The sequence below is a fragment of the Cydia strobilella genome, chromosome 18 (genome assembly GCF_947568885.1).
Source record: "Cydia strobilella chromosome 18, ilCydStro3.1, whole genome shotgun sequence".
Lineage (NCBI taxonomy): Eukaryota > Metazoa > Arthropoda > Insecta > Lepidoptera > Tortricidae > Cydia > Cydia strobilella.
Window position 1 is genome coordinate 8,452,222 of NC_086058.1, and position 267,372 is coordinate 8,719,593.

The following is a 267,372-nucleotide window of genomic DNA, read 5'->3' on the forward strand; positions in this document are numbered from 1 at the left end:
TATTAATCCATCTAAATTTGAACAGCCAACTTTGTGTGAGTGAATAATAAATATAACATCCAAATTTCCACATTTTATAATGTTCGTAGAATTTATTTGTTTATCAGTCGATTTATTGACAAAAATTGGTGTATAAATAATACTAATAAAATACATTTAAAATTTATTTTAATAACTTATCACATACCACGTTTAGTTCCTTAACATTAATATCAAAGGAAAAAGCTAACATCACTGAAAACAAGATATAAAAAGTTGAACTTACCAGAAATATGTCATAAAGTTCCATTACCTACCCATCTGAATATTTTTTGCTAATACTTGTATTTTTACATTTATAAGCAATCAATAAACAATATATTCCATAAATAAATGATTACTAACAGTACCTAACTGTTGACTCCGCAAAAAACAACACCGTCACCCAGGTTGAAAATAATAAGAAACTTACATTCTCCGCCAACATAGGTATTAGGTACTTATAGGAGAGTTTAAATTAGACAAATATATTATAGTTACACTGTTTATACATGTGATTTTGTGTGTGACGTTTAGCTAGTTCCCTTTAACGGTTTTTTCTTTGTACCACTAGGTCAATAATTAAAGACTTGATAAATCCGATATCATTCTGCCAAGAATGTAAATACATTCCATTAACAACATATTGTACACTAAATTACTCCTATTTACATAATTTGACAACAATGAGCGGCTTACAGAACAACCACAACAAAAAGGCTCTTAAACAATAACACGCTTTATTCAAACGACATACGACTATGGTCTAGTTAAAAAGGCCGAATTTACGTGGTCGCTGAGTAGGTAATAATTGATTCCAGGCAAACATTGTCCGCGATGCAAATTTTCATGTCGGCCCTGCTTTAATCTCAAAGGATTTACGGCAAGAATATTTCTACGCTACATTAAACTTAAGGATGTCACGAAGGGTTTAAGTAAAGGCAGATTAAGGCCTAGATACAATCGGCTGCAAAGATACCCGACGCCCTCTGCATACAAATTTTCAGACTGCCATAGAGGTGACACAAAAATATTTTATAATTTTTACATTTAATTTTTACACAGTAGAGGACTTCATTTTATTATGCTAATTAGTATTCCGTGATCATAAAATTGGGCGCGCAGTGATTACTGACTTCATATGGAGCACAAAATACGATGTGACAGTGCTGCCAAACGTAATTATCAAAAACGTTGTGTTATTTGAATACGGTAAATAAAAGTTGTGTTTTATGTCGTGGCCGCAACATTCGCTCTATAGAGAAAAGATCACTAACATAGGTCTATAACGCACCATTAAGAAATTGTCACTATTTTTGCACAAGTTATTGACATTATACTTTCATATATTGTAATAGGTAAGAGGTTAGGCAACGAATGCTCAAATAAGGTGTAGAGGAAAATGCTTGAATCACAATTTTTGACTACGTAACTTTGTTTGGACTAGTTAGGAGGTGAACATATCAAAAGTCCCCGGTCGTAGCCCTTGAGCCGAAGGGGGTTTGAAAGGACCATTTTTCGATTTTTCGCTTACATCTCAGAAACTATGAGTACCTAGCGACATGATCATTTATACAAAATAAAAGCTGATAATGCAGCATGTAGATGAGGATCCAGCCGCTTTTGAATTATTGCAAAAAGTCTTCTTTTCTTAGTAAAAAGACGTACAAAGTACTGCGAAGGTACTCCCTTATTCTTGTAATGTATAGGATACTTACTAATAGCCCCCGTTGAACCTATGACCCTTCACTGAGCATGGCCCGACATGCTCTTGGCCGATTTTTAAAAGTAAATAGTCACAACTGAAATAGATGTCTTGAGGCTTGGTCACTTTTTCTTTACTATATGACATCTATAACGATTTATATCACTGATCGACTTATATAAACTGAATATAAGAGAGATTTTTATTTTATTTACTGTTTGCAATCCATCTCTATAGAGTAAAGCTTTCTTGGAATTTGTTAAATAGTTACTAACAGTCGATAGTGGTGCTTCAGTTTGTTTACATTAAGTTTAAGTTAATGTACGCGCCGTATAGTTTCATTGCTTTGTTTGCTTGTTCTACATGATTAAAGCGAGGAATAATATTAATCCTTACCGCAAACGAAGCCTATATGGCAGTTATTATATTCAACTCTATTACCAGCTATTAAAGTTCAAATGTAAACAAATTTTATATAACATGCAGTAAAAGGTTAAGGGTGCAATAATTACACTGGGAAGTTAAACAAACTTAATGATATCGGGGTATTTAACATATGCATATTTAACTTAGTTAAAATTTGTATAAATATTAAGATTTTTTTATTCATCCAAGTAAGTAAAGGTAAATCCATACTAACTTATATAAAATAGGATATATTTATGAATAAGTATGTTTTTTTTATCCCTTTACCCAATGCATGCGCTGAATCTATATAGGAGGGTACCAGGCAACAGACTTACATACTATACTAATATTATAAATGTTATAGTAACTGTCTGTCGGTCTGTACGTCTACCTATTTACGCTTAAAGCACTGAACCGATTTAGATGAAATTTTGTTTGGATATACATAGTTTGAGTCTCGGGAAAGGATATAGGATAGATTTTATCCCTGAAATCACAATTTTACGCGAACGAAGTCACGGGCAAACGGTAGTTGTTTTATAATTTAATACGGCGAACGATCTACCGGGAACCGACAGTGTAATTACGCCATTATAAAAAAAAAGTAAAAGAAAAATACAATAGGAATTAAAAAATGGGTGGTTGACAGATTGATAATTATTAACTCGCAGGGCATCTAACGCGCCGATAGGAATATCTTATAATTATAAGTAGGAGAGAGATTCACGGACGAATGATAAAAAATAAGATCAAATATAATTTTTTAAGTTCAAATTGTCTTCCAGATTTTTTTATGGTAATTAAAACAACCGTGGGACCGTCCCACTAGTACAAAAAACAGTTCCGTTAATTATGCGTAGGTTTCACAGTTCAAAGTTTACAATACACTCAAGTCATCCATTGAGTCCTTGGCTCCAAATTCAAACGACAGTAGTCTGGAGTTCTGTGTGAGACGCAGCGCGCTGCGTGGGCGCGCAGCGCGCGCGCACTATCTGTCCGAAGCTCGTGCGGAACTGGCGCGACATCGAGCAGTACAGAACAAAGTTGATGGCGCCGTTCAGCAGCGCCAGCGCGTCCATCAGCTCGCCGAACAAGTCGTAGCAGCGCTTGAAGAAGCAACGCCCCAGCACACCGCTCAGCAGACCTGGGAAAAATACTTGTTTTTACTTTGATTTGTACAATATACGTTTATTGCGCCGTTTGAATTGTATAGCTACTCGTACTTGCGGTCAGGGACGACCGCACTGACTAGTTTGATATTGCGACGAGATACCTACACCACTGATGTATCGAAATATATTAGAGTTCGACGAAGCTCAGTTCACAAGCATAATTTCATAGAAATATGACGTTTAAAATAACACTAGCACAGTTTGGGCTATCAAAATCGCTGCCAACTTAGCTTGGTCCAACTCTAGTGCATTTTGTAACATGATAAACCTGCATAGTGCAGTGACCGTACGCACTGGCCGATGCTAAAAAAACATGCCACGCGCTCGGCTTTGATATGCGTGCAAAGCGGGTGGTGGAGGAAGCCGGAACGATCACAGCGCTCGCTACGACTAAAAATTAAACCATTTAGGCTGACGGCCTACCGCGAAAAACGAAAATCGACATTTCCGTGTCTGCCTCTATCACTCGAATATAATCGTATATGTGCTTTTTATTGTTATTGGGAAGTTTCCACGAGCGGACAGCTGAAAGGGTCAACGTTCGACGTGTTGCCTCCCTGTCACACTGAGCTTGGAGAACGTACGAATTTACAAGTGCTTCCGCGAAAGGGCCGACTCCGATTACTAACGCTTTGTACGAAGCTACTCAATATAAGGTCAGTGAATTTTGTTTTAATTACTACTACGACTCCCGTGTTGACTGAACCCTTCGTAGTACTTAGGTTGATTCAAAAACTTTTTTTTAAATTTTCCGGCACCCTTATTTTGTTACACTTTATTGTGTTGATAAAATACGCCAAGCTTTGACACTTTATCTCAACTACAAAGGGGTGCTCACTGCTCAACCACTTGTAGTTGAGATAAAATTACAAAGCTTGGTTTATTTTATTAACATAATACCTAAGGGCCGATACAGACGGACTGCAACCCGACTGCAGTTTGTATGTGAACTGCACGCCGACTGCACGCCAACTGCAACGTCGTATGGAAACTGCATGTCAGTTTCCATACAAGTTGCAGTCGGGTTGCAGTCCGTCTGTACCGGTTCTGAGTGTAACAAAATAAGGGGGTGCCCTGTCTTCTGGCCAGAAATTGAACGTTATTTGAAAATGTGTCTTCAAGTATTTCTTTTGTTCAGTTATTTATGTCCCTGTCACGCGAGTCAACACTTAAGCTTCGCCAAGTGTCTTGGCTTTCATTCTTGTAGCTTAAGCCGTAGAGGCGCTACGCCGTAGCATTTTACGTAGCTTTGTTGTCGTGGCAAAAATGCCGGGACAACGCGAGGAAGATGATGATTAATTAAATAACTATGCATATTTTTTCACCACAATAGCTCGTAAAGGCTCTTTATACTTCATACTGATAAGAAAGTTGCATTTTGTCCACAAGTGTGTCAAAGTAATCTGATGATTTAGAGTTGTTTCCTTACGTGATGGTATGGAATGATAAATAATTAATAACATTCATTTGAATTTTTTTTGTTAGTTCTACAGTTAGTATTTTGCTCGCGTTGGTGGGGTTAAAATTTTTGAAACACACAACGTTCAATATTTCACTTTTAGAACTTGTTAATATGTCAGATAGCTGTCATAATTTACTATTATAGTGTATGTATAATATAGTTTAAATAAATGTCAATTTAAGTTAAATTAATAGGTACATATATACTATCTTTTATGTGGATAGGTAAAGAGAAAATATACATAAAACATTTCAATTAAAACAAAGAATAAATAATAATTCATTTACAAAGATATTATTTACTATGTGGCTATGTTTATGTAAAACGTACGTCTGACTGGCTCAAAAGTAACCATATTTCAATAAGACATTGTTTAGAGCGAACAATAGACACATTAAAACCACACGGAATATATTCACAGTTAAAATATAAGCATTAAAATGTAAATCAATTCCGCTTACCCAGAATTCCCTGTGGAAACTCAGTGATCAGGAATAGCAGGAGAACAGCAAGCAGCATTTTAGTGGTCCGGTCCGTGCGCCTCTCAGCTTTTGAGCGCTTCGTTGATTTTCTTGTGAAAATGTTTCCGTTGCCATTGACGGTCGTATCGGACGGACACGCGTTGTAGCTCTTGAGGGCCTTTTTTCTGGTATTCGCGCGATACAAAGCCCGAATGAGCCAAGCGCTAATAACAGTGAGGATGAGGCAGGGTAAAAGTTTTATAAAAACTGCGTGGACCCAGAAGTTTATTTGGTAAAGACTGCCATCGAAGTCTGAATCTACGAAGTAAACTTTCATGGCGGCCCCCGAGCTCACGTCTATCGTGAAGTCCTTGTGTATTGTGAACACCTGGAATAGAAAGGTTGCAGTAAAGTTTCGTTCCGCTAGCAAAGTTTAGGGAAGCGAGTAGCCGTGTCCGATAACTACTTTCTTATTTGTTTTATTTGAGACGTTTTATCTACTTATATTGTGTAGTTTAGGTACCTACAGTCAACCAAATTGAATAAATATAGATTGTAGTAGTGATAGAAGTAGATTGTTAACCAGGGGATGAAAGGCGACTACTTCTGACAAGGTATTCTCACTCCGAGCGCTTATAGTTTGAGTTAGAAAAGGTTCTTTTTACCCGAGTTAAACACTACTTTTCATTTCAAATACGAGAAAATTAAAATACTTGTGTATTTTTCAGAACTTCTATTTGCCATTTAGTTGATTGCTATGCAGTGATATCTAAACCAACTTCATTTAAAGCGTGTCGCATGGGGCGCACATTGAACTATCATTACTACGTATAGAACCGGCACAGACACAACAACAAACTATAGAAGCGGAGCGTGAATCACGCGACCTAAACGCGAAAGCGCCATGAATTTTACGGCACTTACGACGCGCGACGCGAGACGTTTTGTTCGCGTGGTACAGGTTGCGATTGCGAGAATTTCATCGTTTGGTATGGCTCCACTATAGTAATTATAAATAACCTTTGTCTATACAAAGGCAGAAAGTACTATACAGTCCTAGTAAATATAGTTCCCTAGAGTTTCGGTTCGAAACTATTATTAATGGCGGCTTTCGTAATGAATAGTCATCACAGATCGATTAATTTAAGGTGCGAGTCGCATAACCTTGGACAAGCTTCCGGTAATTGATTCTATCACGCAATTCCTATCTTTATAAATCACGTTGAAAGATTAATGCTAACTTAGACGACGTCTAATTAGTCAACGCCTCTAAATCTATTAAGCGTGCATAAGTGTGGTTGGATTGGAGCTAAGTTGCACAACAGGGGACCAACTTAGTTAATAGCCTTTCATAAAGCTTATAGAGAAAAGCTTGTTTGCTTGCGGAAATCACGTCTCTATTAAATATTAAACTGTATTCTCTACTTCTTTACATTTACTTATACAAACGCTGCGGTTCTTAGTTTAAGTCGTAATTTGTAATTGATCATAATTCGCCCAGGCAAGATATGGTCTTTCAACCGTTTACCGCGTTGAGTATACAGATACTTATGAACTTACTAGCTGCTGCCCGCTACTTACTTAGTTCGCGTGTAAGGTTATGGAAGTTTTTGTAGTTACACAAACTTTCAATTAAACCACTACATTTTTTTAAGTAGTGTACAAACGGAAACTCAATTTTAAACATTTTCCTGAAAATTTATACATTCTCCATAAGAAATATCAACCTAATTATATTCCTGTTAACTAGGAAAGATAACTAGAAAACGTATAGTAAGTACTATCAATCATGAATTTTGAATACAATCATTGTACGTTTTTTGAATATAATCTTCAAACCGTGTTACTTAGGTATATTATACCAACCACCAATTTACCTCTTTTACTAAACTACAAAACTTAGATCTAAAAATAAATAAAATCTAATGTTCTAAACAGTCGGCCGCCAGCAAGGTCTCTGGGACCGGCAATATTCAGTTTCGTCATTAATCCAATTATTCAAAATTTTAAATCAACTACATATGTACGTATGGTACTGAGACGACGGAACCTTGGGAGACCTCGAATCCCTACTATCAGATCTCTCGACCATTAAATCAAAATTTCAAACAATTTGCTTAAATCTAAACTACAACAAATGTTTAAATATTCTGGATGTAAAACAAAAATTGAATTTTCGTATGCCGAACATTAAAATAATAGACAAAACCTCTTTGCCCTCCTCACCTTCTGATATGTAGATAATAATTTTAACATTTTCTTTTTTCTTCTTTGAAGTTGGTTTTCTTAATAAAAAGTTTTATTACGTTAATCAATTCCTAAATTAAATTTAGCTCAAAGCTAACAAGACATTAATTAGGTAAGTACTGGCACTGGCGGTGCGAAATTGGCCGGGACCGCTGGCCTTAAAATAAATAAACTTATATAAACTACCTACTAATTAAATTTAAACTTTCTAATGGTACCAAATTGGCCGTACTTCGAACGAAGGTGTTCGATTCCAAATTGGTATTAGATATTGGAGTTTATAATGGATATTTTTACCCTTCAATCCCCACCGTTACTTATTTAGGTACATATTTATTAATCTACAAATACATATAATTTGACATTATATTAAATTGTTTGACATTCTATAAAATTATATTACGAGCAACTATGTACCTTGGTATCTCTGGTATGTACAATATTTAACGACCAATCAAAGCTTAACAACGTAACGTTAAACGTGAGTCTGTAAATTGTGATATTGATTTTACTCTTTAGTGTTTCATAAAACTGTTTCCGAGCCGGATCGTCGTCCGGAGTACTTAAACTACCGATCACGGATCCGTTTAGAGGAACCGTCGTCTCCAATGATCCTACTTAATGCCAACTTCGTTTAACTTCCTTGGATAATAGAGTGGGATTTACTCAGAAAATCAAGATCAAGTGGCTTCTAGGAGTCCCTAAAATAGTAGAAATCAAGCGTAGGCTCACATGCAGATTTGAGTCCGTTTAGGCCGAGGTCAGCAACAGCTATTTCGTCCAGGAAATAAATACGGTAACACTGTGTACATAGTTTTTTGCTCCGTTACAGCAATCACAATCACACCGATTGTGATTGTAGGAACCGTACTTATTAGGCCATATAAATTAAAAAGTGTCTTCGCCATCAGACTCCTGGGTAAGTGTTATAACAATTTATTTCAAAGGTGATGCCTCCCGGGAACCATTATATTTAAACTTATTTGATCGAATGTTGAATACTAGTCATAATAGACTTCTTTGTGAGATAGTACCTAGTTGTACTAAAGCTTTACGCCGAATAGCCTAACAGCTGCATTCAATAAAATACGAAAGAGTTGTGGCTTCATAAACACCTATAAACAAGCTTAAAATCTAAAGGTAAGATGCGCAACAAAGGGTTAATTAAAACAAGTTTGTTACAAAAATGCCAAAACGAGACATATTATGAACTAGATAGAAGAAAATAATTTTCAAATATTAATTATAAACTTCAAAAATGAATACTAATTAGTACTTACGAAATATGAAGGAATACAAAGAATCGGGGGCAAGACGAAGCTAATAAGAATCGCCATGGAACAACGACGATCAGTGCAGAGCATTGGGCTGTATGAAGGGTACCTGCAACAAAAAACCATTTCAAACCAACAACACTATCGATTCCATAAAACATGTCCTTCGGAAGGTAATATAAACTAATTGCCGAGAAATAGGTACATAGTCGACCAACTATTACAAGAACTGCGTACTCATGAGTATCGTCATCCTGGTTTATATAATTGGGAAATGAAAAATATTCATAATTTTTTCACTTACTTGATAGCTATATATCGCCAGACAGCAAGGGACAGCGTAAGGAGTATGGACGCAGTGTGCAAGATCTGCGTGAAATGCATATGGAACAGCATGTACACTGCCCACGAGTACGGCCTCTCCTCTTGTGCCGGTAGGATCTGAGTAAAAAATTAATCAGTCAGCAAAGTCAACAAAATAGTCTATAGTAAGAATCAAATACAATTTAATAGCAGGAATAGGAGAAAGGCAAAATCTAAAGAATATCTTCAAATTTTAGAAAAATCTACAAAAGGATTATTTTTTCTTTTTTTTTAGGGTTCCGTACCCAAAGGGTAAAAACGGGACCCTATTACTAAGACTCCGCTATCCGTCTATCTGTCTGTCCGTCTGTCTTTCACCAGGCTTTATCTCATGATCTCATGAACCGTGATAGCTAGACAGTTTTAATTTTCACAGATGACGTAGGTATTTCTGTTGCCGCTATAACAACAAATACCTACTAAAAACACAATAAAATAAACCAAGACTAAATAACTGCAGGTAAATGACTGCAGGATCTTGGGGTGCGGAGGCTAAGGAGTTTGTGTGGCAATTGGGTCGGCGACTAAGAGAAAGGGGTGGCGATCCTCGCTCCGGATCGTATCTGGTCCAACAGATCTCCTTGGCAATTCAACGGGGCAACGCTGCCAGTGTCATGGGGACTTTTGAACCGGCTACGGTCCGAAGTGGGGACTTGGCCTAGTTTAATTTAGTGTTTAAGATTGACGAAGCCTGTAGCTGATTTATTGTTGTAAGCACTTGACGAAGCCTGCGTTGCTGATCATGAACTATGTGTTGTTTATATAAATATAAAATAAATATTTAAGTGGGACTCCACACAACAAACGTGATTTTTTTGCCGTTTTTTTGCGTAATGCTACGGAACCCTTCGTGCGCGAGTCCGACTCGCACTTGGCCGGTTTTTTTTGTTTGAATTGGAAACGGAAAATGTCCAATATGGAGGGGGGGGGGGGTTTCAGTCTAAGTGGGGGTCTCATTTGAAAGAGCTCGAGTTGTACATTCCAAACCGTTGTACATTTTTAACGAACTCGCCCCTAGCCCGTTTTTTTTTAGAAATTATCTTTGTGCTATGGACGTTACAGAGTAGTCCTATTAGATGCTAACCGACGATGCGAATCTGACAGGGCATAAGGATACTCACCAGTACTCGTAGTCCCGTACCACGACAGTGACAGTGTCGCACATGTCAGTACAAGCAAGATGCATAGAAAGTATAAGTTACGTAGACGTTAGCGTATATGTCAGTGTTGACACTGTCAGTGACTCGTGGTTAGGGTACAGGATCGTCCTTATCAAAGGTAAAGTGCACGTCCTTCAATGTAACCAACACGTTGCCTACCACCAACCATTGGGGTGGGTCCTGATTATTATTAACTTGAAGATCGATAGCTGTTGGCTACATAAATAGGGGGCACTCCTGTAGAGGGAGAAGGGCATGTACTCCGGCATGGCGATCGTCGACCACCGTCAGGCACTTGAGTCCTGACTATCATATCAGCTTGAAGTTAAACGGCTAGTAATAGTATGAACAGAGGGCACTGACCAGGTACCTGTAGACAGCGAATGGCACGTACTCCAGCATGACGAACACGTCGGCCACGGCCAGCCACTTGAGCAGCCGGTTGATGGGCGCCGCGGCCAGATCGCGCCGCGTCAGCACCGCCACGTTCAGGGCGTTCGCCAGGCTACCAAACAGGCATACCTGCGCAACATATTTTTATTACCTCTTGATAATCATTGCAATTTGCATCGAGTATGTTCGTATTATTTTTTCAGTTAGGATTTACTAACAACTTACTATCTTTTTAAGCAAACTGCAATTTTACGAATCACAAGCTCGGATAATTAGCAACCCTTTGAAAATTGCAAAGTGAGTTTTAACCCTTAAATGCATAGTGATGTATGCAGCCTACACAATAAAAAACATAATTTTATGCATAATTGCAATAAGATAAAATCGATTTGGTCCTGTATAGTTATTTTGATCGTAAATACACTTTCCGATGTTTTATTCAAATGCGCAGTTTTAGTTTCAAAAAATTACATTTGTTTTAAGACGAAATGGCGGAAAATTTGGAAAGTTGATGATTTTTAGTATGAAGTTAAAGTGGTTTTATTGAGGTTTGCAATTAGCTTACATTTAAAATCTTTATTGTAAGTACTTATATTACAAATAGTGTAAATTTCTAATAGTAGTAAGATTTTTCATATATATTACCAATAATTACAATACAAATGATGTAAGCGGCTCAGAGGTGTCGAGAGGTGTGTGCCGCTTTCTACCTAGTGGCTGTTAACAGTCACTGTGTCAACTCGCGTCGTATGCATCTTTCACTTCCACCCCTGGAGCTTAGGTATAGCTATAACGATTCCACTCTGGCCGGCCGGCCAAGCAAGCCAAAGGCAGATAATCCTGTCCCACCCACCCTGCTTCGGGTGGGTGGGACAGGATCTGTCGAACTCCCCACGAACTCCCCAGTCCCTAGGAACACTCGGGTACGTGAGGTCGCTAACTCCTCAACAGCTCGCCACAAGCTGCCCTGTGTGGACTGATTGCACTGGTAAAACCAGCGGGCTATGGGGTCGTCACATCCCTACGCCAAATCAAATCATATTTATTTATAATTATAAGTTTTCCGCGTGCATGGAAAACATTATATTTTAATGAAAGTTTTCAATTGCTTCATTATAATGTTTAATTTTTAATATTAAGGCATTTACTCAGAGCAAATATAAAATAGGATTATTTTTTTATAGATGATTAATTAACTAGCTGATTGAAAAGTAGCTAACTTACATGATATTTTTACTGAACTCTATTGAGTAACAAGGGTCTAAGCTGGTACTACAGCTACCAAAATTAATTGTCTGTTTAAAAGATAGTAATAAATAAGTTAAAACTTACCAACAGGCTAACGTATCCATGTATACTGTTGTAAGCGAGTATAATATCTCGAAACTCCCCCGAACAGTAATCCAGCTCCGAGCACTCGCTGCCAACCCTGACGGAGATGTTGTTCCTACTCCTCCAGTCTTCCAGGGCGACAAGCACATCCTTGAAACTTGACCGGTTTTTACCATTAAGAAGCGACAGCAAACTCGGTTCGTAAATGTAGTTAGAAAACTCGCTACTGTATGAAGTGTCATTGGCGTACCGAGTGTCGTCGGCTAACATTGTCACGTATTGTTCATCACTTAACGCTACATTTGAATGATGGTCGCTCTATGATACTATTTCTCAGGATTAAGTCATCTTTTCTGCAGTTCGTATTTGGATAATAATCGTATCATTTTTGTTTGTTGATCTGTAAAAAGAAAAACCTAGTGTTAGCACAGCTTATAACACAAGTGTAACAGTACTTTTATAAATATCCTAAAAATAGAACGCAGTTATTTATTGCTATGAAATTGAAATTGAAATTCTTTATTTCGAACTTGACGTCCATAGGGTTAGGTCATACAATAACTTAATCTAGAGTTAGTATTACAATTAATTAGACAAAACAAACAGAACAAAACGCTACGATCACGCTATGATAGCTGGTCAAAAACAATAAACTTGAACGATAAGTTATACTCAGGCTTCAGAGTTTTTATAGCACTGTAATACTAAAGTGAGCTATGGAATCGATATTTAACATTATAATTAAAGTTATGCTCATCCTCATTTTCATTCAGTTATTTTAACATAGATACTTTCGCCCCGCAATGATTTTGTGTTAAATGTCATCTTATTTGAAAAGCTCGGTTTATAGAAAATGTGGTAAATTATTATAAATTTAATAAGTCTATAATTATCTCTTATGAGTCATAGATTCATACCTACAATATAGTATGTTTAACTAAATAATCAAGTTGAAATATAGCAAGATATACGAAATGCTCATATAAAATTAATTACATTTTATTTATAATTATATATTATTTAGAAACAAAAGCTTATGCTGTTTATAAAGGCATTTCAGGGTAAAAATACTGAATGAGTATATGACTGACATTTACATTCCATTAGGGGTTGAATTTCAAATCTCTCTTTCTTATTGTAGCTCTACGACATTTGGTAAAAAGTAATTTAAATATCAAGATACTGTCGTTGACAAATTTTTGTATTCATGGAACAATCGCCTGTTTACGAATTATTTTATCTTGATATTTGAACTGCTATTTACCAAATGTCGTAGAGCTACAATAAGAAAGAGAGATTACACCCTGTATATATTATAGGGTACTGTACTAACCAGTTAAATAAGATTGGTATGTCTATGGAAACGATTTATAAATTTTATTTTTTAGAAAACAATCCTATTATAAATATTATCAATGGCACTCATTGAGATATGAATAATACCTATGAATATGTAGATTGTAGGTATATAAGGTATATTAGATAAAACGTGGGAAACAACAACGTTTGCGGCTCCGGTATACTTTCATTCTAATTGAGTATATTATAATATTCAAACGCCGTAACCTATAAGGAAATGTTATTACAGAAGAGGGAATTAATTATGTCGAGCTAACCAGCAGTCGGAAACGAACTTTATCATTATTTTTTTTATAACTAATGTTACTAAGTTAAAATTCTAAACCTCAGTGTAAATTCTGAACCTGAACTAATTAGATTATATAAAATTCGTGCTACTACTTATAAATATGTATTACTGATGTAGTACTTATGTAGTACGCACTGCGCAACAAGGAAGGTATGGCCAAAATTGTTAACGAGAGTCAATTTTACAATTTCATCTTGCTATCCTATTAAAGCAAATGACACCAAACTAATAATTGTTAACCCAAAAATAGTAAATGATCACCAAAATTAAAACTATTTTAATGTGAAATTATAATCATTTTTTTTACATCTGGTTATCCTATAAAAGGATCGGAAAATATAAAATACCAATTCTTTGCAAGAGGAATGATATATTATAGTGGTTACAACCGGGTAGAGAATTATATTTTGCCTTGAATACCGGGTATTCTTTATTTATCTATTATTTATTTATTAATCGCATACAGAAATACTCGACTTTGCTAGTTAAATACATGATTAGTACGGCTACCATCAGTTTGGCACTGACATAAACGCCATCGAGAACGTAATTTACTTTCTATGCATCTCGCTCGTACTCGCATGTCAGTGCTCGCATATTAGTAGTAGCCGCACAGGTGAACTAAGAACGAGTGTTTTCTTTTTGCATTTTTGGATATCGTACTTACAAATACAATGTTATGTAAATATTACTAAACATGTACATACTATAACTAATGTTAATCATATTTTACTCTGCGTCATTGAGCAATACATACGTAACAGAGGTTCTCATGTAGGCAATAAAATATAATCTACTGAGAAAAAAAAAATAGTTTTTAAGCAGAAATTTCGAGCATTTTCGAAGCAGTGGGTAATAAGTCTTCCGAAAAAGTCGTCTTAAGAAATAGATGTAGGACACCTTATAAATCTAGAGTTCTAGGCGTTTACTGAATAAACGTGACATTTCGCTGTGTAAAATGTCAACGCCATTGACATTTTACTATTAGGATAGCTAATGACGTCCACCAAACCACTCTGGTCACACCAAATGCACAAATGAACATGCAGCTCCCTGCTATACAAACAGTGTGTATGTTACAGGCATGCAATGCAAGCGCTAAGTCATCTCATTTATCCCTGCTTCACACATTGAGTGCGGGGAACCCTAAACCCTAAATTAAATTCGTAAATTAAGACCGTTTTCAATTCAATAATATAAGCTCGAAATAGAAATTAGATATTATAATAAAGTAATCATCAAAAGCTTCAAAACATCAAACGTTTTAGATTTCTAAAAGTTATGTTCAAGTAATATACAAACACACAAACATACATGACATGATAAGTTAGATAAGTGATATGTACATGATATAAAAAGAAAAATTATGCCTATTTAAGGTACGCACTTAAATAGATTCAAAATGCAACTCATTATTAAGGTAGGTACATTTTTTTTATAATTATAACAGCTCTACCTGTAAAGTGGACCATACTGTTCTGCATTTAGTTTTGATTTCATAATTGTATTTATAACACTCTGAAGTAGGTAAAGTAAAGATATCATTTTCCTATATACATAAGCGTGTGTTATTTTAAAAATACATTTGACGTTTTAGTACCTCGAAGTAGTTAAAAATACATTTGACAGCAGCTATAATTAACGACTCTAGACTGTTGTGGTAAAATCCTCAATAAATCTAGTGAATGATCTTTATAGTTTATTACTATTATATGATCTCTATAGTTTATTACTATATAGTTTATTATTTATTACACGGCCTCGAAAATACAAATTCCTATTACTGTATATTTTAAGGATTACTTGCAAAGCTTACCTAACGGGAATCCGATCAATTAGTTCCATATTGAGGCTGATTTTTATTTAATAATTTGTTACAGTTTTGACCTTGTTTTGATACGACCTTGACAATAGCTCACGCTGATTGGGGCGAGCGAATGCACTGGAAGACGCGTCATTAGATATCTCGCTCGCGCTTATTGGTGCGCGAAAGATGCACTGTGAGTCGTGTCAATACCAGACCATAACAAATAAAACCCGTACTTGTATTTTATGCCTTTTATTATGTCGAAGTCACATAACTACTATTAAGGCAAAAAGCGTGAACATAATAACTGAGGCATATGACGTTTGACAGAAACACAAGGAACCGTCAACTTCACCACTTTTGGCCACCATCAAGCGCTAGAGTTAGACCATGCTAAGTCTGCAAAGATTTTGATAGAACACGCAGTGCAAGTGTTATTTTAAATGCCAAACTTGAAATGATGACTTACCTATGAATAACACTTGCACTGCTACGTATGCTATCAAAATCGTTGCAGACTTATCTTGGTCTAACTCTACGATCGTTTTCGTATTTTTTACAAGAACTCTGCACCCAGCCAATAGCCAATAATATACTAACTAATCTGAAAAGACAAAAGTTTTATGGTATGTTGGTATGTTGCCGCCGAAGCAAATGACGCATGCAGTCATTGTAAAGAATATCTAGTCATTCTATAAATTGCCCTGTTAATTTCGGCATTGAACAAATTAATTATTTTACACCTTTTCTATATGTCACCGTAAAATCACATTTTCAGTGGAATGGAACACTAACTGTAAAACATTACAAATAAAATTCAAAAGAACGTTATTAAATATTTGTCATTCAAAATCATCACTTCTACCAAGTCAATTATACAGCCAACATGAGCAATTAACTCGAAATTTGCATCAGATTACTTTGCCTCACATGTGGATAAAATGCAACTTTCTCATCAGTTTTTGAAGTACAAAGAGAGCCTTTACGAGCTGGTTTTGTGAAATAGTTATTTGTCTTACAAGGGGGCAAAGTTGTTGTTTAACCTCTCTTGCTAATATTGATACCCGAGCAAGCGAAAGAATCTTGAGCGCTGCGAGGGTTTCAAGGCAAGAGGGTTAAACAAACGCCACCGAGTGAAACTCAAAATTTTACACCACACCAACACAAGGAAAATACTAACTGTAAAATATCAAACACACACAATCACAAAATCAAAGCAAATCAATTCAAAATGAATGTTATTCAATATTATTAAATATTATTTATATTCGATCTAAAAACATATATGTACGTTATCTAATGTTAAATTTAAACTGAAAACATGGTTTGTGACCCTATCCTACAATGATACTGAAGATATAATACATTCTTATTTTTAGGTTTGTCGTCAAGTTGTCCCGACTCGCTCGCTTCGCTCTCCTACACCTTACACACACACTCACATACACATCCTCACAAGCAGAACTTCATCACATTGTCACCCATTCTCACACATAATTTTTAAGTTATCTAGATTTAAATATTCCAATGTCCCAACTGTTTCATACTCTTTTGTTGAGCCCCAGGATACAAGCTCAGCCTATGATGGGGCTTACTGGACACCTTTTTTTGCATGCGACTCTATTTTTAATTATTTTCAATAAATTTATTTATAATTTTTTTATTTATTTATCATTCAAAATCTTAATTTAAAAGTAAATTCTACCAACCATCATAAGAAAACAAGTGAAACAACTCAAAATTGCATTTGATTACTTTGCCCCACATGTGGATAAAATGCAACTTTCTCATCAGTTTTTGAACAATCAAAACCTTTAGCAGCTGGTGTAATGATAAAATATACAACCGAAATGAGAACCTCCTACTATTGAAATATTGAAGTCGGTTAAAAATACGCTTGCCTTTGCTCCTCAATAATTCTACATATTCTCTTCGGCTACATTGACTGATATTACGGACTTCGTCCGGTGATTAATATTCATCACTTATTTAAGTTATTTTCGAGAGAAGTATTAAAAGTGACGCAACCTTGTCAGGGCAGATACGATGAAATTCTCTTCAATACGGGGCAGCTTTAATCTACTTTTTCAGCAAAATTAATGAAAAGGGAAACGAAAGTGAACAAGGAAGAATATTGAACAGCAGCGGCGGCAGAAGGACAGATTTCGATTTGACTGGAAAAAAAGCTTTTTTTTGTGCCACATTTCATACATTTAAATTCACATTTACTTTTCATTATAAATAGCTCGACCTTTTTTTGTCCGTCAATTGGAAAACGTCAACATCTTATAGGTACAATCTATGAATAAAATAATAATTAATTGTATTTTCAAAAATAAAACTTTAGGGCCTAACCTAGGCTGTAATACGAGTAGTATAAAATGGTGTAGAACGCGACTATAGTTGTCAGTTGCTCGAATCGTAGCATTTTACAAGTAAAATTGCACCTATGTGTGGTGACCTCGTGCTCTTTGTAAACGCCCCATAATGCGGAGTCTACGTAGTCTGTGGCCTGTAGATGCTAAGTTTAAACAAGCGCCAGGCGCCGGAGAGGCGCACCGCAGACATACGATGATCGTTTTCGAGCATTTACATTTACACGGCTTTATCATACGCTGTATGCTAGTAACCTTGACTTCTTGACGTTTCTTCACTTGTTGACGTTGAAGCCGTCAGATATTACCCAATATATTATATTATTTTACCTTCGTAGGTAAACACGGTTTCAAATTAGAGAATTCCAGAAAGTTCGATATTCGTCGACGGCGAAATAAATTAAATTTTCAGATATGTAAAAATGGTATTAACACAAAAGTTAGTCTACCTCAGAATAAAGATACTTAAGATAATAAGATTTTGTGTCTACGTTTGTCGCATCGTCGTACTCGTACCCCCTAAATCTCTATTTGAGCAACTTATACTAGAGCGGTACTGTCATAGTAAATTTTGTAACCCCAGTAAATTCACTGCCATCTGTCGACACACTTTAAAACTAAAAATAAATATTTATAAAAATACGATAAAATGTATTTAAATATGGATAAATGAGTTTTTTTATTTGCATTAATTATTTTTATGATTTTGACCCATATTCTTTCACTGATATGCGTTAAAATTATAAATAACAAACGAAACCGTCAACGCCCTCTATACGAGTGTAGACCAAAACTAGTGGCGCCCTCTGATCGAGAATCAAATTTTCGTGATTTTCGAGGCACGGTTTTTCCTTAGACTGTATCCATCTATTACGGAGTTATATCTATCTTTGATTTGCGCTATGGGAGAAGCATGGATGTAGGATGGTTCAAAATGGCGTAATAAGATACCTAATAAGACACCCGTTAAAGAAAGCCGTGCTGGATGTGTCTGTGCCTTCAATGTTTAACCTGTCAAAAAATGATAATATAATAGCGGTCGAATGTTGAAAATGTCATCGTATTAAAGAATTATTTCGCTTAATTTTTTTTTAAATAGTAGATTGTGTCACAAGAGTGCAAAATGACATGGGGTCCCTTTTATTTGACATAATTATTAAAAGTCATAATATGCTTACTTTACTCTTTGGTCATAATGTAATGATTGTCATATTATCATTAGTCATAATACTGAAACCGTTAACTTTTCAGGATTTTCCTCGGGTTATCCTATAGATAGGTTAAGTTAGGTTAGGTTTGTTTTATGGCATTCCTGAAAAGTTACGCGTTTCTGAGAAAAACCAAATTATGATTATGACTAATGATTATTGATTGATTGATTGTATTGAATGTCATAATGTATTGTAATGTTTGTCATATTTGACAATCATTACATTAATTATGATTTTCAATAATTATGTCAAACAATAGAGACCCAAATGACATATTTACGACGGGGGCGTACATTAGATCCTGAACGAAGCGAAGGATTCTATAATTGATTTCAAGTGTTAACGCCCAAGGTGGAAATAATTTTGCTAAAAACGGACTGCTCTTCACATCACCTATGAGGAAATTATTATGTTCCAAAATATTCATCATCTTCCTTGCGTTTTCCCGGCATTTTTGCCACGGCTCATGGGAGCCTGGGGTCCGCTTGGCAATTAATCCCAGGAAATGGCGTGGGCACTAATTTTTACTAAAGCGACTGCCATCTGACCTTCCAACCCAGAGGGTAAACTGGGCCTTATTGGGATTAGGATTGGGATGTTCCAAAATATTATTTACCCAAAAAAGTGTACTAAAACAGAAAAGTGCTACTTTGATCCCTTCTAGCGGGGAAGAAAAAGCTCTTTTTTGAATAAGTGATGTGAAAAACATTGTGTGTAACACCGGGGATAAGAATATTGCAAACACCCTCGTTTGAAAAATTTCACTTACCTATATACCTCCCCGTTGCACAATGTACTATTTCTGTTTACAAGCAGTGTTTTACTACCAAATTTTAAAAACTAAGTTAAAATAAAAAAATTCACATGTTTAATAATATTTTCAATATGAAGGAGAGAACATTAAACACCCATCTCAAGTTCTTTTTTCGACTGATAGCTGACAGTCTCCAAACTCTGGGGAGCTTTATTAAAAATCGTATAATGTAATATATACACTTTTCTCATCGGCGACGACAGGCCCTTTTTCGATTGACAACAAAAGCATTCAATGTGTTACGTCGTAATAGTTAAACCTTACGGTATAAAAACCGGCCAAGTGCTAGTCGGACTCGCGCACGAAGGGTTCCGTACCATTACGCAAAAAACGGCAAAAAAATCACGTTTGTTGTATGGGAGCCCCCCTTAAATATTCATTTTATTCTGTTTTTAGTATTTGTTGTTATAGCGGCAACAGAAATACACCATCTGTGAAAATTTCAACTTTCTAGATATCACGGTTCATGAGATACAGCCTGGTGACAGACGGACAGACGGACAGCGGAGTCTTAGTAATAGGGTCCCGTTTTTACCCTTTGGGTACGGAACCCTAAAAATGTTTCTAACTGTAGCAAGATGCGACAGTCTTTTGTTTTGCTGGGAAAATTCCGGGCTCTGGTAAGTACGTACGTATTAGAAGTTTAGAAGTATCGCAGTTGCGTCACCTGGCGTGACCCGACCCTTCAAACTACTTTCTTCCTAACTCAATAGCCTTCTTGACCTGTTCAAGATTTAGAACCTCGTTGCTAATTCCATTTGACCTAAATAATGAACATTCCAAGGCGTTCCGGGCTTCGTTACACCTGAACTAGTCTATCTACATAAACTCATTAGTCCATCGGAACAGGGAGCATCTGGTAGCACCTAACAAAAATATAAATATCCGCACACTTTGGCAGAAAATACTATGTTGTGGCGTCAAATAAATGTATTTTCTTTCTTTTGCTTCTTTCTTTCTAAATAGATAGGTACAGATGTAGGTAGTGCATTATTATTTTCCATCGTATTTTGACGGAAACATACGAACGTGTCTTGTTATTTCAGTTAGTCTCGGTGGGTACAAAACGTAAAAGGTGTAACATGACAAATACCAGATATAACTCAGTAATAGATGTTTACAGTCTAAGGAAAAAACGTGCCTCGAAAATCAAGAAAATTTGATTCTCGTTCAGAGGGCGCCACTAGTTTTGGCCCACTGTCGTATAGATGGCGTTGACTGTTTCGTTTGTTATTTAACAATTTTAACGCATATTAGTGAAAGAACATGGGTCAAAATCATAAAAATAATTAATGCATTTTAAAAAATCATTTATCTATATTTAAATACATTTTATCGTATTTTTATAAATCTTAATTTTTAGTTTTAAAGTGTGTCGACAGATGGCAGTGAATTTACTGGGGTTACAAAATTTACTATGACAGTACCGCTCTAGTATAAGTTACTCTATGCAAATACTTACAAACGTTTTCGAGAAAATACAATGAAAAACAATTATGCACTACATCTGTACATTGACTGAGTAAGATGTGTAAAATCTACGATAATTTCGTGTTCGAATTTGACGGGTAAACGAGATGGCGCTGTACATCCCATCCATACGCATACATTTTGGGGTAGGTAACTCTGATTGTAAAAAGTTGACGTTTGACAATTCAGTGACCGCAAAACATATAGCGCAGTACAGCGCCATCTGTTTTGGATGTCAAACTAAGAGGCACGCATTTTCTTAGAGTTTACTTCTCTATTGCAATCAATTCTCTTTGGTACGGAATTCTCACACAAAACCGATGCCTTGCAGCAGAAGGAAGGAAGTATGACAATGACACGTTATCTTCGTCGCTCGCTAGTCTTAAGGGGAAAGTAGAAGACCGCTCATCCATACAAATATAGTTCTCATTTTCTTCTCTGAATATTGACATAATTCTAGATATGTTTATACAATTTTATGTATAGCTATATTGTGTCCTTCGTTTGTTTTTTCGATTTCTTGCATTATTATACGAGTTAGGAGCGTTAAAATCGTAAACATTTTTGGAAGAAGGATGACTCACGCTAGACCGGGTCGGGCTCGGGCCGCGACGTATGACATGTCATTTTCTATGACAGTTGATCGGTGATCACGTGGTGCTTTCCATAGAAAACGAAGCGCTTGAAGCTCCGGCCCGTGCCCGGCCCGGGCTAGAGTGAGTCATGCTTTATTCTTATAATAATTAAAAAATCTAAAGAATCTGTGGTTTATAAGTACTCACACATCTAATCAAAGAGTAAATTAAGTATAATAGGTACATCCAGGGAGTAAATTCGGACCTATGTTTGTATGGAGAAGTGGTCACGCACGGGCCTCCAATTTCCTTTTAACACATTCGCGGATTCGCGTAGTTTTTTGTTTCCTTTGGCCTATGAACTATGACACATGACGTCACTAGGCGTCCGCGAACGTGTTTAATTAACACTGCTCGAAGCAGCCGTGCGCTTCCGAACAATTGACTGATTGATTTACCGTTGTGTAGAAAGGGTAGGTAACACAAGAATGCTTTGCAAACTTACATTTTCTCTTACAGTACTTTTACATTACCCTAACTAAAGTTTATAGATTTCGAAGTTAGTCGTACAGTTATACATATATCTACCTTATGAGTGCTAGATGACACTGCACTCTGCAATGCAGGGTTTTCTTTTTTTTAGTAGCTAATCTAGAATCAAGCTATCAAGTGAATTTTTTCTTTAACTGATAAAAAAAAAATTCACTTGCGTTTTTCTGAATAAAATAAGTATACTTAAATGTATGATTTCAATCTTTCTTTAAGTGACGCACCATCAGGCCTGGATTTAGGGATCTAGGGACCCTAGAGAATTTAGAGGGCCCCCTGTTTGACTTGCCCCATAGGAGTTGCCTGGCCCCCTAGGCCCGGGCCTTGTGAGCCTAGGAGGAAATCCGGCCCTGCGTGGGCCCTGCGCACCATAATAACCATAAAGCATCTAATAAGGTGAAACTTGACCCTGTAGGTGAACGTACAGTGTGTTCAATGTGTACCTTGAAATAGAATTAAGTAGGTAGAAATGTTGTGCTCACATAACAGAATTTTTCTCCATTATTACTAAAGATCTCTTACACAACCCCATTCCAGAATATACAGAATGTCAGAACACCTTGATGAGGATTAAACTCCAAATATTTAAAAAGTAATTGAATTGCGAAAGGTCGTGTTATACAGTATATAATAGGAAGAACTGTGAACAGTGTGAACCCTTTACTTGTCTTTGTTCTACTTAAGGATGACTCACATTTGCCAAGGATTGGGATATAAAGATATGTAGTTATATTCCTATGACATTTTTTCTATAATTTAAATAAAAGTGTAATAGGCATCACGCAATGGCGTATTGTCTCTATAAATATTATGATTTGAAATTGTTTTGTCATCGCATCAATCAATCAAATATGGTGGCGACAGTACTAATTCCTCGCTCCGTCGCTCACTGCAATGTATTCGGGGCCAATTTACCAAATATTTGTTCACGTTTTCAGGCAGAAGTTGACAAAAGGGATGCTAATTGAGTTTTTATGAATGCGCCAGTAGTTCCCCTTACTACTCTTATTAGTGAGATATAGGGTCCATTTATAACCGCTTATAACGTGTTTAAAAATATCATTGAACAATAAGTACATGTAATAATTTACAAAGGCAGACTTAACGCCAGAAGGCAGTCAACCATGGGCTATACCGAAAGATTGAGTTGGTGCACGGGTCACATAGAGTCCGCAATCTCGTCGCGCTGTGAACTTCATAGGGTAGGTTGAGGAGTACATACACTCCCTAATTTAAATCAGAGTAATTTTGTCTTAAAATAAACATAAAATCAAAATAATTAAAATGATTGTATTATTCTATTATTATTTTTATAATATATTTATATAAAAATCACTTACTAACTTAAAATCCCCGCAGGCGAACCTTGTCGACTGGGTGTTTTTTTATTACTTAGATAGTTATTTTATTACATTTTATAAAAGTAGTTATATTTAATTTTATTTAGTTTTTACTTACTGTTAGTTATTCCTTTTTTTTTGTATTTATGTTAAGCGTTTATTTTTTTGCCATTATTTTATGTGACCTTTTTTGTCAGTTTTGTGTTATTTCTAGTCAGGATCACGAGCCCTTTTTATCCTTATAGGAGAAAAAAAGTGTCCCAAAATTTCCATACATTTTTCACTTTTCTTTTTAGAATAAGAATAAGAATAAATAAGAGCTCGTGATTCGGAGTAGAAAAAATACAAAATTTATGAAAAAATACAAAATTTATGACTGGCATTTTTTTAAGAAACGCTCGTTTAGTTAAAACTCAGCATCCTTTTTAGGAAAATAATATATCTGTTTCAAACGACTCACAACTTACCTAAATCAGAAAGTTGCTTAAGGTGTCTAGGAGGTTGATTCTAATTTAACAATTTGTTATGGGGTTGATCTGGTTTTGACACGACCTTGACGCGCAATCTTCTTGGTAATCTCACGCATAACTTTCATATTTCAAGCACCAATCAGAGTGGGCGATCTTCAAGGTGGTATCAAAAAGAGATTAAAACCGTAATAAATTATTAAATCTGAATCAGGCTCTAGATACAGCGTACACAATGTCTTGTTAGTGTTGCGAACTTATACATATTTAGTCAAAGGAAACTGGACTGGTTATTTCATTTTAATTTAATTTTTATTCATAGATCAACTGAGATCATTGTTGTTAGTACACATATAGCTTAAATATATGATCACACTTAAACTATCTTGAGACATATTTCAAAATATTTATCAGTACGGTTTTTACTCACTATTATTTTTAGTCGCGTTTGCGGCGTGCACGACGTACAACCGCCGCGGACACTCATGCCTGAGGAAGGATTCCCAAAAAATCCGAAACATGTCGCCAAAAGCGACTAAAAATAATAGTGAGTAAAAACCGTACTGATAAATATCTTAAATATACGGTTAGTATTATACACTATATAACGAATGTCAATAAACTTAATAATAAATTAATTAATAAAAAATTGAAAAGAAGTGAAATTAAATCTAACAAAATACAATAAAAACAAAATTCCTTAAAATTAATATCAATGTCACTAAAATATGTTTAAAAATTAAAATTTAAAAATGTATAATAGGTATTATCATTAATTACAATTAAATTAAAATTAAAATTTGATAAAATGTCACTTCATACAATATCCGCTCTTTCATACTTCTTACCTGTAATCTGGCAACCGCTAAAAAATTTTACTAACCAGTAAAAATGTTGTTTGGTGATTCTCGAATCTAAGTTTTGAGACTAAAACTAGCTTTCATTTAACTTGTAATGTTTGTATGTATGTATGTAGAGGAGGTTAGATACAATAATGCGCAAAAAAATAAAAATGTATTGAAAAGTCTGTATTTATAAATACATTTTACTACATAACACGCTCGATATGCTTATGACAGCGCATGTCACGATGTTTGAAATGCTAACGAAACGAAAATACTCAATTTTCTCATGTCACTAACTACGCAACTCAAGGTTCATGGGGTCCCAGCGCGCACACTTTGTGTGCTGAAATCGCGAAGCGTCTGGTTGACGTAACTGGTGACCGAAGAGCTGGCGGCTTCCTCGCACAACGTATCAGCATTGCGATACAGTGAGGAAATGCCGTCAGCATCCTTGGTACAATGCCTCAAGGGCCTATTTTAGATTTAAGCTAGTTATTAATTTCGTTTACGTAGTACCACTGTATATATCTTGTATGTAAATAAATATTTAGATTTACTACGCAAATACACGAATCCAGTTTAAAAATGATACGGAATAGGTACGTCTAATGTGACATTGTATAAACATGCGCGTGAATTGACGAAAGACTTGAGTTTATTTCGAGGCGCTGAAATTTTACATTTAGCTGGTCAGACTTTTCTTTTAACTAGAACAATTTAACTCAATTCTAAACATTGATGTTTACTTACTTGACGTGTAAGCAATAAAAACTAAACTAGTGGCTTTACGAGCCGTAGACCTCGGGAACCCCATGGCGTGAAGCATTTTGAAAATTTTACAAATACTGAATTGATAAAAGAAATAATTATTATTATTATCGAATCATTAAAAGGGCGGGTGAGGCCATGAAATTAGAAAGAAACAAAAGATATACCGCGCCGCGAGAAACTCGCGCGGGTTTTTGAGGTTTTACCTTAATAACTCTGAAAGTATACTTTTGATTAAAAGTTCGCTGGTCAAATCCCTCGCCTATATCCAGCTATATCAATAGCTATTAAAATAGCTATGGCAGTATAATTGTACTGCCATGGAATGCAGGGTAACGATATACAATTAAAAAAATAATGAATGTAAATGATTATTTTTTCTATGGCGACAACTTTAGTCAGCGTTCATTCGTCAGCGAGTTTCATAATAGAATCACACGAGTGTTTTATGGCCTAATTATGTACAGTTACATACACTACTTTATCTACACTAATAAGTACTCTAAGATGGGTTCAGAAGCCGTAGGGAAATGAACTTGCTACTAGGGCTACCTGTAAAATATCTATAGACTGTATATATTAAATTAATGCAATAATTTTTTTAACAAATACAGAAACAAACTACTCATATTTTCAACTTAAATGTAAATTACAAACAACTTTTCACTATTCTACTTTCGCAACAGCAAAAAACCAACAAACAAATGACAACAGTAATGGCGGCAATTCGATCCTCCATCAAGAGCAATGTTTTTAATTATAGACAAGCGAATGAAGTCCCTATTCTCATGTCACTCGAGATCAAATGTCGTGCGGTTTATATTAAAAAAACATACTTACTGAATTGACGTTTCGTATCGATAACTGTTTTAATATCTATGGATACTAGAATAGAGACCCACTTGAGTTCCGACAGCTGTTCCAAACTCATAACCTTAAATTTATAATGTAATAACATTGAAGTACAGATTTTACCTACTACCACAAATAAGAAAGTTCTCATACTAAAATTGGTTGTAATAATGCTGGTCATTTCCTACGGTTTCTGAACGCATTTTAGAGCACTAACGATATGTGCGTACATAAAATATATTTATTTACACAATTTCGAAATAAATATTTGAAAAATGACAAAAGTTCCTCATTTCCGCTTAACTTTTCCATTTAATAAGGAATACCAAAATATTGAACTTTCTTTAAAATTTAATAAAATCAAAAAAATGCTGGAATTAAAACTAAAAATTGAAATTAAAACCCCTAATCGCTTTTTAGCGATAATACCGACTGTTGCTACACTTGTTACCTAGTTGTACCTGTGTATTTGTAGTTTTACATGTAATGTATTGTTAATGGTGCAGTAAAGAATATTTAATTAGGTAAAAATATTTATCAGTACGGTTTTTACTCACTATTATTTTTAGTCGCTTTTGGCGACATGTTTCGGATTCTTTGGGAATCCTTCCTCAGGCACGAGTGTCCGCGGCGGTTGTGCGTCGTGCACCTGCATGGAAGCCTATAATACCTAGGGTCAAGCGGCAAGTGTGTTGTGACGATCGCGGGGACATAGTGAGTGCAGTGTGCTTGACTTCGTTCGATACAGCCGCCCTACCAGACCTTCACTTGACGACTCCATCTGCGGACTGCCCCGCGCCCCCCGCCCCCGCCCCATCAGCGCGTAGGCAACGAGCGACGAGGCGGGCGGCGCGGGCAGTGCACGACGTACAACCGCCGCGAACACTCGTGCCTGAGGAATGATTCCCAAAGAATCCGAAACATGTCGCCAAAAGCGACTAAAAACAATAGTGAGTAAAAACCGTACTGATAAATATTTTGAAATATGTCGCACGATAGTTTAAGTGCAATTATTTAATTAGGTACTTAAACTCTCGTGACTCATATCATTGTAATAATTTAATGGTAAATATTTTACTCACTTTTTTTAAAATGTAATGCTCCAAAGCTCATTGTTAGTATTCTTACGTACACTTTTTATCGACGGGAAATTCAGATGCACCAGGGAGAGTGTAGTGTATTTTCCACAAACATATTAGCAAATTTTTATGCAGCATGATTTTTGTTAGGCCAGCATTGTAACTCGGAAATTCCGTTTAAACTGGGTAGTTTGTTAAACTTAATTAAAATATTCATGAACAACGCTCATGTTGCATGTTGGTCTAGTACTGATGAATTCTGCTACGGTATAGATGATAGACTAACATAACATCGGAAATCGAAATGATGCAAGTTTTGGAAAAGCCCCCCACAGTCCACTGTACCTAACAAAATTTGTCGAGCGGAGGCTGCGGAGGGTTAGGAAAATAATCAATTATTTCTAGTTGCATAAACTAAAAAAGTAGGAAATTTATGAAACCTCGTTTAGTTATATTAATTAACCTAGATGACGTAATGAACTAGTTAGGTATCAGCACTTATTTTTAACAGTAAGTTTAGATTACGTAAGTAATGTATCTATTTATTTCTATTACATACTTTTCATTATATATGACAAGAAAGTTTTTCTATTATAATGTTTGTTAGTCGTTACTGTTTTTTACTTTGTCTCTTTCTCCCTTAGTAATCATAATTATGTTTGATGAGCTTAGCATCTAGTGTTAGTAAATTAATAATTGTATTTAGTATCCAAAGAGTATGTTTTAGTGAGCTGTTAAGGAAATAAGTGAATGTCCTTAGTGTGTACATATTTGTAAACTCATCTCCTGCTCACTTATTTCTGTTTGCTTTCCAAATAAATAATAGTTAAAGAAACATTATATTTTTTTTTAGTTAATCAACCCAATCATTAATTATTTCTTTACTATTCAACTCTATATAATATGGTATCAATTTAAACGGTTTAAGAAAGAAACGCTTAGAAAAACCACATGTTTTGGACTGGTGGCAAAAGAAGTGCTCTGAATTCATGCATTAGGTCGGTATTTTGTCTAGAAGTCTTCTAGAAATCGATTTTCGTTCATGTCATTTCGGATATGAGTAAACATGGCATCAACGCATTCAGTATGATGTCCTGAACACAAATATATGAGATGACAAGCGCGAAATAGGTGGGGGTAGGAACTGTGACGTCATAAAGTCGGCAGTACAGTTTTTTTTTCTTTTCATACCATGTGGGGTACCAAATGAAAGGGCTTTGTGAGTAGATCACAAATATATAACTCCTCATCTGGGAACACTCCTAGACAACGACTCATTGCGGGTGGCAGTTGCTCTCCGCCTGGGCTGCGATGTTTGTGTGCCTCATAAATGCATCTACGGCTCCATGGTGGAGGCGAATGGCCATCACGCTTTGAGTTGTTGTCGTTGTTCGGGGAGGTTTCTGCGTCACCACGCTCTCAATGACATCGTAGGCTTAACTTTAGTGATGTTATTATTGAATTGTTTTTATTTTTATACTGACATTTATTGAATAAAACATGAATTCATTTGGTTCTTAAAAGTAGTGAAAATATTGTAGTATGTTTTATATTTGTGATCTACTCACAATGCCCTTTCATTTGGTACCCCACAAGGTATACTTAATAGAAAAAAGAAAAAAAAAGTGTATGCGTGTAATCTTTACGCGCGATTGAAGTAAAACTTCTTTGACGATTACGTTTATCGCTATGTTGGCACTTTGACGTGTGTCCTATTATGCGTGTGTCACTACTGAACGTTACTTCCGTCAGAAAAAAAATCTGAGTTACCCTCTAGTCGCGCCTAAAGAAGTTTTACTTCAAAAAACCTTTGTACTGTCGATTTTACGACGTCACAGTTCCAACCACCACCATTTTTGCGTTTGTCATCTCATATATTTGTGTTCAGGACATCATACTGAATGCATTTGATACTATATTTACCCATATCCGAGATGACATGACGTAAAGTAACCCGAAACCTGTTTCGCCGCCCTACTAAAATTCTCGTTTAATTTCAGAATGTTTTTAACACAACACTTACTAGTTCACGAAATGTTCCTTGTAAACATGCATAAACTGATAGTGTTACTTAGCGATTCCAGTCACTTGCTATATTGTACTTTTTGTGAAGAGACAAGCGGCTTTTTCAATCAAAGATTTAAAATTCAAAAACTATCGCTTTCACAAGTCTTAAAATAAATAGTTAAGGCCACTTGCACCATCCCACTAACCCGGGGTTAACCGGTTAACCACCACCACGCACGCCCCAAACGTCCTCGCAGGGAAAGACGTGGGAACGGCCACGAAAACCAGCGAATGTGTCAGTACCTATAACCGGACATAATTTCATGAAAATATAATTTGTCACTATAAGCGAAGTCATCTTAGCCGACTTTGTCACAAATAATTTTATATGAAAATCAAACTTCGCTCAGTAATTACGTCATAGTAAGCGGTTGGTCAGTATAAGCGGAGTCATAATAAACGGATTCCACTGTATTTATAAATTGCTAGTGCTAGCGTTATGTTTAATAAGGACTAATTTAAATAATAGGTATTCGTTTATGTAGGCGATTGACAAGTCATTATATTTATTAAAAGAAATAACTTAACTATGTCTAATTTAAGTTTATATTATTTGTTATTGTACAATAAAGAGTTCACTCCTACATAGACTACACTACAAAATTGTTTGCATACTAATGGAATTCAACATACCGTATTATATTGTCGTTTAATCGATTATTTACTAACTCGTACCATAGAGTAACTTATACTAGAGCGGTACTGTCATAGTAAATTTCGTAACCCCAGTAAATTCACTGCGATCAGTCGACACACTTTAAAACTAAAAATGAAGATTTATAAAAATACGATAAAATGTATTTAAATATGGATAAATGATTTTTTTTATTTGCATTAATTATTTTTATGATTTCGACCCATGTTCTTTCACTGATATGCGTTAAAATTGTTAAATAACAAACGAAACCGTCAACGCCATCTATACGACAGTAGGCCAAAGCTAGTAGCGCCCTCTGAACGAGAATCAAATTTTCTTGATTTTCGAGGCACGTTTTTTCCTTAGACTGTATCCATCTATTACGGAGTTATATCTATCTTTGCTCGTACCTACGACAAACATATCTAACACCCGCACCTTGGGTACTTGTGTCAGTTACTAAGGTAATGGTTTATGTTATAAGTACAGAGTGGAGGACTGAAGACATTTGCCGATAATGACATTAAGGTAAGTGGTCTCTGTATTGTTCGATAATTATAGTTAATTGGTGGTAAATTCAGTTTACTGTGTGTATAGTATAGACAGCAGACTCAGCTTTATAAATATTACTAAGGGTTGCGTTCACGCACAGCATCAGAATAAGTGTGCTGTAAAGCTCTTTAAGGAATACAATTACCTTTTTTTTTTGCCTGGCTCAAATAGTATAACAACTACTTTTGCGTGCGCAAAGTTAGTTTTTGTGTATTTTATATTGTTCGATTAAGGAATCTTCCTTACTCGAGTCTCATCTCAACATAGCACGAGGAGTAAACAGACAGATTAGTAAAAAAACTAATCTAACAATAATTGAAGGTGTTTGTACCTAATGTACCTATTCGTGTAATTCTGAATCATACAAATGTCGGAAAATCACCTGTGATACTATGTTTTATAAAGGAATAAATGAATGAATGAATAAATACCATAATGTTAGAGTCCATTTTCGGAACTAACTGACAATATGAAGTATTGGAAATTACTCGAATTTAGGCACCATATATAATTAATAAATATAACATTGTAGACTAATGGTTTATTAAATATTCTTCTTATGTAAATTACAGATCAATACTAAAAACTAATATATTAAAAATAAAACTAATTAATTAAAAGTTAACCTAAAAATAAAATTTATTATAGCAAACTAACAGGCACTTATGTATAGGTATACAAATTGCCGCGTAGCACGGCCAGCTATATTTGCTGGACCAGGTAAGAGCCGGAACGGGGGGCGCAGCCCCTATCCTTTAAACGCCGCCCCAAATAAGTGTTTTGGCCTCCGCACACCAAGGCCCCGCCGTTTCTATAACGACCGGAACAATGTCGTATGTTGGTAGTGTTGGTTTAAAGTTTGCATAAGTATTTGTTATTTTTATAACCTTGTATATTTAATTTTCTAATAGCTATTATATAACCACTGTGACGCTTGTTTACTACTAAAATTCCACCCCACAAGCTACTATAATTGCTACAGCGTGGCTACAACAGTATTTATTTAGAGACCATCTAAGCTAATAAGTTTGCATCGTTAGTCTTGCAGTGAACATTTAAGTAGCCGGTTGAATGTTTGCTATTTGGGTTAGTGAGACGCCCGCCTAGCCGCTAGAGGCTACTTCAGGGGCCTATTGCATAATAAAATACAAGCTAATACTATTAGTGATTTTACATACATAATAAAATTCAAATTTATTATTTTGGTCGAGCCGTGCGCGGTGCGTTGTCTTCGCTTTTAGCGCACTTAGTGACTTAGTTAGCCTATGAATTCTAACGTATTTTTTTACTTCTCTAATGTAAAACGTAATTATCGTAAAATTGAGATATTTTACACTTAAAATCGTAATCGAAAGCAGTTTGTTTTAAGAAAAATAAAAACTAACTGCGCGCCGCGCGGAAATTCGAACTGAAACGTTTTTCATGTTTACATTACTCGATAATGGTTTACAAGATAAAAAGTCTGTGTGTTTAGTACTTACGAATGTTATCCGGTAGTAAAACAACGGTTATCAAAGCAAGCTCTGTAGGTATTTATTTGAAGTTGTTCGCGAATAGGCCGCGTTCGGGCGGTCGACTCCACCGGCGATTCTGTATCTACTGAGCGATCGCCTGTAACCTGTTGCTGTTCGCCCGCCAACATCGCCCATACTTTATCTTTTATTACTCCGCCTAGCCGGTGCTTTTGCGAAGTTTACTACTAGCCTCTAAAGGCTGTTTATATGATAGATTGAACATAAACTTGCGTTTAGTGATTCAAGATACCTACAATAGCAAATTACAAACTGAGGAAGAGCTACTCTGAGCGTGGAATAAATGTAGGTAGCGACGAATTCAAACATGTTTGGGAGGTTCGTACAAATAACCGAGCAACGCTGTTCACATCCGTAACTTTTTTGTAGAAAGTTCAACTACTTAGTTAGGTTTGTTTTTTACTGAATATAATACCTACCTACTGTATTTCATTATTATTTTGCCCTCGTCAGCGAGTGGCACACATTACACGTGTCACAGTGGTATAGGTATTAATTTCGGGCAAAAAGAAAAAATCACACATTGAAGGGTTAATGGAATGGACGATATCTACAACAAAAATTAAGGAAAATTTGGCCATACAATACAATTTAGACTTATAACAACGTGCCCGTTGTTTGGTGCCCCAAATCATGGCCAAATCAGTGCCAGAGGTAGTGTGGCCAGAAGGCTAGCTAGATCGATAGACCTAAAGATCAAAGAATTATCCTGAGTAGAAATTTCCAGATAATAGAGAAAAATATCAGTAATTTTTTTTTAAATATTAGAATTACAAAGCATAATATATCATTTACGTGCGACGTGCAATGAACGAAATTCTTACATAATTATTTATTACACAGTTGAGTGCGCTGCCATGTTGTTTGACTTTAGTCTGGAAAGTTATCAGCAAATATCAGCATATTAAATACAAGCGAGTGTCAAATTACAAAAAGTTACCTACGTACAATGTTTTACAAGTAAGTAATAATATATAGAAAAAGGTACTATACATATATTATACAACAGGTAAAAAACTTATAGTTTGGCGACAAAATAATAAATTGGCGTCTATTATTAATTGTTTAGCGTATGATTTTTAATACCATTTGTTGTCATATACTTGTTTACACCTAAATAAGTAATCATGTTAAGCACATCGTTTCAGGTTTATGTCATAAACGACATAAACCTGAAACGATTTACGAAAAATATTTTTGTAGTAAGTCTTTTTGTAGAAATAAAATAAAAGATTGATACTGATTTTTTTATTTCAAAAAAAAATAAAAAATATATTAAGAAGTGTCATTGTAAGCTTAAATAATCTCGCGCATAAGATAGACTACCCCTCCCTTTTTAATTAATACAGTATAGATCGTTATATGTCATGTTATTAAAGGTTACATTTGACAAATCTGCGCGTGGTCGTGGATGACACGAACTAAGAAAAAGACGAAATCAGTCGTGTTCATAAATATGCATACATTTTTGTAAAAAAGTACCCATAGGTACATATTAAATTTGTAGGTACCTATACTTTTTTTACATAAATTTTATGAACTAGACTATACGTACGGCGCGATAAGGTACCTTTACCCGTGGGACGTCACATATCTTTACTATTTCATATCTAGTGAATCTCTAATTCATTTCCCGAATGGCGCCGCTAGTCTATCTCACGCGCTCGAAATTGTCACAGCGCACTAGTAGTAGCCTAACAAAATTATAAAAGTGATGTTTGTACGTAGGTAAAACTTTAACATGCCGTTATTATTCCACAAAAGTTATCTTAACCACTTATCAAACACCTTAAGTTTTCTATCTATAGGTTCGATGTTTATACAACCACAATAACTTTTTAAGGAGCCTTTTTATATGAAAATGACAGCTCAGGTAATGACTGTCGAAATACACATGTTAAGTGTGCATTTACCTTAATTTGTTGTCTAAATATTTTAAACGAACTTCATTTTTAAATTAATAGATGTCAAATTCTTTTCAAAATGTGCTTCACAAATAGTCTCCAATATAATAATTCAGTTTCCAAATAAATAATTTGTACGTAAAACGTCCCGTCCTGGGGGCTGGGGGCCATTTCTCGAACGGTATTATATACCAATATTATTAGTCCACGAACTGTCAGTTCGCATGGGTTAGCATGGCAACACACTAATAATATTAGTCTAATACCGTTCGAGAAATGAGCCCCTGTAGGGTGTACTATACATAGCTGTAGCTAATACACACCCGTGCCATTTTTTTCTCAAATACGCCTGAGAAGCATCGCATAAAACTTCTATAAAACATATACCCTACCCCTTACCCCTACCCTTTTACCCTAAAAGGGTTTATTTTTGTATGGATATCATGGAGAAATAAGCGCTTTTAAAAAGACACTCCTCATATTAAATATAAAAACTTATATTATGAAATAATAAATACCAACTACGGGGCTACCAACTACCAACTATAATAAATACTACGGGGATAGAACCTTCATTCAGTCAGCCGCATTCGAGGGAAGCCAGTGCTGTCAAACTGGTTTAACTTGGCAGATATAATTAATACCAATTTATTTGTTGTCACTTCTTAAAATGCAAGCGAAGCAAGCAATACATTAACCTTTAGGAAAAGAATTCTATATTTACTTAATAGTTTGCCCGAAGCCATAAGATGTGAAAATAAGAAGTCTAAATTTAAATCTATGTTAAAAATACACTACCTCAATATTTTGTAGTGATTCACTACTATAAAATTAAGTTAGTACATATGTAACTAGAGACTGATGACCCCACAGTCAAACTCTTCATTGAGTTTTGCGGGGCTATGATTATTGTAATACTCTGTTAATAATAATAACTAACATTGATGCTACATTAAGGTGTTTAAACACTTCTACGAAATTTAATTATCTATGTTATTTTTATATTAGGTACAATACAGTATAATGTTTTGATTCAATGGTTTAATTTAATAAGTCTAATTTTCATCTAAACATTATATTCTATTTAAATAAAAGGCACCTTGCTAATACTTAGTCTTACATTTTATTCGTCTTGTGTTTGCGGTTCGTTTGATTTCGTAATGTTTTCAGTTAGCGCACGAATTCGTCGGAGGCGTTCAGTGTGGTAAAATATTATACCAATTTTTATTTCATTATCAATTCACCAGCTTTAATACAGTCATACAATATGTAACTGCCGACTAGAAGCGCATAATGTGCTGAGTATTGATATTAAATTAGTATCTTATTAAACGTTTCTAAATATGCCACCCATTCCGCATGTGCGGATGCAGAAAGTAAACATCTAGAGATTTTTTATACAAACTGATTGCATTGCACGCTATGTCTTTTATAGGTATCTTGGGATATTCAGAGCAATTTCACTAGCCTTGCGACCGGGTTGGGTTACATCATCTACATCAGACATAAGTATTTGATTTTAAAATACTTTGGTTATACTTGATTTCAAAAAAGCAATTAAGTCAAACATTTGGTTCAAATTAGAGTTGTGCCTTTCTCGGTCACGTTCCTTATTTTGTATGGGGAAATTTCCCACTCGGGACCTACCATCTAGGAACTTATTAACTTACTTACTTATCTTGAAACTCTAGGTCCATGGGGTCCCAGCGCGCATAAGTTGTTTGCAGAAATCGCGAAGCATCTGGTTGACGTAACTGGTGACCGAAGAGCTGGCGACTTTCTCGCACAACGTATCAGCATTGCGATACAGCGGGGAAATGCCGCCAGCATCCTTGGTACAATGCCTCAAGGGCCTATTTTAGATTTAAGCTAGTTATTAATTTCGTTTACGTAGTACCACTGTATATATCTTGTATGTAAATAAATAAAATTGGAAATAAGCTGCTTGTAGCCAATTAATATTATTGGTAGTATGTGGCAATGGTACGATTTTTTTGTAATAATATTTTACATGAATTCAGATATATTTAAAATATATTACAAAAGCGGGGTTAATCAAAGTAATAACACATTAATTATTTAAATAAATTCAGAAATACACAATCTAGGAAAAACAATTTTTTTGAGGTAGCGGCCCAGAGTCCTATTAAAAAGACATCGAATATCGGTGTTTCTTTGGTTTCTTAACCTGCTTCTACTGATACCTTTTATGATGCCAAAAAAATCTCACACCCATAATATAATGCTATGACAATCTATATATATATATATAACTGCACGTATCCTGACTGACTTAGTGACTGACTGACTCATCAACGCAGAGGCGAAACCACAAAAGCTAGTGTAATCATACATCGAAGTCTTGGGTCGGAACCATGTGAACCTAAAAAAAGGCCTCTGGGCTTTAAATTAAACCTGGATTTACCATGGTTACCAGTACAATTTGACACTGGGTTAATGGTTTAACCGCTTAACCCCGGGTTAGTGGAAAGGTGCAAGTGGGCCTAAGTGATTGAGTACCTAACTAGTATTGAGAATGACCGATGGTGCGCTGCATTCAACGGTTCCATCTTGCTGTAGTTGGTCCACCATGTCGCGAGCCTTCCCACGCTGCGTTTTTCATGCGTGGTCCACTCAAGATCATTTTCTGCCCAAACGGCTATTGTTTTTATAAGCATTGTACCTACTCCATTACAACTTATATAGTACTTGTAGTAGGTATATCTCTTACTGTACTGACGACCGACCCTGCTGTTCTCTTATTTCATTTCTGGCATATTTGCCTCCCACAAACGTCACTCAAATATATCAAGATAATATGTAGATATTTCTTTGTATACCATTTTGGTCAAGGACGGAAAATTACGTCGTGTTATCGAGTTTTCCGTTACGTTCAGTAAATACCCATTATTTACGTGTAACAAGCAGTGCGATAAACACACAATAATGGGGGTTAGTGACCGGCTATGGTAAGAACTATTATTCAGCTGTTATTTTTAACCAGACGGCAACATAAGCGCTTTAACGTGTCTTTGCCCTCTGCTGAATGAATGTTATATAATGCGGTTTAGTGTTCTGGATGAGTTTTATTAATTTATATAAGAACGAGGGTTATATAGTAAAACTGTTGAGTAATGCCTCTCTTTAGTAAAGTGTTTATAATATTATAAATCTGGTTCAGATAGGCATTCCATATTTTGAAATTTGAGATATAGGTAGCGTAGGGTTTTCACATTTTGATGGTTTAGTCTTGTTCACTTATAATTTATTGTCATCAAGAGCATAAATAGTTTTCAATGTTGATTACCTACTATATTTTAGATGTTTTTGCAAATAGACACACATGAACTGCGAAAGAAGCCTGTTAACTTTTTAAACTTGCTTTGCCATAAGCCGATGGCGATAAAACCAAAAAATTAGAAATATTTTTATTTTAAAAGACCTAATTTATTTTCTATCAATCGGTTATAGTGTTTTTGCTTTTATGATATACAGGGTGGATTTTCTTATTGGGTCTGTGAGGGCAGCTGCCAAATCCTGTGCTGCTACGCCAACATGGTCTTAAAAGGCCTTCCCTCAATTTCAAATTCATGAAGTTTGGCATTTACATACAGGATGCGAGAAAAGGTAATTTTTGAGAAAAAAAAAAAAAAATTATGCCAATTAAGGATAACTCACGTTAGACCGGGCCGTGTCCGGGCCGGAGCTTCCGGCGCTTCGTTTTCTATTGAAAGCATCACGTGATCACCTGTCATGTCATAGAAAAGTAAGCGCCGGAAGCTCCGGCCCGGACACGGCCCGGTTTAACGTGAGTCATCCTTTAATCAGGATCAAAAGATTGTATGGGACTAAATAAAAATAAAAAGAAGCGCTGGTGGCCTAGCGGTAAGGGTGTGCGACTTTCAATACGGAGGTCGCGGGTTCAAACCCCGGCTCGTACCAATGAGTTTTTCGGAACTTATGTATGAAATATCATTTGATATTTCCCAGATGTTTTTCGGTGAAGGAAAACATCGTGAGGAAACCGGACTAATCCCGATAAGACCTAGTTTACCCTCTGGGTTGGAAGGTCAGATGGCAGTCGCTTTCGTAAAAACTAGTACCTACGCTAATTCTTGGGATTAGTTGCCAAGCGGAGCCCAGGCTCCCATGAGCCGTGACAAAAAAATGCCGGGACAACGCGAGGAAGATGATGATGCTATTTTTTTATGCCAATCGATTCCATTCCTATCCAGTATCAATAGTTTCCTAGAGTAGAGGTCAAGTTAAGGTAATGTACTAAAAAGCCACAAATTAAAGAAAACTTTTTCCATACATTATGGAGAAACCGTGAAATTGTACTCACATTTTCTATCTCGCCCATCAGTCCTACAGTAATGTCTTCATACAGTATTGTGGTCCTTAAACGTAACAGGAGAACCAAAGACGGGCTTCTGGCTGAAGGGTGTCGTGTGTCGTGTTTCGGAGGTTCCGGGGCAAACTGCCGAATCCGACACAAGAGCAAACGATTCAACGGACCTACGCCGTTCTGTCGCCAAAATAGTGTTTAGTTTTTTAGTTTATGAAATGTATATGTATGTTAGTCTATAAGGTATATGTTATATGGGCCTTGTTGCCTGAATTACATTTTAAAATAAAGAAATAAATAAACCACTTGCTCTGCATTTTAGATCTAACTCTGATACTTGTTATAAAGTAATAACTTTAGGTAGGTATTAATTAATTACAAATTGTAGGTAAGTAACTATTTTTTTTATGTTTATATTGATTGATGTATTTTTAATAAAGTTGTTAAAAAATAGGTTTGTTGACATGACTTATATACAAATATTAATTACAGTTGCATAATAATAATACTAGCTTCGCTCGTGGTTCAACTATAAAACCCTTTCGCTTGCTCGTGTTTCAATTCCACACTCGCGGTTAAAATACAACTTTGCACCCTTGTAAAACAAATAAATATTAAATAATTGAATACATAGGTACCATGCAAAGTATCAATTATGTATATGATTCAATTAGCGAACTGAGTTTTCTTTTATCTCAGACTAGCAAGATATTATTTAAGCTCTCAGATATCAACGCCGTCGGCCGTGATAAACTAGACCAATATTTCTTTTTAACAAAACTTAAACAGCTCTATAGATAGATATATCATAACACAGGAAGATAGTATAAGTTTATGTTTCTGTGTCTTTACAGGGCATCACTTAAAATAAACTAACCCAATAATATGTACCACCTTCATAACTGGTTTGTGACATGCAATAAATGATTCTATTCTATTCTAGGTAAAGTCAGCAAAGAATTTAGCTTCGCACTCTACTACACGACAGCGACTTCTGGCCCGACTACTTGTAAATATACTTACTATTTATGTGTAGATACGATAGAAGAAATTCTGGGTCTTATTTTCTGTTTTAACAGTGTCAATTGTCCTTTATGTAGTAAAATGCATATATGGCACATTTTTGAAAAAAAAAAACAATTTTTTTTACCGTTTAGTGTCAATTACAGCATATCCCGAGGCAAGGGCGAGGTTTTCTCGAGGGTCTATATACAGTATGGGGTTTTTCAAAAAAGGAGTACAGTTTTTTAAAAGGTCGGCAACGCGCATGTAAATACCTCTGGAGTTGCAGGCGTCAAATAACGGTGACTACTTACCACCAGGCGGGGCGGGCCGTATGCTTGTTTGTGTACATAGGTATAATTTTGATTAGTATTTAGGTCCAAAAAGAACATTAGATCAACAAGCATAAAAGGAACCTGACGTCATAAATAATTGGTGTGCTGAAAAGGAATTTCAAAGAAAAATAAGACCCACGTAATTCGATATTAATAAACTTCAAAACGCGACGCGCCTACTTAATATTTAATTCTAAAATCTTCGCTTAAGGTAAGTTTAGACTACGACAGAAATTGTTATAAGTCTAACCTTGTTGAGAAAATGAAATACTTTAATGTTGGCATTCTGGAAATTCTGTAAGAATGTTATTGTCGTTATTCTTTTCACAAAATACTGAAACTCAATTAATCAACATTCACGTGACGTTGTAGAAAAGCTTTCGCTGTCCTTTTTGATGTGGATAGGTAATTCTTTGTTCTCAAAGTTGTTTGAATTCGCTTACTGTTCGGGATTTAGTAGGAATATCAATCCGAAACAACTTTTTAACGTATATAAAGCCTAAGCTCGCTGTAGTTGACTTAATAATTAAGATCAGACATCGTCAAAAGACGTTTCAAAGGACGTTTCTATTAATTAGTATAGTTATTATTAACCTAACTAGAAATAACAAAAGTGACTCGTGTAACGTAAAATTTTACGTTTGATATTAATTTTCTTGTTGATATTTTCATGTTCTCCTCTCACCCTCACTGAGCGTAAGCGTGAGCGAGATGAAAGTGCGTGCCCGGGAGCGCCGATATCATGTTATTTTTATTTTGTGTTCTTTTAAATAAATAAAAAAGTGATCGATTCGTTTCCTCAAATATGATATTGCCGATTTTTAGAAGCAATTTTCATATTTTTTTAGCTTTTGGACATCATTGTTCGTGATTTTTTGGGTTCCGTACCAAAAAGGTACAAAAGGTGCGACTCTGTCCGTCTGTGTGTCTGTCTGTCTGTCCGTCACATTGCTAAATATCTCGAGAACTGCTGAAGCTATCGATTTGAAATTTGGAATAGTTATGAACAGCGCTAACCTTAACACACTTGGTGCGCGAGTTAAACGAACTCGCACTTGACCGGTTTTTTTCTATCGAGCTAAAGACAAATGCAGCGTGCATCACGACACGTCAGACAAATGTGAACGCAACCAGCGTCACGACACAACACAACACGACACGTCAGACAAATGTGAACCGGGCTGTAAGCAGACATCGTAAACTTTGTAGCAACTTTGTTGTAGCAATTGTTTAATAATATTTCTAGAGAGTTAATCAATTTAGATTTCTGTTCGTTAACTCGTTAAGTAATCGTTCCAGCTGGAATTGAGTACTTATACATATCCCATTCGCTACAATTCTACACCAAAATTGCAACACAATTTACGATGTCTGCTGTTACAGATGTGATACTTAGTTTTACTTCAGTATTAGGATTTTCTAAAAGATTGATTTGGTTAGTTGTGTTTTATTTTGTAAATTTATTTGGGTAGTGTGATTGTGTCACTTCGGTTAGTCATATAAATGAATGCCTGAGCAAATTCCAACAAGAACCCACGAATTTATTTCGTGCATTCAAAGTGGCTAGGGAATACTGAACCTTACATTGAGCATGACCCGATATGGCCTGGGTCGGATTTAATGTTAGACCCGACCGACTCACTATCTGGGTGGATGACAGAACAAGCTTAACATGTCCCGTACCCTGATTAGTTGATTACCTTATGAAAATTGCTAGTACAGATATTACAAGCGCTTCATGCTTTCCGACCGAAATCATTGGTAATTTTTTTTTTCAAGAATGAAACGGAGTAAATTTTTCGTCCGTATTAAATTTTCCCCCTCCTAGTCCTATTTAATTTTCTTTTTTATTTAAGTACATATATCCTGTTAGAGGTTGTTCGAAAATAGATTATCATTAATGTTTTAAGACACTTCATTTTCTAGAGATATAGGTTGACATACTTATTTGGAAAAATATCTCCAAGTGAAGCCAGTCTTACACGAACCGCTAAATTTAAAATTATGTATTAACTCCGACGGTAACATTTTGTCCGTTTCGTACTTTGCGAGAAATTGGCACCGCTCGATCAACATTGATTTAATTTTTGCTAGCTTCTCCCAGTTTCGTGGGAATTTCTACCGAGCGCGAAATAGTTATTTGTGCAACAAGAGAGGAAAGTTGGTTTTTCTTGCGTGTTGATTTTATACGAGAGCAAAGTTATTTTACATCTCGTGTTTTAGAGTCCCTCGCTACGCTCAAGATTTTAACTTAGAATCACTCGCTTCGCTCATGATCAATTATAGCTTTCTCGGGACTCAAAAAGACTAGATGTTATAACTTTGCTCTCGTGTGACACATATAATTTTTCACCTCAGTAGTGAGAACATATTAAACTGTATTTCGAATTTGATTTATAAATATAATATTATATTAGACCCCGAAGTATGAAGTCAAGTGGCAGTTCATGGCCTTCACTTAATTAAAACGCTACTTTGTTTCACTCCCTGGAGTGAGGAATGTCGCACTTTCTTCACTCCAGGGAGTGACGAAAGTAGGCTTGTTCGAGCTGCTGAGGTGAAAAAGTTTGTTTTTCTACATTTCACTAGGAAAATTTGATTTCGCAAAAAGAACTTTTAGACAATGCAAAGAGCTCGATTTACTACTCACGTAATTTCAAACGTTCGATACTGTGCAGTTGTCCAGATATTTCGTACCAGGTGCTGCATCTCTCCAGCTGGTTTCTTATGGCAGGAAGCCAAGAAGGGATTTTTTAGTTACTCGAGCGTAGACGGCTAAAAGTAGTTAGGTAGACTTCACGGGTACCAAGATATCACTCATATCTTAATCTGACACGCTCGAGTAACTACAAAATTCCCCTCTTTGGCTCCCCTACCATGATCTAATCAAGCAAAATAGTAATTGAGCGTGGCAATGTCGCTGGTGCATTAGAGATTTTGGGGCGGGTACCTATTAGGAATCTATTCGGGGCTTAGGCACATGACACATGTATTATTACGTTGTAAGAGAGATATTCTTTGACAATTTGCAAAGATTCAAAGATTTATTTGTTCAACATAGGTAAGTTACAAGATGTTAAATACATATTTCAGTATCACTATGTCGTGCCTATTGGCATACAAATTCAATAAAAATACACGCTAATCATAATATCACAGAAAAACAATAATAGTCAAAACAGGGTTATGTCATGCAGTATAAATCTTAATTAGGTAATTCAGTCAAAAATTCTATAATAGAGTAATATGCTTTCTCGGTAAGAAAAACTTTTAGGTTTTTTTTAAAAACATTGTTCTTGTCTTTACATGCAATTATATTCGCCGGTAACTTGTTATATATTTTGTGAGCCATTCCAAGTATGCTTTTTTGTAAAAATGCCGTTTTAAGGATGACTCACGTTAGACCGGGCCGTGACCGGGCCGGAGCTTCCGGCGCTTTGTTTTCTATGGAAAGCATCACGTGATCACCTGTCATGTCATAGAAAAGTAAGCGCCGGAAGCTCCGGCACGGTCACGGCCCGGTCACGGCCCGGTCTAACGTGAGTCATCCTTTATTTGGTACTTTTTGCATAGACTTTAGTTTGTTTTGAAGGCGAACGCTTTTAAACTTACTAAATAGGCTGTGGTTTGTATTTACAAAATTGGCCATTTCGTATATATACAAACATGGCAATGTAAGAATTTTGAGACTCTTGAAAAATGGTTTACATGGCTCACTTTCTTGGACACCGCAAATTGTTCGTATGCATTTCTTCTGAGCCTTAAATACAAATTCTTTATTGGTGGAGTTTCCCCAAAAAAGGATACCATATCTTAAATTAGATGTGACATAAGCATGATAGGCGGTTAAAAGTGTCGATTCGTTTGCGATTTTTTTGAAATTGTACAACGCGTATGAATATTTACTTAATTTATTACATATATTGTCAGTTTGTGTTTTCCATGTCAACTTATTATCTATACTTAATCCTAGAATTTTCGTTATGTCCGTTTCATTCACTTTATGTCCCTTATAAACTATGTTTAAACTAGTAGATTTGGTTCTTTGCTTAAATGTCATAATATTTGTTTTGTCCAGGTTTATTCTAAGATTATTGTTATCAAGCCATTCTATAATAGTTTCTAAGGTATTATTTATGTCAGTTTCATATGATTCTATATTTTGTCCAGAAAAAATAATGGTGCTATCATCTGCAAAGAGAACCATCGGGTGTACCGTAGCTTTAGGCATATCGTTAATGTAAATTAAAAACAATAGTGGGCCCAACACACTTCCCTGGGGTACCCCATAACAAATACTCCTAAAGTTAGATGAGTAGGTTTCCTCTTTTTTCGTACTGGGAGATATTCTTTTGATTTGTGTAATTTGTTTCCTATCTCTCAGGTAAGAACGGATTAGACTGAAAACATTACCGCGAATTCCATAAGCGTGTAGTTTGTCTAAGAGAATATTATGGTCAACAAAGTCAAACGCTTTTGACATGTCCATATATAAAGCGCATGTAGGGATTTTTTTGTCCATGTTATTAATAACTTTTTGTACTTTTTGTACTACTTGCGGATAGGTTATCACCACCTTGCGGATAGGTTATCAGTCCTAAAATGTTTCTCGTACATTTTCATATTCAAATCAAAACTCCTTAAAACAAAATCTATAGTTTTGAAACCTCTTCAAAGTAACTTATTATTATTTGGCACCCTGTTTGAGTCGTCCTATACAACATAGGGCATTGCTAAGCCTAGTGGTTAGGATTTAGTTGATTGGAACTACTCTGGGCTAAAGTAAGTATATACCTACTAATTTACCTATTGCCTGGCCAATATCGAACATAAATAGGTACGTTGAACATGCTATCAATTGAATTTGGTTGAGTTAATAAACTGGGTCAACAATCGACCCTTTCGATCCTTCGCACAATGTTTTGGTCTCAACAATTGTGCTCCATGGGAGAAGGCAAACATTCCTTTAAGTGCAAATTTGATTTTAATCAAGACGCAATGTTTTCAAAAGCCGTCTCTGGAATTTGTAATGTCCGACAATGGTGGTAATAAGTTTAGGAGAGTGCTGAGATGAATGTCATCATTTTCTGTTTAATTTCAGGAAAAATTACAAAATATGAGGTACCTAAGTTGCTAGGTACCTAAATATAAAGAAGAGTGAGATTTTATGTAGGTATGTCTAATCATATTATCCAGAGGGTCTGCCCATACACCCATTATTCCCAAAAGCTTTATAGAAGTGAGTACTAAGCCGGATATAAAGTTAAAATACTGAAGAAATATGATGACTGTAGATATTATGACAATGTCTAATGGCTTAATGACATTAAGCCCATTCTCCTTGTAATTTTATCAGTAAAATGTATTGTTATTGGAGCAATAAAGATTTATTACTCACTTAAGCCCACTTTCATCCACGTCTGACTGTACTTTGCAAGTACAATAAGTACTTAAAGATATATTATAATTGGTTAGTAGAGATAGAGACTCAACCCCTTATCCATAAAACTTAAAAAACGTTTCTTAAATTTCGTTTCGGCCCAAAGTTGTGCAAAGTCCGGCAACGCGCTTTTTACAACCCCTCTGGTGCTGTAGGTATCCATTGGCGACTATAATTGCTTACCATCAGGCGATTCGCCTGCTCGTTTGCCTCTTATATCCTATATCATTAAACAAGCTTACAGTACCTACTCGGAAGAGGTAGCTATTTCTGATTTATTATCCGTAACCTTGCACCCCTACGTCTCAAAGTCAAGGTCTTCGATCACTGTGTCATGCCCGTGTTGACATATGGTACTGAAACTAAATCCTTACACAGAAGTCCGCCGAGAAGTTCCGAGTCGCGCAGAGAGGCATGGAGAGAGCGATGCTCGGGATCGCCCTACTAGACCGGAAACGTAATAATTGGATCCGAAGCAAGACCAAAGTAAGAGACATCATGGACGTCATAGCGCAGAGAAAGTGGACATGGGCGGGGCACATTGCGAGAATGGACAAGAGTCGCTGAACAAGACAGTCCTTGAATGGAGGCCCAGAGCGGACACCCGAGGGAGCGGTAGACTACCGCAGCGCTGGGTGGACGACATCCGACGACACGGAGGCCGGGACTGGACGACACAAGATCGACGGGAGTGGAAGAAGAGGGAAGATGCCTACATCCAAGATTGGATCACCAAAAGATTATCATAATGATGATGAATGATGAAACTTGCACAGCTTGCGCTATCAAGAAGCGCTTTGGAAATGGTTTCTTGAAACTTACTACTTACCCTGTAATAGTTTATAAGTCTCCTCTCCATTCTACAACTTGGGTGGTTGGCAAAGTACTGTCCGCGCGCCAATTCTGTGCATTCGGAGGTGGGAGGGTGTGCGCCGCGACCGTACGTACAAAATGACACCACTCGGTCATGGCGCCCAACACTCCTAACATTCCTCAGCCGTGCACGGAATTCGCGCGCGGACAGTACTTAGTTGCGCACTCGTGTCTAATAAGTACCTAGCTTAGCTTTGGGACTAAATCCAATATATATAATTTATGTGATTATGTGTTTTGATTTACTTAACTATAATAACTTCTTGCCAACTGCCTGTGTTGTTTGCCTGTTTTGTTTTGTTGTATGTACGTTCTGAATTGAACACTGAAAACATGCAAACCTTTGTTACTTAAATTACATTTTGTGGCAATAATGAAAGTGATCATTACTGAACGAAATAGATTTATTTTGTTTCATAAGTCATACAATAATATCATACATTATTCACTCGTAAGACAGTCAGAAATACATGGTTAAATGTGAAAACTGCATTTTGCTCACTATTTTGCAGCTGCAAAATAGGTACCTACTTATGCTTGTTAATGTGTGCTGAGGTGAAAACAGTTTTTCAAGGACGCATTTACTGCCATGAATCCGAACAAACAGGAAAGGTTAATTAAAGTCCTTAGTGCACAGTATGTGTATTGTAATGTGTATTGACTCGATGCCATCTCACACGAATTAAGTATTTTCCTATATCGCAGTTATCAAACTGATGCCGATCTACACGCCGCTCCGGTGTGAAATCGAGACAGTGATATGCACATAATTCGCATTCAACGTCAAGATCGCCTAAGGACGTGGTTGAATGTGTGTACGGAGACGACCAGTCTATATATTTGACTAGTTTCCGCTCCTGTTACGAAGCTGATTCGTCTCAGCTTCACTGTGCTGCCCTAGAGCCCTGTTTAATTAAGGGCGGCACGATAAGCGAAGCTTAGTGCACGACCAATCCACACGAGCCTTCGGATTAAGGATCACGACAATCCCGCGACACGAAATAAATTAACGATCGAATCTCGTTCCATAGTCAACCGGGGATGATTATGTGGATGCACGGATACGGAATCAGGATTTCCCGTTTAGTGGAACGTCAAATTTATTGGTTTGTTTACAAAGCTGAAAACAAACGATCCTCTTACTGTTTGATCAGTTAGGTACCTTTCGTAGTTTCGTCCATGTACTTTTGGATTCTTAACACCTTATTTATAAAACTTTACAAGCCTCAGTTAGTTAATTTATGTATTATCCCTTACTTACAAACACAGAAGTCAAAATTACAAACGATTAATAGCTGATGGATGCTTGCTTGTAGGGCGTTTATGAATAACATTGAATGTCTTTAGTCAAAACGTTCAAACCATAAATATAACTACCTGTGTTCTATAATAGGCTTTCTGTATTAAAATTTTTATGTTAATGTCAGAGCTGTTGGATCTCCAAATAAATAAATAAATAAATATATATATATATATATATATATCAACATTCGAGTCTATATACTGGATTACACTGGGGATACAATCATAGTGAACATAAAGAATGACTCACGTTAGATCGAACTCACGTGATGCTTTCCATAGAAAACGAAGCGCCGGAAGCTCCGGCCCGGACACGGCCCGGTCTAACGTGAGTCATCATTAATGGAGGCGGTGCTGCGATTCTACTAAAGGAAGACATACCTTCCTTTAGTAGAATTTATCGCAATTCATCGAAAAAACGGACATTGCAGAATTATTATCCATAGTGTATGAGTGGTGTGAAGTGAAAATCCTATTAGAGCGACATCTAGGATGGCTCAAGGGCAACACCGGTGTGAGCGGCTGCTGACAGCCACCAACAGCCACTGAGCCAACTCGCGTCTTGTGCATAGGTATTTCGTTTTCACCCCTGGAGCTTATATCTCTATTATCTCTAACGTCTCCACTCTTGCCGGCCGGCTAATAATAATATTATTATTTATTATTATATATATCCTGCTACCCTAATATTGTGTGGAAGAGATCGCTTACAGCGATAAAACCGCCTGTTGCTACCTACCTACCTGTTTACCATTTACATTGTAAATCTGTTTTGAATTTGTTTTAGATGTGTTACAACATTGTATTTTTTTCTTACTTACTCATCAGTTTTTTTAAGGATAAAGAAAGCTTTTACGAGCGAGTAAAATTAAAAACTATTGTTCCATTTTTGCCGTTTTATTTTACTACAAAATCCTAAATCTAATATGCAGCGACATCTAGTTCAGACATATTACAACATTCAATCAACAAACGTTTATTTCTTGTAGCGGTAGTTCTAAGGAATATGAGTAGATGTCGCTAGTAGCGGCATCACTTTTTTTACCATTTTATCATATTGTTAAAAATAATTTAATTCTTTAAATAATATTCCTAAAAAACGCTCATCGATTCACATTTGTATTAACAGTAAACTTTGTTAAGAAAGGAAGCTTATCCTTGAACGCAATCGAAAGAGATAGTAAATCTAAAATCTATGTTTGTCTATGGCGCGTCAAAATGGCTGATTTCTGTGATGTACGATTGGGGTTTTTGGGGTTTTCTAGTCTTTGTTTACTATAAAACACAATAAATGTTTAAAGTTATTGACTCTTATGTGACATAATAAAATGTTTATAGATATACAAACTTTGGACTGGTGTTTGTATTCAAACAAGTGTGTGATTTGACAAAACGATTGGAACCAATCTCACCTTGTAAAGAGAAAATGGGGAACTGTTTTAGTAGTACAGGAGAGAAGGATCCTAAAACTAAAATCGACAGGGCTAATCCTCACGAGGAGGATGCTAGACCGTTCCAAACGCCCGTGCCGACTCCACCCCCGGACCCCAGATCCACTGTGAGCCAAGGTCCGGATACAAACGAGGTGGTGCCCACCCGTATTTTCGTCGCCCTTTATGATTACGACGCTAGAACTGATGAGGACTTAAGCTTTAGAAAGGGCGAGCATTTGGAGATCCTGAATGATACTCAAGGTGACTGGTGGTTAGCTAGGAGCAAGAAAACAAGACAAGAAGGATACATTCCATCGAACTATGTCGCTCGTCTACAGTCCATAGAGGCAGAACCGTGAGTAATATTTTGATATCATTACGACCTATGTACAATTATGTATTTTTTCAGCATTTATTTCATCTAGCCAGACAGCTGCATAAATTCATTTATCATTCTAATTATATGTTAAACAGCTGTTACGATATTTACCAACAGTAATTATGAGCACCCCAATTTTATGTATGAAATCAAACTTGTTTACCTTCCATGTGTGTCTATTGTATACAGTATGAAGACCCTATTGCATTAGTATGAGAAGTGAAAGCACAATGGAATGTTCACATTATTATGTGCACTCACTGTTAACAGAGTATGAACAAAACGCAGAAAGTTATTAAATTATTACACAAGAATCACACCTATTTTGTACTTAGTACATTTGTTATTAGTTAGTGCATTGATTTTCTAAACCATTTGTTATCCTAAATAAACGTTAGGAATAATTGTTGATGCTGATACAGTAGAATCAGCTTAAAGTTACATCGAAGGGAAGTGATATGAATATGTTATACTAAGCGGATGTCATATAAAGCATAGTTGATTAACTTCTTATTTTTGTTTAATTTTCCAAATTAATCTCAAATATTTTTGTGAGAAATGAGTTTTATTAACCTTGTACCAATTATCAACTTGTCACTGAGAATCAAAACTAAACCAACTTACACGCCATGCAGGCCCCTAACGTCCTCGCAGGGAAAGATGTGGGGACGGCCACGTAAACCAGCAAATGTGTTAGTATGTTGTTGTTGTCCTATGGCACCCCAGAGGTTCTTCCGTCCGGCGGTTTCCAACCGAAAGCGACGGTTGCGTTATTCGTTTCCCCTCTTCGAATAGTATGTCCTATCCATCTCCATTTCCGTATCGCGATTTCTTCGCCAATGGGTGTTTGCCGGCATATACTCCATAGGTCTTCATTTTGAATAGTTTTTGGCCAGAAAACGCGATGGATCGACCTGAGGGACTTGTTGACTTCACTCGCATGCTGACTGTCTTGCGTCTGTTGATTCGCAGGCCCATTCTATCAGCCTCTTCTTTAAGACCTTCAAGTTTAGCTTCTAGATAAGCAAGAGTAGGCGAAATCAACACGATGTCGTCCGCGTAGTCTAAGTCCTCCAACACGTACGTGTCCCAAGGTATACCTCTCGGTGTCGATACCACATTACGCATGACGTCATCCGTGTGTTAGTATAACTGGACATAATTTCATGAAAATAGGATGTCATAGTAAGCGATTTGTCACTATAAGAGAAGTCATCTTATCCGACGTTGTCACAAAGAATTTCATATGAAAGCCAAACTTTGCACAGTTATTACGTTATAGTAAGCGGTTGGTCAGTATAAGCAATCATAATCAACGGATTCCACTGCGGGAAACATGAATCTCACAGCCTGAAGTATGGACAATCGAACCTATTTTGCAATTGAGCGCAGGATAGGGTTAGGGCTGGCCTGCACCCGTTACACCAAGGATGTTCATTTCATGCATATGGTCGGATAGAAGCAATCAATACGCACCTCCGCAAGCATCCCTGATGCTCTACAGAAGAGGTGCAGCCCTAGCAGCACCCGAAACGCGTTATTGTATTGGACCCGGAGGGCTCCATCAGTTGCATGTGTATAAAGATATACAATAGGCTCTAAATAGTGTGATTTTAATGTTTTTCGTGCATCGAGAAACTCACTTTTTGTAATTACCTTAAAAGTTAAGAATGTCTTTCATATTCAATGTTTATTATAAATATTATATAGGCCAGGAAATAAATGCCCAAAAAAAGGTATAGAGGGAAATGCAAGGAACACAAGGACTAGTTAGGAGATGAATATATCAAAAGTCCCCGGCCATAACCCTGGTGCTGGGGGGGAGGGGGGTTTGAAGGTTCCATTTTTCGGTTTTTTGATTATATCTCGGAAACTATGCATCTGAGCCACTTGGCCACTTATACAAAATGAAAAGAGATTTAATTTGTTACAAGTTTTATTCAGTCAAGTTTTTCGATATCTTGTATAGTTGTTGAGATATCCGCTCTTCAAGGTTTATTTAGGGCTCTCATTTTTATCTTGATTATCTACATCGGTGAAGCTGCTAGGCCGGGTTTGGGATCGTTTTCGTATAAATCGGGGGTGTCTCAAGGTGTTGGTCGAGACTCTTCGCTATGAGACCGTTCGCTGAAACGACTATCGGGACAATGATCGTCGAATCAACATCCCACATGGCGGTTATCTCGTGAGCCAAGTCTAGGTACTTACTGGACTTGTCCTTCTCGGCTTTCACGAGATTCTCATCATGGGGGATGGTGATGTCGACGAGCACGGCTCGGCGCTGCGATCGATCTATTATTGGCTACAATAGTCCTGTCAGTGATGATAGATCGATCCCAATAGAGCGTGGCACGACCATTCTCGAGAACTGGCACAGGTAAATACTTGTAGTACGGTACTTCGCGGTCCACAAGGCCATATAGAAGAGCAAGCTGCTGGTGAATAATCCTGGCTACGAGATTATGTCTGTGCAAGTACTCGCCGTTAGCAAGATGAGAACAACCGGAAATGATATGCCTGAGTGACTCTCCGGGACGGCGGCATGCCCGACAAATGTCGACCGTATGTTATTATTATTATTATTAAATTATGTGCCTTTTTTGAGTGCCACATAGACCACATAGACTAATGTCTGTTGAATCTAGAAAATTCCATATTATTTGGGCTATAATGTGCTGGACCCTTGGAGGATATAACCAAATGTATGTTGTAATTTTCTGTTCAAAACAGTGTGCCGATTTTTGCGGGGGAAGGGCACGTCAAATGTATACGTAACGTAAAAATAGCCATGTCAGATAAACGTCAGTCCATACAATGTGTATGACCATTGGTCATAGAGTTTCGACAGAGGGGAACGCCAAAATAAAATAAAAATATGTATGTTTCTATTCAAAAATGGTTGAAGGCTACTTTTAGTAAGTACCTAGGTAGATAATCTCACAAGCACTTAAACCGTCTGTGTTAAAAGACATTTAAGAAATCTGCATGTATGTTTTAATACCTAGCAATAATAAAGTACAATACAATATTGCACATCTCACATAGTTTACAATAAACGCACAGAAACATAAACAAACATAATTGGATAGAGGCAACAACAGGCGGTCTTATCGCTTAAAAGCTATCTCTTCCAGACAACCTTTGGGTATCGGAGACAATAGAATAGAATATACGGTAGGTGGCAAAGAAACAAAAAACATAATATGAAAAGTCGACTTAAATATAGCCAAACAACACAAAACTTTAATATAGATAAACATACTTAAATACGTATAACCATAAACATACATAGACATACATGCATAAAAATTAAAATTATATATTAAACTAGCTGTTGCCCCCGACTTCGTACGCGTGGATTTGTATGTTGGTGGTTATATATTTTACATGAGCATAAGATATCAATAGGGACGGTTAATCATTTGTTAATATTTATACAACGCATGAAATTTGTCTTTCACAAAGTACGAAGTTTCAAGCCCCTAACTAAAAAAAAATGTTTTCGATATAATATCTCTCACACACACTTAGATTTTCAAGTCCACAATTTAAAAAAAATGTTCGCTCCCTATGCTAACTTTATTAATACAAACTTTTCAAACACGGTGCAATCACCCGCCATAGCCGGGGTTCTGCGGTGACGGAACACGTATTGGATTCGGATTCGACTCACTATATACGTTTCGATAAGGTAACCGTGCTGGCGAAAGAAAAGTTTGTGATTCAGCGAAAAGTACGGGAGGCTATCGAAATTGGTCGTCATCCGAATTTTAACCGTGATTGTGGTTGGTCAGTGCCTCCGAGCTGGAAAACTGTTTTAGGTACTACGTCGGTGGACAGTGTGGACGAACCATTAGCGAATGACGTAGTGAGTGTTGTGTGCAACCCATCATTTGACAATAATGCCGTAAACGAGGGTAGTTTCTCGCCCCCCCTGCCGCCACCGGCGCCCGCGCCGAGTCATCGGGCGCGGAGGGCTGCGGCCCGCAGTCTGCGCCGGTCCGTCACCGTCGACGCAAGCTCCTGATGACGCTCTTCGGTACGGAGTGAAACATATCGAGCGTTTTCGACTGACACGTGAGTGACCCGTTATTAATAGATTTAATACGGTGCAATCAGTTTACGTCTACTTTAATATAATGCCCTTTTACCAAGTTTCATGTTCCTAGCTTAAACGAAAACTTGTACTACATATAAACTTACATCCCCTTTTTAACCCCCTTAGGGGTTGAATTATTAAGTTGAAACGTTGAAATAACTGTTTTTGTAATATAATACAATGCCTTTCTAAGAAGTTTCAAAGCATTTGTAATGGATTCAAACTTTCAACCCCTTTTGAACTCTTTTAGGGCATGAATATTTAAAAACGCTTAAATTACTTTTCTTGTATTCTAATAATATGCCTTTATACAAAGACTGAAGTCCTGTACTCAAAAAAAGGTTTGATCTCCATACAAACTTTCAACCTCTTTTTTACCACCTTAGGGGATGAATTTAAAAAATGCTGAAACAAGTTTTCTGCCCTTTTAATTAAATACCTTTCTACTAAGTTTCAAGTACCTAGCTTAAAATAAAATTAGGACCCCTACAAATTTTCAACCCCTTTTTAACCACTTTATGGGATGAATTTTTAAAAAACGCTGGAATTTCTTTTCTTATATTCTAATAACATGCCTTTATACAAAGATTCAAGTCCCACACTCAATAAAATGTTTGATCTCCATACAAACTTAACCCCCTTTTCACCACCTTGGGGGATGAATTTTTAAAAACGCTGAAATAATTTTAATAACAAAACTTCTTGAGACACAGACATTAAATATATTAATAACGGGTCACTCACGTGTTTTAAGTCGAAAACGCTCGACATGTTTTACTCCGTACCGAGGAACGTCATCAGGAGCTTGCGTCGACGGTGACGGTTCCTCGGTACGGAGTGAAACATGTCGAGCGTTTTCGACTTAAAACACGTGAGTGACCCGTTATTAATATATTTAATAACGCTGAAATAAGTTTTCTTGCTTTTTAATATAATACCTTTTTGCAAAGTTTCAAGTTCCTACCTTATAATAAAATTTGAACCCCAAGACAAACTTTGAACCCCTTTGTTTTTCATCACAAATTTCCAAAAACGTCGAAATCTTTTTTTTTGTAAGCGGCTATTATGCCTTTCTAAGAAGTTTCAAAGCATTTGTAATGGTTTCAAACTTTCAACCCCTTTTTAACCCTTTTAGGGGATGAATTTTTAAAAACGCTGAAATTACTTATCTTGTATTCTAATAATATGCCGGATATAAAGTTTTAAATCCCGCATTTGATAAAATTTCTGGGGTCCATACAAACTCTCAACCCCTTTTTCACCACCTTAGGGGATGAATTTTCAAAAACGCTAAAATTAGTTTACTTGTTTTTTAATAATATATCTTTTACCCAAGGTTCGAATTCATAGCTTAAAATAAAACTTGAACCCCATACAAACTTTGGACCCTCATTTCATCCCCTTAGGGGATGAATTTTGAAAAACCCCTTCTTAGTGGATACTAACGTTATAAAAACTACCTATTGTGAAAAATTCAGTTCTCTAGGTCCAACGGTTTGGGCTGGGCGTTGATTTAAATGAGTCAGTAAGTCAGGACTTTTACGTTTATATATAGTTAAAGAAAAAACAGTGTCAATAATAAAAACTAAGGAAGGGAAAGAAAGTATTCCTTAAGGTTTGATTTGAAGGAGGTAATAGATTGAGAACGTCTTAGCTCAACAGGGAGAGAGTTCCATAGTCGAATGGCCCGAAAAGTAAATGAGCAATTATAAAATTTTGAAGAAGATGGCACCGACAGGAGTTAATTTTGAGAAGATCTAAGAGAACCTTCAATGAAGCTTAATAATTTTCTTGAACTTTACTTTTTTAACAAATGAATTTTAACTGTCAGAATAGTATGCAGTGTATGTTTTTCATATAGGTAGGTACATAGTATTTTATTTCCTACACTATCTCAAACAGACACAGTGGCATAGTTACCATCAATTATAAATTGTTATTTTATTTAACCCCTGACGCGAAACACACATACCAGTCAGGTCAACCTTATTTCATCGTTCCATTGAATATGCATGAGGTTTGCCATCGTAGGGGCATATTCAGACAGACAATAAAAAATTGTATCATATTTAGCCACATCATGCTCGTTCTATGGAGTAACAAGTGTAAGCGTGGACGCACTAATGTGAATACTAAATCCCTACTAATATTATAGCTGGGGAGGCGGCGATGCTAAATGTGTTATATAATATAAAGGTTATATAATATTTTCTTTTTTAGCGAGCAGGAAAGCGTCTACAGATTTGTGTCAGTCCCGCAACATCTCTCTGATGACAAGGGTATGTTAATCTGCCGGTTTACATGGTCAGTGGTCATACGGAAGGGTAGAAAATATGGAGAAAAAAAATTACTCGAGCGCGTCAGATATTCAAAGAGGTTGTTAAATAGACCCTAATAAAAGTGTCTATTTAAATAATCTGACGATTTCGGCGGTCCATAAGCAAATATCGTAGTCACAAAGTTGCAAAAAAAAACCGCCATCTTGAAATACGTGTGTCAGATTATTATACACAGGTTCAGATTGATGTCCCAGGTTAAACCTTAATCTGACGATAATGTGGAGCAGTATCCTTATTCTGACGATGTAAAAAATATTTTTTTAAAGATAATTTTAAAATTTTCTGTCGTAAATATATACTTTATTTCTAAACTTTTTTGTCTAAAAAACTGTGTAGAATGCCGCCAAGTAGACGAAAATTGACTAACGGGTTCAAGAGATATCACAGTTTGAAGATATCTGAATAAATGTTGTTTCACATCGAATTTTTTTAAGCTCGAGTAACTTCAAATTTATCATCTTGGGCTCACCTATTATTAACAATACTTTAAGTATATCGTTAAAAGCGTATTATTAAAATAATGGCAACGGAGCTTTTTATTTTTTTATTTCCTGGACTCCCGGCTCGGTTTCAAGGAAGCATACTTGGTGGAGGTACTCAACAGGATGCAAGGTATCCCCCCTATCTTAATGTGACGCGCTCGAGTAACTCCAAAAATCCCCTCTTGGGCTCCCCAACCATCATAAACACGAAAGTAATTCTGTCTATCTGCCCCACCTAGATGTATTCTGTGAACTGCATTAAGCTTTTCACACAAAAATAGAAAAAAAACAATGAATTTTGGGGGTTAGAATTAGAACTGAAACTCGAAATTTTTTTTTCATCAAACCCATACGTGTGGGGTATATGGATAGGTCTTCAGAAATGATATTGAGGTTTCTAATATATTTTTTTTCTAAACTGAATAGTTTGCGAGAGAGACAGTTCCAAAGTGGTAAAATGTGTCCCCCCCCTCCCCCCTGTAACTTCTAAAATAAGAGAATAATAAAACTAAAAAAAATATATGATGTACATTACCATGCAAACTTCCACCGAAAATTGGTTTAAACGAGATATCTTAAGTAGTTTTTTTTAATACGTCATAAATCGTAAACCGCAATTTACCTTTCACTCACGTTTGACATAAAAAATACATTGTTTAAATTGTGTAATGTACGGAACCCACGGTGCGCAAGTCCGACTCGCGCTTGGCCGGTTTTTTATAATTTTATAATTCTTCTGCATTCCTAGACATTGTTTTAAAATTAACTGTAACCTTTACTTAAATAATATAGGAAGTAAAAAAATATATCAGCATATCGGCTTTTCTACTTCCTCACGGAAATTCTTATAAAAACGTAACAACCTACGAAAAAAATACAATTGTGTACTATAATTATAATTTAGTATCTTGCCTATTATTTCCAATCAAAGCTTTACACCTAAACCCATGTCATCCAGTAAAAAAAACTTCCGCGAGGTAGTAAAAAAGCCGATTTTCATGATGTTTTTTTTTTACTTCCAATATTATTTAATTAAAGGTTACAGTTAATTTTGAAACAATGACAAGTAATGCAGAAGAATTATAAAAAAAGATCCAATATAGTTGATTTAATGTTATAGTTTTCTCCGAATTTTAATTTTCCCATTGACTGCTCTTATATTGCACACAACTGTATAATAGTTTTTATTATCACTAATATCGTTATTCTCCGCACAGGAAGTCGCGGGCATAAGTAGTAGAATCATATTTTGCGTTTCTGAATACGACCCGTATATTTTGTCACATAACTAATGATGCACTTCCTAACCAAAGCTTATCCAAGAGTCTGGCGCCAGTGCTATATTAATTTATGCGCTATTCAATTAGTCATAAATGTTTTGACACATAATTTAATAAACCTCAAATTTCGAAATACACACGTAGCTTTAACCTACTTACAGATGTAGTGCATAATTGTTTGCCATCGTATTTTCTCGGTTAAGCGTTCGTATTTGTCATGCTACTTCAGTCAACGTCAGTACTTTTTGTACCGAGACTGACTGAAATAGCAAGACACGTTCGTACGTTTCCGTGAAAATACGATGGAAAATAATTTTTCACCTCAGCAGCTCGAACAAGCCTACTTTCGTCATTCCCTGGAGTGAGGAAAGTGCGACTTTCCTCACTCCAGGGAGTGAAACAAAGTAACTTTTTAATTTAGTAAAGGCCATGAACTGCCACTTCATACTTTGATAACATTTTTTTTGTTTTTTTTTGTTTCTCTGAATTATTCTGTGTAATTCGAAATACATTTTAACGTTTAATATGTTCTCACTACTGAGGTGAAAAATTATGTGTGCAACACGAGAGCAGTTATTTTACATCTCGTGTTTTTGAATCCCTCGCTATGCTCAAGATTCTAACTAAGAATCACTCGCTTCGCTCGTGATTCAATTATAGAATCTTTCGCTTTCTCGGGACTCAAAATAAACACTCGCAAGAAAGACCAACTTTCCTCTCTTGTTGCACAAATAACTAATGCACTACATCTGTAGCTCTTGTTAACATTAAATTTACTCTCTGAAATCGTCAACTCCTCTCCGAATATTACATTTCAGCTACTTACTTAATTTTTGGTCTTATCTGGCAAGATCTGTTCACAAAATTTATCAGAGGCAACGATTTTTAAACGACATGAGGATGGAAAATTATCGCGATATTGACGGAAACTTATACGCGATATAAACGGAGAGGCAGATAACCAAAATTCGATTGTTGATGTTCGCGATAGGCTCTCTGATTTGCTAGTTTTGTTGTCAATTAACCAGGACGATATGACATATGACACGATATTGTACGATACATGGTCATCAATCATTGATCCAAGTCCAAAGATCCATGATTTATGGCAGATTTAGTATTAACACAGCAAACTGCGCAGTTGCTTAATCAACCAGCAGCCATCCTTTGGAAGCGGATTCATTTTCAGCATTGTGCAAAACCAACAAGAGCCTTATTTCCGCCCGCCGGTTCCCTTCATACACGCAGAGTTCAGACTAACCGCAACCTTGACTTTGTCGCTATTGAAATTGCACAGATGTAATGTGTGTGTCATTTCTACACATCATTACATTATGACAATACGCAAAGGTTTACTGCGGCTTCTCACGGTAGCAGTAAGTGGTAAAAGGTCTAATTTTTGACTGAAAGATTAATAGACAGTCACCACCAAATACCTATATGGGTTCATCCATTAATTACGTCACACGAAATAAAACTATGAAAACGGATTATATCGCGTATATTGAAATTCAATATACGCGATATAATCCGTTTTCATAGTTTTATTTCATGAGTAACTATCGCGGTAACCGAAGACAATATTACGTCACACGAATTTCGAGGTTTTTTGACCCCTCCCCCCCCTCCTTGTCACACTTGGTCACATTTGGCAAACCCCACCCCCCTGGTGTGACGTCACATTTTTTCAATGAAATCGGCAAATCGAATTAAGTATCATTAATATTTTATCAAAATATTTTTGACCAAAGAAATATTAGTCAAACATCAAACATTTATTCAGCAAATAGGCCACAGGGGCACTTTTACATGTTAATTTTTACAAACAATAAAATTAATCCAAAATTACAAAAAACAATTACTTAAATATAAATGTTAAATTACACAAGAAAAAAAAACTAATAAAAACTATACAAATAACAGAAGTACTAAAATTGTTTAGAGATGTAAAAGTCTCTAGGTGTCAGAGATAAAATGTATATAATAATAAAAAAGATCATCAAATTATCCAGTTTTTTTTTTTTTAATTTATTGAATAAGGAAACAAATTACAGTTTTTTAGATTATTACAAGACCCATCGTAGGCAAAACCTTATGGAGGTTTGTGTGCCGATGGGGAGTTCGAGAATAACATAAAGAAAAACAATATTATATCCTATATCTTATCATAAGTATGATTCTTAGTATACATAGCTTGTGTCGTTAGTTTTTAATAAGTGCATTTTAACGACTTTTTTTATATGTTTACCATTTAAATATTTAGCACAAACAACTTCTGGCAGATCATTCAATATTTTAGGTAATATATATGTGTACAGCCTAGTGCCATATATGTTGTTATATTTGGGTATACAATATTTGCTTTGGTTCTGTAGACTTCTTAGTTTTGTACATCTTTTGTGTTCTTTTAGTTTAGTAACATGGTGATATTCTTCTGTTAGTATGGCTAGTTTACACATATTTTGAACTGGGAGTAAATTACAGTATTTGAAAAGTTGGGAATAGTATGTTTCGTACTTCTTTTTGATATGCTTAGGTACAAGTGTCTTCAATAATCTTATTTGTAAGTTATATTTTTTTTCTATATATGTTTTATAGGTTTTACCATAAGTACTCAGAGCGTAACCGATCACAGAGTCAGCAAGGGCTAAGTACAACATACGTAGGGTTTTGTACGGTAACTTATATCTTAATGTTGACATTTTACTTAGGATGGCTCTCAACTTATCGCACACATAATTAATGTGCGGTCCCCAGTTGAATCCGTGGTCGATTATTAACCCAAGGTACATGTGCTCTGTGACCACTTCAATTTTTTCACAGTTACACGTTGTGATATTATGCTGGTGCAGGCAGCTATGTTGGTGTGCAAATACAGTAATATTATGAGTAGTTTTATTGTGAGCTGAACGAATATGCATTATCTTAGTCTTTTGGGCGTTAATTACTAAACCGACATCGTGCGCCCATTTGCAGAGGGTGTTGAAGTTGGATTGCATTATGCGTTCTGCGGCGGCTATGTCACGGTCGGCTGTGATAATGCATGTGTCGTCCGCGAACTGATAGACAGAGCCCTCAGTTATAATGTTGCACATATCATTAACATATAGCAGGTATTCCGTTGGGCCAATTATAGATCCCTGCGCCGTGCCTTTTTCGGTTTTTATTTCGTCACTGTATGTGTTGTTTATTTTTACTCGTGTATGTCTATTTTTATGATAGCTTTTCAGCAAGTTAACTAGAGGGCCCTGTACACCGCTCTGCTCTAATTTGTAATATAACGTTTCATAATCTAGCATGTAAAGGGTAAGTAGTTTTATAACCCAAAACAGATTAGGAAAGAAAATTAAAAACGATTATCGTTCCTAAAACTTGTTATTTAACTGTACAGTGAATAGAATAATTTAAATAAGTTAATGTGACGTCACAAAGTTTGTGACACCCCCCTCCCCCTTGTCACAACATGACACATTTTCTTGACCCCCCCTCCCCCTAAACATGTTAGTGTGATGAAACTGGATTCGGTACGCTTGACTCTAAAAGTGTGTTTACTCGTAATGTTTATGTATGGAATAAGTTGCAAGAGTGTAATATCTTGGACGACTGTACCTGGGTTTAGTATATTAAGTATGTGTTTTCCTCATTTCACATTTCATGATCGCAAGTCGCCATGTTTGTTGCCTTTGAGTTACACAATATGTACTTACAATAGCAAACGTATACGTACTAAGAAAGAAAAGAAATTTCAAACATTTTATAAGGAAAATTAATAGAATTTGGTGAATGGGCGACTGAGTAAGAGGATTATTATAGTCTGTTTTTTTTTACTATGAAATACTGCCCATAGGAAAAAAATGGAACGCTCTGACATAGAAAATGTATGGCGTAGTACTTTACAGTTAAAAATAACATAAGTATAATTATACTATACATAGTTGAGTCGTTATTAAGGCTACAGACGGCTTAGCGCAATCGACCCTAAATGTTCAAATAGTTATTAGAATTACCTACTCGTACCTAAAGTCCACACGTAATATATTGCGAGAGTCATACGACCCCATAATATATTGCAAGCCTTGAAAAAACTTTTTCATGACACTTGCTCATAAAATATTAGAGATAGTTTGAGGCCAGGGGAAGGACTTAAGTTAGTTTTTAGGGTTCCGTACCCAAAGGGTAAAAACGGGACCCTATTACTAAGACTCCGCTGTCCGTCTGTCTGTCACCAGGCTGTATCTCATGAACCGTGATAGCTAGACAGTTGAAATTTTCACAGATGATGTATTTCTGTTGCCGCTATAACAACAAATACTAAAAAGTACGGAACCCTCGGTGCGCGAGTCCGACTCGCACTTGGCCGGTTTTTAGCAATCATCATCATCATTTCACGCAGAGGAAGTCGCGGGCAGCATGCAGCTACTGTAAATATAAAAAAGTCGTGTAAAGTACATCAGAAAATTACCTAATAAAAATTGTGTAAGGTGTAAAGGAATCCAGTTATTGCCATATGGAGTACGGAATAATTGTTTTTCAGATAAAAACATCGTGACGAACACTCGTAATTGCAATAGGTAATATCAATGTTTTATTTAACGATTGGTTTATCTTCGTCTTAGAACTAAGTTTTCCATTTTTTTTATTATTGTATTTTTTCCGCTTATTATCTATTGCCCTTTCCTCGAAGTCGTATATTATTGCTTTGCCGATATTTAAAATGCCGTTGGTATAAACAACCATCGATACTTGATTCAATCGTAAATCACTCGTGTGACAATTAAACATCAAATACGATTAAATAAATCAAATACCTAGACGTCATTTGTCATTTAAGGGCCGGTACAGATGGACGAAACTGCATGTCGACGTTGCAGTTGGCGAGCACCAGTGCAGTTCCCATACAAATTTGCAGTCGGGTTGCAGTCCGTCTGTATCGGCCCTAAGCGGCGCGTCCATTCATCACCAATGTATACTTGTGCAGTCAGTAAAACCATTAGCTTAGCACCCCTGCATATTATATATACATACAGGTATATAGTTTGTATGCAGGTGTGCTAAGCTAATTGTTTTGCGAAAGGGAAATGTATGTTATAGAAATTGTATCTAATCTAAACTGGCCAATCTACGAACCAATCTGCCCAGGTGTGATGTATGAGTGAAACAACCCTCTAGTTCGCAAGCTAGTTTATTACTGGCTAAGCAATCGGCGCAAGCGCCTTATAACTACGTATAGGTATATACAAATACACATCATCCCTTCACCACTATTTTAAAACTAAATGAGTAGGTAACATAAGTATTGAAAACTAAATGTAGGTATATAACTAAATTGATACATATTTTTTTAACTAACTAAAGCTTATATAATCTACCTTTTTTCTGGGGCGCAAATTATGTCGCATTTAGAACTGTCAGTATCAAATAAGTGAGATTAGATTGAAAGTTGGCCAATCGAACTGTCATTTTAGTATAGTTATACCAAAGAGAATATATGTATAGGATAGAGGGTTACTGTCATAGTACATTTTGTAGTCACAGTAAATTTACTGCCATCTATACACGATTAAAACTAAGAATGAAAATGTATACAAATACCAAAAAAATATGCTATATATATATAAATGATTTTTTTATTTGTATTTATTATTTTTATGTGATTTTGACCCATATTCTTTCACTGATATGTGTTAAAATTGTTAAATATAGAACGGGGTCGTCAACGCCATCTATCTGAGAATCATTTTTTCTTGATTTCCGAGGCACGTTTTTTCCTTAGAATGTATTCATCTTATACGGAGTTACATAGGTCTTTGGTTATAGTTATACTAAAATGACAGAACCAAATCAAATGAGTATCCCATTAAATCCCATACTATTTCCTATGGTCATGGCCATGGGCAGTACTTTATAGTTAAACAGAAGATTATTTAATTATCAAAGTCACCTCAATTAAAATGAAAATACTAGTTAGGATTTTAATAAAGTGCATCGCGTTTCACACGCATTCCTCGCGGACTGCACAAACGGGGTCAGACACAAACACGCTTTACTGTTAATTAACATAGCATTTAAACGTCGAAACAATTGATTTAATGAAACGTTAATATTGACTTCAAAGAGCACATAATGAGATAAGCGGAACCAGCTCAATTTGCTGTAATGCCGCTAATGCCGCCCACAATCTCTCTGCTTTGCCCTACGGTTGACTGGTAGAGAATGTTTTTGGCATTAAGTCCACCTTTTGTACGATAAGTATTTCTTTTGTGCAATAAAGATTAAATAAATAAATAAATCGCGCAACACACCATCTAACATAGTATACCCCCTTATTCATAAAACTTAGCAAACCGTTATTTTTCGTATCAAACACAAGTGTCGAAACAACAGATAGACAAACGATTATCAAGTGCTTGTTAAACTTTTGTCAAGTCTCATATTTTTGTATAGGAATCAAAATTTTCCATTTCCAAAATGAGAGTTTCCTTTGTTACCCGTTAATTTTTTTTGCCATTTATTCCGATAATATTTCCATCTTTTGGAAACGTTACGCAACTTGCACATCTGTATTTATGAATAACGCCAATAGTCTGTTAACTCTGTTACTAATTCGCAAGATATAGTTAGTTTTTGTCACGTGACGTTAAACTAGTCTCTGAAGCTGAACATCCGTTTGAGAAATATTCTATTTTAATTAGGCAGGCAACTCAAAGTTGTTACAATTATTTATAGCACGAATGTTATCGATTGAGCTTTGAGGATTGAAAGCTTCTTAATTCCCCTTACGACTGCTGTCATAAAGCGGGATCAGTGGTTTGTTGAAAGCGAGGATTACAAAGCTCCACAAATGTATTTTGAATGTTTGCTCATCTTTTGCATGCATAATACATAACTAATATATTCGTGAAATAGTTTTCATGCTTCAAGTCACGCATCACAGGCCCCAGTTAATCCATACCATGAGAAGGCAAACAATCAGCTCCTTGCAAAACCGGTGGGCTTGCAGGAAAGTGGCTCCTAGGCAAACACGCAAATTGTAAGACAAACATCAACGTGCGGGTTTCCTTTGCTTTGTATCATCGATCTTGCCGCTTCGCTAATGCTTGACTTAAGGTTGCATGCGTAACGGGACGACGCAGGGATGAGGTAATTTTAATTTTTCTGCCATTTAAATTCTGAAACGCTAATTTTTAGGGTTCCGTACCTCAAAAGGAAAAAACGGAACCCTTATAGGATCACTCGTGCGTCTGTCTGTCCGTCTGTCACAGCCTATTTTCTCCGAAACTACTGGACCAATTCAGTTGAAATTTGGTATACATATGTAAGTTTGTGACCCAAAGACGGACATGTAACGTAAATAAATGAATTTTAAACACGGGGGCCACTTTTGGGGGGTAAATGAGAAAATTAAAAAATAAAGTTTATCAAAATATATCGTGTTACATATCAAATGAAAGAGCTCATTGTGAGAATCTCAAATATATATTTTTTTATAATTTTAAGATAAACAGTTTAGAAGTTATTCAAGAAAATAGGCAAAAACTGACCATCCCCCCTTTAACTCCGAAACTACTGGGTCAAAATTTTTAAAAAAAATTCACGAAATAGAAAAATAGACCTATAGATCACAGGAAAACCTATTAGAAATGTGCAATCAAGCGTAAGTCGGACTTAATTACTTAGTTTTTGATCCAACCCCGGATTACGGATTTTGTAAAGTCATTTCACATAAAAAATACATTGTTTAAATTGTGTAATGTCTTTTTTTATTTTCAAACTGGGAGTGCAGATATCCTCTCAAACGAGGAGGATAAAAATGTTACCCATGAAGATCCACTGTTACCCATGTGAGGATCACCGTACAGTTTAACGATAGTGATGTTTAGAGATGCTGCATTGTTTGAGCTTTCATTTCATCCGTTAAAATATGCTAAGTTTTATGATATATGTCCAAAATTTATCTCTATCTTTATCTTTATTTATATGTCTTGAGTCGCGGGTTCAAACCCCGAATCGTACCAATGAGTTTTTCGGAACTTATGTACGAAATAGCATTTGATATTTACCAGTCGCTTTGCTTTCGGTAAAGGAAAACATCCTGAGGAAACCGGACTAATCCCAATAAGGCCTAGTTTACCCTCTGGGTTGGAATGGAAGGTCAGATGGCAGTCGCTTTCGTAAAAACTAGTGCCTACGCCAATTCTTGGGTTTAGCTGCCAAGCGGACCCCAGGCTCCCATAAGCCGTGGCAAAAAATGCCGGGACAACGCGAGGAAGATGATGAAATTTTGCATACTGGGCACTACAACATACAATTTGGATGAAGATTTATATTAGTGTTGTGCTTCCTGTTTTACGACTTTTTTCCTAAAAGAAAATGGCGTATTTGTCTTTGATCCACTGTGCCCCAATTTTATGTAATCCACTCTTCCACGTTGATAGTAATAGTTGAAAAAAACCGGTCAAGTGCGAGTCGGACTCGCGCACTAAGGGTTCCGCACCATTACGCAAAAAACGGCAAAAAAATCACGTTTGTGGTATGGGAGCCCCCCTTAATTATTTATTTTATTTTGTTTTTAGTATGTGTTGTTATAGCGGCAACAGAAATACATCATCTGTGAAAATTTCAACTGTCTAGCTATCACGGTTCATGAGATACAGCCTGGTGACAGACGGACGGACAGACAGACAGCGAAGTCTTAGTAATAGGGTCCTGTTTTTACCCTTTTGGGCACGGAACCCTAAAAATTAAGCCATAAAACTGTTATTATTTTAATTATGTAAAAAAGTAATTTTACAGCTACTTGAAAATGATAACTAGTTAGGCACACGGAGGCGCGCAGGAGGTAGCGGCATGTTATTGCAAAAGATCCATTGTTACCAAAGAGGATATAATAAGATAGAGCGGTACTGTCATAGTAAATTTTGTAACAACTGTAAAATCACTGCCATCTATCGACATACTTGAAAACTAAAAATGAAGATTTATAAATGTATTTAAATATGGATAAATTATTTTTTTATTTGCATTAATTATTTTTATATGATTTTGACCCATGTTCTGTCACTGATATGCGTTAAAATTATAAATAACAGACGAAACCGTCAACGCCCTCTATACGAGAGTAAGCCAAAACTAGTGGTGCCATCTGATCGAGAATCAAATTTTCTTGATTTTCGAGGCACGTTTTTTCCTTAGACTGTATCCATCTATTACGGAGTTATATCTATCTTTGATTGTTACTAATGTAAACTATGTATATCAGTTATTATGCGATGACAGCTTATAAAGATTGCCTAAAAAAATGATCATAGTGAGTAATAGTTTTTCTTGAACTCTTACAAATCTTACAATAGACATTTCTATTGGTATTTCAAAGTTTATTTAATGGTTCTCATCATTATAGACTAATATATATTACTTGCATAAAATACAATACCTAATTAATACCCTGTTGTATTTTTGTATCTTTTAAAAGCATACGTTTGGTACACTTTTGTTTTGTACTTAGGTGTTTTAAGTATTAAGTCCCGTCGTTGTGAATAATGATGAATATATAATAATCATTTTTAGTGTACGTCATAAGTACGTTATGCAAAATAAAATGAGATCAGATTGCAGATCTATATGTGTTTTAAATAGTGAACTAACCACTATCGCTTTAAGACATTAAAGAAGCTGTCACCTTGCCTGTTGGGCGTAAAAACCACTCAAACAGTACGTAATCGAAGTAACATCCGGTTTACATCCGTGCGGTTTCAGAGGTCGACATTTTATTTGTGTTAACTATTAACCATGGTTTCCGATGATTTTCTCGCCCACAACCCTACTCCGTACTTGTTTAACGGATAGTCTATACTTGGCGATTTGAATAAAACCATCTGGCTAACAGAGCAAACATCTTATGGATCTTAAGTATTAGACGACACGACGAACGGTAACGTTACTCGAAGAATAACTAAGGTACTAAGTGAATTACTGCTCTATTGTTAACGTAATTAATTTCTTAGTTCTAGGTTACGCGAAATTTTCTCTGCCCAAGTGTTACTTGCGCATGAGAATTGACACTAACCGTCAATTCATACTTTCCGAATATCTCTGTTAGGAACAGGACGTATTCAATATAATTCAGATCAGTGATGGGAAATAACCAAATCAATTTTGACCTCTGTCGAACTAATTATACTTCCACATGTTAATGAGGCACTGTCTAGTGATCTACTACATGATGTAATACCCATGCATCTATCACTTTAACCATCTAACGTGACGTTTAGTTATAGGTAATTAGGTATATACGCAATTTGAGTAACAGTGACAGATGTTATGCCAAAAGGTAGAAAACTGCTTTGCGTGAACTTGATTGAGACGTGTATCTAATCTATAGACCGATTTATGTTTTCGCGGTCCCTCCCAATAATATATTGTTTAGCCGACCAGAGGCCTATATTCCATTATATTTTTAATATTTATTTTTACAAATCAAAAGCGGCGCGAAGAGATTACTTTTAGGGAATACGTATTTTTGGGTGTTTTTAATTTATTTTGACCATTAAGTTACCGGACCCATGTACTCCTTATTTATTTTAGATACAAAAACTATGAATTTTAAGAAAAAAACAACAAATTTTAGTAAATTATTTATTGAATCATCTACGTATTAATAGTAGCTTTGGATTAGAAAACAATGTTTAATAATTACTGCAACCGTTTTTATAGAGAGGATCTAATATTTAAAAAGTGGGCTTTGTTAGGCACTGGGCCTTACAGGGTGGGTCAAGTACCTTACTTATTTATTTTATTAATCCTTCTTGTGTGTCAATAAATTATGATTTTATTCTGTTTTCGTCTAAATATTCTAGAAAATCTTAAAAATTACCAATCCCACATATCGTAAATGATGTTAAGATACCTAGTCGTCGATTACACCATATGATAACTCGCCCACCCACGCATCAAACCACATAATCATTTATGTGACTTATTGGTTGTGTGGAATATATCGCCGTTTGATTAATCTTATTGTATTATCCATCCATTTAAAAAGGTAGTAAAATGTGTAAGTTTACGAGTCAGGAACCACGATATAAAATTAACTAGGTACACACAGAATTAAAAAATTTTTTTTTAATTCTGTTTTTAAATTAATGTGTATATAATATGGACTATTTGTCTGCAATAAACGATTACATTACGTTACATCCTAAACAAAATAATTAGAAACATTCAAGGTGCCTAAGAGTGTAAGTATATGTGAGGATACTGAGGATTGATTTAAAAAGATCTTTAAAACACAATGAAGGTTAATATTGGACCGTGCTATATCTTTCGTGGCACTTATTAGTTATTAAGTCCATAGGTATGGAAGTTTGTACATGCCTAGACAGGAAGGCAGCGGTTCGGAGAAGCGAGCGTCCGACGTCAATTGACATACGATGCTTCGCCAGTGCATTCTGATTGCGTGCTAAACGGAAAGAGGCAATAACATTACATCTTTGGATACCAACTGCCATCTTTGGGCATCAGTCGTGATGACGATTTATTCAAAATTAAATTTCAATTGCAATCAATTTTTACAAATCTCGCATGTAACTTTATATCGGTACTATCGGTAGTTGGGGTCGACTCTACTTTGTATCTGAATAAAAAATAAACTACGGGTCTGTGACATGCGTGAAAGAAGTTTTAATTTACCGCCATTTGTCGTTCAGTTTACCTTGTCGCAAAAATTTGTTTGTTTTGTTGTTTATAATATAAACTATCGCATATCGCACAACTTTCGTGTAAAAGTGATCAGGATATTTCGGAGACGCCACCTGATAAAGTATAGTTAATATATAATTGGTACGCACTAGAAAATGATACTTTTTTTAAGCAAATGATATAACAGTTATGAATGGTGAATTTTAAATAGTAACGTATTTAGCTTTTAAATATGTATAAATAAATTAAAAAAATTCTTTTATGTCAATAATTACGAACTTTTAGGGTTCCGTACCTCAAAAGGAAAAAACGGAACCCTTATAGGATCACTCGTGCGTCTGTCTGTCTGTCTGTCTGTCCGTCTGTCACAACCTGTTTTCTCCGGAACTAGTAGGCCAATTAAGTTGAAATTTGGTACACATATGTAAGTTTTTGACCCAAAGATAGACATGTAACGAAAACAAATTAATTTTAAACGTGGGGGCTACTTTTGGGGGGTAAATGAGAAAATTAAAAAATAAAGTTTGTCAAACTATATCGTGTTACATATCAAATGAAAGAACTCATTGTGAGAATCTCAAATATATTTTTTATGTAATTTTAGGATAAACAGTTTAGAAGTTATTCATGAAAATAGACAAAAAATTACCATTCCCCCCCTTTATCTCCGAAACTACTGGGTCTATTTTGAAATAAATACACAAAATAGATCTTTACCTATAGATCACCGGAAACCTATTAGAAATGTGCAGTCAAGCGTAAGTCGGACTTAATTGCCTAGTTTTAGATCCGACCCCTACGGGTTTTTGAAAGACATTTCGTATAAAAAATACATTGTTTAAATTGTGTAATGTACGGAACCCTTGGAACGCGAGTCCGACTCCCGGTTTTTAGCATCTTAAGCGACTTAGCTGTCTTCGTCCCGGACCAATGAGAATTTTCGAGGTATTTTTGCACGATCAATCTCTTTTTCTCAATTCCTATAGTCGAAAACTTTAAAATGCATAAAGCTAGCAAAATCATATTTTCACCGTGAATACTTTGAAGGTTGGTGATTGAACTGTAATTTTAACTATAAAACTCCCGTGAGACTCAAACATATTAAGTTGTTTTAAAACGGGTCACTCACGTATTATTAAGTTGAATAGCTCGACATGTTAATAAGGGGTCATCCATTAATTACATCATACGTTTAGAGGGGGAGGGGGTCAAGAAAATGTGACATGTTGTGACAAGAGGGAGGGGGGAGTCACAAACTTTGTGACGTCACATTAACTTATTTAAATTATTTTATTCGCTATGCAGTTAAATAACAAGTTTTTGGAACGATACTCGTTTTTAATCGTTTAATTTTCTTTCCTAATCTGTTTTGGTTTATAAAATTACTAATAATTCTTTTGTCAAAAATATTTTTATAAAATATTAATAGTACTTAATTCGATTTGCCGTGTTCATTGAAAAAATGTGACGTCACACCCGGGGGGGAGGGGTTTACCAAAACTAATTATGTGCCAATTCTATATGAACTAAGCTTTATCCGCAACAGTGCAACGATACCGCAATACCGCTCGTAACATGCGGTTCCTGAATACATTATAATATATGTGTAGATAAAGCAATAAGTATATCTCACTGTACAATTGTATATACTCCCCTTATTTATAAAGCTTAGCAACGTCTTACAAACTTTTCTTTAATTTTGTCTCTTTAAAATATATTAAATATGTTAATAACGGGTCACTCACGTATTTTAAGTCGAAAAACGCTCGAAATGTTTCACTCCGTACCGAGGAGTGTCATCAGGAGCTTGCGTTGACGGTTGACGGTGGTTTTGTCTTTTTCTAACAAACAGTAGAAATGTCAAAATGACGGATAGGAACAAACAATTATCAATGCTTTGTTACATTTGACGTTTATGATTTTTATGAATAACGCCATTAGGCAGGCCTGAGATACACTTTTAAGTTTTACTTGCCTAAGTAAAACACAAACTACTTAAAAGCTTGTGATGAGTTCCCGATATTTAGCACCATGTTTTATTTTATTTTATTTATTTAATATATAATATTAGCACTAACAGATAAACCTTACATGCTAACATTCAAATTGTTGACGGCAAAGCTTTATATCAGCTTGAATCTGTAGGATGTATTTCTAAACTTTACCACAATGTTTTGTTTTTCGTAATTATCATTTATGTATTCAATCAGTACTAAAAATATCATGTGGGTAAACACAAGGTCTGTTTACCCTCAGGTTATGCTAATAATAGCTTATCATATACGTCTAATTGGTCTAATAATTAGAATTATGCCTACTGTGCAACGGATTCGTTTACAATACATACATGGTATTAGTCAAGCCATGATTGAATGCATGTCCCCTACGGGGTTTAGAAATCGAACATTAGTGCGGAAGAGCCAAAGTGTTCAATTGACCCAACGGCGATGATGTGTGAGCCGGGGTGTGCCACTAACGGCTTCTAAAAACCTACATTTCCTAGTAAAGATGGTTGGCCGACATCACCGGCGGAGACAGGATGCGTTTGAGTTCACCGCCCTGCTCCCGTCTCTCAACGTTGTAAACCTACACTCGGCAGACATAAATTGTGGTTTTAAATAGATACCGCAGCACTTCTGCTTAGCTGCGTTTGTTTTTAAGTGGACCTATGCATACATTGTTAACCCGTCAACTCGTTATTTTCTTATAATTTACGTCTCGAATTCATTACCATCAGTGACATTTAGATATTTTAATACGATAATACTCGTATGCCTTTAACAACGCCGGACCATATGAATGGAATACATCTATAGGCAAACAAGTCGAAGAGGTCGTTGACACCAGTTGCATAAGGCTCACGTTCACGTGCTAGCTAGGACGGATGGACACTCCGTAGTATAAGTAGGGTTCTAGGCCCTTGGAGTTTGATTTAAGAGAGAGCAACGGCCCAGATCGCGTGACATGCAATTAAGGTCATTGCAGACGATGCTGTCAACTGCTACGGGTTTACGGATGCGCCGTGGGCATATCGGACTAGACGTGGTAAACTTTTTAAACCATAGATATAGTGATACATAAATAAAGGTCTATTTTTTACTGCTCGTTCAGTAAGTTGTGTCGTATGAATATATACTACTTAGTCGCGTAACCGCATCGCTATGTGTAATATAAACACTAATTCGTCGTGATATTATACATTTCTGCATTTGTATAATAAACATGCTTTTAAGTTTTGATGTTTATTACTCGATCAATCATGGATAAGTATTATGCCGGGAATCATCCCCTAAGGAACTGAAAAGGAGTTAAAACGTAAAGAAAGAATTTGAGTTAAAAGATGTAAGTTGCCAGCGGAGATTTTTCAAGTTTCGTGTAAACTACAATACTTATGAACTAGTAACTCGGAACTAAGTATCTACATACTTGTTTTCGAGTAGTGACATGGCAATAAAGACTAGTTATAACAGTTTATATATGTATATGCAACTGTGTTTGATTTTTGTATCCGAGCAATTGCGTGATTTTATTAATATTATAACTATAAAGTCAGTCTGCAGATATACCTATTATTTCTAACAATTACAACTCTTAAATATTGAAAGTAGTACTTTAAGCATTTGCATACAGTCTGCAACCCAACTGGGTAAGTTTAAATTGCTTTTTTGGTTACCAACAAAACTAAGTATTAAAGATTGCCTTATAAAATATCATGATCTACATTTTTATTGCATGTTTGTATTGAGAGCATTATTTTTGAAATTGTTCCTTCTTAACCGGCAATCGCAATTCTACGATTGTATATCTCGTGTTTCAAGTTTGTCTGAAGTTTGATACAGGTTTTCAGTACGTAATATACACTTAAAAAGAAATTCGACCCGGTTTATAACAATTTTATGTTGAAGTTAAATTTATTTTTATGGGTGAGATTTTACTGCACTGAATGGAAATAATGCTGTTGAGAGCTTTCTTCAGCGTCAGCAGAAACACTGTTCACAAATGTGAATTATCTGCGTATTTGGACCTGCTCATTTGTTCAGTTTTACTTATCATTTTTAACTGTCATTTCTTTGAAAGATTATATATCGTTAAATACTTATTAAAATATATTATCATGATATTTGAACATTTAGTATTTTAAGTTAATTTGTGTTTTTCTTTTGAGCTCTCTTTATTTAGCCGCGATTAACCAAGTTTTAAACATTTACTCGCAAATGTATTCAGGTTTCCTACATAGTGTTGTCTGTACCCGTACCATGAGTCACTGACAGTGTCAAAACTGACAAAACAATCTAACGTCTACGTAATTTACTTTATATACATCTCGCTCACACTAATATGTCAGTACGAGCGAGATGCATAGAAAGTAACTTGCTTGGCAAAAGATCGAAAATTACCTTCAAATCTAAAATTATATTCTTGCTAAAAACGCATGTCCAAGTCCTGGGTTCGAACTAAGTTACCTGTTCTGCTTTTTTATGTTTAATGCCTGCACCTACTACTGTTTCTGTTTAGCCTGATGGTTGACTGGTAGAGAATGCCTTTAGGCATTAAGTCCGCCATTTGTACTGTATTTGTTATATCACTACATAGTAGTAGTAGTAGTATAAAACAAAGTCGCTTTCCGCTGTCTGTCCGTCTGTCCCTATGTATGCTTAGATCTTTAAAACTACGAAACGGATTTTGATGCGATTTTCCTTTAATAGATAGAGTGATTCAAGAGGAAGATTTATATGTATAATTTGTGAAGGTTTTGTGCAAATTAGTTGAACTACCCGTGCGAAGCCGGGGCGGGTCGCTAGTTGTGCAATAAAGTTAGAAATAAATAAATAAATTAAGACGTTACATCTGTCAAGGTAATTACAAAAAGGCTCTTCCGTAAACGGCGTCAGTTTGTTTATGCAAAGTCACATTTTGTAGTCATCGTCGTCTCGTTATATTGGGAAGCCTTCAATTTGTTCCGTCATGCTCATGTCGTTAAAAAATTTAATTTAGTCATATGCCTCGTCCGAACTACCTCCAGACATTCTTTTACTGGAACGTTGGTGAAAATCGACTCTACGTCGAAACTCACTATTATTTCATCCGGCTCCAATGTAATATCCTTCAGAATGTCTATAAAGTGACGGGAATCCTTCACATAAGACGACGTTTTACCCACAAGCGGCTGTAACACCGATGCAACATGCTTTGCATGCCAGATCGTAAGTAGGTGAGGGGATTTGACTTACAATAGGTCGTAAGGGCACGTTAGCTTTGTGTACCTTCGGCAGTCCATACAATTTCGGCGGTTGCACTATTTTAGGTTTGTGTAAACGGTCAAAGTCGTCCTCCTGGAACAACTCCCTATAGTCCCTGATGACCGCCCTAATCCGGCGCGTAACTCTGGCAGTAGGGTCATATGAGACGGGCTTATACACATTCGTATCATTTAGTAAAAGCCGAATTTTAGCATCGTAATCTGTAGAGTCCATGACCACAGTGGCATTCCCTTTATCCGCCTTTAGAACCAGGATATTCTCATTCGCTCTCAGGTTCTTCAAGGCCGAGCGCTCCTCTGCAGTAACATTACTCTTAGGTAGTGTTGCCCTTCGTAAAATAACCGCAACATCCTGCCTTAGCACCTCCGCATCGCTAAGCGGAACCTTATTTCGCGTTATTGCCTCTTCAACACTGCAGATCACGGCCTCATATGGAATCCGCTTGGGTGTCATAGCGAAATTCAACCCTTTTTATTTAAAAAGTGTACAACAGGCAGGCTTAATGCATGCTTAATGCAGGTGGGCTTTTTCCAGTATACAGACGGTCGCTTTTTCCAAAGTAGTGGTAGATAAGTTAATTACCGTGGAGGTAGGTTTTTCATCGTGATTTCTACCCGCAGTGTCGTTTTTCCCATACCGATATATCAACTTCTCATACTTCTTATCATGTACTTTACTACGATAATAAAAAATACGGTCCGCCTGTTCGAAGGTTATCCGATCCCAAAGATCTAAATCACTACGTGATAGCACTTCACTACACTCATTATGCAACCCGTATAACTCGCACTGCACTCTTTCACGTACTCATTTCTTATTTGCTGTTTTAGCAGACAGATACTGGCAGCCCTTAGAATGTTTGCAGAAAACGATATGTCTCTACGCGGTTTTAGTCTAACACACGTAGGTAATAAGTCTGAATCGCGACACTTAATTAAAAATGTCAACGATGTTGTTACACGCACGCGTTTTTTCGGCAACCATCCTAGACGTTTGAGTTTTATTGCTATTTCCGGCCCGTACCGGTTAACAATATACTGATTTAAACTAACACGATTTTCACTCATAATTTTAAAACTAACACGGGACTTAATCGCGTACAAACTTACGTTTATTTATGGCCTGACGTTTCGAACGTGACGTTACGTTCGTGGTCACAGGCAGACTGGCGAGAAATTGTATCAACATCTTCTTGCCGAGCGGGTTCTGCGAACTACCCGCACTTAATCTTGATTATTAACTTGTACGCTAGGGTTGTCACTTTGCCTACACACAACACTCACGACATCCGATGGTATGTGGTGGGATGTTTTTTCCCCCTTACATTTGCTAATTACTGGATTCCACGAAGACGAAATCCCCTGTCCCTCATTTTGATTGAAATTTCGATGTTTTCTGATTTCAATTGCTTCACGTACCTTCCTGCTGTAGTAACGACGTTCCGTTGAGAGGACTTTGGGATTATGGAGCTCAATCCAGTGGTTTGGTCCCGACTGTAGCAAATGTTCGGCTACCGCAGACTTATTTATTTGACGTTTTTTAATTGACTTCTGTTTTTATTTGAGAATCTTTATCCTGGTACCATTTGTTTTAGTTATTACAGCCGAGGAATTTTATATGCAACTTCGTACTTTGTCTCAGTGGTAACTAAGGGGCCATTAATTACGTCACACGAATTTCTAGGTTTTTTGACTCCTTGTCACACTTGGTCACATTTTTTGCCGTCCCTGGTGTGACGTCACATTTTTTAACGATATCGGCAAATCGAATTAAGTAGGTATTACTTATTAATATTTTATCAAAATATTTTTACAAAAGAAATGTTACTAATTTTATGACCCAAAACTACCTAGTCGGCTCATAAGTTCTGTCACTGGCCTTTAAAATTTAAATTTGGAACTCCTAAAACAAAAACCGTTCTGCATTTGAATTTCGAATCTTTATTAAATATTTGAGTAGTATAATTTTGCAATTTTCTGTTTTCTTCAACATGGAGTGGACGCTTAAAGATAGCCGTACCGCAATAATTGCACTATATCGTTGTGGTCACTCGCCGACTAAAATTTTTAAGCTACTTGAAAATTTAAAATTCTCTAAGATTTGTGTATCGTACCATAGAAAGATACAGTGAGGTCTCTAGTTTAAATGACAAGAAAAGAAGCGGTCGTCCGCGTACAGCTAGGACTCCAGCGGTTGTACAAGCAATTAGGGCACGCATTGCCAGAAATCCCGCTAGGAAACAAAAAGGGTTTGAGCAAAAACACGGTGAAAAGAGTGCTTAATCAAGACCTGAGACTTCGTGCTTATAAACGAAAAACTGGCCATCTTCTCAATGGTCGGCTTAAAGCTTTAAGGCTTAAAAGATCTAAAGCTTTATTGAAGAAGTACGCTAAAAATAAGCACCGTTGTATACTGTTTTCGGACGAGAAAATTTTTGACATAGAAGAAAACTGTAATAAACAAAATGATAGAGTGTACGCTCGCAATAGTAAAGAAGCGTCTAATAGCATTCCCCGTATTCAAAGAGGTCATCACCCTTCATCTGTGATGGTTTGGCTGGGAGTTTCTTATGCGGGCGTCACTAGTATGCATTTTTGTGAGAAAGGAGTAAAAACTAGTGCCAAAGTGTACCAAGACACGGTGTTGACTAATATTGTGAAACCACTATCCCATACGATGTTTCTAAACCAGCATTGGGTTTTCCAGCAGGACTCTGCTCCAGCCCATACGGCAAAGTCTACACAAGCCTCCAATAAAATCGACTTTATACGGCATGAAGATTGGCCCTCCTCTAGCCCAGATCTTAATCCTTTAGACTATAAAATATGGCAGTATTTAGAGGAAAAGGTGTGCTCAAAACCTCATGCAAATCTAGACTCGCTGAAAAAATCTCTTGCTACGGCAGTGGCCAATATCGACATGAAAGTGGTGCGTGAATCCATTGACGACTGGCCACGAAGACTTCAAGCCTGTGTAGATAATTATGGCGGTCATTTTGAATAAATGTTATACATTTAGATTCTCTAGTTTATAAGCTTTCAAACGCTGTACAAATTATACGGAATAAACTTAAACTTTTGATTTTATTTGATACTATGTATATGACAGAACTTATGAGCCGACTAGGTAGTTGTTTAACTGTACAGCGAATAAAATAATTTAAATTAACAAGTTTGGGAACAAATCAAATTATTTTATTAAATATTTTGATGTTTTTTTTTAAGTAGTCACACTACTATATATAAATTAAAAACTGTAATACATGTCATATATTAAAGAAAAAGTGACAAAGCCCTCCAGTGGTGAAGGCCGGATCCGGCGAACGAGTTAAAGTGACATTACAAAGTTTGTGACTCCCTTGTCACAACATGTCACATTTTCTTGATCCCCTCCCTCCCCCTAAACGTGTGATGTAATTAATGGATGACCCCTAACATGAACGCCACGCTGTACTCGTATTTCTTCTTAATAAAGAATGCACCAGCCTGCCCTGTACTGTACGTGCAGTACCTACGCGTCCTTCACAAAATAATAGGTACGTCCTACGGCAACTGTGCGAGTTAACTGGTCAGACCCTTCAGAAGCATTGCTTGGACATGTGAAGTGGAAGTGACTTCCGAAATTATTTTAGATATTTTCTTATTAAATATGGATGTTTCTAACCAGAAGCATAATAATCCTGTAATACCTCTGTCTTCTTGGATCACTGTACGTGCATATTAGTTAGTTAGTCTAGTCCCTGAAAAGGTGATTGACAGCATTTACGTGAGGGATTAATTGCCCCTTGGCCAGACAGAGGAAAATTTCGCATTAGAGCGCACAGACGCGATTACCAGGCGCCAGCGCCGCTGATACATTACTCCACGTCACGGATGTGTTGCGGGAAAAGATTATGTCGACCTCATATTTGCTTATATACGTGGTAATAACTTTAATAAAAAATGCATAATTTGTTTACAACTACTAATGTTACAGTAATTAAGGAATTACTTTGATTCTTGGTATACGCTTACAGATGGAAAATATACTGTGTATTATATTTCTAGACATAGGTACCGTGGGGCTAGCAAAACGGCCGCCTTGGGCTCCTTGTTGCCAATCTCACGATTCAGCTTTACTCATTATCATCACTCGCATTGAGTTTACAAGGACGTGTATAAAGCAGCATAAAACTTTGGCATTTGAGCCATATTCTTCTAGATCTAAAAAAATTTTCAAAGTATGTTTCATTTATCAGCTACTTCTCCAATACAGAACGCTTATTTGTCATCCCCAAGTAATTTCGTTGCGTTAAATTCGTAGGCATAGGCATGAAAAATTACCTCAACTTTCTCGTACGATCCTAGTGGCGCCGGTGTCTGTAAAGCCTACGATTATTTTTAGATTAGAAATGGCTCAACCGCTTTACGTAATTGCACTAGTCGCATGCCCAGCTAGTTCCAGAGAGTATGCTTCTAAATATAGTCACAGAGGTGCTGTGCAATTATACCTTATTATCGCATGTTTCCACTGGAAGGCTGCCTACAGTTATTACTTGTAGCAGTTTCTTTAGAAAGTATCCTGATGTGACGAAACTGAAACGAGCATGCTGGGCAGATTACAGAATGGCCTGCGAAGCTGTTTCTTTCGAGTTTGATGACTGAGTAATGTGGCGTGCGTGCCGCAGGTAACTCCCGGCTTTAGCTTGACACTGTTAGCAATTAACATGTATTGCTAACTAGGCCAGAAAACTTTTTGCAATTTTAAATGCACCATGTACGCAATATCTTGCAAGGCGTGTTGAAAACTTATTCAATTTTCTAAAGCGTACCCCTTAGTTGTCGTTATTGTGGAAGAGCTATCGTTAATCTGGACTGTCCGGCGCAAGCGTGGCTTCAGGAGGTTGCGGCAATGAGAAAAGTAAATAACATCTCTTATCTTTTGCTGTCTGCTTCAGAGCGTATACCTACGCTTTAGTCGCTTTTTAATAACTTATTCTAGTCTAGATAGTCTACAATAGCAACATTAAAATTAGGAATGATGTATATTGAGTTTAAACTCGCAAATAAAACTGTGTGATTTTCAATAAGCCTGTGAGATTTACTAATTGGTGGCATTTTGTTTCATATCTGAAATTATTGATGTATGTAACACATTAGAAAATATTATAATGTGGCACAGAGGTGAGGTTGAGCGTATCTAGAAATGACGCCCGCGTCTGCATGCCACGGTCAATATTGTCCACCGCCCGACAGAGACCGTGAATATGACTTGACACACATTGTTTAAGTAACTAGTACGTAGAGACACTAAGAGATGGCACTTTCGATAATTAACACTGCGGTGTTTGCTCGTGCGGTGATCAATTCTGACTGCAATTGTTTTAGGGTTTCGCAGTAAAGGCTTTTTATATTAGCACCTAATAATTAGGTTTTGTAAAAGCAATAAATTGTATAAGCAATTTTATTTTACATTTATATGCAGGATCACTTTTTATATTTAAAAGAAAGAAATACAATAAAGATACGCCCAAATACTTACATGTTGAGATTTCCGAGTTTGTTTCATAATGGCAACATGTTTCAGGTATAAATTTATTACAGCTCAAATACAAATATGTGTCGAAGTCTAGTCAAAGGTCCCACTTTGTCGCTTAACGGATAAGGACGAGATTTGTTTGTATCTTTATACGAATAACCTGTCAAAGCGTCCTTATGACAAGCGAAAAAGTGGGACTTTTTGCTTGAAAACGACACATATATACACATGAACGATACCTAGCACATTTCCTATGATGAAGTTTTCCAAAACTAAGTTGTGTTTGTATAAAAACTCTTACTGTTGAGTATGGTTCGCACTTGTCCGTTTGTTTTTGAGAATACTTTCTCTAATTCACAATTTTTGTTTTGCATTAGTCTAACAATCTTAAATGCGCCTGTCATTCAAACTGAAACATTTTCACTGTCCTAATATGTCATGATGTTGCTAATCTTAATTACCAACTTAAATCAAATAGAATGTAACAGCGTTGAGTCACAATATCTGTAATGTGATTTTAGTTGGCAGCGCAAAAATCACGGACAAAAAAATGGCCGTCAATTAGCTTATGCAGATCCTGGTACTACCAGGTGCTAGGGTGATGTAAAACGCTTTCAGCGTATCGCCCGCGTGAATTTCCGTTGGCCCAGATATTATCCGGTGATTAGAAACGTGGACGGACAGCGAAAATAATATTTTTTGCCACTGTCGATCGATCCATTACCGAATGGATAGTCTAGCGTGCGAGATGCGACAAGTCTGCAAGTGAGAGTTTTGCAACTTGTCACCGAAACTGGTATGTATGGCCGTTCACGCGAATGTAATTATTGCCTAGAGAGTAGGTAGGTACGTGATACGTCCGGTCCCGCCTGTCAGCAAAAGTGTAAGTGAGGTCGTTCATTAAACCCTACACGACGTAAACATCAAACTTCTCGCTGATAAATATATGTAAGTCTACTTGTGTTCGTCGTCAGATAATTATGAAATCAGTTGCGAATACTTACGTCCGTGCAGTGAAATGAGATGGCTGATCGTATAAACGTGTCGTAATTTTGCGGTATGCGGTAATAGTAGATTGTTAACCAAGGGTTGAAATGGTGCCTTTCACCCGAGTTAAACACTTTTTATGTCGAATGCGAGGAAACCAAACAAGAAGAAGGCAATTTTACAAAATCAGTAATAGAGCTACGGCCATGTTTTTTACCTTAGGACTTACTTGCAGTCGGAGACTGTACATGTGTGAAGATAAATAACCCCTAGCGAAAACATTTAGATTGCAATATTTACGAAAACACACATAATTATTTTAACAAACTGCAGTAATTTTAAAATGATTTGTTCATTAAAGCAAAGATAGATATAACTCCGTAATAGATGGATACAGTCTAAGGAAAAAAACGTGCCTCGAAAATCACGAACATTTGATTCTCGATCAGATGGCGCCACTAGTTTTGGCCTACACTCGTATAGAGGGCGTTGACTGTTTCGTTTGTTATTTATAATTTTAACGCATACCAGTGAAAGAACATGGGTCAAAATCATATAAAAATAATTAATGCCAATAAAAAAACATTTATCCATATTTAAATACATTTTATCGTATTTTTATAAATATTTATTTTTAGTTTTAAAGTGTGTCGACAGATGGCAGTGAATTTACTGGGGTTACAAAATTTACTATGACAGTACCGCTCTAGTTTAAATTTACTATGATTAAAGTAAGAAAATCAGCTGGATTGCCTCTTACTTTTTAATTTTTTACTTTTTCGTTCTAAAACTCCCAATAATCAAAATGGCATTACTCATTCAGCCAACATAATAAAAGTATTTAGCAATTTAATTTATATTTTATTTTATTTACATGAATATAGTGCAAAATATAACTTTAAAACCCCATTTAATACCGTAGAATATAGAATGCTGTATAAAATTCTGCCTTTGCTCATTTACGCAAGTGTAAGTTAAAAATAGTATAGGTAGATTGTATCACAACTGTCACAAGGGAGCAAAATGACATATTTACGGCGAGGGCGTACAGTTGAATCCTAAACGAAGCGAAGGATTCTATAATAGAATCCTGAGCGTAGCGAGGGATTCTAACAGAATCCTGAGCTTAGTGAGGGATTCAAGTGTTAACGCCCAAGGTGAAAACAATTTTGCTACCATGTGATACATACTGCTTTTCACATCACCTATGAGGAAATTACATACATATACTAGGTTTCAAAACATTATTATTTTAAGCAAAGATCGATACGGACAAAGTGCCAAAAATATGTATACACGACCTTAGTCATACATAGTACTTACTTCTGGCACTTTGTCCGTATCGATATTTTCAGACGTGACTGTACTGACAAATTAAAAGTACCTACAGCTCATAATTATGTACCTAACACCTAAAATGATACAATGAAAATCAAGTACATTATTTTTGTAGATTTTTCTGGTAACAAATTAGCTCTTACCCTTTTGAACCAAATCTTCGGAAGAACACTATGAAGACTCATATCACTTATATTTATTATTATAAAGAGTATTGATTTAAACTAAGTATTTACAAATTTATACACAATACAGAACCGCATAATTATGCTTTGTGAAATATTTGTACAAAACTTTTTAAATTGCATAGACAAGTATGGCTGCGTTTAAAGAGACCTAAAATGTCAAAATAAAAATTAAATTATTAAACTAATGTTTTTTTACGTTTCTTTGTAAATATTACATTAATTTACTTAATTTAAATATGCTATTAATTAATTTAAAATACACTAATTACATTTATTGTTTACAATTACAACAAAATATTATTTAAGTAAGAAAAATTGTATGCACGTAATCGATTATAAAGAAATTGTAATCGATTATATGCATACTAATTTCATATGTTAAATCATTTTACGGTTTAGACTCACTTGTCAGAATGCCGGTGAGTGTTGTGACAGTGTAGTGGACATAGTGAGTTCGTGCTGTGTGGCGCTACAAGTGTTAGGTGACCCAAACCCAAACACACCACTGTGCCCGCCTACAACGATAGCGCAAGACCTCCCCCAACCGGTTTTCTCGGCGCGCGCGCAGCGAGCGACGCGGCGCGCGGCAGCGGCAGTACGCAACACACGGTCGTCGTGAACGCTGCTCGCACTATTAGTGCTTGAAAAAGGAGACCTAGGCTCTCCGAAACATGTCGCGCGAGTGACTAAAACAAGTGAGTCTAAACCGTAAAATGATTTAATATTAGTATGTCTCACAACAGTTTAAATTCGATTAATTTCATATGTCTTTGTCAATATTTCATACTGGCAACAAAATGTCTTTGAACAGAAAAGTGCCACTTTAATCCCTCCTAGCAGGGAAGAAAAATCCAGTTTCCGAATAGGTGATGTGAAAAAAATATTTTTGGTGTATTCCTAAAATATGCGTTTTTTATAAATATTGCAATTTAATGTTTTTCGCTACTATTATGACCAGACATGCAGTCTCAGACTGAAAGTAAGTTCTAAGGAAAAAATCATGACCATACGGCTATTACTTTAATTAAGTCCCCGAAAACGGGACCCTATTACTAAGACTCCACTGTCTGTCTGTCTATCACCAGGCTGTATCTCATGAACCGTGATAGGTAGACATTTGAAATTTTCACAGATTATATATTTCTGTTGCCGCTATAACAACAAATACTAAAATGTACGGAACCCTCGGTGGACGAGTCCGACTCGCACTTGTCCGGTTTTAATTCACTAGCCGTGCCCGCGTCTCCGCCCTAGTGGTCTTGGTTGTTTCCCCTCATCATCATCATTATTTAAGAGTAAGTCTCTTGTCGGTGGAGCAATTTCCATGTTGGTTGTTTCCCCTACCTTCCCCAATTTACAAAACTAAAGTTAACTTATTCCGACGCTTTCTAGGTACAGTCGAGTTCATAAATATGTATACATTTTTTCACCTTATTGCAATGGATTAAGGTGAAGAAATGTACACATATTTATGAACTCGACTGTACATGCCGAATTTTACGAAAATTGGTTCTATATTTTGGTCGTAAAAATTTAACGGACAGAGTTACGTTTGCATTTATTTGAGGCATTTTCTATGAAAAGGGACCTTATTGTCGATGGCGCTTATGCCATTATTAACGATGCTTCGATATAAATAAAATGCCGCGCGACGCTCTGCGGCGTAAGCGCCATCGACAATAAGGTCCCTTTTCATAGAAAATGCCTCATTTTATTAGCATGATAGACTACCCTATGATTAATAATCATCATTGATGTTCCACTACTTACATACCTAAGATCTAATTGTCCTACTACTCGCATAAAAATAATCCTCAGCTACCGTAACAGATTTGTAAGTAATGCAAATAGTATTGTCTGTTTATAAATGTATTATAACAAGATCGGAGCGCCACACAGGCTACCTCGCGCCGAGCTAGGTCGTTCGTCGACCCGCAGCGACCGCAGAAACAATTGTAGGTGCACCTCCATTATCCAAACGGCTGGCTTATTCGTGACATTCCTTAGTAATCATTTTGAAATGTGGGTTAAGGCTCTTCTTTTCATGAAATCTTCTTTGCTTTAATGGCCGGTTTGCTATTGTGATGTCATGACAATCCTTATTGAAATTGAAAGGCTGGTAGACCAAAGCGTACCTAAATTGTCGCTAATATAATAAGAACGCCTTACGAAACTGTAATGTTTCCGTTCTAACCTAGGCTGGAAATTTAGTTCTTTATCGCCGAAAATAACCCTTTTTTGGGTTCCGGACCTCAAAAGGAAAAAACGGAACTCTTAACATATGATCACTTTGTTTTCCGCCTGTCCGTTTATCCATCCGATTGTCCGTCAAGACGCTTTATCGCGGGAACGCGTGGAGGCATCAAAGATAGGGAACCCTCGATGGGCGAGTCCGACTTGCAATTGTCCAGTTTTTAATGATTCAGCGTAATAGCGGGTTGCAAAAACATATTTACTTACCAATCCGTCAAATCCTATAGGAAACTGTCATATTTATTATACAACAAAGTATTATCACGTTAACGTAGGTTATCGTTTAATCGACTTGCTCGAATTAATAAGATTAGGTATTCCATATATTCTGGCATTAAATAATATACCTACCAAGGATTAATCATAAATCAATTATTTATTCATTCGCGTAGCTCTAGAGACGTTATAAGGCCAACGAAAGCCAGCGTTACATATGCTTACGGATGAATGATTTGAAATGTCCAATCACCCTGATAAATTTCATGCATTTTTCGTTTTAAAACTTATAAGGCCGATCTCAGGACATGCTCAGGCGCCGATCAGTCGCGACACAACTTTCTACGTTTGCGTCTAGAACGGTCTTAAACCGTAATCTGCGGATTGACGCGCAGAACGTTACGACACATGCGATTTAAAATCGCACCATAAACGCCTAATGTGTGGATCGTTAAAATTGCTGACCGTGAAATCGGTAACATTAGTAATCGGTTAAGTAACCATAATGCAGTTTTATCCATCGAATTTGCTACTTACATTAATGATTTTAAAGTTAGTTATATTATAATATGATGGAATTCATAATGTGTTTGCCAGTTTTGTATAACTTTACTTTCGCAAGCTAAAAATAACTAATAAACAAATGTGGTCGTTTCTAGTAGTTCTATATCTAAGATCGCTCTCATATCGACTGAACAGGTCGCATTATAATTATTCATTATTGACAGGAACTCGTCGCTAACAGGCATCAGCAACTACCTGTTATAGGATGTGTCATGTGGCCGTGAAAACTATTAAAATCCTGTCTGTATGAGCAATTTGCCCAGGTTTCACGTTTATAGTGTACCTACTCATTTATCCAAGCCTTATCACGAAAGCCTAGCTAGACGTCAACCATGACGCAAAACCTGCTTAACATTCTAATGTGTTCACTGACATATTGAACCAACCGAAGAACCTTACTTGGCTAAAAATAGATGGAGGTAACCGTAGAGTTCTAGGAAATGGGAAGCATTTTAAAATTAACAATACCTACGCAGGAAGTTTTATGCTGCTAAAGCATTGATATACTTTCAATCAAGTATAAAATGACCATGTTTTTTGTGAAGACACCACACGTAAGATTTTGTTTTGACTCTCCGACTGTATGTATAATCCCACTTAATAAAGCAATTCCAGCATTCTTCGTGCTTCAATATTTTTTATTAATGTCAAGGTAGAATACAGATTATATTTATTACTATCAGTATCTGTATAGCAGGAAAATTTACTGGTAGGTATTTATAAATATAATAAAATTATATTATATTGATAGTTTCCTCATCCTCACAGTATTGTACGTAATTTTAAGTACCCAATAAAACTCGATTATTACTCATTCTAATTAAATGATAAACCCAAATTGTACCCAACTTGTAAAACCTGTAATGTACATGTGAAATGCAATAAATAAATACAATACAATACAAATTATTGGGAAATAGATACTTCCTGATTGCTTCTATCGCAGCGTAGCTCATCTTATTTTGCTTTTTCCGAGAAGGAGGCCGAATCTGACTTTGCTTGGTAAGGGTGAATTGATAAACAAGCTATAGATTCATCATGATTTTTGCAGCAACTATTCGTCCTATTTACCATATCGGCACTACTTAGAAAACTTTGAAAAAAACTCGTATCTTGTTCTATAATCTAAAGAAAAATATAGTATCTATGTATGTGATGCATACAGAGTTACTGCCTTTCAATTTTCATAAGCAGTGTGAGATACGAGATTTTTTCAAAGTAGTGCCGATATGTGGTTGTAACGGGACTCACCCAACTTAGTCACCGTGCATAACACTTACTAAACCTTTCCTATGAGTTAAACATGCCACTATAATCAAGCATGGCATGTTCACTGTAATTCCGCACTAAGCTTGCTATTAATACGTCGTTAAAAAATCAGCGCGCGCGGCGCCGTCCCCTGGCGCCAGGGTCGTTCCTCACATCACCCACCGAGCTTTGAACGCACGAAAACCAGTATATCTAGGACTTCGATTCATATCAACTTATCGAATGTCAGGGAGTAAGGACATCAAGTAAACGCATTCCTGCTTATGTTCCTGCTGCTGCTGATCAGGGTTGGGCACCTTGGGGCAGTTTTTTCGGGCGGCAGCTAAAGGAACAGTGAAGCAGTGCAAATTATAAATACTAATTGCTTAATAGTACAGTGAAACTTGGTTAAGTGGGACCTGGATAAGTGGGAAATCTCCATAGCTAGGACTCATGGTGCGGTCCCGACACTTTAGCACACAATTACCTTTGTTAGTGAGACAAAACAAACCTCTATAACTGGGAGTGAAACTGAGAGTGTATTTTACCTCTTTAACTGACAACTGAGACTATTATTTTAAAGAATAATGAATATTTTTGCTAAGTTGTTTTCTTTGTACTTATTTTATACCTCTGTATCTGAGATGACGTCAATTTATAACCTCTTTAACTCAGTCTATTGCAAATAAATTTCCGCAGTTGTACCTAAATTATTTGTGTTCTAATTTAGTATATCTAACAAGTCCCAGTTATCCAGGTTTCACTGTATTTATAATTTCCATTTTCGTATTCAATTATACCCCGGCAACCTACGGCAGCAGCAAGCAAAGTGTAAACGCTCACTTCTGCCGATAATTCGACGGCATGGTTTGCCTCCAGCAGCAGCAGGGCAGGAGTAAAGTTAAAGTTGACTCTGCAGACGATAGCCGATGGGAATCTCATACGGTGCCTCGTCGAGTCGTCGCTAACCGCTGCCTTTCCACGAAATACTGCCACCAATACACACTTGCAACAATTAATCTCGCACATGCACACGACACTTCTGTATCTTTACAGTCGTCTGCAAAAGAAATTTCAAAAATTCTGCTTTTATCGCGCTCAAGAATATCTTGACACCGCCTCTACATTCCAACATGATTTCAAAGTTTGTAGCGTTAGATATATCTGCAGCGTACAATGCTTTAGAATGTAAATACCTTTTTCATTTCTCATGCTCTGAAAGAGGGTCATTGTTGTTCTAAAAGGTGCGCAGAAAATGATACGTGTCTGCACTAGAGCATTTTACGTTCGAAGTACGATATTTTTAATTTTTTTACGATAAGCAATTGAAATTTGAGTTTAAATGGATTTGTTATACAATTTCCATTGTGATACTTGACTCTCCATTCCATAAATAACGATACTTTTGCCTGAATTTTTAATTGAAAGTTCCCTCAATAAATACTATAAAAATGTATTATTCGTCATGTTTTTGAAAAAACACATGCATTTTACTTTCCTCGTATTCGAAATGAAAAGTAGAGTGTTTAACTCGGGTAAAAGGCATCATTTCTGCCTCGGACTATTGGCGCTCTCACTGCGTTCGAGCGCCAAGACACCTCGGCAGAAATGAGTGCCTTTCATCCCTTGGTTAACAATCTACTATTACAATGCATGTGCTCGAAAAGTGCGTTTCCTACGGAGCAATATCATGCGGAAAGTACTACTTTTCCGCACTAGTGCTTTTTGTTTTCAATTTTTTTTTTTACAGTACATATAGTCCTACTTTCTCGCACTAGTGCGGAATAGAGCACTTTTCGTGCATATGTCGAAAGTTTAAAGGGCCATATGTACTGTAAAACGTTGTTCGATACACGTGCGAATAGGTAATTCGCAACTTGTGTCGATTTAAAACACTCCTTTTAATAATTAAACTTATTTGCCATGATATGTTTTTTATTTACTCGCACAATGCATAGTAAAACATTGTGATACACGTGCGTAAAGATGATTTCTGACTCGTATTCCTTTACACTCGCTCGCTTTGCTCGCTTGTGAATAAAATTCCACTCGTCGGAAATCATACACTTTCCGCACTTGTTGCATAAATAGCTATTATCGGTGATTTTTTGAGCGTGTGAAAATGTCTACAGTTTTATAAAACGTCATCTTTAAATGTTTTACGGTGAAGGCTACATCGTGAGTAAATCATAAATGTAGCGCGCCCTAATTATAGTTAGGGAAGTAAGTGCAGAAATGTTTGGAGCAGTATGCAATCGTGTAGGTCAGCTTAGTATGAGCCAAGGAACAATGGTGTCAAGCAACATCCCCTGACACAAAAGTGCATGCTCACTGCACTTACTTCCCTCATTAATTATAGATAAAAGTTTCCATTTTCTCACTGCTGCAGTGGGAACATGTAAGTGCAGTGCCTCTGCACGACGTTGATGCATATCCTGTATAGTTGACTTTTAGAAAATTCCTTAAGTCCACCTTTTGCTTCTTGATATGTGCAGTAAAGTTCTGTATTAATAATTAAACTTGCATACATGATACAATACATCCGTTCCCATACTCTCGTGTACAAAAATACGACTGGGCCCAGTGGAAAATATCGGCTGAGATTATTGATCAATTAAATTAATCACTGCTTTTGTTATTAATATATGATTTATTTAATCCGCCGGTATTTTGCGTAATTCGTAATTACTAGAATATTACTTAATTGTTTCTAGTGAAGAATGAATTTTGAAATATATTTAATTCAGCTCTGTATTTCGTGTCTAAGACATTTTCTAAGATATTATATCGACATTATTATGTAATATATATACTAGCGACCCGCCTCGGCTTCGCACGGGTTACAATAAAAAAATAAAAAAAATAAAATAACAAAATCGCGCAAATTCAAATTGCACAGTTAAAAATGCAAGTAAAACATTGTCATTATTAATCACCCTCGTCCAGACAAATGGGCGAAAGTTAAACATGCAGCATAACCAGTTCTGTTTAATCAAATTTGAACAATAAGAATGAAAAATCGACTGCATTTTAAAAGCTTTATCATTATTACCTACGTAGTGGAGTCGGATAACGTTTAAAAAAGTCATTAGTAACAAATTGACAGAATGACCGAATAGCATTTTATATCTTATATCATAAGACTCATTTTATATTTTTTTAATCCTTCAGTCACATATGGAATACTGTTCTCATCTGTGGGCCACCACAGTACCAGCTTCTCCCTCACCCTCCCTATCCAACGGAGAGTGACTAGAATCGGCTTGACTCCTTGGCGCTGCGTAGAGATGTAGCCTCGCTCTGCATTTTCTATGGCATGTGTAACGGGGAGTGCTCCAAGGAATTGTTCGGAATAATCCCTGCCGCTTATTTCCGCCATTGGTCTATGCGACAACATTTCCATCTTCAACACTTAGATGGTTGGCAGTCCTCAATTGTGCGTTTCTCCAGAAACTTCCTGCCTCTCACAGCTGAACTTTGGCATGAACTGTCGCCTGCGGTTTTTCCGGACCGATCAACCTTCAAACCTTGAAGAAAAGAGCGTACTCCTATTTTAAAGGCCGGCAACGCACTTATAACCCCTTTGGTGTAGCGGGTATCAGGCACCATCAGGCGATTCGTCTGCTCGTTTGCCTTCTATATTATAAAAAAGCCAAGTATATTTATTACGTTTTGTGAACGATTCATATAATTAGTGGAGAAACATATTCGTTGTTCGTAACAGACTCAAAAAATATGTATGGAGTGTCAAGCAATTATTATTACTTAGGCAGACATTTTTGCAACTGACTTTGATGCACGCACAACAGTGACATTGTAGCTGTAAAACTTGTACATAATATAAGTATATATGTTTTAAGGAATATATACAATTCTACAATTTCTGTTTTGGGTCTAGTGTGACTAGTGTCCCACCCAAACCAAAGACAACACGACTTTTTTGATGAATTTGCTCACCGTAAAATAACCCTTCTTTCTGTAATAATTTATAAGTACATATAACCTAGCATATGTATAGGTATAATTTACTACGAAATTTACATAAGTCTTCGTTTCCGATTTATTTGCTGAAGTAATTTTTCCTTTACCTACTCGTCTTTAAAAAAACCCACTGGCCGAAAGTAATTCTTCGAATTGAGGCGAGAGTTATATGCCAGTTAGCGGAGGTCATTCATTCGCGTCATCATATGCAGCATTCAACGTGAACTTGAAAGTTCCAAATCACATATTTAATCAAGAGATGATTTTCAAATCTCTGACGTGTCTAAAATGATGTTATACAACTTGACTGAATTATTTGTATTGGTAAATATCGTATTTATTAGTTATTAACATAATAACAATTTAGTAGATTTTATGTAGCGTTCAAGAAGTCCCTGTGTTGATGGCTATTTCTAGATTTAGTTATTGTACCTATGCTCTAAGGACGTCCCTATTGTCCCTAACCCAAAGCTGCTTGAAGTTCCGAGAAACATAATATTGTCCGTTTCACAAGAAAGAAAGCGGAAATTGAAGAGCACGAATACAAAGAATGCAACAAAATAATTGAAGAATGTACGTCGAGCCAAGGTTGACCGACACATAAAGAGTAATTAACGCTTGATGAGTCTGTGCTACATACGGGTGCCGCATCGCAACCCGCGCCGGCGCCGAGCCTAACTGTCCGATGGCATTTGCGCATATCGATGATTTAGACAAGCTACATGCATAGATCTAACCTTTTAGAAACTATTGTTTACAGGGAATGGATAAATAAAGAAAACGAATAGCACAATCGGATTAGGACTAACTTCGAAATCTCTAGAACAGTCTTGAAATTTGGTATGTATATAAATTAAAGGTCCCCACATTTGGGGACCTCGAGGAATCGCAGCCATCTTGGAAAATGTTTACCATCCTGGAGAATTTCGCGTTTTATTCTAAATCTACGTTCTCTATAAACATATGGTGTAAAACAACATTAAAGCTTATTAAATTCTACACAAAAAAGTCCTTGATATCTTTGCGGAAAAAATACAGCTTGTTATAGAAAATACTTGCTGAATCCAGATTTAGCGCTTATACCCTTTCAGGGGATATTCTCCTAATAGGAAACTTGGAGGAATATGAATTCCACTTTTCTCTATACATTTCTGCACGTCCTACCCCAATAACAACATTTTACTTGACTGCGACTTAACCAAATAGGAGGGTTTATGGGTTTAAGTACTGATGATACAGTACCTTAGAATACTGGACGGATTTTTTTAAATGACGTATCGGTAGATTCCTCTTTCCCTTCACAACCTTTTTACACTTCTTTTATTAAAGAAAAATCAATACAGCCGCCTTGAGAGGACGCCGAATATTAAATCATATTTTTTTCTTCTAGCGCCTAACCTATTTAACGGATTTCAGTAAAATAGACATCAGTAGATCCATAATTGCTACACGAGTTCTATGCAATACAAGTTTACTAAAATTAACGGAGAAAAAATGTTAAGGGCTAAATAATGTGATTGCAAGAACAGATTTTAGGTCTTAAATGGGGTTTGACAACAGTGACAGTAATCAAATTTGGCACCTACAATTTCTGGGATCTTTGTTTGCGTGACTTAAAATTGGGAAGTAATTAAATGATCAGCCATTTTTCAAACTGATCTGCAAAAAAATAGCCATTAAATCATTTGGGCAGCATACAAATATGTTGCCGGCAATAAATAAAAATCGAGCTGCAACTCTTGTTCAGCAAATAATTCACAAACGGTCAACATTATAACCAATATCGATCCGCTTGATAAATAGTTGAGCTGCAAAATTATTATTTGATCAGCAAGATTTAAAAATTGGTTGGCAGTTTAATTGAGACGTATGCATATTAAACAAATGGTAATCTGATATAATAAGATGGGTTGCGTTTGATTTGAAAAATCGGCAGGGTTGCAGGCGGAGCGGAATCGTGCGCGTGCATTTCATTCGATGATTATTAGCAGTCACATTGCGGTGTTCTAACGTATTTGTTTAACGTATTTATTTATCCGTTTTGGCACTTTAAGAGTATTATAGGTGTAAAATGAAAGATATTAGCTACTAGAAAAGTGGGTTAGGTTAGGTTAGAACTGCGACCTTCCCAGAAAACAACTGCTACTAGAAAAGTGGGTTAGGTTACGTTAGAACTGCGACATTCACAGAAATAAACTGCTACTAGAAAAGTGGGTTAGGTTAGGTTAGAACTGCGACCTTTACAGAAACCAACTTCTACTAGAAAAGTGGGTTAGGTTAGGTTAGAACTAATTTTTGCGTATCAGTTAAATTGTAATCCAAAATGAAATAATCCGCTTACCCACTGACTGCTTAACAAAATTTGATTAATGGTGGATCGCTTACTGCCGATCAAATAATTAATTTGCCAACCAAATCAATTTAGAGCAGCTCATTATGACATTAATAGTGGCGAACTGATTTTGAAATACTTGCTAACCTTAAGTTGCTGATCAAATACACATTTAGGCTGACCAAATATATATTTTTATTCATCAAAATATAAATATTTTGCAGATCGATTAAATAAGAAACGCTTTGTAAAGTAGCGATCCTAAATAAATTTAAATCATAAATCACATTTTAAAGGCCGTATCGTTAATTATGGGTACGACTTTTTTTTATGACTACACAATGAGTCATTGTCAATGACAGATTTCGAAAATTTGACATTGTAAAAGAAGACTCACGTACTATACCCTGAAAGTGCATGGCAAGCTTAGTGTAAGTACGTCGTGAAAAGTCGCACGCTAGTTTACGTATGCTTAACAATCGCATTGTACTAGTGTGTGTTGCAAAATAAACAAAAATACTTTAACGTGATACTAGGCCTTTTAGTGCCGGAATCTTAAAATATAATAAAAAGTTTTGCTTGAATTGTGTCTTTAGCTTTGATTTTATGAAAAGTCATTATAATTCTTGCAGACAATATCGGGACTCTTAATAAAGTAGCTCTTAAAAAATTGTAACAATCTTGGTCAAAAAATACTAATAAGTAGTATGAAAACAACAGGAACGCAAATCGGCTTTGTTTCATAGAAAATAGTTGACATTTAATTTAATTATGTTATAATCCTTGTATGTTAATCATACTTGATTATTACGTTAAGATTTCGAGCAACTCCAATTCGTACACAACACACAATTGGAGTTGCTCGAAATATCTCCAGATAGAAAATGTAAGAAATTATCTTCCTGACCAATTAAAAGATAAAAAGTATAATTAGTTTTACCTAGACGTACGTAGCAAATGTAGATTCTAAAATAAATACAATAGAAATGCTTATTGAACATGAGCGCTCAAAGTTTCCGATGCACCAAGTGCTTGACAACCTGTTGATGGACCGCCCCGGCACGAATAGGGTCAGCACAATGCAACCTAACTGTATCCGACAGGATGAACTAAGAATGCCTAGGATGAGATAAATCAGGCATTCAATCTTCTACTCGTACCAGCTGCCTGAAGCTATAGAATTACTCATCAAAAGAAACAAAAACGGATTATCACGTACATAGTTTAAATTGCACATAATGACTATAAATAAAAGACGAAGAGTATCGGACAGTTTACTAATTTTGTTGCGGAATCATTACATCATCCATCAGTATATTTTACATAGAATATAAATATAAATTCCTCCATAATGAGCAAAAATTTGCAATACAATAATCTACTGAAACCGGAATATATGCATTATAAATTAAATCATTCGGAAAGCTATTATTTTAATCGCCCGTCGATAGAGCTTTTTCTAAATATTTGCACGCGATGTCCATATCTACCGAATATAGACCAGTTACATAATTCATCTTGGGAGAAGTGCATTAGATGAGAAGTTAAGATGTTGATGTATCCGAAGAGCAGGCATAGCGTGGCTGGCGGGGTAAGCCGCGGGGGCTGCGGTGCGCGTGCGACTCTCACCGCTTATCTCTCGCGACCTCCGCCGGACGCGCACGCTCGCCGCGCGCCTTACCGCCTCGAAATCGAACCCGCGCCGCGATCGCGTTATGCCGCCCTACGAACATACTTACATGTTTGATTACTTGTATTTGTTTTGTTTTCGGAGTCTAGGACGCGGACCGGAAATGCGCTAGTTATCAAAACTTTATAAAGTGTATTTTTTCCAAGAACAGTAAATATTTATGCAAATTTATAAACCTAAATTTAAACTACTGGCACGATGGTGTCAGAAGGGCCATTGCCCGTGGTGTGGTGTGTACGGGATAATCAACTTGTGCCTCACCAAGTATCGGGTGTGAAATTACAAGGAGCCGTTACGGGCGCTCATATTGCTGCTGTTACAGACTTTTTGCGTATGGTGGCCGGGACTCCTATCATTTTACCCCATACAGCGGTACCGGAAGATGTAGATAATAATATTAACCAAGAAAAAGAAGATACTACGCGCAGAAGGAAAATGTCTATGCAAGTGGAAGTACCTTGCGTGTTTCTTTCTGAAAGTGCCTTACAAAAGGCAAAGAGTCGCAGTAATTCTTTAGAAGAAAAGGTAATACCTTCCGATAAGAAAGTCACACCTACTACAACAAAAAGATATCTGGAACTCGATATGAAGTCTTCATTTTTTAGTTCATCTTGTAATATGCTAGAATTTAAGGACATAGATAGTAATCAAGATGGTGAGAAAGAATGTTTTAAATCATCTTATCATCTGCGGGAATCTAAGAATGATAATCAACCCCAAAGAATAACGAGAATAATTGACTTAGACGACTTTAATACGACTACAATAGAAACCGAACCTGAAAAAGAAACACAAAGAATTACAAGAATTATTGAATTTAAGAATGATACATTAAGTTCTCCGGTGTGTACTGATATGGACAATGAAAGTTTACAAAGAATAACTAGAATTATCAGGTTGGATGAGGACCATTCTTTCTCCGCAATAACAAATCAGGGCGATATTGACAAAGAAGGCTCTCAGAGGGTAACTAGAATTATTGAATTAGAAAAAGATAGCACTTTTCCAAGTATGGCTAGAATTATAGAGATGGAAAATGAAATTTCTAATGAAAGAAGAATTTCCTTAACTAATGAACGTGAAACTGGCGGTGGACCTATTGAAGATTGCTGTGAAGAAGTAGTAGTGAGGTCTAGGCCGTCCTTAACTAGAGGTACTCCTAGGTTTAGTGTTGACTCTTCCTGCTCCGAAAACTCTTACGTCAACATCGAATGTGTTAAGAGTTTGCCGGATGTTAAACGAGAAGATAGTGTTAGTGCAGATCTATCGCCAGTTTGCAAACCAGTCCGGTCGAGATTCCCGAGAAAGAAAACCTCCGTATGTTCAATTGGCTCTTCAGACTGCGACGATGAGGTAGCCGTGATATTTAAATCAAAACCGAAGTCTAGTCAGTGGGTGAGTTTAGACTGGATTCCTCCGACGCCCAAAGAAGAGCCAGTGATATCGCACGACTGTGATAAAAACGACTTCATATCGAAATGGATAGCTGAACAAAATTCGCACGAACCTGGTATTATTACTGATGAAAGGAGAAAAAGTCTTCCACCAAAATCAAATGAAATCTATCTCCAAAACATGAGGAGGTTCAGTGATGGATTACAGATGTGTAAAGAAGACGCAGCCAGTGATTCACCCGCTACCGTTAAGTCTAAATGGCACGATATTGTCAAGCGCCATCTCCAGGTGCTCAAAAGTGATAAGGGGTTCAGAAGACAACGCGGCAGCTGGATGCGAACCGCGAGGCGGTTGTCGTCTACACCTGTTAATCACAAGGAATCAATTCCAGCCGACACATACATGAAGCTTAATGCTATGTCGTAAGTTTTTTTTTAACAAAGCATATTTAAATGGGATTGTTTTTAGGATAAAAGAATTTAACCCTTTGACAGCCATGCCTGTTATATATAACGTAAACAATATGGGAATAAATGAAGGTATATATTATAATGTAACCGTACGCGTCTGTGGTCGTCTTTGGCGGTCAAAAGGTTAACCATATTATCAAATTCATACAGAAATTTGGCATATACGACATGTCGATAAGTTAGGTTTGCTTATATTGTCGATTATCGAGCCCCAGGGCATTAAATAAATTAAACAACTATGGGACAAATTTTCACTAACTACTCACTAATCATCGTTCATTGCATAAAAAAGCCATGATATTGACATACGAAGTTATTTAGAGTCATCAATACATGCGAGCCTATGCAACAGGCTTATTCATCTACCTACTTAGCAACGTCAACCTGTTCAGCTTGGGGAACTGGTTACCACCTGACGATCCGTGGCAATCCACGAGTTTGTGCTAATCATTTTCCAATAACTAACGCCGACGGTCGCTGTAACTTTATAGGTTTATGCATGCACATTATTCATATTTCTTTCGATATCTTAGGTTCCGTGGGAAGCGGCCGGCCGTTTCCATCGTACCGTTACTGTTATCACAACGATCAACTCTTACGAATTGATTACGATAGATTTGAATAATTCTTTTGCGGTCATCCTAAAAGATAGCACGTGTATCGGGCACGAATGATACGTGAATCGTTTGGTTGAGTTAACTGATAAGACAACGATTGAGCCATGTTACGAGAGCAAGCCCGAGGCACGCGCTTCCGCGAGGCCGTCAGATTAGAATGCAGGGAGCTTGCGCCCAAGGCTGCAGCCCCGCGGTCGGTCGCTGCACCGCGCCGGCCGTCTTCCTCTTGTGCTGCGATCGCAGGAAGTGAGCCACGAAGGTGACGCCCAAACTGCCGGCTGATCGGAAGCGTTTGTGATTTGAATTTTTGTGGCTTCTTTTGTTCGTGATCTGTTCGACACTTCCTGCGTCGTTAGTCTGCATAATTATTACCTCGATGGATATTTCGGTATTTTTTTTATTCTATATGAGAAACAAAGGGTGCTTTTTGTGAAACATCGAAGATTCTCTTGAGGTAAGCTACGATTTTAGAAATTTGATTATAACCTTCGAATATATCTGCAACTAGGTCAACAATCAACACCGATTTGCTAACTTTAACATTTTGGACCGAAGTTCCTTAACGGACGGTTTGCGGATGGGGGCTAGGCAAAAAAAAGTGTAAGATTTTGCAGTCACAAGCCATATTAGTGCGATTGATGCAATGTCAAATATTGGCGTCACAAGCCATACTAATGTGATATATGCAAATGTCGAATATTGGCGTCACAAGCCATACTCTAGTGCGATATATGCAAGTGTCAAATTTTGCCGTCACATGCTATACTACTGCAAAATATGTAATGAGACTAATAAGAACAGAACACAACACACCACAACACAAGACAAGACAACAAAAGACAAGAGCATGAGCATGAACACGTCACCTGGTCCAGCCTTTCTTAACTTCGTTCCAACCAAGTGTTCCACGACACACCACTTTTTTTGTTTGCGTTACCGATTTCAGCACACAACAGATGTCACTTATAATCTTATTATAAGATTCTTATATAATACTATTCAATACCTACTGGTCATATATGAGTCAGCCAGAGATAGAAAATTTATACATAAGCCGTTTTAACCGGTTACAGAGTGCTAAGATATAAACGAAGGGCCGTTGAATAGAATGTTTAGATATCGTATCACGAAACCGGAAAAGTAAGAACTCTGTGATTGTATATCGTATGATGGGCGTCGTAAGTATGCCAAATTCCTGTGCTAAGTAAAACTAACTTGCTCCCAATTTGTGACGAAATTATCCAACTACGAATGGCCTAATACTGCTCGTCTCTAATTTTACGACTTTTATATTGTACTAAATTACGCAGTGTAAAACGTAATTTTGACTATAAAGCTGTTAAAAATCAAAATATTATTTGATTTTAATGTTCTTAATTAATACAGTGTTTAACTAGAGAGCGCCGGAAATAGGGCTAGTGAAGCAATTTGAGCGGATGCTCTACCGTCGGTTTCACTGATCACCCATCAGCCTTGGGGATTGCCCTACTTACAAACTATGATTTTTCGCATTCACGTTCTTAACAAGGTAAAAACGTCTTCTGTGTGACACTTACGAATCTAACGATTGTCTGCAAAACAATTGAAAAGTAAAAAGCCAATGTATACAGTAGCGGCAAAAAATCTATCATTTTCATTTTCTTGCGGGCATTCATTCGAAAATCCGTGAAATTAGACTTTATATCATGTAAACAATGATTGTATCTTAATCACGATCATATATATACATACTTACGTCCCGCTTCACGTGGCAATTAACATAGGCAGCCACGTTAGTACGATGCGGATTGGGGACTTCGCACACACCACTTAATGTATGTTATAAATATTGAATTTCTTATTTAAAAACACTCAAAAGCGAATCTTATCAATAATAAAAGCTAGCTGGATCGCTTTTTTACCCTCGTTAGCCTCTGGTTTAAAAATTAAATGGAATCATTACTTTACACTTCTTTGCTATGTTAATTATAATGTATCTAAATTTGTTTTAATTATGCACAATAAAGAATATATTATTATTATTACAACTTAATACCGAACTAGGCTACCGCGAAAACTCGGGCAAACTAATTATTTTAAAAATGTACCCTAGTTTGATCGAATTGTACGCCCCTATACTGTAAATTTCATCGAAATCGCTAGAGCCGTTTTTGAGAAATTACCAAAATAAATATGCAAATGTACCTGAAAGAATATGGAAGATTATTTTCCGCTACTGTAGCTAATGAGCCCACCAAATACATTGAGAATTTTGCGTATAAGGCCACCGTTCTGAAAACACAAGTGTTTTCCCAATGTTCATCAACACGGCTATTGTTCTTAATGCAAAAACAAGCGCGGTCACATCAATTATTTGCTTGTTTCATGGTTTCCTGCTCTTTTTACAAAACTTCTCAAAATGGCTCGCCTGATTGACACATTTTTATACTTGTCAGTAATTTTTAGACGCTTATAAAATTAATCTTTAAAGCAGAAACGTCTTCGAACGATGCTATTAAATTTGGTGAATTTCCAATATGACTTGGAACTCCGATGGCCGTTTAAGAAGTGTAACGCTCTGTCGCTAGGGTCCCCTAGACCCATATAGTGGGAAGATTTGCTATGGATGAGGTCTTGGTGGCTCAGTTGGCAGAGCGCTGGAGTATCGATCCAGAGGCCGTGAGTTCAAGTCTCACCCTTGGCAGTAATTTTTCCACTTTTAAAAAGCTTATAAAATTGTCGTGGAATATATGGAACAAAAATAACATGCTTCTGTGTTTACGTTATATTTCTGAAAAATCCTGTATCGAAATTGAGTTATTCAATTCCTACTGTGGCAAACATGACTAAAAACGCGAAACACTAAGTGACTATTGAAAGGTTTCGTGGCGTTGCTATCTAGGATAAGAATAATTTGATCAAGATCGCCGTCTGTTATCAGCCAATCGCGTGTTCTGCGTGTGCAGTAATTGGATATCAACAAATAACATTGGAACCAATCATGAATTTCTCTTGACGTAGAAATAAATCATAACAACTTCTGGTGTTACGCGAACGTTACCTTATTATTTTAATTTGTGTACAAATATTAGCGTCGAGTGTGATAAAACGGGAAGTGATGGATGTGTAAATCATGTTTTTTATTTATAAAATAACGATTAATTTAAATGTAATTACAGTTTATTTACAAAATAAACTGTAAGTTCCGTGAAGTATGCCGGGCCGCATTGGCCGCTTCGCGCCTGTTGCAGATCTTGCTCGACTCGACCTTCGAAAACGAAAAAAAAAATGGAATGAAAAGTACGTGATATCGAAGTTTGGTACCTTTAGCACCATAATGTGTCGCGCCAAAAGTAAATATTTCAATTAAATGCAGTTCTACTTATAATCATCAATATAACAACATGTATGAGTTACAATAATATATTAAACAGAACAGCACGATAATCCTTCAATACTTATTTTTCAAATAGTAGGTAGTGATTATCGTTTTAATTTTTCTAGTATTAATCCTGCACCTAACCATCTCTTTTTAGCCCAGTGGTTGACTGGTAGAGAATGCCTTATGGCATTAAGTTCGCCATTTGTACTTATAATTTTATGTGCAATACAGTTTTAATAAATAAATAAACATGGTTAAGTTTATCTTGAAAGTTAGGTGTTGGAATGTTGATAGAACATGAAAACTATCACAAGCTACCTAATAGCATCAATTACTTATACTTTACTTTCACTGGGCGAACGCGATGATTTAAGTTCCGTTTCGCGACCCCTTAGCTCCTCTGAGGCATTTTTTATTTTTATTTTTAAAACAAACACTTTCATAGGTGATTACGTTTGGTTATCGCCGCGTTACAACCGTTACGTAATTTGTAATGTAGATGATTTGCTACAGCTAGATTATATTATATTATGATTGGTCGTATCAAGAACTTTGCTAATAAAAAGCTAAAGGAAAGATACATAGGTATATATCCTCCATAAATTGTTAGCAGCGTCCGTAACAATACGGCAGTAACTCACCCATCTATGTAATAATGTTTTACATTATTATTAATTATACTTACGTATGATTGGTATAAAAATCGACAACGTTTCTATAATTCTTTGATTGAGGATTAAGGACAGGTGTCGCTAAATCTATGAAAATGCATTGTTCTTATCATCGCAAAGGCGAGGTCCTCTTGTGAAAGAACAATACAACAGGTTTATGATTTGTTTTTACTTTTTATGAGTGAAAAGAACCGCCTCATGCATTCGCGGAGCTCCGATAATAATTGCACTTGCGGATGTTTTCATACAAGTACCTTTTCGATACTATAGTAGTATCGATAACAGTGGCACGACATCAACCGTTATCAAACTCTATTTTAACAATAAACTGATGTTTTGCAATGGCTCGTGCCATGCAAGAACGTAAACATTTTGGTTCCCAATAACCCATTATACTATTCAATTCAGTCCCAGCTCCCAGGTTTACCTTTTTTTAGAGCTTTGTCAGCTTTGTAATATTATATAGTACAGTCGCCATCAGATATATGGGAGCGGCCGAGGTGCTCATAAATATCTGAACACGCCTCTATGAGGGCTATCGTTTTTTTGCTCACCAGTTGGCGCCTCTGTTAATGGTGGTCCAAAAGACTAAAGAACAGCTGTCAGTCATTGAAGTGACAAGTGACATTTGACATTTCGAACTATGGAAAAGACCACCATCTACACTAGCGCCCCTAGCGGCGAATTCATACGCGTTAGCCCTCATTGTCCTATTGTCAAGGTGTTAGAGTGCGTGTTCAGATATTTTTGAGCACCTCGGCCGCTCAGATATATCTGATGGCGAATGTACGTACAACTTTCGTGACAAACATCGGAAGTTAAGTACTTATTTAATAAGTAAATTGTAGGTGTTGTAAATCATGTGGATTTTAATCAAAAAATATTATTTATGTCCTGTTTTTATACGTTAGTATCGTCAGCGCTCGCTTGTGTATGACATGTACGAGGGGTGCCTTTTAAGTTGTGTCGTTTGTAAAATCTAGAGACAATTTAAAGCTCAAGTACTATTTATTATTTTTCTAGGAACTCGCTGTGATATTTAATACACTTTTTCATTCGGTCGATCCAGTTTTGAAACCACTCATTCCAATCCGAAGTTGGGGCTCCAATTGGCCGTTTTGTATACGTCTACCGCCTCTTCTTGGGTTCGGTACCGTTAACTACGAGGACATTGCTTGATTTTACTAGGGAAAGCAAAGAAATCATTATAGCTCAAGTCAGGGCTGTATACAGCGGGTGGCCGAGAATTTCGATATTTTGCTCTTATAAAAACGCAATTGTTTGCCAGGAGGTGTGTGAGTTTGCATTTTCATGGCGCAGTACGATACGATGTTTGTGGTTGATTTTTCGGAATTCACTTATAGCTTCTAGTAAGCAAAGTGTGATATACTAGTCAGGGTTAACTGTTTTGTGATATTCTAACCCGATAGTGGCAACGTGTCCACTTTTAGCGACAAACTAGGTGACCATTTTTTGAAGTACTTCTTGAGTGTATGACTTATTTGGTCTGTTTCGGCTCGTTTTAGAACACTCAGACGGTGGATTGCTGTTTGGAATCTGGATCTTAAGCATGAATCCGATATTCATCACCACTGACAATGTCACAAACGAGTTTTGAATCTCCTCTATGGAATTGTTGTAGAGTTTTGCGGCACCATCTAATGCAAGCCGTTTTTTGGTCGTCAATAAGCAAATGTGATATCCGGCGAGAGTTTTTTTTTTACACCTAGCTCTTCAGATAAGATTTTTTAAATGGTTGTCCCTGAAATGCCTATAGAAGCTTCTATCTCACGGTATATCACATGGCGATCTTCGACGATCAGCTGCCGTACAGCCTCAATGTTTTCTTGGTTTTTTGCGGTTTTCGGACGACCTTCACCCAGTCTGTCACTGAGACTAGAGCAATCGAGTTAAAACTCCAAATACCATCGTTACACAGTCAGAAAGCATGATGCTTTGTTAATGAAAACAGTAGTCAGTTTAAATGTAAATATATTTTTTCTTTTTTATTGTGGGACTTACCATATTATTACAGTCTATAAATTGTAAATACAGATGTCAATCACAAGCGCAGTAGTCAGCTCTTCAAAGCACAGAAGTGGCGTTAAACCTCATTTAAAGTTATAGAAAATTGTCAAACGAAAATTTTCCTATGACATTTCCATTTTCACAAATGACTTGTCAACTTTGACTCGACGCTGTACTAAAACGGTTCGGTCAATCATAATTCGTTTATTTGTTTTTGAATTCTTAATTCAAATAGTTTGATACGATGGTAGTTTTTTTTTAAAATAATTGTGAGAGATTTGCAAACGACAATAAAAGGCGGTCCTCGTATTAGTGCACTGCCTTATGGGAATATAGTTCAGATCAGGAAACCTCTACCAAATTTTAGTTTGTTGTTGGGCATGGTACTGGGTCTCCAAAACTGCCGGGAGACAGCGGCGCCGGCCATCTGCTTCAGCGGAATGACGTCATCAAAATGACTCCCGCCTCGTTGCGAATATTGCATTTTGCACCCAAACTATGCATTGCACATACACGTGTGGGGTATTAAACGAAAGCCAATAAAATATTTTAATTTCACTAATACACTATGTACCAAAATATACAATAGTTTAAGAGAAAAGTGGTTTTTCATTGTTTGTAGCTCCTAAAATATAATTTATTTTTTATAAATAATGTATTAACGAATAATAATATATTTAATAACCTTTCGTTTGATATAGCACACGTGTATGTATGACTCATTGTATAGTTATAATTTAGATTTTGCAAATTTCGGCAGCGGTCACATGTATGACGCCATTATTTGTTACTCAGGCAGTATAGTTTGTCTCCCAGCAGTTTTACGATCATTTTTATATTGCTAATAACATACTTATGTGTAGCTTATGCGGATTATCCTAAAAATGACCAATTTCGATTTTTTTAACTTTAATGCATTTGTTCTAGCAAATACCTACATTTTGATGCAGAATTGTCACATTTTTGGTTTGATTTTGATTATTTTGATATCATTGTATGGCTTGAGACATCAGATTTAATTTTGAAGTACATTGCTTTAAGGTCCCACTTTTGGTTTGGTTGATAAACCCAAATAATCGTTTTTTTTTTGTCATTTTTATTTATTTTTAAATTTCTCTTAAACTATTGTATATTTTGGTACATAGTGTATTAGTGAAATATATAATATTTTATTGGCTTTTGTTTAATACTCCACATGTGTATCTGCAGTGCAAAGTTTGGGTGCAAAATGCAATATTCGCAACGAGGCGGGAGTCATTTTGATGACGTCAAACCGCTGAAGTAGATGGTCGGCGCCGCTGTCTTCCGGCAGTTTTGGAGACCCAGTACCATGCCCAACAACATACTACAATTTGGTAGCGGTTTCCGGATCTGAACTATCTCTTCGACCGTTTCCCATAAGGCATAGTACTACATGTCTTGCTGTTGCCTGTTTTGTTGTTGTTTTAAAATATAAGTATTCTAATCGTATCAAATAAATCACATTCAACTATGGAAAATGTTATAACCGATAAAGGGCCACATTTGAACGTAGATTAATTCTAATCAGTATTATAGTTGTTGTTTCTTGACAGTTTTGCGCGTCGCATCATCTGCCCTTAACTGGACAACAGGCGGCAGTTATTTTTAACGACTCATTGTAGACTTTGCTAATTGTATAGTTTTGCACTACTGGATTGCCAAATGTTCCGTCTTAATCGTATCAGAGGTTCCTTTTGCAGTGCCCGGTAAAACGTGCGGTAAAGTTCTCTTCTTACCTACGGCATTGTCTCACAAGGAAACTTAATAATTTACCACTATACGTGAAATTTTCCTACCAGCAGCTTTAAATAGAACTTTCATATTTATTTTTTTCCTTATCTTATTAGCCAGTATTATACAGGTACTTTTCTCTGTCAAGTAAATGCTGGAAAAGCCAAATCGGAAGTAAAATGAGAAAAGTGAAAATCGTACATGGATTTTTAAAACATTAGAAACTTCCACAAAATATTTCTCAATTTACCCATTTGTTATTGTAAAATGCCTACACGGAGTAACTATTGACTCCTTCGTTGATGTATCATCGTCATCTTTGTTTGACGTGGAAGTCCTGATTCCAAATTCAGGCTATGTCGCAATTCGTATTATCGTTATCGGTTATATTCCAGTTATAGCCCCTGCAAATTTTGCGATAACCTTTGCGATTAGGTATGTTTTTGGTATTAGAAACAACCTATTTTTCGGGATTCACTTATAAAACCTTAGGTATAGGTGTGTATATGTATATATTGCTGACAAATGTTAAACTTTGGATATTTAAAAGTTTGGTACCTTAATAAACATGCAAAAACAGATTTAATTCAAATTTAGTATACCTGCAATTTTTTTTTAACCTAGACAAATACCTATGTAGAGAACTTAGTCGTCAAGAACATGTCAACGTTTATATTTCCCATTCCGATAATCATTAAGAACGTACATCCAAATCAGTCTTAATAAATAGATTATTTATGTAGGTACTGTAGTAAAATCCATCGGTGCCAAAAGGAGCAATCCTTGTTATATATACTTTACTTGTGGCGGTACCATACGCTGCTGTCGAAAATACCGTTTGTCTTATTATGTTCAATGGGGTTTTTAGCTCGGCCACGTACTTAGTCATAGTTGCAGATTTTTATTCATAATCCTTTCTCTACTCTACTAAGCCATTTTTTCAAGGTTTGCACTTAACAGACTTTTAACTTTCGGCGATGGCGCAATTATTTTTCATTTAAACGAGAAGAATGAAAGAAGATTTCATTTGCGGAATTTTTATTTTCCTTTTATACCCTTTTTTTCGCATTGCACTGCACCCACCTTTACTAATTTCTGTTTGGCCTAGTGGTTGACTGGTAGAGAATGCCTCAAGGCATTAAGTCCGCCTTTGGTACTTGTTCTTGTGCAATAAAGTTTAAAATAAATAAATTATTTTAAACCTTGATTCATTTATAACCGAAACCTGGCCTGATAATGCTTTCTAAAATGTCTTAATCTAATCGATGAAAGTCCATTGCAATATTTTTTTACAGAATAGTTATTAGGGTATTAGTATTACGAGTGACCCCGTGTATGGAGAAAAAAGTATTATTTCGGGCACAGTTATAAAAAATTACGTCATAATGCCAATAAACAGTATTTCAAATTATTTTGCAATCGGGATTCATTTTCTGCCTCCGGATTCATTTCAAAGTTTTCATATAAATATTGTTACGTTTTGTATGGTCTGCGGAGTATATCTATGTATTGTCTCTTTATTAAAACTTTAGCTAAAAAGATATACCATTATTGTGTCGAAATAGCATGGTAAAGGTTCATATTCAGGGCCAATAAATAAATAAAAAAGTACTAAAATAGAAACATTCTTTTTTTCACAATGTCCATACATTTTACGAAAGCTAACTAAAATCCGGAGGCAGTAAAATTAAACCTAAAAATGAAATAAAAATACGTGCAATAATTAATTACTAAATGGCTCATTTTTTATCTGGGCCCCCTAAAAAAATAAGATAAAATCAAAAAGTAAAAATGACCTACCCTAGTAGTTATATTATATCACCGCTATAAGTAGGTAGTGGTATTCGTTTTTATAATTCCTATTACTAGCTATTAATAACCGTTTAACGTTATAATTTTACGGCATGATTCTATACAAAGTGTACAAACACTAGCTTTTGACGCTTGATAAAAAAGCAGTTCTCCCACGTTTAAGTGCATAAGGAGATGGCGATTGCCGTAATTACTGAGCGGAGAATGGCACGCACTTGCGATTAGCTCCTGTTAATTGTAGATTGCCCTACACGTGTACGACATTGTGCTCCGTGATGATACTGATGATTGACATGTTTATATGTAGTTTAAATATATTCGTTCATTTTACAAAGTAATAACGCGATTTGTAGTGTGGAAGATACATTTCCTGTTGATTACGTTTATGTATCATTTTCAGTCAATATATTAAATATCAACACAAAGTGCCAAAAATATGTACACCCTAACTCAATGTACAGGCAAACGGACGTGAATACATATTTTTGGCACTTTGTCCGTGTCGATATTTAATAATTAGCTTGATTGAAAAAAATCAAGTTTTTGCAAAATGTCCATAGGTATAAAGCAGCAGTAATCTTGAGCAATACTATGAACCTAAACCGGTATCTAAGCACCATGTGAACTTGATCAATTACCGTTAAATATTTCGATTTGGTTTCATATGATTACTCGTATAATCTGAAGATTATTCCTTCTTACAATTTATTCAATCACACTACGTAGCAGTTTATTGCACATACGAGTATATATTTCCTTTCAGGAAACTGCACGTATTGCGCCATGCCTGCTTCTCAAACCAAATGCATACGTCTTAAATATTTTAGTTTAGAGCATGAAATATACACATATGCATGGCACACTTCGTAAAAAAACCTTCTAAATTAAGTCTGTGTTCAAAAAAAAAGATTGCTGACGCAGCCTGTTCCACGTTGCAGAGCCTGTGGGCCCTATAATTAGATTAGCCTGCAAGCCCGGAGCGACCAGGACTGGCTAAGCGAAAAAATAGTGCGTTCATCGGCATGCGGGGTTTATTGACCGCGCAACTTGTATCTATTACATATGTTTTGTAAAATGTTAGCGAAAGTCGAGAATTAATTCACCTTTGTTGGCGCCAGTTATCGTCGCGGGTCAAAGGGCTCGATGACACTGATTATCTAACTTCAGAACCAGTTGGCTAAAAATATGTTGAGCGTGGGTGTAGGATTTTATACCGCATTTAGTTCATAGGTAGTGGTAAATTATACATTTCTTTTCTACCTGCAGTTAGATGCTGTTGCACTTTTGACCCGAACACCGAAATCTACGGTTAAATGTGTTAAATCTAAGTTATTGCATGGTTTAACACCTGATTATCCTAATTATATTTTAAAATGTTTTTTTTTTAATACTGGGAATCTTAAATCCTTGTGTGTTTAGAAACTTGTGAAGTCGCACTGGTCGTATGTATATATTTCACATACAAAACTGTGGCTTTACGAAGGTTGGCACTTTTACTCGCCTTTTCTTAAAGTCTAGACAATGAAACCAGTCGTGTTTGCACAATGCTATTTGAACTTTCGAAAATCTGCAATTGAAACAGAAGAATAAATACAGCGACAAATTAACGTGTGTAGACAAGCTATGTTTAATGTTACCCATGTTTGATGTACTTATTCTATTAGTATAAAGTTTTCTATACTAAATCAAATATTTATATGTTAGTAATATTCTAATATTTGTATTTTTATTCGCTTCCTGTGTTTTGAAGACTATTCCCATTATTCATATAGATTTGTACATTTCTCTGTTTTTGCAATAAAGTTTGAATAAATAAAATTTAGCAAACCAAACACAAATGTCGAAATGACAGATATAGACAAACAATTATCAAGGGTTTATTAGACTTGACGAGCGTTTATGAATAACGCCACACAAGTCCTAATGAATACAAGGTCTATCCGATAATACTTACATTTTCTTAATATCGTCAGGTGACAACCAAAAGTCAGTTACTAAAAAATAATTAAACAAAAATTGACTCTTCTCTTCTTCAGTCGGTCCCTCAATGCTGAGGATCGTGACATCATATCCTTCTGTTGAAGATCAGGTTCCTCCATAGGCTTCTATTCTTCGCCAAGCGCATGGCCTCGTGCAGTTTAAATTGACTTTATTTTGTTACTTATATGGTTCACTATGGCTATGAACTTGTGGTGAAAATAAGTGAGTTTTGAGTGTCGTCTGACGATATGTATGTGTACCTATCATCGCATTGCGTTTCTCTCCAAAAGGAATCAGTTCCACAGAATTCAAGTTCCTAATTAATGAGTGAAATCAGAGATAAGATAAAGATTTAAGAAACTGATCAAATATGTAAAGCCTATTAGCGACAAGGGATGTGATAGCCTTTTTAGAAACTACTTGGTATTTGTATCATGTCATGATTCAGATGATTTCTCTCGCTGTAAGGAGGCCAAGGTCGCTCCATCTGTCTGGTTCGCTGTCCGCTCCGTAAATATTTGCTGCTGCTGTCTCGCGCTTACTTCGACCAAATATCCTACTTTTCTATCTTTGTTTATTTTACGAGTTTCCTGTTTCTTGACGAACACTGACTTAATGCCAACCCAGGTTCATGCAAAAAGTTTTCACTAGGGATTTCTCAGGTTTCTCTTAACCCACCCGTTTGTCACGATATATCGTCGTTACTCCCCTACTCCGCATTTTCGCTACATTCAGGAAAATCTATGTTATTGGCAACGACGTTACCCTGCGAGTACAGCTTAGCATTGAATGAGTTTAATATTAAACAGTATAACTCGGTTGAGAAATATTATATTTAAGTATTCTAGTTTTCTTTCCTTGTGTAAATTATTTCAGCCATGTCTATTCTGAAGGTATTCTCGATGGTAAAACTCTATGAATAGTAAGTTTTCGCTGAGAAATATTTAATTCCAAATAATATTTAATTTATTCTAGTTTTCTTTCCTTGTATAATTTATTTCTATAATATAACATTTAAAACTTTCGCGGTTTAAACACATATTAAATCACATTTAGAAACGGGTCTATCGCGAATTTATTTTGTTACCTTTATTTACCGCCGTTTCGACACAGGTTTCACTGGTCGTGGTCGCGGCTAACAAATAAAGGTAACAAAATAAATTCGCGATAGACCCGTTTCTAAATGTGATTTAATATGTATTTCTATAATGTTTATTCTGAATATATTTTTGACGTTAAAAGTGTTAAAACTCAATTATCCGTAAACACGGTCATACCTACCTACTTTTATGTAGCTCCACTCATATTGAAATTATCTAAACAAGTTACCTTTATACAATTCATACGTGTCCAATCCAATTCTGTATGCCTATCTTTCACACAAGGGCCTTCAATTGTGTCAGCTAGTGACCGTTCTAAGGTCCTTAGGACGCTCTTAACGCGTGACGAGGCCTCTGGGGTATTTATAGACACAGGACGATGAGCCCTTTTTACTACACAGCATTTTATAGTTATTGCTACATTGATTGTAAATTTTATTTACACCCGTTAAATACAAAGTATCACAGAGCCTTCGAACGCTTTTGCTATAACTTACCTATTAATCCATTGAGTAACGACTATATTTATTACCGTCCTAAAACTGCACCCGTGGCAGAAAGTTCCATCCTGTCTAAAATTCTCGGTACTCTGTTCCGGTTATTAGCATCAGGTTGAAATAAATGGCTTAACTCTGGGCATGCGCAGTAAGCAGTAACTCATCACTTATCAGACTAGTTTGCATGGGATTTAGGCGTGATTTTTGACGCATTGCTGCTGATTGGCCCACAACATCACTAGCCCGATAACTGCTTACAATCAGGCGGGCATGATACTAACTCATTCAGTGAACAATAAAGCTATATTCAAAATTCTAAACTTACAGAAAGAAAATCAATCAAACTTTACAGATTCGATTATTTTTTGTCATTCGTTCCAAAAATGATTTTTGCGTTGAAGAATTGAAATTCTTAAACGCATTACATCTGTTTCTTTAGTGCACGAGGCCCGTAAACGTGTCTCTTACAGGTGGGCGTAGTCTAAGCAAATCGATGCACGGCCTTAATTACAACCCTGTAATGGACTCATCCTCACTTGTGAATCGGAATAAACCAACGGACAATAGTAATCAATGCCCTCCGTAGATAGTTATCGTCACGAAGCAGGCGATCTTTATCAACATTAATTGCATGATGATCTCATCAGACTGCCTCCTGAAGAGACTGTAGATAGTCAATTTGATGGCATTATATGATCCTCCTGAAGACTGTACGATAGTCAATTTGATGGTATTATATGATAGCGATGCTAAATTAATTTGGGTATATTTCAGTCTGACGATAAAATTTATTAAGTATTTTGAGTAAGCATTTTTTTATGTTACAAATAGAAAAGGAAAAGTGTAGCCGCCGTGCAGGTCTCGACGACAAATAAAAAGACTTCGATTTGAAGTAAACTTATAATCAATACTGCTGCTACTGGTGCTGGTTACTTTACAAGGTACAGTTGACGTAAACGGTTAAAAGTGTAGAAGTGGTGGTAATAGTATGGAGGCTGATGCGAAAGTGATTTAGCTAATATTTAATGTTAAAATGGTAGTCTAAATTTAGGCGCCTCTAATTGGCCGCGATACAGGTTATGTGGAGCGCTCCTATTGGTGCATTTAAATAAGCCTCCGCATAGTAAGCGAGCCCGACGGCTGCGTTTAGCTACTGCATTACAAATAAGAGGTTGCGTTCGCAACAAAAAGCGTTTTAATTCTTTTTCTTAGAATGACGTGGATACGACACCCACGAGTTAGTCTTGATTCTAAGCCCCAATGCTCCCTGGTATAAGACGATAATAAAACTACAATAGGTGATCTTATTGCCTAAAAGCAATCTCCAGGCAAGCGTAACATCCTAACCCCCTTATACATAAATCTTAGCAAACCTCTATGTCCATTTTTAACAAACACAAATTTCAAAAACTGACAAACGATTATCAACGGTTTGTTAATTGTTAGGTTCGACAGAAGTTTTATGAATAACGCCAAGTTAATGGAAGACTTGTTGCAGTCATTTCTTGGTATCCATTTGGGTAACGCATGAACTTGGCCTTTGACGTCACGTTTAAGTAATTAGTTTCAAGAATCCTAGAGAGCTGTGATTCAGTTTTCGACTGACTGTCGAAATCCGTTTTTAAACTTAAGTGAAATCTGTTTTTAAACTTAAGTTGCTTACGAGAATATCATACTAGAAATTTAAATTACCTTGCGTTCAATCTGGTTGCCAATTTTTTTTTCCGTGTTATAGTACAAATATAATAATATTTCCCTATTATTATATAAATGTGACTCGTCGTACCTACATTTGTTTTAGTGCCCAAAACAAAACAAAAATGCGAGTCGAACTTGCGAACCGACAATAACAAGTAAAAAAGTCGAGACACTGGGACCGTGGGGTCCAAGCGCAAAAGTTCTTTTTAAAGAACTTAGCAAAAAGCTCGTCGACGCAACCGGTGACCAGAGAGCTGGCGGCTTTCTCTCGCAGCGCATAAGTATTGCCATTTAGGGAGGGAATGCTGCCAGCATCTTTGGCACAATGCCGCGGGGGCCTTATTTAGATGTTTTTTTCATTTTTATTATTTATAAGTTGTTATTCTTAGTTAGTTTTAGTTTTACAGGATTAGGTTATATGTTTGTGGATAGACGCCAATTATAAACATTTACATCATATGTTAAAGCTATCGTTGTCTTCTGTAATGTCTTGTCAATTTTATACAATAAACAAAATGAGTGGTAAACCTACTAAAAAAAAAAGTAAAAAATATAAAACCACAGCAAGCTACATTTTTTACAAGAGAAATGTAAATTAATTCTAAAAATTACAAATTATGATGCATTGTTCACTGACACTCATCATCATGCTACGAACGGCGACTACAATAAGTTAGTCCTTTCGCCTCGAGTACAGGGAACACACACTGATTGAATGCACAATAACTGTATCTACACGAGGTTGAGTCACCTCCGCGGTCTGCCCTGCTACGACCTTTATCATCTCGTTTACATTCTGTTAAAGCTGGCAGGAGAGCTAACAGTTCGAGTATTTAAACGGGATACTTTCCATGCTACTGCCACCGCTACCGCCTTGTATTGGTTTTGGTTGTATTGAGGAGGGGTGAGAATGGTGAGATGTGCAGTCAATAACTCCTGACAATAGAATTTTCCAGCCGGGACCGAAGCACTATGTTACTTATCTCAGGTCAAAACAAGCCGCTATATTTTTCTTATTAAAGGGCCCACTGACCATCACTCCGCCGGACGATATCGGCCTGTCAGTTGTTCGGAACTGTCAAATGTTTGTTCTAACTGACAGGCCGATATCGTCCGACGGACTGATAGTCAGTGGGCCCCTTTATAAAATATGTGTAAATAAAATAAGATATCCGACAACTACTGGTCTCTATTTACATATAATGAATTCATTAAAGTCTAATGGTGTTATTCATAAAAGCGTTACTGGCCTGAATTGGCTATGAATCGTTCGTCTTTATCTGACATTTTAACATACTTTAACTAAATCAGGCCCGTAAAGTTTTATGATCAAGGGGGTAAGAAGTCTAATCTCATTTTTATTCTTGCATCGAAATTTACTAGTAACTTTCTGCCTTTGTTTCAGATGGTACTTTCGTAAAATAAAAAGGATTGAAGCGGAAAAGAAGCTCCTTTTGCCAGAAAACGAGCACGGCGCTTTCCTTATTCGAGACTCGGAGAGCCGGCACAATGACTTTTCGCTATCAGGTAAATACTTTGACCGGATTGTGCTGCAATGCAAAGATAATCCTAATCTCAATGCTAATGGTGTCAATGAACTTCGAAGAGCCTATTTGGGTCAATTTGACCAAACAATAATAGTTACTTTTATTATTATTTATACTCAAGTTAAATCCTTTTGCGGTCTGTTTCATCATATTAAGTAACATACGATCATAACCCAGAAATAAGTTGGAAAAAAAATAGGTACTCATATATAGAATAAGTAGTTGTAAGTAAAATACTTTGTTTAAAGTCAAGGTATAAGGGAGATTTACTTTTAAAATACTGACGTTTATAATTTAATATTTTTGTTTATATTTAAAAATATTTAATTTGATTATATTTGAAACATGTGTTTGTTCAAGTTACAGTAATTTAATTTAATTTTATTTTATTTTATTCATAGACCAACTGAGATCATTGTTGTTAGTACACATAAAGCTTAAATATATGGTTAGTATTATACACTATATAACGAAAGTCAATAAACTTAATAATAAATTAATTAATAAAAAATTGAAAAGAAGTGAAATTAAATCAAACAAAATACAATAAAAACAAAATTCAATAAAATTAATATCAATGTCACTAAAATATGTTTAAAAATTAAAATTTAAAAATGTATAATAGGTATTATCATTAATTAGAATTAAAATAAAATTAAAATTTTAAAATTTGATAAAATGTCACTTCATACTTCTTACAAGTTTTCAGGTGTCAGTGTAGGTATTGTACATCCCGGTTCAGGTGTATACTACAACAGCGGTTGAGATATGCACAGTCTAAACGGTCAGATATCATTTTCAGAATGCTGTTGGTACTAGCGCGGATCCGGCGCACCAGGGATGTACATCGCTTGCGCATAGTCGTGTGGAAACAGTCCACCCGCGCCTCGGCAAACATCCCTGATGCACTGCAGTATCGCGGCAGCCCCATCAGCACCCTGAAAGCGTTATTGAACTGTACACGAAGAGAATTGTACCGTGCCACTGTGTAGTTCGCCCATAGGCCGCTAGTATATAGGGAAGTGCAGTAAGCCCTGAAAAGAGTGACCTTGACTTGATTAGAGCATTTAGCGAACCTACGGGCGATCATATTAGCTCTAATAGACAATGCTCTTCGCTCTCGTTCAATGTCCGTATCGTCTTTAAGGTCAGATGTCACGATATGCCCGAGATATTTAAATTGTGACACTACAGCGAGTACCTCGCCGCTTAATTTGATAGGTGGGATATCGGATGGGCATTTGTTTCTAACCTTAAAGACCATACATTCGCTCTTTCTGACATTATATTTTAAACCGTGACTACTAGCGTACCGCTCACAGACACCTATCAGCTTAGTGAGCCCACAGGGAGAGGCACTCAGCAGCACCATATCGTCGGCGTAGCTGATATTGTTTACGCATACTCCATCAATATGGCACCCGATGCGGGTGCTGCTGAGTTCCTCTATCAGTGCATTTACATACAGGTTGAAGAGCTTAGGCGAAGTCAATCCTCCCTGCCTTACTCCGCACTTCAACCTGTATGCATCCGAAAATGCTCCCGCCCATCTAACGACATTCGATTGGTTTTGATACCAGTACTTCAGAACTTTATTTAAATCTGGTGGCATGTTAATGTCATTCAGTTTTTGCCAAAGGATGTCATAATTAACCATATCGAATGCCTTCGATAGATCAAGGTAGCATGCGTATACATTTGTCTGTCGGTCTGTGTAGTATTTGACAGTATGCTTAAGACTCAGAATTGCACTTTCGGTCGACAAACCCGATCTAAAGCCAAATTGGTTGTCGTGTAACTTTAGATATTTGTCAATCTGAGAATTAAGCACACTGTCAAACACTTTGGCTACTATGGTCGCAAGCGAAATGGGCCTATAGTTGTTCTTGTCGCTAATGTCACCGGTTTTGTTCTTCACTATTGGCACCACCACAGTCCTCATCATGTCGTCTGGCAGGAAAGCGTGTCCTATACAAAATGTGTACAGCATGGCCAGTACTCTTGGTAGATGCGGTCCAGCATGCTGGAGGTGCTCAACACTGAGGCCGTCATGACCGGGAGACTTACCCCTTGTCATACATTTAATGGCTTTCTTAACTTCATTAGCCGTAAACTTGGTAATTGTCCTCCGGTCATGAGACCCAGTGTCTGCCACCCCTGGCGACTGTGTTGATGCCAATGGTGATTCAACTCGAAAAAAGCTTCTAAACATGTTGGCAATACTTTTATTATCACTGACACCCTCGACGCTCACCGGAAGGCCCGGTTTGGGATTGAGTCTGTTAGTGGACTTCCAGAAACTCTTAAAATCTCCCTTAGAGTGATGCTCACATATAATATCTAGCTTAATTTGGTCTTCATTCTTTTGACACCACTTTAAACGAGATCTAAAGATTCTTTTGCTTGCACGCATCTCCTCAAACACTCTTCCTACTCTAGGTTTGGAGTACCACAACCAAACCTGAAACTTGAAACGGGCTGTCCTATGAGCGTCGCTCACATACCTGTTCCAGCCAGCTATAGGCTTTTTCTTTTTAACAACATTCGACCTTCCACTTACAGTTGCTGATTCAGTTAAGGCGCTAATTATCTTACTGTAATATTCCACAATAACTTTTTTATGACTAGGGTCCGTACAAGTGTGATCACAACACTGACGCAACTCCTGAGGAAAATCAATCAATTTTAATCTTGTGTTACATTCGCTGTTGTAGATTGCCACTTGCTCAGGGTTTCTTTCACCCCATACTATTTTATTTGACATAGTTATCTCCTCACGACTTATTTTAGCCCTTATTACTTGCAAGTCGCATTCCACCACCAGCGGAAAATGGTCTGACCAGACAACGTCATGACGTACGTACACATTCGCAACCGAACCCATTGCCGACACGCTAGTGAGACAGTGGTCCAGCCAGCTCGTCGACCCATGTGCGTCACTTACAAATGTGTACGTACTAGATTGTAAACCCAACTTTTCAATGTCCGCACAAATCCAGCCCTGGTCATCACAAAAACAAGACAGTTCATTATAAAACAAGCCTCCAGGATGTGCATTAAAATCACCGAGTATGTACACCGACTCTGTATTGTTATTGTTTACTATAGCACTTACTGTACTCAGGCAATCCGTGAAGTAATGACGTTGACTTCTACATCTGTGAACTGACTAATGTTACTCATGCCGTGTAAAGGGCTACCAGATGTCGATGTTCTATTTCAAGGTTATTGCACAATAAAAACAACTAGAAATGGCGGACTTAATGCCTTAAGGCATTCTTTACCAGTCCACCATAGGGCGAAACACAAATTCTCGAACGAAAGTTATTGAGGTAGAGAGAGCAAGAGAACGTGTCATGCGTTTGCAGGGACAACATTAATTCCTGACCTTCCACTATCAAACATCGGTTATGTTAGAAAGTGACAATTATGTACGTAATATGTACTATTATATATTCTGCGACAGCACGTAACAGATGTATGTCTGACAACCCTACTCGTACTCCAACAAAAAGCGACGCCTGCGCGGCTCCAGCCCAGTCTATTTAAAGAGTTACCTTAAATGTTCTAACCAGGCGTCTTACGAACGTGTTCATAGGCTCTCGTAGGATCTATTCCGATGCTAAACCGGTTCAAAGTTTTTCTAAAGCTCCGGAACGGGCGTCGTGGGTACAAAGACAAAGTACTTCGTGGTATCGATTCAACCTTAGTGGTGGTAATTAGTTGCTAATTGATATCATAAGTATACCTAATAACAGAGAAGAATAGGAAAAATCGTATGTCCCAATTGCCTATAAAATTGCCTTTACTCTTTAACAAGCCGAACGTAATTTTAAGAAGTTTAAAAGGTGAAATCCCCATCTGGTTATTATAAAACCTTAAAACATAAAGAACAGAAATAGAATCGAATTATTAAAACTATCTAACGTCTGTAAGGTGTAATATACATGTCTTATTCCAATTTAATCCAACCAACTCATGGAGCTGTATTTATGCTAATACTTTTATGTTACGTTGTAATTGTAATTCGATGCAGAGTGCGCGCCGGTTCATGTGATGCAAAACGACATTGACGGACAGCCGCGCGGGACGTGCGCGGGCATTGTCTCTATGGCGCTTGGCATGTCCACCGTATGTGCTTTTGAAAAATTGGACAATTTTATACTTTAATCTCATGCAATAAAGAATATATTCGAGCTCATTTTCAAATGCGCTTACGGAACTATGTTGAGCGCGGCAGCACTGCGTTTTGTATGTACGCCGGGTGCTGAATAGTGACGTCATGTGGGGCAAATTTAATTGAATTTTTAACTGTGTACGCGAAATTACCACGAGCTTTTTTTGTTATCAGTCGTGTATCTTGGTGCCAAACGGCTAGGGAAGGAAAGCAAATGGACACTGTTTAGTCCGTGCTTTATAAAACTACGGACAGCCGCACGAAACATGCATGCGGTCGTGCGTTAATAAGTTATAATATAAGTATGCGGGGTGCGGGAGAAGTAGCGCCCAATTCGAGTACCTATCTGTTTGACTTTTATAACCCCATAAATAAGACTAACTGCGTGGACTATAATTTATGGAACTAAAAACAGTGCTCGATAATTTAGTCCACGCAGACATAAGATGTCCTCCCAAATATATCTATCTGTCAACGGCGACACCCTGCCAAACTAGTTTGATAGTTAGTTATTACGTGCATGAGCGTGACTTGATACATTCTATAGCTAGAGGGTGTTAGTGTTTGGCAGGTCGTGTGTCAAACGGCCAGGGGTGGGTAACCAGGGCCACTTGTAACACGTTTTGTTCTAATTTACGCCCACCACTTAAGGCTTCAACTGGCTTGTTTCTTTCTGATTTGTTAAGAGTAGCCAATTACAATTACTATGTAGTGGCCAGTAACTATAGCAGTCACCCTATATGCTAGGGCAAATTTGCATACAAACATATTCAGCTTCATGTTAAGTTCTTATAAATATAAAAGTTCAGATAGTCCAAAGTACTATGTTTGTATTTGAATCCAAGAACTTCTTGAGCGAGTACCAATGTTTCTTGTCCTTAAAACATCTCCTATTCACATATTTTGAACGTAAAGTACTTAGTGTAAAATTAGCATTACACATTTATTAACCGACATTGACCGTTTACCAGTTCAATATAAGACGTCTGTTCCATATTTTCTAGATAAGATATCCAGCGTTATTAAAAGCAAAACCGTGTTAATTTAATCAGACTCCTAATACATAACCTGATCAATTAATTGATTAGTAATATAATCTAAATAAAGATAATGGTATCTTGATGTTTATTCATTTATTGTTTTTCTATTAAATTATAGAATCTATAGTGTACACATCGTCGTGCAAGAAAACGCCATCAGATTGTCGTTTTAGACTGTATAAAGAATAAAATTAGTCTTTGGTATTATTATTAACATGGTAAACGTTTGAATTATTCCTCAACACTATTCATCAAATACAATGAAGCCCGGCGCATAAATTTACCAGGCTTTCTCAATAAATGAAAGTAAGTTCGTTTCTTTCACCTGAGTAAATTAAGATTTCACGTGTACTTGGAATATGCAGCGATCTGTGTCGAATATAATAATCAATACCGCTGGGAAATTTGAAGACCGTTTCATGCCCTTGCGCACCTAAGGTTGTTTACATAATTATAATACTATTGTACTGCCATTTTGCTTCATATTTTACAGAAGACGTCGCTTATTAATATATAATATTATAATACCTTGTAACAAAGAGTATTACAAAAAAAATATAACAATTACACATAAAATAAATAATAAAACTAAAACTAACTACAATTATAATAATTAAAGCTAAAAATTAAAAATATCTGTCAAAATTTTGAATTATCAATTATTTCAAATACCTTGTATGTTTTGTGGCAGATCCGCCCTAACAAATTATACGATGCATTTACTCTTTGCCATATTAGGCTGCGTTTCCACCATAGATGTGCGCATCTTCGCACCGCTCAGCTACCTCGCGCATCTGTGGTGGAAACGCAACCTTTGTCCAATATTCGTGCCCTTGTCATAGTAAACAAAAACATCAAAAGGCGCAGGTTCCGTAGTTTTTTTGCTTAAATATTTATATTTCTAATTATAATAGCACAATTGAGTGTTCTCACTCTTGCCTCAGGAGAGCTTAAGGGGTTTTTGACATTCAACAGTTTAAAAGTACTCGGTATTATCGACTGCATATCTTCCGGGAACGCGAATACATTACATATGCAAGTTCAAACCAATAACGATTAAATTACGTGCAGGCATAAAGTTACAGTTCATATTACTCACAAGATTGTGTATGTGTACTGATTTATTGTGGTGATTCCTGTAAACTTTATTATATCTGATCTATAATAATATCTATTCTATCGGATCTTTATGATATATTTATAAGTATTTTTTGTATTGCACCTGTTGGCAAACCTAAATAAATAAATAAACTATAATACTATTTTATGAAACAGTTTTATTTTATAAAACACCTCAAAAAGAGCGAGCAGTGCGGAGTACGATGTGAAAACTACCATTAGTCAACGTTTAGGCCTGTTGTATACGGTTTTATAGACACTGAATCAATTACATTTGCGTGACTGTTGACTTTACTTTAACAATAAGTCCACAATAAACAACAGAATGGTTTGCAAAATCACTGTTGAGTGAGAAAACTTATTAAAATCTATAAAAATGTTAAAGGAAGAATACTTACTCGTAAATCTGTTTTAAATGCATTGAGATGGAGCGCTGTTAAATAAATTTCATAGTCAGTTCTTGTACTTCTGGTGTCATTTAGAACACTATAGATAAACAACAAGCTGTTTCACATTAAACATCATATTTTTAGGGTTCCGTACCTCAAAAGGAAAAAACGGAACCCTTATAGGATCACTCGTGCGTCTGTCTGTCTGTCCGTCTGTCGCAGCCTATTTTCTCCGAAACTACCAATTAAGTTGAAATTTGTTATACATATGTATAAGATTGTGACCCAAAGACGGACATGTAACGTAAACAAATAAATTTTAAACATGGGGGCCACTTTTGGGGGGTTAATGAGAAAATTAAAAAATAAAGTTTTACAAACTATATCGTGTTACATATCAAATGAAAGAGCTCATTGTGAGAATCTTAAAAATATTTTTTATATAATTTTACGATAAACAGTTGAGAAGTTATTCAAGAAAATAGGAAAAAAATGACCATTCCCCCCTTTATCTCCGAAACTACTAGGTCTAAAATTTCGAAAAAAATACAAAAAATAGATCTACCTATAGATGACAGGATAACCTATTAGAAATGTGCAGTCAAGCGTGAGTCGGACTTAATTACTTAGTTTTTGATCCGACCCCTACAGGTTTTTTAAAGACATTTCACGCACGTTTCACATAAAAAATACATTGTTTAAATTGTGTAATGTACGGAACCCTTGGAACGCGAGTCCGACTCGCACTTGGCCGGTTTTTTTTTATAAACCCGCATTGGTATGACCCCGGCGGAAAAGGGGACAGGGTTGCAGATAGAAATTACTTCCCAGAAGATAGTGATTCGAAGAGAGACGCATCACGCAAAGATACTGCAGCGAGGTCTTTCAGCACCGTCGTTGTAACGAGTGGCTGTTTGGCGAAAACGGTTAACATCAATACAAAATGGAATAACTTGTGTGTCACCATTATTGTACGTGATAAATAAAGGGTCGAAATCAAAGCATTGGTTCTTACATATTCGACATTATTCTTCACATGGAGCTTCCTTAATTGTAGAGACCAAGATCAATTAAATTTGATAAAGGGTGATTGGTTACATTACATCCTCAGCTACTGCTATTTAGGTGTACAAGGACCATGATCTGAAGTAGATTGATACTTGATCAATTATGGTTGGTACTTAAACCTATTGACTTTTCTACAAACATTTCTACGATTTGCCCGAAAAAGACATCTGTGTGAGTAATAGTATTATAACTTTTTTACTGGACATATTCTGTCTAATTATACCATTGACTGACAGTGACAATGACATGCCGACGAACCAACTAAACCAGTTATACATAGGTAAACATTGTTGCTCCGATGATTCATTCCAGGCCTGCATCGCTTTTATAAACGTTTCATAATAGACGCATTCCTGAGATAGTTCAAGTATGTCGCTCGTATTAAATATTGCACAAGTAAATATTTAGTATTCCTAGTAAACCTATGATGAATGTTATGCAATGGGTGTAATAAAAACCCTGTGCTATGAAATATTTATGCAAACAATGTCATTGATTTTTATTTTTATTTTTTATTTTTGAATTTTTACGATATGTAGCACGTTTAAAAGCATATTTTTTTTAAAAAAACCTACCGACACTTAAACGCTTGTCAATCGCCGGTCGCAAATATGATTCATAGTACCGCTGTGGTCGAATCAAAACGCGGTCTGTTTCATGATTTTAGTAAGTTTCTGGGTGAAGTGAATCTTCGAGCGTATAAAACACTCGGGGTCAAACGTCATTGGCGTCCCATGATTATTCTTATTGCAACTGATACTATCCAATGGGTAGATACGGTCACAGACTTTAATTGTTGAGAGAGAAAGACTAACGGTATGAAATGTCCAATGTAAAGTAAACCCTATATAAATGGCTCGACAATTAAAATCCGTGGCTGTGCATGAAAAGTACCTACACTTTGAAGATCGTCTCTTATTACGAAACGGCCTTAACGGTAATTTCATCCTGCTATTACGATAATTAAGTATTGTCATATTGTTACAGTGAGAGACGGCGACACGGTGAAACACTACCGCATCAGGCAGCTCGACGAGGGAGGGTTCTTCATTGCGCGCCGGACCACCTTCCGCACCCTCCAGGAGCTGGTCGAGCACTATAGCAAGGATGCCGACGGGCTCTGCGTGTCGCTCAATAAGCCTTGTGTACAGGTCTGTACTACAGTGCCTTTGTGACTCATTCAGCAAACCTTGTGTACTATGATTTATTTTCCTTGATCAGAGCTTTTATTAATGTGAACTAACAAATCAAAATTTTCTTTGACTACTGCAATATTGCTCAGTAAACCTTGTGCAGGACCTTACTATGCAAAATATTTCTCATATCACTTGCGTAGTATTCGAGAGGAAAGCACTCGTGAGATTTCATAGCTAATGCAAACGAATCCTAGATGCCGATATACCTAATACAGTTTATTGGCAAATCGCTAGACAGTTTAAAGTAGAGCGTATCATAATAATGCAGCGCGTCAGGTAGTCTCAAAATGCCGTTATCTATACCAAAATATACAGTTATACCTTCTGATTCAACCTGTTAACAACCAAAATGAGTTTCTTACTTGTTTTCTCGGGCGTTATATTTTTTTCTACAAAACTGGCCGATTTTATTCCATCTTGCAATAGGTTTTGAAAGTGCTCTAATGTAGCATTTACCTCAGTAACGTCGAGGTCGTGACTTCCCGTCATTCAAATCGAAAGTCTGGATCTACGAGTACACTTCTTACAACGTGTTTACCTACTTATTGATAATTCCTTGAGTCTTACTTCTCCCTAACTTGTTGTCATATAAGTGACCATACTGCATAACTTTGACCTCTGTCAACACGCATCTGTGACACATATGGTCTCAACATCGATAAAAACATAATTCTTCGTAAGTTTTATTTTTATTTTCAAAAAATCATAAATTACGAAATTCAATATCAGGATGAGCATAAAATTTATGCTGTTCGATGGGCACCTTTGTATCTGGGAAGATATATTGCCAGGCTATCAAACATGCGCGGGATTCTTTTAATTTACCGAAGGACCCGTGTCTGATATTTAACTCGAGTGCTAAGCTTTTGTTCGACCATCCATTATTCCTGGCCTGGGTTACACATCGCATTCCTAGATGGTCATGCATGTCATAAAGCTCCAGTTACTAACATATCAACGATTAGCCAATGTCTCAAGCTCCTTGAACTTTTTCCCTACGTGATCTCTCGCGTAACGTTATGAATAACACATGCGAATTCCAATACAATGCAACATTACATTACTATTACTGCGTCACACCGATTAAACTAATCTTTATGAATTCCTTCCTAATTATCCTGTGTTGCGCAATCGAATATCCGTCAACAGATTTACACTATGTGCGTAATGATCTTAGCCACTAATGACCATCCGCTTAATTGAAGGTACTGTAGTCGGAAAGGGTTTCCTACACTTTTGCCAACGGTATCGATTATATTCAAATTCTTGTGGCTCGGTTTATTGAACTTTAATTGTTTTTAGACGGGCAATTGATTAACCATCTACTTATATTTCTAAATATACCGTTACTAAACCGAGATGATACGTGATATTCAACATTATACATAACACAACCTTGAATGGAATGTAATCAATGATTTCTTTAATACATCTGTCGATCTAAAGCCATTAGCTCCTCACCAACCGTTGGTGGCCAAAAACACAGTGGTCAGTTTCTAAATTAGGTATTTGGTCATTACTTAAATTTATAGCTCATCTCAAACACATACGAAGTTATTACGTGATGTGTCAACAGTCTGCAGCTTTAATCGACCTCTTGCTCTAATTCGGTTATTATCATTTACATCACTTGTCGCTTCTTTTAGTCATATTGCATTGCGCCTACGTCGACGTATTGCATAAATTTGCAACATGCACACTAATAGATTCTATAAATACAACAGGGGTTTTGCCAGTTACGTATGTAGGTCTGCCAAAATATGTGGTACAGTCAAGGGCATAAATATATATACATTCCCAAAGTTTCAAAAATATGTGTACACTCTTACACCTTAGACAATAAAGTCAAATATAGTCAATGTTCAAATATTTTTGAGCTATTTGTCTGGATCGATTTTTGCCTTCGACTGTACGTTCTAGTCTTCTAGTACTTCTAGTGAACATTTTTGAAAGGGCTTGGGCCTGCATTTGGAATGTAGGATAATAAAATATTTATAATCCTTCCAGAAGATAAACAAATACAAAGTAAGTATGGATGAAAAGGCAATAAAATGGAAGCCAACTTAGTCACTATATTTTCTGCTATTAAATCTTCAATACTTATTAATGATTATACTGAGTTTAATGCAATGTAGGCTGATAGCGTATAATCTCCACTGCTTAATATACTTCATTAAACATACAGGTGAAAACGACCTGCATTTAATAAGGTACGTTAAGTCAATAAACAATCGATTCCATCGACGCCAGATTGAATGATAAACTTTTTCGCAAAGCCGCAGAAAATCGCGAACGTTTAAACATTAGGCATTATCGCTCCAGTTTCTGCCGGCCGTTCGTCGCAAGGCCGAGATGGCCCCGCTTTCGTCACGCACGCTGCGTCTACGCAACCGAACGCTCGCCTTGTGGCCACCGCTCTTTTGTACAAACTATTGTTTCTGCAGTTCTTTATTTGTCAACATGAAAATACTTGGAAATATACATGAAACGTACATATTTTTAATATGTTAGTCATATGTGTTGTATAGTAGTTATTTGAAAGCGATGAATTGCAATAAAATGAATTTAGTTTGTCCCTTAGCCTGTTCTTAATAATCTTGCAACTGCTCATACTTATACGCCAAAGAAAACTTAGTTACTTCAGCCGAATTTCAGAAATTCATCTCATCATCAGCATCACTCATGCAATGTATTAGCGACAAAAATAAATTTATAATACAAAGCCATCATCATCATATTCCCTCATAATAAAAATTAATAAAAACAGAGAACTTAATTCAATTACAACTAGTAAGTAGTAGTTCGCCCCGAACTGAGAACTCGCGGTTCGCCAAAAAGTTAGATCAATTAAATGCACCTACCTAGTCGGCAAAGGATCGCAAATCGCGTGCGATTTATTGCAAGGTCTGTGGAGCCCTTAACTGATAGATTTAAGTCCCCAATGTCCCCATAGAGATTAAAATAAACTGTATCTGTGGTAATGGTAACCCATAATCTTTCTTGTCAAATGTCAAATACCTACCTATATATTGTTTATTTTATTTCGTTTTTATAAATCTTGCCAATTATTTTTATATCGTAATTTAAAAAACAATATTAGAAATGTGTAAACCGAGCACTTTCATTTGATATCAAACTCGACCATACTTTCTCGCAAATAAGATGACCAGAATAGCAAGACCCCTCACAAATAGCTTTTTGGCCTTCTACGCTCTTCTAGCTACATAACCCCTTGATACAGTGTTGGCCGAAACGTTAATTCAATTAACCAACCATTGTACTGGTTAATGGTTAATTGCAATTAACGTTCGGCCAACACTGCCTTGATCGAGCCTGCTCATAATTTAATGACTAAAATATAATGCCTTCATCTACACGTTTACCCAATTTCATATAAATTAGAACAAAATTTACTTAAGTTATTGTCCACCAAACTATCCTCTGATAAAAAAAACATCGAAATGCCGGGACGTGCCCCTAGCCGGCCGTGTGTTCCAAGTTCAATGTAAGAACTTCCCTTCGCTCGCTCGTTCGATTACAACACTTTCCTTCAACATGCATCCTTTCATACAGCTCAAGCGGAATAAGAACAATAAGAATATAATCTTGGATACAATTGCATATGTATTTATTTACGCGCTTGCTGTACAATCTGCTTTAACCGTACGATAATATTGGTCGATAAAATGTGACTTTGACCTCAGCCCTCGGCCAATACCATTGTCATTGCCATTTATTCTGCCTTTCAATTGAGTCCAAGGTTGCATTTTAAGTTTGATGTCTTTAGCTGGTTTTTTGAGAAAAAGAAATGTTTATAAAAAAAATAAGTAACCACTGACAATGATTTTTTGAAAAAAAAAATAACATAATCGCTTAATGTATAGTTCGATTCGAATGTACAACATTCGGGCACCTTATAAATTCTAACAATACCAAGACACAGTCGGATTTACTTTTATTTTGGATATGTTTGATAAGTTTAGTAACTTGCCTGATGAGTCATACATAACAGACGTAGGCTCGCTTGTATTTGTATTATTTGATGAAGTATTATTAAAACATTTCTGTCTGTTCGTCTATACCTACCACAATTTAATGATGAATAATTAATATCGAACATATTGTAGGCACAAACCGCAGCAATCCGAAAATTCCGTATTGTTGTTACAATTAAAAAATGGTTACTGCGGGGTATTCTCGATGTCATTAACCAATTAGTGAACCAGCGTTTAATCGATTGACCACCGCAAAATGTAAAAGGCTATTTTCAAACGTAAAAACCTATTTTCTTAATTCGTTCCGGACAGATTAAGCTCTTTGGATTTCTATTTCTGTCAAGAGAATCTTATTTGTGGTTAAGACAACATTTTCAGTTTTAAGCTTTAGGTACATATTATTATTTTTTATTGTTAGGAAGTTGTACACTATAGATATGTTGTAAATTGTTAAATGTCACCGTTATCTTAATTAATAGTTATCTTTTCTATTAGGTTTGGTTGTACGTTAAGCAAGAATTTTTATTTTACATTATTAACCTTATTATAATCCAATTAATTAGGTATGATTATGAACCTTGAGGGCTTAGAGTACTAGTACATCCATCATTGTTATAGATGTAGAAGATTGTTAATATAATGTATACATGAAATTTGATGCGTATATATAAACAATAAAATGATAAGATTTGTGCGTTCAATATTTATGACGACGATAAAATTAACAATAAATGTTTCATAAAACGCATTTATGTCATCATGTGACGTACATTTATCGTAACGAACACTATTGTTCATTCAATTAACTTTTCTCAACAATAGTACGTATTTTTGTCTAATGAAGAGAGGTCTCATAGTTGAATAGTTCTTATATTTAAAACCGTGTTATAATCGGAAACTTATTTTTTTTTATCTCGGCGCATAAATAATACTTTATTAATTGCTTATTAACTACTACTACTACTTCTAACTATAATTGTACTTACCGAAATATTTACGAGTAGAAATTAAAGTCAATCAATATTTATAAGGTTGATGCGTTGAGTCACTGGTGTATTGTACTAATGTACCTATTATTATTATTATTGAGCCCGTCGTTTTACCCATAAATGTGCGGAAAATGCTACATTAGGTATGTAGGTATCTCACCGTAAAATAAGAAACACTATTTATTACGACTCACTCGCACTAGTTCCTGGTAGTGCCAGCTGAACTACATTTATATTCTGTTCAATAACAATAGCGATTGTTATATATAAAAATAAAATACCACCGTATACTTAATGCTTTGTTTATATTTTATTTGTATACAGTATCATATTGACCAAAGTTTTCGTTCGTGACGAAGAAATGCAATTTCAAAGAAGTTAAAGGTTTAACACGCCAAAAATGGGGCACACATTTTTGCTTATATTTTTTTCATGGATGCTATAGTTTTTTTGTATTCTTAAATTCTAATCGCTATAACATGTGGAATCAATGATACCATAATAGTAGTTCATCCAATAATTCGTTTTCGTGATAACGAGCTTTAAACAATGACATAGCGAAATCAAGGCACGAATTGCCTTGTAAATTTAGACGAGGCTAAAGAAACGTTAAAATCTTAATATATCCAGTATGTATCAGCAATCGATGAGTTTAAGTGTTTTTTAAATGTTGTGAAGACGGTAATGAATGGGAAGAAAACCAGAGAGCAGAAAAATTCAAGATGTAAATGACAAAAAAATGGAAACTTGGAACATACAGCGTTCTTATATGAAAACCGAAACCTTTATTATGATATCATGATATGTAGCAAAAAAGATACAAATATCGCAATTTTATGCACGAAATATGAAATCAAGTTAGATTAAGAGCTTGCAAAGGGCTTGCCTGCTCTGAACAGTGGCGCCAAATAAAATTTGTATGCAAAATGAAGGGTAACAAAACGATCGATAATTTTCAACATGTTTGAGTGCGTTTTGTGTTAGACGACGGATCCTATACAAAATTAAACTCCAAGCAATACACAGAATAAATAAAATAATAAATAAATAAATATTATAGGACATTCTTACATAGATTGATTCTTCCACGGTAAGCCCAAGGAGGCTTGTGTTATGGGTGCTCAGACAACGATATATATAATATATAAATACATAGAAAACACCCATGGCTCAGGAACCAATATCTATGTTCATCGCACAAATAAATGCCCTTACCGGGATTCCAACCTTTTTAAATTTAAAATTCGATTTCAGGCTTCACATGCAGGTAACTTAACTTTGAATAAAAACTTTTACTTCTATGAATTGCTATTTAATACACTCCAGAAGATTTCAGAATAAAAATAATGCTAAGAGTCCTCATTATTTATTTGTTTAGCAAGCTACTTGTGATTGTAGCAAAGCATAGCCGTTATTTAACTCGCAATAAGGACATTGACCAAAGAAATATATACAAGAAACATTTTTGAAACCGACTTAAACCTATCACAGAAGTCACAGCTCACAGTTACTATTTTGGTGGCATGGATTGTGTTGTCACTGCGCTATAACAGTGACGAAAGGGTATTAACATGATAGAAGTGCTGACACTGCCCAAACGGTACTTTTCGTGGATGGCTCTAAATTAAGGGGGGTGCCAAAAGATTGGTCCACTGCACATCAACGAATATTTGAAAAAGAAACCTGTTGAAGTTATATTATCAACTAATCTGCAAATAACTGGCTTGGACTGCTTAAACATACTGTACTTAATCATATCGTGCAAAGGGTCTAGTGTCCTGGTTATCACAGTCTGTGGTATGTGAAATCATGAGCCTGGAATGAAATTCGGGTATATTATTATGATAACTATAATTTTTGCAACTATTTATGTCCAATATATTTTAAGTGCCCTATTTTTGGCGTGTTCAACCTTTAATCTATTTTTGATTTTGAACTTGCCTGACAATATAACGACTCATTAAACAAATAGTATAACCATCGCATGTTCCAGTCAGACATGTATTGTTATTAGTCTTTCAAGCAGTAATTCAGTAATCCGCTTAAACGTGATTAATAAATATTATTAATCAACAACACAAATCTTAATAGACTTACGTTCTACCAATATTTAGTCAACTCTGCGGTTTATGTCAGATGCAGCTCGCAATAGATGCACTAATGCACTAGCTAAGCCAGGGCAAACCACGACTCGAGAGCGGCTGTTTCCAAAATGAAAATTGAGACAAGTCAAAGCAATATGTGATTATTCATTGTTACTATGCAGGCTCGTTTCTTATACCTACGTTTGCCGACCCCTCAGTCCCCTCACTAGGTTAGACTCAACTTCGACATTTTCTCGCAGCCAGACTAGGTCCAATATGATGTATTGTATAACAATTCGTACTTTATGCAACAAACTCGGCGGCGGATTACGTCAACACTGGCCATATGTATGTAAAACATTTAGGTCTCGTTACTTAGCGTGTCTAAATGGATAAAAGAGATTTTAATGACTCAAAAACATGAATATGATTGAGATAGAGACGTCATATAGAGGGTATTGATGCAATATGTATTAAGTCCATAATAAAACTGAAATAGCTATCTGAGGTTTAGATAATTATTGTGTCTAACTGCATAAAAGGAGGAGACTTCATGTAGATGTAATTCGTATTAACACAATAGGTAACCGAATTGTAAACAGATCGATCTTGATCCCAAACATCGTCATTATCATCAGCCTGGCATCGTCCATTGCTAATCATAGGCTTTTTTCGGGCATGCCATCAGCACCCATATCGGTCCTACAGTTTTGGCCAGCACTGACACATGCCCATCCCAATACCCTCGGTCGACGAGGCTTCGGGCTTGTTGATGAGTGGCACCCCAAAAACAAACATTGAATTAAAATCTCAGTACTAACCGTATATTAAAACTAAATTGCATGCAGATTGACATGAGACATGACTAGAAGGAACTTAGGTACACGTTGATTGTGATTTAATTAGTTTCAGGTTTTGTAAGTAAAATTGTAGGTAATAATGTGAAAGATTAGACTAATAATTCTCTCGCGGAAATCGAACACTCAAACTTTGGTCTCAGCTCAAGTTAAACTTTTCACTAACTCGTACAGTAGATCCAACCGGTACGCTACCGATTGAATATTATATCAAAGACTAATAAACATTGTCTCTCAATGTATAGTTGTGCGTGACGGGCAAACAGACAGAGCGTCGCGGTCGCTGCCCACTGGTTTCACGTTACAACGTGGTGTGAATTAAAAAATGCCTACACTTCAAGTTACAGGACCACTTGTACTTAAACCATTCTTCCAAATCGCTATCGTGGCGATCCTTGACGTTGAATTATCCCTGGCCTTAATTTTCTGATTTTTACTTTAGATATTTAGGAAATAAATATGTGAACAGATATTATCAATACTGTAAACTTTAACTTTTTCTTGTTGACCGATCTATCTTGTTGACCGATCTATCAAAGCTGAACTAGCGCCAGCGAGTCTGCCATTCTCATGACGCTAACTTATTAAAGAGGATTAGCTCATGTCGCCTGTATTTGGTGTCCATCAGCTAAGCTAGAGTGAATAAGATATTATGGAAATCTTTGATCTGGTCACCACTTTCCATTTCTTGGGTCAATCGTTGAACAAGTAGTAATAAAAGAAAATTGAAAAAAAAATACTCGTTTTTCATCACAATGCAACAATAAATCAAAATTATTGCACTCGTACGTACTCGTACACACTCTATAGTGCAAGTGACATCATCAGCTGGCTTCAATATATCTCAGGTAATAATTGTTAAAAATTTTACTAAACTATTATTGTACTGCGACTAATTTGTCAGGTTGAACTCAATGCGATTGCACTTTGCACTAGCCAAACATGTAAGTAATTTAATCGCTGCTAAACCTGTTAAATTTTAAATCAATTGAAACCGCTACAACCGAATGTAACAGGCGTAATATAAAATTCCGATCGTTCAATATTCTCTACAGCTACACGTCATATCGTACGTTTTACGTTAGGCATAGATACTGTGCCATAGACGTGGGATACATAAATAAAATTTGTTAAATTTCCATTTCAACAGACATATTTTTACCGATTTGTATTAAAAGTAATTTTGATATAACGGACCCTAACTGTGCGAAAAGGAACTAAAATAATATATATAAAATGTCTTGGGTTAAATTAATTTGACGATCATGAGTAATCATAATTTTCAACCTGATAACCTGACCATCCATCATAATAAATCTCCGCCACATGTCATCTGCCAAGTAAAACCACCTCTGCCATATTATATTATATGACAATGAATACTTAAGTTAATTTATGAAAAATGCTCTATTGTTTACAGGTTGAAAAACCAGTAACGGAGGGACTTTCTCACCGAACACGCGACCAATGGGAGATCGACCGTTCATCCCTCAAGTTCGTCCGGAAGCTCGGCCACGGCCAGTTCGGCGAAGTGTGGGAGGGCCTCTGGAACAACACCACTCCTGTCGCCATCAAGACCCTCAAGTCCGGGACCATGGACCCCAAGGACTTCCTCGCGGAGGCGCAGATCATGAAGAAGCTGCGTCATAGCAAACTCATTCAGCTCTATGCCGTGTGCACGCTGGAGGAACCCATTTATATCATCACCGAGTTAATGAAGAATGGATCTCTACTCGACTACCTTCAAGGTAAGGGCCTTACGTATGAATTTTGCGTGCATTTTAAGTAACGTTAAGCACCATGCGTTTATCTGAAACAAGATAATAAGTTGCCTTTTTAAAGTTTACGAATAGCTAAATGTTCAAAAGCCTTGTGTTTAAAATTAGTATTATAATAATGGATTTCTGCAGCTGTCAAAATACTTAGTCTTGATTAGCGATACGTAGTAAATCGTTTGTTTAAACAAAATGTACGATTTAGGCACGAGTTTGATATTTTCTGTAATAACGCTGTGACAATGTTTCTCGTTCCACTTTTACGTTTCGCAGATTGCACGGCACAATTTACATAACTATTGGTATCTGTTAGCATTGCCTAAATCGACAGTGTCTGCGAGGAAACAAAAGTGTTCTAAGAACACTTTTGTGTTTTTTCGGAACACAATATTTTTTCCGAAAACAGCTGCGTTGCCAACTTAAATTTGATTATAAAGTTGATGAGCGTCAAAATGTTGCTAAAATGATTGTTTGATCTGGGCACCTAGATAAGATGGATACAGTGATAATTTTCGCATCTACTTTGATAATGATAACACTGCATATCAGCCCGCTAGCCCGCTACCGAGCAACAACACATGGCTTGCAGTAGCATTGTTATTTATGCTAAGACGAAAGTGGAGGACCCGCGGGATATCGCCTTTTTATACAACAAACGTAGTCCTTACTTTCCTCCCTGGATTTTAACATAATTGATAATATTTTTATTGTACATATATAAACCACAGCTAGGTATGCCCCTACGTTAGATTTTTCTGAATTTTTAATTATTATAAGAGTTAGGAGCATTTAAAAATTTGTATGAAATCTGTTTTTCGTACCAAAGTTTTACATACATATATAATCACGCCTATTTCCCGGAGGGTTAGGCAGAGACCACGGATTTCCACTTGCTACGATCCTGACATACCTCTTTCGCTTCCTTCACTTTCATAACATTCCTTTAACACGTTCGCCGGTTTAGGAAAAAACACGGTTGGCTGTGCAAAGAGGGATGTTGGTGCGACACTAATGTATGGTAGCGAAAGTTGGGTATGGCAGAAGAGGCATCAGACCCAAGTAAATGCAGTGGAAATGAGAGCGTTGAGAAGTGTGTGTGGTGTAAGATTACAAGATAGATTAGGAACAGTGTACTTATGTATATAATAAGGGAAAAGTGAAGACTGAACGAAGATGTAAAAACAAAAATTGAGAATGGTTTGGACACGTGGAAATAATGAGTAAAAGAAGGCTAACAAAAAGTGTATAAGGGAGAAATAGAAGCGGGAGTTGGAAGGGCTAGACCTCGGCGGACTTTCTGTGATCAGATCGGGGAAGTCCTGAAGAAAGGCCAGGTCAAGAGCATCCTAATTTTTACAATAATCAAAAAAACGAAAACGAAAAAAACGTAGGGGCATAGCTATGGTTAATATATAGCAAATTATGTAAAAATGTTGCATGAATTCTCTTACCGTTTTTATTTTTATTTTTTTTAATTTTTATACTACGTCGGTGGCAAACAAGCATACGGCCCGCCTGATGTTAAGCAGTCTCCGTAGCCTATGTACGCCTGCAACTCCAGAGGAGTTACATGCGCGTTGCCGACCCTAACACTCCATCCATTTATTTATCTGTTCGAATTTAGCGCGTATGTATTTACCCGACTGACGAAGAAGACTGGCACTCCACTTATGTAGCACGCGACTGTACGAATATTCTCATGCTGTTAAGTATAATTTTTTGTCGAATCCATACTAATATTATAAATGCGAAAGTCTGTCTGTCTGTCTGTGTGTTACCTCTTCACGCTTAAACCGCTGAACCGATTTAGTTGAAATTTGGTATACAGATAGTTTGAGTCCCGGGGAAGGACATAGGATACTTTTTATCCCAGAACTCACCCCTCAAGGGGGTGAAAAGGGGGATGGAAGTTTGTATGGGGAATCAATAACCGCTGAACCGATTTAGATGAAACTTGGTATGGGGATAGTTTGAGCTGTGGAAAGGATATAGAATAACTTTTATCCCCGAAATCATCCCTCAAGGGTGTAAAAAATGGGGTAGAAATGTATAGTGTGGACCAATTTGGGGGTGAAAGAAGGATGGTTTAAAAAGGAGATTTGTTTAAGAATTAAGGTACCCAAATTACTAATTTCACGCAGACGAAGTCGCGGGCAAAAGCTAGTATAATATATTCGTGAGAATATTCGTACAGTTGCGTGCTACATAAGTTTACCAACTACCAACCAACCAATAATAAAATATAATAGAATATTCGAATAGTTGGTAAATTCGCATGAAACAGGTAGGTAGGGTTGCAGATTTAGTCGACGACTTCGAAACTTTTAATGTTATTAGAAACGCCGCAGATAACGTATCAAACAAGTTTTCCTCGCAGATTTTGTTGTTGCAAAGTCAAATCTTATCTGCTCGTATATACGTTTTTGGGGTAAGGGGTAATCAATAGTAGTCAGTAGTCACAATAAGGTTAAACGATTTATGTTTTCTTTCAGGCAAAGGTCGCGGTTTGAAGCTGCAACAGCTAATCGACATGGCGGCGCAGATAGCGGCCGGCATGGCGTACCTCGAGTCCCAGAACTACATCCACAGAGATCTCGCCGCCAGAAACGTGCTCGTCGCAGACGCCAACATCGTCAAGATCGCCGATTTCGGGCTCGCCAGGCTAATCAAGGTAAAATAAGTTTTATAATATGATCGACACGCCGAAAATAGATAAAGACAAACAAGGGACAGAAAGAGACATGTTGGTTAAGGTAAAAGAAGACACAGAGTCAGCATGGCGTACCTCGAGTCCCAGAACTACATCCACAGAGATCATTCATTTCAGTAGAAAAATACTCGAAAAATCTGAAATTTGCATTTATACTCAAGCGTAGATTCTTCTCATTGAGTTACATTTGCATTCCATGCAATAATTTTATTCCATTTTTATATCCAGTTCAATCCACTTCATATTATCCTGAAAAAAATACTAGGTGATGAAATCCGCCAGCAAGGCCCAAAGTCGCTGCCTTTTTCCAAAGATCGCATCTTTAGACTCGTTACGTACAAACAAATAATGAACTCTGTTCAGTGACCAGTCTATCGTGACATCGTAATAGTACGTTCAGTCACCCGCAATTATCTATAACTAACGGTTCATTCTGATCTGACATTTACAAATTGACTTCATAGCAAACGAATGCATACCTAGAGCCTTGGCAAACATTGAACGGACGTAAACTTGTTACATTCAAAGAACCTGTCAAACCGACCCAATTCTGAATAAACATATTCATTTTGTAAGGAGCACAGTCCGTGAATAATGTTAGTACTTGGCACAAAACTGATTGATGTGACGTTGACATGCCGTACATGAATAGCCTAACTTTAATCGACATCACACAAGCATAGTTAAGACACGTTCAGTCAGCGGCGCGGCGTCTGCTTTAACGTAAATGATTTTATCTACATCAATATTATTAACCCTATAATATATTCAGAAACGATAAACTAACGGCCTACGAGTATATTAACAAATCTGTATCTGCGGGTGCATCGTAATATTAACTTTACGTTATCGATAACCGATACCTTAATTACATTCAAATTTGGAACATCTGAGAAACAAAGAAATTTGGTTTGGCCTCTATTCTAGTATCCGTTTTATTCAAAATGAAGTATCCGTTGCGAATAATTGTGTCAAATTTCGCATGTTACTTGATGTCGAACGATATGGAAATCGGCCCCCGACTCTAGTTTGTCTCTGAATTAAAAAAAAACAACGGATGCGATGACATGCGCGTTTGCATTACCGCCGGGCTTTCACGTTTAATTCCTCCTCCTCGCGTCGTATTCCTCAGTATTGAGGGTCGTGACCTCCCTTTTGTATCACTTTCACGTTTAATTAGTTTGTAAGTAAAATATTACTTTGTTTTGTTGAAGCTTATGATATTGATGTAGATAAAGCAGTGTATGTAACTGTACATAATTAGGCATTAAAATACTCGTGTGATCCTTTTATGAAACACATTTCATTCGTTTCATAAATCCACACTCGTATTTTAATGCCTTTTATTATGTAGCAGTTATATAAACTACTATTATGCTTCTCCCAAAGATCGGTACAATACTCGTTGCTTTGCCTCATCGTTGTTTTATCTTGTTAAAGGTCTAACCAATTTTGCGTCCCAAATATGTAATAAATATATAATTCTATTGCGAAAATGCCCTATTTGGTTCATGGGGTTTTCCCACCTTATTAATTTGTTGTAACTGTTGAAGTTTTTTTAATTACGACGGTGGCTGACAAGCCTGCGGCCCGCCTGGTGTTAAGCAGCCACCGCAGTCTATAGGCGCTTGCAACTCTAGTGGTTACACGCGTGTTGTCGACCCTACAAGCTTACAAGGATTCATTCTTGGAAGCACTGGAAAACTGTCTGTGTTTACACATTTTAATTCTCAATATTAAGTTAAAATTAAAAATAACGTTGGTAGCAGGTAGGAATTAACCCGGTTCTCGTAAAAGTGCTAGACTTGACGGACTTGCGGGCAGAAGCTCATATATCCGGGTGTGACCCTGCCTATGAAACCGATGGTTCCGGGTTCGAATCCCGGTAAGGGCTTTGTGTGTTGACACAGATATTTGTTCCTGAGTCATGGTTGTTTTCTATGTATTTATATGTTATTTATATCGTTGTGTAAGTACCCACAACACAAGCCTTCATGAGCATACCGTGGGGCTTAGTCAATTTGTGTAAAAATGGCCTATCAATATTTATTTATTTATATATCGGTATGACATGACATGTTAGTATGCAGCATAGATACATAAATCGCTCATGTTATACTCTGTAATATTTTAGAGAACATGATGACATTACACAACAGACAGTTTGACAGTTGACGATCTTTCTCTATTGTGTTTGTGTATGTAATTTCAATACAGCGCGACTAAATTATAATCTATATTTTCAGGTAAGGAAATGCAAATGTGCTCGTTAATGTCATCCGTAATTGTCTATTATTAGAACAATCATTGTCTGTAAATAGATAACAAAACAAACTAATTTAGTTCCACTCGGGACCATTATGTTAAATATATTACCCGTTAATATTAATATAATACCCGTTAAACCCGTAACCCGTTATTAATATGTCTGTGTCTCACGGAAGTTTTGTTATTAACATTATGTTAAATTATTAATATTTAGGTACATTTAACAAGAACCCATTCTGACCATTTTTGTTTTGTTTGCGTACTGTCCCTGAAAACAAAAAGAAAAAACCTTTTTCATAAACGTTTAATTTCAAAACACAATAACGCGGGGAAATCTCGCTCGTTCGAAGCAAGTCGCCTATCTGCGGTCATATTATAAACATGAAAAACGTGACATCTACCCATTCATCGTTAAAGTTAAAGTCTGCAGTGATGTGACACGTTCCAATACAAACTTCATTCATCTTTATGTCGCTAACCTATTTTTGGCCGAGATAAAGCTGTGGCTTTACGTGCTTATTGGTCGTGAATCATCGCGTGTTTCCCGCTAGTTTGTTGGAAATAGTAACTGAGGGCATAAATTAGTGTAATTAAAATGTAATGAACCTCCGAGACTGTCTCCCGAATATTCCTAGGGTATCACCCTTGTAAATTCGAGCGATAGAGAGACAGACAACAAAATTTCGATGTTCCCGGTAGGCCCTCAGTACTCGTTTCATGAAGAAAAAAAGGCGAAAAAGAAGCAGCTCAATTTCAATAAACAGTCTCGGCTCCTAAGTGCCTTAAGCAACGTCCATGTGCATTGATGCATGTTATGACTATCTATGAGCGAATTGCAAAAAAAGTGTACAGACATTTCTGATTGTGGAAACAATCAGAAATGTCTTCAACATTATAATATCAGTAAAAAAATACTGCACGCAAACATTTTAAACACTTACATATAGTGTAACTCAAATGCTAATGTATGTATGCAAGTAAAGTCATCATTGTATTATGAAGTAATATTATAGTCTCGCCTTAAATCACTACACCATATAACACAAAGTCCCCCGCTGAGTCTGTCTATCTGTATGTTCGCGATAAACTCAAAAACTACTGAACGGATTTTCATGCGGTTTTCACCTATCAATAGAGTGATTCTTGAGGAAGGTTTAAGTGTATAATTTGTAAAGGTTTTGTGTAAATAGGTTGAACTACCCGTGCGAAGCCGGGGCGGGTCGCCTGTCATAACAATTATAACAACACATTTTATAATAAACAATTCGTACAAATATCAAAGCAAAAAAACAATTTTTTTTTTAGTTTTTAGGTTTTGGTTACATTTTATTTTCATTTTGTTATTAATTAAAATAGGTTTTCGGCTTTAATAAACAACATCACTACTTAGTTCACCGAAGGAAATCGAACCTATTTATTTATATCACATCATGTTAAGTGAATGTTACCGGGTTTTACTCCTATTCTTATGAATATGAGTCTAGTGAATGATTTCCAATTTTTTGTTACGCTTGACATGGTTAAGTTTGTCATGGCAAGTTAATTTTTGATTTAAAGTCTGCATACAACAGACGCATTTAGTATTCTAGCATCTACATTTAAAAGACAGATTTAGCGTGTCGTGAACTAATATTCTTTTACAAATTTTGCTCTACGGCCGTCGATCTAAGAAGATGCAGTGAAAGGAACAAGATAATTTATGTCTGCATTACAAGAACATATATAAAACAATACACTTCTCATCTTGTCTCGTTAGACTGACAGTAGACAAGTGTTTATTAAATACTAGCGACCCGTCCCGGCTTCGCACGGGTTACTCAAAACCTTAACAACTTCTACACCTAAACCTTCCTCTAGAATCACTCTATTGATAGGTGAAAATCGCATGAAAATCCGTTCAGTAGTTTTTGAGTTTATCGCGAACACACATACACACAGACAGACGCAGCGGGGGACTTTGTTTTATAAGGTGTAGTGATTTTGAGCTTGACACGTAAGACTGCTTACAATAGGCATGAAATGTAAATTAGAAAATTAACACCAACCGTTTCGCAAGAACAACAATGGCAGTCTGTGTTATTATATTAATTTTGCACTATATTTATTTAGCAGTTGCGTGAAATATTTTTTTCACCACACCAGCTGGTAAACACTCTCTTGATTGTTCAAAAACTGATAAGAAAGTTGCATTTTATCCACATGTGAACCAAAGTAATCAAATGCAAATTTTGAGTTGTGTTCTTATATTTTATCTTTGCTTTGATTTTGTTTGATATTTTACAGTTAGTATTTTCCTTGTGTTGGTGTGGTGAAAATTTTTGTGTTTCACTCGGTGGCAAAATTTGTTTAACCCTCGTGCCTTGAAATCCTCGCAACGCTCAAGATTCCATTTTTCGATAAATTTTGGAATCTTTCGCTTGCTCGGGTATCAATATTAGCACGAGAGGTTAAACAACAACTTTGCCCCCTTGTAAAACAAATAACTATTAATTATGGTATAAAATCTTATAACGATATGCTCGTTATTTATTTTATTTATATGTATTGTGGTATATAAACCACCTGCGATGTACTACCGGTCCATATCCCGGTCAATATAAGTGAAACTAACCGTGAATCATTCAAAGCTGTTAAAAAAATCTTCACATTGTAAATGATCGCTCACTGAATACCTACATGAATGAGTGGTAATCTAAACGTTATTTTGCTATTGTTGAACAGGAGGATGAGTACGAGGCGCGTGTAGGCGCCCGGTTCCCGATCAAGTGGACCGCGCCGGAGGCGGCCAACTACAGCAAGTTCTCCATCAAGTCCGACGTGTGGTCCTTCGGCATCCTCCTAACCGAGCTCGTCACCTACGGCCGAATACCCTACCCTGGTAAGATAGCTCGAATGTTAACACATTCGCGTAGTCTTTTGTTTCCTTTGGCCTATGACACATCACGTCACTTACCGTCCGCGAACGTGTTAATTAGCTGTAGCACAGAATAAATAATAGTACTACCGTACACAAAGGAAACTTCCTACAAAACCGAAGTTTGACAGCGGATCAGGGTCGAACCATGATGTCCCTTTCTAATATATGGCACTATCCCTTTCGGCTATTTAGGGTTGTCAAAATTCAAGTCATTATCTTATCTGTGGTCGTGCACGCAAAGGGACGTCAAGTTGTGTCAACCCAAATAATTGCTCGCAGCAATGCTGAGCCGAATGGAGCCGAGTTTTCCCGAAGCGAGTAGTTTCGCACCCCTGGCTGTAGAGCACCTATGAAACATGAGTGCGTGTGATGCCCATGACATGAGAGCCTTGTTTCACGACCCTCACAATAATTGTCGGCGACATGTCGGCTAAACACCCGATAATTATCGAGTACAAAAGGTGACAAGTTCAAAGAAGTTGTTACTATTATAATACAGGAATAATCGCACTTTTTTGACAACTGTCGTACTTGACAGTGTAGTGAAAGGGCTATAGGCCCCCTTTTCTAGATTAGGTACAAGTAGAATTTGTGGACTAAGTAGGCCAGTTTTTTTATACACTGTGCGACGGTTATTATTTATTTATCTAATCTAATCCTGGACGATCCCAAACTCACAAGCGGTATTGAACCTTTAAGTCTAAATAAATCACCTAAACCATCCATAAAACATGCAATAATACGTAGTCCTTTGCAAATAATATGTGTTCTACGATTTGGGAACACATCCAATTACTTTATCAAACATCAAAGACGCCTAGTCTTTCAAAAAAGGCATATAGTCGAGATATTGGGACGAGTACCGTTGTGACGGGGTGGCCTAGAGGTCCGGGGGCGTACGCCGCGATAGCTGAAGACGCCTGGTCCGACCTCCGCCACTGGAGGGCTGCCACATATATGTCATTTATTTCAGTTTATAATACGTTGATTTGTCAACAGGCATGACAAACGCCGAAGTCCTGCACCAAGTGGAGCACGGCTACCGCATGCCGTGCCCGCAGAACTGCCCCGCGCCGCTGTACGAGATCATGCTGGAGTGCTGGCACAAAGACCCGCTTAAGCGGCCCACCTTCGAGACGCTGCAGTGGAAGCTCGAGGACTTCTTCACCATGGACAACTCCGAGTACAAGGAGGCGTCGGCCTACTGAGCCAGGCCTTCCCTGCCGCCTCACCGACACGCGCACCAGCATCATGTATGTAACACATATTATACTCCTGCTGATTGAGTGGAAGTCTGAAGAATTTGACTCGCGTTTTTTATGAGATTTAAGCGCCAAATAAAAAAAAATACGAGGCAAATCCCGAGTCGAGTCCTTTATTGAGTTTTTTTAAGCGCAACTCAAAAAAACTTGAGCCTCCGAATAAAGACAGAAATTTTATAGGATTTATTTTTATCTAAATAACAGTAAAGAAAATAGTCGTTATAGTATGAGTTGTTTACCTAGTACATAAACTTTACATAAAAACAATGCATTACAACCTTTTTTATTATAAAAAATTGCGTTTTCTGCAAAAGGATACAAGTCTCTGTCTCTACAAAAGACTCTGGTCTCTAATAAGTGGAAAATTTTTCAAGGTTCGACTGAATTATAAGAAACTGAAAATCTGAGTCTAACCTCCAAGTAAAGGAGTCAAAGGATTCGAGTCGTAACCAACAATAATGAGCACAGCCCCCCATTGACCCCATTTGATGAATTTGTCTCGGGCATATAGTTACAACACTGGTCAAACCAGACTTCTGCAGATATAAGTAGGTAATATGCCAAATGTTGCACATCATATTTAATAGATAAAAGACTATACCTAATTAATGAATGTAGTTACCGTTATTATGTTAGCGTGATGTCTCAGTATGTACAATGTAAAACATTATTATACTAGCTTTGATAACATTAATGACAATTATTTCGTTATTGTAAATGTATGTAGTAAGTATACTGCAGTAAAGTTCATATTACTAAAACTTGATAATGTTATGAATCACTACCACATGGTTACAGTATTTGCAATTATGAATGCAGAATTATGAGAATAGTAAGTAACACGTACTTTGTTGATAATAATATGTGCACGCGGCAGACAACGAGCAAATAAGTGTATTCGTAGAAACGTGGATCCTTATACGTCCTACAATATTGTATGCCTCGAGGAATGCTAAAGAATTTAACAACATATTTTATGTTGTATAACGTAATTACTAGTAATATGTGTAATTGAACTTTAATGTATTGCTAATTCTGTTGCAATATAATAGGTTTATATACTTTGAATGCATTGGCAGTTAAGATAAATATAGGAATTAAGCTTCGTTTAACGCACGCTACTATGCTATGCTCAGAATCATATTACTTTTGTTTGATTAGATACATTATTTATCAGGGTTTATGGGTATTGGTTAAATGGTTGAGACCGAACATGTACATATCACGTGTTTGACACTCATAATTTCTTACCTACCCAGCTTCACTACGGACCAGTATTTGTTTCCAAGGCTAGTAAGGGTGGTATTCCATCTGTCCAATATCTTTGTCCAATGTCATTGCGTCTCACTCTCATTAAGCAAAATGTAAGAATACACATTGGACAAAGAAATTGGACAGATGAAACCCTTATGCCAACTTGTCATACAATTAGGGGAGTAAAACAATACATTTTATAGAATTGATCGCCACGCTTTCAAGCTTCAGCTTTCACAAAGTAACACTATACATATTGCACACAGACACCGGGCCTGTACCACATGCCACCCGAGCTGCAAATGCTGCACGGTAGCACGTCGCTGCAGCACCTGCAGATGCACCAGCTGCAGGCGCACCAGGCTAGCCTCGGGCACCTGCAGGCGCAGGCCAGCGCGATGCAGCAGTTGCCCCCGGTGATGCAGGGGATGCCGCTCCCCGGCATCCCCGGGCTCGCGGGGGGCCTCCCCGGCCTCCCCGCCAAACCGCAGCCCGTGCGCCCGCGCCACCAGGGCTGCCACCACCACGGCGTCCGCCACAACACGCTCGCTACCGCCTACCATGGACCCTAGCTCGTACGCTCGTCCCGACATCGACACCACATGGAACTACGCAACCGAGGACGCCCGGACGACTTAGCTGATAGACATGTTGCGATAAAGCGATAAACTGAATACCGCTGATACGCCACCATTTTGTACTGCATTCGATTGACAAATGCTCGCTTTAACCACAAAATGGCCGCCGTGTCGGCATTATCTGGTTTATCTGTCATTATGACGCTAGAATTCTATTGTCTATTAGATTAGTCGTCTGTGCTGTGCTACAGACTTACCACTATGACTCCTACAGGACGACAATAAATAGGCCTAGTGAGATGTCATATACATAGTTCGGTAGTGAACCTTATGCCAACGGAATAGAGTTCACCGGTGAACGTATGGAGGTGATAACTGTGACGGACGGTGGCTTTGGTTGAGTTTCATCGGCGTTGGGATGTAGGGTTGACGCGGCGCGCCACACCGCCTTAGCAACCGACTCGACCGCCCCATCTACGTAAGGTTTTTGATTGTTTTGTAACTGAAAATCTAGCACACTGCCGCGGCTGAATGGGAAACGTTTGCTCAAAGTACTTCATTTAAAACTGTTAAACATTTTGAACTTATATTCTTACGCTGCAGCCGTCCTTTATTTTCTATCTACTTAAGTTAATATTCATACCGTTTATACTACTGCGGCAGTGTTCTGGAAAAAAAATTATGCAGCATAGCCGAAATGTCAAACGCTGTTTACTAAAAATAATGTTTTCAATTTGATAAACAACGGATGTGCGGTTATGTTAAAAGGTTCATTACAATAAGAAGGGGTAGACAGTACATATCTATACACCTGTCAATATAGATTTAAGTAAATATCATAACGCCGGGTCCAAATTTTATGAGGATCTGCTACAATGCTTACCTTACATCGTTTCTCGCCTTAGCGTATTTTGACAGATGTATAGACTAACAACGCAGCGACTGCGGTCGCGCAGACCCGTTCCGACAAATATACAGGTTGTTATAGCACGATTAGTCTCGAACGATCGAGATAATGGACGAAATGTTTTCAATGCACGGACGAGGTTTGAATGAGACGAGATTTTATTTTTGCAAGGTGAAGCGAGTTCGAGAATGGGTTTGCAATTAAATAAAACGCCGACGTAGAAACTTAATTACTCTTGGATCGGTAATAAGTTTAGTTAGACTTTTTACGATTTTTCCTAAATATATTTATATTTAGCTTACATAGGTTAACTTAAAACAGTTTTCAGAGTTTCGAGTACACCTCATAAGTAGTACGTTTTATATGGTTAGGCTGATAATGTTTCAAAATAATCATTTAATTTTGATTACGTTCATTCATACAATTAGGGCTTTTTAGCATTTCTTTGAAAGTTTCATACCATTTTTCGTGAGCGCCCCTACCTTGTAAGTACCTACCAATGTACCCTATTAAGGCTATTAACATCTTCACTTGCAAGTGAATAAAAAACTACTGCTTCTCGTGAGTATTCAACTCACTGTGAATTCAGTGCATTCCCGGCTTTAAGACATTTAACGGTTGTTGATTAGTTTGAATGGAGTTTAGAAAGAGGCTATTTCGTCTGTAAATAACTACAAATCGGTTTCGTCTTCGCATTATATTGGAGTGAGTGGCTAGATCGGGCGTGTGTGCGTGCGTCCGGAGCGAGTACGTGTATCAACATCGCGTGTGTGTGTGTTAGGAGGAAATTTAGGCTCGGCAGGGATATAATAAATTATCATGCGTGAAGCATGTCTTTTGTAAGGATTTATGTTTTGATGAGGCGCATTAACCAATTAGGTATTTCACCTTCGTATACCATGTTTAAAGTAGTATCGATATTGGTGATAGATGCCAAATAATCCTATTAAAGAACTGAATTTTATATACATATTAATTGTTCTGAGGGTATTTAGATATTAGGATCTAATTTATGTAATTTAAATGCGATAAGCCTGTTTAAAACACGATTGATTGAAATTGTAACGCGTCATATTATGATTTTGAAATGAAACTGTCGCAATATACAAAATGCTATATCGGTAACTGAAGTATACTTCCCTTAAAATATAATAGATTGGTTGATCATGCTCAACGATATAAGAACGTCTGATTTTTATTATAATATTGTATCATAATATGAATCCAAAACTGATATTTTATTTGTGCCAAGACTTATGTTAAGTTTAGTGTTGCCGTTGCCACGTATGTCGATCGACTATTTTTATTTGTATTCAGCTACTTACTTTATTATGAGTAAGATGATTGGCCTAAGTAAATAAGTATTTTTGAATGTGTAGGTTTTGTATCCTAACTTATATAGTTGTAACTTACAATATAGGTATGTATACTACGTATATAATATCAACGAAGATCGACAACATCAGGCAAAAATTCTCATTAGTTGGTACTGCACATTTTGTTAAATGTTACAGTTAAAGTGTGCAATATTTATGTTGAATCCAGGTGCTTAGTGTAAATGTGTGTAGCGACGCTACTCATTTGCGACGAACCGTGACATCCTCAGAACATTTAACAGACGCGTAGTTGTTTATGAAAGCTTCAATTGAAATTTAACGATAATTCCAATCCTAATATCACCTAAACAGTGCAACTTTCTGTACCTACACCATTCTTTCTTATCTCATTGTTAAAATATCCTCCAAAATTTAGTTGTAGATAAGGATATCTCATATGATTCAGTACTATTTATATGATATTAGTATGTTGGTATTAAACAGTGTACTGACCCGACCATTCCAATTGGATCGCAATAGTTAATGGTGACAAAATAGTGAGGTAATGGAGATATATCGCGGTAAAAATAATGCAACTGTCGCACAAATAACTTTTAATATTTACCTAAACAATAAGGTGCCTGCATTTTAACGTCACAAAATATTCTAATTCATAATGCACTGTGGATAAAGCACTTGTGAATAGATACGAAAATTGTTTTAAATTGATCAGTGTTCAAGGCATCTGGTTATAAAAGTAGTGCTATATCGAAATGTTTCTATTGTTTTGCCGTTTGTTAACTATAGGATTCGACACGACCCCTGATTTATTTCCATAATTTATTTTTATACTCGTAAAGTTCATTTTATAGCTGTATAAATATGCTTTAGGCTTAACGCTTTACCGCAATCAATTTGTCTGTCTTATAGGCAATATAATTTATAAATTGTATTTGTATTGTATTATTAGTTAGTCAATTTTTAAGTACTATTAATTTCTTATACAATGGCGCCATCACAATTATTACAGAGAAGATCAATAAGATTCGTAGGCTAAGCTATGTGAGGATTGCGTGTTAGACTTGTTTATTAGACTATTATATAACTGTTGCAGTGTTTAAGACGAGGTGTTTGTACGAGGCCTCGACCCGCGGCGGCCTGTACCTGTACCTGTATAGTGTATAGACGCGTTGGTGACTAAAGTGAAGTCATGAAATTCGTGCGACTGATGTTAGTTGATACTGTTTGACACGTGAACTAAGGTCTTATTACCTCCGAGTATCAATTAAATATTTTAAGTTTATCTTATGTATGGTTATGATTATTGTATTATTTCACTTATTTGTATAGATTTTTTTAACACAACAATAAATATAAATGTGGAAAATGTTTTGTTTTATTTTTTTATTGCATAACAATGGCCTTTGTCATTAGTAAGGGTACTTGACTCCCAAGGCAAGTCTCTACCAATACTAAAGTGGCCCACTGATTACCAGTCCGCCGGACGATATCGGCATGTCAGTTGTTCGGAACTGTCAAATTTTTATTCTAACTGACAGGCTGATATCGTCCGGCAGACTGATAATCAGTGGGCCCCTTAAGCTAGCTATTACACACTGTGACTGTGAGTGGCCGGCGACCGCGACTGTAACTTGACTGTAACTTTCTATAATTTATATAGGCCTTTACGCACTTATGGCATTATTCATAAACGCGTTACTGGCCAGCGGCGGTATCATGGTCGCATTTTTATCACTTGTCATGTCATGCGTCACTTTCGCACCTACTTACTTGTTAGAACGTGACAGGCATGTTGACAGATGATATAAAACCGACCATCTTAGCCCTACTGAATTAGCTATGAATCGTTTGTCTTTATTTGTCATTTTGACTCATGTATTTGTAAGAAAGGGATAAAACATAATTCAACTAAATCAGGCCCGTAAAGTTTTATGAATAAGGGGGTTAGTCTCCGTTCGCACGGGCGACTCGCTGAGTAGTGGCGACGCACAAGCGACTGCTGGTCGCCGGCGACCACAAAAAACACGGGTTCAAATGGAAGCGTTCACCCTGAGAGCAACTGTCGAGACGACAAATTTGTATCCGTCTCTCTCTTGAACATATTTGTGAAGAACAACATATTTTAGTGATGCTTGCACTCGGCTTGGTCTCCTGGCCCTAGTTGCCTATGTTTTGGTCGCCGAGAGACCAAGTCGCCGGCGACTAGTCGACAATGCGATACGGCTCTTAGTCTTGCGGTGCCATTAAGACGGAGACGTGCAGCGCGAAAAGTTGTGGGTAAGAGAGATACAATCACTGAAGTGATCAGTCGATCAACAGGCGTCTCCTCCGGCTGTTTCTGCCTCAGTGAACCTAAATCAAAATTAAATTGATAGCAAATATAAACCATACTTGAAAGCATTAGAGTAAGACCTGAGTGGACGCTTGAGTATGGCGTGCACCGGAGCGCGGCGTATAGGGGCGGCCTTAGTGCACGCTGCTCACGTCACACTGAGCTCGACGCCACGCTGCACGCCCCGCCGAACGAGCGAACACTCAGGCCTTACACTTAGTGTCTTTTGACAGCGTACGATCATAATGAAGAGTTCTCGACACAACAACGCCTCTTTAAAGGTGTTTTTTTAGGTTAACCTTTTGGATACCAATGACGGATATATCGGCACCGCAAGTCCAACGCCAAAGACGGATTAATCGGTCAAAGACCACAGAGCAACATAGACCTACGTGTAAAGTTCAATTTCAGTTTTGACACTTCGGTGACATGGCGTCCGAGTGACAGCTTTTGTGTTTGACACGGCGTCGAAATAGTTATTTGTGCAACAAGAGAGGAAAGTTGGTTTTTCTTGCGAGTGTTTATTTTGAGTCCCGAGAAAGCGAAAGATTCTATAATTAATACTCGCTTCGCTCGTGATTCTAAGGTAAAATCTTGAGCGTAGCGAGGGACTCAAAAACACGAGATGTAAAATAACTTTGCTCTCGTGTTGCACACATAATTTTTTACCTCAGTAGTGACAACATATTAAAGGTTAAAATGTATTTCGAATTACACAGAATAAACAGAAAAAAAAGTATTATAACATGTACGATACGATACTATACGGGACGGGACCGGATCGGACCGGACCGGACCGGACCGTACCGTACCATACCATAAAAAAAATGAAATAAAAGTATGAAGTTCATGACCTTCACTAAATTAAAAAGCTACATTGTTTCACTCCCTGGAGTGAGGAAAGTAGGCTTGTTCGAGCTGCTGAGGTGAAAAAGTTAAATTAAGTTCCGTCAAGTGGGGTAACTGGGGACTGAGGGGTACCTTTAGACAATTTACTATGAACTAATGCAACCAGTTGAAAAATTGACCATAAGACTGGTAAATCCTGATTCAAAGATTGTAAAACGTACACTGCTGTCAGCCACGTTCATACAATTTAAGATAAAATTCCATTGTCTAATGTTATCCCTCCAGTCCCCAGTTATCCCACTTGACGGTAGGTAAGCAGTCCTTGCCTTTCGAAAAGCAAAACTTAAAAATATTTTAAAGAAAAAACTGGCAAAACAGTCTCAATCAATTATATTTCTCAATCGATCACACACCATTCTTATTCTAGAAATCTCTTCAGTACTAAAAACATTCTCCTTTTCACTGGAAAGCAGTAACGAGTCTGCTTCTAAACGGGTTATTATCTCTCCCAATCTGCCCTCATTTGTGTATTTCGCTTTTTTGCTGACTGGTTCAGACTCGCTATCCCCTTCAAACAAGGAATCGATATCGGCCAATTCAAAGTTACTACTGTTTTTCTCTCTTGACGACCCTGAACTTAGTAACTCTACGACAGGAGATTCGATACATTTATGAACGTAAGAACTGTATACAGACGTCAAATGATTCCACTGTTCTATGTCATGAGTAGTGCCTTGAAGAAACGAGCTGTAGATTTCTTGCAAAGAATCGTCTAAACTAAACACTTGTGCAACCACGTATTCATAGTTTTTGTGATCTGTGTATTTTAGAAGATGTGTTAATAGACAATTATGTATCACATTGTCGCTTTTTTGTATAATACTTTTAAAGGCATCAGTTGTTAGGGATTCCAGGGCGTTTTTATCTTCGTTGCACGTTTGTAGCGCTAATTGACATATAAGGTCGAGTATCACTAAGTTTAGTTCAGCATTGCCCAGCTGTGCTATATTTGCCATGACGTGAAGAATCTGAAACCAATTTTGCCTTCAGCACACTTGAACCAAAAATGCTACAACAAATCTCCGATTCATTAAAATGCTGTCAAATTAAAATAATTTATGAGTCTTAAAATTACTTTTGACAATAACAACTCAAGTTAACAATAGCCCGCTCTTTTTTTTTCTCTTATCTGGCTTTTACTCCCCGCAATTTTGCACAGGGTGAATTTGCCAATGTCGGTTTTTTGACTTTCACGCGTGAGGAGAATGTTCGGTATTAGCCCACTCTTAACTAAGACCAGACCAGATTGACACTTTGGTTTAAGTATTCCACTGTTGACTGACGAATTCATTTATTAGCTCAGTGTAAACGAGAAAGTAAAAGAGTAGCAGGATTATGATGACAATATGAAAGAGCAGTAGGAAGTATATATATGTATGTGCGAGTAAATAAGGCAAATCAATTTTTTGACACGCCATGATTCGTGCGTAGTTTAGTGGTCTAATCTTACAACGGAAAATTATAAATTAAATTAATACCTTAGCAAGGGCCCCATCATCTTTCTTCAGTCGTGTCATTGCTTTCGTTAAAGCTACCAGTGCTTCCAAATGCTCCAAATACCACATATGACTTGTATCAAAATAACTCTGATTAAGTACTATTCTGTTCTTTGGGCAAGATTTCAGCCACACTTTGATTACATAGTCTTCGAAGGTTTCATCTCCATCAACGAATCTGCATGTAGCTGCAGCTTTCATCAGTTTACTCTGGAACGTGTACAAAATTATACCTTATATGTACGACACTAGGTCTAAAATACAAAGCTTAACTAACCCCTTCCTTACCTCTATAGAGTCTAGCGGATTATAGACAATGTCAATTAAAAATAAATTCTAAGATGAAAATTTCAAGGTCCGTTTTGCCTGACAAATTCTGGCCCTTCTGAATTGAGAGGTTTTAACTAGTTTACAAATATTTTCCTTAACTCTCATTAAAATAAATTCTTACCATTTGCCTTATCTTATTTTCACATTGTATATTTGACGAAAGGAAGTTCTCATATTTCGTAAGTAATTCATTAATAATATCTTCAACGGCTTTCTCCTGAACTTCAGAAGGCATGTTTTTAATTTGCAAAGGTGTCCATAGAGCTAAATTATAATTATTGTACAGTTTTATTTTGTCCCTGGTCTCCGTTAGCTCAAACAGCCTACCTATAATGTAGCTCAAATGTACTTTTTGAGGCGACTCGTAGAATAAGTGATTGTTTTCCAATGTTTTATAAGTTTTGCAAAGGAAGTCCATTTGCGTTAATAATAATTCACGATTATTTCTGAAATAAGAATAAAATATCACTTATAATATAAGCCTTTTGTACAGTTGTATTTTCTTTTATTCAATGAAGATTAAATAAATAAATTAAAAAAATGGTGTAATTTGATTACAATATCTGTCTAATACTGATGAAAAAATGTGTTAAATATTTGTTTCTTTATACGCGAATATCACTGGCGAAAACATGTAAAATAAACTGACAGCAACTGCTATTGTAAGCGTGCACGGTGCACAAGTGCACATGTTAACCGAAAAATAAATAAAATATTCATGCTTTCAAGTAAAATTTATATTCACTCATTGTAATGTAGGCTTAGCACGAGTGCTCCACGAGAGAGTTTCGCGCGCAATATACTGTTGCCGCACTCGTATTAAGCCTACTGAAAATATTAGAAGCCTAAAGTAAAAAAAAGTGTATTCACAGTTTCTCACCTCGCCAACGCAACCCACAAGTCAGAAGCAAACAAGGCGCTCCAACAATCAGTACCCAACAGAGCCTCATACATCAGCTGCTCTAGCGCCGTATATTGCTCACGACTCAATGTCGAAGCTAAGGCGATGGTGTGAATTAGTATGTACTCGTAAAGACCGTACGACCGGCTGGCGTGCTTGGTATTTGTGAATTTGAGACCTTTATTGAACCAGATATGACCTAAAAAATATATAAAAGTTTTGAATGATTCACGGTTAGTTACACTAGACTTATATTAACCGGGATATGGACCGTGATTACCTTTTGTATTGTTTTTGAGCTCCCGATATTTCGACGCAGTTACATGCATTATGTAAACGTATTACGTAAGACGATTTTTGCCAGTTTTTGAACCCGTCCCGCCCCTATGTAAGAAAATATAAGAAAATGGTACGGAACCCTTCGTGCGCGAGACCGACTCGCACTTGGCCGGTTTTTCAAAGTATAATCTTAACTTGGCCCATTTTTGCATAATATTATTGTGTTTATTTAAAAGTCGGGATTCCTTCCACTACGAATACACATATCGCTCGCTTAATGGAAATAGATATGATGGTTTTCCATAGAAAAACTAAAACAATCTCATAGGTTTTTGCAAGTAATGTGACAGTTATATCTATTTTTATGAACTTTCTCACGATAGCTTTAGCTCTGGAACAATGGCATTGAATGGCATTGTATTCATTGTTTATCTTTTAGCTAAGATCGACTCATTAGGAGTTCCCATTGATATGCCAATTTTATTTTCACCTCAGCAGCTCGAACAAGCCGGAGTGAGTAAAGTGCGACTTTCCTCACTCCAGAGAGTGAAACAATGTAGCTTTTTAATTTAGTGAAGGCCATGAACTGCCACTTCATACTTTTATTATGGTATCGTATAGTGTCGTGTCGTGTCGTGTCGTGTCGTGTCGCGTCGTATCGTATCGTATCGTATCGTATGGTATTATATTACATATTAAATTACATTTTTTTTTTTCTGTTTATTCTGTGTAATTCAAAATACATTTTAACCTTTAATATGTTCTCACTACTGAGGTGAAAAATTATGTGTGCAACACGAGAGCAAAGTTATTTTACATCTCGGGACTCACAATAAACACTCGCAAGAAAAACCAACTTTCCTCTCTTGTTGCACAAATAACTATTTATTATTAATTTAACAAACCTGATCGATTGATACCATTAATAAAACTTTGTTATCAAGCCTATTGTATAAAAATCATTAAAACAAACTTACATTTTTGTAGTATGTTAAATAAGCAACGAATGACGTCCTGTTTGAATTCGTTTGCTGCAACATTTTTATCTAAGGCTCTTGCCATTGCAGAAGTTAGCAGGATGATATAGCCAATCATTCCGTCTTTCTTTCTTAGTGTTTCTGTGTTTAAATGCAGACAGCACTGAAATGAAAAAGCAAATAAAAGTTAAGTAACACTGTTTATCCACCTGCCATGCCAACTGAGTAAGTCTTACTCAGTAAGAGGTCCCCTAGGCATGTAACATCAATTAGAGTAGAAGTAAAATTGACCATATGGCTTGATAGTTCTAGTCCCCGTCTGTAAAAAAGATAGTGAAATAATTGATGAGTATTTCCCCAATGTTACCCCTGGTCTTCAATTATCCCATTTGATGGCACATGGCACATTTCAACTGATGTTTTGCGTATGTTCAATAAAAAAAAGTCTAAAATTTGGCATTTAAAGGTCAGTATTTGCCAGAGCTCCTGGGTTTTACGATTACGAAGTCTTTGTCGAATCTGATTTTATTTTATGCTTAGCACAGTCAGTAGATACCTACTGCTGCAATGGCTATGGTAAATATGGTTCAATGTAGGGCTACTAAGATATATCAGAAAAAGAAAACGTATTTAAGAAAGTCTTATTTGGTTCATAATGGAACTCTCAAAAGTATGAATTAAATAAGGAAAATGGCTTACTTCTGAGAACACGTCGTCGCAAATCAGCTGCGTTAACAGGAGATCACACGGATTATGTATTAGAATAGTTATTTGATTTATGAATTGAGGTGATTTCCTGTTTACCAGTTCCAAGTAAGGACCATTGTGCCTGAAAATGAAAATTATATCGCGGTTATTAATGTGGATCTACACACCACTCCAGTATGTGAGTGAGATAGCGCTATTATGTATAGTGTAGCACAGCGGTCGCACACCGTATTCTTCAAGAGTGAATTACAAAAATATATTTTACATTTCATACAATAAGCTTAACAAACAAACTCACTTGTAAATAAAAACAAATAATTCCATGATGCTGGTGTAATTTCTTCCTGGAGCTGATTTGAATATGCCACAAAGTTTCAGGATGATTTTAATTGTGAAACTTGCTATTTTTAATGACCTTAGGACTATTTTATCTTCAAGATTTGGCTGTAAACATACAAATAAATTTAAATTTATTACACGCCTATATAATATACATTAACTTCAAGTTTCAAGTTCTTTATTTGCATTCATGTTGTAGGTACATATGGGTATCAAATAACAAATGAGTAGTTTCAAACATAAGCCCTGCAAGGGCATAGCAATATTACTTAACCTAACTTATACCTAATACAAATAAAAATGTTAAATTGTAATTTTATTACATCTTAAAACTTATCATTTAAATATTCATCAACAGTCTAATAGCTTTTGTTAATAAGGGTTTCTTTTAATTTTCTTACAAATAGATGTTCTTTCTTTTCTTCCTATATTGTGTGGTAGTTTATTATACATCTTTATGGACATTGTTAATGGGCCAGACGAATGGAGTTTTAATCGGGAGGGTGGTGGCATTAACTTTGATTTGTTTCTTAGTGTATAAGTTAGCTGTACATCTTTACGTTTGATATTATAATTCTGTTTTTTTTTTATACTACGTCGGTGGCAAACAAGCATACGGCCCGCCTGATGTTAAGCAGTCTCCGTAGCCTATGTACGCCTGCAACTCCAGAGGAGTTACATGCGCGTTGCCGACCCTAACACTCCTCTCCCTCGAGCTCTGGCAACCTTACTCACCGGCAGGAACACAACACTATTAGTAGGGTCTAGTGTTATTTGGCTGCGGTTTTCTGTAAGGTGGAGGTACCTCCCCAGTTGGGCTGCATGTTTGCGGTATACTTACAGTATATGCACAACCTCTAAGGATTTTTTAAATTACATCAGTCATGGATGTACAGAGGGAAAGAAGCATTTAAAGCTACTGAAACTGAATTAAGTATATGTATATTCATTTTTTTTATGTAGATGTTGACAGCTGAGAGAAAACGTGGAGAGAACAGACCTGTAAGGCAGTAGTGATGTTATTTATTGTCATGGCACAGAGAATTTTCGTACAGTCTTGAAAGATAATTTTGTCGCTCAGGAAATTTGAATATTTCTCACAGATGGCAGTGTAAGCCTTCCATTGCTCTGCCATTGTCTTTACATCAAGGGTTTGGACTATTTCCCCAATTGCCAAATTGATGTCCAATGCTGGAAAAGATACAATACATACAAAATGTATACAAATATTAAATGAGCATAAAATAAAATAATGTGTACTTATAAATTAATCTGGTTTAAGATGAAAAAACTGTTCTGCATTATTATTTTTCTAATGTTGGAAATGTGGTGCAAATTTAATTAAATACAAGTCCATGGTGCCCTTTGCCCTTTCGACCTTGCGGTGTAAAATTGGTACAATCATAATTCTGCTTCATCATTAGTCTGGATATTAGCAAACTAGGAAGTTGCACCACTAAGTATAGCCACTAGAAAGTGGCCTAAAAAGGTTTGGTGATGAAGACAATGATACCCTGTTATTTCTCTTCAGCTGAAGGGGTTTTTTGCTAGGTACAACCTGTAATGATGACCTGAAAACAGACTTAGAAGAGTTATACAAGAGCCTTTACCTTTTAAAAGTATATCCTGCTCTTCTTTTTCTGTCAGATCAAAGACAAAGTGTTTCTCCATCACCATCAAGTACGTCAGTTGCAGTTCATGGCAAGTCCGGAACAAGTCTTTCAACTGCTTCTCAACATGTTTCAAGTGTTTGCCGTAAAGTGTCTCACTGTATATTTACAAATATTATAAAATGATCATCTTGTACTTACAATACATATATAGGTATCATTTTAAAACCATATGTGGAGATGAAATAAGGATTAATTTATGTATTGGAGACAGGGTGGGAGGAGGATACCCAAACTGCCCTGGACTGGACTGGAGTCAGTTGAACAGCACTACACCGGCTACACCCCAACAGAAGGCAAGAAAGAAGAAATAATTTGACCTAGATTTCACTCACTGTGTATTAAATTGAATGAAAATTTGCAGAATGTTACACAAATGCTATTATTTTGATAATAACAACAATATATATATGATGAACATATATAATATATAATAGCTTAAAAGTTATTCCAGTAAAAAAACCGGTAATGGTTATAATACTAATAAGTTAACTTACCTATCTTTACAATGGTTAAAAACCACCATTACTATATTTCCAGTCATGACTGGTAAAGTGCTCATTGTGTGACAAGACAGGGACACAGACTCCATAATTGTCTTGATAAAGCTTGACAACGTTTGCAGCAGGCATACTGCATGTTCCATGTACTCTATCAAAGTTTTGTAGTGGACTTCAGTGTCCACCAGAAGGCCAATTATGATGTCCATACTCTGGAAGTGCATAGTATTTTGACATAATAATCAGCAATATGTGAATATCAGATTAGTACCTTTAATTTTAACCCTTAAATGCATGATTTTTTCTTTTTGCCCAAAATGAATATATTATGTATCACATAATTGTTTGCTGATTCTAGGAAAAATAGCAAAAAAATGCATTGATTTTCACTGTGAAATCAGTGTTAGAAGTTGCATCGGCAAATTCATATTTATGTAAATATATAATTATTTGCTCAAGATAGAAAGGCGGTGCCGGGGGTGCCTTAGGACAACAACAACAACAAGACATATAGACATATAAAATCTTACTGCTATCAGAAAAGTACACTATTTATGATATTCCTATAATAGTTTTTATATATAAAATAATTAATTAATTAAATAATTACAAACCCCGAAAAATCTGCCCAAAATCACATACTAAAAATCGTCAACTGCCAGGTTTCTCAACATTTTGTCTTAAAACAAATATAATTTTTATAAATTAAAATACTGCGTAAATTTAAGTAAAAATTCGAAGAATGGATTAGTTTTACTATTTAAATAATATACAGGAAGAAATAGAATTTGTCTAATTATGCATAAAATTTGATGTTTTGATGTTGTGTTCATCCTACACTATGCATTTAAGGTTTAAATCATGAAAGTATTACCTGAGAAATGCAAGTATTGCAGTCCTCCAACAGAGAACTGAAATGCGCAGACGTTTTTGGAATTCCATTCCGAAGATACTCATCAAGTAAATCCTTGGTTTTTTTCAGAAGAGTATCATACGGCACTGACTGCATCTGAGAGTTTAGTCGCGGAAATTGGAACTAATTGAGATTTTGACGATAATTCTAATTAAAAGGATACATTTTGTTGAGGACTGTTACACGAGTCCATTCTATTTGAGAGTAAATCAGAGCTCTGAGAATCATCCATAATGTATATTGTTTGCTTTCATACTACATGTGACACGATAACGGATATTTATTATATTATAAATAAAATTATAGATATTACAGTTCTGTTATCGTTGAAAGAAAATAAAATCTAACGACCCGCCAAAATTTCAGCTGTAAAATGAATGACATGACAACTTGACAAGACAAGCGACATAAATATGACATTGACATAACAAGTGAGCGTTCCAAAACGGATAAACTGTTCAATCTCCACAGACCTTGCGATAATTTCGAGTCTAGTCCGGAGACGGGCATTATTCGAATATTTTTTTATCGGAATAATCATTCGAATAAACAATAATTCACAATTTTTGTAATCACGAATATTTATTTTTTATACTACGTCGGTGGCAATCAAGCATTAGGCCCGCCTGATGGTAAGCAGTTACCGTAGCCTATGGACGCCTGCAACACCGGAGATATTACACGCGCGTTGCCGACCCTTTAAAAACCTGTACACTCCTTTTTTGAAGAACCCCATACTGTAGCCCCTTGGGAAAACCTCGGCAGGGAGCTCATTCCACAGCCGAAGCGTACGCGGGAGGAAATTCCTCTTAAACCGCACAGTACGCGACCATTTAGGTGCTAGGGTGTGAGGATGAACACCCTGCCGATGGCGAGCGGTGCGGTGATAGAAAGCGGCCGTTGGCATCATGTCAAACAATTCTTCAGAGCACAGCCCATTGTACAAGCGGTAGAACACACACAAGGAGGCGATGTCTCTCCTTAGACTTAAAGATTCAATACCGCTTGTGAGTTTGGGATCGTCGACGATTCGTACAGCGCGCCTTTGGACTGAGTCTTTGGAATGATTTGTTCGGGAATAAATTGTCCGCGAATAAATCATTTGACCGCTTTTCAAATGACGAATGATTAATTTTTTATTTCATTCAAATAAATCAACGAAAATATTTGCTTTTTGAGTTATTCCATTCAAATATCAACACGAATAATAATACGTTTAATATGACTTGTATACTTATTCTGACACATTAAAGATTCTTAAGGGTTAAAGGATAAGCCCAAGTAGTATAAACAAAGGATTAGCTTAAACAATGAATTACTCACACACAAAGTTAATAACTTTCTAGCCTGGCCTAGAAAGAGATAGCTATTAGCTATACATAAAAGAGTGAGAAAACCAAATTTTCTTATCAGTTGGTTGACTTGGTTGCTTCAGAACGAATCTCACAACGCATAATTTATATTTATCAGTAACCATTTAGTTGCAGTGCATTGCACATCACAGTTGCTAAATCTTTCTAAACCTATCGCGTCGTGGTATTTTTTTTTAAATGAGTGAGTTAAGTGATGACGAAGAACATTTGCATTCCCGAAATGACAGTAATAGCTCATCAAACATTACTTTCAATAAAACAAAGTGATAATGAATAGAATAGAATAGTTTATTTCACAAACAGATTTACAAAACATAGTTACCAGGGGCCCCCGCACTAGGTTGCACCTGTATCGCGGGGAACCAGTTACATTTGTACAACAGAATTTTGTTTCGTATAATCATAGAGTAACTTATACTAGAGCGGTACTGTAATAGTAAATTTTGTAACCCCAGTAAATTCGCTGCCATCTGTCGACACACTTTAAAACAAAAAATGAAGATTTATAAAAATACGATAGAATGTATTTAAATATAGATAAATGATTTTTTTTATTTGCATTAATTATTTTTATGATTTTGACCCATGTTCTTTCACTGATATGCATTAAAATTGTCAAATAACAAACGAAACCGTCAACGACATCTATACGACTGTAGGCCAAAACTAGTAGCGCCCTCTGAACGAGAATCAAATTTTCTTGATTTTCGAGGCACGTTTTTTCCTTAGACTGTATCCATCTATTACGGAGTTATATCTATCTTTGGTATAATATAAAACATAGGCGTACAAAACAATCATTAGCAATACTTGATGGCAAATTTTTCACTTGATTCAGACTAAAATGATGTTTTATATAAGGCGGCAACAGTCTTTCAGGAATGTTTTAGTTGTTTTTTTTTTCGAGAAAAGTTAGTAAGGTATACTACTACTACGACTAACTAATTATTCGCAAATAAATTATTTCACGAATAATTTATTAAAAGAAAAATCCCCCGACAGTTTTATTCATTATACGCGAATAATTTTATTTTTGTTATTCAAATAAATTTTGCCCATCTCTGGCATAGTCGACGCCAGTCAAGGAAGTGTCACAAAATTTAATTTAATTTTAATAGGGAATTAAGCGAAACTCTGCGTTGGGGGAGGGGGCGCCACTATCACAATCTGAGGGTCTATCGCGAAACAAGAAAATCGATTTCGTTATCTAACATCTCTGTGACTCTTACGTATTCGAGCGATAAAGAGGCAGATAGTGAAATTTCAGATTCGCGTTTCCCGGTAGATCCTTTGTAAACAAACCGCCTTGATGCATCAATGTCATATTTTATTATCTCTGAAAACTTGTCAAAAAACTGTTAAATGTACAGTATGTATAAGTTACTCTATGGTTTACTAAAAAGGCTAGTGCTGCACCCTGGTGGCAGAACATTGCAGTAATATCCCCTATTGCAATAGGTATATCAATCTAATGCAATTTGTTGCGTGATCTATGGAGCCTTTAATATGTTTCTCGAATGAAACAAATGATCTAATCTCATTCTGAACATATCCTTTATCCTTGTCCGAACCGAACCATGCTCTTGAATTTGTCATGTCAATGATCATGCATGTACAATAGAGGAATTTATCCGATCGATACATGAATACTAAAGAATGTATAAATTGCTCATATTACTGCAAAAACAAACAAAAAAGACTTTAACTCCAAAAGTTATATTTTTATCTAAATTAAAACTAGTTGGTAAAGATTAGTATATTTTGGACTAATTTAATATTGCATTAAAAAGTCTATGAAATGGGGAACCGCTAATGCACAGCCAAATAATGCTCAACCCAAGAATGTACAGCCCAATAATTGGCGTCCATGATGTACGTCTATTATTGGGTCGTGTATTATTGGGTTGAGCATTCTCGGTCCGCGCAGGCTTGGTCCGGGGCGATAATACGAAGCCACTCTTTTCACAGGGCAATAATGTACGACCCAATAATACGCGTCCACTAATTTGAGTCCTTGGCTTTCAAATATTGGGCTGCGCATTATTGGCACACGTCGAGAAAGCCCGACCCAATAATGTACGACCCAATAATAGGAAGCCAAAAACCAGAGACATTCTTTTTTTTAAGAGAGCTGTCAAAATTAGTAGAGACGTTCTGACTCGAGCTCGTGACAGCTTAAAAATAATCGGTTTTTTCTAGTGACATCTTTCAGTGACATTGACAGTATTGACACTGGTTTGGTTTACAATTTGTTATAATTTTTTAATTTTTTGCAACAAAAGTCCTAATATTTTTCCGTACTTAATGTCTTCATTATATACAAGTATGCAAGAAATCATGGCAAGAGATCCTTAATCGTTTTGGAATTAAATGAATTCTAAAAGCAGTAGAGGTAGGTACGGAAAAAATATTAATTAATGGAGAACCTTTGTCCGGTGAACAAGTAATGAATTTGCTAGGTTTTTTCACTCCGTGGTCAGCGTGGAGAAGCCAAAGTTGGAGGTAAGTGGCAGCGAGCACCGAAAACAGCGCGGCGCGGGTTCAGGTTGACAGGCTAGAGACGTGCGGCGAGCCCTTCAACAACTTAAGCCAAAAAAAATCTTCTGGTCCGGATGGACGCGCGTATTCAAGGACTGTAGAATGGTGCTGGCGGAGCCGCTATTGCACATATTGTTAAATACGGTCTGTCTCAAGCTAGAAGTATTCCCAGAAATTTGGAAAATTTCTTGAGTGATTACCAGTACCAAAAGGAAGTACGGCTAGCAATCTTCTTAGTCATGTAGCACCACTGATACTGCTTAATTTGACTTTTAAAAAGCTTTCGATCTTGTTGTAAAACCAAAGCTTGGTAACTTTGACACCCCACATTACTTTTTTTTGCAGACTACATGAGGCACAGACAGCAGTATGTAGATTATGAAGGGCACAGATTGAAACCAGCAGTGACATGGGCCATTTGTTCAATAGAATATCTTGGTTTATCGAAATTGGCTGAGACAGCAAGGTGCAGGTCTCTGGAAAATATATTAGGGTGAGTCCATTGTTTGTGTAAGAATGTCCCTGTAATGTATGGACTGGGTCACTGGTCAATGGGTCAAACACCATCAAAAACTAGATCTTAAGAGCAAAAAATTTGTGTTTGTAGGTTCAGCAAAACTACAAAAGGATACATATGTCGGTGCATCCCCTTTATACAAAGAAACATAACACTTACAAAATATGTATGCTCTAATTATACTGCATAGATATAAATAAAAATAATAAGTACTTAATAATTTTATTTAATGATAATTTATAATGGTCATGTAACAACATTGTTAATGACTTAAGGTCAATGTGGGGCAGACTGGTATATCAACATATGGCCCGCCTGATGTTAAGCAGTTGCTGTAGACTATGGATGCCTCTCTCCTTCTTCTAGAGTATGTGTACAACTGCAAGATTTAAAAGGATCAAAAGAGCTTGTAGTCATACTGAGTGTTACCCCTGATCCATTGCACCCAGCAGCACTCCAGGTGTTCCAGGTCTTGAGTTGCATCTATCATACACTACCAGCGGCACGTTAAGTGTTAGAAGAAAAGAGAAGAGACGGGAAGAGAAGAGATGAGAACCCCCTTACACTCTTACGGGATGATTTTGGAAATAAAACCTGTTCTACAACCTTCCTCGCAACTAAAAATATTATCTCCATGCGAATTTCATCGACATAATATGTACTTACATACATCCGTTTTAATAGTTTTCCATACAAATTTCCACCCCCCTTTTCACCCCCATAAGGGATGATTTCTGAGGTGAGAACTATCCTATGTCCTTCCCCGGGAATCAAAGTATCTCCATACCAAATTTGATGTAAATCGGTTCAGCAGTTTAAGCGTATGGAGGTAACAGACAAACAGACAGACTTTCGCATTTATAATATTAGTATGGATGATAGAACCCTATGAAAGAAATACAATTGTGTACTATAATTGTAATTTAGTATCTTGCCTATTATTTCCAATCATTCCAATCAAAGCTTTGACCCATGTCATCCAGAAAAAAAAATCTTTTCTATAAGACGATTTTCGTAGCAGTGTACGAGTACCTACCTAGTCCATCATTCGGACTTTGTTGTTGATTGTTGACCAAATACTTGGTTTTGGTTGTTTGTTTGAGGCTCTAAATGATAGTGCCGCCCATGACAAACCAAGTTCGGTCAAAACTCAAAAATCAACAAATCCAAATGATGGACTACTAGTACACTCTGAGACGAAAAACGTCTTATAGAAAAGTTTATATTTTTCTGGATGGATGGGTTTAGAATGTTTAGATGTAAAGTTTTGATTGGTAATAATAGGCAAGATACTAAACTACATGAAAAAAAATAGCTTTACCTCTTCCAAAAGTAAGTTGTGTCCAATAACCCTTACTTTTTAAATGTCTCGTTTTAGGTAGAGGTATACCTACAATGGTTTTTATTGAAGGTACACTGAAGCGAAGGTACAATATAACTACATACATTTTGCTTGAAATAATACGAGATTTCATAAGTCCACCCGCCAACCTGACGTCAGGTTTTGAGCCTTGTTTTGAGCTTAGGTCGTTTTAGGGATAGATATACTGATTTCTATTAAAGGTTTATTTATTTTTTTATTTTATTTATTAAAGAGGAGAGCTTGTTACGGTAAACACAAATAGACAAGAATTTTTGGAAGGTCCTCCAATCCTAAAAGCTGAAATAGAAAAGGCAATCAATACCATGAAGGACGGAAAAGCTGTTGGACCCGATGGTATATACTCGGAAATGTTAAAGTTATTGGATGAGACAAGCATGCAAATTTTAGTTAGACTTTACAATGACATTTACGACACAGGACAGCTTCCAGAAGATTGGCTCAAATCCACATTCCTCCCATTACCCAAGAAAGTGAACGCAAAAACATGCGGAGATCATAGATTAATAAGCCTTATGAGTCATGCACTAAAAGTATTTCTGAAAATCTTACACATGAGAATATACAATAAAATAGATAAAAATATATCAGAAACTCAGTTTGGATTCAGAAGCGGGTTGGGAACGCGAGAGGCTTTAGTAGCAGTGCAGGTCTTGATTCAGAACAGCTTGGAATTCAGCAAAGATGTCTACGCATGCTTTATTGACTTTGAAAAGGCATTCGACAACGTGAAACATGACAAACTAATGCAAATACTCAATAAAACGGATGTAGACGGCAAGGATCAAAGAATCATCAGGAACCTGTACTGGAATCAAACAGCCAACATAAAAGTAGGAACATCAAGCGAGCAACGTCGAACGTCGAAAACGAGCGACCTCAATATCCTAAAAGGTGTAAGACAAGGTTGTATTCTGTCACCGCTGTTGTTCAACCTTTATTCAGAATCTATATTTCAAGAAGCTTTCGAAAACGTGAAACTCAGATATGCCGATGATACCGTTATTCTTGCCCACTCAATGGACGAACTTCAGCAGCTACTAGATCGTCTCAACTCTGTAGTAGAAGAATACGGCCTCAGAATGAATATAGCGAAGACCAAATGCATGATTGTGGGTAAGAATGTAACTGAACCGACCTCATTGACTATAAACGGTAATATAATAGAAAGAGTTAAATGTTATAAATATTTGGGTAGCTCACTTAATGAGAAATGGGATCCAGAAAAAGAAATACGCATCAGAATAGAAATTGCCAGAAGTACGTTAATGAAAATGAAGAAACTTTACACAAATAAGGATATTAACTTAAAGTTACGATGGCGCATGGTCAAATGCTACGTGCTGTCGATATTTCTCTATGGTGTCGAAGGGTGGACCATTAATAAGATTATGGAGGCTAAGATCAATGCATTCGAAATGTGGTTATACCGAAGAATGTTAAAAATTTCCTGGAGAGACAAAGTTTCAAACATTGAAGTTCTGAATAGAATGAACAAAAAACTTGAACTTTTGACCACCGTAAAGACAAGGAAAACCTCATATTTTGGACATATCTATAGACACGACAAGTATAACATAATTCGTAACATCTTGGAAGGGAAAATCGACGGCAAAAGGAGCAGAGGAAGGAGAAAGCTAACCTGGATAGACAACATTAAAAGCTGGTCCAATATTAATGACACTGCCAGTTTGTCTAGACTGGCACAGGATAGAACCAAGTTCCGTAAGATGGTCGCCGACATCCGCTGAGGATATGGCACAGCAAGAAGAAGAAGATTTTATTTATTTAAATGTGATTATATTTACAGAGGTACACTGAAAGTACAATATAACTGCATACTTTTAGTGCGGTAGGTATAATGCAAGATATATATCAACCCGCCATCCTGACGCTCACCAGTAGTGTAGTGATATTAGTCAATTGCAATATTTGCAATGTAGTTATGAAAGTAAATACAAGTTCATGTTGCACTGATAAAATCACTTTAAACGACGATTCTAATGGAAATTTACCTCAAATTTCAGGAGCTGATACAGGCAGTGTTGGCCGAAACGTTAATGCAATTAACCATTAACCAGTACAAACTGAACCGTAAACTGTAACTGTCCGTTACGGTTTACGGTTCAATTTGTACTGGTTAATGGTTAATTGCAATTAACGTTCGGCCAACACTGGATACAGGCAGCCAGAATGAGTCTCTGCTGAGTCGCCGTCTGACGTCTTCGTGCCAGGTGCCAGTCGCCAGTTGCAGGGGAAGATGCGAATAGTTATACAAGCGAGCATGATGACGTCTCTCAAAAACTGATAGACACAATACTCTTACTCGCCTTGTTACCAGAGGTAGGTATTACTCAAGTTCACGGGGTAGATTACAGGTGTAGTGCATAATCCTTTACCATTTTGACGACCGGCTTGGTTGGCCTTTTTTTTTTTAACGTAGGACTACCGTCTAAAACCACCAACGAATATCGACTCCGCCTTGTAGAGGAGCGCCGCAGGATCACTATCAGCATTCGACTGCGCCCCCGGCAGCCGGCTGAGCCGGCCCATGGGGGCTTGGTTGGCCTAGTGGGTGGTGATCCTGTCTATGAAGTCGATGGTCCTGAGTTCGAATCCCGATAATGTCCCGAGTGATGGGCACAGCTATTTGTACCTGAGTCATGGATGTTTTGTATGTGGGATTAGTCAATCTGTGTAAGAATGTCCCTGTAATGTTTATTAATTTATTTATCGTATTTTCACGGAAACGTACGAACGTGTCATGCTATTTCAGTCAGTCTTGACTGAAGTAGCATGACGAATACCAACGTTTCCGTGAAAATACGATGATAAAGGATTACAAACACAAAAACAAATCTTTATTTACCGATGTACGCCGAAGTTACAAGTCACAATAGGTACAAATGTAAGCCAATATATCAAACGAAATTATTCATACAGATTATTAATTATACATATTCATTATTCATTACAATGCGATCGTAACATTATAAGTTAACACAGCGTGTATTAAGTACATTGATAACTTATGTGTACGGTAGTTCAAAAAACTTCTCGACGCTGTACAAAGCTAAATTTAGGAGCCACTTTCGCAGTCTACATTTAAAAAAATAGCTGTGGATGCTGCATCTCTGACCGCTGCGGGTAGTCTGTTATACACGGACGGGCCCATAATGTACGGAGGACGCTCTGACTTTGAAAGCTTGTGTTTAAGGCCCATTTACATGGTGCGAGTTTCTCGCCTCGACCATGCGATTATCGTAGCACGAAAAAAAATATGGCATGATGTAAACTTTACGTACGATATCGTACAAGTAGGGGCGATAATCTCCTCGCCTTTGATGATTGGATGTCTCCGTGTAAACAAAACTTAAATGCGAGAATCGTATTTCGAGTTTATATGCTTTTCAGTCGTCATCATGAGTGCATTGCAAGAGGCTGTTATTACTAATATTTACATTATACGTATACCTAGTGGTAAATGATTAGCAACTAATCACTTAAGTTGACTGGCAAAACTCGTATGAAAATCGGCTCGGACCGATTCGTGCGAGTTCGTGCGATACTCGCACGTACGTGAAAAAATGTCATACGAGAACGAGTTTAGACGAGTCGAGAAATCGTAAGCAAATATCTCTCTAGAATGCGGCTCCTCGTGTAAACTATTTCGCCTGGCGATAATCTCCGTGCGAGTATCATCGAATGACATTATCGTAGGCGAGTTTATATTTCTCGCATGAATGTAAACATTTTTATACGATACTCGCCTAGCTATTATTGCATACGATAATGTCATACGATTTCTCGACCCAAAACGTGCGAGAAACTCGCACTCGAGAATCGGCCGCACGGGCCCACACCTCGGCACCGTTTTTTTTTCAATTTATTTAGGTACACAAACAGCCACTACAAGTAATACATATTATACTAATTACTACAATGTCTACAATATGTGTGGCCCACACCGCTTACCACTAATTAACATGAATAATGTTCATTCAGAGTCAAACTAATCACCGTCAGTCTTAAGGACTACCGGTGTCAACAACAACATAGAATGGTTGATTATGCATAATATGTTGGGTAGGTACTTGGAATACAGTGTAAGAAACTAAAAGAAGTACTTAGTTTGTAGGGAGTGTTAAAACATCAATAATACGTTTTTTATATAAACACTTAAACGACAACCAAAATCATCAAGTGTATTAAAAGAAAAGGAGTAAAAACCGGCCAAGTGCGAGTCTGACCAGCGCACCGAGGGTTCCGTACATTACATCATTTAACAATGTATTTTTTATGCGAAACGTGAGTGAAAGGTAAATTGCGGTTTACGATTTATGACGTATTAAAAAAAACTACTTACCAGATCTCGTTCAAACCAATTTTCGGTGGAAGTTTGCATGTATATCATATATTTTTTTCAGTTTTATCATTCTCTTATTTTAGAAGTTACAGGGGGGGGGGGCACACATTTTACCACTTTGGAAGTGTCTCTCGCGCAAACTATTCAGTTTAGAAAAAAAATGATATTAGAAACCTCAATATCATTTTTGAAGACCTATCCATAGATCAAACACGTATGGGTTGGATGAAAAAAAATTTTGAGTTTCAGTTCCAAGTATGGGGAGCCCCCATAATTTATTGTTTTTTTTATATTTTTGTGTGAAAATCTTAATGCGGTTCACAGAATACATCTACTTACCAAGTTTCAACAGTATAGTTCTTATAGTTTCAGAGAATTAATTAAAAATATTCTGTGACATACGGACGGACAGACAGACAGACATGACAAATCTATAAGGGTTCCGTTTTTTGCCATTTGGCTACGGAACCCTAAAAACGGGACCCTATTACTAAGACTCCGCTGTCCGTCTGTCTGCCCGTCTGTCTGTCTGTCACCAGGCTGTATCTCATGAACCGTTATCGCTAGACAGTTGAAATTTTCACAGATGATGTATTTCTGTTGCCGCTATAACAACAAATACTAACGACAGAATAAAATAAATATTTAAGTGGGGCTCCCATACAACAAACGTGATTTATTGCCGTTTTTGGCATAATGGTACGGAACCCTACGTGAGCGAGTCCGACGCGCACTTGACCGGTTTTTAAATTAAAATGAATTCTTGTAAAAACTATACACGGCTATTATTTAAATAAATTAAAAGTTTTTGACCAAATCCACCAACACTGTCCGCAATCACGTCTACTGCATCTGATACCGATCCTATCATTTACAGGCAACCTCCAGCAGCAGTGGGACCAGCGCGGCCCCCTGCGCCCCCGCCCCGTCCCTCGCCCCTGCAGAGCGGACACCAGCGCCCTCTACAACTCTACCGGCGCCCGCCGTGTCTCCACCTTCTTCAAAAACGACAACCGGTGTTAGATCTCCAATTGACATGACAATACGATGGACCTAGCTAGGCTAACATTTTTATTTTACCTTTTTATCTCTGTATATTCCCAAGTCCCCAAGGGCACAGATGGGAATATCATAATATAGATTACTCCCATCCCCGTCCGCGCCCCCGCCTGATGTGTGGCGGCCGTCACGTGAAGCCTTGACAAATGTGAATACAACCGTTGCCGCCATAACAATAAATACTAAAAACAATAGATAATGGTACGGAACCCTTCGTGCGCGAGTCCGACTCTCACTCTCACTTTCACGACTTTTCTTTCTAAGATTATTTTGATTGGTTTGTCTACCAATTAATTTCTGTATAAATCAGTACCTATAACAAAATTCTTGCCCTTTTTATTTCCCAATTTATAATCTAATTATAGTCTTCATCTTCTCAAATCATTTTTTAGCCTAAGAATACATTATAAACCTAAGTAATCTGTTAAACAAAAACCATTGTCTCTATTGTGACGGGCTCTAAGCTTCCAACTTGGGCACGTGGCAAAGCAACAATGCCGTTTAAAAAGCAACTGAATCGCGATAGTACTATAGTTCAAATCTTTTTGACAGCTCATTCAAGATAACACGGTTGCGTAATGTGGATGGTTCGGTCGACCACCCCGATATAGGCGAGAATACACAGCGCTCGTAAGATTTCAACTTTAGTACTATCGCGATTCAGTTGCTTATTAAACGGCAATGTTGCTTTGCCACGTGCCAAAGTTGGAAGCTTGGAGCCCGTTACAATAGAGACAATGGCTTTTGTTTATAGATCCAATCATATCAACTGAGCTAATGCACTCACCTGTACTAACAATGGCATCGTATTATTACAATACTATTATCCGCTTTTGTTCTCGTAGCCGCCACGCCAACTAGTTACTTACAAAATAAGTTAGAAGTGCATTGCATGTATATTCAATTTTCACATCACCAATTCGAAAAAGGGTTTTTTCTTCCCTGCTAGGAGGGATCAAAGTGGCACTTTTCTTCCCTGCTAGGAGGGATCAAAGTAACACTTTTCTGTTCTAGGACACTATTTAAAAACAATTGCACATTATTTTTTTAGCTTAAATAATATTTTTAAACATCATAATTACCTCATAGGTGATGTGAAAAGCAGTATGTGTCACATGGTAGCAAAATTATTTCCATCTTGGGCGTAACACACTTGAATCCCTCACTACGCTCAGGATTCTACTTTAGAATCTTCGTTACTCTCGGGATTCTATTATAGAAACCTTCGCTTCGTTTAAGATTCAATGTACGCCCTCGCCCACGAATTAATAAACTAGTGGATGTGAAATGACTCCTATTTAGTATGAAAACCAGTGTCGCTAAACTCACACATTCATAGCCACGTTAAAATACGTCACACACTTACAAAATTGCTCTGATTCGTAGCAACTTTCCATACCAAAAAGTTATTACTGGTGGACATTTCTCGAACGAATATCAACTGTAGGCTACATGAGTGACGGTTTAAAATATAATGTCAAAGCTATATGACATACGACTCTTTCATTATCTCATTCATCTCACAAAAGCTCGCTCAACGTTCACCTAATACAACTACTCAACACCAGATGGCGTTATGTTATATAATTTTAAAATCACTTACTTATTACAGGCGAGAAAAGGGCTAAAAAACCAGTATAAGTAAGGTCTAATTACGCATGGTTTGTTACGGATCTCACGGTCACGTTACACTGGTGTTTTCGAGACCTCTACACGCCTGCGAGTAGCTAACCGTTGGAACTTCTTTCCATTCGACGATATAGGGAGGGGACAGTGTAATCGGTGTGTTTTATCGATATTTGTGTGTTCAGTTAGGTATTGATATTTCATTACCGTATGTTTTAACACATTTAGATGATACTTTATTTATGATTATAATATAGGTAGTGATAATCGTGATTGTATGAAAAATAGTACAGTACAACAAATATCTAACTAGAAATTTGTTTCTTATTAATTGACCAACTAGGTTGTTAATATGAACATTAAATATATCTTAAAGTCAAACAGATAAAATCATAGTTCTTTAAAGGTCTATTAACTCGGTATTGCTGTTATTTTGTGATCACAAATCTGCAATTACTTACATAGGTAAGTATTCGTCTTTAACAATATATTTACTTGTAGCAGCATTTAAGGCCAATCTAGACGGGACAACCTGATTAAATTGTCAAATTAATTGTATGGTGTGAAAGCATACATGAAACTGGCTCATCGATCCCACTTGATTTGATTGTAAGATTGTGACCTATCAAATCAGGAAGGGGGGCGGCAAAATTCCAATATTTGACGCTAGTTTGCGTGGTACGGAACACTTTTTATTAATTAAGTGAGCCCGAATGTCACTAATAATTACTAAATTAGTAACTAAGTTTTAGGCGTGTGGACGCTAGATGAGATGTATGGCAATTTTATCCCCAGAAATCTTTCTCTAAGAAATGCTCCTAGCAAATGGTGCTATATTTTTGCGGAAACTAATTTTCTTGCCCAGTAGCATTGATCCATTTATTTTTAATATCGGCATCTTGTGGTAACCTACAATAATTAATAATAAAGAAATAGAAAATATAAAACGTTTATTCATGGCACATTGCATGCATTGTACGCATAAGTGCATTAAGTACCTAGTCTAATTATATTAACGATGAAAATATGATGGGTGTAAAAAACAAAAACGTATGTAAAGGAATACGAAGGTTTGAAAGGTTGCCATGAAATGACCCCGACTTAACTTAGTGCTTGATGACCAGAGCTGCCATATTTACTAAGACATTGATTATCCCAAATAATAATTAGAAACGTGTCTAAAATAATAATTTATTACCGAACTACCAAACATCAAACTTGAAATATCGTAACTTTAACTTTATCGATATAAATATCGACATTGCGCAGCATCTGAGTAGCGAAGTTATTTGACATTTAGGATAGCGAATATTCCAGATAAACGTAAAGAATAGTGACAAAGGATTGTGAACTCTAAGTTCTAACTGATAAAATATAGATTTACTTAACGATTATTCGTAAATAATGCAATAGAAACAGATTTTTCGTATTTATCGGATTATATTTAAATAAATAACCACCGGTGATAGGAAATACCTCCACGTGAAAGATTTTTTAAACCGCTGTGATTTCTGCAGCTTAATACTGCACAATACGGCATTTTAAATTTAATTATCAATTTTTGTTAGACGAGCGTACGTACGACGTGAATGTCATTCGAGCATGAAGTTTACACAACAACTGAGCATAGTCTGTGCATAAAGTGAGTCGGTCGCTACTAACTGTCGGATAGACGGGAACGCCCACTTGCCATCTCCATCCTACTCCGTGCCCTCGCCGTAAATATGTCATTTTGCTCCCTTGTAACACAATCTACTATTTTAACCTTATTCCTTGTTGAATGGGGTTAAAATGGTCTAAAATAAAAACATGTTGTAACATATGGTTTTCTACAGAGTGCATTCGTTTTGGGTGTCGACGGTTGTAAAATGCAAATAAAGTTATGTTAGCCATTATTTAGTTAGTGTATTTTGTAGCCTATTTAAAAAATAGAGTCGTTAATCTATACTAACATATCAAGGCGGTTATAATCTGCTTTTACTACGAGGTAGTTATCCTAATTTGTGGTTTACCACTTAATGGCATTGTATTCTTGAGACTCTTTGAGTAAACAGGTAAGTGCATTAGCTCAATTGATATGATTCCATCTATAACAGATTATTGACTTGGGCGAAAAAAACATTTGAGAAGATGAAGATTATTTGTGATGCGTATAGTTTTATATTACTTACCTTTGCCTTCTTTAGCTAAACGGAAAAAGTGGCCGCCATTTGCCGTTTAGATGATGAAGCAAAAAACCGGCCAAGTGCGAGTCGGACTCGCACACGAAGGGTTCCGTACCATTACGCAATAAACGGCAAACGGCCCCATTATTTTTTTTTGTTATTATAGCGGCAACAGAAATACATCATCTGTGAAAATTACAACTGTCTAGCGATCACGGTTCACGAGATACAGCCTGGTGACAGACAGACAGATGGACAGTGGAGTCTTAGTGATAAGGTCCACAAATTGCCCTGTCCCGGCCTCTGCAATAATGTACTATTTCTCAAACATGCAATGAAATATTGATATTATGTTCTTCATATTAGGCTGGAAAGTATCACGTCTCGGGTGCGGCCAGACGAGAGGAATTTAATTAAATTTCGTACATAGTTGCAGACCTAGGCCGGAAAGTAGCTCTTTTTAACCGACTTCAATTTCATAGAAGGAGGAGGTTCTGTATTCGGTTGTGGCTATTTTTTTTTTTAATTTCCATTTCACATATATTTGTGACACAGCATCATGGCATTCAGCCATTAAAAAAAAAATTGAAGCAATACTTGCTTTTTGGTTCATTATGACATTCTGTCAATACGCCTATTAAAAAAATAAAATAAACGATGTTTGCTATACTTTACAGTTTTATTTATATAAAATTGACATGAACATAATAAATTAATAGACCGAACTCTCAGTGAAGTTCCGTTTGCAAAAATTGCGGACCGCAGTTTGACTTCTGATCCGTGTAGTGGGGTCCTTCGTCGCTCCTAGAAACCCGATGTTGACCGAGGTTACCCCCACTAGCTTTTTGAATTTCCCCCTTAAGATTCTCATTCTGCGCTGCTGCAGTTTCAAATCTTTGAAACTTATTCTGTTACGTGATGTGTAAGTAAAGATTTTTAATTTGTATTAACTTTAGACGATTCATCTAGTGGATAATCGCCTCATGCTTAACTCATATTACAAAACAGGAAGCAAGAAAGACGAAGAGACGTCATAATTCGTATTCGTATTTTTGTATTAACCAACCTTTTGATTAAATATTCAGTGGGGTAATTGTTGCCGGCTTTGAATAATCTATGCCCAAAAAAGTCTTCATGACATTGCCTCCATTCCATCATGCCTCCATCATTGCCTCGTAAAAATATAAAAAGAGATAGCAATAATAAACGTTGCCAGCTCGTCCTAAGGCACTTTTATACTAGAGAAGCAAACGTTATGTATTTATTATGTATGAAAAATTGTAAAAATTAAAATGCATAATTCTTCGACCTAGGTTGTAATAACATTTATTACTCGTTATGACCCCAGGAATGCGTAGTTCAATTTTTTCCCTTTCCTCATGGGCACCGTGTGTATATAGCTGGTCAAGCAAATCCTGTCAGTACAAAAAGGCGGCAAATTTAAAAAATGTAGGCGCGAAGGGATGTCGTCCCATAGAAAATTTGAATTTCGCGCCTTTTTCTACTGACAAGATTTGCTTGACCAGCTATATCTTTGATTTTATTAAGCAGTGTTCGCACGATCATACACGACGGTCGTTGTAAAGCTCCCCCAATGGAGTCGATTTCGCTGATTGGCGAACGAGATTCCACACTCGCTAGTGTTTCATATAAATTCCATAGTAGCAAAATCGTTTTGACAGTTCGGAAAAAGAAACTGATTTGACTAGTAGTCAAATACCCTCTATTTAAAAATATTTTGACACAATGAGGGCTAACGCGTATGAATTCGCCGCTAGGGGCGCTAGTGTAGATGGTGGTCTTTTCCATAGTTCGAAATGTCAAATGTCACTTCAATGACTGACAGCTGTTCTTTAGTCTTTTGGACCACCATCAACAGAGGCGCCAACTGGTGAGCAAAAAAACAATAGCACTCATTGGTATCAGCTACACCTACGTTTGATTTTTTTCGAATTTTTAATTGTTATAAGTTAGGAGCATTCACAAATTTGATAGATTTTGTTTTTCGCTTCTAATTTTCACAATATTAATCAAAAAAAGTCAAACGAAGGGACATAGCTATGGTATGGTTAATATACATCAAATCTCGATACGGTATCGAAGGCCAATTTCACAAATTAATTGAATCATTTTTAAGGAATCGTAAGCAGTGTACCTACGTTTTAAATGCAAAGTCTAAGCTGGAAACCATGGCTTATGCTGCTGTTCCCCAAGGTTCGACAATGGGAAATTACCTGTTTCTTTTGCTCGTCAATGATATCACATCAGCATGTATCGGCCCAGAGTATGTTATGTTCGCGGACGATACATGCATCATAGTTAATGCAGAAAATTTCTTAGACTTAAAATTCAAATTGGGAGAAGTTATGAAACTAATATCTCGCTGGTTCACAGTCAATGGTATGTGTCTAAAGTAAACGTAGATAAAACGAATATAATTCACTTTCAGCTGCGCAAAACTAACAACACAAAGCTCGACATAAGTTTGAACGATGTACTTGTGCCGCAAGTTGATAGCGTAAAATACTTAGGATTTGTAATTGATGAGGGGCTAACGTGGGAGTCACATATAGATGAAACTTGTAACAAGCTGTCTTCAGCGTCCTATGCCTATGCATTATCTAGGCTGGCTCCCAGTCTGTCTGTAGATAATATAAAGAAAGCATACTATGGATATTTTCATTCCATTCTAACCTACGGTATCGATTTGTGGTGTACCGCAGCTGATCGCGACAAGATCTTTAAAATCCAAAAAAGTGCCATCCGGGTACTAGAAAACCTGTTGATTACCCGGCGCAAGAATTATTTAAAAAACTCAAAATCTTAACTTTGCATAGCATTTACATCCTTGAGGCTTGCAAGTACGTCAGACTGAATCTAAGCTCATACATGAGCAGCGCGCAGCTTCTTGGCTGCGACGCGCGCCGCCACCCGCGCCTACTGCTCGCGCCGAGCGCGCGCCTGGCCAAGACGCGTAAGTCGCTCACTGTATATGGCGTTAAAATTTATAATGCTCTTCCGGCAGATATAAAAAATTCACCAAGTGATGCAATCTTTCTTAGAAAACTTAAACAATAAATCTCCTATCCTAAGCATGGCCTTTTATAGCACTGATGATTTTTTCAAATCATAAAGTAGATATCATCACTAATCCATACGAATCACAAGTAATTAATTATTAGATAGAAATATAAAATAAACACCTGCTATTTTATTCTTCTATTCGATACAGCATCCAAAAAACATTATACATTAAGCCCCCTCTAGTGCGCGAACGCCGCGTAGTCTGGAGCGGCCTCAACACTCGTCCGTCGTACAAAATATCATTAAAATCGAACATTTAGTATTCAAGAATATTTTTAGACAAGCAAAATTGAAAAAAAATTAAAAATCTTTGAACGCAGTTTTGTTTATTTTCAAAAATAAAAGAATGTTTCCTTTAAGCAAAATGAGCTAACTTAAGGTTTTGAGGTACTTTCCCTCCAGGGCCCATTCATATACACGGTGTAACACGAGGAACTGAAAGATTTTAACCACGCATTTCTGAGGCCAAAAGAAGAAAAAAATGTTTTTTTTGGTTTTATTTAAATTTTTAATATAATCCAACAACGCTTGATAAAAAGCGCTACCGCCATCGTGTGAATAAACACACACGTTTCCATTTGAGTCATTCAAAAGGGCCCTCCACACACATGCGCGAATCGCGGCGCGAAGCCGCGAACGCGAGTGTGGAGTCTAGTTCGCTAATCAGCGAAATCGACTCCACCCTCGCGTTCGCGGCCCTCGTGATTAGGTAACTACTGTACTATGTCTATAGCCCGCTTCAGACTACGCGGCGCGAAGCCGCGATCGCGAGTGTGGAGTAGATTTCGCTAACCGTTTTAATAACCGTTTTTCCTGTGCTACTTTTGAGTTATTTGGCATTATTTATGTAAATAAAGTAAAATTTACCCTAGGCCATCTGATGAATTCGGTTCACCATTATCAGGCGTAATTTCCTCCTCGCAGTCCATATCACGTTGTATTAAATCCATGGAATCATTTTGTAGGCATATCTCTGAGCTATTTACGCGATTTGTAGCTTCATTTGCGCCATTATCTCTATTGAGGGACATTGGTTTCGGATCCCGACTGTAACAGTCGGGACCGCTTCAAATTTACGAAAAACCAGAAAGTTAATAATTTACGAGTATTTTAAAACACAAATAACTGAAAGACACAAGTTAATTGAATATAAAATTAATAATTTTACAAAAGACTTTTCAAAACACGTCTTGCCGCCTTTGTTATTTATATTTAATTTCTCTAAAACAGTTTCATTGGCTGAATGAGTAATGCCGTTGACTATTGGCAGTTTTAGAACGAAAAAGTAAAATATATTATAAAATTAGAGGCAATCCCGCTGATTTCTTTTACGAGTACTTTAATTAACAAATCCTTTTAAAATTGTTGCAGTTTCCTAAAATATGTTTTTTTCATAAATATTGCATTTTTATGTTTTTCGTTATGAAAGTACAAAGTCATGCAAAGTCTCATATTGAAAGTAGGTTCTAAGGAAAAAATCATGGCCATACTTCTTATTACCTTAATAAAGTACTGATTATGCAAATTTGCCTTGTCTTATTTTATCCCTTTGTTAACAATCTTCTATACTAATAGCTCTAGTTTAGCCTATTGTGTCTGATGGAAAACTACGGAACCCTACATTGAGCATGGCCTGACATGCTCTTGGCCAAGGTCGCGGTGCGGTGTAGTAGTCTGTTGTCACACTCTTACAATGCAGTCCGCCTTGCAGGACTGCGGAGTAGGATATAGCTCACACACTTCCTACATTGCAGTCCTATCTACCAGAGGATCTACCACGAAAGACGAAAATCGAAATTTCGCTATCTGCCTCCCTATCGCTCTTGCGATAAACTAGAATATCTAGAGGTCCCTCCACACTCATGCGCGAATCGCGGCTTCGCGCCGTGATTCGCGCATGAGTGTGGAGGGGCCCTTAGTGATAAATTGCTCCAGACTACGCGAACGCGAGTGTGGAGTCGATTTCGCTGATTAGCGAACTAGACTCCACAGTCGCGATTGCGGCTTCGCGCCGCGATTCACGCACGAGTGTGGAGGGCTTCAGGTTTTAACGCGACACTTTTTAAGCTCTCATACGAATGGGGCGTTAAAAAAGCGCTTGAATCTGCCCGCACTAAATTCGATTTAAAGTTGAAAATCCAACAACGCTTGATAAAAAGCGCTACCGCCATCGTGTGAATAAACACACACGTTTCCATTTGTGTCATTCAAAAGGGCCCTCCACACTCGTGCGCGAATCGCGGCGCGAAGCCGCGAACGCGAGTGTGGAGTCTAGTTCGCTAATCAGCGAAATCGACTCCACACTCGCGTTCGCGGCTTCGCGCCGCGTAGCCTGGAGCGGGCTAAACGCTTTTTTAACGCGCGTTAAAAAAACTCTCGTTCTTATGGGGCCTAATCAAAGTACCCCATACGCACGACAGTTTAAAAGCGTTGCGTTATCGCCCTCCAGACTATGTGCGTGAATATTAGCGGCGCGACTTCGCGGAGAGAACATTCGCGACGTTTACATATGATTTCACACTCGCACAATTTCACGGCGATTTCGCAGTTTGGTTTGCGGCACAAGCCCGGTCCAGACTACGCGGCGCGAAGCCGCGAACGCGAGTGTGCAGTCGATTTCGCTGATTTGCGAACTAGACTCCACACTCGCATTCGCGGCTTCGCGCCGCGTTTCGCGCACGAGTGCGGAGGGCCCTATAGACATAGTATATACAAGCATCAGCTGATCGAACTGTTGGGCCCCATACGCATGAGAGCTTAAAAAGCGTTGCGTGTGTGACGCAACCATAAGTAAGAAGGAGAAAGAGATATCGCTTTCTCGCTCTTACTTATGGGTGCGTCCCACACGCAACGCTTTTTAAGCTCTCGTGCGAATGGGGCCTTAGTCATTTACGGCATCATACGTTTTAACCATGAATGTAGGGCCCGCTCCAGAAAGCCCTCCACACTCGTGCGAGCTTCGCGCCGCGTAGTCTGGAGGAGGCTGAAGGCGCCGCCGCGAAGCCGCGAACGCGAGTGTGGAGTCGATTTCGCAGATCTGCGACGCTCGCTCCACACTCGCGTTTGCGGCTTCACACCGCGATTCGTGCACGAGTGTGGAGTGAGATTTAACTGTATTGTTTGTCCTTGTCACATTTTTTTTAATTCCGCACTGTAAATTTAGTATGGTTTATGGTGGGCTACAAATCTTCTCGACCAATCATATTGTCGCATTGCGTATGTTCTGTCCCTCACGGGCGCACGCGTATGTAATGCTAGGTTTATGCAGGTTTATGCATAAAGCACTCTGCAATGGCTATACCAATTATGGATGGTATAGAAAGGATGCCAATCTCTTATGGCAGAATTGTTGCAAAAGTGTCCGCTTTGAGCTTTAAATAATAGTTACTAATCTCTCCGGTGGCGCTAGGTAGGCTCTGTGACCAAAGAGTATTGTAATATATAGGAGACTCTATAAGGCCCCTCCACACTCATGCGCGAATCATTCGCGCCCTTATGACATGAACATTATGAGGTATAATAATGTAGAGATGAAATGCGGAAGGGCCAGCAAATAACCCGACTAAATTACGTAGGTTTTTTTTATCTTTATTTATTTATAGAGGGTTTTAAGTTTTAAACAAATGCCACCCTCATAGTGGCTCTCTAAAAAAACTACAACAGACTAACTTTTACTAGGGTCAATAGTATCCTGGCTTGTCCAGCCTCAGAAGAGGCTGGGCTTCTTTATAATATGGTCAAAGACATCATTTAATTTAGAAATTACGTAGGTTATTTGTGATATGTTGTCAGGAATGTTAAAACGTGTTTTTAATTTTGTCGCATTGCGTATGTTCTGTCCCTCACGGTCGCACGGGTGCACATCTATATAAAATACTAGGTGTATGGTCTAGGTACTTCAGTGTATGGTGGCGCCGCCTATTTACTGTTTTTTACGGTCACTTTTTGATACATGAAGATTCATTTCCTTACCTCTACCTTCCATAATACCAATACCACAACCTCTTAAGGTCCCTCCACACTCATGCGCGAATCACGGCGCAAAGCCGCGAACGTAAAGGGCCCTCCACACTCGCGTTCGCGGCTTCGCGCCGTGATTCGCGCATGAGTGTGGAGGGACCTTAAGTGTGGCGTCACCTTAAGTGTGGCGTCGATTTCGCAGATTGTTCACGCCTTCGCTCCTAGTTCCCCGTTTTTTTTCTGTTTATTAGCCCGCGTCAAAGGAGACGCGAAGCGCGAACTGGACTAGGAAAGACTCCCATTACACACTATTTTGACTCATATGTGGCAAGACAAATAATAATTATATTATATAAAGCGGCTATATTTTACGGTTTTACAACAAAACAAAATAGAAAAATAGCTAAATCACGAATGATGCCATAGATAACTAGCAGTTAAACTCGATCAGCTGATGCTGTTCCGCCATCTTGACGCGAACCAAACTGCGAAATAGCCGTGAAGTTTGCTAGTGTGGAGTCATACGTCAACGTCGCGACATGTTCTCAGCGAAGTCGCGCCGCGATTCGCGCACATAGTCTGGAGGGACCTTTATCACCGGAATGCACCTAAAGGTCTATACAGACAGTGAGTATTATATTCTTTGATACAGACGGGGATAACTTTTCGCCAATCTGATAAAATTTGCCGATCATATCAAGCCGTGCGGACGCACCGCCATTTTAAGCTCGCTCCAGACTACGCGGCGCGAAACCGTGAACGCGAGTGTGTAGTCGATTTCGCGTCGTGATTCGTGCATGAGTGTGGAGGGCCCTTATTTGAGCGCTCTAAATAGCTAAACAACATTATATATTTTGGTATCGTTGCGTGTGTGGTCCTTTGCGATACTCGCAGATTTCTGTCGTTATCGGCCGATATATGGGCCCTCCACACTCATGCGCGAATCGCGGCGCGAAGCCGCGAACTCGAGTGTGGAGCCTAGTTCGCTGATTAGCGTAGCGTAGCGTAGACTCGTCCTTATTATCGCTCCGTCTGTGATGAACTTAACTCAAAGGGCCTCGTGAACACCGTACCCACCGAAGTTCGCGAATTGCGGGCATCTTTCTCTGTCACTCCTAATGACGCCTTCACTGGAGTAAAAGAGAAAGTTGCCTGCAATAACGAACTTCGGTTTCCGCGGTAGGCATTCAATATTCTCACCAAACATGGCTACTATAAAGGGCCCTCCACACTCGTGCGCGAATCGCGGCATGAAGCCGCGAACGCGAGTGTGGAGTCTAGTTCGCTAATCAGCGAAATCGACTCCACACTCACGTTTGCGGCTTCGCGCCGCGTAGTCTGGAGCGAGCTTTAGACATAGTATAGTAGTTATAGACATGAAACCGAGCAACTAGGGGTAAGAGAAAGACATATTCATGTATTGACAGATTAATGTATGGCAGCATAATCCTTTTTCTCTTTCACTCTTATAAAAAAAAAACGGTATTTCGCCATCGCCTCCTACCTATGCTGCCATAACCCGACCATGAAAAAAAACCCGGTCGGTGATAAGGACAAAGCATGGCACTATTTTCTCTTTCCTCTTATAGGAATCGCAATAAGACTATCTTTCTCTATCAAAGACTTGGCTACTATAGTTTGTCAAAGGACTGTCTCATTTCAAACATAGACAGAGATAATCATACTATCTTTGTCATACAAGTACTAGCACCCAAAAAAAAAGGACGAGTATAGTTTTTGTGGTTCTTATTTACTGCCAATTTGGTTTGATCAACTATCGGTGATAAGGACAAAGCATGGCACTATTTTCTCTTTCCTCTTATAGGAATCGCAATAAGACTATCTTTCTCTATCAAAGACTTGGCTACTATAGTTTGTCAAAGGACTGTCTCATTTCAAACATAGACAGAGATAATCATACTATCTTTGTCATACAAGTACTAGCACCCAAAAAAAAAGGACGAGTATAGTTTTTTTGGTTCTTATTTACTGCCAATTTGGTTTGATCAACTATATATGAGCTACCTAATAGACCTAACACACTACCGCCCCGCACCGCGACCTTGGTGCGGTAGTGTTGTATGACTTTAAAAATATACTTAACTTCAGTCCAGACGGGGACAATTTTTCGCCAAATCTGATTAAGGTTCCTGTACACCATGGCCCAGCGTAGACCAGTCTAAGGGACGCAGCTATGCGGTGGAATGAGATAGGAATATCACTTGCTCCCTCTAACGCATAAATGCGTCCCTTGAAATGGCCTACAGTGGGCCATGGTGTACAGGAGCCTTTAAATTGGGCTCGCCCATAGAAGGTAGGATCATATAGAATTGGCCGACCGCGTGCGCCCGTGAGGGATATAACATACGCAATGCGAGTAATGCGACAATATGATTGGTCGAGTAAATTTGTACCATACAAATTTACGTTGGTGAATTTAAAAAAAATGTGAGACTGAAACAAGGACAAACAATTATAACGTTTTCTCTGCTACTCCTACTGAAAAATACTCAAGACTATCCCGTTCTGACAGTTCCCCCACCACTATTGCCTAATCCAGTTTTATACTATAGTTGGTCAAACCAAATTGTCAGTACATAAGAACAAAAAAAACTATACTCATCCTTTTCTTTTAGGTGCTAGTACTAGTGTAAGACAAAGATAGTATGATTCTCTCTGTCTATGTTTGAAATGAGACAGTCCTTTGACAAACTATAGATTCATGGGCTCGCTGATTAGCGAACTAGACTCCACACTCGCGTTCGTGGCTTTGCGCCGTGATTCGCGCATGAGTGTGGGGGACCTTTAAATTTAGAGCGCTCAAATAATGTGAGACGTAGCTTTAAACTTCCCTAAAAATAATGAAAATATTTTTTTTTTATGCATAAAAAACCTATAGCCCCTCCACACTCGTACGCGACTCTCGGCGCGAAGCCGCGAACGCGAGTGTGGGGTCAAGGTTCGCTAATCAGCGAAATCGACTCTACACTCGCGTTCGCGGCTTCGCGCCGCGTAGTCTGGTACGGGTTCAATAATCATAAAGGGCCCTCCACACTCATGCGCGAATCACGGCGCGAAGCCGCAAGCACGAGTGTGGAGCCTAGTTCGCTAAACAGCGAACTAAAGGCGAACTAGGCTCCACACTCGCGTTCGCGGCTACGCGCCGCGATTCGCGCATGAGTGTGGAGGGACCTTTATAATAATTATATTTGCCATTAAAATGTCATAAGCCCGCTGCAGACTACGCGGCGCGAAGCCGCGAACGCGAGTGTGGAGTGGATTTCGCTGATTAGCCACTCGACTCCACACTCGCGTTCGCGGCTTCGCTCCGCGATTCGCGCACGAGTGTGGAGGGTCTTTATGAAATAACCAGCACAGTGCTTATTTTTTGGCGCATGGCAACATTAATGAATCGTACACAATTTTTTTTTGCGCATGGCAACATTATTGAATCGTAATCCTAAAAATCGTCGCCCCATCCCTAGAATATCACTCTATGTGTCAAATATTTATAGTCTGTGGTCTGAAGCGGAAAGTGGACGCCAATTATTGGGCTGTACATTCTTGGGTTGAGCAATCCTGGGTCGAGCATTATCGGTACGGGCCAATAATATGCGGCCAACAATCGGCGTCTATTAAATGGATTCGAATTATTGGGTCGTGTATTATTGGGTTGAGCGTTATCAGGGTGTACAAGCTCGGTCCGAGGCAATAATATGAAGCCACTGTTTGCACAGGGCAATAGTGTACAACCCCATAATACGCGTCCAAAAAAGTGGTCGCCAATTATTGGGCTGTACATTATTGGGTCGTACATTAACCGGACTCATGAAATGCCACTGTCAATAACAAAAACATGTGGTGGTCCGGCGCGGTTGATCGTGCACGTTTCTTGTTAAAACGTTTTGTGATATATCCCTGTTCATGAACTGTTCAATATGTATAAGAATATATCAGTGGCCTTAAAGGCGCTTGGGCTGGAAACCACCAATTCCGAATTAAACAAAGCTATTCACAATAATGTTATCGTAAGTATTGAAACCTAATAGTGTTAAAACTTTCGTACTATGGTAAAATTGATTGTATTTGCAATTGCAAGATCTTTTCTTTGGTAATCTGGCGGGGCTAGTTTTGTCTGAACGTTATTACGGGAAATATGTCTTGTCTTAATATCATCAGTATAATAAATCAGCTTTTAACATTTCAGCCATTATTGGATAAACCAAATGGTCTTCAGGAAGCTGTCAAAGTATTATCCGAGTATGTCCTCAGGTTTGAAGATGCACACTTATTCAGAAAATACTTGTCAAACATTCTTCTGGCATTAGTATCAACTAAGATTCCTCTAAAACCAGTGTTCGCAAGCTCAAACTATGGCACCTGCACAGATGCTGAGAAGAGCTATCATCTGGACTATTGTATTGCTTTGTCACTGCTGAGTGAACATCCTGATGTCTTACAGTAAGTTGCATTGTGTATACATTACAGCAGGGGACGGCAACAGGCGGCCCGCGAGCCTCCTTGGCTATTTTTTATATAATTTTGGCAAACTACAATACCTGATAAAGTCATAAATATTAACAAAGTGCGGCCCGCGCCAATTTTTTTTAACTACTATGTGGCTCTTGGCTGCTAAAAGGTTGCCGACCCCTGCATTACAGTATAGTAGAACCTCGATTATCTGAACTAATTGGGACCAAGACTAGTACAGATAATCAAAAGTCAGCATTCGGATAATTGAGGTTCTACTCTATATAAATGTCAATAAAGAGCATAACTACTTTTCATTGCTTATACAATCCAATTAAACATAGTTTAATTTAATATAACAGAACTATGAAAACGGATTATATCGCGTATATTGAATTTATAATACATCCCGACGTTTCGAACTCTTTACAGCGTTCGTGGTCAACGGGTGACTGAGGAAAAATTACAAAATGCAAAAATACCCACATACTAAAATAATGAACAATCATAGACTACAAACTTTAAGGCTGGTTGTACATGCAAAATCGGTTCATAAGGCTAGTTATACACTATAATTATTTTTCAAGTAAAGATATATATATATACGCGATAAAAATAAACTATGCCGGCTCCAACCCTACACCACGGACCCGAGAAGATTTAATTCCCTCCTAAATTGTAGGAGGGTATCCCAATATGGGACCGGCAACAAACTCGGCGGGACACATCTTTTCAAAACATCCGAATGTCCAGCATCATCCAACACTACGGTCTCACAGTCTATGTCTCGCTTGCTCCTTTATCAGGTGGACTACAGGATCCCAAGCTGGTGGAAGAGAAAAGCCATCTTCCCTATTAAAGTTTGGATATTTCTTAATCTCAATGGCCTCGCGCAGCATTCTGGGTATGTAACGCTTCTCCTTGGCAAGAACCAGAGGCTTATCAAACTTGATTGAGTGATTGGCTTTATCCATGACATGCTCACAGACAGCAAACCTAGGTCAAGCACCGTCGAGAATGAGGGAAGATGGCTTTTCTCTTCCACCAGCTTGGGATCCTGTAGTCCACCTGATAAAGGAGCAAGCGAGACATAGACTGTGAGACCGTAGTGTTGGATGATGCTGGACATTCGGATGTTTTGAAAAGATGTGTCCCGCCGAGTTTGTTGCCGGTCCCATATTGGGATACCCTCCTACAATTTAGGAGGGAATTAAATCTTCTCGGGTCCGTGGTGTAGGGTTGGAGCCGGCATAGTTTATTTTTATCGCGTATATATATATATCTTTACTTGAAAAATAATTATAGTGTATAACTAGCCTTATGAACCGATTTTGCATGTACAACCAGCCTTAAAGTTTGTAGTCTATGATTGTTCATTATTTTAGTATGTGGGTATTTTTGCATTTTGTAATTTTTCCTCAGTCACCCGTTGACCACGAACGCTGTAAAGAGTTCGAAACGTCGGGATGTATTATAAATTCAATATACGCGATATAATCCGTTTTCATAGTTTTATTTCATGAGTAACTATCGCGGTAACCGAAGACAATATTAATATAACAGATTATGTATCTGTCTATCTAATATAGTTCCACTCCTTGCTATTTTACACCAGGCCTTTATGCAGGTTTTCATATACATGTCTCTCCAATTTAATTTACTTTAACCTCTTGAGTCTAAATGTATATTAAAATGTACATATTCATTGCAATCTAATTTGAACCTTTTCATGAAACAAATAGAGTAGCATTTCTTTTGTTTCACTGCGTTGTAAAACAAACGAAATTCGTTTCAATTTACTTATAGAACAAGGTTCGAAATAAAAATTGAAAAACTTTATATGGTGGGTCTTACGAGGTTAAGAACAAATTAAATTATTTTCTATGAAAATATTTTAATTTGTGTTTTCTCAAGTAGACACACTATTATTTAATTTCAGTCCAATTTAATTTACTTTCCATTGTTATTACTTCTTTCCTTCTGATACATATTTACTGGATTTATAATGAATTATTTGAATTTCGATGACAGTGGCATAAAATATAATATCTGAGAGACCAAGCTTAGCTTGCAAAACATATAGAAACTCAAAAATGCGTGTTTTCCCAGAGATAAGTCCTAGCAAATTTCTTCAAAATCGTTAGAGCCGTTTCCGACATCCCCAAATCATATAAATATATATATCAGTGTAAGTAAATTGTATGTAAAGACTTGTAGTAAGTATTTTTGAAATAATTCCAACACATTGGTATTTTTATCCTCAGATATGCCCTCAAATACTTTGAAATTAATCCAGCAGCACCATTTGAACTGTTCATCCATCATGAAGACTCCTACAATGTGGCTCCAAAGAAGAGAAGGCTGCTGGACTTTAGACAAAAGATTACGGACTATCACATAGTCCAATGCTGCTACAACTTGCTGCGCAAACTGCCTAATGAGTTTGCTGCTAAATGGGATTGGACAATTTTTGTAACAAATTTCAGCTCCCATGAGGATGATGAGATAAGATGGTGAGACTTATCATAAAATCTGTTACACAGAAATAAACAATATTTAAATATAATATTGCATTTGGTTTCCATGATCAGAACTCAAAACAATTATTAAACAGATTTTTGAGGCGTTTATAATTTAGCTCAGTATAATTTTCACAGGAACATTGAAATGTTTTAACATTGCTGATTATGTGAATTGGATATTCAATATAAAATATTGTGTGTACAATTCACAATAGTGTCAGTAGTTAGAATTTTATAAATGAAATTAACACTATGTGTTGAAACCTTTTTGTGTCAAACAGAGAAAAATCTATGTAAGCAATTATATTTGATACACACAGTGTTTGGTTAAATAATTAACACTGACACACTCATCTTTATTGGGTTTGGCTAAATCTTGTGACTACTTTGAATTAAACTGTAATAGATGTCATATATTAAAGAGAAAGTGACGAAGCCCTCCAGTGGTGAAGGCCGGATTCGAACCAGTGTCTTTAGCTATCGCGGCTAACGCCATGAACCCCTAGGCCACCTCCCACAGTTTATAATTTATATATAGTAGTGTGACTAATAAAATGATTTGTTCCCAAGACTACTCTGAATGTATATTTTTCTTACAGGATGGTAAAAGAATGCATGGTCATTCTGACAAACATGACTGAACACCAATCAAAGTTGCTATCAACAAGCCTTAACACAACTGCCCAAGACACCAGACAGGCATGCATCCCACAGAACATAGATTTACCAACCATAGAGGGCATTATTAATGCTGACCTAAACAATTGCAGTGTGGTGAACATTGATGGGATCATGCTTCCATTATTTGATAAGAGTAATGTGCTGAGTAGTAACTTGGTGCCTGTCAAATCCACAGTAAATAATTTGAGAAGTTTAGCATTGGCTGTTGCGTCAGGTACTTATTTGCTTATTTCTAAAATTAACCCTTTGCAATGTACGTCAAGAACAACATGTTACGCTCATTTTGATTTTTTATTCCTAGTTTTTTTCATGGATAATAAGGATTTTATATTATTTATTTTATATTTTATTTATTAAGAAATAAACTGTCTCATATTATTACATTTGATACAATATAAAGTACTAATATTGTAGTTTTACTGTTTCCTTAATTAAATTATGTAAACCAAAACATTATTAAAGTAAAATATTAGTTATGTTGATATGCAAAATGTGTGGTCCCACAGTATTCTGCCTCAACAAAGGGAACGATTTAATAAAAACATCAATATTAATTTATATTTCGGCAGCTTAACACATTATTTAATAAATTATCAACTATTCTGATGAATTATTCTTTTTGGTATAGACTTTTTTTTCTTCACAGGCAAAGCCGTTTCTCTACTTGGCCCAGTGGGATCAGGCAAGACATGCTTAGTGGAGCATCTAGCAGCCATAACTGGTCGGAAAGGGGTTGCCTTCAAGAAAGTGCAACTAGGAGATCAGACAGACTCAAGGATGTTGCTGGGTTCACACCATTGTACTGATGTACCGGGAGAATTCGTTTGGAGACCAGGTGTTTTGACTGAGGTACATAGTTTTATTATTTGATGATTTTTGGGGAAATATATGTGTCATTGTGTAGCTATTTTGGTTTGTTACTAACATTTACGAGTCGCAATAAAATCAAGATGTGAATAATCTTGGCTTTCCTTCATAGACCTAGCATTACATAGACCAGCTATACGCGTGCGCCCGTAAGGGATAGACATAGATGACGTCATAAACGTGGGGATACCATGTTGGTAAAAATTACCCCAATATTTGATATCACGTTGGGGCGATTACCCTGGAGGCAAAGTTAGCTTGTTTGACGGTATTAAAAAATTGTTAAATAAAATGTCAATGGGCCGTTCTTTTTAGGCGTATAAAGAATGAAATACCTCCTATAATGCGCGCAGGTGGTACAAAACTAAACATGTTTAGTAAATAAAACGTAAACTAAAATGTATTATGGGTTTTAATTTAAAGAAATCACAAATCGCAATCACACCAATTAATGTACACCACATTTAATCTTCACAACATTTGTTTATTTATTTTTTGGAATTAGAAGTACGAAAAAACTTCGAGGTCAAAATTACCCATAAAATTATGATATTTTCATCTGGTATCCCTAACATGATTGTTATGCAGCTAAATTAAGAAGAAGTTTAAAAATGGCTGACCTCAGACTCCTACCTACCTACGTAATTTGGGCGGATAATTTTACAAATAATGTTTTGTTAATTTGCGTAAATAATTGTGATATTTTTATTGAAATCGTTTGATTCCACATTGCTTTGAGTGTAACGTAATTTTACGATGTTATTCTCACATATTGCGTTAAGAGGAAGGTGTAAAATACCGTACTTACGTGTGAAAGGTTATGTTCTCATATTTTTGCTCAGAGCGGTTATTACAGCCGATTACAGAACAATTCACCAGTATTTTATCAAAGTTCAAGCATTCAAAACGCTAACCATCACTATATTTCATAAGAGAAAGCACAATTTCATACAAAACAACGATAATTAAACAAGCAACGAACAAACATGACATGTCACGTACTTATTTGTTTGCCACAACCTCGGTTGTGGCAGCGGTGGAAAAGTGAAACTATGACAAGGACAAACAATAACAGCGCTTTCTCTGCTACTCCTACTGAAAGATACATAAGACTATCCCGTTCGGTCATTTTCCCCCACTCCTCATGACCGATCCAGTTATACTAGATTCATGCTTTCCTTCATATTTAGAAAGTGTACACACCTTTATCAACACATATGTACATACGCACTGCGATAATTTGACCTTTAGTCTTTTCAGTGTGTTTAAAATTTAGTATTTTCACAACATCCATTTAAAACTTCGTAATCGACCTAAAAGTAGGTACTTGATGACTACCCAGTTAGAGTATAAAATCCAAAGTCCGCAATTTCTCAAGGTTGAAAACCATTAGGTATAGCACAAACGCTATACACTTATTTTATTCCTACTTCATTATATTAGTCGAATGCAGCTCACAGTGGGTTTCTCTAATAAATAATATGTAAATTGTAGGCAGTGCAAAATGGCCACTGGTTGCTGCTGGAAGACATCGACAGCGCCGCTCTTGACGTGGCCTCGACGCTGAGCTCCCTGCTGGAAAGAAATGCACTCTGTGTCCCAGGATATAGAGACTCTTTGCCAGTCACACCAGGTTTCCAGCTCTTTGTCACACAAAGGTATGTTATTTTCTAACAAAAAATCTTAGGTTTAGATTCATGTATAGTATAAACATACATTTTAACTTTGTTTGTAGGACTGTCAACACAAATTATGGATTCCAAAAGAAAATATCTAATTCGAGTACGCTACTCCAAAAGCACTTAACTCAAATAAATGTAGAACCCCTCTCAAGATCAGAATTAGCGGAAATCGTAAATAAACTGTACCCAAGTCTGTCAACAATCTGCTCAAGAATGATAGAAGTGTTCATGATGTTCTCAGTCGGAAGCCACGACACGTCTTTACAAACAACCGAAACTGTGAATCCTGACAAAGATACAAGTATTACAGTCATGAGGGGCTCAAGACTTATTTCCACCAGGGACTTAATTAAGTGGTGTTCTAGATCCGTCGTGGGTTTCGACGTTTCAAGCCCAGAGTCGGCTCTAAAGGTACTCCAAGATGCCATAGACATTTTCACTTGCTCAATCGCGTCGCCCGAGCATAGACTAGAACTAGCCAAAAAGGTCGGCACCTGTTTAGGCATAATCGAGACTAAATCTGAATTTTATTGCAAACATCATAAACCAAATGTGTCCTTACATCATAATGCATTGGAAGCGGGACGAGCGAAAGTCGCTAGAAAGGAGAAGACTTTAGAATCAGTTGATTTTGATAATAAGCAAGTAGTCTTTTCGTTCACTCGTCAGTCAGCTTGTTTACTAGAGAGAATCGCGTGTTGCGTAACATCGAACGAGCCAGTTTTATTAGTTGGAGAGACAGGAACTGGAAAAACGTCGTCTGTCCAATATTTAGCCAGGCAGACGGGACACAAGCTCGTAGTCATCAACATGAACCAGCAGTCCGATTCTGCTGATTTACTCGGCGGCTATAAACCGGTAGACTTGAAATATGTGATACGACCAATCAGAAACGAGTTTGAAGAATTATTCCGAAGTTACTACAATGTTGAAAAGAACAAAAAGTTCCTATCCCATATAGACACGTGCTACAAGACCGAAAGCTGGACCGCGTTACTGGCGTTAATGAAACAGAGTCACAAGTCTGCTGTAAATAGACTTACGAATGAGAAGAGTGAGAAAAAGCTGAAAAAATGGCTGGCATTTGGTCATAAGCTTGTAAAATTAGACCAGCAAGTTAAAGCGGCTTCAAAACTAACATTCGCTTTTATCGAAGGTTCGCTAGTCAAAGCTATGCAAGAAGGCCATTGGGTTCTGCTAGATGAAATAAATTTGGCCTCAGCTGAGATATTAGAGTGCTTAGCCGGTCTTTTAGAGGACAAAAACGAGACCATTGACTTGATAGAAAAGGGTGATAAAGTCCCCATAAAAAGACATCCAGATTTCACGCTATTTGCATGCATGAATCCCGCAACAGACGTAGGCAAGAAAGATCTGCCCGTTGGATTAAGGAATCGATTTACAGAATTCTTTATAGATGAGTTGACTGAGAGGAATGATTTGATGCTGCTTATTGGGGATTACTTGTATCACATGAATCTTAGCGGAACAATGTTGGAAGGAATATACAACTTCTACTCTACCGTCAGAAAAGAAGCGAAGTTAAACCTTGTGGATGGTGCAGGTAAGAAAATACATAAATCGAAATATTTTCTATGTTTTTGCTGTGTTGCTAGTTGCTTGCCATAAGCAAAGATTAATCAATATGCTTGACTATATCCCTTTATTAACTACATTTATTTTTGCTATATACATATTTGGTATCTATTTACCAGGTAATGCACCTCACTACTCATTAAGAACGCTCTGCAGAGCCCTAACGGCGGCTGCTAGAGCCAAATGCGGGACGGTGACTAGATCCCTGTACGAAGCCTTTTGCCTGTCCTTCCTTACACAGTTGGACAGTTCTTCGCATCCTAAAGTGGAAGCCATGGTTGCCAAGTAAGTATATGCTTCTATCACATTAGTTACTCACTTTTAACTTGTATTTATTAATATTGTAGAGTAAACGTATTCTTATAGTGTAGTTAAAAAAAAACTTCTTTAACAGGGCAGTGATCGGAAAGAAAAATATCAGCTCAGTTCTAAATCAACTTATACCTGAACCACAAATCCCAGGAAAAAACTATTTACTTTTTGAAGGTCATTGGATTCCGCAGGGAAAACTCGAAATAGCAATTCCTGATGGCTACATCTTAACTCCCACGGTCAGAAAAAATCTCCGCGATATAGCGAGAATCGTGTCCCTAGGTAGATTACCGGTTCTACTACAGGGTGATACATCTGTAGGAAAAACTTCTCTTATCACATATATTGCTAAAGCGTCGGGCAACTTTTGCGTAAGGATAAACAACCATGAACATACGGACCTACAAGAGTACATAGGGTCTTACGCAACCGACGCCAGCGGGAAACTAGTATTCAAAGAAGGTGTACTAGTCGAAGCAATGAGGAAAGGACATTGGATTATTCTTGACGAACTCAATCTAGCTCCAAGTGACGTGCTGGAAGCTCTCAACCGTGTCCTTGATGACAACAGAGAGCTGTTTATACCAGAAACACAGCAAGTCATCAAAGCCGACCCCAACTTTATGTTGTTTGCAACGCAAAATCCACCTGGATTATACGGAGGACGAAAGATGCTCTCAAGAGCGTTTAGAAACAGATTTGTTGAGTTGCACTTTGATGAAATACCAAGGAAAGAATTGGAAACAATCTTGCATCAAAGATGCCATATTCCTCCGACATATAGTAAAAAGATGATTGCTGTAATGGCAGAACTGCAAATAAGACGCCGTGGGTCAGCAGCAGTTCAAGGCAAAGACGGCTTCATTACATTGAGAGATCTATTCAGATGGGGACAGAGATACAAGCTCGCTTCCAAGGAGATTCTAACGGAAGACAAATTTTATGATTGGGATCAACATATAGCAGACGAAGGGTACCTTGTTTTGGCTGGTAAAGTAAGACAGGCAGATGAAAGAGGAATCATTGAAGAAGTAATAGAAAAACAAATAAAGAGGAAGGTCTACCCAGATAATCTTTTTACCCTACACCAAACTACATCGCCTGTAACTAAAGGTATTTTAGAAATCATTCTAAATAATCAACTGCAAGAGTTCTCCCACGTAGTTTGGACGTATAATATGAGAAGACTAGCAGTTTTGATCTCAAAGGCTTTCACTTTCGACGAGCCTGTGTTATTGGTTGGGGAGACTGGCTGTGGTAAAACCACAATATGCCAAGTCTTAGCGACACTGAGTAAAACTCAGCTTTTGACAGTCAATTGTCACATGCATACAGAGAGTTCGGACTTTTTAGGAGGTCTACGTCCAATACGGCAATACAAGAACGACGGCAGATTGTTCGAATGGGTCGACGGTCCCTTGATAAACGCAATGGAAAATGGCCAAATGTTTCTAGCCGACGAAATTTCCTTAGCAGACGATAGCGTCCTGGAAAGAATGAACTCCCTGCTTGAACCTGAAAGACAGCTAGTCTTGGCTGAAAGAGGAATGGAGAATAACTCAGAAATAGTAGTCATCACAGCCGAAAAGAATTTCCATTTCGTCGGAACTATGAACCCTGGAGGTGATTTCGGTAAGAAGGAGCTTTCGCCTGCACTTCGCAACCGATTCACCGAAATATGGTGTGACAGCGTGTCTTCTAGAGAAGACTTACTTAGCGTTCTGGAAAAAAGCGTGAACAAAGGTATTTCCCTGGGCAATCAGGAAGACGGTAGTACAGGGATCGGTACCTCTATATTGGACTTTACAGATTGGTTGAAAAACTCAGAGGTGACCAATAAATTCCCGTTCAGTTTGCGTGACCTACTAGCTTGGGTTCAGTTTATTAATGTCACAGTTGCAAAGGGCCTACTGGATACTCCTGAAGCGTACGTTCACGGCGCATGCATGACATTCTTGGATTGTTTCGGTACTGCTCTGACCGGGCATATTGAATCAGAAACTTTATACATTCTTCGCAACACTGCTATAGATTTCTTACTGAACCAAATACAGGCAGTTGGGAATGAATATATTGAGGGTCTAAGAGAAATGCTAAGTAATAAGCTGACAAAATTCACTGCAGAATCTGATGATAAGAAATTTGGTGTACGGCCGTTTTATATCAAATTGGGAGATAATTGCAGTATAGCCGATGAGGACCAAAAATTTACATTTACAGCACCGACTACGGGATCGAATACGCTAAGATTATTGAGAGGTATGCAACTCACTAAAGCCATTCTTTTGGAAGGCAACCCGGGCGTAGGAAAAACTAGCTTAGTAACAGCTCTTGCTAAGTCTTCAGGACATAAGGTGGTTCGCATCAATCTCAGCGATCAAACTGTAAGTATCAACGTACCTTCGGGATTCTAATTTTGTTTTATAAAATTACATTCTAATATTATTTTGTTTTGCAGGATATAACAGACTTATTCGGAACCGATCTCCCGACAGAAGACGGGTCATTCAAATTCAAAGAGGGAGCGTTCCTGAGCGCTTTGCAAAACGGTGATTGGATCCTACTAGACGAATTGAATTTAGCTCCTCAACCAGTATTAGAAGGTTTAAATGCTTGTCTTGATCACCGAGGTGAGGTGTTTATTCCAGAATTAGGCAAAACATTTAAAGTGAAAGCAGAGACGAAATTATTCGCCTGCCAAAACCCTCTAAAACAAGGTGGCGCACGCCGTGGCTTGCCTGTATCCTTTCTAAACAGATTCACCCAAGTATACATCGACACATTGACCAAGGAAGATCTTATTTACATTGTTGAGTCCCAGTACCCATGCTTACCCAAAGACATCTTGCATAGGATTGTCCAATTTAATTGCAAAATCGCTCACGAGATCACTGAGCTTCAATCATGGGCACATAGAGGCGGTCCTTGGGAAATGAACTTAAGAGACATTCAGAGGTGGTGTGAAGCTCTTATTGAAGAACAAAATAACGGCAACGATCCACTACCAGGAAAATTTGTCGACATGCTCTATGTAAACCGCATGAGAACCACTGAAGACAAAGAGAAGATGATAAAAAGTTATGACGAATTCTTTTCTCCCGAGTATCCAAGAAGCGATAGAAGCCCTCAGTTTGATGCCACTGATGAGAGGATTTTAATCGGAGATGTCGCAATAGACCGTAATATTGAGAAGGGTTTTAAAAACAGGCGCTCGCTTGAAACCAATCTGCAGGTTCTTAGAAATCAGTTGCCAACACTCAAAGCTCTAGCTCAAAGTGTCAAAATGAACTGGTTGTCAATATTAGTGGGACCCACGGCTACTGGCAAGAGCAGTATCGTTCAGATACTAGCCGACTTAACGGGCAATGACCTCCAAGTTTTACCAGTGACGTCGGCCATGGATGTATCAGATTTACTCGGTGGATTTGAACAAGTGGATTACAATAGAAATCTCGAAACTTTGTATGATCAAATAGAAACTATTACTATAGAGACCGTGCGCAACATGTGGCTGACTCAGCCAAATAAGGACTGGAAGTTGAATAAACTCATGAGCCAGCTGAATCAATACAAGGCGCTACAATCCGGCGCAAACAATAGCTACGAAGCAGATACGCTGAAATTCAACGAAAAAATCCAATTCCTATTAAATTACTGTCAAAAACTTCTCGAATGCAATAAGAAACATGACGCCACCCGAAACACGATTGAAGAAACTGTAACCAAATTGAACAACTTGAAAACCAAAGTGTCCAAGCTCACATTACTAAACGCGGGCGGCAAATTTGAATGGATAGATTCGCTCCTTGTTCGGGCTTTAATTAACGGTTCCTGGCTGCTTCTAGACAATGTAAATTTGACCTCGGCGGCAGTTTTAGACCGTTTGAATGGATTGTTAGAGCCGAGTGGAGTTTTGAGCATACCTGAAAGAGGGGAAATAAGCGAAATTGTACCTCATCCCAACTTTAGGGTATTTTTCACGATGGACCCGAAATACGGAGAGATATCAAGGGCAATGAGAAATAGAGGTGTTGAAATTTTCATACTAAGATCTGAAGACTGGGATGCGAGCTTAACACAGACAGTGCCTTATATGGATTTGACTGCTCTGTTATCATCGTGTGGGCTGCCAAATCACTACCATGAAATAGTTATTAGCTGCCATGAGTTAATGACCTCATTCGTACAAGGTATGTTTAACTTTTTTCATTATATTTGAGATTTTGGTCTTTGAGTCTTCCCTAGGATGCCAACCGAACATTTCGTGATTAGCGATATAATTTTCTAATTCGCAAAAATTCTCTAGGGACAAGTAAGTAATTGAAATGTATATTTTGCAGGTTTAGAACGTCCAACAATCTCCCATTTACTCCAAGCTGCTTATCTTACGTGGCAGCAAGTAGTTAGAGGCGTTTCACACGAGATGGCACTGCTTAACAGCTTTGCCGATGTTTACATCAAACCGAGAAGCGGAGGAGATTTTACTTCCAATATCAACACGTCACTGGCTGAAATGAAAAACATTATGCTCAAAGCTTTAGGAGAAAGAATAAGTAAGGAAGAATACAATGCGTTAGAAACAAAAGACACCAGCCATACTCTAACTGTGAAAGGTTTGTGCTCAAATTCGACAAACGAAATAGCTAAACAAATTGCGTATCCTGCTATCCAGCAATCAACTCATAAAGGAGCGGATTTGGCATTACTAGCAAGCGTTTTTGCCGCATACCAAAAAGGCACCGAGGGAAGCATTCAAATATTACATGCTTTAATACAAGAAAGCTTAAAAATCAAGTACAATGGGAATGAAGACTTAACTCGCGTATTTAATGAAGTGGCCTTTGCTGCTGGAAAGGCTTTAAAGAATCATTCCGAGACATCCAGGAGGTTCTACCCAGAATCCCAACAGCTCGACGAAGACGAAATCACGGTAGCGAATATGAAGTCGGTAACCCTTTACGATGAACTTTGGAAGACTTTAAATAAAAGGAACTTGCCTGAAAACAATTTTTCGGCCATCGATTATTCGAAAGCCGTAGCATCCGGAGCATTGACTGATGATTTTGTTGAATACCCCATTCTAAAGCACTGCAAAAAATACACTGAAACAATTGAGGTTTATTTTAGAAAAATAATCAAGGAAGCACAAGATTCCTTAGATGATGCAACGGTGTGTAAAATAATTCATATTTTAAATTGGAGAAACCGATTCTTAAAAGCATGTACGCTACCAATATTTGTGATGAAGAAAAACAAAAGAACACCGTTGTTAAAAGAAGAAATAGTGCCCTTGCTTTATATGCACAGTAAATGGGTTCAGAAACATTTGATGGGACAACTTTTCGGCATGTTGCCGCCAAAGCATATTCTTCGAGAAAAGTTTGAAAGAGAAACTAAGGCGATGTTGTATAACGACCACGACAACACTGACATTGCGAAGCTGAGCAAGAAATTGCGAAAGGTCAAAGGTCAGCCTAAACTATATGAAAATGAGGATGAGTTTGATTTGGCTGTAGCTAGGACGGATATTTATAAACAAGTCACTTTAGATATGAGTCAACCTATTGAAGCACAGGCTTCGAAACTGTCTCTAGATGCGATTACTTCAACATACGTAAGTTTATCACTAGACATTCCTGATAGCACAGCTTTGACAACAATACAGGAAAATATCACTAAAATGGTAGAAGCGTCCAAAAATGCTAAAGTAGGCTTAGAAGTCCAACTACTGCCTATAAACGCATACGTCATTCAAAGAGTATTAAGCATATTAAAGATACATTTCATAGATTTGATCTACAAGCTGGCTCAAGGAGAGAACATAAAAGCAGATAAAATACAAGATTTTGTAGGCATTTTGACAAACTTGACTAATTTAGCGAAAGTTACCAAAGGATTTCCTCCAGCACTCTTAAATATTTTACATATCGTAGAAAAACTGTGCAGTGAAAATCAGGACATATTGAACCTCAGGTAAAATCTTATTGCTACTTGCATATCTCACTTTCTTTTTTGGGATTTTTTTAAATGCTGAGGTTTTGGATGCTCGCAATTCTAAGCAATCTGACTATTATGTTCTATTTGTATTCCTGTTTTTGTTTTTAGAATATCATCACTCCCTGCAAAATTCTGGGATGAATTTTACAAAGCGCTGGTCAGTTCGCCAGCTCTATACCCACTGCTGTTCCTCAAAGTGCGGAATGCGAATCCCGAAGATGATTTAGAACTGATTCCGACCAATACGAAGAGGGTGTCCACGAATATACCACTGCTGCCCTATTATGTGCAGAAGCTGACTACGGTTGAGAACTCTGGTAACTAGCAAAGACCGTGTACCAACGTCTACATACGTTATTAACTGCCAATTTGAAATTGAAATTGAAATTGACATCATTTATCATCACATAGCAGGTACAGGTGTTCTTAAATATGAGCTGTTCATGTGACGCCCTGTTAGGGCACGGCAACATAGTTCCACATAGGGAAACATACTTATTTAATCTAAAATTATACATATTATTATTTACATATGTGCCTAATAATTAATTAATTATTTAAATTAATGTAAGGGATCCAGCAATGGCCAATTAAGAGTTGCGGTTAGTATATTTATGTTTTCATAATAAGTGCTTAAAGCGATTTACACACTGTCAACGAGTGTAAGTAGTGTAACGACATAATATATCGTCCCCCGCGCCAATGTGTCCTCAGTGTGTTGTGCCGTGTGTGTTTTATTAACAACACACACGTATACTACATTGTTAAATCAGCGGCTCTGCTCGTCTGGACGTAAACAAAATGAATTTAATGTTGTAGGTTCGCGTCATTTACTAGCGTATGAAACAGTAGCGCTGCAAGATAGAGAAGAATATTCAAGACTACTAGGCACGTTGCTGAACGTGGTATGGAAAAACATTGCCACGCTGGGTACTACTACCTGCTTGAAAATGTAAGTATATTTTTTTTTTAATGTCAATGTACAAGTTTTCAATACTTCTGAGCATTGCTAATTCATTTTCCTTTTGCATTTGATTTTCCTGTTTTTTTTTAGAAAAACTGACGCTCTATTCGAAATGCGTAAATATGAGCAGCTGATGTTCTTGTTACAATCGATTATATTCTCAAAGCAATCGGATAAGTCATACGCCACGCTCCAAGATTATTTAAAAGACCACCCCGCGCTAACCGAGATGATTGGGGAAACAAACAGGTTGTTCATAACACTACAGCAAAGTGTCAACCAAAATCTAAAAACTTCTATTGAGAAAACTAAGATAAAAGTTCTAACGTCTGAGCTCTCACTATTAACAGGTCTCATAATGGTCAAAATAATGTCTGAAGTCAATCCACTAGACCAAGTAGAAAAGTACAAACTAAAAGTGAAATACATAGAAGAAGATATAGAAGTATTTGAAGCCCTGCTAAGCGCTTACTACATGCAGGGGCTAGTATCAGGAAGTGTCCCAGAAAACAAACTTATTGAAAAGGCTTCTGATGTGTTAGTCGAGAGTTATGTCAGAGACAGTGAAAAGAGGAAAGGCTTGGAGAGAGTGCACCCCTATTGCTCTATTTTACTGGAGTTAAGAGAGAACATAGGCGCTAAAATACATAAATACGCTGAGGGAAATACCTTTAGGCCCAAAGAGCCGTCGTATAACGTGTTTGCTAAGGTAAGTTTATGAAATACTCTGCTGTGTTTTCTTACATCGATCAATCGATTCCGGTTGAAATTGATCGCCCAGTCAATCAGTAATCGACCAAATAGTGATTCATGGAAATCATGGAATTCGAAGAAGATGCTAATACTAATATGTCTTTATTTATTCATAGGATTGCCGACATTTTGCAAAATCAGTGCTTGCCCCCAAATCGATAGCAGAACTGTCAACAAACTTACGAAGAACTTGTAACGAACTATTACATATACAAACCCACACACCCAACAAAACATCGACGCAACAAGCTCAAACCGTCTTAAAAGAGACCGCTTCGTGGCTGTATTCAGTGAACGCGTTTTACAAGAAAATCGAATCATCATATTCCGACGCCTTCCCAGACTTGGCTAAACCGCTACAAAGTTCCTTATCAGAAATAATCCACAGCGTCACATCGTTGAGTGATTTAATCAGAGAATTGGTGGCTAAAATTGAGCAGGGGCCGATTCTAAACGAAGTGATCAATGACTTGATGGTGTATCCGAATGATATTCCAAGTAAAGATGAAAAGGCGAAGTTTTTGAATCGATTCGTGACATCCAGTGTTATGCAGTTGTTGAGCAGAAATATCGTAGCAGCTGAAGGTGACAGTTTTGATGTTGAGACCGAGTGTATGGAGTAAGTAATTTCATAAAATAATTATAATTTAATAGGGAATATTACGCGAAACTCTGCGCAGGGGGCGCCACTACCACAATCTGAGGGTCAATCACAAAACAAGAAAATCGAAATTTCGTTATCTAACATCTCCGTATATTCGAGTGATAAAGAGGCAAATAGCGAAATTTCGGATTCGCGTGTCCCGGTAGGTTCTCTGCAAACAAACCGCCTTGGTGCATCAATATCATAATGATGTCATATTTTATTATTTATTTATTTATTTATTTATTTAATCTTTATTGCACAAAAGAAAACCTTACAGTACAAAAGGCGGACTTAATGCCATAAGGCATTCTCTACCAGTCAACCTTAAGGCTAAGCAGAGAAATTGCGGGCGGTGCTACAAATACAACAGCAAAAATAAAATAAAAATAACATATAATCACATATATATACAAATATAATATACATATATAATATATATATAAATAACGACGAGACTCATTATGAAACTAATAAAAATACACTAAGAAACTTTATTTCCGCTAGCATAGAAAGCACGCTATTATCTCTAAAAAATTTGCTAAAAAACTGTTACAGGCACAGTATGTATAAGGTACTCTATGGTTTACTAAACGGGCTACTGCTGCACTCTGGTGGCAGAACATTACAGTAATATCCCCTATTCCGCGAGTAAATTATAATATCGAGGTAACGCAAAAAAGAAATACGATTTAGTTGGTGATGTGACACTTCAGACCAAAACCCAACAAACCGTTCATAATGTTTTAACAGCCTTCTAGTCTAGTGTGATGACCTTGCCTAAGAAAATGGTCCTGGGTTTGAATCCCAATTATTTGTGGTTTTGTATTTATTACATGTTCTATAGCCAAAGCTTTATTGATCTTAGGTTATAGGACTAGGTCGATTTGTGACCCTGCAAACTCCTCTTCCCTTTTTTTACAGAATTTTAAAGATGAATCTATCAGAGATCAAAATGTACTGCACGGCCGCCGAGCGTGCGGACCGAATGTCTGTCAACAGTGTAATGACTACCCTGAATAGCATCGTCAAGACTTGGGAGAAGCAGCAGAGAGACATCGAGAAGAAGAAGCAGGATGACGAAGCGTTATATGTAACCAAGTAAGTGTTAACTTTAAGCAGTTTTGATCTTTAAGACTGTGTGTAAAGTTTAAATTAAGTAATATGGTAAGTTCGTCAAAGATACCAAGCGCGGGTTGCATTTGCGGTCCGATATAAGAGGGTTCAGAGCTTGGATCATGGTATCCTAGTCCCTTATTCACCGCTGCCGCTTGCCATCGACGTGCGAATTCGTGGCCGGGCCGGGCCGATGTATATGTAAAATATCTTAATTCTTATTCGTGATAGCTGGGAAAACTCCCTTATTGAAAAACGCATATTAATATTAGTTGTATATTCTATATGCACTTGCCATCATGCGAGATTTACGGCTTTTTGTCATCTTATCAGGCTAAAGAAGAAATCTAAGAGTTGGAGATATCTGTCTATTTGGTTAACGAGCATGTCTTAATAAATGTTTAAGTTACTTGGCTTTATCAAAAATGGACTCAGTGGTACAATTAGATAGTATTTTTTATTTGGTCATCCTTCTTTAGGGTTCCGTACCCAAAGGGTAAATACGGGACCCTATTGCTAAGACTCCATTGTCCGTCTGTCTGTCACTAGGCTGTATCTCATGAACCGTGATAGACAGTTGAAATTTTCAGCCGCTATAACAACAAATACTAAAAAGTACGGAACCCTCGGTGGGTGAGTCCGACTCGCACTTGTCCGGTTTTTTTAGAAAACATATTATTTTTACAGATCAAAATGCGACGACGTAGACGAAGAGTCAGAAGCGTACCAAGAAATCCTAGAAATGTTTCCTTCCTACTCTGACCACGACTTTGCCGAATTTAAAGCTCCAACTTTAGAACAAAAGAAACTCAAACCGCCAACAGACAAGAAATCGAAATACCTTATAAGCCCCGAAGACGTTTCCCTAATTTACAAATGGCATTCAAACTTCGTTCGAAATTTGACTTCGGCGGAATGGTTACCTCCTCCAAAGAGGATGGTAGGGAATAATGTTATCAGCCCGTTGGTGCAAAGGTATCCGATATTTAGCCGGGTTATGACAAATGCCTGGGAGGCGTTGGATGCTGAATTTGAAGGTGCGATGACACCGGGCTTGATGGTGCTTATTTCTCAGATTAAGGAGAAAATTGACGGGATTGGTGAGTATGGCAAGATGACTTGATAAATATATACCTATAAAACATTTTCTACTACCCCCGAAATTCAAAATGTATTTGCTCGATATTGTAACCATCAATTGTTACTCCTCATTTATAGCGCTAAGTACCTACTACTTTACTGTTATTGGTCCATACTAAAACAACACATATGCGGCATACGTATGGCTAGAGTAGCATATTGTTACTTTTAGGAACGAGAGAGATTTTTTTTGCTTGTAAACAATGTATAGCCTTTACGTGTATTGTTACAGAGTCGAACAATCATAAGATTGACTTTTACCATTCCCCGTGGGTTTCGGAAACTAGAGAATGCCTGCCACTGCTAAGGCGAGTCAAAGAGAGCACGAATGCGTTGCTAGACCAGTGGCCGGACTTCCCTACACTGAAAGACGTAAGTAACATAGTTAACTTATCAATCTTAAACCTCATTTTAACGAGATAAGTAATCTTCCAGTAATCAGTTAATAGTTATTTGCGCAACAAGAGAGGAAAGTTGGTTTTTATTGCGAGTGTTTATTTTGAGTCCCGAGAAAGCGAAAGATTCTAAGTTAGAATCTTGAGCGTAACGAGGGACTCAATAACACGAGATGCAAAATAACTTTGCTCTCGTGTTGCACACATCATTTTTCACCTCAGTAGTGAGAACATATTGAAGGTTAAAATGTATTTCGAATTACACAGAGAAAAAAAAAATGAAGTGGCAGTTCATGGCTAAATTAAAAAGCTAGCAGGGAGTGACGAAAGTAGGCTTGATCGAGCTGCTGAGGTGAAAATGTTTTTTGTAACACCAAAACACCAATGTACCTACGTACCTACTACTATACGATAATAAAAAAAAAGGTTTGTTGCTGCGATTTCATTGCGTATTTTCCGTCTTAGAGTTAAAGATGAGAAGATGTGAAACAGTAAGAACAACTATTATGTAAAAAAATATACCTTGGACCACATAACGCCTAACGCCGTATTGAGGAATAATTCCCACAGTACCAAAAATGCTTATTACTGTTATGGCGTACGACTGAAAAGTAACCTTGCTTTGAAACAAGGTTTATATTGGCTCATTCACTCTCATCATCAGGGATAACAAGTAATGCGATATTTCTTTAATTCCAGATAATCGTAATAGTGGACAGAATACTAAATTTCCCGGTCACCAGCCCCGTGTCCCGTTTCTTGGCCGGTTTGGAGTTGCTTCGCGATAAGATTGAAGAGTGGAACAAGAACGCACATAAGGGGAACAATATGGTTGATATATCTTTGGAAGTTGGGCAGCAGATCATTAATTGGAGGAAGCTGGAGATGGGGCATTGGAAAGAGTGTCTAAACAATTTGTATCACAGGTATCAGTTATAAATTTTTGAAGGTTGTGATACATGCAAGCAAAGGGGAAACTTATTGTCGGTTGTCTATTAGGCGCAGTGACGCTTTTTAAATAACCGGCAAATATTGTGTTTTGACTGAAAAAGTTATTTTCATTTTAAAATGTTTTTACCATATCTACTCCAGCCTGTATTGACTCGTAGTACCCTGGAGTCGGACCAAGTTAACTCTGCATAGTATTTGCAATAACAAAGTGTGGCAGTGTCATCATTAATGTAAAATTTCTATACAAAAATGGTGTTTATAATGCCACCACTTTGTTCTGTTCAAATTGGTGCAAAGTTCGCTTAGGCCGACTCTAGTAAAGAATGTTATATCATTCTAACTAAAGGTCTAATTTTGATTACAATTTGTCTTCCCATAAAGTTCTAAGGCCTGTGCACACCGGGTGCGTGTTCGTAAACGTGCACGTGCGCGTTGTAATATACATATCCTTATGATAGACGCCACACCGATTGCGTGGCGTGTGCGTGCGCGGCTCCAACATTTTAGCGCACGCGCTTGTCTAGACACGCATCCGGTGTGCTCTGACCCTAAAGTTGGTCGGTTGGATAAATATTGTGAGACGTTGCTTACATCTATACTCGGCAATGTTTTAGGAAACAATCCGAAGCTCACAAATACTGGTTCTACGTATACTCGGTCATCAACTCTTACCTGGACGACACTGCAGACGCCGTCCCAGCGGAGAGGGTTATCAAAGTCCTGAAGGACTTTATGGAGACATCCAACATGGCAGAGTATGAAGTCAGGCTGGATATACTGTATGTGTATCACTGCCATCTTGTGCACTTTGAGCGGAGTCAGAGGCGAGGTGAGTGCACATCAGCCTACAGACATCCAATGCTGGAAAGAAGGCTACCGCCATATAGGCTACCTTGAAAGTGTTATTTAGACTCAGTTTTATTAATAGTTGGCCCCATACAGAGAGAGGTCTCAAATCTCAACATCCCCTCGAGCGGCAAAGAAATATTCTAAATTTTCGCGTCGTGCGGCGCGCAGCCGCCAGGGGGCGTGTTTTCCATATTAAAAATGGCGGCCCGCCGCACGCGCCGTTGTCAGAGAGCGTCCCATTCGAGGTAGCTTGCCGCCTGAGGGGTTACACCAGCATCATCCAATCCAATAAATAACATTTCCTATTTTTGAGACCTTTTAACTACTTCCCTCTAACTTTTTAATAACCTCCACACCGATCCTCCTCATGTTCAAACAACGATTATGTAGTTGAGACTCATACCTTACTATGCTTAGTCTATTATAATTTATTTGGAGAATTCAGTCCGCATTAGTTTCTAAAAAATGTTTTTATCCATTAACTGATCGCTAGTCAGGCATGCCTTAGTTAGACTAAAGAGTTTCTCATATAAAACAGTCGCAAGGTTTCTACGTAAAAATATTATGTCGCAACAGACAAAGAACCCAACATCATCGACACTACACACTTGCACCATCCCACTAACCACACACACAGTGTGAAATTGTGCTGGTAACCATGGTAACTCCAGGTTTAACCGGTTAACCCCGGGAATGGTGCAAGTGGCGCTTACAATGCTTCCATGCGAGATGTGAATAATCATTAATCTGTTTCAGATGAACTTCTATCGATATTCTGGAACACATACAACTACTACGCTCAATTCGCCCCCCAAGTCGCCGCACAAATAAAGGAAAAGCGGGCGCCAATTGAGAAGAAACTTCGAGACTTCGTGAAGATCTGCTCGTGGGACCGAGACCTTAGTTACTGGAGCGTTAAGGACACGGTGGATAAGGCACACAAGGCTCTGCATAAGCATACTAAAGAATTTGAGGTTAGTAGTCTTTAAATGTTTGTTGTTGGGCCTTCGTTACTTTCAATAATTCTCGCCACGCCTTCCTGCTGGCGATAACAACGCTGAGCCTCGCTCCAGCTCAATCCCACTGCACTTTTTTCGCCTTCGACGGATCGCTACCATGAAAGTGTTATGTCTCTATTCGACAATTTGACAGTTACACCACGTGGATAGTTTTTACTGTTCCGTTACGTACGTTATAGGTATGTGTCTTTTTCAACCAAAAGGGTACTCATTGTCGTTTGTCAATAAGGCGCTATATCCATAAAGCTTCCTTATCGACAACCGACAATGTAGCTTTAAGTTGAAAACGTTACATATATCTATGTACTAACTATTCTTTTAGCACCCACAAGCCGAGGACAAGGACGATAACTGTGACCTGAAGTTTTTAATTACAGCCATTATACCTTGTGATTTAATTTTTTCTTTGGACCGAATAGTCCATCTGTCGTATTCCTTTTATGTGCAATAAAGTTTAAAATAAATAAATATTTCCGACGAACGAGATTTACTAGGCATTTAATTGTATAATAGAAGTGACCCAATATTCATACCTTATTATTTCAGAACGTACTAAAAGAAAGCGTGGTATCATGCCTAGTTGATAAATCGAACGACTCGGGGGTCGACCACGTCGGTATCTGGGACCGCCCGAAGCGGACCACGGGCGTCAACGCGACTGGCGGCGCTTACATGATCGACACGCAAAACTATGTTGTTATGGCTAGAAATATTAAGGTGAGCTTATGCTACCTATATGAGTGATAATGCCGTCCTTAGCCGAATAGCGCTATCTCAATAACAAATGATTTTGAAAATGGAACTAGGTATCAGTTATAGAAACTGAAGTACAAGTTAGCAATGAATTTTCATTAGAGATGATAGCGCTATTTGGCTTAGTAGGGCCGTATAGCGCTATATGTCCGTAAAATACTGCAAATTATTGTGGACGCAATTTTGTCAATTGACGTACATAGTACGGCGCCATAAGTTCTGTGACAGTTGTTAAAGGTTAGTGCTTACAACGCAATCTCCTTCAGCTTCATTATTTTGTAATAGTTTACGCGGCCCTTGTATCTCTTTATCTATGACTAGAGGAAGCTTCATTAAACTAATAACTATACGCGTCATAATATTAACATGTATTTGATACGATTTCATTAATCAACTGCTTTTAAACACTGCAATAACCAATTTTATTCTCATGAGGGTCAAAACATCTTTGATAACAACAATAACTTGTCACAGCGTAATCACTTGACTTTAATTGTCAATTTAACTAAAAATCTTAAATAGGGGACGGCCGCTTCTCCATGTTTGTATGTTATGTATGTGTTTGTATGGCCGTCCCCTTTTCTAGTCCCCATTTTTCTCTTTGGATATAGACATTATGGAAAACATTTTACATAATTTGATGTATATTTACCATAGCTATGCCCCTACGTTTGACTTTTTTCTATTTTTTGATTATTGTAACAATTAGGTGCAAAAAACAGAATTCATACAAATTTTTAAATGCTCCTATTATAATAATTAAAAAATCGAAAAAAATCACGCAGGGGCATAGCTGTAGTTGATATTTAACAAATTGTATCAAAATATTTTCAACAATATGAAAATTCTGGGAGGAAAATTAGGACTATGTTTGTATGAAAACGCGATTTCGCGCCGTTCCTCCACTTTCGTCTTAACTAGACTCAACGGTAAAAGATCGTATATCATCAATTTATCCATCACTAATGAATTAAACCTATATCCTCTATGTCACCTCATGTCAATAACCTTAAGCCATATCAATAATCTCAATGCCTACTAACACTCATTTTGTTTTTCGCAGCTTATTCAGGTAACCTCAAATGAACATATTAGCATCGTAGTTAGAATGGGTGTTGGGTTGGGTAGTTGTCATCGTAGTTAGGTGGTTGATTTATTTGAGTTAGATTAGATTAATATATTAATGCTGCTCAGTGAATCACCCTTTGTTAATTAGTGCATGTGGAATTATCCCAATAAAATATTCTCCATTAATAGTATTTACATACACATACATACCTAGGCCTAAGGCCTGAGGTTTCCTTATTTATTTCTGTTTGACGGAGCCGGAAAGCGGCAACTTCGTTTGGCGCATCGGGCCGAAAGTTGACGCTACCGGCCGGAGGACAGAAAAAAATATTCATAAAAATATTAAATAGAAACACTTCTTACGGTTGGGTTTTAGTAATGTAGCAAAATTATGTCCTGTTTTGATTTATAGTAAAACTAATGCATGGCACATGGCACTAAGAGTATGATGTTTGACTGATCAGATGAAAAGATTAATTGGGATCGAGATAACTCGTTTAGTTACAGCTACTGACCGATATTTCAAAAGGTCACGAGTTTGAACCTCGCTCGATTGGGTGAATTTTGCCATATTTCCCTATTTTAAAAAGTCTTTGGTTTGTAGAAATATCTGGATCAATCCGAACAGCCGAGCGCTGTGATCGCCGACGGTAGCCTGCTGTCCAAGATACCCAGCTTACTAAACAAAGCTAAGCTACTATGTAAAGAGACTTTGAACAACGCCAGCTATCCCTCGCTGGTCCAGGCGCTGGACGACTTTGTCACTGTCGTCATCGAAACGAGCACACATCTTGGCTCATTGGAGGTAAGTTATAAAGATTTATTATTTTGCTGTACTTTATTTGACTGAGCTTAATTCTTGAGCCATCCAGGCATGCAGCCCAATGTGTGGGTAGACGGCCGAACCGAAGGCCTAATATGAAGCATAGATAGCTGATTAAAATCCAAGCATGTACATAGCGTTTCTCAAAAAAAATTGCACCGAAATGCCTATGCAATACGCGATGTGAAACTCGAGCCATTACAGGCACTTTACAGTTTTTTTAAACATTTTCCTTGACTCGCCGCGCCCTATATGTCTATAACCTAGTCTATAATGAAAATTCTTCCATCAATAAACTTAATGTGCCATAGGACTTATTGCAAGAATGAATGTAATTCTGTAACAGAAGCTGAATAAGCAATCATCGCAAATTGTTCTCAAAAAAACCTTTGTTGTATATTTTACATACGAAAACTTTTTTTAGATCGACGCAACACTTCCCAAAGACAAACAAACGTCTCAAGCAAAAAACATGGTTCAGCAGAAACGCAAAGCCGTCGCCGACCTTTTCAAAGCCCTTAGCAAGATTGGCCTGAACTACCGTACAGGGCTGGTGATACTGGCGGCCGCAGAGCAAGAACTATACGACTTCACTATAGCCCCGGTTGATTTGGATGCGGCTATGAGTTATTTAAAGAGCAGGTAATTTAATGTTTTAAATACTGATTATAGAAGATTTTCATTCAACTAGGTTTGAGATACAGAGGCATGTCTCTACCTACCTTGTAATGTGCTACTTTATATTGTTCTTTGGAAGTTTAAAATTAATTCTAAATGTGTCGAGGGTACTCGTAAGCGTAACGCATAGAGGCCTGAAGAGTTTAAAGCAAAAAGTACTTAGATAAAAAATAAATAATTAGTAGGTATTGAAAGTAGTTAGATAAAAAGGACTTCCTTTTGCAATGCAGTATAAACATACTTAATTATTCACTTTTTCATTCACTTTTTCCAAAACTATGCTTCATATGCTGCTCTTCTTTGAGACGGCCAATGTCTCTTGTTATGTAATTTTTGAATATGACTTTCTCCTTATTGGTTATAGGAGTATTTTTTGACACTCAGCCTTTAACACCTTGTATGTTAACTTCCTCTTTAGATTTCTGTTATTTTTGAGTGTCAATACTTAGTAAACAGCAGGGTTGTAAAAATATATTTTAATGTGTGTGTAATCAGTGATTTTTCGTATTTTCCTTAGGCGGTGTGACGCTTCCCTGAGCTTACTTTGGTCCGGCTGTGAAAAGTATTTCCACAAGAACATTGCCCGTCACAGAACTCTGTCTGCGGCCCTACTGACGCCTCATCAAGATTTGGGCATACAGAACATTGAGCGGTGTAAAGGATTCGCTGCGCAGTTATTGGTATGTTCAATTCTTCATATGTATAAATATGCGTTTTTTGAATTCCTTAACGACTTTCGTAAGGCGTTTACTCTGTTACGCCCATTCGAGTAATAGGCTAGTTTCTTAAGGGAAGTGAGTTTATTAGCGGCAATTTTCATTATATTTCTGAAAACAAAAAATCGCGACAAACGTCATTATTTGGTAACAGTTTTGGCGGTCTAGCAATTTTAAGTTAGAAAACTTATAGTGGTTTGACTATCGCAACCTGCGACCGGTGAAGTCCGAAGATTTGCTTAATTTTCTAACAATATTTCAACGTTTTGAAAAAGCAGATGCTTTGATTGGAGTGTGAAAACAATATTTTTTCTCATAATTAGCATAACCATTTGAAAATAGATCTTAATAGAAAATGTATCTTGCAGAAACTAACAAACTCTCAAAAGAAGTCCATATCGAAGTACTCCAGACAGCTCTGTGACTTACGGACACTAACAACGAACCTAACATCAGTGCTAGATGTCGACACGACTGGCGAAAACATTACTACGCTAAACGAAAAACTGAAGACCCTAACTGAATGTTACGCTAATGCCAGCATATTACTCGACCAGTTCAGCGTTCTCATAAAATCCTGCCCAGAGAAAGAACTCAGAGCAAAATATGAACCGGAGTTCGATGCCGTCCTATCCCAATCTCCAATAGTACGCTGCTTTAAAAACAGCGATGAATGGCATGCCTTATACAAGAAGATAAAAAGCGTAATATCAATCGTTGATAAACAAAAGACTGCTCTACATAAATTGTCAAACACAATGCCCAAAGAACTTGGAAGCGACTTTGGTCCCCTGCCAAACGTTTCACAAAGTCATATAGACATCACCAATGAAGCTAAAGCTAATCTGGAAAGCATACAAGAAGAATTGGACAGTGTATTAACTGAATATCACTTCAAAATACAATCCACTGTAATAACAGATGAGATACCTGAACATCCTATACTAAAGAGTATTGCCAATTTATCAAAATATGTAAAAGAAACCATAGAACAGCTTGATACTTATGACGAACCAGCAGACGTTTCCATGGAAGACACACAGACCAAAAAGACTGAGTTGATAAGTGAGACAGAAGATTTGGTAGCCACAATGTTACTTGTGATTCAATCATTGTATAAGAAACATTTGCCAGAAGATAAAGCAGACGTTGACGTGTTAAATGCGATAGATGAAATAATTGAAAATGGTAAGGAAGAGATGGAAGAATCGAACGAAATCCTGGAAGATAATCATTTGAAAGAACTTTTGCAGGATAAACTATCAAGTGATGCCAAGTCACTTAAACTAGAGGCTTTGGTAACCAAAGTCCATAATTTGTTAAGTAATTATGTAGAATTTTTATCGACGACAGGCCAAGATACAGAAGAATTGAAGAATGTGGTAATGAGATCGATCCCAATATTGGAACAAACTGTGCTGTTTGTACAATACTTCGTCACGCAGAAAGTAGCAGTACATAGAGTTTCGTGTAAAATGCTATCAGTGCTTTTGAAGATTTTCTCCGACTTAGCGACGAAAGGGTAAGCAAATATTTAGTAATTAATTAATATTAAGCTTACTAAAAAGCTAATATGAGGCAGAGGGAATATATTTCCCACCTGATTTTGAACTTTATTTCAAAGTGATAGGGCTCAATTTTGCATAATTTCTGACACCCTTATGCCTTATATATAAAGGGTTAACTTGCAATGTAGGTACCTAACTATGTATGTTTGTTTGTAAGGGTCAAATCTTGCAAGTTAAATTTGACCCACTTCCCGGTTTTTGATGAAGCTGAAAAGTTGCATACATATGTAAGTTGGGTAACAATGCAATATTATGGTACCATCGAGCTGATCTGATGATGGAGACAGGAGGTGGCAGGAATTCTGTGATAAAATAACCCAACCTAATTGTGTTTGGGGGTTTTAGAATTTTCTCGATGAGTGGAAAGAAAAGTACAGTCAGCGATAAAAGCTTGTACCAAAAATGAAATTTTTGCCAAAAACTTATTTATCATTCAGTGCTCTTAAGGCAAATAAGTTCGGTTCAGTAACTTCAGTATATGAAACCACCAGGCCAAAACCTGAATGTGGCAAGGCTTAGAGAGGAACTCTATTTATTAGGTTGGATTTATATTTTATGCACAATAATAATCTCTTGTTTCTTATAACTGGCTAAGTTATGTTGAATCTTGCAAGGTTGTTTTTCACTTAGTAAAAATTTAACTTACGATATTTTTATAGTTTTTGCAAACCATCTGACATGGATATGGAAGACGGCGAAGGTGAGGGCGGTCCGGGTAAGCTCACCGGCGGCACCGGTTTGGGCGATGGCGAGGGGCAAAAAGATGTCTCGGAGAGAATCGAGAATCAGGTATGTAATCTAGACAAGAATATGCAAAACTTTGAGAAACACCTTACCTCATTTTTATTGTAAAGAAACTCCTTTTTCAAAATTGGTTTTAGATATAGCCCATGTCACTCGCGCACAAAACCTACTAACTCTCAAACGATGCCCCTTGTTCACGCACGTTTCTTAAAACAAACTATTTGTTTAACAGGATCAACTAGACGATGCACAGCGTCCAGGGGAAGAGAAGAAGGAAGAGGAAAGGGACTGCAAAGAGGAACAGAAGGGAGTCAACATGACTGACGACTTCGATTCCCACCTGCAGGATGTTGACCAGAAAGGTATACTACAATTAATTGAATTTGTCCAATTGAGGAGGGATTTAAAGCTTCTAGGGCAGTGGGATAGGGTTAAAGCCAGCGTTCAAAGCGCATTGTAATATGCCTACTTGGAAAATAAACTTTACTACTAGTTTAAGTATGGCAGCTATATAATTTTATTATCAATAGTCTGTACTATTGGTCTGATGCAACTAATTATTTATATTTTTTTTAGAAGGAGATTCAGATCAAGATGACGATGAAGATGATGCTGATAAACAAATGGGAGATACGGACAATGCAGCTGAAAAGTAAGACTTTTTACTAGGAGCTCGGGGATCATTAAAAAAATCCATATTATTATCCAACCTCCCCAAAAAATTCACGAGATTCGGTTGAGAAATGCGACCTGTAAAGGAAAACCGAAAGCTGGACATACGAAATCATACGAGACAATTTGCTCGTGTTTGCGTTCGCTCAGTCATTATAAGTACAATCTGACTTAAAAAACACTGCAATCGTCATTTTAACATTTTCAATATTTTCAGAAAAGATATGTTCCTAACTAGACAATGCCTCATAAAGGGCTAAATTCGTTTTATTTTATATTTGTGTCACTAACCGACATCTCGTGCTCACTCACATCTGTTTTATGAATTCATAGACTAGATCAACAAATATGGGGTTCAGAAGACGAAGATATTGACGAGGAACAAAACGATAAGAAAGACAAAGAGGAAAAGGGCAAGGGAGAAAGCACTGGCGAGAAAGAGATGGGTGCCAAAGAAGAGGAACAAGGCCAGGACGATGGGAGTAAAGGGAAAGAGAAGAAGAAAAAAGATATCAATGAAATGCAGGAACCTGAGATTGATGATGATCAAGTAAGTGAAAAATAGAATGCTTATTTCTTTCGGTTGCAGTTTTTTTGCAATTTAGTTGATGTAAATACGTTCTATTAACGAAGTCCAGTGTTATCCGTAATATGTACGGAAAAATAAGACCACCTTTTCTTTCGTGTATGACATATATGACTTATAGTCTTATATTACATCTTTTTAGGTGGATCCATTCCATGGCAATCAACAACCACTGCCGGAGCCTGAAGATTTTGACCTTCCCGATAACATGGATGTAGATGGCGATGAAGCAGGCGATGACAAAGTAAGTTATGACTTTATTAAATATTAAATTAGGACCCATCCTGGACCCTATTTTATAAAACACTTACAACGTTACAAGTAAGTCTAAACTAGCAACATTGATGTTATTGACACTGGCTTGACCAATAATGCAGCCTTTTGACTGGAGTTTCCGTTTAGACTTTTACCTTTATAAAATCGTACTCGGGTAGTCCACTAAAGTGGCAAAAGTTTGAGTTGAGATTGAAGCAATACCCTATTAAGACGCATTTTCTCAGCACACGTGTCTCACGGCTCACAGTCACAGACCAAGGGCTTTTCCCTGTTGTGTACATAAGACAAGTCTTTCCTTGGTACTGTTATCTAAGCAGCGCACTTAATTAAATGCACCTTATTTACAGGACGGCGAAACAGAAACGGAGAATCCCTTCGACATCGACGTGATGAAAGAGAACATTCCTGAGGAACCAGAGGCGGAGCAGAAAGAGCGAGACAACACAGGCCTGGAGGTGTCCAGTGACGAGGAGGGTGATGATAATGAGAACGGGGAGGATGGACAAAATAAAGAGGTAAAAATCATCCATAATTCCATCGTACTAGAGTGTATATTCGGAATTATGCGAGATTCGTGATTCAGAATTACCCGAATTAGTGATTTAAAAGCATTTTTTGTTATTGGATTTAGTAGTCTACCATCGAAATATCATTGCTGTAATAGAGACAGGGAGCGGGTAGTTATATTTAGTTGTAATTTTTATTTCTTTATTCTATCTCCCTTTGTGCATTGACCATCAAAAGATTTTTTTTTTATAGATTCATATTAAAAAAAATTGGAAGTTGATGTGGCGCACTTTTCTAATTAAGAACACAAAATCTGGGAAATAAAATCTTATTCCTTCACTAATATTTGCTAACAGGATTCACAAGACAAAGAAGAAGAAGGCAAAGACGAGCAAGCACAAACAGAAGACAGCAAAGACGAAGCACCCACAGAAAATGATCAAGCTGACAATGCCGAGATGGAAGCAGAAGAAAATCAACTAGAACAAGACCAACCGGAGCAACCTGAATCCGACAAACCGGATGAACTTCCAACCAACCCTGATAAGATAAATGAAGAAGACCAAGTGGAAGAAAAGAAGGAAGTGAAGCCACAAGCGGATCCGTCTACAAATGACCCGGCGGCTGGTGAGAAGGCAGAGAACGCTGAGGTGGAGCGAGGGACTGATGATAATGTGGATACCAATGCGGAGCAGAAGAAGGATGAGGATTCCGCGCCTTTTGTAAGTAAAGCTAATTTGTTAGGTTTTAGTTTTATAAAGAGCGTTTATTTCGAAAGTCGAAAACTATAAGAGTAACAGATACACAGGAACACACCTTTTTGGTAAAGAAAATGACGAATAAGTTTCCATGGATCCTAGCTAGAGATAAATAATGCTTAAAAATTGTACGCTTCATATGCTCACATCTATAGTAACCTTATGGCCGCATCGGTCTTTAGATGAGTAGGTGCATATTTAGGGTTCCGTACCCAATGGGTAAAAACGGGACCCTATTACTAAGACTGCTGTCTGTCTGTCTCATGGTCTGTGTGTGGCTGTATCTCATGAACCGTGATAGCCAGACAGTTGAAATTTTCACAAATGATGTATTTCTGTTGCCGCTATAACAACAAATACTAAAAACAAAATAAAATAAATATTTAAGTGGGGCTCCCATACAATAAACGTGATTTTTTTGCCGATTTTTGCGTAATGGTACTCTTAGTGCGCGAGTCCGACTAGCACTTGGCCGGATTTTTTTAAAATATTTAAATGTGGTTTTACATGCATTAGCATACCTAAACAGCACTGTAATCGCAAATATAATTTCGTAATACATGCTGTTACATTTTTTTTCTCACATCCCCTTAATATTTTTTCTATGCAGGAACAAGCTCAAGAGCAAGTAGGCGAAGACAGACAATCGACCGGCCGTTCAGAACTGGACAAGAGCGACAAGGGACATCGCGGCGAAAAGCAAGCGGCCAGCCGCTCCAACCAGGCACAAGAACAGAACAAGAGGAAGGAAAACAAACCGGGGCAGACAGACCAGGAGAGGACACTGGGTAAAACTTGAATTATAACCATTACAAGGCTACAAGCCCACAACACAGAAACCCCGGTCCAGCGGTCTGCCATCTCAGACAATATAGCTTTAAAGATTACATTTTCGTTAGAAACTGCTCTGCTAGGTACAAAAAATAACAATCAGGTTCCTGTCTTCTTAACCCTTTATCAGGCTGACATTTCAGAAATGATAATCGAATGTCAGTCTTTGAAAATAGAACAAATGTTTGTAGTGCCGTATGTGGGAGACATATCTCCCTCAGCCTGATAAAGGGTTAACACCGTCTACTATGGTTGTCGTGATTGTTTATGCAGCGACGCAGTAAAATGTTGCGATCGCGTAAATCGAGTAATAAATTAAATCAGAAAACTTTTGCTATTACTTACCGATTTTTTGTCAGGTGACGTAAACGAGGATAAGAAGAAATCGCGCACTTTGAACGTGGAACGCGAGGAGGAAGCGGAGGACGGCGCGACAGAAGACAAGGACGGGGAAAAGGACGCCGACGCGTTCCAACACGTCAAACAGGCCAAAAAGGATGACTTGCAGGTATGCTTAAACTTTACAACTATTTCCTCTATATATATTTTTTCTTTATTTTCTCTATGGTCGGTTGCACCTATCTTATCTTATCTTATAGTTTCGGGGGCCCTTACGGATACACTTCGACCCATAGGGATCTTTTGTGCAGTTACCCCCTAGGAAAGATCCGTCCGCTACTCAAGAGCTTTCCCCACCATCTCCATATGCCGGATGATGGACCTTATGGGTAGCTTTTTGAATTCCTTTAGTACCAGGTAGCCTGTTCCAAAGTCCTTCATTCTTTGTCTGGCTGGCGAGGGCGTGACGAGGTTGCACCTAACCGCCCGACACCGTTAAGTTAAAGGGTCCGCTAAATTTTATTGTATAACAGCCGGTTGCACCAACCACATTTGGTGCAACCGATCCTAAGAAGTTTCATGGTCCACTGCTAGGTGAAGTTGATCAGTCCGCTAATTGCACCTTTTACTTAAGTAGACCAAACAGCTACTCTTTATTAAATGTCAAAACTGGTTAGTTCCCGATTCGCCGGATTCTTGTTTCGTCGGAGTCTCGTATATTCGGATTGTGACGTACAGAAGTAAATCTGGCGAAACAGGAATTCGGCGAATCGGGAACTAACCGACGATTTGATAAACTATTATGAGAAAAGTGAGGACTAATATGAGAAATGCAACAAGTGACATCACAAGAATATGTGTTCTTGCTGATTTTATAATCATTGACAGCGCCATTGCTTAGCCTCGTTTTTTTGTGTATTTTCGTACATTTGATTTTATAACTGCTTAGGTCAATATTACATGAAAAGCGTTTTCAGTGTATTATTATAAATATTTGGGGACAATCTTACACAGATCGACCTAGAGTCCTTGTGTTTGAAGCAAATGATTTATTAATTTCCTTATTCGAACTTAAACTATCGTGAGACATATTTCAAAAGCGACTAAAAATAATAGTGAGTGAAACCGTACTGATCTAAATAATTTCCTTATTGTTTAATTTTTAGGATAATTTCACAGAGGATATTTTCAGGTGATAGATGCCGCTACGAAAGAGCAGGCGGAACAACAGCCGACGCTTCAACAAGAGGACGAAGACGCAGAACCTATGAAAGAAGACGAGGAAGTTGCTATGGATGTCGACGATGATGATTTGGAGGTACAAGACTGCGACTGCTTAGACTGTTTACCTCTGGAATCCCGCGGACGCGAATTTATGCTATAAGTTACCTTAGTCGCACACAAGGTTGGATACAAATAATTGGCAATGGCTCGGGCTCGAGGGGCCAAAATAAACCAATCCAGAAACTCATATCAAAACTGTTTCTTAATTTTTAGGTGGAAAAATCTGAAGAAATCAAATCTGAAAAAGTAAAAGGTACAGACAAGGAAAAAGACAAGTCTGGCAACAAGAAAGACGGAGCCGACGATGCTACTGGCGAGACTGGCATCGAAGTAGAGGGGGAGGGAGTGGTCACCACCACTGTGCCGAGAGGGCTGGACACCACTTACCATACTAGGTAGGACTTTTGTGTTATCACTTATCAGAGAGGGGATGGTTATGGGGCGCTAGCCTCCCAATTTAACCATGTATTTTAAGTCTTTACGGAAGAGAAATTTCTTTAGCGTCCGTACCTATTCATTGGGTTCAATCCCCTCCCAAATTATAATCCTGAATCCACCACTAGAGGCATGTAGCCCTCCTACCTAAGTCATATAACGGTATCTCAAAGACAAAGGAGTTTGAAAACGGAACTTTCTGGTAATGAATTTAAGGTACAAGTTTTCATTCCATTATACCACTTGACTACAGATTTGATGCTGCAACCTCAATTGATTTTTTCAACTTTTTGTACTATAGATGATATAATTTCAGTATTTGCTCTTATTTCATAACACATGTACTTTCATTTTTATTGTAGAAGGAGAAATGAGACCATGTTTTAGTCTATTGTGCCTATATTTTAAAGCCTGACCAGAAATATATGATCATTGTCAAGAGGGCGCTGTTATTCTCATGTATATGGTGACAGTTCAGTTTAGTCTGAAAAATTTAGTTCCAATGAAATTCCGCAACATGGGGCGTGATCACATATTCCTGGTCGGGCTTTACAAGAACATGATATAAAACCCTAACTCACGAGAAACTATTCTTAAAAGTATTTTATCATTTTTCTCAATAGTGTAGTGTAGTAAATGGGTAATTTTACCATGAGCTGGTCTGCAAAGTAAAAAGGCCTTTACCAATTTAGCCATTGGGTGCCTTGCGACTCGGTCTAACTCATACGTGTCAGTTCCTTGTTTTAACTATAGTTTGTCAAAGGACTGTCTCATTTCAAACATAGACAGAGATAATCATACTATCTTTGTGTTACACTAGTACTAGCACCCAAAAGAAAAGCATGATGAGTATAGTTTTTTTTTCACATATTATAGGTTGGAAGACATAGGCCAGCACAGCGACGACATGTCCCTGGAAGAGTACATGAGCATCCGGTCGTGGCTGACGAGCGGGCTCGGAGGCGGGTCGGGCGCGGCGCAGGCGTGGCGCGCGCTGTGGCGGCGCAGCGCGCGGCCCGCCGCCCGTCTGTGCGAGCGGCTGCGGCTCGTGCTCGAGCCCACTGCCCGCTCTAGGAGGGCTGGTACGTTATATAGGTTAAGCAAATCTTGTCAGTAGAAAAAGGCGCGAAATTCAAATTTTCTATGGGACGATATCCCTTCGCGCCTACATTTTTGATAATGACATAGATGACACATTTTCATTAACCCTTTAAATGCATGGGTTTTTCTTTGACCTGAAATTAATATGTGTTACATAATTGAAGGCATGTTTACAAAAACAACATAACTACACTAGACATCAATTTACAGGAAACGAAAAAAACTAAATGTCTTCTTATATATTACTTATTGAACATAAACATTGTATAGGTGATTTTAGTAAGTGGCCAATAGTTCCGAAATATACGATTACACATTTCAAAGACCAGTATTTTTGGAAAAAAAAATTAAAAATAAGTTCGTGACTTATGCTGTTTTTGTAAAATTTTGTTAGTTATGTTCTTTTTGTAAGAAAATGAAACAAGTTTCTATAGAAATTATGTTTTTTATTCTATCAGAGAGGTACAGATTTATCTTACTTAACTAGTGGATTTATTTTTTTGGGGACTGATTTTGGACAATTGGGGTCATTTTTGGACACTATCTTTTGCTCTACGTGTAGATCCCGCTTAGACGAATGCTATGATACCAAAAACTCAAATCCGCAAAAAATTTTAGTTTTGCAAACGTGCCTTCAATTGTTTACTGATTCTAAAAAAAAACCACATCGATTTTTCTCTGCTAAATCAGTGTTAGAATTTACATAGGCTAAATTATATTTATGAAAATATATAATTTTCAGTAAGAGATACATGAAAAATCTTACGCCACCGCTGCCTCGGTTTGCCCCTCCCGTTTGGGCCTGGGAAGGCAGAGCTAAGGGCTCTGTTGCGTGTAATGATATGAGATGGAAATAAGTAACAGCATTTTCAATAAACATTCTATCACTTCCTACTTTTTCCTCAGGTGACTTCCGAACGGGGCGCGCCATCAACATGCGCCGCGTCATCCCCTACATCGCGTCCCACTTCCGCAAGGACCGCATCTGGCTGCGCCGCACCAAGCCCGCGAGACGCGACTACAGGATCGCCATCGCTGTGGACGACTCCAGCTCCATGGCGGACAATAGGAGCAAGGAGCTCGCGTTTGAGAGCTTGGCACTAGTTTCACAGGTTACTTATTCCTCTGTTTTCTAATTATCTTCATACTCGTAAACATTTGGATTTTAGAACATTATTTCTTACACAAGTTGACCAAGGGAGAGTAAACTCAACCTAAACCTGCCAAAGAAGACCAAAATTAACCTGCTTTATTTAAATACTACGCGTTTCAAATAAAACTATTTCTTTATTGCACCATGGTAATTACAAGATGTTAATAACATGTAAAAAGTATCTCATGGACCCGGAACGGGTATGGCAGGTAAAACTTACAACTAGGACTAGTGCTAATATAAATATTAAATTAATAAAAATTATAATTATTTACACAGTGACATTAGTTGGTACAAATATCGGAATCATTTAAAAAATCATCAACTGCATAATAGTTTTTATTAATAAGAAATGCCTTAAACTTTTTTGCAAACGTTTCGTCCCTCTCCTCTGACCTAATGTAGTTTGGAAGATTGTTATAATATTTTGCGGCGGCGTATAAGGGGCTGTTTCGGAATAGTTCTAGTTTTGGTGCAGGTAATTGAAGTTTGTTTTTTAACCTTTCATTTTGCTGTTTTTGGAACAAGTGCATATTTTTCCTCACAAACATGGCTAGTTCAAAAATATAGATGCATAGTAATGTAAGTATACCATGCTCAGAAAAATAAAGCTGACAACTTTCTTCTTTTTATACTAATTAATAAAGGGATTTATTAGGACTGCATAAAACGGTCATGTAACGACGTTGCCATGTCGTGTATTCACTTCGTAGTTTGTTATTGCGTTGTATCACTGCGCTACTTTCGTTTTAACTTATTGAGGAATTAAAACATACAATTTGGGCTAATAACGAGGGGCAGGGCGGCATGACAAGATGAACGTTTCATTTTAATGTTATTTGAAACGCATAAGATTCATACCAAAAAACCTGTCTTAGAAGATTTAGGTGCTGCCCTGTAAGTAGCCTTTAAATAATAATTTCTTCTATCATCACGTATTTTACCTTTCCAGGCTCTAAACCTCCTCGAATCCGGCGACCTCGCAGTCCTAAGCTTCGGCGAGAAACCCAACTTACTCCACCCGTTCACCGAACAGTTCTCCGAACATTCCGGCTCCAAGATTCTGGAGCAACTCCGCTTCGAACAAACGAAGACCAAGATCGCTCAACTTCTAGATTTTTGTACTGTAATGTTCGAAGAGCAAAGCGTGAGAAGCGACGCGCCGAACGCGAAGTTGCTGGTGGTCGTGAGTGATGGCCGCGGGATATTCTCTGAGGGCGAGGCGCGGGTGCTGCAGGCTGTGCGGAGAGCGAGGCAGCACGGCATATTCTTGGTCTACGTTATTATTGACAATCCCGATAATAAGGTAACATTTGTAATGATTGTAAGGCCCACTTGCGCCATCCCACTAACCCGGGGTTAAGCGGTTAAACCCAGTGACAAATTGTACTGGTAACCATGGTAACGCCAGGTTTAACCGATTAACCCCGGGTTAGTGGGATGGTGCACGTGGCCAAGAGTATAAAACCATTTTAACGGTTAGCATGGAGATTGCTCTAAAAATGAATATAAGATGTATTTTCTTTTATCATACTGAAATTTTCTCGGCCACTCAAATATTCTCAAAATAAGTTCCATTCTTCCAAAATAAGTCTTAATTCCATTTCGATCTGTGAACTAATATTTGAAGTTTTTCGCCATCATGATTTTGACCATCGCCGGCAACGTACTTACAACCTCTGATGTTGCTGGTCTCCATGGGCGGCATTCGTCTGCTCGTTTGCCTCCTATATCATAAAAAATGTTTATGAACATTTTTTTTCCAGGACTCTATAATGGACATCCGTCGACCACTCCTAGACCCGACCACCAACACGCTGGCTGGCTTCGTGCAGTATCTGGACACGTTTCCATTCCCCTTCTACCTCATACTGCGGGACATATCTGCTTTGCCTAACGTTCTTGGTGACGCGTTAAGACAGTGGTTTGAACTGGCCGTCAATACTAGTTAGCGAATTTAGGTGCCACTTGAAGTTTGACATTCCTGGTGGAAATTAATGTTATAATTTACAACTTGCGATTTAAAAAGTTATTTTATAAGGAAATTAAAGGAATAAGGGGCCACTTGAGTAGAACATTCTCGCATTTGTTTCAACGGCCATAGGTATTTGTGTAAAGAATCAAATGGAACCAAGTGAATAGGCATAAGGAAGTGAGACCGTAAGAAGTCTTCTAAAAGTAAATATATAGAAATGTGATTCTAGAACAACACAAAATCAGAAGTAAAGAAGATTAAGAAAATTATGTTTAATTTTATCAAATGTTTGCATTATGATTAGGCGGAAGCTAACAGTACATATTAGTACATAGAAATGATATATTGTTTTTTGATGGATACGGCAATGTCTATATAGAGATAAAATTGTGGAGTTTAGATAAACGTAGATAGTGAAGATATACAATGTCACTTGTTAATCTTAGACAGCTAGAAGTATGCTGGGCATACAAAGAATATTTTTTCTTTGTTAAGTTGATAAACTGATAATAATAACACTTATGAAATATCATTGTGTTTTACTCACTTAACCTCTTGTCTGTGTATGATAAGAATCCTGGGCGAAGTTTCAGTCATCGTATTGCATTTTTTGAATTATTTTTTCTTGGTCTATACAGCACAACATGTTCAACCGACTATTTTAGACCACCAAACAAATGAAAGGTTTAGTTAAATATTTAACATTTATATAAGTCTAGGACACATTTTTTCTGTATACGGTAGATAAATATTTCAACCGTATTAAAGGTTTATAATTTATATACGTTTAGGAGATTTGGTAAAAATAACAATAACGTTATAAAAATATTATTGTATATTTGTCAACTGAAAATTAAACAATATCTTAAAATAATTTTGCTTAACAATATTTCGCGAAACGAAAACAGCTAACACTTAGGCCACGTTACATAGGCCGATTTTTAATATTTTTTTGTTTTGCAAATAAACTATTCATATCGTGTTTCTGAATGAAACAAATTACGCTACTCAATGCACCTCTTAATTTCTAAAAAAAAACTGATATACATACGATTCTAGACAATTACTTTACAATGTACGGATTGATTTAAAAACTAGCCAAATTAAATTTTTCATCAATTATTCTAATAGCAGCAAACCAGTATAATATCCAAAATTTAATAATAAAGTTAGAAACTGCGTAACGTTTAAACCCTGTAAATATCATACCTATTGAATCTCCAATTCAAGTCTAATTCTTAAACCAATCCGCAATAATTAACAATAAAAATAGCAAAATATAAACTATAATAAAGTTTATAATAAAATATGCTAACTCATGTAGAATATTAAATATGTAATGATCGACATAACATTATGACTTAACCTAAGGATTAAAGTTAACTTCTGTTAGTACCACGTTAAGGTATTGTTTGTTAAATAAATTAGAATTAAATAAAACCTGCCGTCTCGGTTTGTTTGAGCGACATTAAAGCTGGAAGCCAAACCGATACAAAGTAATTCCAAATATTTACATCCTCATTCAATGAAAAGTTACAATAAAGTGTATTAAAGTACAAATTGTTGAAGTATTTAAGAAATTTACTTAGACCTTGTCTTATAGAAACGTATTTCAGTCAGAAAAAAGTAAGATAAGTTTAATATTTATCTAACTACATTGGTTTAGATTGTAATCGTGCATTTTCTACTGAAAATGATGTTTTATGCTTCGATCAAGTCTCAGTTTAAAAATCGATATAAAGTTAAAAACACTTTGATAAGTAGTCAGTTGTTATGAGACAAATTTTAAATGTTCCAAATTGTACTTAAACGAATATTTGATCAAAACTTATGTAATAGAATACAGAAAACACCCATGAACTAAAATTTGAAGTATCTTCATCCATTTATTGGTTTCAGTACTATATCAATGTTATCGTAGTAATGCAACATTTAATTTGCCATTTACGTTTTTCGGTGCTGTAACAACATTTAATAGAATTTGTCTGAGGACTTTAGAGCACTGAACATTCTTTACAAAATTTTGTACACATATTGTGGTAAAAGAAATTAGTAAAATTGTGGTTACATAGAAAATGATATGGATTTATCCATCAACAAATTTCACCAGATAAGAAATAAATAAAAAAGCCTTTGCTGAATCCTGTTCATAAGACTTGTGAATATTTTACTTTGCTCTTTTAGGTTAAACAGTCCTATTCTAGGCGCCCTATAAATAATAATTAACTTGATTGGGGACAATGTAATCTACTGGTATCAATTACATTACAGGGTCTTCGGGGGCCAATAAATAGATTACTAAACCTATCTCACCAAAACTTAAAGAAAGATACATTCAAGATGGTCACGTTAGTAATAGGGTATTTGACCATTATGGTTTATTAATGGTATCAGTCGATCAGGTTTGTTTTGAGGATCAAAATTTAATGTCTGTATGGGATCCATTGTCTTAAAGCAATACAAAAGTCACAAATGATGGTCAAAGTCTGGCACCCGCACTTTACTGACGAAACGCTTCTAACAAAATGGCAATACATCGTGACGTCACCATGTAACGTCGCTATTGCTTGGAAGCCGTTTCGATGTATGGAAAACAAGGAATTTTTTTTCATAAAATGTAAGGTCAGGAATCGAATGGTACCATTTTGTTTTCTATTAGGAAGTTAAAAACAAAATTAAATTTTGAAACTGAGGTCTTGTATTTTTTTTATTATTCCCATATATTTTTTAAGTTTCCAATTTATTGTGATAAATTGCTCATTTTCTATCTATTTAACTATTGAGTTATAAAATTAAACATGTGTCAACAACCCTATTGAAAAATAGTTTACAACTATTATAAACTTTACCTTGATTATAAGGTCGAAAATCACTTAAAATCTGTTTATAAGGTCCTTTTAAAGGTTTTGGTAAGATAAGTTTGGAGCTAACTCTAACATCAGTTCACTTGGCGGAATCCTTGGACGAATGGTTGTTGGTCTCTTCAGTCTTATCACCATCACTATAGAATTTTGGCTGAAACATAACAATAAATGTATAGCGAAAGTATTTTTTCTGGCCCTGTAGACTTAACATGCACTGTGACAGTATCATGGGCGCAAGACAGGCTACCCATCTTTTTTATAACTTCATTAATTAGAACAGTATTCTCTCGCGCGCGAGATACTGTCGCGGCGCTTTCGTGCTAAGCCTATTGGTGTCAATGTGTGTGGTTTTAAAAAGATGCTAACGTGTGGACATTATTGCACCTTATGTAATTGAATTCGGATAGATCAGCGCTGGAAGTCGCCAGCAGCATGCGAAGATGGGGCCATTTCGTGACACTTTATTTTCACTATGTTCTTTTAATGTATGTCTATTGTCTGTGTACGAAAAAAAACTATTCTATTCTACAATGTATTCATATGTGACGTTCCACGGGTAAAGGCACCTCACGGCGGTTGGCGCGTACGTCGCGTAGTACTGCATTAGTATTGGAGTGTCGTTAATAATAGCGTAAGCGCCAACCGCCTTAAGGTAACTTTACCCGTGGAACGTTACATATTTTTTACGACAATGGTTCAATATTGACCATATTTATTCGCAAATTTTCCAAGGAAAAGGTTAAGGCCTTAGGGCTTATTGGCGTTAGATGAAAAAAACCGGCCAAGTGCGAGTCGGACTCGCGCACGAAGGGTTCCGTACCATTACGGAAAAAACAGCAAAAAAATCACGTTTGTTGTATGGGAGCCCCATTTAAATATTTATATTATTCTGTTTTTGGTATTTGTTGTTATAGCGGCAACAGAAATACATCATCTGTGAAAATTTCAACTGTCTAGCTATCACGGTTCATGAGATACAGCCTGGTAACAGACAGACGGACAGCGGAGTCTTAGTAATAGGGTCCCGTTTTTACCCTTTGGGTACGGAACCCTAAAAAAACAGGATTATTCTATAGCCATACGTGTTAAATTAAACCATTATGAAGAAAAAAACATGGTGAAAACTTCGCCCAAATATTATTGTTGAATGACTTGTATGTCTTTCCTTGGAATGGAAAAACAAAAGAGATGCAGAGAAATATTTGTGAAAATAAGGCGAAGTGAATTTGCCAGTTGCCATTAGATGCAAAGTAGATATGTATGAAGGTATGTGTGTATATGAAAAAATAAATAAGGTGGTAGCAAATTATAGGGATGAGGATGTATATTATACATGGAAGTAAACATAACACTTTAAATTCTCGCATTTTGAACACATATTTAATTACACGAACGGGTCTACAGTTCATTGTTTTTACCTTAAATTCCGACGTTTCAGCTGAGTTGCACCAGCTGTGATCACGGAAAGACTGACGTCCCAGCAACATCTCCGTTGACATTTTGTTGGGACGTCAGTCTTTCCGTGACCACAGCTGGTGCAACTCAGCTGAAACGTCGGAATTCAAGGTAAAATCAATGAAATTAAATCGCGGTAGACCCGTCCGTATAATTAAGGAAGTACAAATGTTATGTATGATCGAGACTTGCAATACGTTAAACAATCTAAAGTAAGATTGCTAAGTACGACCAATTTAGTACATTGACTCACCATTTCTTATCTCTATCGCACGCGCATAATTATGTTGCTGTCCTGCCGATTATACCGACGGTTAATGCCAACGTGCGAGTGGGAAAACAATAATATGCATAATTGCACGTGTGATAGAAATAGGGCTTAGCAAAATGAAGCTGCATTTTATGCAGAAAGCAAGCCGCTTTGTCCAGTGATACTAGGGACCAATCTGAATGATTTCATCCGAGGAGACACAAATTTCATCCATTAGAATTCAAGATGGCGGACCTTTTCCAAACGGCTTGAACTGTAGTGGATGAAATTTGTGTTTCCTCGGCGACTTGCTTTCTGCATAAAATGAAGCTTTCGATGTAAATATCGCCGTAAGCCCTACTACTAAATGGCGGGCCAATCTACGAAATTCGTTCCTTACTCGTTCGTTACTTTAACACGCTTCAATCAAGACTCAAAACAAAACAAAAAAAAAAACTACAACTGATGAGTAGAAACAAAACAAAACGCAACGAAATTAATTACAAGTAAAACGTTTAAATATCGAAAATAGAGCTCCAGAACATCTCAAATGTTCATCTATAAAGGAGCTTCTATAAAACCGACAAAAACAAACACAAAATAAATAAACTCAAATCACCAAAGTGCCTAAGCATGAATGAGCTTCACTTACTCAATCTGAATTTGTACTATACTGTCGTGACTTTACTTCCAAATCCATTTTTGACACCATTATAACTTCTAAATCCCTAGAAATAAACAATCAGTCATTGATATTCAAAATTATCATAAATGAGACAATAAATAAGAAAGGGTTAATTTTACATATAAAGCTGAAAATATCACACACGCACACACATAGATATATACTATTTATACATATAGCAGTCAGCATTCAAGATTCACCTACTATAAAACAAGTGACCCATTAATTACTAATAAATATTCTTTTGAGGTTAATTGATTAATAACTTCCAACAAATCAAATTATTTTAAGTGTGACTACACTACTTTCTATTTCAGTTTGATTAATAATACAGTAACATTGATTCAGTTAACAGTCACCAGAGGTCGGTTTATTTGACAAATCTTTTGCCTCCCTCAAATATTGTCAGGTTTGCGACTTTAGCCAACGCGAAGCGAGTTTAAAATCCGCCTAAGCTAACTTTGCATTTGCACCGATTTGAATATAACAAAGTGAGGCGGTGTCATTATAAAAGTGAGTTTCATAGAAATATGACATAAAATGATGACTTGACATTACCACACTTGCATTGCAAATGCAATGCAGTTATTTTTTTATTTATTTAAACTTTATTGCACAGTATATAATATTCAGTGACAAAAGGCGGACTTAATGCCACACGGCATTCTCTACCAGTCAACCTTTAGGCAAAACAGAGAAGCATAGTTGGTGCGGGGTATGTAAAGAACACTAAAACTTGACGTTTTAAAATTAGTAGGTACAAATATAAATGTAATATGAAGTTAAAATAAATATATACGTATATGTATATAATAGGGGTCTCTATTGTTTCTCATGAAGGTCATAATGTATCGTTTGTCCGAATTTTCGTTGGTCATAATTTGGTTTTTCTCAGAAACGCGTAACTTTTCAGGATTGCCATAAAACAAGCCTAACCTAACCTATCTACAGGATAACCTTACGAAAATCCTGAAATGTTAACGGTTTCAGAATCATGACTAATGATAATCTGACAATCATTACATTATGACTTTCAATCATTATGTCAAACAACGGGATCCCATATAATAGTTTAAAAAAATATAAATATATATTTATAGAGTTATCTTGGTCCGACTCTAAGCGGTCTTCACATTGGATGCGGATCCGCACACGGACGTGCGAGCGGGACATCGCTACATACGTGCATAGCGGTCTCGCTCATACGCGGATTTTTTAAATGTTATATGTGTGTACCTCATCATGCTTCTCCTCGGTGCGGTCGTCCTCGTCGTCGCTGTCGTCGTCGGCCGACGAGTCTCCGCCCGAGCCGGCGTTGTCCGACGACGGTTTCACTGGAATGATCCGGTCACTTTATGTTGCGTATGCTACTTAATATATATAAAAAACCGGCCAAGTGCGAGTCGAACTCGCGCACGAAGGGTTCCGTACCATTACGGAATAAAACAGCAAAAAAATCACGTTTGTTGTATGGGAGCCCCATTTAAATATTTATATTATTATGTTTTTAGTATTTGTTGTTATAGGGGCAACAGAAATACATCATCTGTGAAAATTTCAACTGTCTAGCTATCACGGTTCATGAGATACAGCCTGGTGACAGACAGACAGACGGACAGCGGAGTCTTAGTAATAGGGTCCCGTTTTTACCCTTTGGCTACGGAACCCTAAAAAAACATACAACCGAATTGATAACCTCCTCCTTTTGAAATCTTGAAGTCGGTTAAAAAGAAACAATGGCTTTTGTTTAACAGATTAGGGTCTTAGGCGTAAAAATCATTTGAGAAGATTAATATATCTAATAAAAAAAAAACCATTGTTTCTTTTCTGTGAGCGCGTGGCCATTGTGTCTGAGCGCGTGTTTTGTTTAACAAATTAGGGTCTTAGGCGTAAAAATCATTTGAGAAGATTCATACTATACTGTTATAGGACCTTTTGGAATTCAGAGCCGTGGTCGCCCAGGTGTGTATGTGTTCATGTTTAATTTCCAAAAGGTACTGTGTCGAGAAAACAACTCCATTTTTTATCAATGTAGAAAACTACCTTCTGCATAACTACGGTCCATTGATTGTATGAGTTAATTAAGGCAAAATTGTGCTTTGAAATTGACAGCTATAATAATTATATTCGAATATGACACCGATTATCAAAACTGAAACAAACATATGGGCGTCGTAAAGTGCCATCTACATCAGCTGTAAAACTCAAGAGCATTTTTTTTCTTAGACTACATCTGTTCACAACCAGCGCCCTCGACCAGTGAAGACGTGTCGTTGCTCCGTGAAGACGATCCTCGTAAATTGGATCGAAACATGTCGAGCTATTCGACTTAATAATACGTGAGTGACAAGTTTTAAAATTTTAATATATAAGTATATCTGGTCTACAGTGACGAACGAAAATTCTTAATTTGGGGCTAAATCAAATATTTCGCCACCCAAAAGGTTCCGTCACCAAAAAAGTTTGGGAACCGCAGCAATACAATAGGTATCTCACCGGGCGTGTTGGCGGGCTGGTCGGGCTGGTTGGGGCGCGCGCGCTCCCTCGTGAGCTCGTCGTAGCACTGCAGGCACACGCGCAGCGGCTTCTCGCTCTGTCCGCGCAGCACGTAGCGCTTCGACGAGCACGGCCCGCACACCACCGACCCGCATTTGCGACAATGATGCTGAAACATAATACTTATAAATATTGGATGATCGTATAATACTACTAGCTTTTGCCCGCGACTTCATCTGCGTGGACTTAGTAACAGCAGCTAAAGTAAGTATAGCGCCTGCAAAAATTCTCAAAGCAATAATTCAATTTGAGCATACAAATTAGCAGGCACTTCATTAATTATCTCAATTCCATCCCGCTTTTTACTTTCTTAAGGGATGATTTTCGGGATAAAAACTATCCTATGTCCTTCTCAGTGACTCAACCTATCTCTATGCCAAATTTCATCTAAATCGATTCAGCGGTTTAAGCGTGAAGAGGGAACACACAGACAGAAAGACAGACAGACAGACTTTCGCATTTATAATATTAGTATGGATTAACGATATTATTTCCAGAAAAAAATAGTTAACTGTATGACGGCCAAAGACTACAGGCGCTCACGGTAACAGTAGCCCAATGACTCGTGCATTCCAATAAGGTTGCGGAGACGGTGTGAAAGCGAGACAGTTCACCGTAACAGTATTTCCATGCTAGATAGATTTGTGCATGTTCATATACATGAGAATGTAAAAAGTGGAAGAATAAATTAAACGAAATGTGTTAAATATACAAATTTTTCCACATTTGCGTATGTTGTTTAAACACGAGCGAACATTGAATAATATTTTCATGAGTTATGAGAATATTGTATAGAATAACTTGATTTGTGTTTCATATTCCCTATCGTTGTCTACAATCCTGCATATCTTTAGGTGAATACATCCCTCTCGCTAACGGAAGCGGCTCCATAAACTAGTGCGATAAGGACAACGCCAGGTTAGGCGAAAAATCCTGCGTAAAAATCTCAAAAACGAGGTTTCGTACTCGACTGTTTCCTCCTCCAAAACTTAACCAAACGAAATTTTGAAATCTAAATGGTAATGGAATTATCTGTGTCGGACTGTTTTGCTTTTTAGGCTAATTGATATCAGTTTTGAATAAGTACCATAGTTCTCTTTGCGGCCTAGTAAATTAGGCCCATTTGCGAATATTTAAAGTGCTCTAGCGCCTTAAAAACAAAAATATAAAAAAAACAAAACAGTCCCACACAGATATTAAAAATAATAATCTGTGTTAAAAAAAATCATTGCTCTAGCTTCAGAAACCACCGAGGAAACAGTCGAGTACGTTTGTATGGAGAAATGACCATACAAACATACCATACATACCATGTTGCCTCTTAAGGCATTAAGTCCGCCATTTGTACAATTTATATCGTGCAATAAAGTCTAAATAAATAAATGATTAGCTAAGAAACATAATAACTTACTCTCCTGTTGAGGACGGTGAACTGTGTCTTCTTGCAGTGCATGCAGATGGACGCCTCGTTGTCGGGCACCCATACTGCGGCATGCTCCGACGGCGGTTGCTTTCCACCTGCGAACATATCGACGTTGGAAATGATGGACAAACTAACCATTATACAAATAAAATTGTGTGACGTCACACAATAGGTACGTCTTATCTTTTGTTAACTCCATGCATACCCGCACTTTTACAGCTTGTTGTACCTACAAACAAGTGACTGGTAGTTCTAGTGCAGTAAACATTTAAAAATGTTTTTATATCCCATACTACTACTTTCTCTTAATTTTTTTTCTTCACAACTTCGTGACTGAACTGGTATTTTAGTGTATGGGATACATAACAGGGTTTCCTTACTTTTCCTGAGCAAATCCTCTATGCATTTCTCTATGTGCGCCATCCACTCTTCCTTCTCGGTGGCCGTGGCCGCGTACACCGCGAACGACTTGGACGCCGTGCGGATAAGCCAGCCGTTGCGATATTCTAGACAAAAAAATAAAAATTAAAAAAACCCCTATATTTATTATGTTGTTTAGCTCTATTCGAGTTGCTGTATTCTCTGTATAGTCTCACTCGATAGTTAATCATTCTGCGTGTATAATCAAAGCACTACTATGCCATAACAAAAGAAGGTCATCATCATAATAAAGTATAGGAAATATGTATCTCTAGATTTGGGTGGTTGATAGGTAAATATTCGAAGTACCAATGAGTATTGATTTAAATGTCACTGTGACGCATATTAACGTAAACAAATTATTACATATTTAGGATTTCCTATGGAATTATGAATATAGTAAGTAACGTTATTTTATCATATCAAATCCAAATAGATTATCAATTCACTCCCCTTTTTTTATAATGATGTTGACTTAACACATAAAGCATGTGCCAATGTAAATAACACCTTACTACGCCCACATTAAGTTACATTTTTGGATGGTGTCAAGTGTAGGGTCAACAAGATAGTGTAAGTATTGATCTTGATATCGTTATTTGTTTATTTGGTCACGTTCCCACTAATACCTGTCCGGAATAAGTACACATCGGTAAACTCATAGTATTTTGATAGTAGCTTAGAACAATTCAATTCAATTCAATATTTTATTGATAAAATATACATTTTACACGTCAAATTTTTCAAAGGTACATATACAGTTTTTTATTATTAACACATTAATACACATTTTGCTATCAGTTAGTTATACATATTACGAAATTAGATATTTTTATATTATATATTACATGTCCATTTATTATTTAATCATTGAATACTACTTACTAAAAAAAAACTCATCAATCGAGTACAGAGCGTCTATTTCAAGTTTTGCTTTAATTTGTCGTACAAATGAATTATAGCTTGAAGCCTGTTTAATTTCCGGAGAGATTGCATTGTAAACCTTAGTACCAATGTAACTAGGATTTTTCTTAGCCTTAACGAGTCGTGTTTGAGGTAAGTTAAGCTCATGCCGCCGTCGGGTAATGGAGCCGTGCGTATCAGCGTTGGTACGGAAGAGATGAACGTGTTTTCTGACGTACTTAGCCAGTTCTAGGATATAAAGACTGGGTAATGTTAAGATTTTGTGATTCCTGAACAGGTCTTTTGCAGGATGATCCCAACTCACACCGGCGATAATACGCACTGCTCTTTTTTGGAGCCTGAATACTCTCTCGCGAACATTTGTCCATTAACTTACCATTTCACTTAAATTGGTTATTTTATTATTTATTTATTTAAACTCTATTGCATATAAAATTATAAGTACAAATGTCGGACTTAATGCCATAATGGCATTCTCTACCAGTCAACCACTGAGCTAAAAAGAGATGGTTGTTAGGTGCAGGATTTATACTAGAAAAATTAAAACGATAATCACTACCACAATATTTTAACATAAATATCTTCTTACCTACCTACAAGATTACCAATGTGTAGAAATAAGATAATATCATTAGATATGCCCCAATAGGGATTGGAGCATATTTGGGTATATATGGAAAGTAGGGACTTTACTACACCTTATAAAACAAAGCGCCCACCGCGTCTGTCTGTGTGTATGTATGTTCGCGATAAACTCGAAAACTACTGAACGGATTTTCATGCGGTTTTCACCTATCAATAGTGATTCTTCAGGAAGGTAGGTGTATAATTTGTTAAGGTTTTGTGTAAGCCGTGCAAAGCCGGGGCGGGTATTTATATAAATGTGAAAGTAACTCTTTTTGTTACCTCTTCACACTTAAACCGCTGAACCGATTAAGATAAAATTTGGTATGGAGATTGTTTGAAGCCTAAGGAAGGACAGTTTTTCTCAATCATACAACTGATTGAAGACTCCTTTGACATAAAAGTCAAGAAATACGCAACTTTTTTGGCAAGAGACCCCGTATTGATGATATTATACTTTAGAGTAGTTTAGAGATAAGATAAGATAAAGATCATTTATTTTCAGCTAAAGGTTACAGACATTACAGGGGTCTCCGCACTAGGCAGTGACTGTATTGCGGGGAACCAATTACAATTTAAATATCAGACTTGTTACAATTAAAAACTATCATTTAGTAAGAAACTACTAACTACAAACTAAGGCTTAATCTAGGCACAATATTGAAACTAAATTTTGTTAAATATGGCTTCTGTCTCAGCATAATTTTGTTAGTGCAGCAGTTTGAAAAGCAGTTTTTTCGCTTCCATTTGTGTGCAATCCCTGAGGTTACATAGTTTTTTTATTATAGCATTGTATGTAGACGCCCTGATCCGTTCCCCAAAACGCAAGAGGAGCCATTGCTGTTGCATTGTGCGCCATGCTCGGCATCAAACTTCAAGACCGAGTGCAGGACGTCGGATACGTCATTACCAAACTTAAATGGAGTTGGGCGGGACATGTTGCCAGAAAGAGTGATAGCAGGTGGGCCAAAATGTTATCGGAATGGTGGCCGCTTTCAGACGAAAGGAGTGCCCGGCGTCCGTTGGCTTGTTGGGTGTACGACATTCGGAAGACTACGGGTCACTTCTGGATGAGATTGGCTCAGGACCGGGACAAGTGGCGTAGTCGAAGAGACGCCTATGCTCAGCAGTGGGCGATGAAAGGCTGATATGATGATGATGATTGCTGTTTCATTTATGCCTAAGTGATGTGAATTGCTCAGGTAGTGCATTTGGCTGGGTTTTTTTCGGCAGGCCTCTTGAGGTCTCATGGACCCCAAGGGGTGTGTGGACCACACCAGCCGGGTTAGCACATGATTGGCGCGAGAGTATCTCGCCGCGACATAAACTACCCATCCCTCTTTAATTCATACAGTTAGTAAAAGACGGGTAGTCTATCTCGCGGCCAGAATTGTCGCGCCAATAATGTGCTCGGCCTACAGTGGAGCACACTTTTAGAAGAGCAGACCAGTGTGTTTGTTTACATTATATGCTTATGATTACACTGTTAAGGTGACATAAGCATCAGCTGGTTTCAGGGTTTTGTTGATAAAATCCCTACAAGTGTTGTGGAATTTAGGTGCCAAATTAAGTTTAAATGTGATTCATCAACACAATTTGCAAATCTACTATTAAATATTTATTTTTTTAGGGTTCCGTACCCAAAGGGTAAAAACGGGACCCTATTACTAAGACTCCGCTATCCGTCTGTCCGTCCGCCTGTCTGTCTGTCACCAGGCTGTATCTCATGAACCGTGATAGCTAGACAATTTACACAGATCATGTATTTCTGTTGCCGCTACAACAACAAATACTAAAAACAGAATAATATAAATATTTAAATGGGGCTCCCATACAACAAACGTGATTTTTTTGCTGTTTTTTTCCGTAATGGTACGGAACCCTTCGTGCGCGAGTCCGACTCGCACTTGGCCGGTTTTTTATTATATTCATTAAAATATGTACCTACTAAAAAAATAGTATCTATAGTAATTGTTACAGAATATGATAGATATAAAAAAATATATAGGATCACTGTATTACTAAGAATACAACCCGATTGAAAATATTTAGTGCAAAATTCATGTAAATGCAGTGGTATTAAATATATTAATAACGGCAGTTTACATATTTATAAATGCAGTGGCATCAGTGTGGCACCAACATGATACCTAGGTACATTTATATTGATAAGAATAAAATATTAGCTATGATTCATCACACTGATTCATACTTCCTAACTTGTATTTAATATTTGTATTTGTATGCTTGGGACAGTTACTAGGTATGCTAATGAGGGTTCTGTACCATCACACAAATTATTAATAGGTAACATTCAGACATTTCAGGCCATCATAAATTTCACAAATTTTTATTATTATTTTATTTGATATTGTCCCGTATTTGCTGAGTCACTTTAATATTTTTAAGTTTTACTGCTATAGACATCAAAATATAAAGAAATGCAACCAGCTGACATATAGAAAGATGAACAGTGGACACCTAATAACTGGGTTTCAACTAACACTCTTCAGGAAAGAAACCCTAAAAATGATTTTAAATAAGGACATAACCGGGTAAGATAAGCATTTAAGGTAATCAATTATTATCAATCTCATTTGTTGTTAGTTTGGACTAAATTAAACCTCTTGTAAAACATACAATCCTTAGCATAAGGTTGTTAATTAGCATATTTTTATACAAAACATTACAGCGGGGGTATAGGATAAGGGGGCTGTTGTTGGGACATTGACATTGTAGGACAATACTGAATTCGCAAACACTTACGACCATCATCCTTTAAAGCCTCCAGTTTCACTTCTTCTAGTGGAATGACGTGTTGCTTGTTACATTTCTTTTTGTTTATAACAATGTTTCCGTAGACCAGGATGTCATTAAAGAGGAAGAATTGGCGAGCTTTCGGTTTCTTCCTGCACATTTTGGTTAAGACACCCTCACCCACAAGAACTCTGCCCTGTTCTGCCAAGGGCTGAAAAACGAGAAGTTGAAAATTGTTTCAGCCTTAGTATTACTTCCATTGCATGTACTTGTTATGGCACAAATATAACGCTATAATGAAAAATCCTAAAGCCAAACTTGCCATTTGTGCCAAACTTATCTTACTAAGTTGGTTGGCTGATAACGAGAATAGGTAGCATTAGCAAACTTCAAAAGTTTTTCATAGTTTTCAAGCCGATCCAATTACTTCGAATTGCCTTACCTGTCCCGAACTGCCGAAGCAGTTCTCCACCATAGCAATTCTTCTTGCATTTGCCTCACTATTTACTGAAAAAACAAGAACAATCTAAGTACAGTAATTTGCGGTACAAAATCAAAGTTTGACGTCAAACTAAGGGGGCATACAATGACAGTAATGAAATTGGTATAACAACCAAAAGTTAATGGTACACACTTTTTTATAACGATAACAAGTTAATATTATTATGATTTTTAAATTAAGTTACGTACCCAAACGATCCACCATTATTAAATTTTTATTTTGAGTTTCAGATTCCGTCAAGAATATGTGTCATTCATTCACGCAAAATGTTTACAATGTTTCCATATCAATAAATAAATAGAAAATTAACACACAACTCTTTATTTGTTATTTTATAAATGATGATTTTTGTAATAATCTGAATGATCTGAATAATATTTTATTGTTAAAAATTATAGCTGTACTTTATTATTCATCGGTTTCTTAAATCACTACGATTTACCGGTTTTTCACTGTAAGACCTTTTTACACACTCGCTTGTGGCAAGATTAGCGGATACGGGACATGCTTGCTCTTTCTCTCTTAATGGCTCGTCGTAAGTGGGCTGCTGGCTGAGGTCTCGTGCCAATTTACCATGTATGTAAAATGGGCTTAAGATTCATAGACACATCTAGGCTATTTACCGTATACCATGGACAATTTCAGATCATGTGAGAGAACATCCATTTTTTGACACTAGCTGACAGATATTGGTCGATAATTCCCGTATATTTGTTCGTAAATCCTAAATAAACGAGCAAAATGGGTTTCACAATCTGCGGCCCTAAACTGTCCCTATGTGGGCTTGTATTGAGTGTGTGGGGGATCATCCAGTTGGTAAGTACTGACTCAAGTTTGATGTTTTATTCTTGTGAAATTGTTGGCTTTGATCTCAACCAAATCTTGAACGTTTCAGACTCTGATGGGCGTTTTCTATTATATCAGAGCAGTAGCCTTGTTGGAAGACCTTCCCCTTGAAGAGGGAACTCATAATAGCATTGATCATTTCATCACAGAAGTGGAAACCGGATATGATCAGGTAAGCCCTAAACCCAATCCATTTGACTGTAGATTCGTTTGTCTGCAAAGTTCTCCAAAATATATGGTTCCATCCATACATCCTCAAAAAAATGTAACTAAACAACAATCATGTGATTAATTTTTAACACAATAATTTTTATTGAGTTGTATTCTAACACTACCTACTAAATAAAATAGAAAATATTAACAATTTGTTGTAATAGCTATCAATTTTTCCTTTGGGTTCCGTACCCAAAGGGTAAAAACGGGACCCTATTACTAAGACTCCACTGTCTGTCTGTCACCAGGCTGTATCTCATGAACCTTGATAGCTAGACAGTTAAAATTTTCACAGATGATGTATTTCTGTTGATGCTATAACAACAAATACTAAAAACAGAATAAAATTTATATTTATCCCATACAACAAAAGTGATCTTTAACCCTTCGTGCGCGAGTCCGACTCACACTTGGACGTTTTTTTTTCATAACTTAGTTCTTGTTGTTGGTTCCTATTTGACCATTGCACCCTAAAAAACAGCACAACAGGCTAGCTGGACCAAAAGTATATAAAACCACAAATAAAAATGTTGTCAAGTTTTTCTGTAAAATAATTATTGCAATACAGATTGAAGTTCATTACAATGCATAGTCTGTCTAAGCTAACTGCACAGTTTGAAAAACTTAAATATCATATTTTAATGTGAATCCCATAATTATGATGGTGCATTCTGTCACTGAAACTACAATTTGGTTTAACTGTATCCAAATTCCCATTTAAACAAATAATTTATTGGCTAAACAGTTCTTACAATGCAAATAAATAATTTCTGATTTCTTAAAAATGTTTGTAAAGCCTAAATGTAAATTTTCAGAATGCCTACAACTGCTGGATTGCAGCTCTGCTCTATGTAATCACGCTGGTGATCTCTGGACACCAATTCTGGATGAACAACCGTTCCTCAGTTAGCATGTAAATACAATATTGGTGTGAAAGTGTTATCGCTGATGTTTCTATAGTTCACATTTGTGACAGAGATTTAACTGCAATAGTGAATTCTAGAAACACAGCCATGTTTTGCTATCTGCTCTTAGCAACTCCATTCCATTAATAATTTATTGAATGAGTATTTGAATCTTGTAAACATAATCAGAGGTGTAGAAAAAAACTCATTTTGAAATGTTTTACAATTCAAAAACACACTTGATGTGAGAGCATTTTACTTACCACCAAATTATAATACTGTAATTTCTAATGAATATGAATGATAGACATCCTTTAAGTGGAAATGTTCTTTTGTTTTTTGGAAATGTTCTATTGCATAGTCTCAAACATTTAACAATTTTATTATAATTCATGAAATGATTTATTTAAAAAGAATATCCACTCTTTGTAATAATTGAAATCAACATGGCAAACTTGTGGAAGTTTATTATAATAAGTATTATTACTCCTTATTGCTGTTAAATTGTACATAACAAATATCCATTGTACATTATGAAAGGCTTAGTTATTCTTGAATAAAGATATTAATGTTAGATGTCTTGCGTATTTTTAATTATTTGTTTAGATAAGGATTGTTGATGTATTTATAGTCTATATAAATATTAGGTATATGTATTTATATAGGGCCTATATGTTCCAATCTCTAGCACAGAAGGAATATTCAGTTTAAATATAATAAATAGCTCTTGTACGTGGCACATGTAACCCGCCCATTGCCGTGCGGCGTGTAGCGTATTTCGTTAGGCGTGTGGTGTATGGCGAATGGCATGTTTTATGAAATGGTAAGGTCGTAGAAACAGGAGCCGTAAGCACAGAATAAGTAATAGTATTATCATACAGAACGGCCACGCACTGCCCCGCCCCGACCCGAATTACCTCGCCCCGCGACAGCAGATTGACGGCCGTTCGCCGGCCGCTCAGTACTATTTTTAACCCTTAAATGCATAGTGATGTATGTATGTACACAACAAAAAACATATAATTTTATGCATAATTAGGTAAAGTCTATTTGGTCCTGTATATTATTTTGATCGTAAATTTATACACTTTCCGTCGTTTTATTGAAATTTGCGCAGTATTTAAGTTTAAAAAAATTACATTTCTTTTAACGCGAAATGGCGGAAAATTTGGGAAAATTTAATGATTTTTAATATGTAATTTAGGCGGTTTTTTCGGGGTTTGTAATTATTTATATTTAAAATCTTTATTATAGGTATATTACAAATAGTATAAATTTCTAATGGTAGTAAGATTTTTTATATCTTTTACCAATAATTGTATAAATTTACATAAATTATTATTTACCCTATGTAAATTCTAATACTGGTTAAGCAGTGAAAATCGATGTTTTAATTTATATTTTTACTTTTCCTAGAATCAGTAAACAATTATGTAAGACTTATATTAATTTCAGGCAAAAAGAAAAAATCATGCATTTAAGGGTTAAGCAACTTACACTATGACGCATGACGCGTGTACAGAGTGCCGTTCACAGTGTTCACACATAGAAACGCAAGTGATTTTTGATGTATAGCGTGTCCGCCCTGTGCCGTAAGTAAGTACATATTCTATTGCATCAAAAATAATACATTGTACATGTAAAACTACAAAGAAACCAAAAAAAGAAAAGAGCCGTAATTAGTTTCATTTTAAACATTTTTAGTCTTAGTCCCTCCCTATGCTCAAGATTCTAAATTAGTCACTTATGCCCCGAGCAAGCGAAAGGTAACTAGAGTTAAGCTAATGAAGCAAAGTTGGCAGCGATGTTGATAGCCCAGGCTGTGCAAGTGTTATTTTAAACGAACTTCTATGAAATTATAACGTTAAATAGGTAACACTCGCAGTCTGGGCTAATAAAATTTTCCGCTTGTTGAGGGTGAGGACTCGAGATTAGCATTACAGCTAAAACTATAGTGCGACATAAAATAGTAGAAATTAAATATAATGGAACAAAAAAGTTCCATACTAAATTGTTGCCATGTTTAAGCATTTTACGTCAAAAATGTGACAGATACCTAACTTACCTACTATGGATGGTATAGAAAGGATAGCAATCTCTTATGGCAGAATTGTTGTAAAAGTGACCACGTTAAGCTTTAAATAATAGTTCCTAATCTCTCCGGTGGCGCTAGTTAGGCTCTGGGACATGAGTATAACACACGTATAACATGAACCATATAAGGCAACAAATAACCCGACCAAATTACGTAGGTTGTTTTTGGTAGTATTTCGGTGTATGGTGGCGCCGCCTAATTACTGTTTTTTGATGGACACTTTTCATACATAGAGATTTGGCTCCTTTATACAGTCTCCATGTTACCTACGTAGGAAGTGGCGCCCTTAATAACTATGGATGGTATAGAAAGGATGTCAATCTCTTATGGCAGAATTGTTGCAAAAGTGACCGCTTTCAGCTTTAAATAATAGTTCCTAATCTCTCCGGTGGCGCTAGTTAGGCTCTGGGACATGAGTATAACATGAACCATATAAGGCAACAAATAACCCGACCAAATCACGTAGGTTGTTTTTGGTAGTATTTCGGTGTATGGTGGCGCCGCCTAATTACTGTTTTTTGATGGACACTTTTCATACATAGAGATTTGACTCCTTTAGTAGTAACATACTGTATACATATATAGTCTCCATGTTAATAACTTTCTACAATTGTGACGATTTCAATCAAATTGTCGCTTACCATAAGGACGAAAATTACTACTCAGAACTAGTCGGAGCGTCCCTTAATATGGCAAGCGACAATGTGGTACCTTTTGCTTGAAAACGACACAATTTCTTGTCGGACTATACCTATCTTCGCTCTCTTGCACAAGTTACTAAGTCAATATTAAGTTCATATAATTATTTTCCTAATTTGACTCTTTGCTGCCATTTTGTTACGTGCCACAAAGTTGTCAAAAAGAAAACTGCCAGAGAAGCAACAACGCAAACGTTATTTTCAAAATGCTTAATTTTTGTGGCGTATGTTATATGTGCTTGAGTATTTGGGGGATAATCCAACTGGTAAGTAGCTAAAAACATAGGTTCTTACATTTTCAATTTTTTTACATAAACTACACGGCTTTAAAATTTCATCGAGCCCATCAGATAATACCGGATGTGGGAGAAGACCGTAGGAAATTAATTTCTGCCAAAATAGGCTTTATAATTTTATATTTATATTTTGACAACAATGTGCGAGACGCCATTTCATTACGCCTCGGCCGCCGGTGCCCCTCTGCCGATCAGTGATGTCGGACGTGTGCTAAAAACTGTGTGTAATTTTGGTCATTTTTCTGGCCATCCGGACTTCGCCCTGTAATTTCTATCGTGTATTGTGATAAGTGATAAAACTGGTTATTTTTGTGATTCAGTTGATTTAAAATTTCGTTTTAAAGGTTTATTTTTAAATCATTCCAATCAAAACAGACCTAGGACTGTTGTAGACCGATTTTCGATCTTCGCCCTTGCAGGTAAAGATCGGAAAGCAACAATCCGAACTTTACCCATTTAAAATACAGCAGTGATTGTCAAACTTTATATTTTTATGACTGCAATAATTCTGTTTTTATTGCAATTATTTCGTTCCATTATTTTTATTCGAGGACGATAATTCAAAAGGAAAAGATTTTTAGCAGTGTATATAGGCATATATGTATGTATGAATGTATTACTTAGGAAATTGTTTCTATTCACATATCAAACTGAAAGCCACAGATTTACCAAATTTTCGTATGTGGGTCAAGATCGGATGCACACATGCAACAAAGTACGAGGGTTGTTTGACAAGTAACTTGGTTTGATATGAAAAAATTATAATATTGCAAATGTATTTATTTTATTTTTCTACGTAATCCCCCGAAGTTCTACGCACTTGTCCCAACGAATCTGCAACTTCTCTGTGCCTTCACGGATGTAGGTACGTCTCTTCAAGGGCCTCTAAATACGCATTGACCTCCCGTATAACCTCATATGGACTTATATTTTCGCCCTGAGAACTGTTTTGAGTTTCGGGAAGAGATGATAGTCCGACGGAACCAAATCTGGTGAATAAGCAGGGTGTTAAAGAAGTTCAAATCGTAACTCCGACAATTTTTGTGCAGCGACACGACTTGAATGCACCGGAGCGTTGTCTAGGTACTCTAGGTGAAATATCACTTTTGTTTTGCCAACCTGGACGTTTTTTAGCTATTGCCGCCTGTAACTGATCCAAAAGTGATACATAGTATGCTCCAGTTATAGTTTTCCCCTTGGCAAGGTAGTCAATTAAAAGTATTCTCTTAACGTCCCAAAACAGACGCCATCCGCCTTTCCAGCACTTCCAGCAGACGGAATGCTTTTGGCTTTTTTTTGAACATTTATGGCCAGGATAAAACCGCTTTTGGATTCTTTGGCATGACGCCACAGATTAAAAATGTTTAGTTACTAAACTAAATCAATACATACAGAGTGACACAAACGCCATCTATACGTAGGCGAAACAAGTTACTTGTCAAACCCCCCTCGTAAACATTTGATGAGAACTTTCAAGTTATTCATGGCATGGCTGCAATTTATATACGTTGGAGGAGGTTAAACATCGGATATATCCTTTTAGATACCTTATTATCTGAGCATCAGAAGCGGTTTTTTTTCGCCATCCGATGTTAGCCCTAGATGAAAAATTCTTCGTTGCCCTCGTATAGTATGTCTCATCTTTACACTGGTACAAAAGTGAAACTATTGCATATTGAACGTTGCCAAAATTCAGGCCTAAACTACGGTTAATATTTAACGATTTGGACCATATTTTTAGAACCTGACAATAACTGAGATCGAAAAAAACAATTTCGCGAGGTCTCAATTAGTCCCAAATTCGTCCGGTATTATCCCAAAATACCTTATTTAAATCGGATTTGATGATTTTATATCATAAGTGCCTATATATGTGAGGTATTGCTAATCAAGAAGTCTAACCGAAGTTATAAAAATATTGTGGAGGTTGAACTAAATAAAGCTTGTAATTATATTGCAGGCAATAATGGGCGTATTATACAGGGTTGAATCCCTAGGTCTCATCGAGGATGCTGAAGCGCATGAGTTCAAGGATACCGAAGACTTTATAAAACACACGGAAAAAAACTATAAAACTGTACGTATGTCACAAGGAAGAACTTTATTAATCCTAAATTTAATACCGAAAAAACTTATCATACGAGAGTGCAATGGGACTTAGGTAACGTAACAAGGTACTTATTACCATTCTAATATGTTAAAAACCAATCTATACGAGACCATGAACGTGCCCCATGTCTTTAAAACAAACGTTAAAGCTGCATTTTTCAGGTGTCGACAAACTGCTTCATCGCCGCTGGTATTTACATAGTGATACTGGGCTGTTCGTTGCTGTGCATCCACAAGGCGAATAAAAACGCGAAACTAAAAGAGGCTCAGCTGCTGGATGACAAACTGAGCTGCACATTCGAAGTTGTTGAGTTAACGGAGAAGCAAAAGAAAAAGATCACGTAGGAAGCTGGCCTTATCTTTTATGGTACAATCACACAACCGACATTTTTTGCAATTTGCATGCGGCAAACGAGCCAGTGTGATTGCCCCATTACAGCATTATTCGTTTTTTTGAGAGAATTAATAATAATGTCCTTTAAATTGAATTTTATTTGTGATGATGATGATGATGGTCCTTCCGGTCGATTTCGACCATGGAGACCACTTCTACTCCTTTATACTTATCGGAGTCCATTATTCGGGAGCGGTCAATTGCGCAGGATATATTGAGGTGCGTAATCGTTGACGCAAGTGACGCAACCACAGACGCGCACACACTCGTCTTCCCTCTCCCCGAATCAGAGGAACGGAAAACCGCTACGACTGGAGAAGGGGTCAGATTATATATTATACTACTCTTTGGGGTCAGATGATATGTCTGACCGACGGTAAGTTGCATATCTGCGGTGGGTTGCCTTCCTTGCCGAGATGGACTAGATAGATACCGGCGTCTTGTTACTCGAAAATGAGACGGTATCATGTAGCGCACGCAAACAGATGGAAAAAATAATTCTCGTTTAAAAATTATATAAAAAATAACCTAGATCGTACGTGCTTGCACATTTTTAAATGACCTACTTATTGCTTAATTTCGATTACTTAATGCTTTAAAAAAATATTGATTAAAGGGTTAAACAAAGAAGATGGGCATTTTAAATTCTATATTGAATATTGGCATTGGATATAGTAAAGTTGTGTTTTTACTAAATTATTAATAGCATATTAACTGGCGATAATTTACAATTTAAATGATTTCACTTCTTCCCATGGGTCTCTCAAATGTCGTTTCTATATTTACATTCTTTATTTCTTTGCTGTTTGAAGCACTTTCCTGAAAAATAGATAATACCATTTATCTGTACATTTCGTTTAGGTATTAGGTCTCTGCGGGCCTCTACCTGCGTATCTCAGTAGTACAAATTAAAGACATCAACGCGTGCATAAAATATGAAATGAATTACTCATGATTAGACAGAGATTTTTCTAGAGCCCGCTCCAGAGCCCAGACTACGCGGCGCCAAGCCGCGAACGCGAGTGTGGAGTCGATTTCACTGTTAGCGAACTAGACTCCACACTCGCGTTCGCGGCTTCACGCCGCGATTCGCGCACGAGTGTGGAGGGACCTTAACACGTGAACGTCATGTTGTTAGTGCTTGACAAAATAAAAACATCGACAATCCTGTTATCGATAAGTACCCCTTCAACGTTAATCATTTTCCATATTTCTGCTATGCACCCATTACATCAGTGGAAGTTGAAAAATGTTTTATTCAATTTATGCGAATTTTTTTTCAAAAAGGCGTAGAAGTTAGACACCCGAAAATTATGGGGAAAAAATGATAGTTTACTACGAGAATCATGTAAGAAAACCTGTGTGATATTGGCGATGGCAATTTGAAAACCAATATTGGTTTATGTGTCACGGAGTTTATTTTTTAAATTATGCCTATCTGTCGCACTTGTAAATTCATACGTAAGTGCGACAGGGAGGCAAGACGTCGAACGTGGTTCGCGGTAGGCCCTCTGATCTTCGTCAAGTTGGTAATAAGTACAGGTAAGCACAGACAGGTAACAACGAACATACTAAAAAACACTGTTGTGGTATATATACAGATTTCTATTTAGGTATTAATTTTGAAATTTAAAAGTGTTATACCTACACAGAAAAATGAATACAGAGAGAAGTGAGAGAGGCATAAAGTAAGTAGTGCAAACTGATAAGATAGCGTATGTTCGGGGCGGAAAAACTACATACGACAACTTTAGGTACCTATATATATTCTGTCTTGTACCAACCTGTGTCGCATCTGCCTCTTCGTCTTTCGGTTGGTTGGGATTAAGCCAGGGGTCAGCAAGGATCTGGGGTATCTTCACTCGCATCTTTAGAGGCGTTAGGACCTTGGTGATAAGCTTCCGGCAATCTGCGGAGACTCTAGGTTCGCGAGGGAATGACACTTTATTCTGGACCTGCTGTAATTATGAAGTTCGATATAGTGTACCTCTAGTTGCGTCTGTAGCGAAATTTATAGAAATTTTGTAAGTCAAAACCAGGGACCGGCCTGCTATCCCTTATCTGGGTTTTATAAGGGTATTGCATAAGGCTTAACTCACCATACCCTTTGCCAGACGAAACCCTTTGTTTTGCTTTTAAAAACCCTTATATAAAGCTACCACATTTGAGTAATCGGTAGCCCAAATACGCTTACAAAACCCTTATAATCCGCTCACCAACACCTTGCATATTGCTTATAAGGGTGTTAGCCTTATAAAGGGCTTCCCTTTTAGCATATAAGCGTGCTAATTTAAGTCGTCTACCTTGTTCATAAAGCACACATTACTTCGAATCCGAGCGATCGTCGGCGGCGACGGCGGCGTTCTTTGACTAGGCACGTATTTTCTTTCCTTTTCATACACTACCGTAGATATATACTAATCCTGTCTCTTTCACGCAAAGGGAAACCTTTATAAAAAGGGCTTAAAGATAAGGGTAACCGTTATTAAGAGCTAGCCTTATTTTTGGTTAGCTTTTCGATAAGGGTTAGTCAAAGGTAAGGGTATGAATGGGCTTGCAGTTCAAAAGGGAAAGTCTTTCAATGTGTTAGCCTTGTTTAAGTGTCGCCCATTGAAAGGGTTTTATCGCGGAAAGGGTTGTCTGGTCCCTGAGTCAAACTGGCAATACTGATGTTTTTTGAAGTTTTTTTTCCCCCAATTAAACTGTCCAGTGTTGTCAGCTCTGTATGTTGTGATTTTCAGAAAAGTTCAATTCAAATTCAAATTATTAAGAAGATCTAAATAGTGTCAAAGGACTTTACAATTATTTAAATTTAGATCTTCGTCTGTTACATATAAGACACTTACTTTTAATAACTGTGTATAGTTAGTATCATCAAACGGCAGGCGTCCATACACGATAGCGTAAAGAACAACTCCCATGCTCCAAATATCCGAGTCCTGAGGCTTGTAAGGAACCCCCTTTAGAATTTCAGGAGAAGCATACGCGTAGCTGCCGCAAAAGGTTTCACTTAGGGCATATATCCCGTTCTTAGGTTTCATGTGGCCTCTTGCAAATCCAAAATCTGATAGTTTTATGTTGAGACCATGATCCATTAGGAGATTTTCGCATTTGATGTCTCTGAAGAAAAAAAGACGGTTGACGGGCAAGAAACTTGCGGAGGTTGAACGACGATTAGATATGTGACTAAAGGGGGCTTATAGGAGTTATAGGTGAGTTGAGTAGGTACGTATAACCAGATAGATATAACTCCGTAATAGATGGATACAGTCTAAGGAAAAAACGTGCCTCGAAAATCAAGAAAATTTGATTCTCGTTCAGAGGACGCTACTATAGTTTTGGCCTACAGTCGTATAGATGGCGTTGACGGTTTCGTTTGTTATTTAACAATTTTAACGCATATCAGTGAAAGAACATGGGTCAAAATCATAAAAATAATTAATGCAAATAAAAAAAATCATTTATCTATATTTAAATACATTCTATCGTATTTTTATAAATCTTCATTTTTAGTTTTAAAGTGTGTCGACAGATGGCAGTGAATTTACTGGGGTTACAAAATTTACTATGACAGTACCGCTCTAGTATCAGTTACTCTATGGTATAACGACAGTAGAGTGGAATCCAACTAATTAGTGTGAATTATTTTATTATGAAGGCACGGCGATCTGTTTTTTAATCTTATGAACGACCCCGCACGTTGGCATTTGTCCACCGCCTCGAGTACCCACGCATTTCGCCTTGCACATGATGTATTTTCATTATATTTTATCCCTATGTACCTAAACCATGTTAACGGAATGGATCTTTCCTATGAATGAAGCTGCGCTCGTGGCAGTAGTCCACCGCGGCCGCCATTTTCTGCCATTCTATCACTACACAAATAAACCCTGTGGACGTGTTGAGACTATGCGAACCAAGCTCACCTATGAACGACGCCACGCTCGTGGCAGTAGTCCACCGCCTCGACCAGCTGTCGGAACCAACAGCGCCCACGCACCTCGTCTATATGCTGATCCTTACGGATTATGTCGAGTAGGCTGCCGTTTTCTGCATATTCCATTACTATGTAAACCCTGTAATAATATTACACATCACAGCAATTGTAGCTCTCTGAATGAGCACTGGACTATTACAGTGACATGTACAGGTTTGCTCATCACAAAAACATTTACTCCTAGCGGCATTGGAATATAGAATCAAAGCGTAGTAAATTGAAAACTGTAATAGATGTCATATATTAAAGAAAAAGTGACGAAGCCCTCCAGTGGTGAAGGCCGGATTCGAACCGGCGTCTTTAGCTATCGCGGCTAACGCCATGAACCCCTAGGCCACCCCGCCACGGCGGTGCCCGTCCGAATTTCTCGACTATATGCCATCTTAGTAAGACTAGGCGTCTTTGACCAGCTCTAAGGGCAAGCAGTGCGCGCTTGCACCTCCTAAACGAACTCCTTACGGATTTACGTTGTAGCGAGAGAGACTGGTGCTGCCATCTATGAACAAGTTTGGGAACAAATCAAATTATTTTATTAAATATTTTGATTTGTGTTTTTTAAAGTAGTCACACTACTATATATAAATTAAAAACTGTAATAGATGTCATATATTAAAGAAAAAGTGACGAAGCCCTCCAGTGGTGAAGGCCGGATTCGAACCGGCGTCTTTAGCTATCGCGGCTAACGCCATGAACCCCTAGGCCACCCCGCCACGGCGGTGCCCGTCCGAATTTCTCGACTATATGCCATCTTAGTAAGACTAGGCGTCTTTGACCAGCTCTAAGGCTTTATATATAGTAGTGTGACTACTTTAAAAAACACAAATCAAAATATTTAATAAAATAATTTGATTTGTTCCCAAACTTGTTCATAGATGGCAGCACCAGTCTCTCTCGCTACAACGTAAATCCGTAAGGAGTTCGTTTAGGAGGTGCAAGCGCGCACTGCTTGCCCTTAGAGCTGGTCAAAGACGCCTAGTCTTACTAAGATGGCATATAGTCGAGAAATTCGGACGGGCACCGCCGTGGCGGGGTGGCCTAGGGGTTCATGGCGTTAGCCGCGATAGCTAAAGACGCCGGTTCGAATCCGGCCTTCACCACTGGAGGGCTTCGTCACTTTTTCTTTAATATATGACATCTATTACAGTTTTTAATTTATATATAGTAGTGTGACTACTTTAAAAAACACAAATCAAAATATTTAATAAAATAATTTGATTTGTTCCCAAACTTGTTCGTAGTAAATTGGTTATAAACGGTGGCAAAAAAATATGTGCATTCCCGTTGCCAGGGCAGGGAGGTTTTGGGATTATACTCAGTAACTTTTACTATGGGACCAACCCCGAAATCGCGAAAGAAAATTGGCTGTTTCATACATTTTCGCTGGTCCATTTTCTATGGGAGAGTAAATTTTTTTTTTCGCGATTTCGTGGTTGGTCCTATAGTAAAAGTTGCTCAGTATAATCCCAAAACCTCCCTGGCAACGTGAATGCACTTATTTTTTAGCCAACCTGTATATAGCCTAGATTTGTTTTAGTTTTTAAAGTGTATTTATTAGACCTGTGTGTTGTTTCGATGGCCTGGAGGAATCGTATTAAGTTTTCATGCTTGAGCCCCTTCACAACTTCTATTTCTCTGGGTAGAAACTTCTTGAGATAGTCGCCCGGCGCTTGGAACTTGCTTATTATTTTTATTGCTACTTGGCAATTGTGCCTGTCGCTGGATGCTACCTGGGTAAACGTATGTTATGTTATTTTAATCATTAAAACTAATACTAGGTAAGTACTTAGTTAAATGCGAGGAGTACCGTACCAGCAAAGATAGATATAACTCCGTAATAGATGGATACAGTCTAAGGAAAAAACGTGCCTCGAAAATCACGAAAGTTTGATTCTCGATCAGATGGCGCCACTAGTTTTGGCCTACTCTCGTATAGAGGGCGTTAACGGTTTCGTTTGTTATTTATAATTTTAACGCATATCAGTGAAAGAACATGGGTCTAAATCATATAAAACTCATTTTCCACAGCTCTATATATGTTTTTAAGTGATGTACCTCGTTTGTAATGTTTAATTTTTTGTGTATATTGTAAATACTTGTTGAATCTTATTGTGTAGCATGTCAGCGCTTTGGTATGTAAACTGTAAGCTTGTGTGTTGTATTAATAAACAATAAAAATAATCAATGCAAATAAAAAAATCATTTATCCATATTTAAATACATTTTAACGTATTTTTATAAATCTTCATTTTTAGTTTTAAAGTATGTCGATAGATGGCAGTGAATTTACAGTGGTGAGGTGGTTACAAAATTTACTATGACAGTACCGCTCTATCTTAGGCCAGGGGCCCGTTTATCAAAAGCATGTAGCTTGTAATACAAGTGGAAGTCCCTTTCTAACAAAAGCTGTCAAAAAGGGACTTCCACTTGTATTACAAGCTACAAGCTTTTGATAACGGGCCCCAGGATTACGCTTGTAAGTTTTACTTACGTAAGTAGGGACAAAGCTATTTGCTAGAATGAGATAACGATATTCATATCTCATTCTGTAGTATAGCTGTCTCCCTACTTACGTAAGTAAAACTTACAAGTGTAATCCTGGGGCCCGTTTATCAAAAGCTTGTAATACAAGTGGAAGTTCTTTTCTAACAAAAGCTGTCAAAAAGGGACTTCCACTTGTATTACAAGCTACAAGCTTTTGATAAACGGGCCCCTGGCCTTATTATATCCTCTTTGGTACCAGTTTACGAACTCATACCTGTAGCCCCTATTTACCTATTTTAAAATAATTAATACCTAAGTATGTATTATTTTGTTACCTTTACGGTGGCGTAAGAACCTGAGCCAATAGTCCTACCAAGTATGTAGCCATGGGTTTCCAGCACAGTTAATTTTTTGTCAGGTTTTGCTGGTACTACACCAGTATGCACGGTAGCCGTGGGCTCTGTCGACATTTCGCCGAGGACATTTTCATTGGCTCTTACATCCGGCCCCGGCATATCACAGTAAATTTAATTTGCTTTAGGAACGTATTGAATTTTGATCATATTATTCATTTTGCCGAATAAATATATTTTGTATTTTTTATGGGTTTATATTTCACTCATTCATTTTGTCAAGTGATTTGATTGACGCAGACTTCGTTTTAAATTAACCGCGGACATAAAATATATTGCCAGTGATTTTTTAAATTTTCTGTCTCACTTAAATAATATTATATTGCATTTTCAATCGTTGTATTGTAGCTTTGTTAATAATTCGTAGTTATATTTACAATGTACATAAATTAGAATAAAGCCAATAAATTACTTATTGATTAATATAAACAAGATTCCAGGGCATTTATTCTATCTGTCAACATTTAGGTTTCGTTTTCAGTAGTAGAAAAGTGCCACAATAGTCTAGTTTTAGCCAATCACCGTAGGGAATGACAAGGTACCGGAAATATATAGTCCTTGTCATTGGCTAAAATCCTTTCCAACAAAGTGCAAAAATCCAAATAAAATCAATGCTTGTCATATTAATTAACATTGTCAAATGCTAGTAATCCTCGCATCCTCTTGTCTGCCTTCGATAAACATTCAACAAAAACAAGATATTTATTATTATATTGTTGTTAATATATACTATCGTTCAGCTTGTAGTTATTAAATTGTATCGTTTCTTACCTGAAGTGTGGACAATAATGTGACGGGACTAAAACACTGGGCTCGAAGTGAACTAGTGAGGACTTTTACACATTTAAACTCAGGACTATTTGGAATTTTATGTGTTAATATTATTAGGTGAGAATATTATCAGTAGAATTTGATTTACAACTAAACATGCATGCATCTGTAGCTCGATTGTAGTTACTTTGAGTTGGAACCTGTAGTTAGAGCTTAAGCTAATGTGGTGATATAAATTTATCAAATTAAAAACAGGGGAGCACTATTACTAATTAGTGACCTGCTCTGCAACTCATATTCCTTATATAAGGCCACCACAATTACTAAGTAAAACAGAAGGTGGATTTACAGAGGTTGGCCCATGTGGAAAAATATCCTACTGAAAATCCTGTTGTGATTTAAATATTTTATAAATACATACTATTATTTCTAAGGCAGAGCATTGCATTTGACTTGCCCCCTGGCAAGGTAAGTGGCAACGGTGATAGAAAACGCCAATTAAAAGTGAAATAATGTATGGAAATGATCACATGACTTTTCGTTGCACCTGTCATCCTGATACATTTATGATTGGTGTTTGTCGATGTATGATTGTCATCTTGGCTAGGCTCGCAGGGTATCCACCAAATATTCTTCTTCTTACCATGCCATATCCTATCGGATAAGATCCTTGGTACCGGTCCAATCCCTAATATTGTTACTCCATGTTGTTTTAGGTCTTCCTGTACCTCTTTTACCTTCTATTTTTCCTTCTATTACCAAATATTTGATAAAAAATAATCAAAAATGATAGGTGTGATCCTCTTCCTGCTTGCTCAGCACCTTACAGAGTATAACCTCTAAGTTTAAATAGGCAATCAGAGCTCATATTGTTAGGTTTGACCAGGACATGGACCAATCCATTGCCTTGTTGATAATTCAAGATTCACATGAATCTCCTTGTGTTAATATAATTTTAGGTTTTAGTCTTTAAAACATGAATATTGTAAATTGTATTAAAATTATGAGAACAATATTTAGAGATAAAAAACAGAATAGGCTACTTTACTACTAGTCAAATCAGCTTCGTTTTTAGAACTGTCAAAACGATTTGCTAATATGGAATTATGGAATTCGTATGAAAACAAGTATAGTGACGTCATGATCAACTCACTTTTTATATTTCTATCTAATTTATTAAATCGAAATTGTGTTTAAAAATAACTGCTATCTATGTTTTTCTTATAATTATCTGGTGCTTTATTTCATGCACGGTGTGAAATAATTTATGAAATAATTTATTTTAAGTAGAGGAAACTACCCTATTACAAATTACATTATTGAAAATTTTAACCAAATCATAATTACTCTGTTACTTTGGAGATATGAAGTTATGGGCTGCCCTAGGATAGTGTGAATAGTCTGTGGCACCAGGCAATGTAGCAGCGCTGGTCAGATATTTGGTTTTGCACCACTTCAAAAATTTGGCCTAGGGCTGCCACATACTGTTGTTTTTGATAGTGCATAGGATTGCTAGGGATCCTGAGGATGCATTGGGTAGACAAAAAAGTACAATGTGTGTTTATGTCCAGTGGCAGATTTGCCCTAAGGTCCAGTAAGCCTGGGCCTAGGGCGGCCAGATATTAGGGGCGGCAGTCTATATGATGGGTGCAGAGAAAGGGGCAAGGGGCAGCTAGCACTTACTACAGGGTCTGGGGCCTAGAATGGCTAAGACTGTTAATGTCATTATGATCTAAATAAATATTGCTGTTTCCATAAAATTTTGGTGATATACCACCCTTAGAGTTTTGAATGATTCACGGCTAGTTTCACTAGACTTATATTGACCGGGATATAGACCGTGATTACCTTTTGTATTATTTGTGAGCTCCCGATATTTCGACGCAGTTACATGCATCACCCGTGAACATGATGCATGTAACTGCGTCGAAATATCGGGAGCTCACAAATAATACAAAACGTAATCACGGTCTATATCCCGGTCAATATAAGTCTAGTGATATACCACCCTGTTTTTAACCCAAATGTTTGTATATCACTACTACCCTTGCAGTACTTTTATAAGATTATGTATACATATTATTTTACAAATAATAAGTATATAATTGTGGCATGTAATTTTTTTTTAAATAAATTTATTCCTCATTTTAACTTATTTTCTTTTCTTTGTGTGCCTGAAAAGTAGCTTTGCAGTAGTTTGTTAAAAGGATCTGATCTCAATATGACCATAAACTTAACACATTGACTGCCAAGAACATGCTAGGTGTGTTCATTTTGTATTGGAAATGGCGCTTGTAACTCGGTGTTAAAGAGTGTTTGAAAGTAAATTTAAGAGTTGAACTTGTCAGTATAGCCGATTAAGTGTGAAAAGTCTAACTAAATCTCACAGGATTTTGAGGCAAGCTGCAGTGCCTGCAGGGCTTTTTACCTAAAGTTGAATTCAGAGTTTAGACTTTTTTTTGATAACAGCAACTCATTCCCTTGCTTTTCCTTTTAATTCTTTCATTTATTTATTTACTGTTCTTTATTATAGTTTTTCTAACAATCTATATTTTCATGTAATTTTTCATCTATGATATTACTGTCTATGTTGCTGGGAACCTTGATTGGCAAATGCATTAATGTCATATTAGTATAATTACATTATAATAAAAAATAAAATAACCTTTATTCCACCATAATTAAGTGCATTTTTTTATGTATTTCCTTTGCATGCATAAAGATTCTAGTTGCACATATTGTATTGTATTTAGAATATAGAATTGTATAACATAGGTAAGTGACTAGTAGTATGTATTATTTATAAAATATAAAGATTTAATTTAACATTCTATTTCAATTTCATTATCTATTTTCATCACAGTCTTTTAAAATTAAAGCCATTTTCACTATTACAACTAGGTATGAAATATATCATATTAATATTAGTATAAGTTTAATAATTACTAGTACATACTTTAACATTAATTTTAAATACTTAAAACAATTATTCTTCATTAATTATGGAAGTCGTCTCTTTGGCGTAGGCCTCCCCCAGTGTTCTCCATGTGTCTCTATCTTGAGCTTATCTTCTCCATACTGTTCCACAACGTTTTCTAAATATGTCTGCCCATCGTGTCTTTGGTTGCACACATAATTTTTCACCTCAGTAGTGAGAACATATTAAAGGTTAAAATGTATTTCGAATTACTCATAATAATACAGAAACAATTTTTTTTTAAATAGCAAGTGGCAGTTCATGGCCTACACTAAATTAAAAAGCTACTTTGTTTCACGTGTGCGCCGATTAAAAAATGATCGGCGGCGGCGTTTGCCAAAAATTGGCGGCGGCGGCGTATTTTCGGCGTGAAATCGGCGTGACCTTGACTTTCAGGTTTCTTAAGAAAAATCATTAATTTGTTGTTTTTCTTGAAAATTTGATCAATCCAGGTTGCTGGCCATTGATTCCAGTGAACTAAGTATAGTTTTGAATAGGCTGTAAGTAAAATAGGATTTCTAAATGGATAATATAGGATAGGTATAATAACTTGATTTCCCTAGTAACTTGGATTAAGGGGTTACCTGGTCCCAACGACCTACGATCCGATCTGTAACTCTCCACTTTCTCATGATTTCCATGGTTTATCGTATTAAGAATGACGGACTTTAACAAAACAGAACTCCATAATCCTTGAAATTTGCTAGACATACTGGACTGCTATGGCTTCCTTTTAACGGTTTTCTTGTCGTACAAGCACCAGGCTTACTGAGACGTATCTTCTTTCTCGTTTTCTCATTGCTGAGGATCGCGATCACATGTAATTTGTCTCCATTTCGCGCGGTCATAAGCCGTGTGGACTGCACGGTGCAGACTGCCGCAAGCCGACCTCTTCATTGCGTTCGACCTTCTCACACATGCTCCAACTCGAGCACGTTTGCCATCGGCCTAAATACATGTGTTTCTCCACATCATGCATTGAAAACCGCATGATATGTCCGAGGAATCTAAGGGCTCGCCCATGGCATGTTGTGAAGAGGTATTAAGTAGCGATATATGAGCTCAGAGTTTTTTTTTTCTAGCTGTCCAGGGTATAAGCAGCAGTCTTCACCAACACCACATCTCAAAAGCACCAACCTTTGCCACTTCACACTTTTTGAGTTACGTTTCGGTACCATACTGAAATATTGAAAAGACGAGAGCACGCAAGCGCAATTTATTCGCACGTCGAATACATCTCTAGAACTTTTATCTTAAATTTTTTCAGAAGAGCCGCATTTCGATGTATTTGCTGTTGTTATTCCCGTCAGGCAGGCGATAATAGTAGCACAGTTTGTTACAGGAACTTTTGTATCAAATCATATTATCATTCATTGGATCCTGGGACCCTATTACTAAGACTCCGCTGTCCGTCTGTCACCAGGCTGTATCTCATGAACCGTGATAGCTAGACAGTTGAAATTTTCACAGATGATGTATTTCTGTTGCCGCTATAACAACAAATACTAAAAACAGAATAATAAAAATATTTAAATGGGGCTCCCATATATAACAAACGTGATTTTTTGCTGTTTTTTTCCGTGATGGTACGGAACCCTTCGTGCGCGAGTCCGACTCGCACTTGGCCGGTTTTTTCTAACTTGTTAACTTCCAAAACACAAACTATTTTTTTTTGACGCATCAATATAAAAAAAACAGTTTTTGTTACGTGTTATCCGTTAATTAACGATTAACGTTAACTTGCGTTAAATCTTCCGAAATGTAACGCTTTAACGTTTAACGAAGTTAACTAACGGTGCCCAACTATGTTCTGAACACAAAATATGCATCGGTATTTTTAGCAACACATTTTAATAAACTTGTTTTAATTTTCCCATAACAACTTTTTGATGGCGAATTCCGAAAGGATGGAAACCAAAATTTATTAAATTGAATACGTAGCTCGTACCTACGTGTACAAAAAGGCACTTTTGTTATGGATGTTACTGCTGGAATTTTCAGTTGAAAGCCCGACACTCGTCCGTCAAAGCAACACAAAGAAAACAATCGCAGTGCGATTGTAGCGCAGTCTGGCCGCTCGGATCGCGTCGCGTCTCCCTTAGGACCCGCCAGCGCGCGTGGCCTCTCCACCGTCCCTCTCCACGAGGCTCTCGGGAGTCTCGGGACCATGCCGTGAATGCTAAAGTGTCCACGTACACTGGTCCTGTATTGCACTTCACTCGATGACCCATTTTCGTATATTATCTACATATTTTTTTGTTTCGTGGTACTCGCTTTTGTTATCCTAATTGCTTATTCTCCGGATATGAACTTTCACGTTATTAGATGGAATATGATCGGTCATTTGCATTATGTTTTTAGCGGACAGGGAAGTGAGCGCCCTATTGTGGGTCAGCATTTCGAGATATGACCGCTGTAGGAGCACACGTTCAGGTAAAATATATTTCCATTATCGTAATGGTTTTTGAAAAGGATCGTGCTCTTTTATATGTGTAAGAGGATGTTGATCTAAAAGCAGATAAATAGGTATATTTGTTTGTGGAAAATTAAATGTGATTAGTTAATGGACATACCGACATACTTAAATCCACAAACCATGTCGTTTTTGATAAGAGCTCGTAGCTTATTTTTCAAGTTTTTAATACATGAGACACGTACAACTTACCGCAATAGGTACCACGTATGTCTAGACTGTAGTCCATGTCCCTGTGTCTTAATCAGACTTCGAAAACCAGCACCGAACTAACAACGAGCAGCGTCAACAACATTACCGGAGTTACTCGATCATTACCTCAGAAGAATTAAAACTTGAAAATTTGTTCTCAAACAAGATAAAATGTAACGAGACTGCTAGCTCACGTCTCCGGACGCCGTCACATCAAACAATTAAGAGTTATCTTGGAGTTAGGTGTGCAGGCGATATATTGCAGACTTGATTACTTTTATCTACTCTGCGAACTAATAAAAGTTGACCAACAAACCCGGGAACTCGCCAGTCGCGTTTTTAATTGAAAACATTAGCTTGCCTTACACGCAGTGTCTTGATAGGGAAAAGTGAAGGAATTGCACGGCTGGTGGGTAGATGCATGATATGCATTCTTTCGTGGGCCGTTGCGCGTGAAATTGACATATTAGCTGAGTTGTCAATGAATAAAACAGTTGACGGGCAAACAAATAATTGGTCTACATTTATAATGCGAAAAGTGTACACTGCGGACAAATTCTAGTTTTATGTAAAAAAATTGCCAAGGGTGTTTTTTAAACGCATGTAACCTGTACTATAAGTTGAATTAACGAATGAAATTGTCTTCGGTTACCGCGATAGTTACTCATGAAATAAAACTATGAAACTATGTTTAGTATGTGGGTATTTTTGCATTTTGTAATTTTTCCTCAGTCACCCGTTGACCACGAACGCTGTAAAGAGTTCGAAACGTCGGGATGTATTATAAATTCAATATACGCGATATAATCCGTTTTCATAGTTTTATTTAACGAATGAAATTGAAAAAACCGGCCAAGTGCGAGTCGGACTCGCGCACGAAGGGTTCCGTACCATTACGGAAAAAAACAGCAAAAAAATCACGTTTGTTGTATGGGAGCCTCATTTAAATATTTATATTATTCTGTTTTTAGTATTTGTTGTTATAGCGGCAACAGAAATACATCATCTGTGAAAATTTCAACTGTCTAGCTATCACGGTTCATGCGATACAGCCTGGTGACAGACAGACAGACGGACGGACAGACGGAAGGACAGACGGACGGACAGACGGACAGCGGAGACTTAGGGTCCCGTTTTTACCCTTTGGGTACGGAACCCTAAAAAAAGTTCAACTAGGCCCCTGTTGTACAGTTGTTTTTGAAACAATCTAGGTACTTAATAACCAGTAAGTAAAACACTCTTTGCGACACGTCCAAGTGAATTAAACGGACGTAAATTTCGATGGTACGAAGTTTAATACATACAATAATTATTAGCGCAGCATACTTGCGTGGCTAGAGGTTTTAAATTTACTTCAATCAAATGTATCAAATATTTGATTACATATAAACCTTTTATAATGAACATGTCTGATCCAAGCGAAATACAGTTATTCCAGACTCTAATCAGATAGAAATATCAAGAACTGTCTGATTTCTCCGAGCCCGGCCGTCAATAATGGACTGGAAAGCAAAAAGTTAGCTTCGGGCAACTTATCAATTGTATCTACCAAGTTGAAGAAGAGTTTTTCATTCATTTATTGCACGCAGCCCGACCGACTGGAAGTACTTAATGGTTATTCTCTTGTTCGTATTTGACGTAAAAGCTGAACTTTGTCGCTCTCAGGGTCTGCGGTTTTTATTTACAATGCATTTTTTGTGAAGTGGATGGGGCTGAGAGGTTTTAGTCGGGCATAATTTATGGGTGTAATTGTGATTGTTCTCGTAGATTTGAGTAGTAAACATTTTCTTTGTGCGTTTGTACGGGCGTTATGATCGTTTATGGGCACATAACTCTCATTGCAAAGGTTCGCGCGCGTAGTACAGTTTTCCTGGCCATATAGGTACAACGAACTAGGTAGGTCCGTATCTACGTACGTCAATTACTTTGTTTCACAGCAGTCTGTTCCATTTGCATTACAGCCAAACAGCATGCCAAACTGCAGAGCGTCTTCCTTGCTCGAGGTAGACAATAATAAAATAGTAATGAGGGTAACTAGATAAGTAGTAGGTCGTATGCGAGTTGGAGCGTTGGCCGTGGGAGTGGCCGCTGGCCCTCTGGCGGAAGTGAGCTGCGTCATTGTTTCTATAAACGGTTCGCAACGAGCATCCGGCACAGTGGATACAATTTACAGTAAGATCAAGGTACTCGTTGGTCACTTTGAGGATACCTTAATAGGGCCTTGTCTATTAGTATTACGGGCTGATGTTAACTGTTAACTGCTATCTTTTAAAAGCTCTTGATGCGCCTTTTATTGCTTTGCGGGCTTAATTTTTGCACCCAGTGAAATCTCTTGTGCAATAACCCCTCTTACTCAAAAGCTTGTATTACCACCACCTCCATAAACAGGATCTCGAATTAGGTCTGCCAATTTCAGGGCGGTTTAAGGCCAGGTCACTCCGAAGGCGTATGCAGCAGTGCAGCATGTATCCGTCTCTCTACGTCATACTACTTCGTTTGCGTAGCATGGCGTATTCGTTACGAGTAACTACGTAACTAGGGATTGCAAGGCAGCACCGTTTTCAATATTTGCTTGATTGGAACGAATCCAGCTGAATCGAGCGCGGATTCATCGTTTTGCCATATATTTTTAACGAAATAACTTTATTGAAATAATGAAAATAGCTGTATTCATATTATCATTATTTATCATTACCCGAAGTTGTATAAGCATGATTAATTAAAATGTAATATAATTAAGGATCCGACATGATGAATCCAGCCCTCTATGCTAGATCCAGGAGCCCCAAAAAATCGCTAGATCCGGCTAGATTGCTGGATGCTGGATTCAGCTTTTGCAATCCCTATACCTAAGACAAGCGATGTACTGCGAAGAGAGCTGGTGCTGTGCTGCGTACGCGTGCGGTGTGCACCAATTTTTCACAGTGTTCAACCCTTAAAGAAGTAAACTTTCCGAAACATAAAATTTACTCCGTTGTCTTACTCATTTTTCTCTGAGCACCGCGGTTCCGGCGAGGCGGCCAGGACGGTTTACGAGTTACCTGGTGGGGTCAGTTTGAGCTTTCAGGCTAAAACGAATTTCGTTACGTTAAATTTTGAATTGAAAGAAAGAAAGAAAGAAAAGACATTTATTGTAAAGACCTTCTACAAACAGCGCCTCAGTTACAAAAAAGAACTTACTCACTAAACACTTAAAGCTAGGTACAATGGTAGTTATAGAAAAAGGAGTAAGGTAAGGTAACAACAAATTTTGGCGCCGCTATAGTGGCTACAAAAGGACGCCACTCAGCATATGCTCTGGTATAAATAAATACCACAGCGCTGGTTTTCTGTGGCACCCCGGGCCATAGGGTAGCTTAGAACTATTTGAGATAAATATAAAAATACAAATAATATAAGTACTTACTATAAAGATACAGATAGGTTATAGCTTCATGTAGGGTAAAATGTTATGATGGTAAGGGTAGGTAGATATTATTAGTATTATAGACATTAGAAGAGGTAGATAAAATAATAACTTTATGTATAACTCTGGTAAAAAAACTAAGTCCGACGATTTGAGAAATCCATGGGACGCAACGAGCACGGCAATTGCAGGCTAAAAAGATATTTTTTAAATTTGAGTTTAAATGTGAATAGTGTCTTAGAGTTACGTATAGGCGGAGGTATGTTGTTCCAGCATTTCGTGGCAGAGTAGCGAAAACTGCCACGAAATGCTGCTGAACTGCCGTGTCTCGGGCAGATAAGTCGAATGGCTTCTCTAGTCGGGCGGGTGGAAAACTTTAATTTGTTGAAGAGGTACAGAGGTTGTTGAAAATGGACAACACCGAAAAGCAGTGACGCAAAATGCAACCAACGTCGTGCATCCATTTTCAACATCCTACCACTATTAATATAGGGAGTCACGTGAGTCCGTGGAGGGATGGGGAAGCAGAAACGGGCGCAAGCGTTTTGGATACGTTGAAGGAGCGCCTTAGAGCGAGCTAGTAGGCAACCGTTTATAACAGTGTCGACATAGTTAAGCCTGGATAATATTAGCGTGTCACATAGTTTTATTCTAATGTCAACACTAAGGTATTTACGCACTTGGTACAGTACTCGAAGTCTATAATAACAGCTTTTAGCGGCTTCAAGTACATGTTTTTCGAAATGAAGCTGTTCGTCAAGGAGTAGTCCGAGATTACGTGCTATGGTGACTCGTTCGAGGAGATCCCCACCAAGTAAAACTTTGGGGTCTAAACTGGTGACTTTTTCAACTTGGCCTTTAGTACCAAGCACTATAAATTTAGACTTGTTGGGATTGAGAACTAAGTCACAGTGTCCGGACCAGTCGACGATACGAGCAAGATCTTGATTTAGTAACTCAACGGCAGCTTCAGCCTCTCGGGGAAGGAACGTCTTGTAGATTTGCAGATCATCTGCGTACATGTGATAGCTACAATTCTTTATGCAACCCGTAATGTCCGCCACGTACAAAATAAACAAAATCGGTCCCAAAATCGAACCCTGAGGGACTCCGCAATTTACAGAGGTTTTTAGAGAGAAATCTGTCAATCCGGAAGAGTTACGCAGCCCTACACGTTGGGAACGACCCGAGAGATAACTATCAAACCACTTTATTGTTCCCTCATCAAAACCATAGTACGCAAGTTTGGACAAAAGTAGTGAGACGTTTATTGTGTCGAAGGCACGAGAGAAATCGAGTAGGACTAAGATGGATGCTTCTCCCTTATCCTGTGCTGTTAGTACGTCATCCATTACGTCTAGAAGAGCCGTGGCTGTACTGCGTGCTTTACGAAACCCAGACTGCTTATTTGGCAATATATTATTTGTTTCTAAAAAAGCAGTCAACTGCAGGCAGACGATCTTCTCCAAGACTTTTGACAAGAAGCAGAGAATACTTATTGGCCTGAGGTCCTTTAAATCTGTAGGCTCTGGTGTTTTCGGTATAGGCTTAACTATCGCCGATTTCCAGCCGTCTGGAAAAATACCAGTAGTAATTGATTGATTTATAATTTTAGTGATAGTGGGCAAAGTTCTAGGTAAAGTGAAATCAACCATATTTAATGTGATGTCGTCAGTACCAACCGCGTTGCTTGAAAAAGATTTAATAACCTTAAGAACAGCGCTTTCATCGACTGTCTTTAACCTAAAACTAATGGGGCCAAATCTATGGAACTCATAATATGTTAGACTGGATATGGTGACGCCTCTTCCCCCGGGAAGATTAAGAAAGTGATTATTGATCTGATCTGGGTTATTGAAATTTGAAGGTGGGTCGTGACTTTTCTTAAAATCAGCGATGTTACTTTTAATATTTTGCCAAAGCAGTCGGGGATTATTTTGATTAAGATTAATACGAGTCTTGAAAAAGGCCGACTTTTCGGTGAAGAGGGCAGTGTTAACTATGCTTTTCAAGTCCTTATAGTACTGTTTGTGTGTGTCGAGGCCTGTACTACGAAATCTTGCGTGCGCTTCATCGCGGAGTCGCATCATCTCCTTTACCGTATAAGTGATCCACGGGTGTGATTGTTTTTTAATAAGGGTTTTTTTAAAAGGTGCGTGAAGTTCGAAGAGCCGTAAGATGGACACATTAAATTGATGAAGGGTGTCATTGACGTTGTCACACACCAAGCGTTCCCAGTTTATAGACTCAAGGTCAGCGTTGAACCTCCGCACATCGATGTCCTTAAGCGGCCTATACACTACCCATTTTGGGACGGGCTTGTTTTTTCTAACGCTAAGCTCAGTGGTAATAAGCGCATGGCTGCTAAGATCTGGTATATAGTTCACTGACACATTGTTTATTCTTGTATTCGAACATATTAGGTCTATCAGAGTTTCCGAATGGTCAGTAAAGTGGGTCGGTTGATTAACGAATTGTGATAGTTGCACAGTGGTCAGGAAATCAGATAACTTGAGTGTGTTAGGATCGTGGGGGCGCAAAGTATTAATGTTGAAGTCCCCTAGCAATACGACATGGTCATAAGTCGATAGCGAACATATTGACTCGGAGAGTGCATCCAGAAAAATGTCTACACTCTGCCATGGGGGCCTATACGCGGTCCCTATAGCAATTTTACTGCCATTAAGATTGATGCCCAACCACATTTGCTCAACAGAGGGAGCCATTGGTGTCGTAAGTACACGCGTGCGAAAATTTTTACTTATGTAAAAGCCAACGCCCCCACCGCGTGTGCGTTGGCCCTTTGGGCGCGGCAGGTGCCGCAGACGGTACCCAGCTGGAGCCGGGGCGCGCGCCTCTTCGCCGGCGCGCAACCAAGTCTCATTTATGGCTAGGATGTCCACACTATGACGATTCAAGGCTACTATAAACTCATCATGGCGGGTCCCGAGCGAGCCAGCATTCAATAAGCCTAATTTAAAGTTCTTATTTTTAATTACAAATTTAATAACATGCGAGAACACTAGCTGGCAAAACAAACTATTTGTAAGCAGCTGTTTGAGGATCGTCATATGGCGGCGTTGAATAGGTGTAAATCTGGGGAAGCATAAACCATGAAGCAGTAAAAAAGTTGGGCGAGCTGAATTTTGTCTCTGAGAGTTATTATTTTTGGAATTATTCAAAAGTATATAATAATAAATAGCATGCAGTGTAAATAAGTATATATTTATTTCGATGTATATAAGTAGGTAAGTAGGTATTGACAGGAGCATTAGAATGTTTTTATATGTAGACATTTTTACAAGCCTAGTTCGTAATTCGTAGTCATAAGGTCGAAAATTGATACTAGGAACAAATTGAGAGATAACAGTATAGGTACACATCCCATTAAATCGTTTAGGTAACATTCGACACTTATAAGTATAATTTAGAATTGAGCAGGAAAGGACTTTGTATTGAGCTAGTTCAGTGTGAAATACGTAAAGTGAGCATTGAAACATTTTGCATGCAAAATATTTTATTTTAGTCATAATTAAAAAAGTACATAATAGGATACATAAATATACCATGCAGTTCACACATAAATTTATAACTGTAGAGAGTATTAGAGAATAATTACACATACTACTTAATATTCTAAACAAACACCAGTCGACCAATACAATTTTTTGTAAGTTTTTCATAAAATCATTAACACATTGATAATAACTATAAATATTAAAATTCATAATTAAACACTCTGTTCTTGAAACCAAAACTAACGAGATTACAGTGAAATTTTGCCGCCCTATTATGCTACAAATATTATGGAGTTTCCCGATCGACGGTCTCGATAAAAATACGAGTCAAATCGCACTCTGCTCGAATATGGTATACTTTAGATCTATCATTTTCTCGAACGAGGACACGTTCAATTGGCGTTGTTCACTGTGAATTCAGATTGTTCAAGAAGCACGTGGCCTACCGGCCGCTACGGAACCCTACACTGAGCTTGACTCGACATGCTCTTGGCCGGTTTTTTTATACATATAAATGTAATGCTTGCTGACAGTTTATCCTCTGCTTTTTCTGCTTTGTGCTCTGTGCTGAAACCCCTCGGGTCAAGGCGACGTTGTTTCTTTCAAATAAGAATTTCCCAATTTTCCGTCTTTGTCCTTTGTTATAAAAGACTGTTGTTTTTACTCGGTAGGTAGTATAACAAGGCTGTGATTGTGTTGGATTAAAAACAAAGTTCTACAAGTGTGACGAGTTATATAAGTACCTTGTGTTTAACTTTTTAAAGCCAGTAGGCTGGTATGACATTGCTAAATTTCACTTTACTAAAGTCGCCATGTTACTGCTCAACACAGTGTTCATTAACCAAGTGGAACTGCCTCTAGGTTTACTATTTTAGACTTAATGCTTAACGCTAAATGTTCAGTAGTATTTTGGGTGTTGATAAAATAAATTAATACTTGTAATTTAATACATCGGTTGAAAAGGTAGTTATACTAGACTTATATTGACCGGGATATAGACCGTGATTACCTTTTGTATTGTTTTGTGTTAGTTCGAAGTCTAGTGAAACTAACCGTGAATCATTCAAAACTGTTAAGGTAGTAGTTATATTTTTTATTTAACATCAGCTCAGCAGACTAAAGGTGCGATCCACATTAAAGTAAATAATGTAAATAACTCTGCTTGTATTACATTCCTCCTTAAACACGAAACAGACAAGGGACAGTTGGCGCCCTTTTTGTTATTTGCAGAATTTTAATAGAAAATTTACCCTAAGGGTCGGCAAAGGTGTCGCTAAGGTGAGGTCAATGATAATGCAGTTTGGAATTAGCTCTGTAAACGACACACTGGTCTGGCTGGAAATTTATAGATTTGAATATGCTGAAGATAATTTCATTTGACACATAAACCACACAGACCCTTTAAATGTTGTACACAAATTTGAAATTAACCTTAAGAAATATATAAAATTCACTTTAATGACTTGAAAGGCAAAAAATCCACTCGTCACGTTTTTTTAGTTTTGGTCGTGTTCTTCGAAACCGGGAAATATTAAACATTGCAGTAGGTATTACGGTACATTTATTTACAAGTGTACTCGCTGATACGCGAGTTTATGGGATATGACATAAAATTGATTATAAAATGGCAGACGCTTGTAAAGTGCTCAATCTGTAAGATTTTTTATTCAATAATGAGTTTTATGTAAAATACGCTTGCGAGGTTTTTGATCCAGCGCTACTTTTAGTAAGTTTATGGCGTAGATTCTATTGTGTTGCCTCAAATTATTATAAGTACGAAGGGGAATCAAAAAGTCCTTAGAACTACGGGTTTGAAGGGTCCACTTTTCGGTTTTTCGTGTATATCTCGGAAACTATGCGTCTTGGCGACATGGCCACTGTTATAAAATGAAAGGTGATTAAATTTGTTACAAGTTTTATTCAGTCAAGTTTTTCGATATCTTGTATAGTTTTTGAGGCAAATATCCGCTCTTGTAAGTTTATTTAGGGCTCTCAATTTTATCTTGATATTTACATCAGTGAAGCTGCTAGGCCGTGTTTGCTATGGTTTTCGTATAAATCGGGGGTGCTGAATTCATTTCTGGTATCATATTGACACCATTCCGAAGTAAAAATAAAATAAAATACTTTTTTTAAACTCCTCACGCTTAAACCGCTGAACCGATTTCGTTGAAATTTGGTATAGAGATAGTTTGAGTCGCGGGTTCTGGGACAGGACATAGGATAGTTTTTATAACCGATTGATACTAAAACGATACCAAACATGGCCTAGTAGCTTCACTGATGTAGATATCAAGATAAAATTGAGAGCCCCAAATAAACTTTTAATAGAAAATATCTCGAAAACTATTCAAGATATCGAAAAATTTGAAAAATTATACTTGTAGCAAATTTAATCAGCTTTAGATTTGTGTAAGTAGTCATGTCGCTGACCAAAGTTTCCAAGATATGTGAAAAACCGGAAAATGGAACCTTCAAACCCCCCTCTCCCATCGGCTCAAGAGCAAGGGCCAGGGGCTTTTGATATGTTCACCACCTAACGGCCGGGGGCTTTTGATATGTTCACCACCTAACTAGTCCAAAGTTACGGAGTCAAAAATTGTGTTCTAAGCATTTCCCTCTATACCTTTTTGTTGCTTGGCCTAACGAGCAAAGGTATAACAAAATAGTCATTAATATACTCAGTATCCAACTTCAAATTGTTTGTTAAAATGTGTTCATTATTTTACCTGTGCAAATGAAATCCATAAAACAGCCTTTTAATAGCCTATGAGTGTTTCGTACTGCATAATTACTGCCGCCTGAACAGTGTGTTGTAGCCGTAAAACTCATAGTCACTTATTGCATTTTAATTCGAGAGGCAAAATAGAGCTCTGATGTCATGTAGTTTCGCTCATTACGAGCGTTTAATCGCTATTTGCATTAAAATCGTATCGGTACCTACTAGTAATTATTACACGCTTTTGGTCCGACGGTATTAAAATGCGTTTAGTACTTATTAAAAAAAAAACTATTAATATACCACCTATGTCCAAATAATCATGTTATAAACTTGTAATGGAAGACTAAGGTTTTAAGGTCATACGTGTATTATTAATTAGTAGTGGCAACAATTTGAATAAGGCACTATGAACACTATAATATTGTAAATAAGTATACCTATTGTTAGTATACGAGTAAATATTTTATTTATAAGAGCGTATAAATTTCTTATCCAAGAATGGAAAACGATATAAATACACCTTTTCTACCTACTTACCGATCTATGTATAATTAAAACGTTATCAAAGGACTTCATCGTAACATTGAAGTACCTACCTATTTAATTTGTCATTAGTTAAAATTTGTGGGACAAAGGATTTAAATATAAAACCGGCCAAGTGCGAGTCGGACTCGCGCACGAAGGGTTCCGTACCATTACGGAAAAAACAGCAAGAAAATCACGTTTGTTGTATGGGAGCCCCATTTAAATATTTATATTATTCTGTTTTTAGTATTTGTTGTTATAGCGGCAACAGAAATACATCATCTGTGAAAATTGTAAATGTCTAGCTGTCACG

General features: G+C 37.2%; 8 protein-coding genes and 1 long non-coding RNA gene across 13 annotated transcripts; 5 read left to right on the forward strand and 4 right to left on the reverse strand.

The window, feature by feature from the left end:
* Positions 1 to 3,005: 3,005 nt before the first annotated feature.
* Positions 3,006 to 32,703, reverse strand: LOC134749326 (G-protein coupled receptor dmsr-1-like). The gene is made up of 7 exons (XM_063684241.1): positions 32,533 to 32,703; positions 11,996 to 12,395; positions 10,634 to 10,792; positions 9,052 to 9,188; positions 8,754 to 8,856; positions 5,227 to 5,614; positions 3,006 to 3,275 (listed from the first exon to the last, which is right to left on the reverse strand). The coding sequence occupies exons 2-7, from the start codon at positions 12,263 to 12,265 to the stop codon at positions 3,052 to 3,054; spliced, it is 1,281 nt and encodes a 426-aa protein (XP_063540311.1). The 5' UTR covers positions 12,266 to 12,395; positions 32,533 to 32,703; the 3' UTR covers positions 3,006 to 3,051.
* A 16,291-nt stretch (positions 32,704 to 48,994) lies between these two features.
* Positions 48,995 to 147,287, forward strand: LOC134749755 (tyrosine-protein kinase Src42A). Of its 2 annotated transcripts, none has more exons than XM_063684783.1 (8): positions 48,995 to 49,575; positions 113,858 to 113,979; positions 122,780 to 122,943; positions 132,334 to 132,661; positions 135,181 to 135,359; positions 140,388 to 140,544; positions 141,583 to 141,836; positions 143,366 to 147,287. In XM_063684783.1, the coding sequence occupies exons 1-7, from the start codon at positions 49,214 to 49,216 to the stop codon at positions 141,789 to 141,791; spliced, it is 1,521 nt and encodes a 506-aa protein (XP_063540853.1). In that variant the 5' UTR covers positions 48,995 to 49,213; the 3' UTR covers positions 141,792 to 141,836; positions 143,366 to 147,287. The 2 variants fall into 2 exon arrangements, with proteins under 2 accessions (XP_063540853.1, XP_063540852.1); XM_063684782.1 differs by lacking the exon at positions 48,995 to 49,575 and adding an exon at positions 95,009 to 96,888.
* A 2,188-nt stretch (positions 147,288 to 149,475) lies between these two features.
* LOC134749783 (FIGNL1-interacting regulator of recombination and mitosis-like) lies at positions 149,476 to 157,624 on the reverse strand. Its single transcript, XM_063684819.1, has 12 exons — positions 157,439 to 157,624; positions 157,237 to 157,371; positions 156,360 to 156,574; positions 155,803 to 155,960; positions 155,193 to 155,383; positions 154,152 to 154,297; positions 153,845 to 153,974; positions 153,146 to 153,308; positions 151,869 to 152,088; positions 151,110 to 151,434; positions 150,641 to 150,868; positions 149,476 to 150,130 (listed from the first exon to the last, which is right to left on the reverse strand). The coding sequence occupies exons 1-12, from the start codon at positions 157,505 to 157,507 to the stop codon at positions 149,483 to 149,485; spliced, it is 2,628 nt and encodes an 875-aa protein (XP_063540889.1). The 5' UTR covers positions 157,508 to 157,624; the 3' UTR covers positions 149,476 to 149,482.
* A 3,265-nt stretch (positions 157,625 to 160,889) lies between these two features.
* Positions 160,890 to 169,760, forward strand: LOC134749397 (uncharacterized). 2 transcript variants are annotated; one of them, XR_010128482.1, is made up of 4 exons: positions 160,890 to 161,150; positions 161,532 to 161,679; positions 165,112 to 165,427; positions 168,328 to 169,760. It is a non-coding gene; the product is annotated as an uncharacterized LOC134749397 (long non-coding RNA). The 2 variants fall into 2 exon arrangements; XR_010128483.1 differs by having other exon boundaries at positions 160,890 to 161,040.
* Positions 169,761 to 183,187: 13,427 nt separating this feature from the next.
* Positions 183,188 to 222,091, forward strand: LOC134749290 (midasin). Its single transcript, XM_063684188.1, has 41 exons — positions 183,188 to 183,372; positions 183,552 to 183,805; positions 186,079 to 186,327; positions 186,936 to 187,231; positions 187,664 to 187,866; positions 189,379 to 189,542; positions 189,620 to 191,130; positions 191,282 to 191,447; positions 191,557 to 193,858; positions 193,933 to 195,664; positions 195,815 to 197,447; positions 197,580 to 197,788; positions 198,291 to 198,423; positions 198,526 to 199,144; positions 199,305 to 199,807; positions 200,756 to 200,932; positions 201,635 to 202,047; positions 202,320 to 202,459; positions 203,182 to 203,408; positions 204,048 to 204,262; positions 205,039 to 205,256; positions 205,848 to 206,018; positions 207,727 to 207,927; positions 208,370 to 208,587; positions 209,141 to 209,303; positions 209,708 to 210,861; positions 211,567 to 211,696; positions 211,884 to 212,013; positions 212,228 to 212,303; positions 212,657 to 212,873; positions 213,052 to 213,153; positions 213,533 to 213,700; positions 214,049 to 214,414; positions 215,061 to 215,238; positions 215,641 to 215,789; positions 216,813 to 216,938; positions 217,118 to 217,299; positions 218,216 to 218,421; positions 219,347 to 219,552; positions 220,546 to 220,899; positions 221,360 to 222,091. The coding sequence occupies exons 1-41, from the start codon at positions 183,283 to 183,285 to the stop codon at positions 221,543 to 221,545; spliced, it is 16,137 nt and encodes a 5,378-aa protein (XP_063540258.1). The 5' UTR covers positions 183,188 to 183,282; the 3' UTR covers positions 221,546 to 222,091.
* A 297-nt stretch (positions 222,092 to 222,388) lies between these two features.
* Positions 222,389 to 236,354, reverse strand: LOC134749663 (pleckstrin homology domain-containing family F member 2). Of its 2 annotated transcripts, XM_063684680.1 has the most exons (9): positions 236,217 to 236,354; positions 235,969 to 236,033; positions 235,536 to 235,737; positions 231,182 to 231,307; positions 230,790 to 230,896; positions 229,319 to 229,487; positions 228,059 to 228,156; positions 226,790 to 226,865; positions 222,389 to 224,583 (listed from the first exon to the last, which is right to left on the reverse strand). In XM_063684680.1, exons 1-8 carry the CDS (start codon positions 236,230 to 236,232, stop codon positions 226,806 to 226,808), a joined length of 843 nt encoding a protein of 280 aa, XP_063540750.1. In that variant the 5' UTR covers positions 236,233 to 236,354; the 3' UTR covers positions 222,389 to 224,583; positions 226,790 to 226,805. The 2 variants fall into 2 exon arrangements, with proteins under 2 accessions (XP_063540750.1, XP_063540749.1); XM_063684679.1 differs by lacking the exon at positions 226,790 to 226,865.
* A 319-nt stretch (positions 236,355 to 236,673) lies between these two features.
* Positions 236,674 to 238,568, forward strand: LOC134749267 (ribonuclease kappa-B). The gene is made up of 3 exons (XM_063684159.1): positions 236,674 to 236,844; positions 236,924 to 237,046; positions 237,903 to 238,568. The coding sequence occupies exons 1-3, from the start codon at positions 236,770 to 236,772 to the stop codon at positions 238,002 to 238,004; spliced, it is 300 nt and encodes a 99-aa protein (XP_063540229.1). The 5' UTR covers positions 236,674 to 236,769; the 3' UTR covers positions 238,005 to 238,568.
* A 4,461-nt stretch (positions 238,569 to 243,029) lies between these two features.
* On the forward strand, positions 243,030 to 243,536 carry LOC134749628 (uncharacterized). The gene is made up of 2 exons (XM_063684645.1): positions 243,030 to 243,226; positions 243,340 to 243,536. Exons 1-2 carry the CDS (start codon positions 243,048 to 243,050, stop codon positions 243,533 to 243,535), a joined length of 375 nt encoding a protein of 124 aa, XP_063540715.1. The 5' UTR covers positions 243,030 to 243,047; the 3' UTR covers position 243,536.
* A 682-nt stretch (positions 243,537 to 244,218) lies between these two features.
* On the reverse strand, positions 244,219 to 250,710 carry LOC134749357 (testis-specific serine/threonine-protein kinase 3-like). Of its 2 annotated transcripts, none has more exons than XM_063684277.1 (6): positions 250,398 to 250,710; positions 249,139 to 249,308; positions 247,511 to 247,660; positions 246,431 to 246,704; positions 245,369 to 245,539; positions 244,219 to 244,403 (listed from the first exon to the last, which is right to left on the reverse strand). In XM_063684277.1, exons 1-6 carry the CDS (start codon positions 250,575 to 250,577, stop codon positions 244,317 to 244,319), a joined length of 1,032 nt encoding a protein of 343 aa, XP_063540347.1. In that variant the 5' UTR covers positions 250,578 to 250,710; the 3' UTR covers positions 244,219 to 244,316. The 2 variants fall into 2 exon arrangements, with proteins under 2 accessions (XP_063540347.1, XP_063540346.1); XM_063684276.1 differs by having other exon boundaries at positions 245,369 to 245,542.
* Between the last annotated feature and the right edge of the window lie 16,662 nt (positions 250,711 to 267,372).

Bases quoted from the DNA above. Each gene is read 5' to 3' on its own strand.
- LOC134749326 (XM_063684241.1), bottom strand. From the start codon at position 12,265: ATGTTAGCCGACGACACTCGGTACGCCAATGACACTTCATACAGTAGC. The intron at 10,793-11,995 runs GTAAGTTTTAAC...TATGTTGCGCAG, and splicing joins ATGGATACGTTAGCCTGTTG to GTATGCCTGTTTGGTAGCCT. The intron at 9,189-10,633 runs GTCAGTGCCCTC...TTTTTTACTCAG, and splicing joins TCGCTGTCTACAGGTACCTG to ATCCTACCGGCACAAGAGGA.
- LOC134749755 (XM_063684782.1), top strand. From the start codon at position 95,270: ATGGTGTCAGAAGGGCCATTGCCCGTGGTGTGGTGTGTACGGGATAAT. The intron at 122,944-132,333 runs GTCTGTACTACA...TATTGTTTACAG, and splicing joins TCAATAAGCCTTGTGTACAG to GTTGAAAAACCAGTAACGGA. The intron at 140,545-141,582 runs GTAAGATAGCTC...ATTTGTCAACAG, and splicing joins CGGCCGAATACCCTACCCTG to GCATGACAAACGCCGAAGTC.
- LOC134749783 (XM_063684819.1), bottom strand. From the start codon at position 157,507: ATGGATGATTCTCAGAGCTCTGATTTACTCTCAAATAGAATGGACTCG. The intron at 155,961-156,359 runs GTAAGTTAACTT...GTAAATATACAG, and splicing joins TTTAACCATTGTAAAGATAG to TGAGACACTTTACGGCAAAC. The intron at 150,131-150,640 runs GTATTAATTTAA...AATTGGTTTCAG, and splicing joins ATGATGGGGCCCTTGCTAAG to ATTCTTCACGTCATGGCAAA.
- LOC134749290 (XM_063684188.1), top strand. From the start codon at position 183,283: ATGTATAAGAATATATCAGTGGCCTTAAAGGCGCTTGGGCTGGAAACC. The intron at 183,806-186,078 runs GTAAGTTGCATT...TTTTATCCTCAG, and splicing joins GAACATCCTGATGTCTTACA to ATATGCCCTCAAATACTTTG. The intron at 205,257-205,847 runs GTTAGTAGTCTT...TTATTATTTCAG, and splicing joins AGCATACTAAAGAATTTGAG to AACGTACTAAAAGAAAGCGT.
- LOC134749663 (XM_063684679.1), bottom strand. The intron at 230,897-231,181 runs GTAAGGAAACCC...ATATGTTCGCAG, and splicing joins AGAGGATTTGCTCAGGAAAA to GTGGAAAGCAACCGCCGTCG. The intron at 224,584-228,058 runs GTACACACATAT...GTTATGTTTCAG, and splicing joins CCGAGGAGAAGCATGATGAG to CCAAAATTCTATAGTGATGG.
- LOC134749267 (XM_063684159.1), top strand. From the start codon at position 236,770: ATGGGTTTCACAATCTGCGGCCCTAAACTGTCCCTATGTGGGCTTGTA. The intron at 236,845-236,923 runs GTAAGTACTGAC...TGAACGTTTCAG, and splicing joins TGTGGGGGATCATCCAGTTG to ACTCTGATGGGCGTTTTCTA. The intron at 237,047-237,902 runs GTAAGCCCTAAA...GTAAATTTTCAG, and splicing joins TGGAAACCGGATATGATCAG to AATGCCTACAACTGCTGGAT.
- LOC134749628 (XM_063684645.1), top strand. From the start codon at position 243,048: ATGGGCGTATTATACAGGGTTGAATCCCTAGGTCTCATCGAGGATGCT. The intron at 243,227-243,339 runs GTGCAATGGGAC...CAAACGTTAAAG, and splicing joins AAAAAACTTATCATACGAGA to CTGCATTTTTCAGGTGTCGA.
- LOC134749357 (XM_063684276.1), bottom strand. From the start codon at position 250,577: ATGCCGGGGCCGGATGTAAGAGCCAATGAAAATGTCCTCGGCGAAATG. The intron at 247,661-249,138 runs GTCTAATAAATA...ATATTATTACAG, and splicing joins GCCATCGAAACAACACACAG to GGTTTACATAGTAATGGAAT. The intron at 246,705-247,510 runs GTGAGCTTGGTT...TTTTTTCTTCAG, and splicing joins GAGCGTGGCGTCGTTCATAG to AGACATCAAATGCGAAAATC.